Genomic DNA, 288358 nt, shown 5'->3' on the forward strand with positions numbered 1-288358 from the left:
TAGGTTTCTGGTGTGTCCAAGGGATGCAACTCTGCACACTGACCCCTAATGCTTCAAGAACTGCATACAGTGTTGTTGAGAAGTACAGGTTTCAAGCAAGACTCAGGATCAAGTCTTGATAAGGCCACAACAAACTAATTCTTTCTTTTTTGTTTTTAAATTTAATTTTTAAAATAAATCAAAACAGTTTGGATGGTATTAATCTCTCCATGAACAGGTATTATCATTAAATTCTGAAATACCTCCCTTGCCCTAATAATCATGTCAACAAGTTTAGGGCCATAATTTGGGAATGAGAAACAACCAAAATCTGAAGACAACAATATTGACTTGTTCTGATATGGAAAGAGAACAGATAAAAAAAAAATCAATCTGTTTAAATGAGAAAGAAATGTTAATCATTTCAAAACTTTAATTCAACATTTGTCACTTTTGGAAAGCAATATCTGATGAACAAAGTATCTATTTGTTGGCAATATTTTAGTCCAAACGCTGAACTGTACTTGGTAGTGAGAAAAACACAGGACATCTGCAGTAGATTTTAATATGCCAAGCATAATATGTAACATACCTGTCAATATCACGCAAACAGCTGGTCAACTCACCTTCATGAAAGTTGACCTTTTCATATTATATGTACCGTATTCGACATAATAATCGCCCAGGGCCCTCTCAAAATTAGAAATAAGAATATAGTTTTGGTGAAAGAGTTGCAATATCGTAAATTTTATGGTTTATGCTGACAGCCTGAAATGATACAAAAGAAAAGTCTGTGCGTATCATACACAACAGATATATTTTCCAGAAATTTAATTAATTTAAGGAAGGCACGCATATTTACGGTTATTTGTTGATGTAAATATACATTATGGTTTTGATAGTATGAATTCATCACCTATGTTCTCAATACTTGATTTTTATTGAATTTTCCATCGTGTATGATTTTAATTAAGGGTGCATATAGCACACAAGTGTGTATTATACACTAATAAATAAGTCTTGTGTACATTGATCAATAGGAAGGGTGCTAATTGGGATTGTTCATTGGCAAATATATTGGCAAATATCGCCGTGGGCGCTTATTAGAGCGGGGCACTTATTACGTCGAATATATTATATATTACAAGGTGAGAGAATATGGATAAATCCAAGCTGCATCATCAACATTCAACTCTATTTATTTTTATTACAAGGAAAAAGTATCTATTACTTAAACCAGAGGCAGCTGGCAAAATAAGGAACATAGAAGCTGCTTCCATCAATATGATTGAACATTCGCAATGGTTCATGTTGATCCTGAAAACATTTGCCTGAGAAACACCATTAAGGCCAAAACAATAAATTGTTTGTCATGGATACCAAATTTATGATTTTGGAGGGTTTATAAGTCACAAACTGAAATGTTCTGAATGGAAAAAATACTTTTAACTGAAAGATTACTCTCTGAACAATACATGTTTGTTTTCTCACAATACCGTATTTGACATAATAAGCACCCAGGGCGCTTTCAAAATTAGAGATAGGGGGCTGTAATTAGAATATTATTTTGGTGGAAAAAAAAGAGTTGAAAGATAAGTTTCGTGGTTTATGCTGACAGCCTGAAATGTTTATATACGGCAGATATATTTTTCCAGAATTTAATTGCCCATAATTAAGGGTGCATATAACACACGTGTGCGTAATAAATAAGTCTTTTGTACATTGATCAATCGGCATTGTTCACTAGCCAATATATTAGCAATATAGCTGCGGGCGCTTATTAAAGAGGGGCGCTTATTACGACGAATACGGTACATTGTTAAATTGAGTCTGGAACAATTTCTGTCAATTGAATTCATTAACAATGGAGATTTTACTTTTGATATTTGTCATGGTGAACTTGATGACATTTTCTGAATAAAACACAAGCAAGAAACCATTGTGTCTATGTGTTTCTCACTTTTGAACCAAATACACATGAAGAAATAATCAATTTGTTTTTTTCTCCATTTACCATTGTATGGCTTGTTTGGAGCTGGTGTGGCCTAGTGGCGTAGGGCACTTCAATTCTTTGTTCTGAGTTGCCTCCCTTGGGTACGGCAGAAACCTATATTCGTGGGTTCAAATCCAGGTTCGTCCTGATTATGTTTCTGGATATGTCAGCTCCATAACTGTGGTAAACGACTGAGATCTGCATCACTTCGGGCTTTCCTCCCACTAAGTTGATACCCGCGATATAACTGGAATAGTGTGCAAAGCAGCCTTAAACCAAACTCCCTCACTCCCTCAGTGTAAGGCTTGTTTCATACACAACACATCTGGAGATATGGAAACGTCTGTACCACTCAACTTTCCATAGGGTTTTCATACACTGTCACCAAACTCGGAAGAAAGCCACAAGTCATGGGACAACCATAATCATTAAATATGAACCTAAATTTTGCAATTATTCACAATATTCAAAACTATAATAAATGTTCAAAATCTGTACCGTAGATTTTTTTTTTCTGTATAAAGATTAATGTCTACTGATGATTATTTTAAATTTGGGGATTTGAGAACATCCTTGAGGTGAGGTGAAACGTTAAACGATGTGTTCAAGGTTATTGCAATTATATATCGAAAGGCATGCACGTATGTGTATGTGCGTGCGTGCGTGCGTGCGTGCGTGCGTGCGTGCGTGTGTGTGTGTGTGTGTGTGTGTGTGTGTGTGTGTGTGTCTGCTTGTATTAAACCGGACTAATGCTTATTTTATACTGCTAGTCCACTGAGATATCATGCCGCAGTTTAACACGAATACCCCACTCAGACACAGTGTACTAACTCCGATCCGACCAGTCCTTTGTTTTATCCCTTTAAAGCCGAGCGCCAGACAGGATAACAAGAACCGTCTTTTAACGTATGGTATGACCCGGCCAGGGATCGAACCACGACCTTCCGCTTGATTATCAAGGGTTCAATGTACGTTTTGACAACTGCCACATTCAACAATATATTGTTTCGAACTGTGATTTGGCAGTGATACAATGTCATGATAATTTTAACCTCAAAACAGAGCATCCTTTTCTGTACATATGACAATTGTACAATGTCATTGTTCCAAGGGCCACAAGAATTATTTTATCTTCACCCACAGTTACCAATCATGTGAGACAGTGGGATTTGTTTCAACAATTTGATCAATGCATCAGTGAACATGTCAAAGGACATGATTCACAGGACAGGAAGGTTCGGCAGGACTAAGTGTATAGGGAGGGGCCGAGATTTTATCGAATAAAATTAATTGTCCCCGAAAATTCTTGAAAGAAATAATTATGCTTCATATTGAAGGAAAAAATTTATTTGTTGCATAGTGCTTTTAAAAAAAAAAATTAGTTTCGCTCTTTGTTATAATTAATAAAATATCTGGTTTTTCAGCTGTAGCTGAAACAATATTTGGTCTCAATATAACATCCCAGAATATCAAATGATCGGTCCCTAGGTCAGATCTTAACACGTGCTAGATGACCATATCAATGTTGTAAAGAAAATTATTAAAATTTGAAATGATAATTAAGTTGCAGCTTTACTGCATGTATGTGAAAATGATCACGTGTGTAACAGTTAGGATGTTCTTCAGCTGGGAAAGGAAATAGGTACCTGAAAAATAGTTTGAAAAACACTTAGCGCATTGAAAAAAAAGAAATCATGAACAAATACATCTTATTCAGAACCCAGTTAAGTTTGACATAATACTAATGATACGATTTCTTGTCGTAAGAGGCGACTAACGGGATCGGGTGGTTAGGCTCGCTGACTTGGTTGATGCATGTCATCGATCCCAACTTCGTGGATCGATGCTCATGATGCCAGTCACTGGATTGTCTGGTCCAGACTCGATTATTTACACACCGACGTCATATAGCTTGAATATTGCTGAGTGCGGCGTTAAACAACAAACACAGTAGGGAACACCAGAAATGGGCTTCACACATTGTACCAATTAGGGGAATCGAACGCGAGCCTTTGGCGTGAAGAGTGAACGAATTAACCACAAGGCTACCCCCATCAGGTCTATTAGATGATAATGTAGCGAGGCAGAGAATAGATAATAACTGTCTTTCACCATCATGGCCTTAGATGCACATATTTGTTTAACCAGGAATTTGCTTGCTACAACTCGATTATTTACAGACTACCGTCATATAGCTTGCATATTGCTCAATGCGGCGTTAAACAACAAACAAACAAACAAACAAACAAACATAAAATGGATATCTGTTTCACATCACTCCCCAGTAACAATAGATGTTTGTATTGATCATTACTGCATATGCTCCTATTACAAAACTGTGGGGAGTGATATCATTTGACAAAATAATTTCTTTTTAATCTGGGCATTGATATTTTAATTTATTGCAAATGGATACTGGATAATAAACTTAAAATACATCTGATGAACATGAAAAATTAATCAGAGCTATTTTTATAAACATCACAATAAATCATTACACGATGGGAAATTCAATAAAAATAGAAGCGTCCATAAAATGCATAGGCTCCAGTTGGTCTGTAAACAAAGAGATCAGGGCATGGTATGGCATCAGCATCTATAACGGTCGCTCAAGGTTGAGTCACGTTTCCTGTTTACGCTTAGCTGTTGAAGTGCCTTTCAGGTGACTGACTTATTTTCAAAACTGACACAAATGCAGTCAGAAATACTTAAATTGATTTTGCTTTTTAGTTCCATATTGGTAGCACCACTTTAACGTGCGTGTACAAATCTCATATTAGAATGATCGTCCTTCGTGTATATTTCTCTGCACGGTTAACACGTGCAGTTTGTCAGTGACATACCCTATGCTGATTATTATTTTGTAAGGTCAAATAAGTACGTTGTCTGACGTTTCAGTACAGGTGAATCTTACTTGCATTTTCCGCATGATACTTAATAAATTCAAGTCGTATTTACAATGTTCTCAACAATTGAATATTTGTTTTTGTTTCCTACATGAAGAAGCTGCGACAGTTGTTATTTGTTACTGAAAAATCATACATTAAAACTAAATTTAAAATATTTTTATCTGGTTGATGTAATTTAAGTATTTCCCTTGTTTGACTGCATCGAACGATGCCTTACAAAAATGGACACCTAACGTTCTCAGATATTTGCTTGTGTTTTATTAGTTAGTAGGGAGGATATATTGCGAGGGGTACTGTATAGTTATGTGTGGCCACACGCATGCACGCGAACATGCACGCACACACGCAAAGAGATAAATACACGATTTAGTTATGTGACGACACATACAAGGTGATCTCATCGCACTGGGCACTGTAGGTGAACATAAAGCGGATATTAATTTGTTAAGCTACATGTGTCTTCAGCGTTGTGTTTATATGAGAATGCACTGTCTCAGACAAAGAATAGCATACACGCGAGGTATCACACACACTCACGCACGCACGCACGCACGCACGCACACACACACACACACACACATACCTCGCCCCTCTCTGTATTAAACATGCCTTACAAATATTATTGGTACAAAACACCACGAGAAACTGTCAATGTTACTGCATAAACAATCCCCCAGTTTACGAAAATGGCCCGGAAATAAACATCCCTTCAAAATAATAATATTTCCTGATATCATTGAGACACAGTAAAATTATCTCCGGTTTCGATCAAAACAAAATGCATCAAAATTATGTTAGCAGTCGTCATACAAAACGAGTTAAAACTGGTTAAAAAATATTTTTTTATGTTCTGTTTTTAAAACTTATAATATATTTTAAATAATATAATTAATTAAAATAATATAATATATTTTATATTTATTTCACAGGTAACAAGTCAATCAAAGTGACCTCTAATTCTAGTGTACAGAGTGATCTCATTTGGCAACGCGCCAAGCGTATTGAGAGACTGATGTCACAGTGACCCAGTTCACCTGCGAATGTGACATTACGAACGGGATGAAGTGATCTTTAAGATGGAAACTGGTGCGAAAACGAAATTTGAGTTAAAAAGTGACTTAATATAAAATAACAAAGAACATATGTAAAGTTGGACACAATCAGAGGCGGGCACCTATAGGAAACAAGGAATGTATTTTAATAGCCTCACATTCATGGTAATAGAAAAAATGAACATAAACATGAAATACGACCAAAACCTTCACCACAGAGTAGACACAATATTTACACAGCGATGTGTGGGCAAGCTATCCCTTTATTGTGGCGTTTACTCAGAGCTGCTGAGACAGGGTCGATATGTAAGCACTGAATTGCCTACACAATGACTGACGGTAAATCACATTCCTGGAGCGTCAATCACACAACGCCTCAATAGAGTTGTGACACAGCTGCAAGATATCAGGTTACACGTGCGATGACACTGAAAGTAAACATTGATATCTAGAAAATATGGAATTCTCCACAAATGGATGAATAATTCATATACTTATATAGCGTACGCGTAACATGTTTTTGAAATAGGGTTGTTTGTAGTTTATTATTAATGCTTATCTCTCTAAATATAAACAATACTTATTTTATCGGGCATCAGCTGGTGCATGATTGGTTATTAAAATATATCATAAACATTTGGTCATTTTGAATCATACTTCATTCAAACTAGTATCCATCACCTCGTAATGCCGTTGTTTTTTTGGTTTTTTTAGTTGTTCTTTTGGGGTTGTTGTTTTTTGTGTAGTGATATTTTGTTCTGTTTTAGCTTTACGTGACAAAATGGACTGTACTACCCCATGCGTGTTGTACGAGGATAGAGTGATGAAAATATGGGAAACAGCTGAAAGTCTGTCGTCGTTACTCATGCTATCAATCACCGGTTTGCCTGGTCAAGAATCGATTTGTTACAGGCCGGCGTAATATGGCTGGACTGAACCATTGTCTGCAGCGATAAAAGCTTTCAAACTGTATTTGGAGCTTGTCATGTCATTTATACCATTCTTAATGGTAATTGAAAGTTGCTGGAACAGTTTAAATGAAATACATAAATAATCATAAAATCTACCCGAACCCTCATGTAAACAAGTCCAAATCTTATAATGTATACAGGGGCGGTCGGGTAGCCTAGTGGTTAAAGCGTTCGCCCGTCACGCCGAAGACCCGGGTTCGATTCCCGACATGGGTACAATGTGTGAAGCCCATTTCTGGTGTCCCCCGCCGTGATATTGCTGGAATATTGCTAAAAGCGGTGTAAAACCAAACTCACTCACCCACTATCATGTATACATCACCCTGTGGCTGAAACAATGCTAAAGTGACGTTCATCCTGTACACGATCTAAAATAAGTAAATAAATAAAGTATACACTTGAAAATTGGATTCGACCAAAACATTACAAACGTTACTTGGCTGAAGACAGTCGCGGTAACACTGCAAACTTAAGGCCCAAAACACAACTATATATCTTACACCACGATCGAAATACGATACATTGTTTGATTCAGTTTTAGCCACCATCAAACATGGGTGTATGCTTTCTTTTGCCCGAGAGTGTAGTAGTTTGAGCATCAATTAACGACCCGTGACGATTCGGGGTAGAATAGGTCTTCAGCAACCCATGCTTGCCGTAAAAGGCGACTATGCGTGTCGTAAGAGTGAGTGAGTGAGTATGGTTATACGCCGCTTTTAGCAATATTCCAGCATTATCACGGCGGGGGACACCAGAAATGGGCTTCACACATTGTACCAGTGTTGGGAATGGAACCCGGGTCTTCAGCGTGACGAGCGAACGCTTTAACCACTAGGCTACCCGACCGCCCCCGTGTCGTAAGAGGCGACTATGCGTGTCGTAAGAGGCGACTATGCGTGTCGTAAGAGGCGACTATGCGTGTCGTAAGAGGCGACTCACGGGATCAGGCGCTGACTTGGTTGATGCATGTCATAGATCCCACTTGCATGGATCGATGCTCATGATATCAATCACTGGATTATCTGGTTCAGACTCGAGTATTTACAGACCGCCATCATATAGCTGGAATATTGCTGAAGGCGGCGTAAAACAACAAACAAACAAACAAACAAAGCATCAATTAACGACGAAATGGACTTGGTACATGTCTGTTTGACCACACGAAAGGACAATATGAAACATACCACTTCGTTGTAAAAACCAAGATAATCAGATACAATAGGAAATTTAAATGCGCTATCGCATATAAACTCTCTCATTACTCAAAAATCATTTGAATAACTTGAATTTGAATTGTTATACAGATTTTAGAGTGCACGGACAAGAACATTGTAACCAGATAAAAGTCATAAGGAATTGCCATTAACCACTGCTATGTTTAAAACAAGTTACATCTCATCGAAAAATGAAAAATGGTTTTCAGCGTAATCCCCAAGGTTGGCATTCACTGAAACTAAATGAGACAATGTCGTGATTAAGTACAATATAGCCTATGTATGTACGTCTCTATCTGACACTAGTAGCATCCCTTTAGAGAATATGGGAGGATAATATTTGTATCATTTCTACTTAACTCGCAAATTACTGGCGCAAGTCAATGATTGATATTCTTCAACACGCAAGAAGAACCATACATTTTCACAATGATCAAAGTGGACATGCAGAATGCAGAATTTAATACAAATTTAAGACTTAATTAAACAAATAATACTGTTTTAATCTTGAGGTAATATTCAGACAGAAAATGGAGTTAAAACATTTATTATGACTGTACATATCACCACACCATACACGAGTATAATTACACAGGCGGACAATAAGGCTTCGATTATGAATGTATGACGCGTGTTGCAGGGATATTCCGCGAAGTCCCCACGGCCGGGGTTTTCATGAGTGTATTGGGAAAATCCAAATCGGAATCACAAGAAGAATATATATTACCCAAGTGGAAACCAAGTGACACTATCTATAACACCTCCAACAAAGAAAAAATATAAAAATAATTTATATACTTGTCACTTTCTATGTACACACTAACTCACATTCCGTGACAAACGGACGTAGTTAACACCTACGGGATAACACACAAGATGCGTCACTGAAGCGAATGATCAAGCTGACAAGTCAAAAGGATTTATTTTCTAAATTGAATAACATGTAGATCCTGTCAAAATCTATTTGTTAAAGTCTTACTCAGGCGCTACCTATGTGTCACCTTGACCTACTCACACATTGAAACTTACGTTGGTGTGTGAGGATGAGCGTTATTGTGACACTTTATATGACACTACTCACCTGCAGGTCACATGTATGTACATTGCACTTTGTAAGCAGGATGTCAATATCGTGACCACATGTTGACTTAAGCATGTCAACACCTACACATTAATATAGAAATATTTCCTGTGTTTAATATAGAGATTTAATAAGACATATTTCAAATCTTACAGTATGATACTGATCTGTCAGAGGTTTGTTTTTCTTATAAGAGTGTGACGTCATTCAGTGGACGTCATCGGGACCACTCGGTCGAGTTTGATTTATTTCGAGAAAAGCAGAGTGCCAATGTCAAATCATATTTTTTTCTGATTGATTTATATATTGCATTATTTGTATTCCTTGTCCTAAATGCAACAATGGCTGATCAATATATCGTTTTAAGAAGTGCCTCATATTCTATCACAATATTCCTAAAAAAAAAAGCTAGTTGTATCTTGATTACATAATTCTTTAGAAACTTGCATGGAGATGTGTGAGTATGGTTTTACGCCGCTGTTACCACTATTCCAGCAATATCACAGCGGGGGACACCAGAATTGAGCTTCACACATTGTACCCATGTGGGGAATCAAACCCGGACCTTTGGTGTGACAAGCGAACGCTTTAACCGCTAGGCCCCATCCCCCCAGATGTTCACGAAAAAATAGCAAAACGGGACGATTATATGAGTGTTGCAAACTGCGAAATACATAAATGTTGGAAGGTACTATGCAGTCTTTTAGTACACTCCATCTGTCTCGTGAGTGAGTGAGAATGGGTTTACGCCGCTTTTAGCAATATTCCAGCAATATCATCAAGGGGGACACCAAAATGGGCTTCATACATTGTACCCAAATCGGTAATCGAACCCTCTCTCCGGCGTGACGAGCGAACGCTTTAACCACAAGGCTATCCGACCGACCGCCTCCAATACGACATGACCGGGGCAAGTGTAAAGTTATATAAGATGGTGTATCAGCTCTCTCAAACCCTGTGAACATGGAACACATATACAGTGTAGATAGACATTATAATTGTAGCAGTTCTGTTTCGTTGGTTCCTGTATTTGTAAAGCTCGATTTAAAAAAAAATCACTCATTCCTTTGCTCGCTCTTTTCATTATTAGGGTCGGAGGGGAGGATTGTGGTTAAAGCGGTCGCTTGTCACGCAGAAGACCTGGGCTCGATTCCCTACATGGTAACACTGTATGAAGCCAATATTCCAAGAATATAAAAGGGGGAAACACCAAAGAATGGGCCTTACACATGTACCGTTTGGGTGTCGAACCCAGCTGTTAGGCGCGACAAGCGACCGCTTTAACCACTGGGTTGCCAAAACGAAACCAACACAGTACATATTTCCTGTCGTTGCTCGGAGCGTCTACTTACTCCTTTAATACGGACATTTGATAATCCGGACGATTTCAGTGGGGAGGGTGCCGTCCAGATTAACAGGGTTTCACTATACACATAGATGATAGTAAGTATTTGACTAATCACAGAAATATGATCTCATATACTTTTTACACGACGCAGTATTTGATAAAATGAAGGAGAAATCGACAAGACATTGCTTTTTACTTTGTCATGCCAAGCTATGACCTGTACGTGAGTGACAAGTAGGTCAGTGTGACCCACAGCACTGGAGATTTAACGCATGACACTGGTAGCGGAATATCGATCTGTTGTGCATTCCATCGGCACTTATTCACACGTGTATTAATGTGTACGGAGCGAGCACGGGGTCAAACAAAGGGATGTTAGAGAGTTAATGTATTACATCACGTCGTCAGTATTTCGTCCACATAAAGAATACACACCTGTCGACAAAGGACAGTAAATTGTTAAATAACTATCACATACTTCATATTATTTAAAACAAGCAAGATCCAAGTGAAGTATATCAGGAGAACTTTATGTGCTTTGATTAAGTATCTGTCGTCAAATGATATCAGTAAGGAAATTATCACAGATTTGATATTTCAAGGTTCAGTGGCGGGGTCCGGGTATAATATACTCTTGTTCATATTTAAGTCACCCCTATACTAAGGCGCATATATCTAGGGGTGACAATACTTACCCCAATAGTAAAACGCATATATCTAGGGGTGACAATAATTACCTCTATACTAAGACGCATATATCTAGGGGGTGACAATAATTACCCCAATACTAAAACGCATATATCTAGGCGGTGACAATAATTACCCCTATACTAAGACGTACATATCTAGGCGGTGACAATAATTACCCCTATACTAAGACGTACATATCTAGGCGGTGACAATAATTACCCTATACTAAGACGTACATATTTAGGTGGAACAATAATTACCTCTTTACTAAGACGCATGTATCTAGGGGTGAAAATAGTTACCCCTTTACTAAGACGTATATATCTAGGGGGGGGGGGGGGGGGAATAATTATGAGGATGGGTATACTTTCACTGTACTTCTACCCCCGGGAGGAAGCTGTTTTTCGGAGAATATGGTAAAAGCAGCGATAACACCCGAGATTGGAATCTTAACCACCCCTTCAAGCACACGTAATGCTGGTATCGATTGCATTGGTCATCGCTGATCACAGTTGGTAATTATATCACCGGCACGGCCACAGAATGGAATGTGACATCAATAATAGCCTGCTATATAAGTACAGTCACCTGGCGTGGGTGCCGGTCACAAGACAGGCATGACATGCACGCATCAGACATATGTCAACTTCTCAACATTCTCATCAACTTAGCGTCTCAAGTTCAGCTGCATCATCCTCATTTGCGATTATGTATTGATCATGAATCAAATGTCATGTTACAGGATATTAATATGAATTTGTATCACATATTTTTTTCTGAGGTGATCACGTACGTACACCAATCCTCGTGTGAAACCAGGAAGTAGAGCACCTGCTGTTTCTGGTCACGTGTTCCTGATGTTTGGCTCACCAAACTGCGACTATTTTATGATACTAATGATGTATATACTTATTGAACTCATTTTATAGGATGGTTTACATATCTATGAGTTACGTCAAATGATCAAAAACAAACAGTGCATTGTTTGCCAGGTGTACAGCCACGGAAAAACATATATACTACTCAAAAGAAGTAAAGGACCATCCGATTCTTTCACATTGAGAGTGAGTTGGGTTTAACGCCGCGTTTAACAGTATTACAGTTATATCACGACGTGTCAGCTTAATGTGGGAGGAAATCCCGAAGTGATGCAGGTCTCAGACGTTTACCACTTCGGTGAAACCCACGAGCAAGGGTATGGTGCTGACAAACCTAGAAACATAATCGGGGCGAACCGGGATTCGAACCAACAATCATAGGTTTCTGGCGTGCCCAAGGGACGCAACTCTGCACAGCGAATCGCGGCGCCTTAGACGACTGGGCCACCCGTGCCACCCTTCACATATTAACTATGGTGATACGAAAGGGCGGTCCTTAACCTTTGTGTTAGTAGTATAGTTATCGGACTTGCGTGTCGTAATTCAGGGGCGAAATAAGAATACGTGTTCACATGGTCTTACATTGCATGCACCCGATTTCCTTGGCTCCCAGCAGAATGGGATGAGGGTGAAGATGAATGAGATGCTTGTTCCAATTTTTTATGCCGAATACGCGGACATTTATTCACGTTTGTTTTTTAGTCCATTGTTTTCTACTTTTTACCTGCATGCCCGTTTTAGAATATCTTGTAACCAAAAAGGTATCAAAGAAAAATATACACAAGCGTACAGTGAAACTCCGTTGATCCGAACAGCAAAGTTCCAAATCCGGATTATTCATTTAATGAATCATAGGTGCAGAGTATTGTTCAAGTACCTTTGGGTTTATATAAAAAAAAAAAGTAATTGTGCGGAATGCAGGTTTTCGGACAAACGGGGTCCGGATTAACGAGGTTTTGTTGTATTTCAATCTCCCATATTCAGTATGAAACAGCTCAGTATGATACAATGGTAAATGTATCGCCAACGCCCGAGATTGGAATCTGTGCCACCTCTTCAAGCACATGTAATGCTGGTATCGATCGTCTTGCTCATCGCTGATTACAGGTGATAATCATTACACCTGCACGGCCACAGAATGGAATGTGACATCAATAATAGCCTGCTATATAAGTACAGTCACCTGGTGTGGGTGCTGGTCATAAGACATGACGTGCACGCATCAGGCATTCGTCAGCATCTCAAGATTCTCATCAACTCAGTGTCCGTATTTTAACTGCATCCTTCTTAGATGTAGAAATGGTCATGAAACAATACCATTAATATGATATTAAAATGACTTATTGTCAGAAGTATTTATATATGAGGTGTAGGTGAATATTTACGTGCAATAAAAAATGATTCATAGCGCACGTTACTTCTGCAACCAATCCTCGATGAAACCAGGATGTACAATAAAGAACACACTTGTTCCGGGTTCTTCATGTTTTACTGACACGTGAAGATCCGGGTTGGAATTGGTGTTCAGCAACCTATGCTTGTCTTTAGAGACGACTAACGGGATCGGGTGGTCAGGCTCACTGACTTGGCTGATGCATGTCATCGTATCCGTATTGCGTATAGATGGATGCTCATGATGCCAATCACTGGATTGTCTGGTCCAGATTCGGTTATTTACAGACCGCCGTCATGTAGCTGGAATATTGCTGAGTGCGGCCTTAAACAACAAACACAGTAGGGGTCACCAGAAATGGGCTCCACATATTGTACCTATTAGGGGAATCGGACCCGAGCCTTTGGCCTGAAGAATGAACGAATTAACCACAAGGCTATCTCCATCAGGTCTATTAGATGATAGTGTAGCGAGGCAGAGAAGAGATAATAACTTTGCGTAGATCAATGCACATGATGTCAATTACTGGATTGTCAGGTTCAGACTCGAATTTTTACAGAATTACATCAAACAAACAGCTTTTATGACCACAAATCATTGATACTATTATAAACACATTTAGGTTGTTAGAGGTCTATGATGTATGTCAAATGATCAAGGAAAAAGATGAATTTTTGCCCGGATAGAACCGCAGACATACCTGGTTTTCGTGTGATAAAGATGCAGGAGATTTATCTATCTGTTTGCGTGTATTGTTGAAATATGGCCGATACATCAATGTCAGTTTCTGGAACTGTGCCATGCATTTACCGTGCTGATTTCATGTTATAGTCGTAATTGATATTCGTAATTATTACAAAAATAATGATGATTATTGTTGTTGTATTATTGTTTATATTATTGTTGTCTTTTTCAAACCTATGTAGGAATTCCGGAGCCCCACGTATCTAATAAATATCATAAACTAAATAAAATGGGGTATGGTACATGGTTTCAATGTGGATATTGCAGGTGAGTGTCACCGTGTCTCACGGCGTAGGTCGTTGCCCATGCTGTCAACTCACTCACTCAATCACTCCCTCGCCCACTCACTCATATGACACCTGTTCTGAAGCGTATGGGACAGTTTAAGTCATTATATTACTCAGCGTAAAGGTATTCTGGACGAGACAATAGCTGCGCCATGTACCACTGAACTCATCGATATATATTAATATATAATCAGTTTGTATGAACGGGACGACGTCACTATTATATTCATGTTCACATGACTGAAACAGAAAGTACTACTCCCTTTTCCTAGTAGAACCATCATCCCATTCAATGAAATGCATAGTCATAGTCAGCCAGAGCTTACGACATGAATGAAATGGAATGGAATAGCGTTTGACCGTATATGGTAATCATACAAACTCCGTAAAACCAGCCAATCAAATTAAGGAACGCGCCATGCTCTATACATAGTAAGTATTATCGATCGTGTGCATCGATGAACATGTGTGTCAGGGATTTAATGTGATTCGCTTCATGAATGAAGACGCTGAATAATTTGCACCCACAGCTTTATGTGCACAAGTTGTGAAAGTATATCAATTATATGAGTCGGTGTATTTCCCAAAACTTGGTCATTTCATTATGATTGACGTAAATAAATTTAAATTTAAATTTAAAACAATTAACAGCTAGGTTGAAATGTTTTTGTCAATGACGTTAGACTTGTATACGTAGTGCTGAATCATTTCCTGTGTGTTGTATTTAAAACGATTCTGCTACAGTAAAATCGTATTAATCCGGACCTCAAAAGACTGGAAACCTCCCATTCTGGACGATGTTACTGATGGGAGCGTTCACAAATATACAATCTGGACATTGTGCGTCTAGAGTTTGCTTATTCGGACAATTTAACTCTGAACGGGAATGTTCGTATCAACGGGGTTTCTCTCTATATGGCTCACTTTTAGAACACATGTCTATTCTGCCATGTCAAACATATATACGTCCTCCTGACCTTTTGTCCCGACAACAGCAAGGGGCTGAGGCTCTCTGGTTAGACCTGGGGAAGAATATGTAGAGATTATTATACATGTATGTGTTTCACACTGATTTCATGAAACGAGTGTCAGAATTCGTGTATTTCCCGAGCGAGAGCAAGAGCACAATCGAGTATGCTCTTTCTACGAAGATTTGAAAGAGCGTCTGAACTCTTGGTGTGTGTGTGGGGGGGGGGGGGGAGGGGGGCATTTTGGGGATGTTCCTATATAATATCACTATTCGGGCGAGTAGACTTTCTAGATGAATTCTATACCTCATTAAGGGGTTTCTAGAAGCTAAAGGACCCGCGAAGACCCGGGGTAGAATAGGTCTTCAGCAATCCATACTTGCACTAAAAGGCGACTTTGCTTGTCGTAAGAAGCGACAAACGGGATCGGGTGGTTATGCTCGTTGACTTGGTTTATGCATGTCATCGTATCCCAACTGCGTGAATCGAGGCTCATGATGCCAATCACTGGATTGTCTGGTCCAGATTCGATTATTTACAGACCGCCGACATATAGCTTGAATATTGCTGAGTGCGGCGTTAAACAACAAACACAGTAGGGAACCCCAGAAATGGGCTTCACACAGTGTACCTATTGGGGGAATCGAACGCGAGCCTTTGGCGTGAAGAGTGAACGAATTAACCACAAGGCTACCCCCATCAGGTCTATTAGATGATAATGTAGCGAGGCACAGAAAAGATAATAACTGTTTTTCACCAACATGGCCTTAGATGCACATATTTGTTTAACCAGGAATTTGCTTGCTAAAAGTGTGAAATAAACGGAATATTTTGACGACAATCAAATTTGGTTTGGTCATCGAAGACCTGAGTCTCACGTCTTTTCCTAGCCATATATGATGTTTAATCTTTAATACGTCGAAGAGAAAAAGAACACAACACTGTCTCAACGGGATTTGTTATAGTACTCAATTGTTACCCTGTCTGGCGCTCGGCATTAAGGGGCTAAAACAAGGACTGGTCGGCTCGGAGTCAGTATACTGTGTCTGAGTGGGGTATTCATGTTAAACTGCGGCATGGTATCTCAGTGAGCTAGCACTATAAATCGGCATCAGTCCGGACTAGTACAAGCAGCCACACACACACATACACGTGCATGCACGTCGCTATATAAGTGCAATAATCTTGGACGCGACGTTAAACCCAATTTCACCTCACCTATAGTACTCAATATTCGTTTGTACATTGATGATTTAGTGTTGTATGTCCTTGTCGTCTGGTTTACAGATCGGGAAACACATAAACGCGTAGATGGATATTTGATGGGAAGTAGCTCATTGTCTGGCAACTAGATGATATGTAGACGCTAGTAACCTAGACTAAACCTCAATGGCCATGTTTCTTTCGAGAAAAAGCAAAGCTAAGCATGCTAACGTTATAGAGTAAGTGAGTGAGTTGGGTTTAACGCCGCTTTTAACATTATTCCAGTTATATCATGGCGTGTCAGTTTAATGTGGGAGGAAAGCACGAAGTGATGCAGGTCTCAGACGTTGACCACTTCGGTGAAAACCACGAGCACGGGTATTGTGCTGACATACCTATAAACATAATCGGGGCGAACCGGGATTCGAACCCACAATCATAGGTTTCTGGTGTGCCCAAGGGACGCAACTCTGCACAGCGAATCGCGGCGCCTTAGACGACTGGGCCACTGTGCCCCCCACTCTCCCCCCATCCCACCTAACGTTATAGACACTTGAAGAAGTGCTTAATATATTCCCATCATACTTGTACTGTCCAGCCTTTGTACAGTTAGACAAAAATCTACATTTTAGCCTACAATAAAAATAACAACTTGAAACAGCTTTCAGTGACAATAACTTTTTTAATATTGATTGATCCCTCAGAAGATAATCATTCAATTTGTGGTGACTTCAACAGTTACAGTGACATGTTGGCTAGCCACCATACTAGTTATTACTATGAGTTGAGTATGTAGTGACAACAGATTCGATCCTAAACACTGGGAATATGTCCCGAGTAACGCTTGGGCGAGAGACATGCTCTTGCTCATCGGCATAATGTATCATTTCACCTTTATATGCCAACCCTTAAGAGACACTCTAAAGCAACACATACCACATAAATGTGTAATTCGACCTTCATTCTAACAATTTCCTCGCGTTATGGCAACCTCATTATATCAAGATTTAAAATCTGTCTGGTCATATTTCAAATATGCCTTCAAGAGCGAAATGTACTAAAATGAAACATGTCAGTCCTTTTGTAAAATGATCCAGCATTGTACAGTGTGCTCTTCATGTATATGGGTCCATGGCCTTTCACACAATAAACATTTGAATTGTATTGAAGTGAATAATGAGCTAAATTTAATTGGAATGTGTATCAAGATGACCCTCTGGGCGGGGATTCGGAGGCAGTTTTCACAGAAATAACCCAAGATGGAAATGTCAAAGTCTTTCGTCACATAAATAATATTAACTTTTTCTATGATGACATTATTACATCTTAGGTTCACACCGTGGAATGGTTACTTGTGTACAAAGTCAGGCCAGGTGTTCTCGAAAACACATCATCAATGGTGGAATGAAGAATGTGAAAAAGATAATTCATCTCGTAAGAATGCAAACTGAGTTGGCCACACTTAATCATTTCGGGGGAAAACATAATCTAAGAGTATTGGAATTACGACAGGAATTTATTTTTCATCGAACTGTACACATATAGAAATTAAAAACCTGACGTCAACGCTGTCCTAATTGATACTACAGCGTCTAATATAAAGCCACTTAAAGATATAGAAGTGAGTTATATGGGTGGCAACAATAACAGATGTGCAATACGATCAATGTGTCTGGCGAAGGGAATACGAGGATGAAGGATTAGCCTCGGGGAAGAGTTTCTATGTGGAGTGGATTTACACTGCCAGACAAAATAAAGTATACATCCATGTTTGATGGTGGCTAAAATGTAACAAACAAGAAATGCTTATTTGATGGTGATGTTTTTACGGGTATGACAGGCAATATTACATGTATCTTATCAATGAGGATCTCACAACGGGCGATGTGCACATATCGTCTCAGGGATCAATGGGGTAGCAATTTCATGGAACACAGTTTAAACGAGCAGAGTGAAATGTATACTTTCTTTTGCCCGGCAGTTTATTTGGAAAACACAAAACATGTTAAAAAATAGGTTTATGTTGATTATTGTATGATTGTGTATATAGTATATTTAATGTAATGGTTGTTTTTAATAACTGTGCGGATGTAAAACATTCCTACTTTCAGTACCAGACAGCCCTAAAAAAAGGTTACAAAAATTTAAAAAAATAAGGTTTTGTTGTCTATCGTCCCTTTGATGTTTGTATCGTGGATGTTCGTTAAACAAGCAGATGAAACCTTTTTTAAAGAGACATTGAAACATCCACAAAGAGCATCGGTTTGGAAAGTTTGGTGCATAAATCGATATACTATTTACCTGCATCTGTAATGTTCAGATTCTTTAAAGTCATCAATAAAATCGTCATTTTCCTTAAACAATTATTACATAAATTAAATAACAGTCATGACGTATGGATAACAACTTATTTATTGTTTGTAACGACGTTTCAGTGCAACTTCTTGTCAATTAATTCCATGTATTTATGTTCTTCCAATTTCTAAAGGTCTATTAAAAACAAGAGTGATATCGAATTTATAATCGCGATCAACCTCAAACAGATTATTGAGATATAAAAGTAAGTGTGCGGTAATTGGTCATCATGCACGTGCAGCGACAATAAACTAGTGAAATCCCGTCCTGCTATAGACACCACCACTAACAAAACATCTTGTCCATTTCAGTCGATGACGCAAACGATTACTCAACCACCCAGAGTCAATTACAATCGCCGGTGGCGTCAATCTAACGATTTAAGATAAGAACCATTTCCGCTCCTACCGTGGTATAAAGAAATTTATGGCCCTTGTCAATCTTTTCTTATCGCAGGCATGGGTTGTACAATGTTATGTCCCTGTGTATAACAATGTGCATGATTATGCCCTGGGGGCATTAGTGAACATGCTCTAAAATGTTGTTACTGATTGTTGCATTTGTTATCTAGCGCTGTGTTGATGACTTTGCACGCATGTCTATTTCAATGGCGAAAGGTAAATAATGCAATTAATGACCTCCTAGAGGTAAACTGTTAGAAGTGTCCATTGAGCTGTTAGCCCCTTGATCTGGTAATCAATCAATGACTTAGTGCTAATATGATAAGTCGCACCTGAGAGTGGCGTGTTGTGACAAAATAATAGCGACCACCTGCAAACACCTGCGTGCTTCAGTTGATGTAAATGAGCATCTATGTACACTCCTCTTTGTCAAGGTGTTTGTTTGACACCGTTTTCCTTACTGTGTCGTTTAGTTCATGAAGACGACGTGAAGTGGTCTTTTCTTTGCAATAATTCGGTGCTGGTTTATTCATTGAAATGTACAAACTTTCGTTCAAGGGTAAAGAGGTGGCCTAAGATGCGATAATGCGGTGCACGCATGGTAGTAGACTAAAAATTAGTCACGAAAATAAAGTAATCTTTTTTTTTAACTATTTTTACATCTACAAAATGTATAAAAATAATCCAAATGGAGCCCAGAACATTGCTTTATTTCCATGGGCTGAGGCAATCTAGACTTGCCAAATCATTCTCGGACAAGGGGCCTCTGAGTCTTGGGTTGTCATGTTATCGTGTATGGTTTGACGCCGCTTTTAGAAATATTCCAGCAATATCACGACGGGGGACACCAGAAATGGGCTTGAAATGTTGTACCCATGTGGGAATCTAACCCGTTCTTTGGCGTGAAGAGCGACCGCTTTAACCACTAGGCTACCAACCCACACCCTTTCATTCTAAGGCTATTTACACGTGCATTATCTCGGAGAAAGTATTTATGTAATCAGATTAATTTTATTTATAATTAAATCAATATCAACATGACCTTAAGAAACTGCACGGATTAAAACGGATTCCTCTATATTAAACTTACATATAAATTTTTAATATTATCTTCGCATACATTTGAACTTTTTACGCTTATTCAACAATATTTAAAGAAAGAAACATCACAAATAAAAATAATAGACAAATCGGAACTCAGTTATGTCGCTTAATAAATGAAAGAATTTAATTCATCAGTAAATCAGCCCTTAATGACAGGGTGAGTTTGTGCAATTGTTCCACCATTTTAGCAGTGTCTTTATAAAGAAATAATTGTCAGGGTGGATGAATCCCGCTGGGAGACGGCAATATGTAGCCCGGGGGATCCGCCAGCATCCCTGATAACAACACATCAGCAGTTCGTGGATTATGACTGATTCCTAATTCATCCCCCTAACCGCGAGTTTCACCCCCGGGGCTATACCAGCCGTCCAGTTTCACCAAGGATGGGCCGAGCGCCTCATGCGGTAATTTCATTGTCCGGCTGATATTGCGAACTGTTTAGTGAGAAGCTTAACGCCGGCGACCCCGCGATAATGTTGTGTAATTGTTGTTACATTCGCCGTGATTACCTCTCTCTCAATTACCTGGAAGCGAGCAAAGAGCACTTTTGAAAGGTTGATATAATCTCACTTCCCCGAGTTAAAGAGCGAGATGGGAATTGTTGATTTTACAGATTTTGCGGGTCGTTAACAAGCTTATGAAGACACAGCACTGAATAGATGAGAGCGTGAAAACTCGAAAATACACGACGGTGGATAATGTGAATATCATTATCGCATCAATCAATCTGTGATAGACGTCAAGTGCCTGTATGCACAATTGTACTTTATAACTGTAGCCATTGAGTTGGTAGTTTTTATTAACACATGTATTTCGTGTCGTGATATCAAAAGCGCATGCTGCACGCGTGTATACTATGTTTGACTAGATGGTAAATAAATATCAACAGGATAAACATGATCTGATATTGATAAAAGAACGTTTAAAGAAAATTTATCATAAATTGATATAGATCTAATGTTAATACAAATTATCGCTAATTAATGAACAAGCTAGGACGGTTACACGTATTGATACAAATATTAATATATTTAAATTTGAATTTTGTTTAATTTATTATAGTGTATTTTAAGTGTGTGTGTGTGTGTGGGGGGGGGGGGGGGGGGTTGTATCACCTATAAAACTCTAAAAATATTACTTAAGTCTTTGATTTAAAGAAAAGGAATTAAGTGGATTAGTTTGTTTTCTTTTTTGTTGTTTTTCTAAGACATTTTGTTTATTTTAAAAACTTTCGGAATGGGTTGGCGGGGGGGAGGTATCGGGGTATCCCAAGATTGAGTGGCCCATAACTCTTAAAATATTACTTGTCTTTGATTTAAAGAAAGGTCAATAAGTGGAATTGTTTGTTTTCTTTTTTGTTGTTTTTCTAAGACATTTTGTTTATTTTAAAAACTTTCGGAATGGGTTGGCGGGGGGGGGGGGGGGGGGGAGTGAAATCGGGGAATCCTATCCCAAGATTTTAACCGTCTATTAAGTGACAGTTACTCTTCAAGCACTACAATGAAAGGCACGGTAATACTGAGTTGTACAACGCATAGTATACTATAGATAGCTACCTCTCAGTGGTCAAAATCAAGACCAGTTACGACATAATCACCAGGTGGGTCTTTCTCCTTACGTATTCACACGCAGATCTTTCTGGCAGTCTATATTTACTCACTTCATTTTCGATATCAAGACTATCTGTGGAAAGCTTTCTATAAATATCCCAGGTATGTCGAGTGGTCGTGACTATTCCCAAAGACATGGTATTTTCGGTTAAAAACGCAGCTAAATGCGCAGTGTTATAGTCGTGCAACACTGTGGTGTAACAATCATGTTAAAAATACTGATAGATAACATCTATTGATTTGGAGTCGAACATACGAGTCAAGAATGTATGAAAAATCATAACGAACCACCTATAGATACAGTTAATGGTATATTTATAGCAAAATCTCAGGTATTTCCCGTGACACCCGACTGATAATATTCCGGTTACTTAAAATGCGACGTCACCACAACACATCACCAGTTGTTTTCATGGGGGGTGATTTAACACCTGTACACCTCACAGTCGTTATCGTGCGTCGGGTATGACGTTTGATGGAGCACGTGCGCCACGTGAATGGAAAACTGTATGACGTTCCACGGCCATCGAGATGTTGAGGCAATTCGGGTGCCATTACTCAGGCTAAACTATTTCCATTTTTAGGTTTTAGGGTTTTTAGTAACATATTGACTATTGACTATTATTTTAAATAAAAATGTGTGTGTGCTTGTACTTGTACTAGTCCAGACTGATGCCGATTTCTAGTGCTAGCCCACTGAGATACCATGCCGCAGTTTAACATGAATACCCCACTCAGACACAGTATACTGACTCCGAGCCGACCAGTCCTTGTTTTAGCCCCTTAATGCCGAGCGCCAGACAGGGTGACGACAAGTACCATCTTTTAACGTCTTTTGGTATGACGCGGCCGGCCGGGAATCAAACCCCGGACCTTCCGATCCTCGGGCGGTCGCTCTACCACTAGACCACGGAGGCGGTCCACCCATGTTTGAACTGCGGCATGGTATCTCAGTGGGCTAGCACTAGAAATCGGCATCAGTCTGGACTAGTACAAGTACAAGCACACACACATTTTTATTTAAAATAATAGTCAATATGTTACTAAAAACCCTAAAACCTAAAAATGGAAATAGTGTAGCCTGAGTAATGGCACCCGAATTGCTGCACCATGACCGTGGAATATATTTATTTTATGAAAAAATAATAATCTAGAAATGCATACAAAAGCAAGTCTAGCCAGCTCAAGCTAGCTCTATTCCACAGTCTCTGAAATCAGCATTGGGAATTTTTTTATTTTTAGAGTCAAGAAGGATATTGTGTAATATAAGATTTCAGAGACTAAATGTTAGTCTAATCTTTCTGGCAGTCTATATTTACTCACTTCATTTTCGATATCAAGACTGTGGAAGGCTTTCTATAAATACCCCAGGTATGTCGAGTAGTCGTGACTATTCCCAAAGACGTGGTATTTTCGGTTATAAACGCAGCTAAATGCGCAGTGTTATAGTCGTGCAACACTGTGGTGTTAAAAATACTGATAGATAACATCTAGTGATTTGGAGTTGAACATACGAGTCAGGAATGTATGAAAAATCATAACGAACCACCTATAGATACAGTTAATGGTATATTTATAGCAAAATCCCAGGTATTTCCCGTGACACCCGACTGGTAATATACCGGTTACTTAAAATGCGACGTCACCACAACACATCACCAGTTGTTTTCACGGGGGGTGATTTAACACCTGTCGTACACCTCACAGTCGTTATCGTGCGTCGGGTATGACGTTTGATGGAGCACGTGCGCCACGTGAATGGAAAACTGTATGACGTTCCACGGCTATCGAGATGTTGAGGCAATTCGGGTGCCATTACTCAGGCTACACTATTTCCATTTTTAGGTTTTAGGGTTTTTAGTAACATATTGACTATTGACTATTATTTTAAATAATGTGTGTGCTTGTACTTGTACTAGTCCAGACTGATGCCGATTTCTAGTGCTAGCCCACTGAGATACCATGCCGCAGTTTAACATGAATACCCCACTCAGACACAGTATACTGACTCCGAGCCGACCAGTCCTTGTTTTAGCCCCTTAATGCCGAGCGCCAGACAGGGTGACGACAAGTACCATCTTTTAACGTCTTTTGGTATGACGCGGCCGGCCGGGAATCAAACCCCGGACCTTCCGATCCTTGGGCGGTCGCTCTACCACTAGACCACGGAGGCGGTCCACCCATGTTTGATGGTGGCTAAAATGATCAAACAAGAAATGGTTATTCGATGGTGAAGTATTTGATACGGATATCATAGTCGTGTTTTGGACCGTAACGATTTTGCAGTGTTTCGGCGATTGTTTTCATCCCAGAGACGTTTTGATAACGTTCGTTATTTTTTGGTCAAATCAGTTTTTAAGTGTATGCTCTCTTTTGACCGGCAGTTCAAATTATGTTTGTTTTTATGTGATCTTTGCATTTGCAAAATTGGCGTCAAGTAAATACTGCATTGTCTGCAAATACTCAAATTCTTATCATGTATTGTCTTGAGTAGAAAAAACGTTCTGCTCTATCACTAATAACACACACGCCAGCTTATATGTACAGTGAGTGAGTGAGTATGGTTTTACGCCGCTTTTAGCAATATTCCAGCAATATCACGGCGGGGGACACCAGAAATGGGCTTCACACATTGTACCCATGTCGGGAATCGAACCCGGGTCTTCGGCGTGACGAGCGAACGCTTTAACCACTAGGCTACCCGACCGCCCCTTATATGTACAGATGACAGAAGAATAGATATCGTATCGTTTATCAACGCGAGAACAGAAAAAACATACGAGGAACTGTTTTATGATTATAAAAAATGCTTTTGTCACTTATATTTATACTTTTTGACGGACTAGAAATAACAGAATAATTCAATCATGTTTTATGATTAAAAAAAAATTCTTTTGTCACTTATATTTATACTTATTGACGGACTGAAAATAACAGAACAATTCAATCACGTTTATTGATTTTAAACATGCTTTTGTCGCTTATATTTATACAATATGTATTAATTTTAGCCAAAATTATCATATTTGTATGCATATACTCTCCTGCAGATGCTACACTATAATTGCTCTTCATAAACATGACAATCAGGTAATAAGGTTTAAGCACACGATGTCAGAATAAATCTGAGGCTCTGACTTACTTGTGAACACTTTAATGAGGGCTACCTGTACTTAATCTGTCATAATCAGAAAGAAACTGACGTTTATATCTACACAATATTTACATGACTGGGTTATGACAATGCCGCTCACAACGAATTCAATTTGGCTGTAATATGAGGTGTTAATAACTACCGCTGACGTAGATCATACAGGTTGTGAGAGCTATCTCTTCATCCAATTTATAAACACCTGTATAATTATAGTGACCACCCAGCGTGAAACAGCCTTTTATAATTACCCATGGCTCTCGCAGGACATATCACCAATACCTGTGAGATCGAGTGATATCAGCTGCATAGCATTAAACGGCTGATTGACGTCAGCGATAGGGTCAGGTTGAAAATGGCAACAGCGACCTCCAGAGAATCTATGTTTTATCGGGGTCAGTCGTCTAAGCGACGCAATTCGCCGTGTAGAGAGTGAGTGAGTGAGTGAGTATGGTTTTACGCCGCTTTTAGCAATATTCCAGCAATATCACGGCGGGGGACACCAGAAATGGGCTTCACACATTGTACCCATGTCGGGAATCGAACCCGTTCTTTGGCGTGACGAGCGAACGCTTTAACCACTAGGCTACCCGACTGCCCCACGCCGTGTAGAGAGGTGCGTCTCTTGGGGACGCCTGAAACCCGAGATTATGGGTTCGTTTCCCGATTATGTTTCTTGGTTTGTCAGCACCATGCCTATTTTCGTGGGTTTCACCAAAGTGGTAAACGTCTGAGACCTGCATCTCTTTAGTCGTTAATCTGCATGCTCAAGCTACATGACACGCAGTGACAAAAGGTATATCTGGAATACTGTTCAAACCTGGTTTAAACCGAACTCATTCACTCACTCGCAATTTGTTTTATCGTTATGCTCCACATGTTTCCTGAAACTGTCATAATAGTATCACGTGATTGCGAATAGGAATTAGCTATAGGTCCAAATATAATATGCATAGACATCAAAGACGTTCATCTCATCGAGTGAGATCACATGATATTTTCACTGAGCAGTGCAGCCACGAGTGAAAAAAAGTAATTTTATTTCCAAAAGTCACGAGATAAGATCAACATTTGACATAATTGCCATAAGAGCGACTAACGGGATCGGGTGGTCAGGCTACTGACTTGGTTGATGCATGTCCCAATTGCGTAAATCGATGCTCATAATGTCAATCATTGGATTGTCTGGTCCAGACTTTAATATTTACAGAGCGCCGTCATTTAGCTGCAGTATTGCGGAATGCGGCGTTAAACAACAAACACACAATAATATTTGATAATATATGTCAGGCTACATTGCATTTGGATGATGTAAAAAAGTGTTATTTCACTCGAGGGAAATATCCCTTTTTATTCATCACTACTGTAATATGCATGACAAACACGCCGATGTGACTACCCAACCAAAACGTCATTTGACAACAGCAACCAACCAACAAACAAGCAGTTGCATCACAAAAAACACTATGACAAGGTTTGTTCATCTTGCAATCAGGCTGAAACCATTGCCAACGTGTTACTAGAATGTCAAGACCATTCCCCAGCCCGGGCTAGGTTAAAACAAGAATTGCAGTTAGATCCGCTATCTGTCATAGATCTCCTAAAGCCAAGAGATACAATAGCGAAGGCCAAACTAACTCTATTTCTGAGAGATGGACAGCTACTCGAACGTATATAAACAGAGCAGCCAAGGATAAAAATGAAATCATATCAATATACGAAAATAGAAATCATATCAATACAAAAACAGAAATTATGTGAGCACAAAAACTCACAATAGATATGTGTACCCTACTCTCACACAGGAGTCCCAAAGAGGGACAGGTCAGCCGAAATTGCTTAGGCAGAAGGCGACCTCTTAAACACTTAATGCAACAACAACAACAACAACAACAACAACATATAGCTGCAGTATTGTGGAATGCGGCGTTAAACAACAAACACACAATAATATTTGACATGTCAGGCTACATTGCATATGGATGATGTAAAAAAGTGTTATTTCACTCGAGGGAAATATCCTTTTTTATTCATCACTACTGTAATATGCATGACAAACACAGCGATGTGACTACCCAACCAAAACGTCATTTGACAACAGCAACCAACCAACAAACAAGCAGTTTTTCACGGAATAAAAACATATATACTGACACCGTATATAAACCGACGGGCAAAGGGAACTATACCTCTCAGTAGGTTTTATCCTGTGCTATGCTAAAAAGGACAGGGGATATTTTATGATTAGGTGAAACTACAAGAAAATACACCAATGTCTTGCAAGTGATTAATGTGCGCCACCATCTCATCACGCCAACCATAAAAACCCATTATATCTGATCGTAAGAGGCGTCTTACGGGATCGGGTGCATGGTCAGGCCCGCTGACTTGATTGATGCATGTCATCCATCTCAATTGTGTGGATCGATGCTCATGATGTCAATCACTGGTTTGTCTGGTCCAGACCGCCGTCACATAGCTGGAATATTGCTGAGTGCGGCGTTAAAGAAACAAACAAAATTAGATCTGATCGCCTACTACCCAGCAGATACGATCATATCATTTCCATTTGCCAATATAGCATAGAGATCAGAAGATATCTCTTAATGATTCTCACTTTCCTCTACTTTTTTGGTACATATGTTTGATTTTCAATTAATAATATCGTATATTAGTGATATTATGTCCAAAAGATTAACTGTACTGGCACTTAGTCAGCACACAAAGAATACTTTTCCATGATTAATTTTTTTTAATAATTTGAGTTAAATCTAACAATTTGGTTTTATTTAGAACATTTCAAAAATGGTAGGGGTTATGTGGTAGCAAATTGATTTCGTACCCCAGTCTTCAATGAACCCATTTATTCTTATCCAGCCACTGACTACTTTTACCAAACTGTTGCAGCAACGAGTGATGGTTAATAGACATAACCAAATTTAAAAACAGTTCAATTTTCAAGTACATAATAAAACTACTTTCGTTTACACATAAAGAGTACCTTACGCTTTATACAATCGAAAATTAATATCATGTTTATTCTCATGAACTGCAATAACATTATTCCATGATAAAATTTTAAATGTAGATGTGTACTTAAAAATTGACTTTCACTTTGTGTGCGTTCATGAACCTTCATTGAGCGAGGGCCAAACTGTATGAACGTCGGAGCTTGCGAACGTCAATATGGCGGTCATGTTACCGACCTCTCGTCCAATGGAAAAGCTCTATATCGTGTAAACTTCAAATTTATAAAAAATATTTCTTATTATTGTAGCAGAGCGTGGAGTCATCCCGCAGGTGACATCCTTACCTTGCCAGCCTGCTGACGGGGTTTACCTCTTTGGTCATGTGGACAAGGCGTCCGACCTCGGTCAGAAGGTCCGTGGTTCGAATCCCTTCACGGGCCGCTACATTATACTAAGTATATATTTTTACAACTCAACTGTGACAAGAATAAACCTTCATTGTATACATGTCATAATTGTCTGTGTGGGGGCATCCGCTCTGACGTCATTGTATAGTTTGAAACAAGGGAATTAAAAACATTGGAATTAATGTGCCATTCATATGGCGTGTTTGTTATTTGAAGCTTTTGAAGACCAGATTTCATAGAATCTTTTTTACTCTTTTCATGTCTTTCCTCACATTCGGGAGATTGTATGAGAACAAAAACTGGTTACAATTTGGGTGTGTAAATATACAGGTGGGAAATCTCAATGATACGTGTTTCCTGACGCCAGACGTTGCAAAGCAATGTGCGTAGACAACACGGAAACAAACTAATGGTGTATATATAAGCCTACAGACAATACAACAATAGTGTACAGAAAACGTCACAATCGGCGTGGGTCAGTATCTACGTACGGTCATACATATAGTTTAATGGTTTTCAAAATATTCTCTTTGCGCATATGTGTTACGTAATAAAAGCTTCGCCACGCAAGTCGGAAGAAATATGCACATGACCCACATTGAGTCTAATGTAAACGTGGGCCCACTGTAAACATCGCTATGACAAGCGTTACTCCCATAAAAGGCCACATAAACATGATATCTTAAATAGTTCAGAAAATAATCATTACATACAATATCTTTTTTGTTTTGATTTTTGTCCCGCAATTTTTTTTATATCACGAGACGATCGACTTCTTCATGGAACGCATGCATTACGAATATATAGAATTGGATGCGGAATAAGCTAGTAAACTGAAATCATCTTTGAAACTTTTGGGACAGATAAAACAATTCAGGGTTGGCGAATGAATGAGTGAGTGAGCGGCAACAGCAATATGCCACGGTTGCGTTGCCTGCATGTAATTGCATGGCCCGTTAAAACCCCGGTTTAAGCAAACCAGTTTGGGGGTGCCACACACACACACACACACACACACACACACACACACACCTCAACTCCACCCCACCCACCGAAGAAGTCGTTGTTGGAGAAGAGCTTCACACCGAAAAAGATAGTGAAACTTGTCTCCAACAGCAAAAAAATGGCATAGTGTACAGACACGGTCTTACGGTAACCCTCGCCATTAGCCAGTTTCAATTGACAAATTATCATTAAAATTTGGATGTGAGACATTTTAAAAGTGTTGATAATATAAACCTTTTGAACTTGATAAAATATATTCTCTCCACTTTTGAATACAATGTGCTTTAAGAATTCATGCTCAACCATGACGTTGAGCAAACAGATTGATTTTTGAATACGTCTGATTATTTACTATTTGTTTTACTGTTTCTATCCATTAAGGACTCTTGAGAAACGTGATGCATGGTCATGCGTGCTTAAAGGGAATTTTTTATTGATCTGTCACGAAAATAAATTTCAGCATTGAAATTTCATGGCATCCAGCGTACTGCAATGGGGCATCCGGAATACCACTCAACAGGGCTCGGTGTGGGGGATACCAAAAGGGGGTTGCAACCTAAGTGATTGGGGTACGATGGCACACACTCAGACATGTAACACACTGACCACCCGATTCTCATAGTAGACTCTTCCGACAAGCATGGGGTATACTTGGGATCAGTTCTTCACCGGAAACCCCGAGGGGATGTCTGGTGTTCGTTAGTTCCATGGTACTCGACAACACCGAGGTCGATTTCAGTCCCTATAACAGTCAAACGTGCGCCGGAATCCTGCGATACAGGGTTGGGCTCTAATGACAAATAAATATATTTACGAGGCCCAAAATTACAGTTTGAAGTAATTAGGACAACTACTAAGCAACAACGTCAATTTTCACTGTTCGCCTATCTATTCAAACGCTACACATCAACACACGAACAATAAACGACCAAAGTACTCGGTGAACTTGGCGTGCACTATAATCAATAAATCGGCATGTTCTTTCAATGCATGAGAAAAAACATTAACTATTATAGTTCAACTGCATGCTGCAGATGTTCACTCTTACGCTGAACTAATTATCGGAACCATCCTATGTCGGCTAAGTCTACAAGCTAGATATTCTATGTTAGCATTTAACCGCCACACCTCACAGGTAAAACTATAAACAATGGACACATACGGCACCACATTGTGTTTCCCGGCCGTTAAGCTAGTTCAGCTGTGGCGTTAGGGTCGATGTAGGTAATTATTCGTTTACCGATACCAGAGGAAATGTGTTTTTAAATTAAAATTGTTTTGTGGATCTTTATCTGGAAGATAGGTATCAGAAGTGCGACTATAGGTATGCACTAAGCTCAGTGCTTGATTTATTTGTAGGCCTCGACAGATAATTCAGTTCACGGTCAGCTAAATAATTATTTTAAATGTTCTTACTGGGTAAAAGACGTATTTGTTTATAAGATATATTTTCTTTCTGTAAAGAAGAGGTGAAATGGGATTTAACATCGCGTTCAAGATTATTGCACTTATATAGGTAAGTGCATGCACCTGTACATCCTATTCAGACACACGAAAACTGATTTCAGGCCGACAAGTTCTTGTATTTTCCCCTTAATGTCGAGCGCCAGACAGGGTAACAATAAGTACCATCTTTTAAAGTCTTTTGGTACGACGAGTCCGGGGATCGAACTCTCCGGACAGAGGCTCTATCCACTGTACTAAGGGGGCGGTGTTTCTGTAAGTATAGTCACCGTAGCAACAAGAAATTCGTTTTGAATATAACTTTATGAGAATATTGTAAACTTAAACGAAAACGCGAACAAATTAAACCACACGTTCATACATCTGAGAAATCTTTAACATCAATATTTATTTACTTATAATATCCGACAAAGATGAATTACCAATCATTTCTCACTTTCCCTAATATTTGTATATGAGTTTTAATTATTAACGTGCAATATATTGTCAACTGAATTTGTATTGACCGACGTCAGATGATTTTTTAGAAAGAAAATAAACAAAGGTGTATACACCCGATTAGGATCGGGTATCTCCCTGAACGGAATTAATTTTAGCAATTTATTCACAGTTATAAATCAATGACAATGATTTGGAAATAGGAAGTATTTTAAGGAGAATGGTGTAAACATCACGCTGTACTGACAAGCATCATCATCCACACTGCTGTACTGTGCTGATGGTGTTCCCGGCGTTGACTCATTCGACCGATGCAGGCAGCTGAGATAACCCTAGTCTAAATACGTTGATAGAATACACGTAGATAACGATGGAGGTACATGTATATTTATCTCAGTCAGACATCACCCAGTTACCACTATTTCAAGCGCGCTGGGGTAAAATAGTTGTGGAATGAAACTGCACCTGATATAGTTTAAATAAAGTAAATGAATAAAAAAAATGAAAAGTTTATCCTGGTTGTTGATAAAGTGAGAAATGTACGTGTAGGTTATCACGCCTATCGCAGATGCAGCAAACTACAAACAGGAATACTATACAAAGAGGGTCTATACAGACTCCCTGCTATCAGCTTTCCTCATTCGAATCTTTTAATATAAAAAGTCTGGACACTAGCGTTAAGCTATACTGTTCTAAAAAGAGAAAGCGAACTTAAAATAATTATCTTGTAACGCAGATGCGTGTACGGTGCCGCTGTAGCAATTAAATATTACTTATATCTGATCAATGTTTTTTTTCTCTAAGGCATTATTTACTGGCACAATATATCGTCAGTTCTCTGCCGCATACTCACCAAGCAACAATTTGTTAGTTAACTTTCTAAAATACGAAAAGAACGACAATCACTATTGTTATCATCGTAGCTATATTTTACTTAGAACACGTTAACTTTAATTCAGTGCATTGGCATAATATTAGTTTCTTTGTATATAATTCTCAGAAAACATATATATCAAATTCATTGTCTATATTTTCTCAAACCAATATAGCGTTTCTAGTCTTAGCAACAAATTTCAAGCTGAACAGCTGTTGCGGCATACTTATTTTTAACTATGAATCATTCGTGTTATTTAAATTAATAATTACAGATGTTCCAGTTGTCTCGTGTGTATCATGAACGTGTTGAATGAAAACACGCATATTTGTCACATTTTCCTGGGCTTGCTATCTCTAGGTTGTAACCAATGTGCATCAGCATTCTTGTACAACTCACGACATGCACTGAAATTATTTTGATTGATTTTGTTTCTTTAACTTCACCAAGGTGTAAACATAACACTAGATTAACATTAAGTACCAGAAAAACAGTTAACTCATTTAACAATATATATATCGACAAAATAAAACGTAAAATCAAAACGGAGCCCAGAATAATAATTTCTGGAGCAATCTAGACTTGCCAAATCATTCTAGACATGTGTTGGATTCAATTTTATGTTATTTCCTTGGTCTGTGGGAAACAGTTATATATAGTTAAAGTCTAATGATTATTCGTTCTGCGTGTGCATGGCTACACTACCAGATCATGGAGTGTTATGTTAATAAATATTCCCTCTCCCGTGCACGAGCGTCTATAAATACGATTTTCTTCAAAGGAGACATGAACATCTAAAATAGCTATCGACAACAAAAGAAACTATATTTCAATATCACCATACACTGATTAGATTACAGTTATTAAAGTCAGGAGATTGTATTGGCGATGTGAATAGATATGTACATCATGGAAAGACTAAAGCGGCAGTTACTTTACCTACAAATTGAGTGCTTAAGTCATTCTATCTGTCATTGTGAGCGACCGCTTCCGGCAACCAATCAGTGTCGAGGTCGCTTGACACGCGCCAGGTCATTGCTTCCATATATGGAGTCCTCGTCATGGGCTTGCTGATGTCACGCTTTGACCTCCTATAAAGGTTCCACCTGAATCTCGATTTAGACCATAATGTTGAGACTTTACATTAGTCAAGGTATTTCCCAGGGATTTCCCTCAAGGCGAGTATAAAGATCAACACAGCTACCCTGAAGTCAGTTTAACGACTGTCAACCGTAAGAGACATCGTGCTACGAAGAGAGATTTGTGTTCCCACTAATCACATGACGTATTTACCTGTAATGATGGCAAGTCACGGCGTACCGCTACAGCAGCGACGGGGCAGCGCCACCCTCACACCCCTCGTCCTGCCAACCCGGGGGTGCGGGAACGGCGTTAACGCCCTCCCCAATGAAGACCTGGTGGAGGAGGGGAAAGAACTGTTTCATAATTTCGTTTTGGAGGATATTCATCGGGAAGAAATGTCGGTTGAGGACCTGACGGCCCAAATCAGGTTTGTTTACAAATATTACTTGTTGTTAAACACAAAAGAGGTGGGAATAATTAAACGTGTATTTAGATCATAAATAATAATAAAGACTGTGCCAGGATCACCCATACCCTCCTTACTGCATTTTTCTTTTAATCTAATAATAATAATAATGATAATAATAATATTTTTTGTAATAATGCAAAATTAGTATCATTATTATTTACAATAAACATGTAAAAAACGTTAGTATCACATTCGTATAAACCAGTGTTGAACATTTATCTTGAAAGTCATATCCTTGTCATAATCCAAACGTTAAAAGACAAAAGAAACGGGGAAGGTTCTTAAGCTTCAAAATTTACAGGCGCAAACTTAAAGGACCCCAGAAACCCTTCATGGTAACGCTGCAACGATTCGTACAGCTGTTCGTCAAGTACAGTTGTATTAATTGTGTTCGCCACATGACTTACGTGACATCACCATTAGCTGGATACTGTTATTTTTCGGTGCAGATGTACTTTGCGTGTCAGTCAGTGCAGAAAAAACACTGCATACCATTAATTATATTCAGAGTGTAGGAAGTGCAGTGTATAGATCTACAACACTGCTATCCTTGTGAAGCAGACTGTTGTGTGGTATTGTCATTAGTCAGTGTGCGATATGAGAGGAGAGTCTAAAATAACCACCACTCGCTCTACAGTGTTGATCGATCGTGTTACGCGTTGGGTGTCAATGTAACTCTCGTGTTGTCATGGCTCTGAGAGGGGTTATGTATTCATAACGTGACATTCACAATGAATATCCACACGTGAAATAGCTGGCATCAAATAGCCCAATTGGCACCTATATATATTTTGTTATCTGAAAATAGGGTAGCAGATGTCTATAGTACTGTCCTGCATTAACTGATTAAACATCCCGTTTTATGTATATATATATATATATAAACGTCACAGATAAAGCGCGCATGTATAGGAGGTATACATTAATCAATAAAAAAACACAACAAAGTTGGTGTATGATGCACACGTTGGGGCGACCGACTCAGATTAAGTTCCTTTTGTATTCGTGAATATGTACAGTCAAACCTCGGAATATGAAAGTACACATTCCCAGAGTATCACGAATAATTTGAGTTACACAAAAAAGTTTATTTGTTGTTTAACGCCGCACTCGGCAATATTCCAACTATATGACGGCGGGTACACATTAAAGATTTAGGCTTGACTGTTAATGTTAATATGGAAGTAGAGACCACGCATGGGAACGGCCTCTGTATTCACGTGGTCTCACGTGTAACCCCTGACAGAAGCTGAGAGAACTTACTAGAATGAACACTTCCTATTGCAAATTGGTAGAACGCAACTCTGACACAGCTCGTGTTCATGGCTATGGGAAATAATACTCTTTAGAGGCTGAAATATTGACAAATAATGTCGAAATTAAGTTTCATATGATATCCTATTCAGGAAACTATGGATAACCAGGTTTTCCTCTTGTGTCATTTTGTTACAATGTTGTGTGCCATATAGAATGTCTTTGTGTGACTTATACCTACGTCACATTGTGTCATGGCGACGTGCATCCCTTTGTTATTATTTGTGTCTGTATCATCGGTGATGAGATCCGGTTTACGTACAACTACTTCTCAGTATGTTGTTTTCTGTACTCACTCAAGTAGGTCACAACACACCAGGACTTCGATCGTTATTCTCGAGAAACGGGATTGTTCAGGACGATCCCAACACATACGTATAATGCAAAACCTTCGCATAAAACTCTTTTCTTGGAACATATCCATAACCTTTAATTGATATGATTAACACGGGGCGAGGGTGTTGTACGAATGGTGCGCTTATTGTACGGGTCATCAAGTCCTCGTTAACTGGAATTCCGGATGGTGTATACTACTCAAAAGATGTTAAAGAACATCCGATCTTTTTCATATGACTACCGTTAAGCTATGTATCATATGGGAAAAGCAAATGTTCTTTGGCTTTTTTTCGAGTAAATTTTTTGTCCCGACTGAATCCTTTTCGGAACGGTAGTTTTATATCGCACTTCGCTTGTGTCAAAGTACGGATGTCTCGACGCGTATGCAGTGTTATATAGTATTTCGAGTTAACGAGGTTCAGTTGGTTTTACGGATGATGATGATGATGAATATTTCTATGACTTTTCAGATAAAATGACGTTTTATTTTTATTTTTCAAATATTTTTGTTTGATTAAGATTTATCCTCTATTTAATATATTATTTTCCAGCACCCCAGCCGGTTACAAGAACCCAATGTGGGCGAAAACTGGGCGTGAACTGCGCCACATGGCGGATGAATTCGCTAAAACCAAAGAACGGAAGAGACTGGCGAACAAAGCTGCTTCAGTATGTACCTTCTACCGTACAGTGTTCCGTCACCTGAAACGAAAACTGAATCATATATTTGAGATGTTGTGAAATAAGAGGTACGGAAAACTGACATAATTGTTTACACATTAATCTTTCTTTAACTCAATATATTTGCTACAGGGAATATAACGGTATATATTCGAATATGAAGTTTTGATACCACATGCATTCATATCTCATACCAGATACTATCAAAAAAAGGTCCTCACATGGAAAAGGTGGTTAACGCCCGATGTATTTTTGTGTCTTACGCCATTAGGCTGAATGCTCCGCTATTCCAACACAAAAGAAATAATTGATTTTCTCATCAGATTGGAAAGTGATGGCGGTGTATTAAAAGAGTCGCGTTGTGTAACGTGTGTCACGGGTTAGGAATCTCAACAATCTGAGTATTGATTTTTGGTATTAATTATTTAATCGGTTCGGACAAAAGGCGACTGCCCTTCATTAGTACGTGGACTATAAAGTGGATGACACATTTCATAGGTGACTGCAGAAGCGGGTGTAAACTCATACCTGGCATTTACGTTACATTTGATTCGTATTCATGCATATTTCATTGGTTAAAAATCAGTTGAGGTGTAATTAGGAGATATCATACCACATGTGTTTTCAGTGCAGAGCTATAGTTTACCTGTAGATTTCACCCGCGTTAAATTGAATTTGGAACCGAACGCGCAGCGTGAGGTTTCAAATGCGAAATATAGTGCGGTTAAAGCTACAGATAAACTAGCTACATTGTAAACACAGTATGTTTAATTCCATTCTGCCATGACTAAATAAAACGCGAACTCTTTGGTGTAACAAATATATTAAGTGAAGCGGCGTGGGTTGAGTCCAGTGTTTTGAGTGGGTTGTTAATCTGAATTACGGAATTATCGACAACTGCCTTTAAACAAAATAGAATATTAATAATGATAAATCAAATAAATTGTATATTATATGCAATTGGGTATTGGGACTGATTATTTTAAGCAGCTTTTAAGTTTAAAGGAAATAGGAAAGTGATATGCACTTAACTCCTGTTACGAATGAATTAAAGGAAAATGTTAAAAAATATCGTGTTTCGTCTCTTCCAGGTGGACATCAATTTGGTAACTTTCGAACAATTCCGTGACCTGTTGTCGGAGCTGTTTCATCAGGACGACTTCACCAAGGAACGGGTGATGATCCTGTTCTGTTTCTGTTCGGACTTGGCTGTCCGAGGGCTCAGGATTGGCGTGGAGTTGTGTTGCCAAGTGGTCAGCTGGTCACTCCGATTTATCACTGATACAGTGTGCTCAATTATACAGACGCTGGGAGGATGGGTTAGTATTCAACATTTGTCGTTTTGTGTTTTGTGAAGATTGTATATTTACCATTATTTTTCCAATTTTAAATACTTGCGAGGATAATACTTTCCTCACCCCCTCCCCTATCTAAAATACACGTGGCTGTGACGATAGATATTTTCGCTCCCACAAACCCGAGTTTAAATAGTTGTAAGGATAGATCTTTTTAATCACCTCTATTTCAAACAGTTGCGCGGGTAGCATTATCTTAACATCCTATATCAGATTATGATAATAATTGTTTTTAACATTTAAATGTTGGCTATGAAATAAATATTTAATTGTGATTCGTAATATAAAACAGTACAAGGTATTCATATAGCACAAACACGTCGAACCTATCACGGTGGTTGCCATTTATTCAGTTATTGTCAACATATCTCACAAAAAACAATAATCGTACTGATAACTTTCAAAGGCTGCGCCTTCTAACGTTTCAACAACCATTACAGCAATGCGTTCTTTACTTCAGAGCCAGGTGGTGTGTCGGAACGGCGAGGGTCCCCTAGGCTACGTAATGGTGGCAGTTGTCGCCGTGGTGGGGACAGTCCTCGTCATGAGGTACCTGAAACAGTGAACGCTATGAGGTCACACCTGAACCCATGACTCTTTCATTCCAAGTTGATCTCAGACGTCCAATGGTGCTTCGACAAACCCATGTGTTCATCACACCTCCAGCGTCGACTGGGGAACACAACGCACAAAAGACGCTTACCCACTTTACACATGGTCAACGCGAACCTACCTCGGACGGCTCAGGAGCCAGTGTCTATTTCAGTGTTTTACCATGTGGCCTCAGAGTGACAGTCAGACTGAAAAATGAGGCGGTTCATTAAAGACATATTTTGTGAAGATTTATTTTTACAAAAACAAAAAAATAATAAAAAGACCAGATGAGACACTTTGAGGGAGGAGTTGAATGTCACTAACACGTGACAGTCATGTCACGTGATATACCACGTGGTTGCACGCCAGGAACTTTCATGCATATGGGGGTTAACACCCGATGACCTACCTATAAACGTTGCCAAATTAAAACGTTATATGGTATTACATGATGCGAAGCATCTTTTGACTGTGTTCACTTTTATTTGTGTGTGTTCTTTTAAAATACATGTGATCAATCATAATGTGTAGATTGTAGTTCTCGTGTACAAGCGTTTTTCTTTTAGAATGGTTTTTGTGTGCAATAATAATAAAAATAATAATAATAATCTTTTCGTCAGAATCCACCCTTTTTTGGTTTCAATTGATACTTGGAGGGGGGTTGTTGTTAAATAAGCTATAAAATGGCAACCAGTTAAAATATATGGAAATACTGAACCCCTTCAGCCCTTAATGTGTATACAATCTGGGACAATGACTAAAAGAAGAACTATCATGAGGAAAAAATGCATAATCATCCCACAGCCCCCACGACTGACAACAAAATATCCGACGAGCAAGTGTATGTGTAGTTGGCTACTAGTTGCCTTTCCCTGAAATCACTGAACATTCCTATTTATCCACAATAAACATCAATGAAGACAACATCAATCAAATATTGTCAGAGCCCAGTAATTTGTCTGAATTCACAATGAAATATTTGAATACATTTTTTCGTTCAGTGTCCCGCACAATTAATGATAACCAGGAAGTCATGCATCAATCAGGAGCAATATTCAAACCCGGCCTTGGCTGTTGTGTCCACAAACAGTAAATCAAACGCTGTAGCTTTTGGCAACACCTTTCTATTTCATAAGTCAATATATGAATATGTTACGGAGGTAATATATTTGATATCGTTTAGCCTAGATATACATGTATTGTCAGTTTACATTCTTTGTGTTTGAGTTGACATGAATGTGATTTTCATGGCCAGTTATTAACTGAAGTCTAGTCGTTACTTCAATAATTCAAGTCACTGGTTACACGTGTATTTATAGTTTAATGTTCATATCAATGTGGTATTAGGGAAGTGACTGTATGATGGGAAACCCATGTATAACATCTTTTAGATAAGACGAAGTAGTCTGCAAAACATAAGGTATCACTGTTATCAGAGCTGTGACCTAAAGCGTCACTGGAATTCCGTGACGTGGTGTGACGTCATATGCCAAGGAATGACGCAGTCGAACAGTGACTATTTTAAGATCTTGCGAAGTTAATTGTCAACATTTCAATACCATGTTTCATCATCACCTGTCGCCAATGTTTTTACTCAACATTCACAAGCCAACAAAATACCAAAATATATTTTTGTTGTATTCACTTTTCTAATTTATTTAACTGTATTATGTTGCTGCTGACAATCCCATGTATTACTTCACTTGTATGTCAGAAACTCGATTGTTTTGTGATGTTTGTATAATGCTCAGAATGTTTTATTTTACAATCTTTTGGAATAAAATATCTAAATGATTAATAATTTCGTTCATTGGCCGGATCGAGGCATCTGTGTTGTATCAGCCAGTCCAGTTTCTGGGTCTAGTGGGGGGCACGGGTGGCCCAGTTGTCTAAGGTGCCGCGATTCGCTGTGCAGAGTTACGTCCCTTGGGCACGCCAGAAACCTATGATTGTGGGTTCGAATCCCGGTTCGGCCGAATTATGTTTCTAGGTTTGTCAGCACCATACCTGTATTCTTATCACGATATGCTGCACGGGATTTCCAAACTTTACACGCAAATCCTGCACGAGACAAATAGTGCATCTCAGGTCATGGAACTATGACGTCACATGTGATGCGCCCATGAGCGTTGGTTCATGCGGCATAGCAACATAACAGTATGTTCGTTTGTGCATCGGACCACAGTACCATGTAACTAATAATGGTAACAAACAAACTCGCAGACGAGGCGATGGTATTCGCGTTTTTAAAACAAAACAATAAAGAAAACCGTCAGAGATCCTGATTATCTGCGTATTTCCGTAAGATATGCAAATTATAACAAATCACCGTCACCCAAATATTCATTTTAAGTTGAGTGCAAATTAGCCTAAAAAAAATATTTAAAAAAACCCAGCATGACAACACTGCGAAATTACTTCTTGTATCTTCATTTGCTGATCAAATGCAGACATCACACATGAACCCTGGGCACAAAACGATTTTAGCGCTAAGACTATCGTAAGCCTATGGGAGTTACGATCATCTTAACGCTAAGATCGCTTTCTGCAAGTGGGCCCAGGTCTACTGCTGTGAATAATGCATGTCCATAGCTGTTGCAAGTTTGCGCGAGATGTACATATATAGGGCAGGACAAAAATTAGAAGTAAAACCCAAGAGAGTTTCATTATATTGAATACTCGAAGAAAACTACAAATGTCCCCTTTGATAACGTGTGAGTAAATACTCAAAAAAATATCTGGAGCCCTGATTTTAAAGCATAATGAGTAAGTGAGTGAGTGAGTTAGGTTTTACGCCGCTTTAAGCAATATTCCAGCAAAATCACGGCGGGGGATACCAGAAATGGGCTTCACGCATTGTACCCATGTCGGGAACCGAACCCGCGTCTTCGGCGTGACGAGCGAACGCTTTAACCACTAGGCTACCCGCCCGCCCCTTTAAAGCATAAACATTTGAATATTCCAATACAATAACTCATTATGACACAGCTCACCTTTTTGTTTTTACCATAATCACAATACAAATTAATGAGTCTGGCAGCGCTTGTCAGACAGTAATTACATTTGAAACTTTAAATTTAACTTAAGCAAAATTGAAATATTCTGCAAACCTTTGATGTAGAAATTATTCATTAAGAGGATTTTAATGCATTTGGAGAACACCGGTGAAGAGAAATTCGATATACCCGCGGTTTATAACATTCATAATTTGAAATATCTCTGATATTAATTTGTTTTCTGATGTAATGATGCTCTGGTTCTAGAATCTGCTGTACAAATCTACCATTAGTAATATAATACAAATAGCAGGTATTTAATAACTACGTTTTAAAAACTCAGTGAATCAGCCACGTAATATTAGTTTCTGCACAAGCCACCAAGCAGGACAACATCGTGTATCAACATGTCTCAAACAAGGAAGTGATAAGCCTTTTTGTTGCAGCTGGGATGATGTCACCCAGTCAGCACTTAAAATAGCTTTAGGGGATTCCCCACGGACGTCCCAAGCCTCCGTGTAAGCTCCGCACATCTAGCCATGCGCAGCGGGAAGCTTCCGAACAGCTGGACTGCGGGGCTGAGTGTTGTGTGTAACCGGTCATGCAATGAACATCATAATCTATCAATCTCATCTCATGTTGTTGAGAAAATTGCATCCCGTGAAAGAAGTGTGCCATGTTGAGAAAATAATCCAGTCCTTAGGGTAATATTGAAAATGAGTCTCGTGGTAATCACTGGCATTAAATGTTATAACCGTTGGATCTGGAATTATGAACGCATTAGCTTTTGTTTTCAAAGAAAATGTTGCAATATACAGAAATAATGATAAAGTGACGTTTCAATGTGAGTGTTATGAGAAATCAAAATAATAGCGCAATATCTACTACCATGATGGTCGATTTGCAGTTTTACTTTGGAAGCATCAATTTGATTTGGTTTTTTTCTTTAGCTATATAAAAAAACTATTTATTCACTGATCACCATCTATTCATTTTCACTATTAACACAAAACGTTTGATGTTTGGGTATTTCCCATTATCTTATTATTAATTTGATTTCAAGAAAATAGTTATTAATAAAATAGAATTGAAAATGCAAAGAAACTATCCCCACCCCGCCCCTGTGTGATGTACGTGCAATATTTTCCCTGAGCTTTTTGCACGGGCACTTCGCTCGAAGGCAACACCGACAATGAAATGCAAGTTCTGTGGCAAGTATATAATTCAAACAGGATCAACGCTGTTGCTGTTGTCAATGTGGCATATGTGTAAAACATCGTAGAAACGATAGTTGCGGTTTCGTGGCGGTTGTAAAGTGCCTACTAAAGCAGAAGAATCATCCCTAAGTAGTCAGTGTATTATAGGTAACCAGTCCTGCGTAATGACTTTGGAATATATATGTATTCTCTGAAACCAAAACCATGTCTGGAAACTTCATTGTCAAGTCCCCCCTCCTGTGGTGGTTCATTCACCAGGCTACATGTACAAGGCTGCAAGTTCGATCCAAGTGAAAAAAGTAGCATTTTACATCATTTTCACATCTCCTTAAGTTAGCATTGTAATGTGTTACGTAGATTGTATTCTCTAACGAGAGACTTCCAATACATTATCCATACAACAGGACTTTCTGCAGTACATCCGCGGGGCAGGGAGACTTTCTATAGAATATTCCTGGGACTGACAGAAATTCTGTAGAAAGTCCCTGCTTTCGACGAAAAGAAGTCCCCGTGATAACAATAGGATGACGTTACTAGATGTTTATAACTTGCTATAGTCCATGATTATTTTGCGTACGAACATGTTGGACATGATCGTCAAGACAATTTACATTGTTACAATTTAACACAAACGTTTTGCTCTTAAACTTAAGGTCAGGTAAGGCAATCGATTATGCGTAAATTTGTATCGATTTTGTTTTCAATAGCAAAAAAACATGAAAGGGTACTGAACTAAAACATCTGAGTGAGCTGTCAACAAGCCGGGCGGACTGCATGAATGTGCTTCTGACTGCGGTGATATTTCAAGAGAGGATCCAGCACTTTTAAAAGTGTGGGATCCAAATTATCAAAAGGCAATTTTACTCCCTACAACATACTACACTGATTGCGTGTAAGGGACCAAACCATTAAATATTCTGAGAAAGTTCGGGGGAGTCGATCAATTCTGTTTTTGTAAACTAGTACAGCGAAAGGTCCTTACGACATTTCTTTCAGGCCACGTGGGGTTTTCGGGAAATATTAGGTACCACATCTTTTCCATACTTGTGTGCGAGCCTTTCAAGGATTGAGTATACAAGGTATGATCTTTCTGTTTGCGTGTCATCGTGTCCCGACGGCCTGGATGATTGTTCTTGGTACTCACCAATCTCTACCTGGCGAGGACGACTCAATTATTTAGTCAGCCACCATGCAGGTGAAATACTGCTGAATACAGGGTCAAACAGTATTCACTCTCTTGTCGATATGGGTTATTGTATGGCTTTCCCTCTGTGTCTTTTCTAGATTTCGAGGTTGCGATGGGAATGGCTTTTTGTATTTGTTTGTTGCTCTATGGGCCACATTCATCAATTTTCAGCAACCTCACAGTGCATCAAGTATTGGTCAGGGCAGTGGTTGATAGCTTGTTGTCTCATGTTGTTCAGGGACGGAGTATGGTTTTAAGCCATGTTCAGCAATGACAGTGGGGAACACCAGAAATGGGCTTCACACATTGTACCAATGTGGGGAATCGAACCAGGGCCTTCCGCAAGACCAGCGAACACTTTAACCACTAGGTTACCCCACCGATCATTGTCCATTGTCTACAGCATATCTATACAGTGAAAACACTGTCTACAGCATATCTATAGTGAAAACACTGTCTACAGCATAACTAGACAGTGTAAACACTGTCTACAGCATATCTATACAGTGAAACACTGTCTACAGCACATCTATACAGTGAAAACACAGTCTACAGCATATCTATACAGTGAAAACACTGTCTACAGCATATCTATACAGTGAAAACACTGTCTACAGCATATCTATACAGTGAAAACACAGTCTACAGCATATCTATACAGTGAAAACACTCTACAGTATATCTATACAGTGAAAACACTGTCTACAGCACATATATAGAGTGAAAACACTGTCTACAGCATATCTATACAGTGAAAACACTGTCTACAGCATACAGTATCTATACAGTGAAAACACTGTCTACAGCATATCTATACAGTGAAAACACTGTCTACAGCATATCTATACAGTAAAAACACTGTCTACAGCATATCTATACAGTGAAAACACTGTCTACAGCATATCTATACAGTGAAAACACTGTCTACAGCATATCTAAACAGTGTTCATGAAAGGATAAGAGAAACACTGAGTTTGGTTTAACACCACCTTTGAACAGTATTTCAGTTATATTACAGCATGCAACCTTGATGTGGGAGGAAAACCTGAAATGACTAGTTTACCACTTGAAACCAACATGGGTATGGTGCTGATTTTTTTTAGAAACATTATCAGTGCGAACCAGGATTCAAGATCATGTGAAATGTCCAGCGCCCTGTAGGGCAACAACAAGTACCATCTTTTAACATCTTTTGGTATGACATAGCCAGGGATCGAACCCCCTCACCTTCCGCTCTTCGGGCAGACGCTCTACCACTAGGCCACAGAGACAGTCAAACCATGATTCAAACCAAGCATATGTTCTCCCAAACCACAGATTTCTGCACTACGAATTGCAAAGCCTCAGGCGACTTGGCCAACAGTAAAAAACAAACTAACTAAGGCCTGATGGGCACAGTTTAAGGTGAGGTGAGGCGAGGTGAGGTGAGGTGAAATGAGGTTTAACATCACGTCCGAGTTTATTGCACTTATATATATATATAGCAACGTGCATGCACATGTGTGTGTGTGGCTGCTTGTACTAGTCCAGATTAATGCCAATTTTATAGTGCCAGCACATTGAGATATCATGTCCCAGTTTAACATGAACACCCCCATTCAAACACAGTATGCTCTGAGACAACCATTCCTTGTTTTAGCCCCTTAATGCCAAGCGTCAGGCAGGGTAACAACAAGTACCATCTTTTAACGTCTTTTGGTATGACGCAACCGGGATCGAATCCCGGACCTTCCATTCTCCAGGAGGACATTCTACCACTATGGAGGTGGTTCCATTTTAAGGTGAAGTACCGATGTCTGGAATAATTTTCTATATATTTTAAGCCTTATCAAGTTGATGAGATGCTGTCTGTTACCATGATTGACCAATGACAGCTATAATAAATAATAAAAGACAAATCACTCATCATAAGCAAAATGACTTTATTACAATGCAGCAGCAGCAGCAGCAGCAGCAGCAGCAGCAACCACTGTCACAAGCACTTCTAAAGGTTCAACCAGGGAATGGTGTTTAGCTGGAACACACACACTGAAACGCAACAGGTTCAAACTGAATGGAACTAGAAAAGTTGTTCAATACTTAATATAACAGTCATGTCAGCATGTTGCTGAAAGTCTTGGATCTGTGGAAACACACCATAAGAAAGGAGTTCTCTTGAAAATAGTTCTGCATCAAAGCAATAATGCTGACAGGAATTATTATTCAGGGAATTTCAGGGAATGACTGACTATCCATATCATGTATGGGCTACACACAAAAGGGAGTGAGTGAGTTTGGTTTAATGTCACTTTTAACAATATTTCTGTTATATCATGGCCTGTCGGCTTAATGTGCGAGGAAAGCCAGAATTGATGCAGGTCTTAGAAGTATACCACTTTGGTGAAACCCATGAGCATGGGTATGGTGCTGACAAACCTAGAAACAAAAATCAGGGTGAACCAGACTGCAAACCCACAATTATAGGTTTCTGGTGTGCCCAGGGGACGCAGCTCTGCACAGAAAACTGTGGCGCCTCGGAAAACTGGGCCACCCGTGCCCCCTTCTCACAATAAAAACACAGCATCATTATATAGAGATTGTATATGCATGTTATGTAATACCCATTCCAAATAAATAATGTACATAAAAATACAAGTAACAAATGCATATTTCTGGATAATACAGTACAATCAACAAAACTTCTGACACTGGCGATCAAACTTAAAGAGATATTGCTTGCTGTTTAACTGTCAAATATTACACATGCCTGACTTATATCTATAATATCCAGTCAAATGCGACATTTAACAATGTTGTCGGTTATATATCATGGCATGGGCTTGATGAAGGACAGTCAAGTGACGCAAGTTTCAGCATGGGTATAACGCATGGGCGGATACAGCTTTTTTGAAAAGGGGGGGTGCACAATTAAGATCTATTTATTGTCTTTGGTGGTAATTTATACAGAAATAAAAAAAAAATATAGAAATAAAAAGGGGAGGTGCGCACCCCCTCTCTGTATCCGCCCATGTATAGTGACATCACAGAACCAGAGCACACGGATCCATTGACCTGGTCAATAATGGTGTAGTGAATCAAACATATTTTATATAATTTTAAATACTCGTGATTATTATTATTATTATTATTATTATTATTATTATTCAGATTGAGTATCATAATCACCATGAACCTGGGGTACAAATGTATCATGGCAACATATTGGAACACATTGTACAGGCATTTCAGATGATCCTGCACCCCTGTAATGAAGTTAAATTCATTCAAAATCTTTGATGGCAATACTTCTTTCATTTCTTGACTTTTGGGTTGGAAAAATACAATGAAATACATGTAGAAGTTATTTGAATGTTGCCATGGGTACAGTGAAGTCAGTCTTCCCTTATTCTTTGGGGTGGGGGAAAGATCCACAAACCATTTTTTAAAAGAGAAGCAATCATTTGATTTCAACTGCTTTGTACAAAAACATATAAATTTACCTTCAGCAGTGGAGAATATTTAGTTACCTTCACAAAGCATACAAGTCTCTCTTGTAAGGGTCTTTATATGACAACATGACTAATGTCAAATAAAATACACTGGTAATAACAATATATTTAGTGGATTAGGTTTACATAAATCATAATGCTGACACTTTAGTTATCAATAAATATTGTTATCTATTTACAAAGAGAGGAAGAAAGATACATCAATCCCAATAAAATCAGATCTGTTACTCTGATTCCATACAGGAGACAGGTATTCAATTGGAGCCAAAATTGGATGAGATGCAAACACAAGTAAATATAAACCTCATTGTTTCTCATTACTTTCACTACATGACAGAATGTATGTGGTTAGTTAGTTGTTGTTTTGTTTAACGCCGCACTCAGCAATATTCCAGCTATATGACGACGATCTGTATAAATAATCGAGCCTGGACCAGACAATCCAGTGATGAACATCATGAGCATCGATCCATGCGATTGGGATCGATGACATGCATCAACCAAGTCAGCGAGCCTGACCATCCGATCCCCTTAGTCGCCTCTTACGACAAGCATAGTCACCTTTTACAGCAAGCATGTATTGCTGAAGACCTATTCTATCCCAGATCTTCACAGGTCGACAGAATGTAAGACAAGATATTACATGGACCTATATTAATATACAAGGAATCCCAGCTTAAGATAGTCCTTGTAAAGGTCTACCAATAGGTAGCATTTTCACCTGACATCAGGGGCCATGGACAATTGAAGTTCACCGCTAGTGTCACTTCTTTGAGTTTAGAAGTTGTTTTGACGAACAAGGACAAATTCTCACAGAAAGGCAACTTTTTTATTACCACTGAGGCGACAGTTTGGTGTACATTCTAACACCTTTGTCAAGCAAGTGGTCATCACTTACAGGTATGGTGTGGAGAGACTTTGTTCGGCAGGTGACTTTGTTTAAATTATGCCTCTGCGTTCACCCAGCCTTGAATGGGTACCCGGTAGGATGAGATGGTCATGTGACTGTTAACCTCCTTGCACCTAACAGGCAGCATGGGTTATATTCTCCCCACAGCGCTAAGAATGAAAATCTAGCCTAGCTGAACTTGGTGCTAAATAAATGGATGAAATTATTATTTTGATCATGGTCTAAAAGAAATTATGTTGTTCTGATGCCTCTTAATAAAAAGAGAGAGGTAAGCAGGCTTATTTCTTCTTAAAAAACAACAAAAATAACACATAAATTTGTCCTTTACTTTAACATTATAATAAGGTCACTTTGACTTTAAATTTTGAAAGCTAACATTAACACAATATAATATATATTGATGTGTTATTCTCATCCCAACACAGAGAGCTACAACAATTGGTGTACAGTATAAATCCTGATATACACATATAGGCCCACAGTAGAGATTGCCTAGCCCCTGAAGAATAAACGTACTACAGTAAACACCAACACAAACAATGCAATGCCATATGGCAAGACAGACACATGCACAATTGAGCAAAAGGTATGGAGAAAGGCTCTGACGTTAAATATTCTTGTACCCTCTAAACCACAACTAACATACTCTCTGCCTCAGATTCTAACTAGTACATATTTCAACAAAGGTCTTTTGGTCAAGTCTCCAGCATAACTTTACAAGCGTGTAGCATTTGTATGTCAGTGTCTGCGTAAGTCTCTGTCATATTAAAGGTTATTATGATATTCTGTAAAACCTTTTTTTATAAGTTGATTTATGAAATGTTTCTCTCAAAATCTTAGGTTGGTTGACAAATATAAAATCAGACCCTTTAATAAGTTTTGTTTATTTTCGTAAATTATTAGTCTGCGGGTTGAGAAAAAAAATTAAAAAATCCAAATCATCAATTTTTCATTTGATATTGTGTGAACAATTGATAGAATTATCAGTAAAATATCCTGATGCTGGAATTTCAATATTTCCTCTCACATCCCTGAATTTTAGGGTCAGTTGATCTGTATAGTAAGTATCAAAAATAGAATGCCTCTTGTCTGTTATTCTCCAGCGTAAGTCTGTAAATCTCTAGTCTATGTATTAAAGTCTATGACATATTCTCATGTTTGTCTGCAAATCTCCAGCCCAAATACAACTTTCACCACATATCACAGTTACAATAATTACTCACTCAAAGTATCTCACATTTGTACACAACATTTTACAGCTATATACATACATATTATATATACCTATTGCTGACCACCAATGTAACCTATATACAGTAAAATGGTGTGAAATGCTGTTACACTTGTTCATCCCAGCAATCCAGACTCACAAGCTAAGGTGGCGGCGCCATTATGAACATTTTAAGGAGAGACAGTAGTCCTTCAGATGAACTGCTTTGGCCATGGTACGTTGCCTGGTGTATATAGACACCCATAAAACAAGTGCTCAGTAGAAGCATTCAGTGACATAAACTTCTGTTACACAAGTAAAGCCTATCTGGCACCCAGCAGTGCTCCCGCTGACTTCTGAAACTGCCAGCCCCAGTGGACTGTCAACTATCAAAATTACCAGTTCCTCCCAATTTTTGTCAGTCCCAACTTTGAACAAATAAAACTGGCATGAAAATCACCTAGTTTTCTTTCAACATCAATTACAATGCAGTGTACTTTTAAGGATGACTATTTCAGTGACGTCACTTCAAAAGTAACTTAGTTAAATCTACACGTCATTCACACAAAATTCAATCGCAATTTTCTCCCTTTTTTTCTGAAAGGTTCACTTGATTCAAGACTAAGTCGCTACAAATAGATATTAAACCTAGAAGCAATGCGAAATATTATTACCTTGCACTAAAAATAGACAACGGGAAACCCTGATGATAACAGACATGGTCTTCCTTTTGACTATCGATGATGTTTTGTTCAACAACAAAGATTTACAAGATACCTCATTTGCCGGTCCACAGGGACTGGCAGTCACAAGCCTAATTTTACCGGTAAAAAACTGGTAATTACTGGTAACCGGGAACACTGACCCTGGCAACAGATTACCTTGTTATACCCCCACCATTTGTAAGTTTTCAATGAACATGTTGAAAACATACATGTTTTTGTTGTTTTGTCCACAATGCTTTCAAAGTTTCATAAACAATACATGCTTTCCCACAACCTGAACAGATCACAGACAATGGTCTTCAGTTTCTGGGAACTACCGGTATTTGAGTTGACTCTATCTTATTTCACACTGCTCCAAGTATGACCAATTACTCAACAATCAGGTTTACATGCAGTCTCCAATACCTGCTGATAATGTAAACACAAGTACAATTCACTTCTAATGTGTTTGATAAGCAGCAATATGTATTATCCCTTGGCAGTCTAAAGAGTCCAATCATAAGTACTAAGGGAAAACATCCAACAAAAAGGCACCAACGGGAAAAATAAATAAATTAATTGTTAAAAAAATTGTATATATGTTTTGACAGGTGGCAGTCACGAGACAACAATAACATTTCCCCAGAGGAATTGGCTAGTAAATGAAACCTCCTGTAAATGAGGTTTTGTCTTAACAAATACATTCACTATTAAGTCATGACCTTTTTAAAGCATTAGTTTAATGAAGTTTAATACACTGCTGTCACCGCAAGACCCTATCATCCATATGAGTACAGCAAAGTACTTGTTTTATGCCAATGCTGTAAGAACACAAATACTCCAACATGTATAATGCGCAATTATGTTAAAACTGCTTTTGTTAAAAAACAAAGAAATGTGTATTATATCTTATACTGTTTGCACCTTAATTGTATTTCGCCTGTACAAAAAGGCCCGTGGCCTACAAGTACTGAAAAATAAAGAAAAAAGAAGAAAAAAAGAAGAAAAAAAAGGTCATGCTGCCATTTCACAGATCCTTTCCTCTAAACTTCAAGGGTCCGCCACGGCACTCAGTGAATAAATAATTCTTGAATTTAACAATTACCCTATTCTCAGGAAGTTAGTGATACAAGACAGTAGGGATGGTTCTGGCAGAGAATGTTTACAGCTATGACCACATGTATGTGCAGAGCTCTTGTCCAGTGAGTGTTTAACATTTTGGCCATCTGTAGTACTGAGTGGAAACGTACTTTGACCTATACACTTTATACAACAGTGCTGATTCAGCTGCATGCATCTCGAGAATTACCATATTCAATGTAATAAGCGCCCAGGGCGCTCTCAAAATTAGAAATAGGGGGCTCTTATTAGAATATTATTTTGGTGGAAAAAACAGAGTTGAAAGATAAATTTCGTGGTTTATGTGACAGTCTGAAATGTTTATATACGACAGATATTTTTTTTCAGAATTTAATTGCCCATAATTAAGGGTGCATATAACACACGAGTGCGTATTTTAAGCGAATAAATAAGTCTTGTGTACATTGATCAATCGGAAGGGGTGCTAATTGGAATTGTTCACTAGCCAATATACGAGCAATAATCGCCGTGGGCGCTTATTACGTCGAATACGGTACATGACTTCTTGCAACTGTACCTTTATATCCCAGGAAAGGGCCATCACTCGTCCCGTATGTATTAGTATGAACTTAAGAACTGGAGAAAAAGTGTAGAATAACAAATAAAATACAAGAGATCATGGACCAGCTGTACAAAGTGCTTCAATGATTGTTGAATGATTGTTTGTTGCTTAATGCCACACTCAGCAACATTCTAGCTGCATGACGGCAGTCTGTAAACAATCAAGTCTGGAACACACAATCCAGTGATTGTTATCATGAGCATCGATCCACGCAATTGGGACACAATGCCATGCATCAACCAAATCAGTGAACTTGACCACCCAATCCCATTAGTCGCTCTTACGACAAGCATGGGTTGTTGAAGACCAATTCTTACCCGGATCTTCACAGCTTCCCGAGGCAAGAGAGTGAACTGACTTTAAAAGTCCAGTTTCCACCCTTGCCGAACTAGGCTGGAATTCCTGGGCTCGATCATAGAGCCACCAGTGGCTATTACGAGTTATGTCCTTTCTATGCCTCTCCTATTGACCAATCAGATTCAACCTCTCGTATCACTTGCATTTGCTTCAAACAAAACGGTGGCGCCCAGTCAAGACAATCTGATCGATAATCAAGATCTATATTGTGATAAAACGAGTCTTACATCGCGAAGTGCATCAAATCACGTGAGCACCTTGATGAAAAACAGGAAAAGATTTAGAAAATATCTGTTGACAACGAGTTAGCGGTGCACATGCTTTGCAAATCCTGCAGTCGACCGAAATCTGCATGACAGTTTATGAACTGGATTTCGATTTCATTGATTGGACTATGCATAGACTCGTCAGTCCAGCCAAAATGTAACTCCATAATACTAGCCTAGTTTGGCAAGGGTGGAAACTGGACTTCTATAGTCAGTTAACTCACTTGCCTCGGGAAGATGGGATCTTCATGGATATGCATCAATAAAGTAAGCCCCAAGCCAATAGCAAGGTACTTTCAGCATTCATGAGGGGCAAAGAATCTCTAATTCTGACTTTTGAGGTTATTCACTGTATTACTTATTTTCATTTTAAAAAAGAAAATGAAGAAAAACAATAGTAATGTCAAGCCAACAGAGGAACTTCACAAAAGTCAATCTGTTGTGTTCTCAACAAAGCAGCAATGCGACATATCGCTTAAACTGACCAATCAGCATTGAGAATGGCTGACGTGCGCATACATAAATATCGGAAAATGCTGTTACACTCAATCTTTTAACTCTCATGGGTAACGTTTATCTTTTTGGCATCATTAAAAACATACATTAACAAAACATGCACTAAATGTCTTGAAGACAGTTGATGTCATCCAGAGTTTCATCATCAAGTAGGGACCACGACGTGTTCAGTCCTGTGATGTACTTCTGTTCTAAAGCCGACATCAGTCTCTCGTCAGAGCTGGAGGTCGACTGAAGCAGTTCGGGTTCAAGAGTTCTCTGCCCCTCGTTCTTGTCCTGAAGCACACTCTTTTTGAACTGATGAAACCGTGCCATGATCTCATCATGAGTGGGCTCACTGCTTATTCTGTTCTGGTCTTGAACTGACTTGAAAGGAGACTTGCCCTGAAGCTGTAGACCTTCGCTCAAGGGAGCGAAAGATTCATCCAACGATTGAAACCTGTCTGGAGTAGCATCTTCTTCATGCACATTCTCAGTGTCATCAAACACCGACCTGACCTGACTCGAGTCAGCATCACCGACCTGAAATGATGTTTCTGGTCGGGAAGTATTCAGAACACCTTTGCTGAACATGGGCATGGTCTGAGACATCCATGGAGACAAAGCATCAGTGTCAAACCTTGAAGGAGGATCCAATGAAGAACTTGTATTGACTTTCTCTGTTGATTGGGAAAATGGACTCTCCTGTAAAGACATATATTTTGACCTAAAACGTGGAATTTGAGGTGTCTTGGTGTGAAAAAGGTCATCAACAATATGCGTTGAAGAGCCTTTGGGTTGTACTATGGATGACTTTACTGGGATGTCTTCTTCTTCTTCCTCCAGTGCTTCTGGTGACAGTAAAATATCTGCTGTGAGATCGTCAAGAGTGGTGAACTCCTCATCATCCTGGAACAACATTCCACTGAATCCGTTTGACTGGTGAGGTGGACCCTCTGAATAACAAGAATTGACACAGAATGACAAGGATTGACTACAATAACAAGCAATTTTTCAACTAGCTTGATCAAACAGTGAACACTAACAGGAATATCTTGATCGACAAGGAGAAATAGCAGCATTCAACATCGTCCCCCAACAAGTAGCAAGATCATCAACATCTGGTTCATATCCCCATCAGTCACATTACTATATCTAGTATACAATATAAGTATTAACCACTTTTTTCTGGTTTCCATGTTTTCAGCAAGATATGCTTGTCATATTGGCAGCTGTAGTTTAAATTCCTTCCCTCTCTCACTCATTTCCAAAATCTTTGCGTTTAAACTGCAACTTGGGCTTAAAAATATAAAAGAATTGGTTCTCAGGATATGGATATGGTTTTTGAAAATATTGTGTGGGCGGGTGGTGTTTTTGTGTGTTGTTGTTGAAGCTAGTATGTAACGAAGTTTTGTTTACAATCATTTCAAGAAATCATGTTGTTCTTAAGTATTGTAGCATTTTACTGGGTAGTGTGCTGGAGATGTGGAATATTTTTCTATGATGATGTGGACAGAGCCTTAGAACCAAGACTATTATTTTTTTTTGCCTTGTGTGTGTATAATTTATACCAGATGTGGTCCATAATACATAAATTATTCATATTATCTTCTGTTTGTCACAAGAAATGGTCGTGACATAGTTGTATAAAGTGAAAACTTGTCCATCTAGATATCCTGCTTTCTGGGCGATTACTTCGGGGAAAGCATATATGTGTTGTTACTTATGTGACGTTCCTTATGACTTGTTAATCCAGACAACTTCAGTGGGAACATTACCCTCAGGACTCTCCAGTTTGACTGTACATGTACACAGTGCATGAAGGATATTGTATCCTACCTCTGGCTGACTTCTTGGCCTTGGCAGATCTGTTGACATTGAGATCCAGGGAAGTGGTCATCCGTGGAGAAGATGCTGGCCGCTCCAGGTGCGGCGAACCCGGAAGCGTCTCCCCGTCCAGGGACTGCCGCCACAACCGCCGGATCTCCGTCTCAAGGTGGCTCCCCAGCTTCCGTTCGGGGGACTGGACTGCAAGCACAAGCAATAATACAGACATGCAAGGCAGACAGTATGTCAGAACTAGGGGTGACTACTGGGGGACTGCAACTTCTTGTTTTCACTATTGCGATGTATTACAATATCAGCACACAACAGTATTGCCATAGTATTGTGATAGTATGAAACCAACTATAAGGCTTGATAATTATATTAATCAATGTAATGGAAATGAATAAAATATTGCTGACAATCTCAAAGCAACCCATGCTTGCCGTAAAAGGCGACTATGCTTGTCGTAAAAGGCGACTAACGGGATCGGGTGGTCAGGCTCGCTGACTTGGTTGATGCATGTCATCGATCCCAATTGCGTGGATCGATGCTCATGATATTAATCACTGGATTGTCTGGTCCAGACTCGATTATTTACAGACCGCCGTCATATAGCTGGAATATTGCTGAGTGCAGCATTAAACATGTTAAACAACAAACCAACCAACCAACCAACCTTGTCACAACTCAAACCAAAGGGAAGTAACTCTAAGCTGAGGTTCTCGTAATCCATCATGATCCATGCCAACCAACACACAGGCAGGTTTCAAATTCGCATAATTTATGTTATATTTATAACTCAGTGCAACTTTTGAAACTATTGATTGTTATGCATACAATACTGTATCGACAATACTGTTGGCATTTCTATATTCTTATTTGATGAAGTACTATCGTAGGGCAAACAATTGCATTCATTGGTAGTCTTATATTTTGTTACACTGTTTTTCAGTACTGATAAGGTAATAAGATAAACGTCTTGCTCACATGAGTGAAAGCATTCCATTAAACTGATATGTGTGTCTGACTTCTTGTTATTATATGTTTATCCCCTTGAGACATTAGTTCTGGTAGTTGAAAAAGATTGATTTTTGAAGAGCAGCGAGTGAATATGATTTCACAATGGCAGCACACTTTTCATAATAGTCCCACCATATCACAGCAAGGCACAACAAGAATGGGCGCACATTGTTGTCATATAGGGAATATACCTGTCTTTGGAAAAAGAGACAACTATTTTACCACTAGGCTACATCAATGTCGCAACAGAGGCGTGTTCAGGAGGGCGGGGGGCTGTTGAACACGTCTAACCACGCGAGCGCACGCGTGTACTCATGATCGAGCCCGAGAGGTAGTTCGCCTCGTAATCCAAGATGGCGTCGCACATTGAGCAAATGTTTGCCTTTGAAGAGAATGGAACCGATGTCAAAAGAATAATCTTTAAGACTAGATCTACCATCAAAAAGTTATTTTGCATTTTCGATATATTGACCCGTGATGATCAGGTAAGACAACAGGTCTTCCGCAACCCATATGTTTGCCGTAAGGATCGAGTGATAAGACTCGCTGACTTGGGTGATGCATGTCATCGTATCCCCATTGCACAGACTGTTACTCATGTCGATTGCTGGATTGTTTGGTCCAGCACAGGGACATGTAAGTAATAATAAAAATAAACACTTTGTTATCATGAACATCAAAGTATGAACCTTTCAAATTTGTGATGAAATTAAATGTGTGAACCTATGACTCTTGTTGACAGGGCTGTTTTGATCCTCGGCAACGCCATTTTGGATGCTGTGCCGCGAGAGCGAGTAGGCGCCTCCCATTCAGAAAGGCGTGATATTGCCTCACTGAACTCTCGCGCGGTCGCTCGCCCTCCTGATCACGCCTCTGATCTTACAATGCTTAGGTATGGAAAGTCTACTCACTGGTATTCTGCCTCGGTGACAATGGAATGTCTGACTGGTGAGCAGATTCTGCAACGCCGTGGGATGGAGATGTGACTGTTGTCCCTGACACTGCCTCCTGCTCGGTTGTTTGCCTAGACACCCCTGCCTTATCTTCAAGATACACAGACTTTGCAAGATCCTCTGACAGATTCGAAACATCTTGTGCGGTTTGATGCAAGTCTTCTAACGAACTAGAGTTTGGAAAGATAGGAAGACTGAGATGACTCTTATCAGCTGGGGAGTGGACAACTTTCCGAGGCCTCTGGCTTCCATGCGGATCAATCTCGGGAGAAACGTCTTCAGGCATGTCAGGATGTCTAAACACCTCAGTATCTGCACTCCTGTTTACAGCATGATGGGGTTTATGTTGTGAAGTTGGAATTGGGGGACCATTCTTAACGAAGACATATGGTAAGTCTGGATACCGGAACGCATCCGGGTCCTGCTGCTTCACAGGACTATGCTGTGGAGGAACAGATGAAGATGGCTTGGGCAGTTTTAAGCCACCTCCCACAAAACTACATGACAACTTTTCTATTGTTTTTTCGGAACCTCTTTCAAAACTAGAATTTCTTAAATATTCTTCTCTGTCCAGACTCTTGCTAACAGCGTCTCGAGAGGAAACATTTTGTCCTTTACTGAAACCTCGGTCCTGCTGTGCCTCCACTTCAAGCAGCTTGTGGTTGATGTTGCTGGAATTTAGGTCCACTTCATCCCTGACAACAGCTTGAGGATGGGCCTGGGAGAAAGGGCTGCGGAGGACGGATCGTGTCTGGTCCTGCAGCCTCTGGGCATAGTTGAGTGGGGGACAGTTCTCAGTGTCCTCAAGGTCCTCTAGGTCCAGCATGTGAGATACAATCTGAGGACAGCAGTAGACAGATATCAGTTGTGTGAGCGATACCAGTGCTCCAAATTAAACATGAAAGTCAAATGGTCCATGTCACAGTCCTAATGTTTAAAGGTAAAGATTTAGGGGATCCCAAAAAATCAAATAATATTGGAGCAAACCTCAAGCACTCCCCTTTTTCAAAACACTGGATACCATTTTAACACATCACCTCTATCACCTAACAGTAAGTGAATGAGTTTGGTTTTACATTTTAGCAATATTCCAGCAATATCACGCCGGGGGACACCAGAAATGGGTTTCACACATTGTACCCATGTGGGGAATCGAACCTGGGTCTTTGGCGTGACGAACAATGATTTTTCCACTTGGCTTCCCCACCACCCTCTGTAACATAACAGGAAAAGTGAGAAATTACTTACTTCATCCACAAACTCATCCACATTTGTGCCGCGTGGGTGTGTTGTGAGGAAAAGCTCGTTGTTGGGAGTTGCTTTGTTTAACACACCACCATAATGTGAGTTTCGAACTCCACTGACACTACGTGGTGTGCCAGGACCCATCTGTGATTCTGTGCGAGTCTCGTTCTTATTCTCCATACCACCATTCCACATTTCTCTAACTCCCGAGACACTACGTGGGGTGCCAGGACCCATCTGTGATTCTGTGAGTGTGTTGTTGTTTCGCCCCAAACCACCATTCCAGGAGTCTCGAACTCCCGAGACACTACGTGGGGTGCCCGGACCCATCTGTGATTCTGTGAGTGTGTTGGAGCGATCTGAAGTACTTGAAGACATGACATCAGAGACAGGATCTGTCAGGAGGGAGATGTGAGGGGCTCGTAGGCTGGTGTCTGGAGTCTGAAAAGTTAACATTTCTCAGGGTCAACTTCGGGTCATTTTTTACATGACATTTGCCAAATGTTTGTTGTTAGTATATATAGAAAGCTTACACTTTCAGAACCCTGAGGGGATCATAGATAAAGAAATAAACATTGTCACATCTTCCATTCATTGTTCAGATCCTCCCCTCTACCATTCAGACCATCCCCTCTGATGTTCAAACCTTCTCATCTACTGTTCAGACCATCCATTCTACTATTCAGACCATCCCCTTAATGGTTGTCCTTCACTGTGTCAGACCATCCCCTTTAATGTTCAGACCGTCCCTTCACTATTCAGCCCTTACCATTCAGTGTTCAGACCATCCACTCTACCATTCAGACCATCCATTCTACCATTCAGACGATCCACTCTACCATTCAGACCATCTGCTCTACCATTCAGACCATCCGCTCTACCATTCAGATCATCCACTCTACCATTCAGACCATCCACTCTACCATTCAGATCATCCACTCTACCATTCAGACCATCTGCTCTACCATTCAGACCATCCACTCTACCAATCAGATCATCAACTCTACCATTCAGACCATCCATTCTACCATTCAGACCATCCACTCTACCAATCAGACCATCCACTCTACCAATCAGATCATCCACTCTACCATTCAGACCATCCACTCTACCAATCAGATCATCCACTCTACCAATCAGATCATCCACTCAACCATTCAGACCATCCACTCAACCATTCAGACCATCCACTCTACCAATCAGATCATCCACTCTACCAATCAGATAATCCACTCTACCATTCAGATCATCCACTCTACCAATAAGATCATCTACTCTACCATTCAGACCATCCACTCTACCAATCAGATCATCCACTCTACCAATCAGATCATCCACTCTACCATTCAGGCCATCTGCTCTACCATTCAGACCATCTGCTCTACCATTCAGACCATCCACTCTACCAATCAAATCATCCACTCTACCAATAAGATCATCCACTCTACCATTCAGACCATCCACTCTACCATTCAGATCATCTGCTCTACCATTCAGACCATCTGCTCTACCATTCAGACCATCCACTCTACCAATCAGACCATCCACTCTACCAATCAGATCATCCACTCTACCAATCAGATCATCCACTCTACCATTCAGATCATCCACTCTACCAATCAGATCATCCACTCTACCATTCAGATCATCCACTCTACCAATCAGACCATCCACTCTACCATTCAGACCATCCACTCTACTGTTCAGATCATCCACTCTACCAATCAGATCATCCACTCTACCATTCAGACCATCCACTCTACCATTCAGACCATCCACTCTACTGTTCAGATCATCCACTCTACCATTCACATCATCCACTCTACCATTCAGATCATCCACTCTACCATTCAGACCATCCACTCTACTGTTCAGACCATCCACTCTACCATTCAGACCATCCGCTCTACTGTTCAGATCATCCACTCTACCATTCAGATCATCCACTCTACCAATCAGACCATCCACTCTACCAATCAGATCATCCTCTCTACCAATCAGATCATCCACTCTACCATTCAGACCATCCACTCTACCAATCAGACCATCCACTCTACCATCCCCTCTACCAATCAGACCATCCCCTCTACCAATCAGACCCTCCCCTCTACCAATCAGACCCTCCACTCTACCAATCAGACCATCAACTCTACATTCAGACCATCCATTCTACTATTCAGACCATCCACTCTACCATTCAGACCATCCACTCTACCATTCAGACCATCCACTCTACTGTTCAGATGACATGATGCTTACCTGAACAGACTGCTGATAAAGGTGCTCCCTTGCTTTAGAGGGGGTCCTACAGCTTGTGGGTCTATCTTTCTTAATCTGCTTAGGCTGCGGAATTTTACTTGTGTCAATTCTGAAACAAAACAAAACTGAATAAATAGGTGAGTTTGGTATTATCATGACAGGTGACGGGGCTTGACACAGGTATAAACTGAGGTATAAACTGATAAACCACATTTGATGCATCTACTACAAAACCAGTAACTAAATGTTTCTTCAATCAGACATTATTACAATGCATGTATCATTCTTGTAGTCTTTTAATAAGCTATTATTATAACATAAAGGTGTGGTGAGGGGAAATAGGGTTTCACATCAAGGTCAAGATTACTGCCCTATGTAGCCATGTGTGCGCATGTCTGTGTTTGTACTAGTCTGCACGAGTGCCAGTTTTAGAGTGCTCGTCCACTGAAATACCATGCTGCAGTGAAACATGAATACCCCACTCAGTCACAGCATACTGACTCTAGGTGACCAATCCTTAACGGTCTTAATACTGAGCGCCAGACAGGGTAACAACATGAGCCATCTTTGAACGTAGGTATGATGTGGTTGGGGAAGCACAGGCCTTCCACTCTCCACGGAGGTGGTACACGTGTAACAATAATCAGCATCAGTGTTGTAAGAACATGTAGCAAACTGGCTCCCAAAGCACATGAAGTAACAATTGTTGATATATCGTCTGCTAAGCTAGTCCCACTGCGCATGTCGGAAGTGGGGCTGCTGTGAAAATCTCGTGTTGTGAGAAAGGGAGTGAGCATGTGCCGGCTGGCGTGACAGGTTGTTTGTGTGTTAATGGTGTAAAGCTGAGGTAGAATAAGGTGAGGTGAGACGAAATGGGGTTTAACGACGTGTCAAAGATTATTGCACTCATATAGCGACGTGCATGTACGTGTATGTGTTTGTGTGGCTGCTTGTACTAGTCCGGACTGATGCCAATTTATAGTGCTAGCTCACTGAGATACCATGCCGCAGTTTAACATGAATACCCCACTCAGACACAGTATACTGACTCCGAGCCGACCAGTCCTTATTTAGCCCCTTAATGCCGAGCACCAGACAGGGTAACAACAAGTACCATCTTTTGGTATGACGCGACCGGGGATCGAACCCCGGACCTTCCGCTCTCCGGGCGGACGCTCTACCACTAGACCATGGAGGCGGTCCCTGAGGTAGAATAAAAGAAGTAAAGTGTCTACAGCGGTTGGTTTTGGTTATTGGACTGGCATTAACAACAATAGCAACAAAATAAGGCCACAAAGCAAAGAGTCAGATCTTGGCCACCTTGCAATAAGCGATCTCAGTGCTAAGATCACTGTTACTCCCATACTTAACACAGACTTATAGTAGTCTTACCGCTAAGATTGCTTTGTGAAAGTGAGCTCGGGTCAACCTCGCCAAGAGAAAGATCCAACAGAAAAGATAACCAAATATCTATATCCGTCTTCGATAGTCATGTATGTGACATTGCTTCATAAAGCTCTGGCAATACCACTGTACCTGTCAGAGAAGGGTTGTCTCCCCTGCATTGCCATCTTGGGAGCATACACAGGGCTGCCCTGGAAAAGTGTCTTGGCCACATTGCGCGCTGACTTGGTCACGGTGCTAGCAATGCAATCAGCAGCTTCTGGAGTCATCACTGAAGTTACAAACAGAATCACAAGCTAAGAATTCCTTTGTGATAACATGTAACTTCACAAACACATATCTTCATACTTATTCAAAACACACAAAAACGTTTCCATGCAGAATCAACAAGTTTTCCAAATCATCCTTTTCTTATCACATAAATGGCTCGGAAATGATCCATTCACCAAAATCTCAGCATTCTAAAATCTGTTTACAATGGACATAACATTATCATAATTCATACACAATGATAAATCTACATATATCCCATAAAGTAAATGTGTAGGAGTGATCAAAATCAAAATCATTCTCAAAGCATATAATCAATCTTTGAAATAATACAAAATACAAGGCTGCCATCAGGACCCACAAACTTAAGACTAAACTCTTCATGCCTTCATTAAAATACTGCAGCTTACTGTGACAAATAAATTGACACGTAAATTTACTACAGGCTATAAGGACCCATACAAATTTGAAACTACAGCCAGACACAAGCTCTGCCTGCCACGGGCCTACGTGCAGGTGCTTATTTCAAACACTGCATATCATCACTTTAAATATAGACAATGTATGTACACTTATGTAAGAGTTTGTTTGTTAACACCGCACACAGCAGTATTCCAGCTGTATGAAGGGGCCTGTAAATAGTCTGGACCAGACTTTTCAGTGATAATGTGAGCAACCCACGCCGTCAGGCTACAATGACACACTATTAACCAAGTCTGATCAAACAATCCTCTTATGACCAGCATCAGTTTCTGGCAATTAATTCAAACACAGAATCCCCACATGAAGAACTATACACAAAGTGTAAGGAAACTTCTAGTTCATGAGGCCTACATCCTCCACATCAACATGTAGTGAAGGCAATGCTATGTTTACCAGCATCGTGTTGTGGGGTGATGTGCAGAGCAGACTGTGGGGGGACAGGGTCCTCATCCTTGGGGGTGAAGGATAATGGGGGTGTTGATGAAAACAGACCAAGGCCAACCGACTGAAACAAGCAAGGTATTGTCATTATCATCTTCAGTTGTAATTCACAGGATGAAGATACCATCCTGACATGTCAAGAAAGAGTGAGAAAATAGTCAGACATAGCTGTCAGAATTTTGTTTGGCCATTATGATCACAGTAAGCAATATTTTGGTTAAATCTAGGTAGCCTGTAAATAATAACCACAACATGATTAGCATGATTAAACGTCCCAAGCCATATAGGTAAAAATAGAAACAGCCAAATCAAAGAGCCTGACCACCCAATCCCCACTTTAGTCGGCTTTTACAACAAATATGAAAGAAGCTGGAAACTTTGTTCAAGCATGTTTCCACACAGGATTGAACATCTTCCCGAGGCAAGAGAGTTCACTGTCTTTAAAAGTCCAGTTTCCACCCTTGCCTAACTAGGCTGGAATTCCTGGGCTCGACTGTAGCACCACCAGTAGCTATTACGAGTTATGTCCCTTCTATGCCTCTCCGATGGACCAATCAGATTCAACCCCTCGTATCACTTGCATTTGCTTCAAACAAAATGTCGGCGCCCAGTCAAGACGATCTGATCGATAATCAAGATCTATATTGTGATAAAACGGAAATTACATCGCGAAGTGCATCAAATCACGTGAGCACCTTGATTAAAAACATAAAAAGATTTGGAAAATATCTGTTGACACCGAGTTGGTGGTGCACATGCTTTGCAAATTCTGCAATCGACCGAAATCTGCATGACAGTTTACGAACTGGATTTCGATTTCATTGGTTGGACTATGCATAGACTCGTCAGTTCAGCCAAAATCTAACTTCATAATACCAGCCTAGTTCGGCAAGGGTGGAAACTGGACTTTTATAGTCAGTCAACTCTCTTGCCTCGGGAAGCTGAGGATCAAAAGAAGGGGGAAGAAATGCAAAGTATAAGATAGGAAAAGTTCCTAAGCGTGGCTCACTAATACCCCCGACCAGCCTAGTATGTCAGTAGTTTCAAATTAAATAGCTATGATAGGGTTAGGGTTTGAAAAATTCATAAAAAAATGGAAAATTAATAAAAACAATTTTTTTCTTTTGACTGCACCCCTCCATATGACACAGATTATATGTACTAAGTTTGAGATGAATCCACTGAATAGTTTAAGAGAAATCGTGCGGACAAAGTTTTCGGACGGACGGACTGACGGGCGGAACCTTGGTATAACTATATACCCCCGACCTTAAAATACTGGGGACCTATTAGAAAACTTATCAAGACTAGTGGAAACCTTATTTAACTAGTCCACAGAATTTGTAGCTTGTCCTGCTTGAAGGGACAAAAAAAAACCTCAATGTTTACAGTCAGTTCTATTCCTTTCCAATTTGTAGCAAGATTGAAGCATTGAGAACTGGTTCAGAAGTTTGGTCCTCAAATGCTGCTCGTCAATGAGAACGACCATCATTGGATTATTTCATGTCTTCAGCATTATTAACCGGTAGTATTATCAATCTAGTGGACTAGCCTGAATTTCAAAGAATGCATGTGTGATTACCTTGGTGCGTCCTGACTGTGGTGTATCTGTCAGGTAACTGGTGTCTGCCTCAAGCTTCTCACGGAGACGAGAGACAGATTGCTTCAGGAGTGGCAAAAAATCTTCAGATAACATTTTCCTGTAATAGAAGAAGCATGTTGCACCTTTTATTACGTTATTAAGCTCTTCCATCCCACTGATTAAGCTAAAATTTCAGAAAGTCAAAAAAAAAGGGGCTTGTTGAGGTAAATCATTTTTTGCTGTCATAGCTGTTGCCCTTTTTCATACCCTACAGTGTCTTTGTACATTTTCACAGTCCTTGTTTACCCCCTTTTTGGTATGAGCGTCCAAGATTGAACCACCGACCTTCCACTCCCCCGGCTGATGCTCAGTCTAATACACCACAGTGTCAACCTATATCAACAAAAGGTTGCCACTAACGTGACTATATCCCCCGCCCCTGTTGCAGAATTTATGACATAATTAAATCTAAACAAACCCTTATCTTTTTTAACCGAGGTGGAACTTGTCATGGAAATTGTAAAAAAAAAATTCTAAAATTTCTAAATAGCAAAAGGCACCAGTTCAGCATGTACCTGACAGACCTGCACAGTTTTATGAGTTATGTTGGGAAACAAAACTTGACGGACGGACGTACGGAGGGACGGACGCAGCCCGTTTCTATATCCCCCACCAGCTTTGTTGGGCGGGGGATGATAAAGCCTCTCTGGGCAAGAGAATTCTACTTACTGGAAGGCATTAGCGTTGGCAGTTTGGGCCTGATGGGTGTGGACTGCAGCTGTCAAGTGACTGGATTCCGTCTCTAAACTAGGAACACCCACTGCAACAGCAAATAAAAAAATAAAAGAATGATTCAATCTTCTCCCCAGAGCAAATTCCACATGGCCATACATATTGTCATACAACATAAAATCTAAAGACATCAACACCAGTCTTTTTAATCACTGTTAACAATGTTTAATAGCATCTACATCTACACTAAAATTAAAGGCAAAATCTGACTTCCAAAAAAACTATATTATTCAGGCTCATTCATATAAAGCAAACAAGAGTCATCAGAAAGATGACATATCCCCCCGGCAGCTGTCTGTAAAGTAACCACTAGTAAATGTGCAATTCTCTATGAAATGAGTCAACAGTTGAATGTTCTTTAAGAAGCATACATTGTTTACCCACTGAATGGTTTTCGAATTCTGGCCTGGAAACGAACCCGTTTACCAATGGAGTCTAGGTCCAACTTCTTTCCATAAAAATTGTAAAAAATAAATATCTTTTTTATCAAAAGGCACCACTTCAGTATGTGCCAGATAGCTTTGCCAAGTTTCAATCAAATACACTGAATGGTTTTGGAATTCTGCCCCGGAAACGAACCCCATCCCCAATTGAGTCTATGTCCAACTTCATTCCATACAAATTTAAAAAAAATCAAAATTAGAAAAATCCCCAAATATCAAAATGTACCACTTCAGTATGTGCCTGATAGCTTTGCCAAGTTTCAATCAAATACACTGAATGGTTTTGGAATTCTGCCCCGGAAACTAACCCCATCCCCAATTGAGTCTATGTCCAACTTCATTCCATAAAATTTAAAAAAAATCAAAATTAGAAAAATCCCCAAATATCAAAATGCACCACTTCAGTATGTGCCTGATAGCTTTGCCAAGTTTCAATCAAATACACTGAATGGTTTTGGAATTCTGCCCCAGAAACAAACCCCATCCCCAATTGAGTCTATGTCCAACTTCATTCCATAAAAATTTAAAAAAATCAAAATTAAAAAAATCCCAAAATATCAAAAGGCACCACTCTGATAGCTTTGCCAAGTTTAAATCAAATACACTGAATGGTTTTGGAATTCTGCCCCGGAAAAGGAAATGATTACAGACGGACAGACGGACGGACGGACAGACTGGCTGATCGCTATATCCCCCTGCATTATATGCCGGGGGGATAATAAAATGAGTGAATGAATGAGTGAGTTTATCCTGAATATATTGCACCATATCATGGCAAATCTTTTGTGTTCATTCCCATCAGGGAATTCAAATAAGAAAAAGTATATAATCTCAACCTCAACTCTTTAGTTTTGCACTACATCACTGGAAATGCTAACTCAACCACTGCTGTAACTGAAGGAAAAGATTGTACCTGAGGAAGGCTGGCAGGCCAAAGGCTTGACATGATTGAGATTACATATATTTATTCATATGATGGAGACTGTGAGTAATTATGCCTGGGTCAGACAAACCAGTGGTTGATAGCATGAACAACGATCCATTCTAACAGGGTATGACATACAGACAGATCACATATTGTAACCACTAGATACTCAATTAAGTCAGCTCTAACAACAAGCAGTAGGTACTAGGGACCTTTACTGCCTAAGAAATCCCATGGGGGTTGCATGTGAGGGATGCATGTGAGGGTTGCATGTGAGAGCTGCATGTGAGAGCTGCATTTGGGGGTTGCATGTGGAAGCTGCATGTGGGAGTTGCATTTGGGGTTGCATGTGGGGTTTGCATGTTGGGGTTGTATGGGGGGGTTGCATTTGGGGTTGCATGTGGGGGTTGCATGTGAGGGTTGCATGTTGGGGTTGCATGTTGGGGTTGCATGTTGGGGTTGCATGCTGGGGATGCATGTTGGGGTTGCATGTTGGGATTGCATGTTGGGATTACATGTTGGGGTTGCATGTGAGGGTTGCATGTTGGGGTTGCATGTGGGAGTTGCATGTGGGAGTTGCATGTGAGGGTTGCATGTGGGAGTTACATGTGGGAGTTGCATGTGAGGGTTGCATGTGGGAGTTGCATGTGGGGGTTGCACGTGGGGTTGCATTTGGGGTTGCATGTTGGGGTTGCATGTTGGGATTGTATGTGAGGGTTGCATGTGAGGGTTGCATGTGGGAGTTGCATGTGGGAGTTGCATGTGAGAGTTGCATGTGAGGGTTGCATGTGGGAGTTGCATGTTGGGGTTGCATGTGGGGGTTGCATGTGAGGGTTGCATGTGGGAGTTGCATGTGGGAGTTGCATGTGGGAGTTGCATGTGGGAGTTGCATGTGAGAGTTGCATGTGAGGGTTGCATGTGGGAGTTGCATGTTGGGGTTGCATGTGGGGGTTGCATGTGGGGGTTGCAAATGAAGCATGAAACAGTCCTTTTTCACTTTGTAGAACTGGAAGTGTATCCTCACCTTGATGAAATCTCTCTATGTAGAGATGCAGGGAGAGGTTCCACAGCTGTATGAGGCTGAGGAGATTGAGACGACCTCCCTGGTAGGTATTATCAACATGGCGCTGAAACGACCAGGTATCAGTCAGTGAGTAGTGGGTTAGCATGAAAACAGATTATTAGTCACTAGTTTTTTTAAATGATAGGACATTTCCAATCCATTTCCAATCAGATCTTTTACTCCGATACCATACCTCTCTGCATGAAGATCTGAGAACAACTTCTAACTAGCTGATTAACATTGAGGCTTCTAAATTCTCACTACGTATAGGCTATGTATTCAGAAGAGCAAGCATATCTGATTTCTGGATCTTGAAAACAAAAATAATATTTTGAAGCCGGGTCCGAGGGTCCTTGTTTTCGCATATTGACCTCGTCAAGAGTTAGCAATTGTTTTCTTTTACCGAAATTAACTTCAAAGTTTTTAAAACCTTTAAACCATCCTCTGTTTCATTACAATAATTTAGCTCCGAACTGTAAAATGTTGGTATACTAGACGCCATCTTGTTTTCTAGCAGACGAGTCAATATTCATCACGTGACAGGTCAATACTGATCATGTGACGAGCATGACAACACATTTTATTGACTAAAGCGAAAAGTAAGAACACGCATGTCGTTCACAGGCAACCATTACCACAACATAGTAAATGTACAATGTTCTACATACCTTCAAGATTTCATTTTCACACTCCCTCAACAGGAGATCCGGCACCTTGACACTGATATCTGCAGCATCAATATGATATTTCTGCACAGTTCGGTCCAGGATTGACTCAATCACCTGCCGTTCTCGAGTCTCAAAGTTACAAAATGCCTCCAATTTCTTCCACTTATCTCGTGCCTGAAAAGGAGTGAAGTATAAGACATAAGCTTTTCCCTTGATTCAAAATGTTTACAACAATAGCATTGGTTTCAGTGGAGGGTAAACTAATAATTCAAAGATCTGAACTTGAACATATACTTCTAATCATTCTTAACCGGATTTCTGTGGTGGCTAAGATTAAGTCTTGTTTAGACAGCAATCCGATGAGACAGAAATCAGATTCTGGCAGGTGTTAAGTCCCCTACTGTGTCACACGATATGAAGTCTCAAGGTTGAAGACACATGAACAACTTATGTGTGACTCAATTGACTCCGCTGTAGGATAGTACGCTATATTATCGGGGTACTTAATTTATAATGTATCATAATGGTGCACGCTTACCAACCAATTAAAGCTGGCATTAAAATTGATACATCAATTAGGATTATGATGCTGATTTTCTTCAGTGAGTTCGATAAACAAAGTACCCGTCATTAGCGACTCAAGGGCAGGCAACTCTCTATTATTGCGGTATGGCTATTTTATTGAATGATATGTGTGGAATATGTGCTTTACATCACTTCCTGTTTGGGATTATGCATAATGAGTATGCATACGACCTAGGTTGTGTCAAGGGACTTTGTCAAAACAAATGGGTTCTTTTCTAATTAATTTCGAATGGTGGTGGGGGTAATTCCACTTCAAAAACTTTCCAGAAACTATCATAAACATAAAACGTCTATACTTACAAGTAGATGTGACATATTGTCCTGTATTCGATCAAACGATGAAATATCGTGCTAAGATTTGCAAAAATAAACAGTTGACAGGGGGTGTGGATTACAAAATTTACCTATACCATGATAATATAGAGCCTGTGATAATATAGTCATACTATAATCGCTGAGAGACATATATTTATTCCATCATCAAAGCTACAATATTGCCAATTGTGAAAAGTTAATCTGGCTTAGGGAGTCCCAATTAAATGATTCATTTGTCCCACAGAATCAGTCTGGAATCCGAAATGAAGGAAGTCAGATTTAACCGATTTTTCTTGATGATAAATAACAAATTAAATTCTGGATTGTATGTAAGGTCAGGCTTTGACAGAAATCTGGATGAGTCCGGTTAAGACTGATTTCACTGTACTTTCAATACTGATCGAACAAAGCAGGTACCGTATTCGATGTAATAAGCGCCCAGGGCGCTCTCAAAATTAGAAATAGGGGGCCCTTATTAGAATATTATTTTGGTGGACAAAACAGAGTTGAAAGATAAATTTCGTGGTTTATGCTGACAGCCTGAAATGTTTATATACGACAGATATATTTCTCCAGAATCTAATTGCCCATAATTAAGGGTGCATATAACACACTAGTGCGTATTATACACGAATAAATAAGTCTTGTGTACATTGATCAATCGGAAGGGGTGCTAATTGGGATTGTTCACTAGCCAATATGTTAGCAATTATCACCGGGGCGCTTATAAGAGGGGGGCGCTTATTACGCCAAATACGGTAAGTTGGATTTAATGCACATTTAGCAATAAACAGTCACCAGTAAGCATTTGGAGCACTTGTCAATTAATTGCCTCACAAATTTTTAGGACACCAAAAGCATAAGACTCACTTCAAGGTATCGACTCTAGGTTTACACAAATTATATTCACATGAGGCAGATCATCAATAATTCCTTTCTGTTTGTTTGTTTTTCTCTAAATAATTTGTTTGTTTATTGCTTAACGCCACACTCAGCAATGTCCCAGCTATATGACAGCGGTCTGTAAATAATCGAGTCTGGACCAGACAATCCAGTGATTGACATCATGAGCATCGATCCACGCAATTGGGATACGATGACATGAATCAACCAAGTCAGCAAGCCTTACCACCCGATCCCGTTAGTTGCCTCTTATGACAAGCAAAGTCGCCTTTTACGGCAAGCATGGGTTGCTGAAGACCTATTCTACCACAGATCTTCACAGGTATTCTAAATAAGGACAAGCTCCTTAAAAATCAGCATCTAATGTACGTGAATAAGCTGCTTCACCATCAGGCAAAGTTACGAGTCAGCTAACCTACCTTTTGTACTCTCTGGGCTCTTCTTATGACGTGTGGAGTGTGATCATGCTCCGAGGTGAAGGATTTTCTCTTGGAAGGCATTGGACTGAAACAGAAATGACACCAGGTGCACTCCAGCCGCAGAACAAGCATACATCTTTAAATCTAAAGTAAAGCAAGTTTAACACAGTCGCTGCCAGTCAGATAGATGTGCCTGAGAGCATTGTTACAACCACGGGTTTCCACCCACGGCTAATTAATTATGAATAGGATTTTATATGAAAACTTCATATAATATATATTCAGATACACATGTTATTTCTACTTTGAGCTACATGAGATCATTTCAAAATTAAGTGTTCTGACATACCTGCCGCGAGCCAGGCCCTTCTCATGTGCCCTCTGTGTCTCCTCCCTCAACTGATGCTCCAGTTCTCGGATACTCTTGGACAGGCGGCGGTTCTCCCTCACAAGCTCACTGCAGGATAGTGTGAGGCCATATAATGCTGCACTGTTGTTTGACAGGTGTGGGTCAACTGTCACTCTAAACTGACCTAGTTGTCCCTCTCTCTCAACAAGCTGTCTCTCTCTACTCATCACCCATCTAGCTTCTCTCGCCACTCTCTCTACTCATCAAGCTGTCCCACTCACTAAGTTGTCTCATTCCATTCACCTAGCTATTTCTCTCCACTCATCCAGCTATCTCTCTCCACTCATCACTGTTCTAGCTGTCTCTCTTTCCACTCATCCAGCTATCTCTCTCCAGTCATCACTGTTCCAGCTGTCTCTCCTTCCACTCACCTAGCTATTTCTCTCCACTCATCCAGCTATCTCTCTCCACTCATCCAGCTATCTCTCTCCACTCATCACTGTTCTAGCTGTCTCTCTTTCCACTCATCCAGCTATCTCTCTCCACTCATCACTGTTCTAGCTGTCTCTCTTTCCACTCATCCAGCTATCTCTCTCCACTCATCACTGTTCTAGCTGTCTCTCTTTCCACTAACCTAGCTATTTCTCTCCACTCATCCAGCTATCTCTCTCCAATCATCCAGCTATCTCTCTCCAATCATCACTGTTCTAGCTGTCTCTCTTTCCACTCACCTAGCTATTTCTCTCCACTCATGCAGCTATCACTCTCCAATCATCCAGCTATCTCTCTCCAATCATCACTGTTCTAGCTGTCTCTCCTTCCACTCACCTAGCTATTTCTCTCCACTCATCCAGCTATCTCTCTCCAATCATCACTGTTCTAGCTGTCTCTCTTTCCACTCACCTAGCTATTTCTCTCCAATCATCCAGCTATCTCTCTCCAATCATCACTGTTCTAGCTGTCTCTCTTTCCACTCACCTAGCTATTTCTCTCCACTCATCCAGCTATCTCTCTCCAATCATCCAGCTATCTCTCTCCAATCATCACTGTTCTAGCTGTCTCTCTTTCCACTCACCTAGCTATTTCTCTCCACTCATCCAGCTATCTCTCTCCAATCATCCAGCTATCTCTCTCCAATCATCACTGTTCTAGCTGTCTCTCTTTCCACTCACCTAGCTATTTCTCTCCACTCATCCAGCTATCTCTCTCCACTCATCACTGTTCTAGCTGTCTCTCTTTCCACTCACCTAGCTATTTCTCTCCACTCATCCAGCTATTTCTCTCCAATCATCACTGTTCTAGCTGTCTCTCTCTCCACTCACCTAGCTATTTCTCTCCACTCTTCACTGTAAAAGCTGTCCCTCTCTTTCCACTGATCACTAGTTTAGCTTTCTTTCTCTCCACTCATCACTAGTCTCTCTCTCTCTCTCTCTCCAGCCATCAAGCTATCTCTTTCCACACATCACTATTCTAGCTGTGTCTATCTCCATTCATCACTGTTCTAGCTGTCTCTCTTTCCACTCACCTAGCTATTTCTCTCCACTCTTCACTGTAAAAGCTGTCCCTCTCTTTCCACTGATCACTAGTTTAGCTTTCTTTCTCTCCACTCATCACTAGTCTCGCTCTCTCTCTCTCCACCCATCAAGATATCTCTTTCCACACATCACTATTCTAGCTGTGTCTATCTTCATTCATCACTGTTCTAGCTGTCTCTCTCTCTCCACTCATCACTATTCTAACTCTCTTTCTCTCCACTCATCCAGTTATCTCTTTCCACTCATCACAATTCTAGCTGTCTCTCTCTCTCCACTCATCACTATTCTAACTCTCTTTCTCTCCACTCATCCAGTTATCTCTTTCCACTCATCACAATTCTAGCTCTCTCTCTCTCCTCATCACTATTCTTACTCTCTTTCTCTCCACTCATCCAGCTATCTCTTTCCACTCATCACTATTCTAGCTGTCTCTCTCTCCACTCACCTGGCTGTTTCTCTCCACTCATCTCTTTCCACTAATCACTATTCTAGCTGTCTCTCTCTCCACTAATCACTATTCTAGCTGTCTCTCTCTCTCCACTCACCTGGCTGTTTCTCTCCACTCATCACTGACAGAGATGGTTCTCTCCACCTGTTCTAGGAACTTCTCTCTCCGCTGCACGACCCCACACTGCATCATGCGGTACATGACATCACTCAGATGCTTGTTGTGGGAGGATAACTGAGGACAGGTCAGCTTGTCCCGCTGCTTCACGTCTGAAGAAACAATGGATGACATGATGAAGGACACATGAGTTATTTAGCCAATCAGATGACCCACTGAGATACCATCCCGCAGTTTAACATGGATACCCCACTGAGACTGACTCCCAAGCTGACCAGCCCATGTTTACTCCCCTTATATAAAGCCAAATGCCAGGCAGGGTAACAACAGGTATCGAAACACCACCCTTCCACTCTCCAGGTATAGTCATTTGGATATGGATGCAACTTACCACAGTCCCGCTTGATGACCTGCTGCATGACATAGCTGGTGAAACTGAAGAGCAGCTGATAGAACCTTTCTCCTCCGGGAGACATAAACAGGGATGCATTGATGCGGGGCAGGCGAGAGTCGGGCTCCTCCTGATCAAAGACACAAGCGGAGGACATGTTATATTTCAGTGTATTATACAGCAGCCACAACAACCACATATCCTTAGAGAACCCAATGTGTGTTTTCATTGTGAGGGTGGACAGGGTGCAATTGCTGAAGTATAGTCGAACGGAGCCAAAAGAAGACAGGTATGGGAGGCTTTTGTTGTGGCTTCCGTAGAAAGTGGGATGAAGAGTCTCTTGTGGGTGCCGAAGTGGCTGCCCAGTCTCGAGGTAGATGTGGAGCACTCGAACTGTACATGACTTCATGGTCATCTGGGTCGAGGATGGACACCAACAACTGGATGGTGAGATGGAATCAGTTTACCGAAAGCTTCATTTGTTTAAGTCAGAGACAGAGCACTTGGTGTGTAAATGCCAGTGCCCTGATTTGGTCTGGATTGTTTGCTAATGATTGATCCAATCCAGCTTCCAGCTGGCCTCCAAAATTGTTGCCCTTGGCCAGAAGCAATTAGCATTCCTATATACCTGCATCTATCTTGTTGGTAAGTAAGGTCACAAGGACAGATATTCTTCACTCTAGAACACAGGATCAAAGAGAGGGAGGGGTTTGGGTGGTGGGTGCAAAAAGAGTTTTAAAAAACAAACAAACAAACTTTCGGCAATGTCACCCGTCTCAGACTCTAAAAGTTGTGAGAAAGCATGAATCCCAGGAAGACTTCTATAGGCTCGGTATCGCCTTGTTGAAAGGATATATCATGACGTAGGCCAGAGTAAGTTTGGTCTTCAGAATGCCCACCATGCTTTTCTCCAGGTGGACAATCATCAAAACACATACTGAGAACCATGTGTGACCACCCAGTACCAATGGGACCAACTATCCTGGTAGTTTTAGCTGTAAATAAACACTCTGGAACCAGTTTCACAAAGCAAGGTTACAGTTACCGCCATTGTGATTCCTTGACTTATGACAGTCATAGCGCTATGATTGCTTTGTGAAACAGGTCTCTGATCTGCATGTTGTCGTTCCAATGATCATACTTAGTCACAAGAGAATTTTTTTTGCAATTATTTGTTATTTTCACAGGAGCTGTCATTACTGCATAGCATGTAATCCAGAAAGCATGGAATCAAGTATCCATGTAAATATGCTACCATGGAATCAGGTAACCATGGAATCAGGTAACCATGGAATCAAGTAACCATGTAAATATGCTACCATGGAATCAAGTAACCATGAATTCAAGTAACCATGTAAATATGCTACCATGGAATCAAGTAACCCCGGAATCAAGTAACCATGGAATCAAGTAACCATGTAAATATGCTACCATGGAATCAAGTAACCCCGGAATTAAGTAACCACGGAATCAAGTAACCATGTAAATATGCTACATGGAATCAAGTAACCATGTAAATATGCTACCATGGAATCAAGTAACCATGTAAATATGCTACCATGGAATCAAGTAACCATGTAATCAAGTAACCATGTAAATATGCTACCATGGAATCAAGTAACCATGTAATCAAGTAACCATGTAAATATGCTACCATGGAATCAAGTAACCATGTAATCAAGCAACCATGTAAATATGCTACCATGGAATCAAGTAACCATGTAAATATGCTACCATGGAATCAAGTAACCATGGAATCAAGTAACCATGTAAATATGCTACCATGGAATCAAGTAACCATGTAATCAAATAACCATGTAAATATGCTACAATGGAATCAAGTAACCATGTAATCAAGCAACCATGTAAATATGCTACCATGGAATCAAGTAACCATGTAAATATGCTACCATGGAATCGAGTAACCATGGAATCAAGTAACCATGTAAATATGCTACCATGGAATCAAGTAACCATGTAATCAAGTAACCATGTAAATATGCTACCATGGAATCAAGTAACCATGTAATCAAGCAACCATGTAAATATGCTACCATGGAATCAAGTAACCACGTAATCAAGCAACCATGCAAATATGCTACCATGGAATCAAGTAACCATGTAAATATGCTACCATGGAATCGAGTAACCATGGAATCAAGTAACCATGTAAATATGCTACCATGGAATCAAGTAACCATGTAATCAAGTAACCATGTAAATATGCTACCATGGAATCAAGTAACCATGTAATCAAGTAACCATGTAAATATGCTACAATGGAATCAAGTAACCATGGAATCAAGTAACCATGTAAATATGCTACCATGGAATCAAGTAACCATGTAATCAAGCAACCATGTATAAATGCTACCATGGAATCAAGTAACCATGTAAATATGCTACCATGTAATGCTGTAACCATGGAATCAAGTAACCATGTAAATATGCTACCATGTAATCCAGTAAGGGCTTTACATACCTTTTGAATATTTTTCAGCCACTTGTTACACACTCTGTAGAACATTGCTTCAGTCTTCTTGTCACTGACACGCCAGCAATCTCTGGAACATACATCATTGCATTACGATATGACATACCCATGTAAACTGATCACTGACACATACATATACAACTGTTTTCATTAGCAATCTTGCATGTGCTAGCAATATATTTCAATCTCTTGAATACAAAAAGGGACGTAATTCTGGATATGTAAACCAAGACACAAGAAAACAAAACGAATTGTCAACAGACTATATCACTACAAGACAACTTGTCTGTCAAACAAACTTTTATTGAATAGAAACTAAGTTTTATAATGACCCTATTGATCACATTATAGCAGATAGACAAATGTGTCAAAAGGTTGACAACATATAGATAAGTCTCTACATGGATATTTTCAGAACTATAAGTGTTAGGAGGATTTTACACTGCTTAAGGCAATATTCTAGACATATCATAGGGGGAATACCAGAAATGGGGTTCACAAATTATACCCAAGTGGGGAATGAAACCAGGTCTTTGGCATAATGTTTGTTTTATTTGTTTGTTTGTTGTTTAATACCGCACTCAGCCATATTCCAGCTACATGACAGCGGTTTGTAAATAACTGAGTCTGGACCAGACAATCAAGTGATCATGAGCATCGGTCCAAGCTATTGGGATATGATGACATGCATCACCTAAGTCAGAGAGCCTGACCACCCGGTCCCGTTAGTCGCCTCTTACGACAAGCATAGTCGCCTTTTATGGCTTGCATGGGTTGCTGAAGACCAATTCTACCCCGTATCTTCACTGGTCCTTTGGCATGATGGCCCAACACAGTAACCACCTCACTCAGCTTGATAATGTGTAAGAATCTACATCAAAACAAACAAGAAAGCCCACACTAAAGATGGCTTCCTGTGGCTGTCATTACCTGAACTCTTCCTTACACATGACAGGGTTGAGCCTATCAAACAGGAAGTGTAAGATAGCTTCCGCACCAGCCTTGTTTGGTAAGTTGAACATGTCCCTTTTCAAAGAATAATAAACACATTAAATATATCAAATAATATAATGATGTTCAAATAAATATTACACTGTTTATCATGCTAATCTACATCATTATGATGCATCACGACATTAACATACATGGATGCATGATAAAATAATATGTGGCCAAGATATCTAATTTGACTCGATATCAAATATTCAACGGACATTCATGGTCAGACATAACCTTTGATGGTGCCCTTCTAAAGGCAGTGTTCAAAATCAAGAGACGGCTGGGTTGGTTTGTTGGTTTGTTGTTTAACGCCTCACTCAGCAATATTCCAGCTATATGACGGCGGTCTGTAAATAATCCAGTCTGGACCAGACAATCCAGTGATTGATATCATGAGCATCGATCCTCGCAATTGGGATACAATGACATGCATCAACCAAGTAAGCGAGCCTGACCACCCGTTAGTCGCCTTTTACGACAAGCATAGTCACCTTTTACGGCAAGCATGGGTTGCTGAAGACCTATTCTACCCCGGAATCTTCACCGGTAGAGACGGCTGGGTCTTAATGGCGCTCAGCATTAAGGGATAAAACAAGGACTGGTTAGCTCTGAGTCAGCATACAGTGTCCAAGTAGGGTATCCACCTTAAAGTGTGGCAGGGTTAGCGCTATAAACATGGCATGAAGCACACACATCGCTATGCAATAATCTTGAATGCGACGTTAAACCCCAGTTCACCTCACTTCAAAAACCGAAATGTCAGGTGGTATCTATCTGGTAAATTTTCGGGTTACAGGTATTGCGAGGTAAAACTGTACTGCATTACATATAGCATTATGTCATGAGTGACATAGAGAGTGAATGAATTGAGAGGTTTGGAAACTAGATGACATGTCCATGAGATGTATGATATGAGCATAAATAAAATCTGCTTTATCACTGATAGTTCAGTAAATATATTACATAAGTAAATCAGCCATAGTAGCGTTAACACTGGTTATCACATGGTTATGTTTGATTATTCCACTGATTTTACCTAGAAACATGTGTATATTATTTTGTGAAACTAATGCATGTATTTAGTGAATTGGTGCATTAATATACATGGAAAGGGTTTCACCTTGACCTACAACACTAGGTGTCCAGAGAATGAACACCCCCCTACCCCACACACACAGACAGAGCCTTCATGCTATACATTTGTGTGTAAAGGACGTACATTTCTGCGTCATATAAATAACCCTGCATGTATCATTACTTCCTTGCTAAGATTTGAACTAATGAATGAGGACATGAGGCACTCACTTGTTGAAAGGAATGCTGTAAGTCCTCTGCTGTGTTGGAACATCAAGTCCGAGTAGCAGCCAGTTCGTAAAGAGAATTTGTCGCTTGCTCAGTGGGCCACTTGAATCAACTGATGGTGGAGCAGCCTGACGCATCAAAACTGATGTGTCAAACTCCATCTCTGAAACAGTTACAGAGTGTTGATCAAAAGTAATGAATATGTTTAAGTTTGTTGTTTAACGCAGTACTCAGCAATATTCTAGCTATATGACAGCGACCAAACTATCCAATGATTGACCTCATGACAATAAAACTATGCAATTGGGATACAATGACATGCATCAACCAAGTCAGCAAGTATGACTACCTTATCTCATTATTCACCTTTTTTAAAAAAAAAACAAGGGTTCCTGAAGACCAATTCCAAACCAGATCTACATGGGATTAATTTGTTTAATAAACCAAGGATAGAAATTAGCATCAGCCTGCCAGTCCTCGCCAGTTTCGCTTATGTTAAAGGTATGCATGCTAAGGGCTGGTAGCATTTTGAACATTTTGGGGATGTTCCTATATGTTATCACTATTTGGGCTAGTAGACTTTCCAGGTGAATTCTATCCCTGATTCAGGGATTTCTAGAGGCTAAAGGACCCGTGAAGACCCGGGGTAGAATAGGTCAACAAATCAGGACCCGATTGTTAACCTTATGCGTAGGCACAGTAGCCATTTTCTACACAAAAGAACACTCATATGCATTAATCAATAGGTTAAAAGAGATGGCTAACCCATTCCCTACCTCACAAACTAACCCTAAGGATAAAAAAAGGGTGTCTGATTGGCAAGTTTTGCCCACCCTCAGGATCACGTAGGGGTGTTTGATCGGAAATATGTGCTTGATCAGAAAGGGGTCCAAGGGCTAAGGAGAGTTTGGGGTAACCTACTCTGACCCTAAAGAGTCTTACCGGATCTGTGAGACTTGAAACCTGAACAAATTAGCGCTATAGTAAGCTGCAACAATAAACTGCATGACCAACATGTGATAGGAGAGTTCAACAGTGTTAGGTGTAGCTTATACTATTACTACTGACTTTGACTATTGTCATATGATGTTGATCCTAGGAAAATTTGTCAGTAGCACAAACGCATGTGATGACCTCACTGGGATCATGCAACCTCCTTCAAAATATTGTGACAGGGCAGCGCATTGAAAACACCTTATATGTATAAATGGAAATGAAAAGTTTACCCACAAAATGCACTTTGATGTCAATGGTTACTTTGTGCCAAATTGGAAATGCTGTTAACTGTATCATGACAAAATTCTTTCCGTCACTAATTGAATTTAACTGAACAAGCTATGTGAGAGGCTAGATGAAGAAACGTATCCCTCTATTATGGGTTTTCGGATGCTTAAGAAACATTATAGCTTCCCTCTTATCAAATGTACAACTGTAAAACACCTCATACACTTATAAAAGGGTTACAGCTAAAACATCACCTCCGCGAAAAGTCACCGAGCGAAAAAGGGCACCAATTGGCACAAAGGTCACTTTGCCTAAAGCAAAAACGGTTACTACTGCCAGGCAAAGACGGCACCATATTTCTTTTTTACCTTGGTACTGAAATAAATGAAATCAAACTCACATGGTCACTTGCAAACACCAATAATTGTGAAATGTTAAAACAAGGTTATATTAGAAATTAGCCTCTACTCCAATTTACTTGCAGACTCTGATTGGGAGGCTCAACTAAACATATTGTGAAAACATCCCTTGCTTTGAAATTTTAAGTATCTTTACTCAAATTAACTCTGTGTCAAGCTGAAACTGTATTTAAAAGGCCTAATATGGTGCTGTCAGATCACAGTTGGTGTGGTCATACAGTTGGATGACACCTCTAAGGAAGGGAAACATCGCCACTACTACAACATAATATAATAGGGCATGTAAATAAAGCTTATTTACAACTACATAAATAATTCTTATCGTTATTAAAAATAGAGGTGCTGTATTTGCCCGATAAATAGTTGCCGTTTTCACCAAATGAGGTGCTGTTCAGCGTTAGAAACTAACAGTTTTCATCCACTAGTCCTTATAATGATAACATATAGCAAAACTCTTAAAAATGGCAATTTTCTACTAGTCCTTGTGATACCTTTACCATTTGGCAGTTTGGTAAGGACTATAGGACTAGTACCATTTTCTAACCCTGCTGTTTTCGCCCAAGAAATCGGTGACGTTTTGCTGAAGTGCCGTTTTACCCCGCACCCATTATAAAAGACAAGTTTCTCTTAAAAACAAGCCACCATCTGAGTATTGACAATGTCTGGATGATGCTCCAGCACCCCCACCCCCGCTATAGCGTGAGTTATCGCGATAAAAAAAGGTCGTCCGAAAACGTATGATGTCCGAAGACGTATGATTCGACTATTTGTTTACTAACATTACATAAATGATTCCTGGCTGTAATAAATTACGATGTCTTTGATGTTGACAGCGATGGAATCCATACCAACAAGTTAGAGTGACAAATCATGACAATGTAATGTAACTAACTTGAGGTTTTAAAATATCATTGTGCTTATACATTTGCTATAACAATGCCATATTTATTAATGACAAGCATGGACATGCATATATGCGGGAAAAACATACCGGTTGTGTTTATGGTGCAACGCTAACGTCGATCACATCGAAATTGATTAAACAAGCACTTCGTTAACAAACCAGTCATGTAAAACAAACTATATCCGAACCATCAACCAAAATAGCAACGGAAACACATAACAGTGATGGTTTGAACAACAAATTTGACATTTGCTTCGAAGTAGCCGCCAAAGGTAACCGGAAGTGCTAATTTTTAGAAATAAGATTACCATAAGTAGGACTGTGAAATTGAAATAAGATTGACCACACATAGAGAGGATTGGGACTTCATTATGAAGTCAAAACATATATTTGGATTACAATATAACAAGTTTGTTTTAGCCCAAATCGTATTCATTGAACGACTCAAAACAATTTGTCAAGAGGGAGTTCACAATTATTGCACTTCATTGACCGTTTCAGCTTTTATTTTTAACTACTAGTAACAACCAGGGGCACTTAACTCTTCGCAACTAAAAGAACGTATGTTAAACTTGAAGAGGGAATTTTAAAGGGCCTGTTTCATATAGAAACAAAATGTGATTTAGATGAACCGGTACACTCACAAATAAGTAGGATGGCGAGACTTATGAGAAGAATTTCTCACGTTTGAATAGATCCGCTTGATATGAAGAAACCATAATATACAGATAGTAACACGGGATCATTGATATCTCGTTGGTTTACCTTAATTTCAGTTCATCGCAAATATCACTTAACCATGATGCACGTTTAGCGGCCCAGCGTGTCGTTATAGCCAGTGCGATATTACCTGAAACTGAACAGGCTTTGGTAATCATTAACGTTAATTACAGAGCGAAAGTATGATTCCAGCACAACACCACTGACTGACACACGTCAGCAAATATTCAATCTCAAAGATCTGTGTCATAAATTATAAACTTTTATCAGTGTATTTATGTGTTTGAAATTTCATAATATAAGTGAATGAACTTTTCTTTTGTCATGTTTGTCTGATTTAATACAAGTGTTTACAATTAGAACTTTCTATTTCTCAACAGTCCATCTTGAATAGATGTTACACAGATTCATCAGCTGTATTCAGAGGCTTATTATCAAGAAACAGCTACAGAAGAACCTGCCGCTAGCATCAGAGGTGCTGTCATGTCACTTGCTGCAGGCTGGCCTACCACCATGGACATCATTCTGTGTCAAATACAAAGCAGTTGTAAATGATCAGTTTGGATTGTCACATTTCAATTGGAGAGTAGAGAATGCAAATTATCACATTTTGAGAACTGGTTGTTTTCCTTTCATCAAGTACCACTGTTCACGGCGAGAGTACCAAGATCTCAGCTTTGAAAACACATTCTTCACGTGTCTCAAAGTTCTTAATATAGGTAAGATGTTTGGTACTTTGTAGCTGATAACAGTAATGCATTTTGATGAACTAAGCATGCTATGTGAGGAAGATGTTAACATGGCTGATAGCTAGTGTGTCAATCAACACATGTCCAGACTTGATTATTTGCATATCATCATGATATTGATGAAATATTGCCTCAAAATAACATTAATTTGCATATATCTTCTTTATTTGATTTTGGGTTTTCTGGAGGTATAAGTTTGTACATACTGTGCAATTTGATCCGTGTGGGAGTGTTCTCATGATGTAGTGTCTGACTGACTGTGGTTGGGGATTTAACGTGGGCTTTCCGACTAACAGCGTAATTCGCACACGGTGTAGTGTATGATTTATGATTTGATCTATCTAAGCAAATGTTAAGTACTCTTAATTATTAAATAATAATCAATTTTGACTTATTTTTCCTTTCACGTTTGTTTTCTTCCTTTTAGGTATACCAACTCTTGCTTATGGCATAGGGTCGTGGGTGTTTGCAAAGATCTCAGAGGACGTCTCAACATCAAAGGGTACTGTCTCAGTATATTTCCTCAACGAAGAAGATAGAAGTTCTCCCCATTAAACAATATTTGTGTAGTCAAAGCAGTCAGACAAGCCCACGTCATGCCTCCTCAGTCCTATGAGCTGAGCATCCCTGCTCTTCTCCTTGTTTTGTTTGTTGTGTTTGTGTTGATAGTTCTGATTGTCACCATTGTGGTCAAGATAATTAAGTGGATTGTTAATGGTGCGCTTAGGATTGTAAATGGTCCTGAGCGTGGATCACCGGAGAAAGCAGTACATCACTCTGCAAATAAACCACAATCTTTGAAAAAGGAATGAATTTACAGACATTGAAATGTGACATTGTAAACATGGTAAATGCCTTGTGAATTTAGTCTCTTTCATCTGCAAGATGTCGTTATATTTTCCCGTTTAAGTCTTCAAGTTTTTATCTTTGATCATGTTGATAGTTTAAATTTAATATAGTTTCTCCGCTGAAGCAAAGTTTGAACGCATCTTCTTTAAAGTTTGTTCGTTTAACTATTTAATTTTATTTGGTCTTTTTCAGTGTGGTAATTGCGTTTTATTTTCTGGGTGAAGTTTAACATGTTTAAGTTCTCTCTCTTTGGCAGATTGAACTGCAAAAAACATGGTATTCTTTTCCACTATTTTTTGGTTTAGGCATGTTTCATCATGTTACTGGTAATTATGTCATTTTTATATGTGAAAGATAACACTTATGTCCTTCTTTAAAAGCTGTTTGCGTACGTGAATGTGTGAAAAACAATGATATTTTACAGTTTCAACTCCGTTGTCTCACTGCTGCAGTAAATGGCAGTACAATTTTTAACACTTGTTTTTTAAATGGTTGCTTGTTTCACATGGTTGAGAGTTATGTTATGGTTGTTTTTGTGTCTCTCAACAAAACATCATCAGTGATATCATTATTGTTATGAGCTGTTTCCTGCCTGTGATTGATTTTACGTCATGGGGAGATTAGATCATGTAGACAACATGTATGACTTATATACCCCGGAGACAAATTCATGGTGCTGGAATTGATTTATTCCCAATACTCAGTCATAGAAAGTAGTTATTGGTGCTGTGAGAATGACGCTTCCATGATTGATATTACTGTGTTAGATATGAAGGCATAGATCATCTGTTTATGATGGCAATATTTCATATACCCTATTTGACGTAATAAGCGCCCAGGGCGCTCCTAAAATTAGAAATAGTGGGCTCTTATTAGAATATTATTTTGGAGAAAAAAATTAGAGTTGAAAGATCGTAAATTTCGTGTTTTATGCTGACAGCCTGAAATGATACAAAAGAAAAGTCTGTGCATATTATACACGACAGATATATTTTCCAGAAGTTAACTGCTCATAATTAAGGGTGCATATAACACATGAGTGCGTATTATACACGAATAAATAAGTGTACATTGATCAATCGAAAGGGGTGCTAATTGGGATTGTTCACTAGCCAATATATTAGCAAATATCGCCGTTGGCGCTTATTAGAGCGGGGCGCTTATTACGTCGAATACGGTATTAGCATGGTTGCAGAGTTGTGATCAGAATGAGTTTACTGCTAGGGATGTTATGCAGGGAGTTATCTAGACCGTCTCAGAGCCTGACATTTGGCTCCAAGTCTGCAGCAAATGTCAGTACAAATTTCCAAATTGGAATTAAACATTTCCCAATTCCTGCTGTTATAGTTATAACTAATGTTATGATGATGTAGTGTCTGACTGACTGTGGTTGGGGATTTAACGTGGGCTTTCCGACTAACAGCGTAATTCGCACACGGTGTAGTGTATGATTTATGATTTTATCTATCTGAGCAAAAGTACTCTTAATTATTAGATGTGACTTGTATACTCTGATCCCAGGACCTATACAGTGGAAGAGCCTTAATGATTGGTTTAACTTCATTGCATTCAATGCAGTGTTAAATTTCAATGTTAAGATACCTCTGAATTTAGAAAAATAAGAACTTTAAAAATATCCCAATTTTGAAAAAAATACATTCTCATCATTGCTTTTCACAAAAGTGTACAGATATAAAACAGTTACTTGGTGGTTTGATGCATATCATGTTAGACATGTACAAAGAAACTACATGTATGATCTACCAAAGCTATACATGGTAGAATTTGACAAGATCAGTGATCCAACAGCTCTTTCTTACTTCTTGTACAAGAGCATTATACTAGGTTACCGTATTCGCCATAATAATTTTAGGCCCGAGGTGCTTAGAAAATTGACCGAGGAGGGTGCTTATTAAAACCGTTCACATTTTGATTGTTGTCAGAGATCCAGTGGTAAAGAACAGACTTTCCATCATAGTTACTGGCTTTACATACCCATTTCTACAATTCTGTCTTTACTGTGAAAAGAACCGTAATATGCACAAGAAAATATGGATTTAAGTGTTAATATCTGGGCTTAGAATCAGGCATTTATTAATATTACAGACTGGTCTAGTTGTTCAGGAGGTGCTATTGGGGTGGGGTACTTAATACAGTGAATACAGTACCTTCTTTCATGCGGCACAATGGTACAAGACACTGCAATTCACTATTCAGAGTTGTGACTCTTAGCCATGTCAGGATCTGCTGATCCATGGTTCAAATGCTAGATTTGCCCTGATAAGGATCCTTCGCTTATCAAAATGATAACCCTGCTTGTGGGTTTCCCAAAGAACTTACCATGTATCCCATTTGGCTTTCCTCCCCCATGAGCCTACATGTGTTAGTATTACTGACATTCTGTTCAGTGAGAAGTGAAGACACTCACTCATGTCATCATTGTCAATACTTCATGGGTTTGTATACATAATGCTTTTCTATAGGGCTGGGACGGGTAACTCGAGCACTCGGGTCAGGAGCTGTGGTTAGTTTATGTGATATATTGTTTATTGACAAAAATTATCTAAAACTCTATGGTTACTCACAAGTCACTAATGTTCGCATTTCTTTCTGACTATGCGGGGCGGTCGGGTAGCCTTGTGGTTTAAGCGTTTGCTCGTCATGCCGAAGACCCGGGTTCGATTCCTGACATGGGTACAATGTGTGAAGCCCATTTCTGGTGTCCCCTGCCGTGATATTGCTGGAATATTGCTAAAAGCGGCATAAAATCAAACTCACTCACTCACTCACTCTGACTATGCACCCATTCCTTCTGACTTTTATATGTTTGAATGAAGATAAAACTTCAGTGTATGCATGACCAGATTGTTTTATACGTGTATCTAAATACATTTTTCCAGGGCTAAGGTCAAACTATTCCCAATCGTACATTTTGTACCTATCTCTTGAGACCTACAGTGGGTATTTGGGTAGTGTCAGGTAATACGGGGTTGGGTACCCAGGTAGTAAATTTAGACTCATCCCAGCCCTACTTTTCTATCACCCATGAATACCTATTGAGTGCTGTTTTCAATGAGCGGGGTGATGGGGTAGCCTAGTGGTTAAGGCGTTCGCTCATCACGCCAAAGACCCGAGTTCGATTTTCCACATGGGTACAATGTGTGAAGCCTATTTCTGGTGTCCCCCGCCGTGATATTGCTGGAATATTGCTAGTACCGGCGTTAAACCATAGTCACTCACTGTTTTCATTAAGCGTTCAGATTACATAACACAAAGAGCAATATTTCTTGCGCAACATGTGCCTAATGGCTATCTTATCCACACGTTGCTTCAGTATCAGGCAGGGGTGGCCGGTTAAGGCGCCGTAATTTGCTGTGCAGAGTTGTCTCCCATGATTTATTGTTTGAATCACGGTTCGCCCTGATGTGTTTCTAGGTTGTTGGCACCATTCCCTGCATCTGAGACCAGCATCACTTCAGGCATTCCTCCCACATGTAAAGCTGAAACGTCATGGGCAGATACAGAGGGGGGGTGTGCACCGGGGCACCCCCTTTTTATTTTGAAAAAATCTTTATTTCTGTATAAATTACCACCAAAGACAATAGATAGATCTTAATTGTGCATCCCCCCATTTCAAAAAAGCTGTATCCGTCCATGAACGTCGTGATATAACTGGAATACTATTCAAAGCGGCATTAAACCCAACTCACTCCATCACCCAATACATACTGAATGCTGTTTTTGACCAACAAGCCACAACTTCCATGAGTTATATGCAGCCACATTTCATTGCTTGACTTTAAATAGAAATGCATATCAACAACACAGCACAGCAGCCTGATGTAGTCACATTGATGAAGGAGCGTAGTGTATACCAACTCGTTAAGTTTTGACGATGCTCATTCAAGTTAATCATGAGAACAGGACATTTTTTAGTACACCAGTATAAAGCAGAATATACAAATTAGATATGAAAAGTTCAGATTTAATTCCACTGTTGTGACTGGTCCGTGAGGAAGATGCTGGATGATTGAGAAAACAGACATGATGGTCTGTTATTGTGTCATGAACAATATTTCTGTTGAACATATTAATGTTGTCAAATGTATCATATATCATGCAATAATTGATGTTGTTGGTCTATGGATTTCACACAGTAATACCCATTTCCATTATGCTATGCACTAGTCAAACAGAGAAGCTATACCAATGGTGATAGGTAAATGTCGCTACTCGCACTTGTGCTACAACAGATGTTTCACTTTATCCCTGGACTGATGAAATTTAAAAAAATGCCAGTACAATACAATTTTGTGTAAAACATTCAAAGTGAGAGGATTTGTAAAAAGTGAGCAAAGCCGTCCATATTGTTTTCAAAGCCAGTAATATTTTTGTTTGGAGGGGGGTTACAGATTTTATTTGAAGAAAACATAGATGGTGATACGGCATGTGGTAAAAAAATGATAACATAATTTTAAACATAGTTTTAGAGTTAAAAAAAGAGACGTGAAAGAAACTTTAGGTTGTCCCATGTTGATCTATTTTGGAGGATTTATTCCTGAAATTTGTTGACAGACATAGTGGGTAAAGAGAAAATTATTTGTATTATCCTCAACAAAGTAGTTATTAGATGTTCTTTCAAACATTTTGGGAGGCACTTTAATTTGTTTTGTTTTTTACGACTGTTCAAGCCAATGTTGACATACATGGTTCACATGAAGCAAAACTGTTGCATCAAAGTGCTTATCATACCTCCATGTCAGAATAATGAGATCTGACTGGTCCACGTGATCTTGATAAAATACTGTTTGTATCCCGCCTTGGAGGGGAATATATTTTTCAGCGTGGTAATAAATCTCTTACACCCCGCCACAAGCAAGTCAGGCTGCACGAGGATTTCTGAGAGGCAGAATAAATCCAATATACCCAGCTTCAAAGCTGAAATCTGCACACTTTTTCCAAGCCAATGGATGTCACGTGACATAACGCAAGCTAACCTCAGCTCAATCGAGCAGCTGTTTTCTATCAATTTGGAATTTATTTGAATTATTTTATGTCATATTGAAACATGTCGGTAAGATTATTTTGTTGTAGCAGGATCACTCAAGGTACATGGGGTTTTATGCATTCCTCGTTAGGTTTTATACCACGAGCCTGACGAATAAAACCCCACGTACCCCTCGTGAGTCTGCTACAACTTTTAAAGTACAGATTATATCACTCGGCAATAGTCTTTGCAGGGGCTTTGGAACAATAAAATTATGTGAGGCAGGATGTTTTGTAGTGAAGCAGGCAGAGATGAAAAACTGACAATTAATTTATAATGGCCTTATTTAAAGATTTTAGTTCTATTCCACATTTGTGAAATTATGGTTTGGTGGGTTCATAGACAATAATAATTAATACTTGACAACAATACAGAAACTAGGGTGAAAGTGAGATGCCAACATTATTCTCTGATAAATACCAAGGAGTATATACATAATATCCGGAACTTTGTCACTAATTGGTCTGTTGTGTGGTGCTCATTAAACAATTAAACCATGGTCACAAATGTGCTTCTGTTTCACTGATGTTTTTGTTGTGCCTTTCATATATAATTGTCTTTCATCATATCAAATAATACTTGTCCATGATCTCAGCAAAGTAGATAAAACGATGCAGTTGTTTAATGATTACTGAATGTTGTGTTTCAAGATGTTTGTGACAAGGAATCATGATCCTTCTGACCAATTTCTAGAAGACATTGTTTTCTTTATTGATGTTGTCATGGTTGATTTCAGGTGAATTACTAAAATAAATTTAAAACATAAGTTTGGACAAACAAAATAATGTTTAGAAATCAGAACAAAACAGATCATTTTCTTTTATTACTTTCGCAAAAAAATACGCTAAATAATATGGTCTGATCTTTAAAAAAAGATTTCTGTATCTTTGGTTCAATTTGACAAATTCCCCAATATGTGTACTTGTCACATGTCATGAGATTCTCTTTAGATTGATATGTATTTATTCACAGCTATAAAAGGACTACTGTTTTTATTTATTTTGTGTTGCTGATGTGATATGAGAGTTTATTTTGTGTTCATGTGCAGGATTAAGCATCGGTGTTGGAACTAAAATACAATTGGTTGGTTGGTTGGTTTGTTGTTTAACGCCGCACTCAGCAATATTACAGCTATATGGCGGCGGTCTGTAAATAATCCAGCCTGGACCAGACAATCCAGTGATTGATATCATGAGCATCGATCCACGCAATTGGGATCGATGACATGCATCAACCAAGTCAGCGAGCCTACCACCTGATCCTGTTAGTCGCCTTTTACAACAAGCATAGTCGCCTTTTACAACAAGCATGGGTTGCTGAAGACCTATTCTACCCCTGAATCTTCAAGGGTCTAAATATCACCTGGATCATGAAAGCCACTTCTTAGATTACCTTGATATATTGACTACTGTGTTGAACAAGGATAACTATATTTTCCTTGTTACTCCTTGCTGTTGTCACCTGTGTATCTTTAACCTCAGATGTGAAGAATACCAGTTATCTACTGGTTTATTACCTCAGTTGATTTTCTTTCATTTGTCACCTACTGAAGTAAGATAGATTTGGGCAAATCGAATAAATATTAGAACTGTATTTGGATATATCTTAAGAAATACAATAATCTATTATTTTTATAGGACTGAAGGAATTAAAAAATTGGAATCGGATGTCTTCTGTATCCACAGTGTCTTTCCTATTTTGTCATCACCTTGTAAAGCCTAAGTCCTGCACTGAACAAATGAAGAACAGTTTCTTTCAAAAGCAATTCATGTTATTTGTGTGCTGTTGAATCCTTCAAGTTATAATATTCTGATGGAAATTAATAAGAGAACACTTAGTTTTAGACACAGTATATGATGCTATCATGGGTTCCCAACAATGCGCATAAACATCAAAACATTTGATTCTGACATATGTTGAATTTGTATGCATGCTATTTCGAATGTACTGACAGTAAAGCTTATAAACCTATACCTTTCATGTTTCCCTTATTCATTTCCATCAGTATAGTTATTCTGAATTTATAGATTTTGGATAAGTAAAATATATATGCACCACCATCATTGTTTGTTCTGTTTCTCTCATAACTGGGAGAATAACACATTTCATCTTGCATGTTGTTGTCTGGAACAAAATGAATGTTCAAAAACACTTTTGTCAGTGGGAATCGAACTCATTCGTGACCGATTCAAAGACGAAAATTCAAAATGACCGTCGACATTTCTCACTTATAATAATAGAGTTATCTCCCTTAAGTGATACGGCAAGTTCTCGTTTGAAAGTGTCTGTTTTCATTTCTAAAACTATTTTGTATGGTAAGAATTAATTGAGGGTCAACATTAAATAAATGTACACTATATGAACGACGAAAGACCCTAACTCGAGTTGTAGTTTGAACATATTCTCTCATTTGGTACTCCGGATTTATATAAAACTACTTACCTCAGAACTAATAACAATGTATAAATACGGTCAACAGTAAACTGAATTTGTAAATTTAAATGGATTTTATATAACTTAGCCACCCAGTCTATGTGATAGTTCTACATCTATGATAGTCTGATCAATTTAAGTGGAATATTCAAGAAAATAGATCACTACATGTCAAGTATCTGAACTTTGAAGTTTTTTTCCCCATTGCGTTGCAGTAGACAATTCATCTTTTTTTGTAGCTGTTTATGTTTTACACCTCACCATGAACTGTTGACATTTAGCCTATTGGGAACAATAAATTGCAGTAATTTCCACTTGAACTATACCTTTAAGCACTAAATCCCTAAATATAATAACTGGATGGAAGCCTGTTGTTTTAAAAAAAATAGCATTTGATCGTCATGTCGAAGAGACGGTTGGATTTCACACATTGGTCTATCCCACCAACCCTTTGTATTATTGCTTTAATATTTCCAGGTCAGTTAATATCACGAGTGTCAGAAATGCACTATCCGGTAACCTCCCAATTGTCGGACGGCTTATACCGTGATTATGTAAGGTTGAGTGCACTGGTAATTGTTACTTGTTTGCCTTAGCGTGAAGTGGAACAGCCTTACACAAATGACGGAGAACCAAACTATTACTGCTCAACCCAGCTTTAGCAAATGTAAAACCTCTTCCAAAAATTCAAGGAGTCTTCTGCCCAGTGCACATCTTCTTCTTCAGACGCAGCAGTCTTCCTCAGATTCTCTGTAACCTTGTATCTAGGTCAACTTGGCTTCTCCTGTCTTCTCAATCCCTTGAAAACCAGTTGAACAAATCTGTAGAGGTTGGACTGCTGATGTGGGAGACTGCGGTTTACACGAGCATGGAAACCCTACATATACCACATGTGGGATTATACTCATAAAGTAATGTTTTTTCGTAAAAGAGGTATCTTACGTAAATGGGGAAAATTGGTTTGTAAATGGCAAAGAGACATTTCTTATTAATATGTCCAAAGTTTCACAATAACAGAGCTTGTAGCCCAAGTTTACTTTTTGAATTAATGTCTGTTCTGTTCATGATATGGAGAAGTTAATCTTTTTAATGCGTTCTTGTCCTTTCTAGCATTTAATTCGCTTGATAAAAATGCAAAATAAACTCTGAGGACAAACGATTTTATTAACATACACTGAGTCCCATGTTCCCATCATTGAAAAAAAAACCGGGCAAAGATCAAACACAACTTATAAAAACTGATTAATAATCTGGTTAATCTGTATCACCTAACGAGTTAAAGTATCTTAATCCTCTCACCGTTTGGAGATGCTCATTAATTAAGTAGGTAAGACAAGGCTGTGATATTTGACACACTTGATGATTGGCACGTCTGGCAATTGGGGCGTCTGACAATTTGGAGCGAACCCACTATCCTATATAATATATATTAAAGTGGCGGCAGAAAGACCCGTGATCTGTCCGTGTGTTCGACGTCGCTGTTGGTGCCGCCATTTGCTTAATGGATAAGGTGTAGTTTTGTGTAATAAAAGGCAGGTCGAGATGAGGTTTTCACAATTAGTCGTTTGTTTTTCATGATACGTTTAATCAAGAAAAAAGAATTTCATTGTGATGTGTTCCGGCAACGTGTAATTTTAGGTCTTCCAGCTTATTAAAATTAGTATGGGTCTTCAGCAACCCACGCTGTCCGTTAAAAGGGACTATCGTAAGAAGCGACTAACGGGATGGGGTGGTCCAGCTTGCTGACTTGGTTGATGCATGTCATCGTATCCCAATTGCGTGAATCGATGCTCATGATGTCAATCACTGGAATTTCTGGTCCAGACTCGATTATTTACAGACCGCCGTCATATAGCTGGAGTATTGCTGAGTGCGGCGTTAAACAACAAACAAATAAAATTAGTATGGCTCGATGGCTGTCATAATTTTTAGCTCGCTATATTCATAGAAGCAAGGAAACAGCTCACACACCCACTCACTTGTGCACACAATCATACATATATAGTTAAGACTAAGTCATAATGTTAAATATGGATTCGTGGCATTATTCCACTTGGACTTTTGAGTGGATGGTAGTGCAGTTAGTCGAGTCTGCAACTTTCAAAGAGTATTTTAAGATAAATAGACGCATATATGCATTCTAAGGGGCCGCAATTCGCTGCGCAGAGTTGCGCCCATGGGCATGCCAGAAACCTATGATTGTGGGTTCGATTCCCGGTTCGCCCCGATTATGTTTCTTGGTGTGTCAGCACCAAACCCGTGCCCGTGGGTCTCACCAAAGTGGTAAACGTCTGAGACCTGCCTCATATTGGGCTGAGACGCCGTAATATGATTAGAATATTGTTCAAAGCGGCGTTAAACCCAACTCATATACGTCCTATATAACCATTATCAGTCAATCAAACCACTGATTATCATTTGGGGAAAACGCGCGCACGTGCGGAACTTAGATTCACCCGTATTGGCATACAGTCGTGTCTCTTTTAGTGAGTGAAATAATATTCATGTTATGTCACGTCGTTTTGTTAATAATCCAGTCCGTCTCGCAATTGAGTCTTGTACACTTGTATGGTTTAATGTGCGATCTTCATAAATACGGATAGCTGCTATAATCATTAAGCACTCTCGCATTCCCGTCGTTAGATTGATGCCAAATAAGCGCGAGCTTTTCCCCAAAAGATATAAATATAGATTTGATCTACTTTCCACTGCGAAGAAAAATCCGTCAGCGCATATTGAGCAATCTTATAGTGTAACAGATGAGACGGAGAGAAGGTCAAATACAAAACCTTATATTGCAAAGCCAACTCTCATTCTGATCATACATCATTCATTCGCTGTGCATTTATGTCGTTACATTTGTATGACTATTCACAGAAAGAAATATGATATACACAAATATGTAAATATATTCACAAACAATTATAGATCTCAATGTATTTAATTAAGGGAATATCTGTTGCCAAAATAATATGAGAATGAATTTCTTGTGCTAACGCACAGATGAATAAATAACTGGTGGAAACAGTTGGAAGGAAGGTAGAACAAGTTGTGTCAAAATGGCGACGGACGAGACATTAGCGATCTCGTCATGTTTATGATGAATATGTCAAAACGATTTTCATATTTGTGGAAGGATCGGTAAAGAATGAACCGGCACCAGGTCCTTACAGGGGCCTGCAACTCCGGAGAACAGTGTTATGCAGTCGGAAGCGTAGAAGGAATACATTTTACGGTGGGTACATCTGTGAAAGCGAGCCGAATCGGCATCATTTGTGATCAATCTGGTTTCAATGAGGGGGCGTTTGGGGACATATACCGTTCTCTTGTTTTCTGTCATATGTCGCCCAGAATGTGGTGATGTGTGCATAGGTGGTGTTTCAAGGAATCTTTTGAAAACGGATATCATTACCTACTAATTTGCTAAGCATACTGATTTCAAATTCCCCAGATCTGAAGTCAATGTCACCTGTCACTGCAGATGTTCGATCTACAGGAACAGCATTTCTACACTATTATGAAGGCATAACGACAGTTCATTGACATTTGACAGTGACAGTGTACTGTTGGTTTTGTTCTGTTATCCCCTTCCCCATCCTATTAATGCTGTCTATTCGGTCCAAATGCACTGACATAACCTTTATGCTATGCTTACTGTAGGTTACACAATACACAGCTGATTGTGTTAGCTAGGCATGGATAAACCCTCTCTTTCTGGAAAATGATTGGTAAACACATGATTCTTCATATATTAAAGAAATAAGATGATTTAATATATTGCCTAATGATACACAAATAATTAGCAGCTGAAGATTGTGATTATTTTGCAATGTTTAGGCCCTACCTTAGTAAGATCCTTGAATATTTATTAGTAATTCAGTGATGTATGGCCAGACACATGTTAATAAGTTGAGATGATGAAAATATTGCGAAATAAGCGATCCATGTATATCCAGAAATGATCAGCAAAATTAACTCTTGTTAGCATGGTTAGGAAGTACTAAACATGCTAAAAAAACAAATCATATAAGCTCCTAGTTCATATACAACTTTCGAAAAGATACACAGCGGTGTCACATAACTAATTCACACATAAACAAAAGAAACCACCATGATGATGCATATATATTTCAGTCATTGCTTCATTTCTCCTTAAATATATGATCTTTGTATACGCATAACCTGAATATATCATGAAATCCATAGTACATGCACATAATGTCATGGAAAAGCATCTGTAGATCGAATTTGACTGAATAAAGTATTTGAATGTTATACCAGAGGTATTACCAGATATTATATGTATAACTTAAGAGGTGTGCATGATCATGTGCTGTTTATCCAATGGCAATAACTTGTACAGTTAGTTGATGAGAATTAAAGTCCTATTTCCACTCTTTTGATTCTCGGTCGTCGTGTTATAACAAAAATAGACTCCAACCTTTTCCATGGACAGAAATAAACGCATTTGCTAATAGTTTCACAAAAATCAAAGTTATTGGTACAGTCAAATTTTTTCACATAATATTTAAAAATAAACACAGGAAAAATGGCGAGAACTACTGTAGTCGGTGGACATTAAATGCTGTCAGTGTGAACTAATTTATGTCTGGCTCCATGTGGCACACTGCACTTGACTTCCAAGAATTTAAGGATGTCATTGTATTTCCTTGTTTGAAGCAACTCTAGGTGGTAAGGAAGAAGAAAATGTGGTATTGACAGCCTGAACTTGATTTTATGATGAGTAATGATGTACATATACAGTGGAATCAGTCCAATTTGGACTCGTTTGGGACTGATAAAAAAGTTGGGTTTATGACAAGGTCATCCTGTCATGATGTCAATCACTTTATTGTCTGGCCTAGACTTGATTATTTACAGATGGCCGTCATACAGAGTACAAAAAGTTGGACTGTAGATACAATGAAAAGCAAATATCTTTCATCTTTATTCGCATACACATACATTGTACATGAAATATTGACATGGGCTGGCATGGAAGTGAAGTACCGAGGTGGTTCACTTATCATGCTTATGACAATCTGTGTTTACCATTATTTATTGACATGCTCATGACACTGAGTTTATCTAATTACTCTGAGTTGCTCATTAAGCGTTAAGAGGTGAGAAATTCTAATTAACTTACTAGACAATAAAGTGCAAAGATCAATGGTATTTCATGCAAGATTAGCATTGTTGTTTCAGCTCTGGTCCAGTCCGATTTTGACAGCTGCTTTTCAATAGTAAATTGGTTGTTGGGGCCGTAATTTTAGTCTAATGTTTAAAAAGTCTAAATGAGAGAGTTGTAGGTTAGTTTGAGTAATGAACATTTATTATGGAACTGAGGGGACTGGATATTAAGTCTGTTTTTCACCAAAATCCGAATTTGACAGTCTGATTTGGTCAGATTCCACTGTGCACATATGGAAGATGGCTTGATTTTATGATGAGGAATGATGAACATATATACATCAGCGTTAGAAATTGGCACTAGTCCTGTAGTCCTTGTCAACTGCCCAATAGCTAAGGTATCATAGCGACTTGTAGAAATTTGGCATTTTTAAGGGTTATGCTATATGTTATCATTTTAACATGTTTAAGGACTAGTGGACTGAATCCGTTAGTTTCTACCTCTGTACATAATGAAAGATTTCTTCATTTTATGAGGTTGTGGATTTACATAGTATGTACACTGGCTTTAACGATTATTCCTTCAAAAACACAAATAAATATGGAAGTCAATTTTTAAACATTATATAATATATATGATCATGCAGGCATGTCAGAAATACAACTACTGTTATTTTATATTCCATATCTGATAAGATGAAAAGATTAATTGTATGCTGTGTGCATACAATGTGGTGGTGTCTTCACATTCTTTTTCCCAATAATCAACTTCTTCTTCATTACTTTCAATTAATACTATTTATGGTTGAGTGACTTCTGATGTACCCTTGTGGAAACTCCAGGGCGGAATAGATAGGTCCTCTAGTCAGTGATCACCGTCAGCATGGTCAGTGTAGAATAATCTAATGGTGGATCTTCAGTGGTTCAAGAGAGTGCATCATTGCATGTGATAATTAATATTTCCTCTTTCTAAAGGCGCAGAGGACATGGTGTCTCAATTGTCTAAGATGCCACCATTATCTGTGCAGAGTTTTGGTTCATTAGTTGTGCCAGAAAATTATGTCTGTGGGTTTGAATCCCATTTTCGGCCCAGTAATTTCTAGGTTTGTCAGCACCATACCTGTGCTTTTACCAAGGTGGTATTCATCTATGACCTGCATCACTTCAGGCTTTCCTTCCACTTCAAGCTGATAAATAGTGAAATAACTTAATACTAATGAAGATGGTGTTGAGCAAAGTTCACTCATTCTAATTAAGAAAGTTGAATGTAATAATTGATATTAACATATAAGGAAACATATTGGTTAAGTAGGAGGGACAGATTCACCATTTCCAATCTCCGGGAAATAATCAACACTGTGCCATAAATAACACTTGACAGCTGGACCACAATTTATTTCATTTCGCTGCTTCTTGAGAAAATGTACTGGTTGGAAGCAAATGGATGAGCATGATGAGTGTTATTGTCAAAAACTGGCTTGGCAATGAGGTACTTTCTCTTCAGATATTTTTTACTTGAATTTTGTAATCTATTTCATCTTGTATCATAGTTATGCACATATATATTTTGGCACAACAGCAACAATGTTAACAACAGTCAAGATTGTTACCGTGCTTCCTGTCGTCATTTTGAATAAGCAGAATTATACCACTTATGAATGAAAAAAAAAACCCAGTTGCCATGGATAACACTTAATCTGGGTAAATCAATTTTACCATGATTACTAAATATTGGACCAAAAATGCTATTTCTTTGCTTACTTTTAAAGGGCATTGATTTTGAAAAAATCCCATTTGTTTCAGACCATGATTTTCTTTCATGTTTTTTTCTCGGCCAGAATATTCCTTGCCAAGTATTCATGTTGTTGTAATAGGCAAATGTTAACAAGGATGCAAGTAGCCCGCTAGTCCAAGTCAGATCTCTAATGTTAAAGGTACCCCAAGGGGCAGAAGATAAAAACAGAATTGCTTGCCGGACATTCTGCATTTCGTGAAAAAACAATGATTTGTTAAAAAACAATGTATTGTTCAGCATCTACTTTGCATGTTTTGATTGTGACTGAAAACATATCCTGTCTTTAACAAAGATTTTAAGCTGTCACCAGAATATTAAATGGTACATCCCTTATAATATTGGCAGACCTTCACTATTGCTCATATATCAACCACAAGTCTGCCTGGTCTAGACTTGATTATTTACAGGCTGTGTCTACCATTGTGGGTAGAATGCTGCTGCTCACAGACCAACTGTGTCCAGTTCCAGTGCTTGTACCCATTAACTTTTGAGTCAACTGGTCCAAATTTGGTCTTTGCATCATTTTCAGTACATTTTAATGCAAATTATCCTATAATCTCTCATGTAAGTTATTTTTGCTAACAGCGTTTTACTTCAGCACGTGGGGGCACGGGTGGCCCAGTCGTCTGAGGCACCGCGATTCGCTGTGCAGAGTTGTGTCCCTTGGCACGCCAGAAACCTATGATTGTGGGTTCGAATCCCAGTTCGCTCCGATTATGTTTCCTGTGCTTGTGGCTTTCACTGAAGTGGTAAACGTTTGAGACCTGCATCATTTAGGGCTTTCCACCGACATTAAGCTGACACTCCGTGATATAACTGGAATAATGTTAAAAAGCAGTGTTCAACCCAACTCACTCACTCACTCCAGCATGTTCAGCACATTCAGAGTCGATAACTGTGTTTTTATGAAAAATAAATACCTTATTACTTACCCTTGACTGTACATTATAATTGATGACTTTTGTATGACAACAGAAGCGGTATTGACTTAAGTCTTGACTTGTCTACCAGCTTCACACATTCTGTGCAATAAATATGTTTAAAACACTGAATGTTATTAGGTGGACAATTATTGGTACACATGCATTGTACTGGACACCTATTCGCCATGTTTGTTTGATGCTACTAATAATGCTGCACGTGACAGCATCACTTTTTGAAAATAAGGGCGATGAAACACAAAATAAGCCGAAAAAATTACCCTTTTGCATTTGTATGGTTAAATATGAGTAAACCTTAAAATTAAATATCAAAAGGATGCATAAACGTTTGGACACCAACATCGAAAACATTTGAAATAGAAGTTCTATTCGATAATGGCGTGTGACAACCTCATCAGTCACATCTGTCAGAGTCGCATTTCAGCGAACACGTTGCATTTTGTATCTACTTTGGTAATTAAACATTACATAATACAGACAGAAAGATCTAATTCTAGCTGTTGTGTTGGGGGCAAGCCCCCTAGACCCTCTTATTTAAGCGAGGCGACTAAAATAGCATGTGAAAAACTTAGAAACCATTACTAAGGAATGAGCTCATGCACATCTCTAACCAAAATGGTTGAAGGTGTCCGGTTTAGTGCATTCTCGACCTATTTTATATGAACTTTCAAGACCAAACAGAATGTAAAGAGACATGGGCTTGAGAAAAGACGGTTAATATACATGTCCCTTACCCTTTGGAAATGACATGCAGTCACCTGCCTGGTAACGCTGCAGGGGCCACGTTGGAGCATGATTCTCTGATATTAATATTAGAAACACATTACTTTTGCAAACTCAGCAAAAATGTCGTTATGGTTTCATGGTTCATTCAGGGCCGATTGTCAGGTAATGAGAAATAAGAATTTTCTTACTGGAGCCCTGTAATGTAATTTTATATAACGTTTGTACCGTAGTCAGTGACTTAAGCCAGATGTTTAAACTTGGACTTTCAATTTTCTTGTCCTTGTAGTCAGCTCAACTAATAACAGTCCAAATATCATGTCACACTAGAATCTACTGAACATTATGCCCATAGACAAGTTAGGGTATATGATTTCAAAAGTGTATGGTGCAGACTGTTATATGTGTGTTTATAGAACAGTTTGAAGGACTTCCAGTCTGCTTCCAGTTCACCAAGCGACTAGTTTTGTATGTATATGTCTATCTGTACAAAAAGTGTTCAGAACATGCTTCATTTCTTGTATATTCGCCAGTGGGCAAAACCCATGACCATGGCTATGCTGTTGATAGATCAAGGATCATTATCAGGGCTCATAAAGTCTACATGAAAATGTAAATTTAGAGAAGAAAAAAAAATTCTTTGTTTTTACGGGAGTGTTTAGAAATTACCAATACAATGCCTTTGCGATGATCAGCCTATGACTTCATGGAATCAATAAGACATCTGGTGGCCCTGAGGAGACAGGACAATTACTGTCAATTAGAGCTTTTGAGTAATAGAGAGGCCATTGAATGCCAGTGCTTGTGAACCTAAATGGTAACGCAACACATTTTTTATTTTTCATTTCACAGGTCTGCCACCCCTACTGAAAAGCAGCTGGTAAAGAAATAAATGAAACTAAAAAGTATATTTTTCTATTATGTCTCCCGCTAGTAATATAGTCCCTCTTATTCAATAAAAAATGTTCTTTGAAATTCCATATCTACATCACTATCAGTGATTCAAAAAGCAACCTGCAGTTTTAACTCCCTAGTAGAATGACTTTCATATAAATAAATAAATAAATGATTGACAAAGCTCATTTATATTATTTTTAATTGGACCAACCGTTTGTGGAAAAGCTAGAATAAATCCTGTGAAACATAATATTAAAGGCCACACTTTGCTAATGATTTGTTCCATCACACCTGTCCTTCCTGGAGGATTCTTCTGATAGTCCCTAGAAACCTATGCTTCTTGTACAAGACCACTAATTAGATCAGGTGCTCTTGTTGGGTGAATTATTTTACTGAGTTGCGTGTCATCATACCGTTATAGGGAGGGATGTTGCTCATTATGTTAATCTCTAGTTTGTCTGGTCGCTTATTTTCAGAGAGCCAACTTATACTTGAAATATATAGAGGTTATCACGCGAGTGTGTTTGGGGATGGTAAATATCCTGCATTAGGAAAAAACGTATTTAGCGAGCCTTGGCGAGCTAAATACATAGTGTTTATTCCTAATACAGGATATTTACCATTCCCCAAACATACAGGCGTGATAACCACTTTATCATATAATGTCATTCTTTAATTCTGTGCTTTAAAATCGCTTTCCCTCTCTCACAAACATTACCGAAACATTGCGAGTTTTCCTGGAATGCGTGCATTAATATATATTACGTCACAGGGCAAGTGATGTGTCAGTCGGACAGTGACAGTAGCCAATATAGTTCCAACTGAAATCTGTTTCTTATACATTGGCGAAGCAACATATATAGCAAAACAACAGTTATTTTTAATTGCCTTTCGCAATTCCCGTTTGTCAAAGGGAAGCTACTCTAACCCTAGTATATGAGACGTCACGGCCACAGGCAGACGTTGTTGACAGTGGGTCTGTCCTGTCATAACGTTAAGAAGTGTAGTCAGATGTACACATAGCGACAAAATGAAACAAGGTGACAATTCAAACATATTTCGGCCAAATCCAACTATTTTGATTTGTGGAGAAGGTTTCAAGCCGCAGAGATCTACAAGCACAGATATGGCTACTGAACTCGCTTGGCTAGGCCTCGTGCCCTCGCAAAATTGTTTCGAAATTTATATCTCCAAAGTTGCCAAAACTTATAAAATGCCTTAGCTACGTCACAGTTAGACACTGATTTTTAGTATATTAGACTGTTCTTTTGATAATGATAGCAATTATCCCTGTAGTTTATCCAGATTCCCGATGGTTAATTCTGACTCGATTGCCGAATGACGAGGGTGACGCCATGTTTGTTTATAAACAGTGAAAGTAGTCCTACTTGACCTTTGATATTTGCATCTCTATCCGCATATGACCCCAATGGATATCGCTTTTATCCGTTGGCTTTATCCTGCCGAGGAAACCTACCCATTATATGATAATGTTGAATAGAGGTAATAAATAACAAGTAATTCCATTTCCAGTTTCAGCTTTTGTTTATTTCCAATATCTGGTTGTTGTGCATATAGGTTTCCAATGTCTTGATGTTATAGGTAAAATAGGGTACCAGATATTTATATGTGTTGTAAATTTGATAGTATCTGAAATTATCTGTGTACATTACCTGGTAAAAGGAAAACTGTGTATTGATTGTTATGATTACAACAATTTTAGAACAGATGTGTATTTTGATTTTATAAAGTAATGTCATTGTAGTAGAATAATTTCATGTGAAATATTGCACCAAACATATCAGTATTTAGTCTGTGCCAAAAGTATTTGTGTCTACTAGCCGGTACTTGTCTTCCCTGCAATTTAAAATTGTCTCTCTTGATAGTTTGCCTTGTTATCATTATTGGGGAAACTGGTCCGTGTGCTTTTCCCTGTATAAACATGATAAATGAGGATGATTAATAACAATTAGAAGATAAACATGTTTGTTTTCAGTGTAGAACTAAGGTACCTGTAGATTTAGCCATGCTTGGAAATGCGTTCAAGCTAACTGTTATACTCTCTCAGTTAATTTCTGTTGTTTTCTTCCCAACATCTATTGCCACACATACCTTGAATATTCTAAATGAAACTGCGTTTTGTACATATGATTTCAAAATGCCTGGTGACAATGACTAACTAAGGACAATTCTTCAAATATTGGTTTTCATGGTGATGCATCTGTCAAATCAGCTGTCTCAATAACAGGTGTGTATTGTGATTTGAAACCTCTGATTGACCAATCAGAATTGTGTAATTTCCAAATTCATGTTTGAATTATCTATATTACATGTATGAAACTAGGGTATCTACTAGAGCAGTTGACAATGTTGGTTGATACTCTACGAGGAAGTAACATCATCCTTATGAACCTAGGAATAAAGATTTCTGGCTTCAGCTGTTCTGATTATGTCATCGATAACTTGCCTGAAGCTCTTGTTCATTTTATGGCCTGTTTTCGTTTCACAGCTGCTAGAATAGTTAGCCCAGAGTTGTGTGATAAATTGTGAATGTGATTACCCGGCATGTATGTAACTCAGTAAATCATTCTCTGTAAGCCAGTGTGTTTTACCAACATAAATATGGATAACATTAATGAGTTGGCTTGACATATTTATACTGAATATCCTATTTCCACTAACATGATTAAGGTGTAGTGTTCATGAATATTGGAATGATACAGTACTTGGAAGATGATGACTATGCAGTTTTGCCAAATCGAGATGAGGAAGAATTACATAACCAGGGATGCATTGTTTTGGATGATGTTCTCTTTATAGAATATATAAGTGATGATTCTTTGGTTCTCAGCATTACTGATCACTGTTGTGGACATGGATGTTCTGGACTTGAGCATTAATACAATGGCTGACTTGGAGTACCTTGTTTTTACTGTTAGGGCCTGATCCACAAAGTGGTCATAGAATATGTGAAATGTCCCTAGCAAGTCTACAATACTTTGGAAAGTCTATCTTTCTCCTGTTTCAGAAAATGAATAGATTCTCTTTCTAATATATATTAATATATATTAATATATGCAATAAAATAATTCAATCTTTTATTTTTTATAGACTAAATGTGAGTCTCCATGTCAAAATAAAACTACTGGGTACGTCGTTTTATGTTTGTTTGTTGTTTTACGCCGCACTCAGCAGTATTCGAGCTATATGACAGCGGTCTGTAAAATAATCGAGTCTGGACCAGACATTCCAGTGATTGACATCATGAGCGTTGATCCATGCAATTGGGATTGATGACATGTATCAACCAGGTCAGCGAGCCTGACCACCCGATCTCGTTAGTCGCCTTTTATGACAAGCATAGTCGCCTTTTATGGCAAGTTTGGGTTGCTTGAAACCTATTCTACCCCGGAATCTTCAAGGGTTGTACATCGTTTTAACATATATGTCATGTGATTAGTGAATTATGTGCCACCTTAGCAATGCTAAAACAAAGTGTTATTATGAAAATTGATTGGGAGAATTTAGATTTCCATTTGGTAATGTTTACTGACATTTGCTGTAGACATCAAATATTGGTCTCTATGAACTCCCTGATGGATCCCTGTGTATATGGGCCCCCAAGTCCTATAGCTGCTTGCTGTAGTACATCACAGGTTGATAGGGGGGAGCCAATATCTCTATGACATCTGTAATGATGTTCTAATGAAGATGATCGCCTCTGTTCTCTCTGAAGGGGACTCTAGCATGCATCAATAGATCCACTGAACTCATTCAGAAGCAAGTAAACAGCTTGACCTTGTCACCCAAGGACTTCTTGTCCTTCTGGGTTCTACATCCAAATTACATGTTGAGCAAACATCTCTAATTGAAAGGTGAGGAGTGTGTGAAGTCATTAGGGGAATAGTGTCGGTTGAGGACAACTGCAGGACATTGACAGTGTCTGTTGGACAGTCCAGGGCTCTGAAGTCCAGTTTCTTGGGGATGGAAGTCTGTAGCTGCATTTGTTCAAGGCAACATTATTTGTATTTTCAGATTTGATGATCTGGTGTCCAAAACATCAGAGAATATGAATGGACTGAATTTTTTCTTGCTTGCCTACTGCTTTATTTTTTATCATGAGTGAGTGAGTATGGTTTTATGCCGCTTTTAGCAATATTCCAGCAATATCACGGCGGGGGACACCAGAAATGGCCTTCGCACATTGCACACATGTTGGGAATCGTACCTGGGTCTTCGGCGTGACAAGCAAACGCTTTAACCAAGAGGCTACCTGACTGCCCTACGTTGATCATGATGATGGATGAGATACAACAACAAAAAACTAACTAAACTTTTTGAATAATATTTGAACAGATGTGTATATATATATAGACCTTGGCCATAACGAACACTTCCAAATAAGAACAAAGCCTGACAGAAGCCAACATTTTTGTGTGAATATTTTTAAACAATTAGCATTTACGCGTTTCCTATCAAAACAACCACATTTCAAATAAAATACAATAGTAGTTAGCTATACAAATGTATATTTCGTTTGTCTTATTGAAGCTGATGTAGCAGAAAATTCCTAAACCATAAAATATGAAAAGTGTAGGTGGATACTGCATCTTGAGCATGTTCAGTAGAACCTTTGATGAGATCTATGTGGGGGAGTGAAGTGACAGACAACACACATTAGGGCTTCTAATTTCTAATCTTGTATGTCAGCTGTTTTGTTATCCAGCGCAAAATTCAGCAGAAGGTTGAGAAAAATCAATGAAGTCACCAAGAAGCTTGCCTCGACCACTGCACTGTAGACATGGTAGTGGATTTTCTGTGGGGATCTATCTATCTAACAGCTGCTTGAGGGCTGCTAATTGGGACATGTAGACAGTCACAGGTACAAATTACACGACAGGCGGAGGTCACACTGATTGAAGAAAGACATGTTATTTGTGCCTGGAATAGAAATTGTGGTCTGAATGATTCACACTGTTGAGGCTGGGAAACAGCTGAGGATCTCCTCCCATTATACATACTGGTTTAAACATCACTTGCTGATGCAATTGTTGATAAGTAAGGGTGTGCGGTATTTTCGGTATATTAGTAAGTTGAGGTTCATTCCTTCCACGATACGTATCACAATATCATTTTTTCATGCTCAATATATCGGGTGATTTCAAATAGTGATGTTTATCATGTGTTGAATTTTATTTTCATTCCAAATGTCTTCGCTACCCAGCAGCATGCATCTGGGGTCCCAAAATGGCTGCGTAAACATCATGTTGTACCAGCATCTTGTTTTGTTCCATTTATAATCTTCAATTCATACCTTAATATCTCAGATTGTTTCTGAATTCAAAATTTAGAATTGTACAATATATCATCATACATATTGCAATGCAGCCTTGTGCATCGCAGAAGGCTGTGATACACTTTAATAAGTTTAAACGTCCAGTACCCATCCCTATTGATAAGTGCATGATATGAATGGAAATGTAATTTGTGAAGTATGGATGAGAGAGGATGTATTTTATAAGTGATTATTTTGTTCACTTGTCTTTTCACCATTTACATTGAGTATGTCTCTTACGACACTAGGATTACAACTTGACATAAGTCTGCTAGTCAGAGACTAGTAAAATTGAGGAAGAACTGGTGATATCTCCTTGTGGATGACTACTACTGAGTACATGTACTACCTTTTCCATGAGGTAGATGAGGGGCGGTCGGGTAGCCTAGTGATTAAAGCGTTCGCTTGTCACGCTGAAGACCCGGGTTCGATTGCCGACATGGGTACAATGTGTGAAGCCCATTTCTGGTGTCCCCCGCCGTGATATTGCTGGAATATTGCTAAAAGCGGCATAAAACCATACTCACTCACTCACTCATGAGGTAGATGACAGCTCATTTATGTGGACCAGTGAAAATACATCTTCCAACCCTGAATGGCCTTTGTTTTTGTTGTTGAATGGAATTATGAGATATTTTTGGTGTGTGGGTATGGGCACATAGTGGGCGCTCCTCAAAAATATTGAGTGTACACTTATAAGCCTATTCAACAACCTTGTAGCTTGGCCCTGTCAATCAAACGTCAGGTTACATCGCCACGGCAGTAGAGGAAACCGCTGTTTCTTGTGCATGCAAAAGACTCGCTGATACCGCCTGTTATTTGTTTGAAGGATCATAGTATGATTTTTGTTGTTGGCAACGATGATATAAAGTCTCCACCCTCCATGTTTTATGTCATGACTAACTTGTTTGTGGTCTGTCCGTGCATCATTTGTTGTCTGTAATGGACCAATTAACCTGAAATGTCTCACACACCTGCACATGAATGAGCATATAGAAATTTGTTCATAGGGGCAAATCCAATATTTGAAATATGGTCACCTTGTCAACCACATGAAAACTCTTATTTGCAGCCCTAAGTATGCCATTTTTTCAGTTATTTAATGAACATAATGGTACATGGGCAACATGGGTAGCCTGTATTGGGCCTTAAGCATATTAAACACACAGACCTGTATTCGCAGTATTTTGATATTTGACCTTGACTTGACCTTGAGTTGGAGGTGTGTAGTATTGTTCAGGCTCATGCATCTGAGTGAACTTAAGGACTGATTTTGTTGTCATTTGGGAGGGAGGTGAAGCATCAAGGATGCAAGAGGATTAACTTCTTCCCCTTCATTAACTCAACACAAACACACATTGTTATGCTGCACCCTAATAACGATATTGCACAATGCTTGCACTCTTTGCTTACCTAAATGTTTATTATTACTTGAAATGAAGCTTAACATGCGCCAGATCCATGCCCAAATCTCAATCATCTTCAAACATCCAGTCAGATTTATCCCCAATCTGGACTTTCAGAAAATCACTTTTAAATGTTTAGTGGTATACGGTATATATATGTTGTCAGAGGTACAGTAGAGACAAAAGAAATGAGCACATGTCAAGGCCTTCGTGGCTCAGTCTGTAGTGAGGTAGATCCAAGTTTTTGTGCAGGTTACGGGTTCAGTCCCAGGGATGGGCAGCTTGGCTGCAAGAGATTTTATGTCATGTTCACTCATGTGACAGTCTGTCACTCCGAGATGTGCAGAAACACCCCTTGGCACAATATCTGTAGCTCAACCCTATGATCATGCTATATCAGACATTATTGTACACACTTGCAACATCAAATCAACAATGCCATATAAAACATATTAAAGTAAGGTTGTAGATTTTTTGTCTATTTGACTTGAAAACATCAATGCCAGGTCATGCTTGTCGTACGACTACTGAGAGCTGACAAAGTTGGGGATTGTTATAACATAGCATCTAACCTAGATGATTGTGTCCTGTTATGCTTCAGACTTGATTGTGGCCTTTGTGATAGTGTTGAAGATAGCTGTGGTATTGCTGGTACAGAGCTCCAGATAACTTTTTGAGCAATTGAGTGTTTACTCTAGGGTTTCTATTTTAATTGGGCTATTACATTTTCATTGGGTAACCAATATTTTTTCACCCATCTATTCATAACTCTATTGGATGTTTTCCCAAAAGAGTGAACATTTTAAGATTTAAATAAAATGAAATAATGTTTTAGATGTGTATAACCATGATAACTATTCTAAAAATATAGGCTTGACTCGGAAGGTAAATTAGCACGTAATTTTGCTTTGGAAATTAGCTCCTTTGTATGCATGCTGAAAAATCTTCATTGGGTATTTACGCATGCTGTTTTTATACATTTGAGTTTTTCATTTAATGCATGCGTTTCTGTACGCAAGTTAATTGAAAGTAATTGGTATTTGAATATTTTTGGGGGTATTTTACGCAAATACGCTGCTTATCTCTAGCTCTGTTGACAGTTAGGTTACTTACACAAAATTCACCCACTCCCTCATTTTGGGAAGCAACATATCCTTATCTTCATCCAAAATATGTTCTTCTCAAAAGACGTTAAAGAACACCCATTTCTTTCATATGACTACAGTTATTCTGTTATGTTCTTTAATCTTTTCAGTAGTATACATTGATAAGAGCTAGTAAATACATTTTCTTCTGTGTAATTGGTAATGGGTGTGGATAGGGTGATATATCTTAACTGCTTGATTTGCATCCTAGAAGTTGGGGAGTAAGTTAGAAAAAGTACAACTTTATTTATATCAACTTATGGTTTATTGCATATAGCAATGATTAGATGTAGATTCTTAGTTTCTTACACCGTTATCAAGCTCGAGTGACAACAACCAAGTGATGAGAGGTATATATATATGTGTGTTGTTATCAGCAGCATATTAATATTGATAACAAACATTAATACAGATAACTGGATGTAGCCAAATGTACAGCAAGAATAACAAACAGCACACAGGCAATGAAGCCAGATGTACAGTAAGGATAACAAACAGCACACAGGTAATGAAGCCAGATGTACAGTAAGGATAACAAACAGCACACAGGTAATGAAGCCAGATGTACAGTAAGGATAACAAACAGCACACAGGTAATGAAGCCAGATGTACAGTAAGGATAACAAACAGCACACAGGTAATGAAGCCAGATGTACAGTAAGGATAACAAACAGCACACAGGTAATGAAGCCAGATGTACAGTAAGGATAACAAACAGCACACAGGTAATGAAGCCAGATGTACAGTAACGATAACAAACAGCACACAGGTAATGAAGCCAGATGTACAGTAAGGATAACAAACAGCACACAGGTAATGAAGCCAGATGTACAGTAACGATAACAAACAGCACACAGGTAATGAAGCACACAGGTAATGAAGCCAGATGTACAGTAAGAATGACAAACAACACACAGGTAATGAAGCCAGATGTACAGTAAGGATAACAAACAACACACAGGTAATGAAGCCAGATGTACAGTAAGGATAACAAACAGCACACAGGTAATGAAGCACACAGGTAATGAAGCCAGATGTACAGTAAGGATAACAAACAGCACACAGGTAATGAAGCCAGATGTACAGTAAGGATAACAAACAGCACACAGGTAATGAAGCACACAGGTAATGAAGCCAGATGTACAGTAAGGATAACAAACAGCACACAGGTAATGAAGCCAGATGTACAGTAAGGATAACAAACAGCACACAGGCAATGAAGCCAGATGTACAGTAAGAATGACCAACAGCACACAGGTGATGAAGCACACAGGTAATGAAGCCAGATGTACAGTAAGGATAACAAACAGCACACAGGTAATGAAGCACACAGGTAATGAAGCCAGATGTACAGTAAGGATAACAAACAGCACACAGGCAATGAAGCCAGATGTACAGTAACGATAACAAACAGCACACAGGTAATGAAGCCAGATGTACAGTAAGAATAACAAACAGCACACAGGTAATGAAGCCAGATGTACAGTAAGGATAACAAACAGCACACAGGTAATGAAGCCAGATGTACAGTAAGGATAACAAACAGCACACAGGTAATGAAGCCAGATGTACAGTAAGGATAACAAACAGCACACAGGTAATGAAGCACACAGGTAATGAAGCCAGATGTACAGTAAGGATAACAAACAGCACACGGGTAATGAAGCCAGATGTACAGTAAGGATAACAAACAGCACACAGGCAATGAAGCCAGATGTACAGTAAGAATGACCAGCAGCACACAGGTGATGAAGCACACAGGTAATGAAGCCAGATGTACAGTAAGGATAACAAACAGCACACAGGTAATGAAGCACACAGGTAATGAAGCCAGATGTACAGTAAGGATAACAAACAGCACACAGGTAATGAAGCACACAGGTAATGAAGCCAGATGTACAGTAAGGATAACAAACAGCACACAGGTAATGAAGCCAGATGTACAGTAAGGATAACAAACAGCACACAGGTAATGAAGCCAGATGTACAGTAAGGATAACAAACAGCACACAGGTAATGAAGCCAGATGTACAGTAAGGATAACAAACAGCACACAGGTAATGAAGCACACAGGTAATGAAGCCAGATGTACAGTAAGGATAACAAACAGCACACAGGTAATGAAGCACACAGGAAATGAAGCCAGATGTACAGTAAGGATAACAAACAGCACACAGGTAATGAAGCACACAGGTAATGAAGCCAGATGTACAGTAAGGATAACAAACAGCACACAGGTAATGAAGCCAGATGTACAGTAAGAATGACAAACAGCACACAGGTAATGAAGCCAGATGTACAGTAAGGATAACAAACAGCACACAGGTAATGAAGCCAGATGTACAGTAACGATAACAAACAGCACACAGGTAATGAAGCCAGATGTACAGTAAGAATAACAAACAGCACACAGGTAATGAAGCCAGATGTACAGTAAGGATAACAAACAGCACACAGGTAATGAAGCCAGATGTACAGTAAGGATAACAAACAGCACACAGGTAATGAAGCCAGATGTACAGTAACGATAACAAACAGCACACAGGTAATGAAGCACACAGGTAATGAAGCCAGATGTACAGTAAGAATGACAAACAGCACACAGGTAATGAAGCCAGATGTACAGTAAGAATAACAAACAGCACACAGGTAATGAAGCCAGATGTACAGTAAGGATAACAAACAGCACACAGGTAATGAAGCCAGATGTACAGTAAGGATAACAAACAGCACACAGGTAATGAAGCCAGATGTACAGTAAGGATAACAAACAGCACACAGGTAATGAAGCCAGATGTACAGTAAGGATAACAAACAGCACACGGGTAATGAAGCCAGATGTACAGTAAGGATAACAAACAGCACACAGGTAATGAAGCCAGATGTACAGTAAGGATAACAAACAGCACACGGGTAATGAAGCCAGATGTACAGTAAGGATAACAAACAGCACACAGGTAATGAAGCCAGATGTACAGTAAGTATAACAAACAACACACAGGTAATGAAGCCAGATGTACAGTAAGGATAACAAACAGCACACAGGCAATGAAGCCAGATGTACAGTAAGAATGACCAACAGCACACAGGTGATGAAGCACACAGGTAATGAAGCCAGATGTACAGTAAGGATAACAAACAGCACACAGGTAATGAAGCACACAGGTAATGAAGCCAGATGTACAGTAAGGATAACAAACAGCACACAGGTAATGAAGCACACAGGTAATGAAGCCAGATGTACAGTAAGGATAACAAACAACACACAGGTAATGAAGCCAGATGTACAGTAAGGATAACAAACAGCACACAGGTAATGAAGCCAGATGTACAGTAAGGATAACAAACAGCACACAGGTAATGAAGCCAGATGTACAGTAAGGATAACAAACAGCACACAGGTAATGAAGCCAGATGTACAGTAAGGATAACAAACAGCACACAGGTAATGAAGCCAGATGTACAGTAAGGATAACAAACAGCACACAGGTAATGAAGCACACAGGTAATGAAGCCAGATGTACAGTAAGGATAACAAACAGCACACAGGTAATGAAGCCAGATGTACAGCAACGATAACAAACAGCACACAGGTAATGAAGCCAGATGTACAGTAAGGATAACAAACAGCACACGGGTAATGAAGCCAGATGTACAGTAAGGATAACAAACAGCACACAGGTAATGAAGCCAGATGTACAGTAAGGATAACAAACAGCACACAGGTAATGAAGCCAGATGTACAGTAAGGATAACAAACAGCACACAGGTAATGAAGCCAGATGTACAGTAAGAATGACAAACAGCACACAGGTAATGAAGCCAGATGTACAGTAAGGATAACAAACAGCACACAGGTGGCGTGACATGACTCAGGTTATCGTTTTATTTATGCACATAACTTGACACGCCTACAAAGTCAGTAGCCAATCAACGTTGAGTAGGATCAAAACAAAGTTCATAGGACAGTGTTCATATTAACATGATTAATCAAGAGGCGAGAAGAGCTGCAACAGTCAGACTGTAAGGAACATGTTTCAAATGACATGGTCAGTTACCGCCAGATTCAACCATTAGTTCCCTGTTGGAAAAAAATGCAAGTTAGAAATGAAACCCAAAGACATGAAAGTTGTTGAACCGAGGCGAGAAGGAAAGAAACAGGCGAGTGAGCCTGCACGTTTGCTGTTTCTTTCCCTCTCGGCCTTCGGTTTCAAAGGGGAGTTTGGACAATGAATATGCATGAATGTCACTAAATGCCCTGTGCTTAACGATACACGTAAGCAGAAAGGGAATTCCCTTGACTGTAATATTGGGAATCCCGACATTCTGCATTAATAAAAGTAGTGTGCCTTGGTGGGCGTGGCTCAATTTTTTACATCTATTGGAAAATGAATGCAATAACATGTGACCAGTTCAGCTAATCAGAATGCAGGAATTTCAATGAAGACAACGAAGATTTAATTATAAAGATATATGTTTTCTTACTTATCTTATCTTGAACATCAATGTCTTTATCAGTATGTTTCATTGTATGATAAGAGGGTAGCAGGGATAATTCTAGGGTGGGGCCTTGTGCTTTTAGCACCTAAATTTGAAAAAAGGCCCACATTTTCAAATACAGTGGGTCATTTTAACATTGTGCTGTATGGGCAAGTGTGGGTGTACCCCTGGAATATTTGAAATTTTCACTTAAAAGGCCCGTGTCAGAAAATTCCAAGAGTGGCCCCTGTGGTAGAATACCGTATAGAGATAAGTTGCCTATTCAGTGTTCAAACTTAACATGCTTAATGGGGATCCTTACGGTTGCTTCTATAGTATTTAAATGTAGCAGCGATAGAATTTGGCACAAGTTTCATAGGCCTTGTACCCTCTCAATCTATAATTTTAAGATAAATATGTACATGGTTTGGATGAGTGATGTTGTCTTGTGACTTTTGTTACTTGACTCAAGGGATGGCAAGCCTATTGATTCAGTCGACATTGTTGGATTCATAGATGTGAATACATCCCTGCACATTTCTTAATGTGTGACATTTGTTACTCCAACTACAAATTTGATTGATTTGAGGGAATTTCATACTTGATTTGGTACACATGGCCAGAGAGCATCCAGAAAAATTATTAGGTCCCTAATCACAGGGGAACTAAACATGATGACCACACATGCACTGATTGATACTGTAGCGTTACAACTCCCACAAGACCCATTGAGAGGAAAACAATCATTACTAAATTGGTTTGTTCCCAATGATGTGCACAAGATGTTGGTGGGTCTGTGTGGCATTGGGTTCTATCAGAGACAAGTAACATGTTATTACAAAGAGAGCACAATTTTATTTCTTCGTCTCAGACATGAAATGTACATGAACTTGCCTGTCATGTACCGGGGACATAAGAAATGGATGAAAGACAGCAGATCAATCCTTGGTGTTTGTTCCTGTTTGTTAGGACACTGACAGATGTGAATCCAAAAAACTTCACAATGGGATACCACTCCAAGGACCTGTTTTACAATATAATAGTTTCTGTTGAAGAGTTAATTTAGGCTAAAAATGATTAAAGTCTTGGTTCTCATGCACTCCCCGCATTATCATTTCCGGTAAGTCCGCTGCACATTTTTTTTTTCCATTTTAAAAAACAGCAACATATCTTTAAATATTCCGCATCTTGAACACACAACCCTGACAGTAAAATGCTACAATACTTAAGAACAATAAAAAAAAAGGCCATTGCTTGACAACCAATTCTTTTATTTTTTGTAAGCCTTAGTCCTTGCTCTATGTTCGGGTCTTGGAGTGGGACTATTGGTCATATCTTAAGTGCCCGCAGCACAAAACAGCACAATCAACTGAAAATGATGTTACTAACCGACCTGTTGTCTCAAAAGTTTTGGGCATAGAGTGAGATACAGTACATCACTGTCAAGACTTATAACAAGTCCTACCAACAGTGATTCAACAACTTGGTACATCAAGGTACAGAGACTTTATATTTGTTGTATTTGTTGTTAGCCTTGAGGACCGCCTCCGTGATCTAGTGGTAGAGCGTCCGCCCAGAGAGCGGAAGGTCGGGGTTTGATCCCTGCCACGTCATACCAAAAGACGTGAAAAGATGGTACTTGTTGTTACCCTGTCTGGCGCTCGGCATAAAGGGTCTAAAACAAGGACTGGTTAGATTGTTGAGATTGTTGATCATTCAGATAGAAAATAGATGTCAAGGTCACTGATAATGAAATTGGTAGAACGTGACCCTTGATGATAATATTTTGACCAGACTTGACATGACTTCTGGAGATGGAATATCAATCTGGACAGTTTTTATTTTACTTCTTTCATGAGGTCAAGGTCAATAGAGGTAATCATGACACAGACCTTCAGAGTATGAACATTGCAAATGACTTCAGTTAGGTCTTTCTTAAAAATAGGGTTAGTGGCTGAAATCAATATCAAATCAATGTGTAAAGTATTTCTTGTAAAGTGAAGTATAGATTAGAAGACATTGATTGAAAGAAATGGTGGTTACTTCCCTTCTTCTACATGTTGTATTGACTTATTTTTATCTTCCAAAAATCAATTATGACTATACTTTGTCAGCGTGGACAGCTTTTAGTTTGATTTTTGTATTCGTGATTGTTTGAAACGCACTGATGTGTGATGGCCCTCATCATGTGTATTGTGCTTCAGGCTCTGTGTGAACTTTTGTTTTAAAGTGCAGCGGCGGAGGGCTCATTTGTCATTAGACCGCCTCCGTGGTCTTGTGGTAGAGCGTCCGCCCGGAGAGCGGAAGGTCCAGGGTTCGATCCCGGGCCGCGTCATACAAAAAGACGTTAAAAGATTGTACTTGTTGTTACCCTGTCTGGCGCTCGGCATTAAGGGGCTAAAACAAGGACTGGTCGGCTCGGAGTCAGTATGCTGTGTCTGAGTGGGGTATTCATGTTAAACTGCGGCATGGTATCTCAGTGAGCTAGCACTATAAATCGGCATCAGTCCGGACTAGTACAAGCAGCCACACACACACATACACGTGCACGCACGTCGCTATATAAGTGCAATAATCTTGGACGCGACGTTAAACCCAATTTCACCTCACCTCATTTGTCATTATGAGGGAAAGAGGACCTAATCGAGTATGTCATCTATTGTCTACAGATTGTGTAGGCATATGGATGGAACTGATATGAATAATCAGAGCCCTGATCAGTAGCATTTTGTCAGTTCTACTTGATCATATATCTCCACAAGAAGGTCTGAGATTTATTCATCTGCCTTTGCCAAAAAGTCTACCAGCCCAAATTTGTTTTTTTGCAAAATTATTTTCAGTAGATGTTTGTGTTAATTAGTGAAGGGTATTGGAGGTTTTATGAATATCACGATATCTTACGATGCATAAGTGTGTATTGTGATATGCACCACGATATATTGTATGATGCTAAATTTTGAATTAGGAAGCAAGTGTATGAATTGAAGTTTATAAATGGAACAAAAAAAGATCAACATAATGTTTACTCATTAAAAAAATATGCTTCGATTAACTGCCAGACGCAGTAGGCCAGTTGAAAAGACCGAGGGCTTCTGCAAATGATAATGCCCTGAAAAATAGCGTTACTGTTATTATAGCTAAAATGGATGGAATTTGTTATCAAATAATAAGAAACAACAAAATAGGTTTTGAAGCATTTACTGCAATCAACACGAATGTCACTGACCCACTTTCACAAATATGGAAATGTCATAGAACAAACCAGATGACGCCACTATTGAACGGACGTCAGCTATCGCTATCCTATGATATCACCTAACAACGAGCGTGATATGAGGGCATTATCAAGTTACAGTGGCCGGCTCATTTTTGATAACATGAGGGCTGTTTGATAATTCTATCCATTTCAGCTGGATGGAGCTGTGATGTAGCTGTACATTGGTGGCTGAAGAAAAAAAAAATTCACTTCCTTGCTCAAAATTGGTTCCTCCTTTCTGTTTGATATAAAGATAAACAAAGTTGTGTGGCTGAAATTGAACATGACATGTACTTTTCAACATCAAATCAAATTGTTTCCAGATAAATACGCTTTATTCACCTTTGGCAACTTTGTGAGCTCTGTTCTTTCGTTGTGCCACAAATTAGGATGTGGTCTGAAGGTGTTTGGGGGGCACGGGTGGCCCAGTCGTCTAAGGTGCCGCGATTTGCTGTGCAGAGTTGCGTCCCTTTGGCACGCCAGAAACCCGATTATGTTTCTAGGTTTGTCAGCACCATACCCGTGCTCGTGGGTTTCACCGAAGTGGTAAATGTCTGAGACCAGCATCACTTCGGGCTTTCCTCCCACATTAAGCTGACACGCCGTGATATAACTGGAATATTGTTAAATGCGGCGTTAAACCCAACTCACTCACTCACTCACTCACTGAAGGTGTTTGCAGTTGTAGCTCCTCTGGTGCTTGAAGAAGTGGTTCTCAGTCTGCACAGAACAGCTGATAGGAATCACTTGAAAATTAGTAGTATTGAAGTCACAATTGATTTGTTTGGTTCCAATTCTTTAAAGCAAATACCCGCAGCTTTAACCTTTGATGAAAAGGTGGTATTCAAGACAAGTAATAGGCTTGCATTAATCATTGTTAATTTGAACTTCGCTAATGACTATTTGAGCTCAGTCATTTTCAAAATCAATATGCGTGGTATACGTTCACGGAGGCTGTTGGACAAGGTATGAAAGATCAATACTATTATTTTGGCTGGTCATTAATAAGTTACGGTCTTGTTTAACCCAAGGCCATTTCTCCTCTCTCGTTTTCCTTCTTGCCATCTTCACTTCCGCTCAGTAATGGAGCCTAATTGTGTCATAGAAGCCACCAGTTTGGTTGTGGGAGAAGGCCCTTTCTCTTCTTATTATTAAGCAGCCAAGTGGGAAATTGTGCAGTACGTGTGTATTATGGTCACAGTGTTAGTCTCCCCTTGTTGAAATTAGCCACTGATCTGTCTGTGTGGGTTCAGTACGAGCTGAAGGAAGGGACTTTATTGCTCCACAATGAGGAAAGTTGTCAGTCAAAGCTAGACTGGTGTAGATCCTCCATTACCTTGGGATTTGCACTGGCAACTCGTCTAGTAGATCACCTGTGCATATAAAAATTTATCTTTGCACTGTTCAAATTCGTATTGACGTAAGTTTCATTTTGAATAACATGATTAAAGTATCTTTTTAGAAAGACATTATTATTATTATTATTATTATTATTATTATTGAAATAATGTATGTATAGTTACTTGGATTTTGAAAGTTAGAGTTGCTGTTCCAAGACAATACACTTAAATAAGTGGGGAAATTTTAAGGTCCTATGACAATGTTCACCCGTAAACAGTCGGAAAGAATTGTTTGGTTCCAGTTAAATAGGGCACATGGCAGCAAGTTTTCATTGGATCATGTGTATATCTTTCTGTGAGAGTAATTATAATTTACCTCTGTGGATTTAAAATTAGAAATCTTGTTTTGCATAAATAAAAAGGTTCCATTCCTGTATATGAGAGCAAAAAATTATTTTTTCAATTTTGTAATGATTGTTGAACTGTAATTTTTTTATGTTTATACATTATGGGTCAGTCATATTCTGAAAACTATTAATCTTAATATTCTTATTAAAAACTTCTTTTTTTTTTCAGGCATATGCTGCAGGGTGCAACATCGTCATACTAGCCAGCAACTTTGAGCGGGTACAGATCATCCCCGGTGTCTCCCATGGCAACATCAAAGTCAGCTGCATTGACTGCTCAACAGACACTGGCAAGGTAGGGAAATTCTTCACTCATTTTGAACATGTTTAAGAATCAGGTAACTTAGTTTCAAAAGAATATGTAGAGGTGCAAAGATTCTCTAAAGCTTCTGTGTTAATTTTTGTGCTTTGGTACAGGTATCATAACAGTGGATTATATTTCAAGTTTTGTCAACACCAGACCATGTGGGTTTCACCAAATTGGTAAATGTGTAATACCTGCATCACTTCTGGCTTTCCTCCCACATCCTGCTGACATGCTGTGATATAAGTGAAATTCTGTTTGAAGTGGTGTTGCAAGTCCCTGACAAGGGCTTTGGGCTTCACCCTTCATTCACTGTAAAGATATTGGCACAAATGATCCGTAATTTCTCGTAGCTTTTTGTAGCAGTGCACTGTGGGTTAGCCTAGTGGGCAAAGCATGCCCTCATCACCCCTGTGGCCCTGGGCAGTTTCCCACGGCTACAATGTGAGAAGACATACCGGGAGCTGGAATATTGCTGAAGCTTAGCGCTCTCTCCTTGGTTACTCATCTTATTGTTTCTTTTCAGATTGCAGCCAGCTATGGCAGGAAAGTCCATATATTTGAACCAACTCCACTGATTCATGAAAGTCAGCATGTAAGTAGCTTCAAGTATTATATAACTATTTAGAGAAACAGTTTCATGTTAAACCTTATGAAGACATGGGAAATATAGGCATCCCATGGCATTAACCTGTGTTCATCTAAAGTGCACTGTTGAAACAATTGAAGATCATAATCAGTGTTAGAAATAAGGCTTTAGAATTTGAATTAGACGACCCCCAAAATATTTCAGGTTTGTCATTTAGACAAGGATCCCAGTCTCAGTAAAATCAGACCTCTTACGTCTCTGAATGATGATTTGCTAAACAGTAGGAGGTTGTGTCATTCATTCTGTGTTGAGGCTTCAAATTCTGAATGAATGAGCAATTTTAGGAATAAACAGAATCATATCTGATTTCATTGTCTTGAAAACAAATGGGTAGTTCCAAATGGAAAATAATAAAGGCCATGCTATTATATTGTTGATAATTTATACCCCATGTGGTTTGTGAATGCTATGGCATGTACACCCAAAACTGCTTTTTGTCAAGAGATTTTTTGTTTTGGGTGGGTAAAGATAAAAAGTTTGCAATCAAGATGGGAAGGAACTAAAGCCGAATCATTTTATTAAGCTAATATCTGATTGGATAAAAAACTCAAGACCCTTTGTTTAGAATGGTTGGCAAAGATTCATCTCCTATAGAGGGTTTGTCAGATCATCATGCACTGAGGTGTTGTAGATATGATATCAATGAGACTGATAAGGATCCCAAATTTCAAACACTGACAATGCTACGTGTAAACATATTTGCATGGATGACATTTCTGGCTTATTTGACGTTCAACACAACGTTATCTAGAATCACTTCAAAAGACACAAACTTACTTGCATGGGCCAGTAGCACATTTCTCCGAGGCAAGGGCATTGACTGACTCTTAAAAGCCCAGTTTCCACTCCTGCCGAACTGTGCTGGAATTTCATGGCTCGATCGTAGTGCCGCCAGTGGCTATTACGAGTTAAGTCCCTTCTATGCCCCTTCTGTTGACCAATCAGATTCCACCTCTCATAATATCACTTGCATTTGCTTCATACAAAATGGCGGCTCACAGTCAAGACGATTGGATCGATAATCACAAACTATACTGCAATAATAGATCAGGTGAGGTGAAATGGGGTTTAACGTCGCGTCCAAGATTATTTACACTTATATAGCGACGTGCATGTATGTGTGTGTGTGTGTGGCTGCTTGTACAAGTCCGGACTGATGCCGATTTATAGTGCTAGCACACTGAGATACCATGCCGTAGTTTAACATGAATACCCCACTCAGACACAGTATACTGACTCCAAGCCGACCAGTCCTTGTTTTAGCTCCTTAATGCCGAGCGCCAGACAGGGTCACAACAAGTACCATCATTAACGTCTTTTGGTATGACGCGGCTGGGGATCGAACCCCGGGCCTTCCGCTCTCCGGGCGGACGCTCTACCATTAGACCATGGAGGCGGTCCTGCAATAATAGGGCCTTACCTTGCGAAGTGCATCAAATAACTGGAGCACCTTGATTAATAACATGAAAATATTTGGAAAATATCTGTTGACGCTCTATTAAGCTTTGTTGATGCTTTCAAATCCTGCAGTCGACGGAAATCCGCACGTTAAGATCCATGTTGTTTTTTAACTTAGTTCTTTATGCGATTGTGATTGGTCTATGCAGACTTGGTAGTCCAGCCAAAACATTACTCTGGAATTGAAGCTTAGTTCGGCAAGGGTGGAAATTGAACTTTTTTAGGCAGTTAACTCCCTTGCCTCGGGAAGATGCCATTAGCACTACAAGTTTGGTACTTTTGACACTCCAATATGGAAATGATTGTGCCAGAATATGTAGATGTATGTTTGGTAGAAGGTGTAGTTAGTATGATAAACAAATTTGATTTCAAAACATAATTTATTCATTGAAATTGGGAATGGACCGGGGATAGTTACGAAATGATCGTCAATCAGGTTGTCTTCTGACAATGTGAACAATGTTTATGAGATGGCTATTACATTTTGGTCGTGTAATCATGCACTGTTCACTAACCCAATCGTTAATGTGAAGCTTTGTTGCTTGGGGGATAATCACATAGGCCTTCAGGGTTCGAAATTAATACCACTCATCCGAGACTAATAAAATTCAGGAAGGACTAGTGACATTTCCTTGTGGACTACCACTTTTACCGTTAAGTAGAAAGCAATTCGGTTACAGATCATTTATGTGGACTTGTTAACAAACTAATGTCCAAGCCAGACCGTCATACATCATCAATACTGACCAATAATCTCATGCAGTGAATATTCTGGATTTGGTTGTAGTTGTTTAGATCTTAAATACTTATGCATAATGAGGTGATGGAGTTTCAGTTCGTGAGATTTCACCGTCGTAGACTAAATGACAGAAACAAGGGGATATTGAAAAGCATGATAACTTTACTGTTCTGATCACTTCCTGCTGTACCAGATGCTGTAAAAGTTTTTCTTTCAAGTCCTCACCAAGTTAGCATCGGTGACAATTGAGAATTTGAACATTACTTGTATATGTGCTTTTAAACTGATTTTGAAACCAATAAATGTTGTAGATAGCTAGAAAGTACAAGCATGAGTAATACAGTATATAATAAATGTGACATAAGGAATGTTTACTGGTATATATGTGCAAAAGGTCCTTACGTTTTGGCATAATGTGTCTATTGTTAAGATCCTAAGTTTGTGGTGGAATGCATTTGTCACTGAATTACCTTTAAAGCATAAGAGGTTTCTCTATCAGTTACTTATAGTGATTGTGGTTTTGATTAGCTGAAATGGTGTATTGAAATGGTTAGGTTAGACTCCTTTTTAGAAATTGGTTTACAGATCCACTGACCATGTCAAACCTATAAAATAAAATAATTTGCATGTTATATATTTAAATGGAAGGACAACCAGACCAACTCTACCATCACTGCACACAGGGCAACATATTTTGATAAATTTGTGAATAAAAATCTCAAGTATTTTTATTCTATTTTTTTTTTTCACAATAATCTGTAAACTATAGAAAGGAGTCTGGCCTTAAATAGGTTTGTACACTAGTTCTAACACTACACCATGTTACTGTGTTTGTTCTTTTACTTCAGGGACATACAAAGGTTTGTGTGTTTGTTTTCCTGGTTTTCCTGCGTTAGCATGTGTCTTTACAATGTTCATGTGCTCCCATCAAGAAATCACTACTGTACAATATTAATCATATTTAGCCTACCGAGATAATTTTTGCAAACTCTCATTTAATGTATAATCAAATCGACTGAAACAGAGACATAACAGTTGATTTCTCTCTTTTTCCAATATTTTTCAATATTGTCGTTAAATGCGACATTTAAAGGATTTATGCAAGTTCTTTATTGTGTAATTACTCTTTTTTTCTTAGTCTTATGATCTTTTAATATACTGCATGTAGAATTGCATCTGATTAAACTTGACACAGTAAAGTACATTGCATGAATATTGCTTGAACCCTTCTAAGCTTAACGGGGCGGTCGGGTAGCCTAGTGGTTAAAGCGTTCCCTCGTCACACTGAAGACCCGGGTTCGATTCCCTACATGGGTACAATGTGTGAAGCCCATTTCTGGTGCCCCTCGCCATGATTTTGCTGGAATATTGCTAAAAGCGGCGTGAAACCATACTCACTCACTCTTAGCTGTTATGTGTGATAATATTTAGACATACAAAGGTGCTTCAAGACCACTCTCTTTGTGTGTTGTGTTTTATTGACTACACCTGACATTGCTCATAATATCAACCACTTGTTTGTCTGGCCCAAATCCCTTTATTTCCCGGCCGCTGTATTACAGCTGGAATATTGCAAAAAAAAAAACACTTAAAAAACCCAAGTAATTATAGAGATGATGGAGCAATGACAAGGGACCAAGAGCAGTTTAAACATGACCACAATGACTTAATGCAACACTGCTTTCTGCTGCCATCCCATATATATATGAACCCAGCCAACACACACCAGCATTAACAATACAATTACCACTAAATAATATTTTTACTCTATATAAAAGAGATATTTTATTTTTCATATATGTCTTTTTCAATATAATAAGTACATAAGGTAACATTATCATGATGATACAGTTTGGGTATTCTATGTTGAATGTTGCTACAGGACAATGCTTAAGAGGCCTTTTACTAGTTATAGGCCCATGCAAGTAACACATTGAAATTAATATGTAACTGGCAACTAGTGTTTCTTTTATGAACTTGCTAATTTTGGATTAGAGACATGTATGAACATTTATATCTAAAACTCATTAAAGCGTCCAATTCTTGTCAACAAGAAACAAAACTCTGAGATTTCATTCCTTCGGATGTAGTTTGAGGTACAGGGTGGCCCAGTCATCTAAGATGCCGCAATTCGCTGTGTAGAGTTGCTTGCGTCCCATGGGCACACCAGACCATGAGTTCAAATCCTGGTTTGCCCCATTTGTTTTTCTAAGTTTCTCAGCACCATGCCCAGGCTCGTGGGTTTCACCAAAGTGGTTAATATCGGAGACCTGAATCACTTTGGTCTTTCCTCCCGCATTAAGCTGACACATTGGGATATATATGGAATACTGTGGTGTAAAATCCCACTCACTCACTCACTCACTCACTCACTCACTCACTCACTATGATGCAACTTGGAAGTGCATCTGCACCGTCTCTGAGGAAATCAGTTGGAATCAGGATCTTTTCACACATTTGACACATTTGAGTCACACTGCTGTTATGATTCAAGACATAGCATGCAAATGTTAATTTGAAAAAACTTACTGTTTGTGAGTTATTTGAACACTTTTGGAGTTTAATTTTCACAACATTAGTCCGAGAGGTTTCATTTTATAACTTAATTGTCGTTATTTTGAATACCCAAGTGTTATTTGACACAGAGGTTTCCAAATGCCCATTCTTGTAGTGATTTCTTGATGACTGTTTTGCTGTACAAGTAGAAAGGTTTTAATTTTAACCAATTCAGATTTTGTAACGTGATAGATGGCATGACAACATACTCTGACATGGTGAGACATTGCTCATTATATCAGTCAATGGTGTGTCTGGTTCACACTTGATTATTTACGGTCCGCCTTCATATGGCTGGAATATTACTGAGTATGAAAGTAAACAACAACAATCAGACAAACAATAAAATATTTGCAGCAACATTAGGCTGGAATTGAAAAGGATAAATTGATATCTTTCTACTTGAAAATGTCTTCATCTGTTGTTTATTCAGAAGTTACATTTGAAGTGACATTGCTCGTCTTTGTTAGAAGTGCTCATTTTGATGTTGGAGCAGCGAACTTGTTATCAACACTTCAGCAATTTCAGGGGTTAAATTAATTAGTGTTAACTAAACAGCATCCATGTCAAAAACACTGTTTTGGATCAACAGCATGTCTATGTTTCTTCTATGCAGGAGTTTGTGACCAGGTCTGAATGCAGTGGAATTTTAACCCCTGAAAACAGCTTACCCCTGCAATGTGTGCACTGCAGTATCTGTACCTTTCCATAATGAGAGACTTCAATCTTTAGCCCTGTTAACTGTCATTCATAGCATTGTTGTGTATGTACATACCAGGTGGAAATATTTTACCTATTCTTACACCAGATTCACTTTTATTTGTTTCATAATAACCAGTTTTAACTTATTTGAGGATAATTTTCATTTTTTGTTATATGCAACACCCATCTATTTACCATTTGTACAGTCTGTGTGCCCAAACTTTTGACTTCATATCAACTTGAGTTTATTTTAATCTGACTGTTATTTATGTGAACTTGCTTGACCTAAAGAAAGTTTACTAGACTCAGGCACCAATGATCACTGAGAATAGACATGGACAAGCGACTGTCTTGGAAGACAGATGCTCAAGTGTACTTGCTGGTTTAGTGTGTTGGTATATCCTGGTGTCATGGTTCAATTGTTGTCTGTAGACTGGTAAGCTTCGTGCTGATTAGTACGCCTGCCGGTTGCTGGGAATAACAATGTTGCTTTCTTGTGTAAAACTCCCTTCACAGATCACACGCTTACTTTTTCACATATATAGATCATGTTGGTAGTATAGTGATTAAGGTGCTGCACTTCGCTGTGTAGAGTTCCCTCCCTTAGCAATGGCAGAATCTGATCGTTGTGGGTTTGAATCCCAGATGTGCCCTGATTGTGATTAAGCTTTGTCAGCACCATACCTGTAACTGTAAGCACCCAAGACTAGTGGCGTCAAGCCAAACTCCCTCACTGATGGCTAGACTTACATCAGCACAAAACAATATCAACTCACTCTCTTCTATATTTAAGGTATTAGATATTTCACAAGTTGTCATTATTTTGTTCCATATAATCATGATAATCATCCATTAATCAGTTATAACAACAGAGAGTATTCCGAGAGGTTATGGCTTGTGTGGACAAGGTTATTGATAAACATGTGGATGTGTTGTCACTGTGTGAAGCACTGTGAAGTTGGTGAATCAATGACTTATTGATTAAGTGATGTAAACATGGTAATCCAATCTCACATCTCACTTGATCCAAGTGAAACTTCATTCAACCGGCTGAAAATAGGGAGCTTTTATTGTTTTTTTCCCCCGTTTATTTATTTTCAGCAGTTTTCACTGTAGGATAGTTTCAAGTTATTGAAAGCATGAAATATGGGTGACATTAATCACAAAACGTTGTTGCAAAGTCGGCAACCAAATTCAGGTTTTAGGTCCTTTTTTATCTTACAATGTTACAAGATTGTGGTCAACCAGACTTTTATCATATACCTTCCTTGCCTAACATGCCTAAAGCAAATTTGTTACCAAGTGGCACTGACAGTGATATTGAGGAAAAGTCATTTGCTAACTGCAAGAGTGGACATTGTCTCTTATTGTTCACTATCAAAATCAACAATATATGTAGTTTTGGCTCATCTTACCAACTGATAAGTTGCCCTTGTTGACAACACAGGCAATTATGTTTGTGATAACTTTACATCCTGTGCTGTAGTTCACAATGTGATCAAAGCAGATGGTGAATGATTTATCTAGGATTCCAATCTAAGTGCCCTTGGCAGTCAAATTGGGACGATGTAATTAATTATATTCTTTCTAAAGCTCTTATCTCTTTAACACATTTAATGCAGAGGTTATGTTGAATGCAATGGTGTAAAACCAAGCATTAAAGCCTCTTCATCTCTATTGGTCCTGTAATCAGTGCAATACAAGTCACCTCTACGAAGCCATAACATTAGTTACAACTATATAAACTTCAACTGGGTACTTTATATATTTCATTTGGGTATTTTTACTGACATTGACTGCAGACTTGAAGCTGACTATTGTCTGATAAATCCCTGTGTTATCATATACTACTCAAAATTTGCTTAGGATCACCACAGGTAATACATCTAGCTGTTGAAATAGCTAAAGACAATATTGCATGAAGACATGTTTAATGAACAAAAGTCTGTTGTCGTGTGCCACTCAATGCCAACAAACAACATCTGACCAATAATCAGTCTGATCACCCTTCAAAATGAGAGTATCTGATCAAGAATAAAACAACAAAAGTCACGAAATGGAATCCATTGTTGAAAGAAACAACTTTCAGTTGTGTGTATGTGATCCATGTGATGCCATTCTGTCACGATACATCCAAACACAGGTTGTCAAGCACCTTGTGCACTTTGTGCTCATGACTGCATGCCTCTGTCCGTTCATCATGAAATTGAGGTCCTATGGGTTTTACCCTTTCATTGTATACCGGATTGTTTTTATTTGTTGGATGATTTGTGGATAACATCAAAACCTGCTCCTCAGTAAACTTTGAGTAGTATATTGACAAATTTGTGTGTTTCGGAAAAACAGCTTTTTGTAGTGTTGTGACATGTGCAATATTTTGTATTGGTCTCCATGTCGCCAGGTGTAAGGATAACTGTGTGAAGTGTGCGTTCACAGTCACAGCTGCAGATTTATGCATGCGGCTGCACCGACCGTCTTGCAGTTGTGGCGTGACATTGTACAAAGGGGAAGGTCAAATTCAATGTCATAAAGATGAAAGAAAATAAATGTCACATCACTTTCTCTAGTGTCATCTGTTAAATTGTCTTTGTGCAACTCGGTCAGAATCTAAAATTAGTCCTTTCATTTCATTTGTGCACACATCAAGGATGATTGGCTTGATTTTAATTCCTTAATTAATCATGTTAATTGCATATTTATGCATTTGTATTGTTGTATTGAATTTCTTGTAATTGTTTTCAAAATTAGACTTTTTTTATTTGCAATAGCATGATAGTTATACTTTTAAATGAACATATTGTCAACACCCTTCACATTCAAAGATTGCATCCAAATATTTCATTGATTCATGTCTGTCTTAGTAAGTGAGTCATCTACCATGCCTACTGTCACAATGAGAACTAACATCCACAAGTATGTTCTTCCCTGGCTGTAGCTCACTGATGTAATACATGTTCTTTTTTTGTCAACAGAAACTAGACTATCGTTGGTACAAGACTGCGACTATTGAAACAGAATGCTTCGTCAACTGCCTCAGTTGGAACATGGAAGGTGAATGTTAAGGATTAAAAGAGTCTAAGCCCCCCAAATATATAGTGGTTCCTTATGCAGCCCATCCAAAACAGGGTATTCAGGTATTTTGGGGTTGTTGTTTATTTCACTTTGTTTAGCCATGTGGCAATTAAACCCTGCTTTTAAATGACAGGTAAGTTCAGAGTTAATCTTTGAATGCTTTGATTCTGTTTACTTCAGTGGTATAAAATACAGAAGAGTTATGCAGAATACTCGAAATAAATGGGCAGGGGCTTCAGATTGGGTCAGTCTGGAGTCCAAAAGCACATGTTGTTTTACTGGACTTCAGAGACAAACAAAACCAGTTTTTAGTTGACAGGGTAACATGCTGCTTGATAGTCTTGTGTGTTGACTGGGTCACCAGGTATTGACTTTATTGTTTATCTATAGTTTGAATTGATTAGTTGAAGTTGCTTTATGCATGTTTCGAGTCAATAACTATCCTGTCGTCCTGCCTATATTCCTATTGATTCATTCATAGAAATATGGTTTTGTTCAATATTTTATACAAATCTGTTTTTGTTGTTTATCATCGGTTTGTTTGGGTAAATTATTAACATAATACACACTCTGACCCTCACTTCGACTATATTTAACTGTCCAGACACAGCTCTGGGATGGAATATGATCATCTCATCTTGACACAATAAAGCTCCAAAGGCCTTAATTTTGACATGTATCATCTGAAGAACCAAATGTCTTTATTTTAACAATTATCTCTAGTTACAAAGGCCTTAATTTTGACATGTATCATCTGAAGAACCAAATGTCTTTATTTTAACAATTATCTATAGTTAAAAAGGCCTTAATTTTGACATGTATCATCATCTATAGCTCAAAAGGTCTTCAATATGGATTTATCTCCAGTTACAAAGGCCTTAATTTTGACATTTATCATCTATAGCTCCAAAGGTCTTTATTATGAGAATTATCTCTGGTTACAAAGACTTAAATTTTGACCTGTTACATGTTGTAGCTCCAATGGCCTTAATTGTTACTTGTTTTTATACCAAAAATCCAAGGGCCTTATTTTGTTACCTACAATATGCCATAGGTCCAAAGGCCTTAGTCATTTTTAATCTTGACCTACTATAAATTATATGCCATCGTTTCAAAGATCATTTTGACCTTGTATTCGTTATGGTTAAATTCCCAACCAGAGGCCTCAGAGTGTGTTGATGAATTCTGTAGAGGGAATCTATTTCATGTAGAACACATCGTCACAGATGGCCACTCATCAGATGTTTTTCTCAAGATAGAAATGTAGTAGGTTTTATGTACAGTGTTAGCCCCAATCCATGCAGTTCAGATTCATGTAGTTAAACTCTGACAACACAAAGACATGAGGAACCTGTACCAATCATCCCCAGACAGTTATGACAGCCTGTCATAAGGAGTGTGTTGTCCCGAGCAATGAATACCATGAATACATGAAACTGTAAGCCTCTGTCTTGTTACAGCTCAAATACTGGTGGTCCTTGTGATTTTTGCTACGTCTAATCTGATTATCTGTCTCGTGTAAATAACATGGAGACAGAGGTCAAGACAGGGTCACAAGCAGCATGGTATTTGTTTATGTCCTATCAGTGGGAGGGATTATCCAGGGATTAGTGCTGTACTTGCGGAAACTGATAACTTTAACCTTGGAATGTATGGAAACAGTTTGTAGATATTTGTGTAGATTGTTATTAAATCAGTGCTTAAAAATTGACTTTCTTCAGAGATGTGTGAAAATATGGTTGTTTATTCATCATTAATTCAGATTATAAATATCAATGTTTGAGTAAGCTGGAGTGATCATTTGATATATTGATGCGTTGGTTAATTGAAATACATTTTTACAGTATTATCATTCTGAAATTTAGAGTGCCCTTGAGGCCTTTTCCTATGATATCTGAATTTACCTTTTGAAAATAGGGTTATGACAAGGATCCCTTGACTTTGGACTTAATTTCTCTCACTGAATATGAATTGATACTATCTCTAGCTGAAACAGATTTTTAAATATTGTTTTGCACATAACAAATTTTAAGGCATAAAATGTAGAATACAAACAGCCCCCCAAAATGAATCAAAATAGTAAAACAAATTATGTGTCTTGCAGGGATGGAAATTAACGCTCACCCATAGGCCCGAGGCAAGAGGAAATACCTTGGTCTAATAAAATTAAAATTCCAGTAGCCTGTAGGGCCTGTATGTTCTTTGACACATTCTGTAAATGTTTTTTTGCAGTAAAAACTGCATCACAAAGCCAGCACGTTTTCTGGCTCAGTTAATATCTGAATGTATTTTATAGCACATTAAAGATTGAAAATTAGGTGTCCTCTTATTTCATAAGGACTAGTAACCATTTGCAAGGCGAGCAGAAAGTAAATCCTTCTAGCCCAATGGACATTTTTGGTTTTTAGTTAATTTCCTACCCAGTCCTTGTAAAAACAGTGAAAAAACTAACAATGCCACTACTTAAAGTTTAATCACAACATAATGCCAGTGCTAATTCCTTGTAAACATATAGACAGAAATAGAGGATATACCATGTGTTGCATGAAATGTCATGTTTCTCATCGAGTGACGGGGCAGGGGGAAGAGATATTTTCACGAGTGGCCTTGGCCAGATGACTTCAAAGTTTGGGTGATAATCTGGTTCTTAACATTTACCCATAAAAAAAATAGGTTCCTATAGTTTAATCTGCTGTAGTTTCTTCTTTCAAGTCGTGAGTTTGGATATAATATTTTGGAGATAAACATTTTCTACTCTTCAGTCTAAAATTTTATGTACCGGTAACCGTATCAGTGTCATGTGATTCCTTTGAAATCTCATCTGATCAACCACACATTGCTGATGACCTCTGTTTACTTACTCTCAAAGTTATGCTTTGTACAAAACTCTAATAGCATCAGCAAAATTTATGTAGGGACATCGGCTCTGACCTGGTTGTCTCCCCTTGTGTGTTTTATGAAAAGATGCATTCGTGACCAACTCGTGTTATTCCGGGACAAGCTGAATAGCGACTTGTGCCTGTCTCATGGCCATTTTTGCGACCGGGTTCCGTCTTACCGCAAACGGGCATACCTAAAATAATTGTCAAATCGTCGCGTTATGGTTCACATATATTTCCCCATATATTAAATATATTTCAGATGCAATTTAAAGCACATCTGGACATGCGGAATTATACAGTATGATTGAACACACTTTAACTGTGCCTTGGGTATTTTTTAGATGCAAGACATATGTAAAATCAAAAATTATTTCTGAGGGATTCTTTGACGAAGAACTTGAAATCATACACGCATTCTGATTGGTTTGTCGTATTTTCGCACATAACATTCATCGATAGGGGGACGAGTCTTCTTGCAGGTTACGGCAAGAGGTGAGTGGTGACGAATGGAAAAGATGTACACATTCCCATTGCTTTGACCTGTTTGTCTCCCTTTGTGTATTTTATAATAAGATGAACACATTCCCATTGCCCTGACCTGGTTGTCTCCGTTTGAGTGTTCTAATATGAGATATACACATTCCCATTGCCCTGACGTGGTTGTCTCCCTTTGTGTGTTCTAATATGAGACGTACACATTCCCATTGCCCTGACCTGGTTGTCTCCCTTTGTGTGTTCTAATATGAGATGTACACATTCCCATTGCCCTGACCTGGTTGTCTCCCTTTGTGTGTTTTAACATGAGATGTACACATTCCCATTGCCCTGACCTGCTTGTCTCCCTTTGAGTGTTTTAACATGAGATGTACACATTCCCATTGCCCTGACCTGGTTGTCTCAGGGTCCAAACTTCTGACTGGAGGGGAGGTAATCCAGATCTGGCAGATGAGCCACCGTGATCCCAGTGAGGATGATGCCTCCTCCAAGAGAGTACAGTTCAGCGTTGGCCCATCAGGAGGCGAGGATGATGATCCAATACACACGCACTTCAGTCATGTGATGCACCCAGAGAAGGAGCGAAGCTTCGAGCCTCACGTGACCGAGTGGGACAGTGTGTGGAAGTGCAAGTAAGCATATAAGGCTATTTAAAGTATATTTCTTGTCTCTCATGACTGACATTCCCATTTAATTGTCGCCGGCCATAATAAAAAAATAAAAATATTTTAAGAACAGGATATATTTCAACTCAAATTCTGTGTTTTTAGTTTGCCATCATTTCATCATCATTATGAGTGCCGATGCTATTGAGCTGTTTTTCCTTTAGACTTGCCTGTCTTTCTGTAGAAGTGTGTGTAGTATATATGTTCTGTATGTAAGTCATTTTCTGATATATTCTGAGTGAGTGAGTCAGTGAGTTGGGTTTAACACAGCTTTTAACAGTATTCCAGTTATATCACGGCGTGTCAGCGTAATGTGGGAGGAAAGCTCGGAGTGATGTAGGTCTAAGACGTTTACCACTTCGGTGAAACCCACGAGCACGATTTGGGGCTGACAAAACTAGAAACATAATCGGGGTGAACCGGAATTCGAACCCACAATCACAGGTTTCTGGCGTGCCCAAGGGACGCAACTCTGCACAGCGAATCGCGGCGCCTTAGAACGACTGGGCCACCCGTGCCCCCTTCTGATAATGTGAATAACTAATGTGAAGTATGCAGGAATTCTGCTGATTTGTAAGCCAACAAGATCTCATCTCTGCATCTGACACTGGTCAGCTGAAGTCTACTCCTCACACCAGAACAGGATGTTGGGTAGTCTTATGGTTATATTTCTGTCAGTCACAAAACCTGCACAGATACTCTTATTGATCTGTTGGGTTATTCTGCAGTCTACTCTGGATATGGCAGTCTCCATCGTCACTTATCCAGGATATTATATCTCCATTCTATCATGATAAATACACGGACCCATTCGCTGTGAAGGCTTTGTTTTGGAAGTGACTGGTCTTTCTCAGTAACTTCATATTTATCTCTTGCCCATGTAATTTGATTGGATGGCTATTGTTAGCATTACATATTTTGATTCATAGCAAAACTAGGGGTCTGTATGGGTCTGTATGACTATTTATCGTAATAGAATGGAGACATAATTCACTAGATCATTGAGGATAGACAAAGTCGAAGGGCCTAACAATCAGTGTGTTATGCATGTGAATTATATAGTTGATAGTCACTTCTAAGGAATTGGGTTTGTTGTTATCTACTGTAGTTGACTGAGATATGTCTGTATTGACTGTAGTTGTTGTGTAGTGGTGTTGTTGGTTACTGAAGTACTGTTTGCACCTGTTGTTTTCAGACCCTCTTCTGCCGTGTTTCACCTCAAGTTCTCTCCTGATGGTTATGTATTTGCCTCAGCAGGCAAGGTATGTATGGAGGAAACAGAAAATTGATATTTTGAAACTCCCTGCAGCACAGAGTTCCTGGCACCTGCTGCATTTTAACATTTAATGAGTTAACTGACATGCGATGATCCAGTTCACGTATATTACAGGGGTAGACCCATGGATCATATCCAACTAGTCTGCAGCTCATTTTGGTTAAGTAAAATAACTAGATTTTTCCATAAAACAACTTGTCTGTCCAGATGGTTACTAGTCTCAGACTAACAGACTGGAGGATGTACATATCACTGTTATATATGGTTTTGTATGTGGTAAAAGATAAATATTGCCAGGTGTCATCTATCATGTCTTTTGTGGAAGAAATGAGAACTGTGAAGTCAAATGTATACAGTGTTTGAATATTATTTCAGGCTGACAGACTCGTCAAAATCTGGTATGAAGACAGAAAATGTGAGTATATGAACCATGTACCTTGATACAGGTTTCAGCAACAGATAGCAGTGTTTAGAGTTAAGCTTGGAATTCAAGAAGTCCTTGTCGTAGCACTGATGTTAAAATTTAAAGATTCAAGGTGTCCCCAGATTCAAATGCTGTAAATTATGAATTTAACGTGAAAAATGTGAGTGTCCCATTCTTACATTATTAAAGTGACACATTATCTGGATGTACTGGAGTATATTGTCATGTCAAGTTCACTGCACTTGGGCAGAAACAATGACATACATAACAAAACTCACAATTAACTGTTATTGTGCTCTAGATGTAGCCAGTTCTCCTCACAAGTTCTGCCTCAAGTGTGGTCAATTTGTTTACGCAAGTTGATCAAGCAGTTGTCAATCATGTATGACTGCATCTTTGTCCATTGTAATCTTGTCAAATGATCTTATAACTACACGACAAACACTGCCGAACTACTTTGTGAAGATGTCCAGTACTTCAACAGTAGTTGTGAGGGATACACTTTCCTTTACGTTCAAAGGATTGTGCTAACTTGTGTAACAACACTTGGAACCTGTACAATCTTCGTCAGTGACCTGACTCATCTCATTTGAATACGTGTTATTTGCAGTATATAAAATTTCCTAAAATTTCAATCAGACAACCAGACTGACGACATTGCAAAGTTACCTGACGAGATAAAATGTTGCCAGTCCAGAATTTCCTTGACTGACGAACAAAATTAACGAAAGGGTAAACATAAGAATAGTACTGTTTAATGTTAGTTCTCAGAAGATATAAAAACCCTGGTGGATTGACAACTTTGTAACTTTAACTCACGACCACCAGGCATGCAACTTTTCAAAACTGACCATCCGTCAGCAAAATAGACCGTCTAGACTGTCGGGCAGGCGGGTATTTTAAAAAAGTGTTATTTGGAATGGAAAATCCTGCTTTTGATTTCGGAATGGACTGAAAAGAGGTTAAGGTGGTCAAATGTGACCTTGTTAATGTGTGTAATTGAACCCAGAAAGAGTGTAACACTTCTCAGAGGTTTGTGATAAAGATGATGTACAGTAACATGTTACAACTTTGTGTCACTCTCAACCCCTGGGGACATGGGTGGCATATTTGTCCAAGGTGCCAGGGGCAGTCAGGTTGCCTTGTGGTTAAAGTGTTTGCTTTCCGAAGACCCTACAAGGTGTTCAGCAGTAGATTGGTTTATTGTTTCAGTGAGCCCCCAGTTAATCCGGTCAGACAGTATCAGTCCCAAGGTGGAGGAACAGCACTACTCTTTTGTGTATATCTCTCACCCTCGTGCTGTCACTGGCTTCTCCTGGAGGAAAACAAGCAAGTTCATGCCAAGGTAAGGGAGGTGACTCAGACACTTGATAACAGTGTCAGGGGCATGCATTGCCCAGATGTCTGTGGTGCTGGAATTTGCTCATGCCAAGGTAAGGGAGATAACTCAGACACTTGAAAGCAGTGTCAGGGGTCCACATAGCCCATATATATGTCATGATGGGGAAATTTGCTATGCAGAGTTGCATCCCTTTGCCATGCCAGGATCAGCTGATAGTGGGTCCTAATCTGTAGGTCAGCCTTATTATGATGTTTGGTCAGTATGGATTGTCCTGACTTTACCGGCAGTGATGAGACCTTGGATAATCATGTTATATATTTTATGACATTCATATTTAATGGTTATTGTGGGATTTACATGATTTCATCTGAAAAGAGAAATGAAAAATACACATCAGTGTCATCGAATGTAAGATTTTAGCAAAATAAAGGCATTCTGACGTTAGACTTAATTCATTATTCTTTCCTGCCAGAGGTTCTGTGGCCAACATGTTGGTGACATCCTGCTTAGACAATGTATGTCGGATCTGGTGTGAAACTATCCTCCCAGATGATGGTCTTCTGGACCTAGAGCAGTTTGACCCCAGTGGACAGCTTGATCCTAAGTTTCATACACACCGTCACAAGAAGAGGTTCTTGCAGAGACTTAAGACTATAAGGTAGGCAATGCTAGCTGTTGCTACTCATCTGTTTGTAGTCATTATTATTTATTCCAACAGTATAGCCTTGTGGTTACATCAGGCTGAAGGCCGATTTCACTTCCCTGCTTTGGTCCCATGTGTGAACCCTGTTGAACCCAGCTCAAAATATTCCTTTGATTTTAAATAGCATAGCATTGCTATAGCACTGAATAGCATTGCAACATGAATAGCATTGCAATGTGACATGAATTTTCGAATGTGACATGATCAGGGAACAACGATCCATTTACTGGCAGTATCAACAAATGTAACTCCAATTTACCATTTTGTACAAAGGAAAGACATTTTGATTAACTTTGCATTTTTAATTTATGAACATACATTGTACAATATTTAGGTTGTGATTTGGTAAGGACATTATACTGTAATATAAACAGTTAGGCTGCAATAGTTTCAGTCAAATTAGAGACATGCATTTTGATATTTTGTTTGTTTGCGAGGTGAAGCACTGTTATATTTTCTAGATGGTCTCAAAAGTTAATGGGGTCGTCAAATTAATATACTTTGTTTACTTAATGATAGAAATGAAAGTGTCTTGTTGGAGTTTTGCTATTTTAATCCACTTGTTTTGATCATTTGATGTGAAAGGCACAGGATGGAATTTCCCGTATGATTTGTATTCAGGCATGCAATCCACAAGCGTAAGAAGCACCCAAAGTACGGCCCTGACACTGTGATGAGCATGACCAGTCTCCCCAGCATGGGCAGCGTCCATGACTTCCACAAGTTCGCCATCCACCACAACGGTGTGTCCCCGGTACTGCACTTCCACCTGGCTGGGAGCATCAACCCAGAGACAGGTCAGTGGAGTCACCACCACCATTCTGCAAGTGGCGATTTATGAGCTTTCGTGTCAATAGAGCTCACTTATGATTTTTGACTTGTTTCATTCTTTCGATGCAACATTTTGGTTCAGATGCTCTAACCTTCTACAAGCCAGTGATCAACAACTGAGTAATTCAGCCTAGGGAAGCCTTGTTTCAAGCCTTTGTTGTTGTTAATCTCTGTACATATACCCGCCGTGATATTGCTGGAATATTGCTAAAAGCGGCATAAAACCAAACTTACTCACTCACTCACTGTATATATAATTCATAGCTATATAACATGTCCTACTCGGTTGGTGATAACTTGCTTGATACCTAGCCTCCCTTTAACTGAATGTTCTCTGGATCATCAAAGCTTTTATAAGTCATTTGTTGGTGATTCAGATTAAGGTGAGCTTCTAATCCTGACCTGTGATAATGGAAAACTCAGGGTACCATTAGCCACATCTCTGTTTTCCCTGTAGACCACCACTGCAGGATATATACAGCTCTGTGTTTTCCCTGTAGACCACCACTGCAGGATATACACAGCTCTGTGTTTTCCCTGTAGACCACCACTGCAGTATATATACAGCTCTTGGGTTTTCCCTGTAGACCACCACTGCAGGATATATACAGCTCTGTGTTTTCCCTGTAGACCACCACTGCAGGATATACACAGCTCTGTGTTTTCCCTGTAGACCACCACTGCAGGATATATACAGCTCTTGGGTTTTCCCTGTAGACCACCACTGCAGGATATATACAGCTCTGTGTTTTCCCTGTAGACCACCACTGCAGTATATATACAGCTCTTGGGTTTTCCCTGTAGACCACCACTGCAGGATATATACAGCTCTGTGTTTTCCCTGTAGACCACCACTGCAGGATATATACAGCTCTGTGTTTTCCCTGTAGACCACCACTGCAGGTTATACACATCTCTGTGTTTTCCCTGTAGACCACCACTGCAGGATATACACAGCTCTGTGTTTTCCCTGTAGACAACCACTGCAGGTTATACACATCTCTGTGTTTTCCCTGTAGACCACCACTGCAGGATATATATATATATACATCTCTGTGTTTTCCCCGTAGACCACCACTGCAGGATATATACAGCTCTGTGTTTTCCCTGTAGACCACCACTGCAGGATATATACAGCTCTGTGTTTTCCCTGTAGACCACCACTGCAGGATATATGTTGAGTGATTCCAGGTTAAGCATGTTTTGCTGTGACACCACTTTGTTTGACGGAGGATGACTGTATGACCTTCTCTGTTGTAGACATTCCACTTCAGCCAATTATTGGCAACAAGGGCGACGTGGATCATAACTTCAAGATCCACTGGCTAAACAACAAGGAGCTGCAGTTCACTATAGAGGCTGAGCACATTCTGCAGGACCTCCACAAGCAGATGCTGTTTGAGGAGAGCCATAAGGAGGAGGTCCACACCAGCCATGAGTTTGACAGCGAGGAGCACGAACATGAACACGACCATGAGGACGACCATGAGGATCAGGAAGCTGACAAGGACGAGACAGGTAGGAACCTTGCAAGTCCAGGCCTTGTTCTGCAAAACAGTGTTCATGCTGATGCTGAGAAGAAGGTGTCTCAGTAGGGAAAGGGTCAAGGGCCAAGATCAGTTGTAGCTCTAAGATGGCTTTGCTGAAGAGACCCCTAGGTCCCGTTCCACAAAGTGATTGTAGCGCTATGACGGTCATAAGCCTATGTTAGACCCGTGAAGATTCCGGGGTAGAATAGGTCTTCAGCAACCCATGCTTGACGTAAAAGGTGACTATGCTTGTCGTAAAAGGCAACTAACGGGATCAGGTAGTCAGGCTCGCTGACTTGGTTAATGCATGTCATAGATTCCAATTGCGTGGATCGATGCTCATGACATTAATCACTGGATTGTCTGGTCCAGACTCTATTATTTACAGACCGCCATCATATAGCTGGAATATTGCTGAGTGCGGCCTTAAACAACAAACCAACCAACCAACCATAAGCCTATGTTAAAGTATGGTTAAAGTTATGATCCCCTCAGCACTTGGGTCTCTTTGTTGAATGGGACACAGGCCTCTACGTTACTTTATTAACTTGGAACCCACCTTGCTTCCAATATTATGTTCCTGTATTTTTTTGCAACCTGCGTCATTTGATGCCACACCTTATAAACCACTATGATCTGCATCACTTTAAGCATGTTAAGCTGAGGCGCTGATATAAAACTGAAATAAAGATGGAAGTGGGGTTTATGCCAACTCATAATATGAATACAGTGTGTTCTTTGTCCACTGCACAGGATCAGATTGATCATTATCTGTATTTTGCAGGTCATGGTAAGAAGAAGAGGAACAAATTCTTTAAAAGAAGACACAAGCACAAGAACTTCCATAAGGACAACAAGAGCCTTGGGAGCCACACAGACAGTATGTCAAGTATGTCTTCAGAGGAGGGCACTGGCAGCTCCACCGACATCTCAGTAAGGAAGCAGCAGTGTTGCGGCTACACACTTGTTATTTATTTGGGGAAAGATGTAAATAAATAGAGGGGGTACAATGGTGGTGCTTGGGTTGCATGCCTTGTAGTTGCGTAATGATACGGCGATACAGTATTGTATGCTGATAAGAGATCCATGATACAATACATCAATTTACAACCACTGCGTCACGATTGATTACGTTACAAGTTATATTGGTGTAAGAACGTGAATAATAACAGAAACTGTTCAACAACCAGGTTACATCATATTCACTAATATTTCCCGCCTGGCTATAAATAGCACAACATTCACAGTGCCCAATGGCTTTTATGTTTCTGCCCTACAATATACCATCTTTGATCTCTGAAATTTACAAACAAGTGATTCAGAGTTGTGACCCACCTACAAAATATAAGAATATCAACTTATGAAATATAAATAGTGTATCGGGATACAAATCATATCAGGACATACCCTCACTGTATCGTTACACCTCTAGTGCCTGGGCAGCCAGGATTCAGTGGTCATAGGTGTCTATCTCAGATTCACACCATTTTGGAGCATTGGTATGTTTGCACTGGACTATACCGATGGGATTCACAGAAGTTATGAACATCTGCAACCTTAAGAGGGCCCCTGAGATAGCCTCAGTTTGGTTTGGTTGTTATGCCAAATGCCCACATTTGATTCCCTACATGGGTACAATGTGTGAAACCTATTTGTGGTGTCCCCTGCCATGATATTGCAAAAAACAATGCTCCCTCAATCCCTACCATCTTGAACACAGGACCCGTGAAGGTCTGCTTAGAATAGGTCTTCTGCAACCCATGATTTTGTAAGAGGCGACTTATGGGATCAGGTGGTCAGGCTCGCTGACTTCGTTGATACATGTCATCCTATCCCAAGTGCATGGATCGATGCTCACAATATTAATCACTGGATTGTCTGGTCCAGAGTCAATGATTTACAGACCTCCATCATATAGCTGGAATATTGCTGAGTACGGTGTTAAACAACAAACAAACAAGGTCTTGAGGACACGGTTGACTTGTGGATTTTGACTGCAGTAATGTGTTAGTACCCTTATCAATCATTATTATGGCTTGACACTACTGCTTCTAAATGCCACTGGGGCGGTCGGGTAGCCTAGTGGTTAAAGCTTTCGCTCGTCAAGCTGAAAACCCGGCTTCAATTCCCAACATGGGTACAAGGTGTGAAGCCCATTTCCGGTGTCCCCCGCCATGATATTGCTGGAATATTGCTAAAAGCGGCGTAAAACAATACTCACTCACTTACTCTAAATGCCACTTAAAGGTCACAGACAACCATGGTCACTATGGGCTTTCCTTGTATTAGGTTGACATGCTGTGATGTGACTTAAGAAAATGTTCAATCACTCAAACAAGTAAAATAATCTTCAAATTTTGTTGAAGTCAAAGTGAAACTACCATCTATGATATTTCAGAGTTCGATTGTGGAGTCGTTGGATCGGAAGATCGAAGTGCTGTTGCGAGACTGGCATCAGAGTTCTGACATGTTGTTCAGCATACACCCAGTCGATGGCAGCTTTCTTGTGTGGTGAGTTCCACTGTCAGCTTGGTGGTGGGAACCAACACAGTATACATTCCCCACACTCTGCAGTACAGTGTGTTGTATCCTCTCACCATGCTCACATTGAGCCAGAACGTGGAAATGTTGATGTTATATCATGCTTGTTTTCTGTGACCATGGTGACATATAAACACAGTCTGACTGTACTGTTTATCTGTAACTCATACTGTCTTCTATTTCTGTGACCATGGTGACATATAAACACAGTCTGACTGTACTGTTTGTCTGTAACTCATACAGTCTTTTTATTTCTGTGACCATGGTGACATATAAACACAGTCTGACTCTACTGTTTATCTGTAACTCATACAGTCTTCTATTTCTGTTTACCTGCTGCAAAACATCATGTTGCAAGATATTGGCCATATAGATTAATATTTTGGCTAAAATATTTGTAATTAACTAACAATTTATCGCTGGAGGTTAAATATTATTTAATTTTGTTGCTTTCATGGACATTTTGATTGTTTAGAACAGTGAACTAGTTTTATGAGAATCTAACTATTTTGGTTGCAAAATCTAACGTCCATATCTGCATGATTTTGAAAGTGGATAAATGATTGAAGATGATTGATGTTTTGTAGTTAATCTTTTGTTTCAACAATATATTATCCAAAGACAAGATCCCACTTTTTTTAGGAGATGATGGGCCATTTGGCCCACTTGATGCAAATACTTGATGCAACACAGCAGGATGTCTGAAGTCAGGATATAAATGGGCCTCACTTTAAAGATCTTCATTGTAATTAATTTGTGTTGACAGTCATCATGGTTGTGAACTTTCTACTTCTGATGAGCATGGATGATCTCCCTTGCTTTCGTTTCAGGCTAGTTGACTGGCTGGATGAGTGTAACCCGTACTGTTTCCGTCAGGCACAAGTCAGCTTCTCATCCCGACTGCCCAACGCATTTCCCATCCCCGACGCTCGCACCATGGCCAGCAACGTCCTCATGTACTGCAACTACAGCAAGATGGACATCAAGTCAGCCATGAAGATGAGTGAAAGCAAAGTGTCCATGATGGAACACGAGGGATTTGTTCGACACAGTGGACAGCCTGCCACAGCGACAGGGAAAAACTCTCCCGGTCAGAATGACAATATGTTGATTCCAAATGTACTTATGATTTCCAAACACAGCAACGGAAGCATTAATCAGTGGCAGATTAGTTTCTCCGATAACTCCAAGTTTCAGACAATTGTCAGTGTAGCACATGCTTCTAGAGCATGTGGCCATAGATTCCGAACAAACTCTGCATCATGTCATCCAGTGTTACCGTTGTTGCTCACAACATCCCATCACAACATTCCCGAGGAGGAGTCTCCAGAGAAGGATTCTGCAACAGATGATGATGGAGAAAGTCATGGAGGGTTCTCATTCTGTAGTGAACTCATTCTTTGGAGAGTCGACCCAGTCGGTCCGCTGTCTAAGTCCGGAGGAATCGTTGAGCTGGCTAGGATTAATGCTCCTCCCATCTCGGCCTTCTCCAATGTGGCATGGGTGCCAACACTGTTACCTAGGTAAGATGACTTTGATGATATGGCTTTTTTTATTCTATGTGTAATGTACTGATTAAATTAAAGATGTCTGACATGATCTATGGCTACAGGGTACGCTTCATTCTGTGAAATAGCCTGCTGTGAATAGCTCCAAAGTTGAAAAAATTGCTGATACTGTGGTAGACAGTTATCAGTGTCCATATTCCAGATATTTCCATGCATTGGTATGCCTGTCACTGAGTAAACACTGGATGCCTTTTATTGGTATGCCTGAGTAGACACTGGATGCCTTGTTTTGGTATATCTGAGTAAACGCTGGATGCCTTTTATTGGTATGCCTGAGTAAACACTGAATGCCTTGTCTTGATATGCCTGAGTAAACACTGGATACCTTGTATTGGTATGCCTTAGTAAACTCTTTATGCCTTGTATTGGTATACCCGAGTGAACACTGGATACCTTGTATTGGTATACCTGAGTAAACACTGGATGCTTTGTAATGGTATGCCTGTGACTGAGTAAACCCTTTATGCCTTGTATTTGTATGCCTGAGTAAACCCTTTATGCCTTGTATTGGTATGCCTGAGTAAACACTGGATGCTTTGTAATGGTATGCCTGTGACTGAGTAAATACTTGATGCCTTGTATTGGTATACCTGAGTGAACACTGGATGCCTTGTATTTGTATGCCTGAGTAAACACTGGATACCTTGTATTGGTATACCTGAGTAAACACTGGATGCTTTGTAGTGGTATGCCTGTGACTGAGTAAATACTTGATGCCTTGTATTGGTATACCTGAGTGAACACTGGATGCCTTGTATTTGTATGCCTGGGTAAACACTGGATGCTTTGTAATGGTATGCCTGTGACTGAGTAAATACTTGACGCCTTGTATTGGTATACCCGAGTGAACACTGGATGCCTTGTATTTGTATGCCTGAGTAAACACTGGATACCTTGTATTGGTATACCTGAATAAACACTAGATGCTTTGTAATGGCATGCCTGTGACTGAGTAAATACTTGATGCCTGTATTGGTATGCCTGTGACTGAGTGAACACTGGATGCCTTGTATTGGTATGCCTGTGACTGAGTAAATACTTGATGCCTGTATTGGTATACCTGTGACTGAGTCCACTCGTGTTTGTTGCAGTACCTCCCTGGGGTCCTACAGTAACTCCCCCAGTGCACTGTTTGTGGCATCAGATGGAAACTGTCTGAGACTTTATCAAGCTGTGATAGATGCCAGAACTCTCCTCATGGATGCTTCAGTACAGAGGAAAGATGTAGGTCTTTGTAATATTAGAAGTTCATGCAAACAATGACTCAAAACAGACACAGAGCTCCAGATTGATTTCAGTTGTCACTGGTCAAGTGATACTTTGTATGTATCTGTTTCAAGAATATTAAACCTACTGACCCATTTTGAAAACTGTACATCCCTTGATAACTGAGCATATGAGGCCCTGTATCTGCATCATGAAACAGGTCCTATGTCATATCAACGGACCCATATGTTCAGAAATGAAGGTTCTTTTGTTTGGTATTATTGGTCAGCAATGTGAAGCTCTGCATTTTGTGTAATGATTTCATTCTAAGCTATTGAAAAGCCTTCAAATGGAGTAATGATATGGTTAGAATATTCATGTTTTTAAATGCAAACAGACCTAAGTGCATAAATCATCTTAATATTAACCGCAAGGAACGCTTTGTTTTGCAGCAAGCCCTCAGCTTCTCCAGCACAACAAGTTCTAGTTACCATGGTGACATGGGTTCCCCAGTGCGAGCTGCTAGTGAAGTGTTCAACATCGTCAGTCAGCAGTCATCGGCGAGACCTGGATGTATCATGGAGCTGCAGGGGATCAACGATGCCCAGCAGGTGATGATGTCATTGTCTGGACGTTCACAGTCATTGGACTGCAGGACGGTCGGGCCGGCCTCCTGGTTAAAGCATTCGCTCATCATGCTGAAGACCATTTCTGGCGTCCCCGCCGTGATATTGCTGGAATATTGCTAAAAGTGGTGTAAAATCATACTTACTCACTGATGGGGCTGTATGCCCATTGGGATTTCGGGGCAGGGAGCTCTCCGGTACTCCATGCTTGTCGTAAGAGATGACTAATGAGGGTTGTGTGGTCACAATGTGTGACCTGATTGTGTGTCAGATTAGATTATTTACAGACCCGGCATGGCTGGAATTTTGCTAACGGCAACATTACATCACCAAATGATAATCTGTAATGCCAAGCTTGGCGAAGGCTATTCTTTGTAAGATCTTGTAAGATTGGTGCAACTTGTTAACTCAGTGTCTTTCATAATTGTGATGTAGCTATTGTACAGCTCTAAACTAAGGGGGGCAAGGTGACACTTCTGAGGAGGTACAATTTTGATGTGCAGAGTTGCATCCCTTAGTCATGTCAGAATCTTTTGATTCGGGGTTTGAATCCCAGATCCCACAATAGTGTTTGGTTTGTCAGCACCATTCTTGTGCTCATGGGTTTCACTAAAGTGGTAAATGTCTAAGACCTGCATCATTTCAGGCTTTCTCCTCACTGGGGACCTGCAATGATTATTACTGAGATCTGTCAAAGCAGTGTTCAGCCAAACTCACACACTTTCAGGTTTGTCACAATAGGATTTGTAAGATAGACACTTGACTGTGTTGCTCAATGTCAAACAACTGAAATACTGATGAAAGGACTTTCTCTAACCAAAGCCCTTGATGTTAACAGGATTGGCAGAACATCCAGCTCCTGCACGTGTTCCAAGAACAGCTTGTGACGGGACGCTTCTCGTCCGGTGATTTAGGGGGCCCTAACATGGAGGCCATCGTGGACCTGAGGAACATGAGCTCCTTCGAGGAGAACTTCTACCTGGTGGTGCTGGAGCGCAACGTGAGTGGAGGCTCCATGCTCCACATGTGGAAGATCACCATCTCGTCCCAGCTCAACAGTCAATCGGAGGGTAAGACTTTAGAGTTATCTGTCCCTTGCTTTCAGTCTGTGTCTAAGCCAAGCATTCTCTCGTCACGCCGAAGACCCGGGTTCGATTCCCGACATGGGTACAATGTGTGAAGCCCATTTCTGGTGTCCCCCGCCGTGATATTGCTGGAATATTGCTAAAAGCGGCGTAAAACCATACTCACTCACTCACTCACTGTGTCCAAGCCCTTCCTTATCTGTTTACAGCTGATTATATTTTTTCATGTGCACTGTCATGAGATAAGAATACTGGATAGAAGTTATGGTTGCAGTGCATATCACCATTAAACCCACACTCATGGTGGCTGACATATCAGATTGTCCGTAAGAAGATGACACTTTTGTTCTGTCTTAAATTGAAGACGGTCACTATTTTATGTGTATATTAAGATTAAAATCATTTGTATATTTGTATCCTTACTCTTGGTATATAAGTAGCCGCAGAACACTTTTATGTTTTAGTTTAAACATATTTTACGTACAAAAGTCAATTGGATTTTGAACCAGTTAAACAATTTAGAACACCCTTTCCGCTTATTGTTTGCACATTTTAAACATGTTTATGTACAACCAAAGGAGAAACAGTAGGTGGTAGAATACAGGAACAGGACAACAGTATATATACAGTCATCCCTCACTGTAACGTCGGTCTCGGGCCCATGGATTTCAATTTAGAGGTTTCAAATCCAGATATGATACCTGTAAATATTCGAAACTGTGTGCCCCCATTCTACTATGACACAATGGCTAGTGATGTGGCATTGGTTAAGCCTTATATTTTCAGTATGTTGAAATGACAAATACAGGTGTCAATGAAGATAGGTTTTAGTCTGCATATATATGTGTGCTTTATAACCATAGATTTCACCATAATACTTGAAGCATTTCAATGCGACACAATAAAATCATGTCGGCTGAAATCTTGTCAGCATAAGACAAACTGACATCCCTAGAGACAATGAAGCAGCTTTTGGAATGTTTTGTGCATGAGTAGGTGTTCCAGTTCTACATATTGGTAGTCTAAAACATGTGACGGGGGCGGTCGGGTAGCCTAGTGGTTAAAGCGTTTGCTCATCGCGCTGAAGACCCGGGTTCGATTCCCGACATGGGTACAATGTGTGAAGCCTATTTCTGGTGTCCCCCCGCCGTGATATTGCTAGAATATTGCTAAAAGCGGCGTAAAACCAAACTCACTCACTCACTCACTAAAGCGTGTGACATGGTAGACATGACTTCACAGTTTGTGGTAGAGTACTCCCAAAGTCAAGCCTTGTTGGTGTTATTAAATTTTACAATGCACTCTCTAAGTATTTGTTTGTCAGAAATGTGAAATATGTTGCCAACCATGCTGTACATAATATGGGAACTGAAGCATGCAGTATTTGAATTGCTAAACGTGCATGCTTGCGAAGGAAGTACTTCTCAATAAATATCTTCTTTCATGGTTTTGTGGTGGTGCACGGTCCGCAAGATCATGGTCTAACATGGGTTCGATATCTCTGGCGGACCAAGACTTAATCATTATGATTCTATTATGTTATGTTAGATTTGGTCTTGTATTTGATATGAACATTTGTACCACTTCAACAATTCATTGTCTGCATTGCTGTTTAAAAGAAGTTGCACTTTTACCAGAATAACTAATCCTTTTGTTAAATGACCGAGTGAGTGAGTATGGTTTTATGTTAATATTAGAATATTCAATCAATATCACGGCAGGGGAGAGCGAAAAATGGGCTTCACACATATACCCATGGACGTGCATTGAACCCAGATCTTCGGTGTGATTAGCAAATGCCTTGCTGTTTTAGAAAAAGAGTGTTGGTCTATTCTGTGTGTCTCCAACCATGACTATGTCTGGAATTTTGTTTTAAGAGCAATTAAAAGACCCACCTCACTCTCTCACAGGTTTCCAACAGATTAGCATGCATCACATACATCAAAGGGTCATGTTTTGAAACACTCCAAGTTACAGTTTATGGCTTCCTTCTATTTAGAAAACCTCATCAATTGTTCTTACATAAAACTAGAGCATGTCTACTATTGCACCCACGTTTCTGTCAGTTACAGCCAGGGGTCCGGAAACCGTCATATGCGCCGGACATGTCCGATTGGGAATCTCAAATGTCCGGTTTAAAATATTGCTTACCGGCCATTTAAATTTTTCTGTCTGGACATTTTAAAAAGTATTGTCCGAGCATTCTTAAATTTTGAACCGGACATGATCAACATTTAGGACTGAGCAGTTTCTGCAGAACAGTTTTAGTCCTCTAGTCCTTATGGTGACAATATATAGCAAAACCCCTAAGAAATGGCAAATTTCTACAAGTTTTTAATTATTACGCTGTTTGGCAACTCTCTAACGCTGAGTTGTATGATAATAATAATGTGAGTTGTTTTGGGAAAAAGGTTTGACCTACTGTTTGAAAGTGCCTCTATTTCCTTTTTCCAGGCAACCGGTGCAATGCTAATCCTGTAGGTGATTACATACGCCATGAGTTTGATGTGAATTCCCCATTCCGAGGAGCCTCCTTTGATGAGCCAGACCTCATAAGACAGGCATCAGTCATGACCATGTCCATCACAACCACCAAGGTAAGGACGGAAAACTTGCACTCGGCCTGTACACATATTCTGCTTGAGAATATTTATCATAATTTTATTGAGATGTTTTATCCTTGACTGACCTTTAGTCATAGGGGTTTATCCATTTGCATATTGGTCCATCTCACTTAGAATATCTTCTTTTCTGAAACTACTAAATACCTTTATATGTATAGTTTTCATTTTCAATTAGAAGTGATCGCCACAACATGACCTTTAAATGAAGAATATGGCTATCACTCCCAAGTTCTTCTCTCCAGACACCATTAATATTACTGAAGTACTCAGAGCATGTCGTTAAGATTCTTCTCTACGAGAAGTTGGATTTCATTTTAAATAATCAAAAATGTATGTGAATTATGACCTTTGAACAACTTGCTCTTGACTATGAGATCAAATAGGTACTCCTAGCAAAAATTAATTAAATGAAAAACTATTTATGATGCATGAAGATTTGAACATGATTCATGAACTATGATGTTGAGTAACATCTTTTTCTTCAGGTTTGCAATCAAATGCTGATGCTCCCGGAAGATGTGCAGGTTCTTTGTGTGAATGTTGCTGCTGGCCATCTTAGCTCGGCCTCCATCTACCCAGCATGCTTTGCTCCGTATCTGCTGGTGACGGCATGTTCTGATGGTGATGTGCGGTTCTGGAAGTGTGATGTGACGGAGGCCAGCCAGAGTGCGTCTCCGACGCAGCACAAGGAGAGCTTCTTGAGCATCACCAGCTACGAGTACAGCCTGGAGGAGGAGGCGAGGCCAAGACGACCAGCAGTCATGACACGCGTGTGTTCACAACCTTACGACACGGATTACACATGGTCAGAGTGGGAGATGATGAACACGTGCCACAGTGACAGTGCAATAACTATACCAGGTAGGGGCTGAACTGTACTGAGCACCTGTTGATAGGGATACTGAAAAGATTCCACTTTTACAAAACAACAAGGAAATGTGGGTTTCTTTGGTGCCAGGGTCTGTTTGTAGTTACTTAGTGAAAAGTCACGCAGTCTGTTGGGTGGTAGGGTTTTGATTTAGCATGCAATGTATTCTATTGTTTACAATTTTTGAAATTGGATATTGAAAGACGCCTTGAATTTCAGTGTTCAGTGCAATAAGGAGAGGGAGAATTTTATTGCTGCACTTGATTCATAGACTATACCACACATTATCTGGCTTGCATATTCACTTGACACACTATTACGCCAGCTTAGGTGACGCGCAAACAACAAATGTCTGCACTTGATTGCACCATTGTTGTCTCCTCATTTTTGTCCTTGTCTTAACTGTGAGTGTTGGGGACAGGATAGGTCACATGACCCCATGCTAGTCTTACCTGAGATTATTACATGCAAAATATGTCACCTGACCCCATGCTAGGATAACCTGAGATTATTACATGCAAAATAGGTCACCTGAACCCCACGCTAGGATAACCTGTGTGTATTACATGCAAAACAGGTGACATGACCCCAGGCTAGGATAACCTGTGTGTATTACATGCAAAATAGGTCACCTGACCCCACGCTAGGATAACCTGTGTGTATTACATGCAAAATATGTCACCTGACCCCACGCTAGGATAACCTGTGTGTATTACATGCAAAATAGGTGACCTGACCCCACGCTAGGATAACCTGTGTGTATTACATGCAAAATAGGTCACCTGACCCCACGCTAGGATAACCTGTGTGTATTACATGCAAAATAGGTCACCTGACCCCACGCTAGGATAACCTGTGTGTATTACATGCAAAATAGGTCACCTGACCCCACGCTAGGATAACCTGTGTGTATTACATGCAAAATACGTGACATGACCCCACGCTAGGATAACCTGTGTGTATTACAAGCAAAATAGGTCACCTGACCCCACGCTAGGATAACCTGTGTGTATTACATGCAAAATAGGTGACATGACCCCACGCTAGGATAACCTGTGTGTATTACAAGCAAAATAGGTCACCTGACCTCACGCTAGGATAACCTGTGTGTATTACATGCAAAATAGGTCACCTGACCCCACGCTAGGATAACGTGTGTATTACATGCAAAATAGGTCACCTGACCCCACGCTAGGATAACCTGTGTGTATTACATGCAAAATAGGTCACCTGACCCCACGCAAGGAAAACCTGTGTGTATTACATGCAAAATAGGTCACCTGACCCCACGCTGGGATAACCTGTGTGTATTACATGCAAAATAGGTCACCTGACCCTACGCCAGGATAACTTGTGTGTATTACATGCAAAATAGGTCACCTGACCCCACGCTAGGATAACCTGTGTGTATTACATGCAAAATAGGTCACCTGACCCCACACTAGGATAACCTGTGTGTATTACATGCAAAATAGGTGACATGACCCCAACGTAGCCTTACCGGGAAGTTTTCATGTAATTTCACAGAACACATGTCCATGTCACATGTCACATGTCACGTGATGCATATTGAATTGTTGAGTGATTTCTTGTTATTCAGGCAAGCCTATTACTGTGTGCTGTGCCTACAGTGGGAGAATCGCTGTTGCCTACAGACATGGTGCAATCCGAGCAATGTCGGAAAACCCACACGACAAGTTTGTCAACCTTTATGTTGCAATATATGAATGCGAATCAACAGGTAGGCAAATATGCAGCATGGCTTATCATATCTCTGTGATGTTCTGACAAAATGTATTCCTTCAATAACAAAGCTGAAAGAAATAATTCAGATTTTAATCCCAGTCTATGTATAATGATTTCATGCAATCACGTTACTCTACAAGTATAATCATATACGATTCCAAATTTAACATTATACCTTAAGACAATGCATATTGAAATTGTATTAATTGTAAGCACTTTTCAATATGTTATTTTAACTGAAACAATAATCAATGAATACTATATTAACATTTTTAATATATAAGGAAACATAAATGCTTTTCCACAGTGTGCTAGTATAGAAAAAAACCCTGAGAAATATGTCTGTTCCTACAGGTGGATCTGAATGGGTTCTAGAGGACACCATTGAACTTAAAAACATCAAAATCCCCGACCCAAAAGCTGAGATTGATCTGGCCCAGATCTTTAACTCCGATGGGTCAGCCTCCAAACCAGTGGGAGGCCTCTCCCCTTCTTCATCATTTGCAAACATTCCCCGCACAAAGTCGGTGCCAAGCCTGAGCACCATCCACACAGTGAGGAAGTCCATAGCGGAACAGGGCAACAAGCTGGGGCTCCTCATGCAGAAGTGTCTGGTGCAGCTGGACTGGGTGTCAGCTGAGGACGGCTCACACATCCTCACCGTGGGAGTTGGATCCAAGGTGTTGATGTACTCACAGGTATGGAGATGCACCCTGGCAGCAACTTTAATAGTTGTGCAAGGGTCTCAGTTCTTGCTGTTATTTCTAAATCTTTTTACAGTTGTGTCAGGATCTTTTGGCAGTTGTGTCAGGATCTTTTGGCAGTTGAGTCAGGATATTTTGGCAGTTGTGTCAGGATCTTTTGGCAGTTGTGTCATGATTTTTTCATGATCTTTTGGCAGTTGTGTCATGATCTTTTGGCAGATGTGTCATGATTTTTTGACAGTTGTGTGTCATCTTTTGGCAGTTGTGTCAGGATCTTTTGGCAGTTGTGTCAGGATCTTTTGACAGTTGTGTCAGGATCTTTTGGCAGTTGTGTCATGATTTTTTCATGATCTTTTGGCAGTTGTGTCGCGATCTCAGTTTTTGCTCTTATTTCTAAATCTTTTTTACAGTTGTGTCAGGATCTTTTTGCAGTTGTGTCAAGATTTTTTTGCAGCTGTGTCATGACCTTTTGGCAGTTGTGTCATGACCTTTTTGCAGCTGTGTCAGGATCTTTTGGCAATTGTGTCAGGATCTAGTCTGAGAATTGTATGTTTGTGTAAGGATGTAATGTTTTTGAGTTCTATGAGATCACATTTCTTTGGCAGTTATGTTATTGTCTTTGGAGACGTTCTTCTGTAAAGGACTCATTATTAGGGGTGGCGTTGTGCATGGTTTAAACTGGTGCATGGGCTGAAAGTTGTGTACTGGCACTCTTCAACTCATTAATGCCTCTTATTGTCAATGTCATATGGCAGCAGAGTATTGAACTTTCACTAATAGCTTTTGGGCCAAACTCAATCTACATTTACAGACATCATTGATAGTAGTTTGGGTAGTTTGGGAATATAGTTAGTCAGCTATATTCATCTAGGATCACAAACAAAGTTCGGAAATAGATTAGCAGAAACTTCTATACTTTTTACAAATTCATATCTCTCAATGGTACAAATGTCTTTGTTGTATCCAGGTATCCAATGAAATCTCACAAGAATCTTTGAAGGCTTTCACCGGGAAACAGTTGAAATCAACAAGCAGTACCTTGACTGCGCGATCTCGACCTATGATGCAAAAGTCAAAGTCACTTGTCGTTGACAACTACCAAGAAGAAATTCGCTGGATGAGATTACGAGCATTGGAGCTCACTACAGCAGATGGATTACCTCCCTTGCCAATGCATTTATCTTGGGTTCGAGCTGGCATCCTTGTGTTAGGAATGGACAATGAGATGCATGTGTATTCTCAGTGGCGAGGGGCTTCAGGTGCTGACAACCAAAGTCTTTCTGGTGACGATGTCAACATTGACAAACGAACACTAAATGAGGTGAATCGGTCATGTGTAGCAAGCTCTTCAAACTTTGGAAAGAAACCCTCGACTAGTTTCAAGCCATCTTACTCCATGCCTAGTTTTAAGCATTTTAATTCTAGTCTATCTCACAACAGCTTCAAAAGGAAAGAAATGTGGAAGAAATCAGAGCAAGGTTCTGCAGCTTCAAAGAACAGTCTTTCAAGGAGTGACAGCATTACCAGCCTAAGTGTAATACATGACTTTGGTCTGTTTGAGGCAGCAAGGCAAGCGAACCCTGTGTTACCCCAATATCATCCAAAACAGTTGATAGAGTTGTTGAACTTTGGAAAAATCAAAAGGGTGAAGGCTATCTTAGCTCACCTGGCCAGGTGTATGGCAGGAAGTGAAACTATGCAGGCCGTGTACGTTGATGACCTCGATAATGAGGAAGGGCTTGTGTCTGTAAGATCAATACGTCCACGAAGTGTGTCTGTGTCGGCCAGCAATAAGGAAAGTGAGTTACGCTTGGAAGAAGAGATAACTGTTGATGTGAACGAGATCAGCTCCATCCCACCGCTACCTATATATGCTTTACTAGCTGCAGATGAGGATAACACGGGAGTCAATGTTGAAATCGCAAAAGCAGGAGCAGCAACGGCTCCAAACACCAACCCTCACCCTGAAGACTACACAGAGCTGTTCAGCCGGGATGTGATGAACGATGACTCTCTAGATGAAGCACTCTTGTCTACGTCTGCAGACAGCTCTGGTACCAAGCGAACCAGGATGCACTCCTCCAGCCACACTGCAATGAATCCCCACTACTTCGGGCCGAAGCAGGGCAAGGTCCTCGGGGCCCATCTCCTCCATATCCGCCTCCCTGGACTGTCCAGTCTGGATCAGATGTACCTCATGGCTCTGGCAGACACAGTGGCCAGTACAAAGGTGGACATCTCAGAAAACTTCTCACACGATCAGCCTAAGACAGGTAAGTTAAGAACTTCCTGAAAGTTGATCCTCAGTTTACTGGAGTCTTCCTAAAGTGTTGAGTCATTAATAATGGTCTATGAAGTAGTACTAGAGTACATTTTGACTGTATCTAAAAGTCCAATAATCGTTCCAGTCATATATATGTGTTTTTTTATGTGATATTGGCTGCAGTTTTGCTAAACATGGTGTAAAATAATACCCATTCACTTAAAGTATAGTGACATTTAATATCAGAAATTGATGCTGGTACACAAATAAGCTTGTATTTTCTTCTGTTTGAGAAGACATTATTTTACTTTGTTTTGTGATATGCATCTTATTATGAACAAAGTACTTTATGTATCGTTGTGGCAGTATATATGCCACCTGATGTGTTTGTGTTACCTAGATTACTATTGAGAGTATGTTAGTCATGATTAAGAACATATTTCATTTGTGTTTTGACATTGTAGGCATGGGAGAAGGCCAAGCAGACATCAGTCATGCCACAGGTAATCTTCTGTGCTGAATTTTATGTCAGATTGATAGATCGAGAATACACAGTTAACATGTACTTCATCATCGTTGAGTAAATTTTCAAGGGAAGACTTGGTCCCCAGAATCCGTGCTTGTTGTAAGAACCATGTAAAGAGGATCTGTGGTCAGACTCTGTGACTGTGCTAATTGCGTATCACAGACTTCGGCCACTAGACCCAAGCCTGAGTGCAGTTAAATGCTTTTTTATCTAGTAAACTCAGCTTATAAACTTCCACGAAACTGTACAAAATATGATGCCAAGGGCTTGAAAGGTTTTGTCACAGATTGGTGTCATCATACATTGATGGCGAGGATCGTAGCCCATCAGTCACTGTGTACTGTGCTATCAGAGGAACATGACTCACTGATGGTAAGGTTTATTGACTGTTGTGACAGAGTCCATGGATGACTGTGGTGTACGGTTCCTGCTGGCTATGCGGCACCACAACTACCTCCTGGGTACGCTGCCACCTCTCCAGAAGCTGGCCCTGCAGAGACAGGGACTCAAGTCCTTCCAGCTGGTCTGGGCATTCCATACAGAAGCTACTGAGGTAGGAGGATTTGCAGCTTTGTTACTGTTTGTGTCAAACACCTAACATGCCAACATATATCACATCTTAGGCATAGTATACAATCCTGGAGCCACCTCTGCTTTACAGATCAGCTAGCAGATTCTGTGAACCGTGAACACCATGTATAAAGGAATGAAATGAATCTTGTTTACTGAGAAGTTTCCATTATTGACTTTGCATGTTGTAGCAGGGAATCAACATGGCAAGGCTCCAATGACAGGTTGAGTGACAGAGAAAGGTTAAAGTGATAACTGATTGTATAATTCCGGGAGCTGCTGTCCCTTGTTAACTGATGTGTGTATGATTCCAGGAGCTGCTGTCCCTTGTTAACTGATGTGTGTATGATTCCAGGAGTTGCTGTCCCTTGTTAACTGATGTGTGTATGATTCCAGGAGCTGCTTTCCCTTGTTAACTGATGTGTGTATGATTCCAGGAGCTGCTGTCCCTTGTTAACTGATGTGTGTATGAATCCAGGAGTTGCTGTCCCTTGTTAACTGATGTGTGTATGATTCCAGGAGCTGCTGTCCCTTGTTAACTGATGTGTGTATGATTCCAGGAGCTGCTGTCCCTTGTTAACTGATGTGTGTATGATTCCAGGAGCTGCTGTCCCTTGTTAACTGATGTGTGTATGATTCCTGGCACTGCTGTCCCTTGTTAACTGATGTGTGTATGATTCCAGGAGTAGCTGTCCCTTGTTAACTGATGTGTGTATGATTCCAGGAGCTGCTGTCCCTTGTTAACTGATGTGTGTATGATTCCATGAGCTGCTGTCCCTTGTTAACTGATGTGTGTATAACTCCATATGCTGCTGTCCCTTGTTAACTGATGTGTGTATACTTCCAGGAGCTGCTGTCCTTCATCCCCAGCATGCAGAAGGGGGAGCCTACGTGGGAGGAGCTGAAACAGTATGGAGCCGGGTGGTGGATCACCAACATCAGCCAGCTCAAGAAGTGTATTGAGAAGGTAATCTATGACACAATAGGTTCATACACCCTTGAAAAAGCCTCAAATTTGGCAGACTGGCATTTAAAAGGTCTTAATCCCGGCATTTTCAATCTACCATGATTTGATAAATGCTTTGAAAGGCTTTGAATTTTGCAGCCATTTATGACTCTGCTGTTTTATAAATATTTTACCAATATTTTTCTCTTTAGCAATGCCTGATGAAATCAATTATAATAAATGAGTCTTTTACTGGATTGCTAAACAATATGAAACTCTTGAGTGGACTTAAATTTTTTTTTTTTATGTATTTGGATATTCAAATGGAATCTTTCTGAGCGTGAAATAAAGTAGCAATTTCCTTATAATCTGTTTGCAAGGACTTGTGGGTTTTACTTTTAGCCTTGAAAATGCCTTTAATATGCTGGCTTAAAGTTGAACCATGCCTTAGAGAGTGATTTGATCTGTGACCTCTGTGATACATCACAGGAGCCAACTCATGTCCCTTATTCATGTTTTGGTTATGTTTTATGAAGTAATGACTTGGGAATGTAGGAATTTATAATTGGTAGTAGACTGGTTGACTGATACATGCTTTGTTAGTTTCATGTGAATGTATATGTGTGTGAATGTCCTAAATTCACGAACTTGAAGTAGCTGGATGTGATTGTTGCCTCCAGGTTGCTAAAGCTGCCTTCCAGGCAAAGAAGGACCCTCTTGATGCAGCCCTGTTCTTCCTGGCAATGAAGAAGAAGAATGTCCTGTGGGGACTGTACAGGTAGAGTAACAGAAGTTAAACATCATATTAATTTCCAAAGGGGATTCGAGGGAAGAATAGTTCCCCAGTACCTCATGCTTGTCATAATAGCTTACATGGGGATGTAATTATAATGCATCACCTTGTTGATTGTATGTCATGTTGTAACTTGACGGAGGGGCGGTCAGGTATCCTACTGGTTAAGGTGTTTGCTCGTCACGCTGAAGACCCGGGTTCAATTCCCGGCATGGGTATAAAGTGTGAAGCCCATTTCTGGTGTCCCCCGCCGTGACATTTCTGAAATATTGCTAAAACCACACACACTCACTCACTCACTGTACCTTGACGGAGTGGAACATGCTCATGTAATCAACCACCGGTCTGCTTCCCCAGACTCAGTTTGTCATCATGATTATAATGCCGCCCTATAGCTGGAATAGTGCTGACTGTGACAGAACCAACATTCGCACACTCAAAACAGAATCTCAAACCCTATAATAAATGTTTGTGTATTGTGTTTGTCTCAGATCTGTGAGTGACAAGAAGATGCAAATGTTCTTCAAGAACGACTTCACACAGGACAGATGGAGGAAGGCGGCATTGAAGAACGCCTTTGCTCTCTTGGGTCGCCAGATGTTCCAGGCGGCAGCAGCCTTCTTCCTGCTGGCCGGATCACTCAAAGATGCTATTGAGGTGAACCAATCACTCAGGTTGCAGTGTGGTTTGACAACAAGATTACTAATCTTGGTTCTCAGGCATGAGGTCCTAAGCAAATTGTTTTCTCACAAAATAATGTTTTGCCTTTTTTAAAACAAACTCACTCACTCACTGATTCTGACCCATGAAGATCCGTGTTAGAATATGTTTTCAGCAACCCATGCTTGCCGTAAAAGGCAACTGTGCTTGTTGTAAGAGGCGACTAACCGGATCAGGTGGTCAGGCTCACTGACTTGGCTGATGCATGACATCGAATCTCAATTGCCCAGATGGATGCCCATTATGTCAATGTCTGGATTGTCTGGCCTAGAATCAATTTATTTACAGACCACCATCATATAGCTGGAATATTGCTGAGTGCGGCGTTAAACAACAAACCAACAAAACAAAAACGAACTCTCACTGATTCCAGGCAAATCAAATTATGTGATTGGCTGCTGATGGGAGGTGAAATAAAAAGAATCTATGTTTAACTCCTGCTGCCAATTCTTAAATAAGCCATTGCCTCAGAATTAATTGTTCCTTTCAATGCCTGATCTCGGATTCTGTGTTAGAATAGGTCTCAAGCAATCTATGAGTGTGGTTAGAGGCTATTAACTGGATCAGATTGTCCTCCTTGGTGACTCATGTAACTTTGCAAGGCATCGTTCCCCAAAGACATGTGACAATGTCTATCACTGGTCCAGACAGTGCTATTTACAGGCCAACGTCATGTAGCTGGAATATTGCTGAGTGTGACGCTAAGCAACAAACATTCAAACCTTCTTCAATATTGTTTTGTGTTTCAGGTGTGCCTGGAGAAGCTCCATGACATCCAGCTGGCTCTTGTCATAAGCCATCTGTATGATGGAGAGGACATGATGCCGGACAGTGCCAAGAAGATCATATATGAGAACATCCTAGGCTGTGATGAGCAGGGCATGAGCTGTGACAGCCGCAAAGCTCACCCGGATCCTTTCCTCAGGAGCATGTCACTATGGATGCTGAAGGACTACAAAGGAGCCCTTCAGACTCTGGTGGAAGTCAACATAGGACGGCCACAAATGGACCATGAACAATTTGATTTGGACTCATCCTCAGTTACTCCAAATGTGTTTAACTTCTATAACTATCTCAGGACTCATCCTTTACTTCTGAGACAGAGATTGGCATGTGCCTCGTTAGGCCGACGTAAAAGAGTGATGACTGGTTTCACTCGGGCCGAGAGTGTAGCTGTGCAGGACAACAGCATCACAACCATTGACCGAGTCACACCAACAGAGAGGAGGCTGTTCTTCTCAACAGCCCATGCTCACTTCAAGAATGGCTGCCCTCTGATGGCCTTGGAGGTTTTGTCTCGGCTTCCCCCAATGGTGGAGGATGCTGAGGAGGGCAAGAAGATGTACTCCTTAGACAAGCACAGGAACCCATCTAATGTGAGCTGTATCAGTACGGGGACTTTGTCTGAGCAGGATGAATCCAACACTGGTATGAATGATTGGAGCACACCCATCTCTGGTAACCTGAAAAATATTAACAAAGATATGAATGGGCCGTTGACAAATGGCAAGTCCGATACTGCTGACAATATGGACTGGGGAACACCTGTGACTTTCAGTGTTGGGAATGGTAAGGCAGGTGACATGGACTGGGGAACTCCATCACTTGGTGTTCGATTTGATGATGATTTAGACCGTGAACTTGCTATGATAGGACATGCATCAGAAGAAGAAGAGGAAGAAGAGGAGTACATTGAGCCTAAGTCAGTGTTCAGTAAGGGTGAGAATGTGACAAAGAGTGAGACTAATGACAGTTCCGTGCCAGCAGAGTCCACTCCTCAGAAGCTTGACATCATGGCGCAGCAGTACAAGTTCATTGCTTGTCTCAAAGTGTTGATGGAGGAACTTGGAACTTTGGCAACTGGGTTTGAGGTTGATGGTGGCCAACTGCGCTACCAACTCTATATATGGCTGGAGAAAGAAGCTGAGGTCCTCAGAGTCCTCTGTAACTATGGTCAACAGGAAGAAGAACTTCCAGAAAGTAAGATATTCTTAAGGGAGATATTTTTCTTTCAGGGGAACAGGTTGTCAAGCAGTATAAATCTATGCAAATCTCTTTTCAGAGTTGCATCTCTTAGCCATGCCCAGATCTGCTGAATTTTGGTTCAAATCCAAGAATCACTCCAATTATGATCTTTGCTCTGTCATCACCATACCTGTGGTCATCTTACCATCTGTGTAACATTGGGCTTTCCTCCAATACATACCTGAGCAGTCTGTGACTCTAACCACTTGTCTGAAGCCTGATTCTACTAAATTTCTTTTTGGTCTAGAAAATTCTGCTAAAAGTCCAATATGATAACATTAATAACAAAAGATAATGCTAAGATCCAAGTTTGGTCTTACAAATTCAAATGTTTTGGCACAGACTACATAACTAGCAATGATATAAGTAGAACTGAAAAATATTCAAAGCATGAGCTCAATTCTTGTTTCAGATTGATATCAGGTATTGTAATTTCCAATTTTATGGTAAAAAGAACATTAATATGTAAAATTGAATCTAGAATTGTAAAATATGTTTAAACCTTTTTTTCATTTTTTAAAGCCAACTTGGATGCTAGTAGAGATTCTGATGAGTTTCTGGATGTTCCCAAGTTTGGTCGATCATTGTCAGTGAAGTCTGACACATCTGCAAGCAAAGCATCGCTACATGAAGTCATCCTCGCTGACAAACTAGATCTGGAAGCCAAGATGGAAAGAATGGCACGAAGAAAACAGTGGTTGAAAAACAACCAACAGCTTCTGAGGACTCTTCTAAGTTACTGTGTCCTGCAGGGCTCTGGGGGTGGGGGCCTGGCCTCTGTGAGGATGGAGCTGTTGCTGCTGCTGCAGGAGCTCCAGCAGGAGAAGCCCCAGCAGCAGCTCCTGTCCCCCCTCCCCTTCCCCTCCACGCTGCCCCTCCTCTCAGCCAGTATCGCCAGCTCAAAGACTGTGGTGGCTGATCCTATCCATTACCTGCAGTGCTTGTCCCAGGACATCCTACACACCATCATTGAAATCCCCATCCCACCCAATCTGGCGACTGATGTTGGAAATGTGTTCTTGTTGAGAAATCTTGCGGTCGCGTTGTCCTCGTGTATTTACCAGTGTCTCTGTGATAGTGACAGTTTTGTGGTGTCCCTCAATGATGAAGATGTTGGACTGGAAGGTTTTACTGGGTAGGTTATGGATAACATGTTCATTAGCTGCTGGAGTAGTGATAATTGTTGGAGCATGGGTCGCACAGTTGTCTCAGGTGGAGCAATTCACTATTCAGAGTTGCGTCCATGGACATGCCAGAAACCTATGATCGTGCGGTCGAATCCCAGATTATGTTTCTGGGCTTGTGCTTGTGGGTTTCACCAAAGTGATTAATGTCTGAGACCTGTTTGATCAGTCGAATTGCTTTGGTTTTTCCTCTCATACTGAAATACTGTTCAAAGCAGAATTTGACCAAATTCACTAACTCACCAGTGACCACAATTTTGACTAATTGTGATAAGGATATACATGCTCGTAATTAAGAAATGCATGCTGTTAAGTTCATTAGAACAAATTCAAAGCAAAAGCATTAATAGGTATCATGGTCCAGTTCTGTGCTTGTAGTTTTATGCAAGTCTGGATTATTCAAGCTCTAGTCAGTGAAATGTCAAAACTCAAACCAGTGGTTGATAGGCAGAGCAGTGATCCATACAGTCAGGGTGTGAGGACACACGGTCAGCAATTCCAAACATTGTAACCACCAGATTGTCATTTAATCATCTTGAAACTATTCCTAACCAACATACCCACTGGTTTAGGACAAAATGAAAGAATTTCTTCCTTTTGTGATGACTGAAAATACATCCGTTCCTCCTTTGCAGTCCAAACTTTGTGTGCCAAGCAAGCTACTTGATGGCTGGGGTGCGAAGGCAGCGTCATCGAGGATGCGGGTCGGGGGATGCAGTTATCAACTCTCAACCAGCAAAGTGGCCAGGTGAGATCTTTTGAAAAACCAAAGTGTACCGAGGGACTATGCTCCACAGATCAGTTGTGATCTTGCTGTTGTAATTAGTGCTATGTATGAAACATATTATCTCTGTGTAATTAAGGTCAACTGCTATAGTGGTATAAATTGTGATATTTGATTTGGCAGACAGAGAAAGTAGCTGTTGATAGACTTGGATCAAATTTGCTGGACTGTCAAATGGCCCAGGCTTTTCTCCTTAGAAGATGACTGACTGTAAGATATTATTAGACTTGTAATGGAGACAACTAATTCTGTAGTAAACTTTCATATCCTTTCACAGGAGTGACATCTCTCCGAGTGTTGCTAGCTCGCGAAAAAGATGAGGATGCCCCGAAACTGAACATCCTACTGTGCGAGTCCTTGATATCTGTGTATGTGAGCATGTTGATCAATGGCTTGGCAACGTACGACCCGCTCATGCTGTACCGCCTGGCCGCCCATGTGTTTGACCAGCAGACCTGGTCTGCTCTGTTTGGTGGGGGAGTGAAGACTGTTATGAGATCCAGCAATAATCCTCCAAACCGTGAGTCACAGAATTATGGTTTCTTTGCTTGGTTACAGTTTTAAAAAAGACCCATACACGGTAGGTCTGTGATTTAAATTGAAATAGGAACATAATTGAAAAAGCTTTAATAGTCATAAAAGCATTGATGATCAGGTGAAGTAAGGAGAAAACACTTTATCATGACAAATTTGAGAAAATGGTGTATTTGTTTCAACAATTTACAGTTTGTGTAGCTCATATAGTTCACAAGCACATAGAACACATTGGTGATTTTTAGACTGATAATAGCATAGAATATTTTTGCACCTGAAATTTTTAAGCAAAGATGCCATAGGTTTATTCACTGAAACTGCCTGCAGATTCTTCCGCTGATGATAATGCGAAACAGCGTCATCGTCTCAACATGAAGCTGATAGGCCCATCCCCTGGCTTTACTAAACCCTCAGATGTGAGGGAAACATTCCAGGAGAGGTTCCTGCCTCCAGAGCTCAGCATGATCACCTACTTCATGACCAAGGTAACTGCAGATCAGCAAACATTGTGCAAGAACGTGCCTTTTACTTTGTGCAAGATTATTGCCAGGATGGTTCATACCAGTTTGTTTTTGCCTGAAGTTGCTATTCAACTGAACTGTTGTGTTGATTTTGCCTTATGGGATCAGAATTGCGTTGTCTTGTTGGCAGAATTTGTAATATATTTAACTTTGTATCTTTACTATAAACATGTTAAAGAGTGCATGGTAATCAACTAAGTTTTAAATAATTATTTATATTCAGGTCTATTGATTTAAGTTTTACTGATAATCATTATTGATATTAGGTGATGGTGTCTTGTTAAAATTGCAAATCAATATTTCCAGCCGTTTGTCCCAAGCTCCGAGTCCATCATCAGCTATGACTCTGAAGATTCCATGTTGTCTGATGTGTCAGAACAGTGTGACACAGAGGATGAAGATGAATTGGACAGGCCAAATACACTGTGAGTCATAATGCTTCTTCAGAGGGATTTAGTTCCGTATGTTATGAGTGACAGGGATCCTTTAGTTCAGTATATTGTAGTGACAGGGATCCTTTAGTTCAGTATATTGTAGTGACAGGGATCCTTTAGTTAAGGATATTGTATTGACAGGGATCCTTTAGTTCAGTATATTGTATTGACAGGGATCCTTTAGTTCAGTATACTGTAGTGACAGGGATCCTTTAGTTCAGTATGTTGTGGGTGACAAGGATCCTTTAGTTCAGTATATTGTAGTGACAGGGATCCTTTAGTTCAGTATATTGAAGTGACAGGGATCCTTTAGTTCAGTATATTGTATTGACAGGGATCCTTTAGTTCAGTATACTGTAGTGACAGGGATCCTTTAGTTCAGTATGTTGTGAGTGACAAGGATCCTTTAGTTCAGTATATTGTAGTGACAGGGATCCTTTAGTTCAGTATGGTGGGAGTGACAGACCAAATACACTGTGTGTCACAGACCCCTGTCTCTGTTTGAGTTGTATCCCCTAGCTAACAGAGTTCTATGGGTTATTATCACAGTTTCGCCCCAGATCCTTTGTTTGCTGAAAGAATAAATATTCCCATGCTAACACATTTCACTTAAGAGGCTTAAGTCGATGACTTGCCTTATTTCAGGATTTCCTCTCGCATTAACTGACATACCAGCATGTATGTGAAATTCTATTGGCAACATCATTGAGCCAAATCATTCCTTCTACTCTGCAGGAACCTGACCACCGTGCAGCAACACAGTGACCCCAACTCCTACACATGGTGTCTGATCCGGTACGCTACAATCCACCTGGTGCTCCACAACCTACAGCTCTTCTTGCCACAGATAGGGATCGAGCTCCCAGGTGAGTCGCACCGCATCTAACAGCAGCTACACAACCATTGAATGACATTATTCATTCGTGCATTTGTGATGTACACTCACCATGCCTATGCATGAGTGACACATGGAAAACACACCAAGTCTCACTAGTTCACTCTTTGGAATGTTCAGTGTTAAAATAAGGGATTTTTAGGGAATAAACAGGACTTGCCATGGTTGCCTGTAAGCTTTATCGCGATTATATACTTGTAAGCTTTGTCGGCAGTAATATAGCTGTAAGCTTTATTGACAGTAATGTACCTGTGAGCTTTATCAACAGTAATACACCTGGAAGCTTTGACAGTAATGCACCTGGAAGCTTTATTGACAGTACTGTACCTGTAAGCTTTATTGAAAGTAATGTACCTGTAAGCTTTATTGACAGTTATACACCTGTAAGTGTTTTCGACAGTAGTATAGCTGTAAGCTTAATGGAAAGTAATATTCCTGTAAGCTTTATTGACAGTAATGTACCTGTAAGCTTTATTGACAGTAATATTCCTATAAGCTTTATTGACAGTAATATAGCTGTAAGCTTTATTGACAGTAATACACCTGTAAGCTTTATCGACAGTAGTATAGCTGTAAGCTTTATTGACAGTAATATAGCCGTTAGCTTTATTGACAGTAATGTACCTGTAAGCTTTATTAACAATTATATAGCTGTAAGCTTTATTGACAATAATATAGCTGTAAGCTTTATTGACAGTAATATTCCTGTAAGCTTTGACAGTAATATACCTGAAAGGTTTATTGACAGTAATATTCTTGTAAGCTTTATCGACAGTAATATACTTGTAATCTTTATCAACAGTGAAACCCTGTTAATCTGAACCATTCCTAGTGAAGTCATTCTGATTAACAACTTCCTGATTTTACAAGTCATGGACATGGAGTAATGTCCCTTTGTATACAGAACTTTAAGCTCCTTCCCTGCATGTGACACAATCTTTACCCTCCCGGTATCATCACTGCCACCAGCATGCAAGTAGCCATTCAAAAATTCTTGGAAAGGTTGTCTCAACTTTTGGGGAAGTGTATACAACGTTAAAACAATAATTGCTTGTTTTAAACATAGTGGACAATTGGTTGTGAGTTCAACACCTTGCAGGGCCTATGATTGGTGGCAGTGATGATGTATAGAGCTTGGCAGAGAGTAATTGTCCAAGAGGCAGGGTTTTAAGACTAACTGTGTCAATACTAACCATGCTAACTGGGTTTCACTGTAACTTAATTATTGTTTTTGTGTGTGAGTTTAGAAGTGCTTTGTGATGTTTAATAGATGTTGCTATGTTTGTTTACTTTTTCCTTGATAGATTGTTCTTGCCAAAACCATTATTATGTTGGTAAATAGTTTACGTTGTATATTCTGTCTGTTGTCTGGTCACCTTGCTGTTCTCTGTTTTCACTGTTGGAGTGTTGGTAGCTAGGCCATAAGCTCTCGCTTGGCAGGTAGAATTACACACCACTTTCCAATGAAACAAAGAAAGTGTTTCCTCCGATTGTTCCCTGAGCTTTGTGTACAAGTAATAATGTAAATTGTTAGGGTTGATGACATGAAAATATAAATTATTGAAATTTGCATGAACATTTACAATTATTCAACAAGTAGGTTTGCTGGAACATATTATAGAAAATGTTTAGGAGGTAAATTGACATGGTTCCTGGAAGACTTCATGTAATATTTATGGTTCCTGAACCTCATTTCTTAGAACTGAAAGGAATGCTTGTCAGCTGCAGTATTTTGATGGTTTGAAGATGGAAACACTAAAAATGCTTATCAGGGAATGGTTTGAGTAGTCACACAGGGGATATCATGCTTGTTATTAACCATAAATATGTATTGCTGACTTACTACCAAGGGTATGTTGACGATTAGGATACGAAACAATCGGCACCTTTGTCCACCATGGTTCTTCTCATAGGTGGATAATTCATGCACACATTCAGTAATACAGCAACAAAATACAAGAATAATACCAACCTTCTTTATGATCTGTTTGTATCCCAGACCTTGGTACTGCTGTCATGAGAGGTTTCTTTGGGTCGAGACACAAGTTGTGTGGATTCCAACTTCTGTATTCTGAATATGTTTCCATGCTACTTCTCGCTATCAGGTGAAATGGTGAAATGCTAGGAACTAATCACAGAACAAGCAGTTTTCAAATATATCGTTCTCTTCTGTTGAAGAGTCAAGGATTAATGGAGAGTATTCTGTGAGACTTCCAGCCCTTTCTTGTCCAATCTTTATGCTTTTGTAATGGTCACAATGGCACCGAAGGAATGGTCGAGGGACATACCCAGCCCTGACATTTAAAAAGTACTTTTCATTAAATTAGCTGAAATAAAACATTTTTTTTTTTATTAAGAAATCCCAATATTAGTGATTCATTATCCAAGGAATAGAAAGACAGGATTGTTGCCTTTTAGCTTTCATAACATAGAAAGGACAAAGAGGTTGAAATCCATGTGAATCTTGTTGTCATTGGTACCACCACGTCTTCTACATGCCACTTACGTATATGGCAAAGGTTGACAATTTATTGGCCTTCATGATAGGAGCTGTGATTCTGACCAAGTAAGCATTGTAGGACTAGTTGTAATACCACTGTGCTTTTCGTTACCGTGCTGTATTCAGCTTCTGATGTGTGGACACAGAGTGGTAAGGAAGAGGGAATCTGGCATCATTGTTGTCACCTTTTGTTGTATAATTCTCTGTTTATGTTTTGAGTTCGTTATGAACTACACTACATATCTTACACAAGGTTGACAAATTGTATTCAACATTTGTGGTGATGGGTAAATATTTATCCTCAATTTGCATTGTTTTGATGGTAACATTTTCTTGTATTTGGTGTTTATACCCATTCTCGAGTATCCTGTGTATAATATCTCCATTCTATTATGATAAATATCCTGGACCTATTGGCTTCAATTGCTTCATTATGATGTTGATTCAAATTATATGATGCTGAAAATAGCCATATGATTAAATTACACTCAAGAGTGGGAGAAACTCTGTGGTGATAAGACAGATTGAGATAGTGGCATCACTTCCCAAAACAAAGTTTTAGTGACGAATTGGCCCAGGGTATTTATTGTAACGGAATGGAGACATCATGCCCTGGATACATGAGGATGGTGAAAAACAGAGAAATGTACAACACGTATAGTGGGACTAGATACGTCAAATGCAAGCTTTTCCTTCGTAATGGTGTAAGTCCCCAGTTTGATATAACAGCACTGTTCTCAAAAAAAAGAGTAAAAATATTTCTCTCACTTTTTAAAATATTTATTCTGGCAGTTTTATTCTTAACATCAAAAGGATGTGTATCATGTTGAAAATTAAATTGTTTTCTTAGAAAATACTAAATAAAATTTTGTTAGTTGTATTCATGAAGATGTGACCTTATGCTTGTATTTGACCTTCAGAAGGTGCTTTTGCAAAACAGAACTAATGGATTTGAATCTCCTATCACTTTGAAGGAATGGGTTTTTGTAACTTATATTTTTGGTGAAAGGTTGCAGGTCTCTGAATATTTAGTTTATTGTACACTATTATAATATTACTATGAACATGCACTTCAGATTATTGTTTGATTAAATAGGACAGTCTTATACTCATACAACACCATAATTCCACCATAATTGGAATTCTTATGACGAGCAGTATTAATTTGCCCAAAGAATGATTCTAACAAAATGACGAACAGCTTGGGACACACAGTTTTACACTGAAACTGCTACTAACATCATGATCATAACGAACTTTATCCCTTCCTTCTTTTCCTCTATCCATACTAATATTTGCCTGCTGTCTTGATCGTGTTCCTGGTATGGAATAACATTCCTTGTTTGAATGGCCAATGTAGAAAGACTAATCCTCTGAATGCTTCTTCACATTGCTCTATCATGAAGAAAGTACATAGTGGAACTCCATCCTTGTCTTTCTGTGTGGAACTAATACCATAGGGTCAACTCAGTGACTTTCATTCATGCACATACATACAGGGATTTACCTGACCTTTTCGTTTGTGAATCCTGACGTTTGGGGTCCCTGGCTGATCACTGTACCAGTGAACAAAATGTAAAGTATTTGTGAAGTCTGATGCTACCTTTTAGACTTTACTGTTCAAACTAAGTGAGTCTAGGAATCAAATCGAACATGTCCAGCAAACTATATGTATGTTTCGATAGCTAACTTTAAATTTCTTTTAATGATTTAAACAGAGCTACTTTTTTGCTTCCTAAAGGACTCGCAGTGTAAAAAAATGCATTGATTCTGAATTTTTATATGTTTAGAAGGCAGTATTTTGCTTGAAGTAAAACCCTGACCATGGTTCCTTGGATGTAAGCCATATTGTCAAACAAAAAATTAAATGATCTTTTCGAGGACACATACCATAATTCTGCTGGTTTATTCAAATGTGAGGGCCTCTGCGGTCAAGTGGTAGAGCATCCGCCCTGAAAGCGGAAGGTCCAGGGTTCGATCCCTGGCTGCATGATACCAAAAGATGTTAAAAGATGATACTTGTTGTTACCCTGTCTGGCGCTCGGCATTAAGGGGCTAAACAAGGACTGGCCGGCTGTGAGTCAGTATACTGTGTCTGAGTGTGGTATTCATGTTAAACTGCGGCATAAAATCTCAGTGAGCTAGCACTATAAAACGGCATCAGTCCGGACTAGTACAAACAGCCACACAAACACACACACGTACATGCACGTCACTATATAAGTGCAATAAACTTGGATGCGATGTTAAACCCCATTTCACCTCACCTCACCTTATTCAAATGTGGTCTTGCAGTTATTTAAGAAAACTTTCCTGATTGTTGATCTGGAACAAGACCACAAGGTCTAACAGAGTTATTTGTAAGAACTTCAGATATGTTCCATAGTTCCATGTTATGAACAAAGAGATTTAAAAGGGTAAGCATGGCATAGCCCCTCAGGTTTCAGGACAGTTTAACCAAGTACATGGTCATGCTAATCTGACAGTGTTGTTTAATGCCATGTTAATACCTGTAGAATTAATAATGACAGTCAGTGCTAAAAACATTTAGTCGACTTTGAAGAACATGGCTCTCAGTTTCATTTTCTGTAGATTTTAGTTGTCATTTTTTTATCATTTGTTTTCTCTGTCTTTACTAGACTGAACATAGTTTTACAACATATTGGCTTTAGGCTGGTGGCTAAAGTCACAGATAGGATTGTTGAACAGAAATTTGATGAAGATGGGTATTAAGTTAAAAAATGTGTTAAATGATTGTGATAGAATTTTGTGCATAAACTATTTGTTTTGTTGAGGTTTTGGTAATGCACATGCAGTAATGCACAAGTGACAGGGTGCAACATGTGATATGGTGTATGCTGCACCTCATCACTGGAAGAGGACATGTAACCATGCATCCTTTTGTCTCAAACATTTCGTGATTTCAGAAATAAATTTGTTCAGTGATTTCAAAACAACCCTTCATATTTTGAATGTTGATTTAATACCAACTGTTTAAATCCCTGACAAAGTATCTTATCTGTCCGAATTGTATTATTTTTGAAAATATATTAATTGCTTTGCCCCCACCAAACCCTTCCTTTTTTTCTTCTTTTTTTTTTAATTAATCTAAATCAGCTTCCTATTTGTAAGATCCTTCATGGATCCAAATATACAGTAAAATCATCAGGTGTGAATCTGTGACACCACACATAAAGTTGGGCTATAGCAGCTATGGTGACTGAAATATTTAACACTGTGATAAATATGTAAAATATGTGAAGGTTAACTGTAATGACATGATCATAGGTAATGCTTGACAGCAATGTGGGAGGATTAAAAACTGATGTGCAGGAAGGTCAAAATCTGGCAGCTTGATACCCTCATATCAATCTTATTACAGCTCATGAATATCAGACTCCGAGATTCAAAGTAAAATTCAACTTTTATGTTTGATGTATTTGTTAATCTTATTAGGCCGTGTAAGGTTTAAATAATGTTTCTCATTATCATACAGATCATTTATACATGCTGTGTGAATCATCTTTGTTTGGCTTTGTGCATGAAACGTTTTAATAGTTTTAATATTAGTATTTTGAATGTCTAGTTTTTTTTAGAATTTATGGGAAGAGTTATCTTTCCTAGCCTTAACACTGACTGCAATTTTGGCAATGGCAGTTTGAATACATTTTTCTGCAAAAAATGGCTAAAAAGCCAGATGACCTTGAACAGAAGCTTCTGATGAGAGCCATTATTTGTCTTTCATGGCCTTTCTTTGCTGGAGTAGAATGTGGCCATCTTGTTGTCCACAGAGTTACCCAACTGCTCCCCTCTTCTCCACGCTGTGATGAAGACCCTGGAACAGTGGGATGAGTTCCTCCTGGGCCGCCTGGAGTTGTTCTCAGGGCCCCCAGACAACTACATCCCTGGCCTCTACCTGGACGTCGTCGGTGGTGTGCCCAGCTCCAAGGTCCAGGCACTCCTTGACCCTGCCAACACTCCCTTTGTGTATGTATCATTCGGTCTTACCCATTCTTACTCATTACCTTGTTCCACTGTTTTGACCTTCAGTGAGTGAGAATGTCACCAAATTGGGTTGAATACAAGGTTTGAAATTTGCAGAAGTAAGCTAGTAGGAGACTAGTAAAGTTCAGTAAGTGACATTTCCATGTGGACTTCAACTTTTACCATCAGGTTGATGGCAAATCTGTAGCCGATCGTTTTGTAGACTATAAAATAAAAATTATTTTCTAATTGAATTGGCTTTATATGCCACTTAAACAGCATTCAGTTTGTGTGTCAGTTTAATATGGGAGGAAAGCTTAAAGGGGCACAGATTATAGACCTTTGTCACTGGAAACCACGAGCACGGTGCTGACAGACCAAGAATCAAAGAATCTTGGATTCAAATCCATGACCAGAGGATCCTTGCAAATATGGGGAATTCAACTTGTACAGTGAATTGCTGTGCTCCGAGGCCACTGTGACTTGTATGACGGAAGTGGGGTTTGCCCATTGGCTGAGGGCAGTGGGGTTTGTCCATGCATTGGCTGAGGGCAGTTGGGTTTGCCCATTGGCTGAACCGTCTCTTTTTCTTGTGGAAGACCTGGTTCAGATTCTCAAATGTGAGAAGCCCTTTCATTGTGTCCCAGAAATGATATTGCTGCCAATGCAATTTATGAACTTGATAAAAATTCACTCATTAACTAAACTGAAATTTGTACAACATTCCTTCTTGGAGTTACTTCAAAAAAAATATGTTTAAGTTTTTATGATAATATGATTGATAATAGTTCAATTTCTAGCTGTGGTTGTTGCAGTGCTGGACAGGCCACGCTGCCAATGAAGAGACTTTGGTTCCAGTTGGTGAGACAAGACTACTTAAAGGATATCTTCCTCCGCTACATCTACCGCAAGAAGAAGAACATTGTCGACAGTGAAGTGGTATGTACATACTTCCTTGTGATTGTACTTCCTATCTTCTCTGGCAGACCTATTCATTTTCAACCTACAGGCCTTTCTCGTCATCTTTTGTAAAACATATATTTATTTATCTCTGGCAGACCTGTTATCGTCCCACATATGCTTTCCATGAAGGATAACATCTGTTTGGTGACAGATTTCCACTCATTAAACTTTCAAAGTAACCTTGATTTACATTAAGCTTGATTGTGTTGAGTGTGAATGAAGTTCAAATTTGATCGATGTTTTTATTTTTGAATTTTTATTTTATTATGTATGCAGCATAGCATAGGGAGATTACCTGAGGCTGATGCTAAAATTACAATCAATTTTGACTATGATTGAAATACTCTTCAAAAACTATTTCTTGGCAATTCTGGGTTAGAATAGGTCTGCAGCAACCTATGCTTGCCGTAAAAGGTGTCCAAATTGATGTGATGGTCAGGCTTGGTGACTTGGTTGAATGCCTGTCCCCGTGGGATGCGACGTCGTGGATCGTTGCTCACAATATCGATCAGTGGATTATCTGCTTCAAACTCGATTATTTACAGGCTGCAATCATATATATCTGAAATATTGCTGAGTGCGACATTAAACAACTAACATACAAACGAGTCAAAGAGGCTTTGTACACAACTCACAACGTGTGATTGTTATTATCAGGATTCCATGAGAACAACCAGCACAGAACAAAACGATACCTTGAGGGCTCCTGACCCCATGAAGATCATACACAAGGAACAGGACATCATCACAGCGTTTGCCAATAACCAGGTAACTACATTCAATTACCACGTGGTCAGCAAAGTGTTCTGAGGGGATGACTGGTGTCTTACTAAGACCATTCATGTGATAAGGTTATGCTCTTTATTTTGTTGTTGTGTTTGTAGGTAAATTTGTTGTCGGTTTTCTTTTTGATATTTTTTTCTTTTAGTTAGAAGATGAACTGTATTTTCAACATTGAACTATGCCACATCTGCTATCAACAGATAACAGTTCTGTATTGAAAGCATGTTTTTTCTCTGATCTTCCATGACAAAATTAAACGTCAAATCTTTGGGTTATGTTGAACATATTGAGTAGGTTGGCGATTTGAATGAAGGAACATATTGAGTAGATTAGCGATTTGAATGAAGGAAAATACAATAATTGCCTTTAAAACAAAATACAGGTATGTCACTATATTCTACAGATGAAGGACTGAACATTGTTTTTCACAATAGAAATGATACAAATGGTGTCCTTGATCATAAAGGTACACATTTCTGTGGTGTCCCCAAATTTGTTATTCTGTAATATGTGATGTTCAGGGTCATTCTTATCACTTTTTCTCCCAAATCTATTGCCTCATATATAGTGAATACATGTAGTCTAGTTTCTACAAATTAGTGTGTCACTTTCATGTGCCAAAATCTGAAACTGGCAGTTGACCTACTTTTTTATATCTTTTCCTGTATAATTCCTTTTCGTAGTGATGCAGTTGTATGAAAACATTTAAGAGATCTGTTATTATTATTTGAAACCTCTGATTCAAGTATGAATTTGATTTCATGGATCTATTTTTTTTATCCTTGCCTGTGTAATTCCTTTGCAGGGATGCAATTGTTCGAAAACATTTAAGAGATCTGTTATTATGATTTGACACTTCTGATTAACCTGACTGATGCAAGTATGAATTTGATTATAGTGCTTATCCTGCCTTAACATTCTTTATACTTGATTCATCTTTGTATGCTTCAAACAAAGGTAATTATTATGGTTATCACTATCATAAATGTATTATTTGAACTAGATAAACATTACATGATTTCATTTTCTCATATTTTTTTTCTAATGATTTTTTCGGGGGAAGGAAGGTATTCCTATAGAGTAGCTTTCTTTTTTGGGGGTTATTCTCCACTGAAACAGTCAAACCAGAAGTAGTATGGAGATGTACTGATTTTACTTTTATTAGATATTATTTAAGAAGTTACCAAGTAATAATACATACCTGTAAATGCATATTCTCTCACAGAAATTATATGTCCGCCTATATTATACTGGTGCAGTTTATCATGACTATTGCACTGCTATATTGATTTAATATGTACTATCATCCTGTCACTACTTTCAAGTTACAACCATCCTCACATGGCATTAAAACTCTGTCAGTAGAACTAACCATGTCTTTTTTTAGAGTACCAAACTTAAACGTGGGCCAACGAAGATGAAGCCTGAATTATTTGTGTGGATCAATTCTACTCTAACCCACTTCCTATTTCTTGTACATATGCTTTGACTGTTCTGTGTGTGTGTAGGGTAAACCGGTCTACCCAGTGGGAGTAGAGTCATGCTCTAGGGTTGTAGTAAGTACGCTAGTCTCAGTTACATCCTGGTTGTTTGTGTAGAGTTCGTCCGGCTGGGCAATCTATCCGGGAATCGGGGGCACTACCAGGAATTCTTTGACATTGGTCAGTAGGAATTATATCCCTTGCTAACCTTGTAGCACTTGCAGTAATGTAAGACATAGTTTTAATCATTTTAATCCATTTGATTTCCTCACTAACACCTTTTATGTTCATTTTGTTGTGGCAGTAGATTGTTGCTTTTGATGTATGTGTCATACATGATTGATTGCAGATCGCAGAAGTTAGCTTTCACTGCAAGATATTGAAATGCTGAAGTATTTCATATTTTCTGTTGGTTTTGTTTCCATAATTTATTTTTTTTCCTTGCATGTTTATCTGCCAGTAATATAATATCCTCTGACTTTGGTTTCCTTGCATGACTTGTTTTTTGTGGGCTACTTCCAAAGAGGATAACATCAGATTTGTAAATGTTACGATGTCGTCTCAGCTCTACAGAACTCAAATTGCAGTGCATAGTTACCTCCCTTAGATCAAACAGGATCTGCTGATTGTGGGTTTGATTCCCAGATTTGCCCTATGATCCTTCATCTGTCAGCACCTTAACCAGGCTTGTGGAAACATCAAAGATATGTGTCAATTTTTTACTTTCCAGAACATTATGCTGTGATATAACTGAATTTAAAGCAATGCATTTCGGTAACAGTAAGAGTTATTGCATGAGCTATCTATATTTGATATGTCCTTTTGATATTTTAATTCATTTTGTTTAGTTCATTGCAGTGAATCATGTTCCTGCTTTTTCAGCTTGCTGCACTGATAATGTAGATGGTCTCTTGTTAGTTGATGATGATGCTTGTTAGAACAGGATGCTCAGTAGTTGGAAAGAGACGTACTTACATCAGAATGAAAACTATCTTTATGTTTTGCTAATATCTGTCAGCAAGGATACATTGAATGCGTCTTAAGATTTTATCCTGGGAGAGGTATGCCATTATGAAACTTTTAGATGAAAATATTGTGCCACACTCAAATGGTGATGAGCTTCTAAGATAAACGGATATCTCTCACACCCAATGGATCAATCTAGACTTGATCTTGGTGAATGAGTCTCAGTTGTGAGAAAATAACTTTTTTTTTTAGGATGATACTGACTTATTTGGTATATCTTAGAATCTTATACATATCAGTGCTTGGCATTTTGAACAGCTTCTTGAATGACAGTTTTTATCTATCAATATTTTGCATGCATGTTCTATGTGATTCAATCAGTTTAAATCAGATCTAAATAAGGTTGAGAGTTTGTAGGTTGGAGCAGTAGCAGTATCACGAGGGGGACATATGTTTTTTTGTGTCCCACGAGCCAGAGGGACGCATAGAACCACATTTTCCCCTTTTGATACTGCTACAACGAATTTATCTTACCAACAAGTTTTATTCTGCCATTGTAAAAGAATTAAAACAAATTCAGTTTGATAGAAAACAGCTGTTCGATTAAGTAGAGGTTTACTTGTGCTATGTCACATGACTTGCATTGACTCAGAAAAAATGTGCAGCTTTTTACTTTAAAGCGCTCAGAAATCTACATGCAGCTTGTCACCTTCATGGAGGGGTATACAAAATTTATTCTCCTGCTCAGAAATTTATTTCCCTCTCATGTGGGATACATTGTATTTTATCAAGATCAAGTGAACCAATCACATGGAGGTATGATAATTTCTTTTATACTAAATAAAGATCTGTCATGCATGACCATGTGTTGTTGGGGCAACTACGTGTTTTGTAATGTTATCATATAATGGCATTAATCTGCTGATGCAATGCTTGCTAATCCAAGAATCATACATATTGCATATGTTTATGTCTTTCTTACCATAATGTATATGTATTAAAATAGATACTTAGTTTTATTAATCATTTTATATTAAGGAAGTTGGAAAAATAGTATATTAGATTGCTTGAACTTACATAGTGAATACGCTGCAGGTAATATCTTCATGGCTTTTTGAATCTGTAGAATTATCATGTAATAACAATCATCAGGCTATGCAAGATGAAACGGAATCAGGAGACTTGGTTACAGGGAGGTAGCCAATGTGTGAAGCCCATTCTTGGTGTCCCCGATCACGCCTTTTGAGTATTTCTAAACATGCTAGAGGTAGCTTAAACTATTCTTCAGAACCAAAACACCCAGAAGGGCTAAAGTGTTCACTGAAGCAAACATGCTTGGAGAACAAAATGATCTAAGTCGAGTTGGCCCCTCTAAAAGATGTCATTTCTGTGTTGGTACTTGATACATGATACATGATACTAGAGTCAGGATTGGATGTAATATTTTGAGTGATTCCAGCGGGTCCTTCCTTCTCAAAATTTGTTCAACAGTCAAGTTACCACACATTTCATGCATCCTGAGGCAATATGTAATCTTCAAAGTAAGTAAGGGTCATGAAATATAAATGTTAGTACCACAGGTATTAGAACAAAGATCAGTTTTGATGACAAACATCCTATGCAAGAACTTTTATGTCTGTAAAACATTACACCAAAACACATCCAATAGTTTGCATTTACTTCACACTGGCCAACAACGAGCCCAGATCTTTCCCCCATTGAACATGTCTGGGACATGATAGGGAGGAGTGTGCATCAAAGTAAAAGGTTGCCAACAAACATTGGCTGCACTTGACCAGGTGTTGCAAGAGGAGTGGGACAGACGCAGAATGTTTCGTTTAGTGACTGATTGCTTGACATTTCATTGTGGTATTAAGCACTACTGATCCAAAAACGTCAACTTTGTAATTTTCCCTCTTACCCGTATTGTCCTTCAAGATCGTTGGTGGTCATAACATCTACTTTCATACTTCACTATTGGTTGTAATGTGTTCCCAATTTGTTCATGATTATCATACAACTATTACTAGAAACCAATATCTCTTACAATTTTGGAAATGTAAAGTTATTTCCAAATATCCCCTTTTTTTTTTCAACAGTATATGTTTTTTTCTTGAATAGATAATGAAACAAAATATACGATTTACTTGACGTTTCACTGTCATATTATGTTTTAGAAAACTTGCTGTTATGAGTATTCATGATCAGTGTCCTGTTTCCTATACTGAACATTTGATTCAACCCCAAAACATAATGCCATTATAGGGTTAACATCTCTGAAATTTATTGGTCATGAGAAGCATTGAAACAAGCATAAGGTAGTGTTTATACAGGTAGTGTTTTACCATCAACTCATCACAAGCTCCTCACAGCCATAGACCGTTCGCGGAGCTCTCTATACTATCGCTGCCACCAGTCAAAACTGACGACTGTCGTGACGCCAAATACACTTATCGCTGCTAAATTACTTTCTTCATTGTCAATTTGAATTTCTGTTTCATTAAAACTGTCGTGTTATTGATATAGTAAGAATGTAAGGGAGAAGTTGGTTGATTTTCCGTTCTGATTATTATTAAAACAACAAAGTAAATCCATCTGGAAAACATGGTCAGTCGTAAACCTTTTCAAAATGAAATATGATGGCATTCCCAAAGACATAAACAAAAGTATCAACGTTACTACATTTGGGGTTTGAGGGCAAGTATCAAGATTCTTGTAATGGCCGCGCCCACACTGGTGGCAGCGATGTTACCGAGAGTGTAACGAAGGTGTCACGCGCTGGGAAGGAGCTTGCAACTCATCGGAGAGTCCAAACAGTTGTAATCTTCTTGTTTATACAACTGGCATTGTTTACATAGCAGGCTTCTGCACCCTATTGTTACTGCACCCCAATCAACTCAACTGTATAAACTCTACCTCATACCTGTATATATGCTTCTCAACCGTACTCTGTACATCACTTGCCGGCTAATGGTGTTAGAACCTACACCAAAACGTCACTGCTAATTGTAATAAAGAAGTTGAACATCTATATATCTTAATCCTTACTTGTCAAACATGGCAGTGGTTATTGAATGTTGGTATCATGATCAATCATTTCATGAAACCACTTAAGATTTCAAGTTAATTGACAGATGTAACCTTATTTATTATTTTGCAAAGAATAATATAAAATTTGATTACTCTTATTAAGGAGGTCCGTAATGAAAATTAATTAAAAAGCTTTACTTTGTATGCAGTGTAAAGTACAATCATCTGTAACAGGTATGACTTTTGTCAGTTTGAATTTGAGAATGTGGAGTAAATTAAAGTGTCCAGTGGGAAGACAGCCTTGAAACAGGACATCCATCCCAACAGAACTTGGTGTTGGTGTTTCAGGTCCCACAAAGTGGTGATCCTGCTGAGACTGTTGTTTACATAAAGTGTCATAATTATGATCGTCTTACAGGGTTGGTTGATTTTCAAGGAAGTTAATTGGTTGTCATCCTGAATAACCTAATAATTTTCTTAAATTTGGTATTGTTGTAGAAGACTGTCCCTTGACCGAATGTGACTTTGTTGAGGGAGGCTGTGGTCAGTATGACGTACACATGTTAGTCAGCAGCATCGGGTGTACATGGTTTTCTCATTGTGTTTACAGGCCAACCTAAACTGCATCACTCTGTCAACACAGAAGGAGATTGTGGAGCTTGACATCGGTGCCATCCTGCATCCACCCACATGGCTCGAGGATGAGACTGAGTACGACATTGAGTGTATACGGAAGTGAGTAGCCCATGGGTAGCCAGGGTGGAAAAGGTGTCCAGTGTCCCATGCATGTTGCCCTTGAGGGGATTCCGGGTAAGAATAGGTCCCCAGAAACCCGGGTTAGAATTGGTCCCCAGAAACCTAGTCTTGTTGCACCAATTATAGGGATACTGGGTTAGAATTGGTCCCCAGAAACCTAGTCTTGTTGCACCAATTATAGGGATCCTGGGTTAGAATTGGTCCCCAGAAACCTAGTCTTGTTGCCCCAATTATAGGGATACTGGGTTAGAATTGGTCCCCAGAAACCTAGTCTTGTTGCACCAATTATAGGGATCCTGGGTTAGAATTGGTCCCAAGAAACCTAGTCTTGTTGCCCCAATTATGAGGATCCTGGGTTAGAATTGGTCCCCAGAAACCTAGTCTTGTTGCCCCAATTATAGGGATCCCGGTTTAGAATTGGTCCCCAGAAACCTAGTCTTGTTGCCCCAATTATGGAGATGCTTGGTTAGAATTGGTCCCCAGAAACCTAGTCTTGTTGCACCAATTATGAGGATCCTGGGTTAGAATTGGTCCCCAGAAACCTTGTCTTGTTGCCCCAATTATAGGGATCCCGGTTTAGAATTGGTCCCCAGAAACCTAGTCTTGTTGCCCCAATTATGGAGATGCTTGGTTAGAATTGGTCCCCAGGACCCTAGTCTTGTTGCCCCAATTATGGAGATGCTTGGTTAGAATTGGTCCCAAGAAACCTAGTCTTGTTGCCCCAATTATGAGGATCCTGGGTTAGAATTGGTCCCCAGAAACCTAGTCTTGTTGCCCCAATTATAGGGATCCCGGGTTAGAATTGGTCCCCAGAAACCTTGGCTTGTCGTCTTGAGTTGACTTAATGGTTTGTTTGTCAAACTCGTTTACTTGGCGATGGTGTGTCAATGTAGGCTGACATTGCTTATAATGTCAATTACAGATTTGTGTGATCATGTCTTGATTATGTATGAACTGCCATCATATAGCTGGAATACCTGAGCATGGATAGTGACGGGTTGACATTGAGACTTGTGCAAACCCTGATGTGAATGCTGTCATCTTGGTTAAAAATTCTGTGTATTTTACAGGTAGTGCAGTGGTTAGTGGAGCCATGCTGAATCTGCTGATTGAGTGGTTTTAAAATCTCAGATTCAACCTGATTATGATCCTTAGTTTGTTGTAGGCAGCATACCCATGCTCATGGGTTTCACCAACATGGCACACATCTCCAAACTACTTCAAGGGGCACGGGTGGCCTAGTCGTCTAACTCGCCGCGATTCGCTGTGCAGAGTTGCGTCCCTGGACACGCCAGAAACCTATCATTGTGGGTTCGAATCCCAGTTCACCCCGATTATGTTTCTAGGTTTGTCAGCACCATACCACGTCTGAGACCTGCATCACTTCGGGCTTTCCTCCCACATTAAGCTGACATGCCGTGATATAACTGGAATAATGTTAAAAGCGGCGTTAAACCCCACTCACTCACTCACTCACTGACCTACTTCAGGCAGTCCTTCAGCATTAACAAACATGCCATGATACAACTGAAATACTGTTCAAGAGGCATTGAACCCAACTTTCACACACTGAAGGCTAAATCATACCATGATGCATAAATTTCAGATCAATTCATTTTCAAGGAAACCGACTGATTTTCATCCAAAATATGATCAATATTTCCTCAACCTTTGTAATGATCCAGAAACAAGTCCAAGATCATGCAAATGTCCGAAAATCAATTTTGTCAACAAAACCACTGTCAATATAGATCAACTGCCTATTTAGTTTTACTGTGAATGTATTTAGTTTGCCAGGATAGATATTTCTCACAAATATGTTATTTGATATCTTTATCTTCGGTAAGAATATTTTTCCCTGACTAACTATGTGGAGATGCCTGACCAAGGTTGTGTACACTTCCAGCCCCCACCCGACCCCATCTGATGTCCCAGACTTTCTGGTGGTGCAGACTCCACAAGATGGGCCCATGCTCCCCCAGAGTGGCTCTCAAACACCAAGCACCCCCTACTACCCCAGCACCCCGGGCTCCATGTCTATTGGGACCCCACAGGCCCAGACTGGCCGAGGCTCTAGCGTGGTACGTATCATGCCAGGGTATTACCATTATGTTTTCTTTTGCTTGCAGTTGTATCATGTGCTTGCTATTTCATTGCATATTGTACATGATCATCTTTGACATTTGTGGTAATATACTGACTGAACGAAGGTCTTTGTGATGTTAGAATATTGTTTGGTGTGTTCTCCTTGTTGAATATTAGAGATGATATTAACATTAAGATTCACATTTATCCGAGCCTTGTTCTGTAGAAGTATTATTAATATATCAGTGTTCCCGCTGGCTTTTGAAACTGCCAGTCCTTGTGGACTGGCATCTCTTAAAATTACCAGTCCCCCCTAATCATTGCCAGTCCCAACTTTCAACAAATATGAAAACGTATCAAAATTATTTGGTTTTAATTATTTCAACTTCATGTTCAGTGCAGAGATGTCATCTCTGAAGTCTCTACGTCATTCACACAAACTACAGTCACATTTTTCTCTTTGTTTTTTTAATATTTTGAGACAAAGTCACTACAAATGGATATTTAACCTAGAAATAGACAAGGGGAAACCTTGATAGTAACAGACAAGCTGACTTTGTTTCGAAAAATGTACTTATATGAATATCACCAATGTTTTGTTCAACAACAAAGATTTATAAGTACTTTATTTGCCGGTCCACAGGGACTGGCAGTCACATGAATTACTGGTCCAAGCCTAATTTTACCAGTAAAAAACTGGTAATTACTGGTAAACGGGAACACTGTATGTTAGGCCCTAAAAGTTTGTGTTGATATTGGCTTGTGTTTAGTAAAACCTTGGACATATGTGATTTCTTAAGGGGACACAGGTGGCCTTATGGGCTGCAGTACACCAATTGGCTATGTTGTGTGCCAAGATCTGCTGATCATGAGTTCAAATCCAAGATTTTCCCAGATTATGATCCTTGGTTTGTCAGTATCACGCCCATGCTGTGGGTTTCATCGAAGCGGTAAACATCTATGACACTTTGGGCTTTCATCCCGCAACAAGCTGACACGTCATGATAACTAAAAATTGTTCAAAGGTGTAAACACAACTCAATCACTCTCTCTCTAACTCACTCTGTTCCATGTATAGTACTTATATGATCCAGAGTGTTATCTAGACCTTCTCAGAGGCCGATATTCAAATGTCAGTACTGACTTAACATTCCTAAACTGGGTTTAATAAGAATTCCCAATTCATGTTGTGTCTTTGTAGAGGTGATTTGTATTTCACTAATAACAGGACCCAAAGGTTTACATTATTACATGGAACGCAGTGTTAAAATCTGAGTTTCAGAAAATGAGAATTTATAACAATATCCCATTTTTTAACAAAATAATGATACATGTACTACAACAGTCAAGTCTCGTTCATCTGACGCTCGTTAATCCGACAATCGTCTTTATCCGACACTAATGATGGGAACCGATTAAATCAGTGCTATTTAGACCTGTTAATCTGACAGTCTCGCACTCGGACTCCGACACACCTAATTTGCAACGAATTACCGAAATCACTCATGTGTTAATCCGACACAGTGATTAACGTACTCCGTGGTTATCTGCCCGCGAGTACACAGCCAGCGTTTTGATGCGAGACGAGTCGGCTAGTAGCTGCATTTTACAAAGCTGCAGAGATAAACTTTGCTTAACAATAAACAATTCATGCTTTAAATAAGGAAAACGGGATTAATCACATGCTTAGATTACCCCAATCTTATTAAAATCATATACATGTACTTGCTATCGCTGAGGACATCCCATTACAGGTCACGTTAGAAGAACCTTTCGCAAACTATGACCGACGAACGTTGGTACTACTTTATTTCATTTATCCGACATACTCGTTAATCTGACATAATCATATGCAACCAACCAGGTTGGAATAACGTGACTTGAATGTATTTGTTCCCCTTCCTGGGGCATTTAATTTTTAATCCTAGATAAATCCCCTACATGTTTCAGTAATTTGAAGACATGGTAACATTGTGAATTACAGTCATGATTACTGATTTCTTTCATATTTCACTCATACAAAAGTATATACCGTCAAGTCCTGTTAATCCAACACTCATTAATCTGACAATCAGCTTTATCCGACACTAATGACGGGAACCGATTGAATCAGTGCTAATTAGACCTGTTAATCCAACAGTCTCGCACTCCGACTCTGACACACCTAATTTACAATGAATTACCGAATTACAGGTCACGTTAGAACAACCTTTTGCGTACTTTGACCGTCCAATAAAATGACCAACAGGAAATCGACATTAGCCACTAAGAAAGCAACTTTGTTGCTTTTTGCAGAACTCCAGGCTATGCTTTCAAAAGTATTTTGAATCAGTCATACAGCTTGTAACAATAGTTTTGTGTTAAGTTGTAGAGGTTGCATAATTAAAAAACATATTCTAATCACAATATAACATAACAATACGAATATTTCAGTTATAATTTTTTTATTACATTGTGTTTGTAACGTTATCTATCGTGTAGTTGTCCGATTTTTGATCACGAACGTTGACAGTACTTAATTTTGTTTTTCCAACATAATCACATGCAACCAACCTTATCAGATAAACGGGACTTGACTGTATTAATCTGTTTAGTTTTTTAAGAGGGTAGATGTTGTGATTATAGTGTCAGCCATTCAACAGTGATCCTTCTGTCAGTGTAGGAACATTAGACATTGGTGTGCATAACTTTACCCCCTGTGCAGCTCCCTCTTTTGTTTGCGCTTTGCTATGACACTCATTTTTGGAAAATCTACCATCTGAAATAAAGCATATCGGGAAGATTATCATGTTCCTTATATTTCTATGTGATACAGTGAACTTGGCCAGTTTGATGACAATATAATAAGAATACAAATGAGGACATTAACTTTGTATTGTCACTGTCATTCTTATTGTCGACAAATATAATTAAGTTCAAAATTTTTGAAAACCTGGTTGAAGGTTACTGATACAATATTTCTTTACATTTGTAAGCTCATAACGTTAACGTTAAGACAACTTAGAGGGAAATACAATACAGACAGGTTTGAGATCCCAGTGGCGTGTCAAGCTGAAGACACAGGTTTTTTTATTCCGCACATGAGTACAGTATGGCGAACCAATTCTTGGTGCCCTGCTGTAATATTGCTGAAAATGGCATTAAAGGACATTTATTTTTACAGCAGATGTAGACAGTGATATATGTATTTCTGTTATATCTTGTAAATAACATGTAGCATCTTTACATGAACCTCTGGCTGGCGAAGTTCACTGCCCCTATGAGATGAATGCTCTTTCCTTTGTGCATAGTGTTATAGACTTTCCTGTTGATTTTACCCTATCTGTATGATGAACATGTTCTGTTTGTTTTCCTGTCTCGGTTTGAAGTAGATACAAAATATCTTGTAGAATTACTAGCTGATGCAATACCCCATGCTTTTGTGCCTTACAGAAACCATTTTCAAAACAGGTGAGCCTGTACCGAGTACTTGACCTTGGCCTTGACCCTGATTCCTGTCTCTCTCACACATATACTAAATATCTTTGTATCTCTGTATGCTGTGGAACTGTGGTATCATCTTGCTTGGGATCAGTTTGCCATTCTCACAATATGATCCCGAATAATCACCAAGACCGAGGAGTGAAGTCATATCACAAACACCTGGTGTCATTACTTTCTCTTTGTCATGAATTCAGGAGGACACCTGGGTATTTCTTTGGAAATTCCCTAAATTCTCTATATTTTCTGTTTGTAATCAATTTGGTGAATTGCTATGAATGGGAGTTAAATTTAAAACTCAAACTCTTTGCACAACCAAGGCATTGTTTTACAAGCGATCTCAGCACTCAGACGTTTTAAAACCAATGTTAAAATATGGGCGTCACAGTACTAATACTGAATTGTTTGATAGCCATTTCTTAGAATTTGACGGATGACAAGTTTGACTCAATTTATGGATAACAAGTTCTTTAATGTACTATTATTCCACTTTTGATATAGATACCGTTGTTAAACAAAACTGAATAGTGTGACCAAGGTTCAGAATTATACCTTGTGGGTGGAGGATTAACAACAATGCACACTCATGAGAGGGTTAACATGAGTGGGTTAAATAAGAAACAGGAGGATAATATTGTAGCAACATGATGGCAGCTAGAGAACGCATGATGAGGAAGCCATTTAAACAGGAATAACCACGTATTACATAGGTGGAATGATTGGATAAGGAGTAGGTGGATGGGATGAAATGGCTCAAGATTAGTTCTAATACTAAAATAACTTTGTGAACTGGGCCATGGACTGCCGTTTCACAAAGAAATTTAAGCACAATTTGACTGTCACAGCATAGACTTACAATTGTCCTAGTGCGAAGATGGTTTTGTAAACAAGCCTTGGTATGTAGAAGCAGATGTGGTATGCAATGACTGGTCACTCATCTTTCTCATCATCAGTTTGCTGTGATTTGCAAAAAGCTAAAAAAACAAACATACTCACTCACCAACATTGAAACTGCATAATGTGAAGTCGGTAAAGTATGTATCCATAGTTGGCTGATAACCTGGGTAGATGGAGATAGATGGCTCATAGGTCAGCAACGCACACGACCACATCGTGCTCAGCAAGCTCAGCCCTTTGTGTGTCCTCGTCTTCTTCTTTCCAGCTGCTTTACAGTAACAGCCTCTTTTTCCTGCTAAATAGTTATAGTAATGTGGTCTGGTGTGAAAGCTAGTGTGAGAGACAGTGTTTTTTGCAAAGCATTTACATTATTTATGTTACTTATTAAAGAAGAGTAGTAAACTGTAAACATGGTTGGTGCCACAATTTTTTCACTTTTTCAGCATTTCATGAATATTTATTTTTGTACCCTTCCCTCAGCACATATCTTCCTCTTGCAATTCAAAATATCCAAAGTTTGAAGGACCTGGATGACTTCAAACATGAATTCACCTTAATTGATATATCAAATAATTGTTGCTACATATATATAAAGTACCATCCAGCCCTTAGTTTCTTTCTGCATATGCATCAAGTACACCCAGCCCTAGTTCTTGTATATTAAGGAGGGTAATAATTACTGATGGTACAGCCAGTAAAACAGGAATGGTACTTTCAATAACTGTTTTCATATTCCCCAACATTGTTTACTTAATAATTAATTATATTGATTGCTAAGTATTTTTGTAGGTAGTCAGTTGACATGGTGGCTGTGATGGTGGGTTGGTACACGTCGTTGATGCTGCTGCACAAACTCTTCACTTCCTGAACCATTTGGAAACATAGGTTCCTTCAATCACTCATCCCACTTTTTTATGATCCTAGGACATGATCTCACATAAATGATACCTTAAAAATAAAAATAAAAATAAAAATAAAACATAGGTTCCTTCAATCACTCATCCCACTTTTTTATGATCCTAGGACATGATCTCACATAAATGATACCTTAAAAATAAAAATAAAAATAAAAATAAAGAAAATAATAATGATAATAATTGCAAGACCACAGAAGGCATGTTAAAAGTGCATGACATTATTGCCCCATGCAGTGGATGAGTGTGTATTGAGATTACACTCTCAACTCCGTAGGGAGTATACATGTGTCTTTACAATGCGATACCTTGCATCTAAATGATGTTTGAAAGTGTCCCAGTTCTTGTCAGTTGTACCTCTCTGTCCCTACAGGTGGCATGTGTAACTATGTGTAACTGTGTGGCATTTTGGAATAGATATCCTTCAAATTGTCTCATCGGTGGCTTGGAGTATTATGTGTCATCGTACTCCGATGGCTCGTGACATTGCTCTTAATATCAATCACTGGTTTGTTTGGTCCAGGCTAATTGTTCACAGGCCACCATCACAGAGCTGGAATATTGCTGGGTGTGGTGCTACACAGCAATAAAAGTTTCTCTTATCATGAAAAAGTCATAATGTGTACATCCTCCACATTGTATTCTGAAGCACTACATCTGTGTAATGTATTTTATAGGACTGCAATGTTGAGATATGTTATACCTACACAGATGTGAAACCTCAGTACATATCTGTTACTGGTTCTCTGTTTTATGGTGGATATGTGTAGGATGGAGTGTTGTTACTTTTAAATTTTTTGTAAATCTGGTAATTTTTTCAGTTATTTTTTCAGGTTTAGCATCTAATCTATGTCTGTTTAAGCTCTGAACTAATGTGTATTTTCTTCCTCTGTGTATGCTAATCTGGGAGGGCAGGTGAAGGGACTGCACTTTCCTGGGATGCACAATCCTGCATTTTCCCAGTTTGTGCTTGACCGCAGTAAACGCTTGATACGCGTGGTGAGCTTGTCATGCTTCCACATCTCAGTGTTGTGTGTCTTCTCAGACTTCTTTCCTTATAGAATATGTACACAAAGTATTCTTTTTGTCGTGTTCCTTGTCGCAGTGTGTGTAGCCTTGTGTACACAATTTCTTTAAGTGACATTTTAGAAGATGTATTAGTGAAGACTAGAGTTGACTTGTAGAGTTCAATTTCATTATTCTTTCAATGAACATTCAAGTACTAGCTTGATAAAGCTTCAAACATCTGTATGTTCAAGCTTAATGAGTCAATGAAGGGCATTTAGAAGTGATACACATTAGGAAGAATTTTTTTGGATGTCGACTACTTTATTATGAGGAACACATCGTTTGGGTGTATATGCTTACTCCTTCATTCACCTGATCAAGAGGTAAGCATATACTCCGAAACGATGTGTTCTCTTAAAGAAAGAAGTTGACATCCCTAAATTCTCTTCCTTTAGCTTGATAAGGTACAAACATCTGTATGAAATATTGCATTGAAAGAATAAGGGAGTGGACATCCAGAAGCCCATTCTGTCTCCATGTATATACAATATAGATTTTATTCAGTACAGAGTTATGTTGAAAGGATGATAGTCATACTTTGTTATATGTGAATGTTATGTAGCATGTCTGGTGTTCGTGTTTCCTTTGGGTTTTGAAGATTATGATGACCATTTGTAATATGAGTCTGTGATAGTTTCATTACATTATTGTTAACTGTGGCATAAAACAACAGTCATCCTTGTTCTGCCCACCATAATGGTTCTATGATTATGAAGGTTAAAGTTGACATCAGTATGTCAGACTGTGCCAAAAGCTTTTGAGTCGGCTAAACCCCAACTTGGCTCTTGGCGTCATTGTTAAAAATTGTTATCATATGGAGTCTTTTATGGCTGATGTTACTATTATTATCATTTTTTTTAATACTTTGATGTTTTGCCATCTGTGTGAAAAAAGAAGTGTGAAGGTAGTCAGTTGAAACTTACATGGCTAAACTGTTTGAGATGCCAGGTGAGCTATGGTAGCTATGTATGATGATGAAGAATATGATTCTCATGACAGAAGTGTCAATAGGAAAGGAATCGTATCTTTTTTATGTGTATCCACAGCTTCCATGAAGTAATACCTCGCTTGCGTGGGCTTTCTTTTCACAGTGAAGAGGTGGCTTGGTGGCCCAGTGGTCGTAACTGTGCAGATGTTTGCCCTTTTAGCATGTCAGGATGAACTGGTTGTGGGTTTGAACCCCAGATTCACCCCGACTGTGATCCTTGTCTGTCAGCACCATTCCGTGATTGTTAGGTTTCACCAGATCTACAGTTGAAAGTCTTGGTAACCTTGTGATTAGTGTATTACCAGCAGTAGTGTGTGTAGGTAACCATCGTCATGTATGTTGTCACTGCACTGATCTGCATCCGTCATGAACCTCCACAACATGGCATGTCATTGTTTGCTCACCACCAGTAGGGTCTGGGGCACCAGGTGTCCGTCCACTTTTGTGCATGTGCAGGGTAGCATCGTCAGTGTAATATGGAGGTAATATATCAGCTTTAAAGTCAGATAAAATTATATTATTTTAATATTTCATACAAAAGTAGATGGGGATGTCTTTTGAAGATGTTAACTGTTAATGTTAATCTTGCCAATGTAATTGTTGAACTGTGAATAATTATTAGTAACACTCTGTTGGCTTTATGATGCCCTGTGTGTGGAGTTTCATGCTGTGATGTGTGTTTCAGATCCTGCGTCGCCAGGTTGTTGGAGTACGACGTATGGGATCCCATCCTCATCTGCCACACTGTAAGTACACAGACTCACCAGTCACTGGTAATGGAACGTTAAAAAAAGAAAGAACAATATTCAAAAGCAACAATGGTTGTTAGATATCAATCATGGCTATATGTATCATTTCAAATTGCCAAATAGGAACTTGAGTGACCCAGCTGTCAAAGGTGCTGCTGTGCCGTGTTGCATTCCTTAGGTGTGTGTGTTTACGACTAGATTGGAGTGAGAGGGTTCAAATCCCCTGTTGATGTGTGTGTGTTTATGACTGCAGATCTGAGTGGCATTGCTGATGATAGTGTGAGGCTGTGGAAAGGTTCAAATTCCCCGTTGATGTGTGTGTGTTTATGACTGTAGATCTGAATGGGAAGGTTCAAATCCCCTGTTGACATGTGTGTGTTTATGACTGCAGATCTGAGTGGGAGTGGTGATGATAGTGTGAGGCTGTGGAAAGGTTCAAATTTCCCGTTGACATGTGTGTTTATGACTGTAGATCTGAGTGGGAGTGGTGATGATAGTATGAGGCTGTGGAAAGGTTCAAATTTCCCGTTGACATGTGCGTTTATGACTGTAGATCTGAATGGGAGTGGTGATGATAGTATGAGGCTGTGGAAAGGTTCAAATCCCCTGTTGACGTGTGTGTGTTTATGACTGCAGATCTGAGTGAGAGGGTTCAAATCCCCTGTTGACATGTGTGTGTTTATGACTGCAGATCTGAGTGGCATTGCTGATGATAGTGTGAGGCTGTGGGAAAGTTCAAATCCCCTGTTGACGTTTGTGTTTATGACAGTAGATCTGAGTGGGAGGGCTCAAATCCCCCGTTGATGTGTGTGTGTTTATGACTAGATCTGAGTGGGAGGGTTCAAATCCCCCGTTGACATGTGTGTGTTATGACTACAGATCTGAGTGGCAGTGCTGATGGTAGTGTGAGGCTGTGGGAATGGGGCCACGCTCAGCCTCTCACTGTTCTTAGACAACAAGGGTCCTTCCCCAAGGTCACCAAGGTGCTGTTCAATGCTCAGGGCAACAAGGTAAACATTCTTCATGTATTTCATCATTAAGCACTAAATCTAAATTGCTATCTGAACATGTGAAATAGACCTTTCACTGTACTGAAGTGATACATTATGCCTCATTGGCCAGATCATTTTCAGACTAAGGAAATACTTAACAAATAGATCATTCAGTTAATCTTGTCAAACAATATGTTTGTCTCATCTCACCTGATAAAATAGTTAAAAGAAACATTTTGGCAAAATCCATGTTTATCCATGTTTGATAGGTGTTTATGTTACTTAAAAAGCATAATACTCGGAGGAATAGGAAGAGATTGGCTAAAGGGGTAAAGCTGGGTATGATATTTGTTTAGTTTGTTTGACTGAGATATCTCCTGATACTGATTCTTCATGTTCTAGTGTTGTGTAAGCGACATAGAGGGATCCATCTGTCTGTGGCAGGTTGGCCTTGGCAGCAACTTCAACAAACCAATCATGGTAAGGATTCTCTAGCCCAGCTTATGGAAGTCAAAACACTGATAATATAGATACTGAAAGACCTAGTTGTCTACTGGATCACAGTTTTAGGTGTCATGTGTGTGCACGAGCACACAATCTCCTGATTTATCCAGTTTATCTCAAATGAAATGATGGTTGATTCCTTGTGTTTGAGTAGATGAAATAGTCCGTTTGTTTCATAACCTGACTTGATGTTTTTGACAACCTGGTTGCAGAGCTTGAGCTGTCACAACAAGACAACCAGTGACTTCACATTTGTGGGGTCATCAAGTCTGATAGCCACAGCGGGCCACTCATCAGAGAGCAAGAATGTTTGTCTGTGGGACACGTTGCTGCCTCAGCGTAGTGCTCTGGTTCACGGTGAGTAGAGTGCAGGTGCTGGGTCACATGGTCAGAAACACTTTAGGGTACTGGCATTTTGTCTGAATGTGTTTCTGATGCTGCCTCAGCGTAGTGCTCTGGTTCACGGTGAGTAGACTGCAGGTGCTGGGTCACATGGTCAGAAACACTTTAGGGTACTGGCAGTTTATCTGCATTTGTTTCTGCTGCCTCCATTGATGATTTTTCTCATGTCTACTATGCTGAGTTTATTGACATAAGAAACTATCTTTACAAATGGACCTTTGGAATTCATCTTGACTTAATATGCAATAATGTTTCCATTGCATGTAGTAGTGTAGTTATCTTCTTCACCCTCATGTACTAACATTGTGAGGTAGTGGTCAGGGTGCCGTTGTACAAACAACCTCAGTGCTACAGCTGTCATAAGTCTATGTTAAGGCATGGAAGTTACTCTCACCTTAACGCTAAGATCGCTTAGTACAATGGCACTCTGGTAGAAGTCCATGTTAACCTAGCTGTACATGTCCACAATTTGCTACTGTCACAGCTGTTTATCAGAACATGCAGGGGCACTTACCCTTTGCAGCATGCATCAAACCATTCCAATCAAAATAAAACTGTTTATAGTCTGTAGTCTTTAATCACCAGAAAATGGTGCCAAAAGAAGTTGGAGCTATTAATGTGAAAGGTTTCGGGGACAGCTTGTTTAGATAGAACTTTAAAATCAGTGTTAAATTAAAGCTGTTGTTTGTTCCAGCATTCACGTGTCATGAACATGGGAGTCCTGCCGTCGTGTACGCCCCACAACACCAGATGCTGATCAGTGGGGGCAGGAAGGGAGAAATATGTATCCTTTCGTAAAGAATTGAAAGCAAGCTACCCTTTACTGATTCCTCCAAATACAGAATAAGACCCAAGTGCCCAGAAGTGCCCAGATGTGTCGTATAATCAGCTACCAATTGCTTTGTTACTTTTGTCACTACTCCCAAGACCGGGGTCCGATCCCCAAAGTGTTTGTAGTGCTGTGATGTTCCTAAGCCTGTGATAAACTATAAGTTACGATAGGTCGTAAGGCTGCGATTGCTTCCTGTATCGAGACTCCAGTAAAATTTCTTTTGGTCTTGAAAGCTTAGCTAATAAAAATAAATTGACACTACAGAAAATGTCAAGTGTTTGGGCTATGAGACTCCAAAAGGGTTTGCAGAATGTCCGGATTGGCCTGTTCCTATACCGGTTACTGCATATTACTAAATGCCATAAAACATTCCCTCACTCACTCTACACAGCATACACCCTTGAAAGTCTATTGCAATTAGAGGTTAGCTTTGTGGATGAAGCGTTTGCTCATCATCCGCAAGGCCCATGTTTGATTCCCATGACACATTCCTCATTCTCCATATGAAGAAAGCAGTTTCCTTAGCCTGTGTCAGGTATTTTTGACATGCGTCAGAGACAGATGCGACACACATTCCAGGCTCATGATGGACCAATCAAATGTCTAGCCATGGATTCTGAAGAGGAATACTTTGTCACAGGATCTGCCGAAGGCGATGTCAAGGTCAGGATTGTACTATGCTATATGCAGTTAAATGTAGAAAAATAACTTCTTTCACATATTAGTGTCAACTTTTCATGGTAAACAGATGGTATGAACAGATTTACCAAGTGGTTGTAGTCTTAAGGTAACTTGGAAGGTGATGCAGTGATTGATACTTTGATTGTAGATTTATTTTATTTAATGGAAGGCCAGAGCAATTTTGTTCCTTGTTTTACAGATTTTTATTTTCACCAAATTACATAATATATATGGAAAAAACCCATCAAAATATGTGTTTAGAGTAATAAGTTTAGTGACTAGATATATTACTGCATTGTGAGTACCACTGTATTCTCTTGTATATATAATGCACATCCTACTTCCAAGAGTTAAAACTGTCAAAATGTCAATTAATGATACATTTTGAGATCAGTAGTTGCTTGATGTAATTATTTCATGTTATGGATATTGTTTTTTAAAACTGTCAAGAATGTACAGGTGAAAGAAGTCTTAGTCTGGTGTTACCATTCATTACTTGCACATTAACACACTCATCTGTAGAATGTGCAATCAGAGAGACATTTTCACATTTGAGTCCGATTTTTAAAATTGTTATGTCCTGCAAATGATGAGAGCAAGTGCTAAAAGTGTATTGTGTGGAAAGTACACAAAATATTTGAAACACACTGATGATTGATAGGTGGGAATGTACCAATTATTACAAGTGATTGATAATTAAAAAACGACCAAATCCTAAAACTCCTTAGCAGTTAAATCAATATGTGATAATTATGCTTGAGCTTTTGTAGATGATCTTGTAATACTGTGACTGTCTTTCAGGTCTGGGGCCTAGATATTCACCAGCTTCTGTTCTCCTTTCCTGGAGAGCACAGCAAGAGCACCTTCTTCAAGAATGTGGGGTCCACATCAGGGGTGGCCCAGGTGTCTCTGGGCCCGGGTCATCACCTTTTCTCGTGTGGCGTGGACGGTTCCATGAAGTTCAGGCAGTTGCCGGAGAAAGATATAGTCGTCCAGACCTGGCCGTCTTGACCAGCATGGTGATATAGACATTTGAAGGACATGGTCAAGTCATGTACACTCACTCGTATATGGATAATATAGAAAGTGGCATCACATAGACTGGAGGCTGAGGTTATGTCTGTCATTGAAACTGTGAGGATTATTTAGCTAACCTTGCTGGTCACATATGTAGTTCCATCAAGCCAAGATGGTGTAGTGCAGTTCGAACAGGCCACAATGGTGATGTTTTCTCTCTGGCATAATTGACATTGTTTCCGAATTGGTGAGATCAGTGGTTTCCTAGTCATCTCAGATTATTTGATGTAGCTGTAGATAACTGAAGGTGATTGTGATTAGAACTGCGTATTAGCCCATTGTATAGGCTCCTTGTCCATTGTAAAGAGAAAGTCCTACATGTCAGACATTTGATGGTTTTAGTGTTGCTAGTGGACTAGTGGTACAACACTAGCTAATTATGACATGATTCCTATATATACTATATTCCTTACAACTTTCTAGCCAAGTTGTGTGTCATTGTGTCTTGCTGCGAAGTTTTCTATTGGTCAGATTTATGAAGAGTTAGCAAGAAATGTATACACAATTAAATGAGGTATTATGTTAGATGAATCTATTGAATTGTGTACTGTAGTGTTGGGAGTAAGTGTAGACAAAGCCCATTCGTTGTGCTTTAGGAATATAGTACTGAATAAGCTGTTATGCACAGTTGTTGATATGTTAGGGGTGTTCTGCTCACACAAGGCAACTTGCAGGGTTGTGATAAATAAGTTATATTTTACTTCATTGTATGATTTGGACAGTATTAGTCAATTGTTGTGTGTTGATGTAACTGATTAAGAATAAGTCTCTTTGATAACTAGACATGATGTCCTAGAGAAGGTGCAAATGACACGAAATAGGAATAGTTATTGAAGAGTAGTTGGAAACTGGTAGTATCTATAAATGAAATGGCATAGTATATTCCTATCATTAATTTCAAAATTAACTGATTAAGTATGAACAGTGTCTTGAATAATAATAATAATAATAATAATAGAATCAATTTGTGACTTGTTTTAAAGTAGATTGAAGTGCCACTGCAAATTAAGATCCTATTGGTTAATTAAGCTTATATGCTTCTAAACACATTTTGATCCAATAGGCTACAGCACTGGATGCCAAAACGGAAACATTTTTCCTTCATGTTAATCTCCTGTGCAATAGGCAACTTACTGGTATGTCGAAACGGTTCTTTTTTATTGCCCGATTCAGTTACCTCATGTTGAACATTATTTCAATGAAATAGAAATGCATCTGTAATACAAGATGTGCAACACTTGATGTACACCCTGTTGGTTGAACACTGTTTACCGTTTTAAGGAATAAGTGTAGAATCGATATAAACCCTCATTATTGCTACCTACAGCATGTTGCTGTCCCCTGTTCTGTTTGTTTATATTATGTATATATTATAATACTCAGAAGTATACTTTCTTCAATTATTTCTATAATCTGTTTGACTTCAGTTGATGAAATGGTATGAACTGCTAGTGATTTCCATCGCTCTATTTGATCTCACGTGCAATATATTGTAAATACAAACACCAGTGTATTGAGTTGCACATGTGCTGTGTACAGACTTGAGGTGATGTGTGCACTCATTTCTGGGCCAGTTGGGTTCAACAGTAGAGAGTTCTCCGGCAAACTTTCTAGTCATTTGTACAGAATTTCTTCACTCTCCTCTTGTATTTTATTCTCTGTATTCTTTTATATCCCTAGATTTTATTTTGTCTGTATATTTTATATAACAATGCTCTCACCCATTGAAATTATTCTTATGTTTAAGCTCAACAACCATACTCTTCTTGATATAATTGTATACAGTTTAAAAAGTTCTTTGTAAAATTTTATTTAATATTTGATGACTAAATATTAGAGTGATCCCCCTTTTCCCACCAGTCGGCCATTTTGTTATCATTTTCATCAGGACACAGTATAGTGGGACCGTGAGTATTATTGATTGAAGTATCTAATAAACGTCTATGTGTTTTTTCATTGTAGAAAGCATAATAGAATCTGTTATACATGTTTGTAAGATAATATATGTCACTTTTTCACAGGATGTGAGGTGTTGCGCTAAATGTGCAGGATTTGTTATGGTGTTTTGTGATCTGCACCTGTTCGGATGTTGAGACACTGTTACTTGTACAGACCAACTGTTTATGTAGAAGATTACTAGTTGTTTACTAGATGTTTATCAACAATGGAAGTGCATCCCATATGGAAACATCAAATAAAACAGGAATATACGTATTTGAGTTGGAAGTCTGAGAGAAAGTAACATACAGTCAGTGATCAAGAATCAGGTATCTAGTTTGATACGGAGACCACTATTCTTACAATCTAATGTTTATGGCCTCAACTGGAGGATGCAAAAGTACTCGTTTTACGACCCCCAACATGCCTGTCTATCAAGATACATCAAAATCATAGATCTGCCTTTCATCTCCAATACATTCTGACTTGTAGTTTTGATATAGTGATATATGGATATGTATCAGTTTGAAGTACAGTCTGTTCTATAATCTTCGATTCAGTTTGATATACAATCTTGTACACAGTCTGATTTATAGTCTTATATACAGTGTTATTGACGTTCTGTTATATGGTCTTATGTACAGTCTGTTATGTACAGATTGTTATTTAGTCTTGTTTACAGATTGTTATATAGTCTGTTATGTAGTCTGTATACAGTCTGATATGGGGTCTCATGTGCAGTCTGATATATGGTCTTATATACAGTTTGACGTATGGTCTTTTGTTTGGGCTGATATATGGTCTTCTATACAGTCTGGAATATGGTCTTATGTACAGTCTGGAATATGGTCTTATGTACAGTCTGATATATGGTCTTATGTACAGTCTGATATATGGTCTTATGTACAGTCTTACATATGGCCTTACATACAGTCTGATATATGGTCTTATGTACAGTCTCATAAATGGCCTTACATACAGTTTGATATATGGTCTAATGTACAGTCTGATATATGGCCAGTCTGATATATGGTCTTATGTACAGTCTGATATATGGTCTTACATACAGTCTGATATATGGTCTTACATACAGTCTGAAATATGGTCTTACGTACAGTCTGATATATGGCCTTACATACAGTCTGATATATGGTCTTACGTACAGTCTGATATATGGTCTTACATACAGTCTGATATATGGTCTTACATACAGTCTGATATATGGTCTTACAGTCTGATATATGGCCTTACATACAGTCTGATATATGGTCTTATGTACAGTCTGATATATGGTCTTATATATACAGTCTGATATATGGTCTTATGTACAGTCTGATGTATGGTCTTATATATACAGTCTGATATATGGTCTTATATATACAGTCTGATACATAAACACATCCCATTTATAGAACTGTCATACTAGAGTGAGTATTAAATGCACATGCAGAACCTGTCGCTCCATATCCTATGACAAACAGGTTGTTCAATATCCTTCTTTGGTTTATGATAGTTCTCAAAACTAGAAAGGATGGAGGCATCTCTCTCTATGTTGTCGCCTGATTGCTGCAGGTGCACCTTCAGATAGGTGATAATGAAGTAGGCATCTCTCTATATATATCATTGTCTAATAACCTCAGGTGCACCTTCAGATAAGTGATAATGAAGGAGGCATCTCTCTATATGTACCATTGTCTAATAACCTCAGGTGCACCTTCAGATAAGTGATAATGAAGTAGGCATCTATATATATATATCATTGTCTAATAACCCAAGGTGCACCTTCAGATAAGTGATAATGAAGTAGGCATCTCTTTGTATATCGATGCCTAATAGTCCCGGATGTGTCCTTCTGATAGGTGATAATGAAGTAGGTGTCTTTTTGTATATCCATGCCTAATAACCCAAGGTGTATCCTTCAGATATGTGATAATGAAGAAGGCATCTCTTTATATATCGATACCTAATAACTCCAGGTGCACCTTCAGATATGTTATAATGAAGTAGGCGTCTCTTTGTATATCGATGCCTAATAGTCCTGGGTGTGTCCTTCTGATAGGTGATAATGAAGTAGGCATCTCTTTATATATTGATGCCTAATAACCCAAGGTGCGCCTTCAGATAGGTGATAATGAAGTAGGCGCCTCTTTGTATATCGATGCCTAATAGTCCCGGGTGTGTCCTTCTGATAGGTGATAATGAAGTAGGCATCTCGTTATATATTGATACCTAAAACCCAAGGTGTATACTTCTGATAGGTGATAATGCCCTCTGAAAGGATGTAATCAACAATTGATCTGTATTGTGGATACACCTAGTGTAGTTCTTTATGTTTGGTAGGCTGTACTTATTTATCCTGTTTTGTATATAGTTATTAAAGTAAGGATGTATGCCACGTGATCTGAATGAGTGGGATCTGCATCCATGATGCATATGTTCAAGGCTCCATTTCAAGGTTGTAAACTTCTGTTGTTAATTCTGTGATACTGTGTGAGAGTTAAAACACTGAGTCTCTACACCAGATGTTCTTGTATGATGTGAGTTGCTGGCTGCTCTACATATGTTGATGTTAACGTTCTGGTTAAAATACAGGTTAACTTTGAATGAAAATGTTGATATCTTCATAAAAAAATTATGACAGTGATTGATTCAAGTTTTATGATTTTTTGTTATTGCAACTTCATTGGATTCAATGACATCATCACCAAGACCACAAAGAATATGTACCAGTCCTTAAGGAAACTATTTCAATCATAGTAATTGAACCAAATTGCGATAGTCGAGTTCGATTCAACAGGGACATGTTTATTTGAATTGTTTAATATGGGAGAAGCATGCAGTGGAATAAGATGTTTGTGTTCTGTGAAGTTTGTTTGTTACCTGGTTAACAATTTGTTGTTAAAGCAGTGGATCCACACATGAGACCCAAATGGATTTGACAATCTGTGAAAATGTCTCGAAAAAGCTACCACCAACTGAATGCTAGTTTGATATTAAATGTCACTTACCAGATTGGAAGTGCAAATGCAGCAGGCACAGATTGCATCCATCAAGGTGAGATTCAGTTTACCTTATACAGCTGTAGCTTTAAGATTGATGTGCATGGTTTGTTTAAGACCTGCATCACTTTAGGCTTTCCTCCCACATTAAACTGACATGCCGTGATAAAACTGAAATACTGTTCAAAGTGGCTTTAAACCAGTCTCACTCACTTTTAAGAAGGACTGTATGATGCTCCAACATCTGATTCCATGTCCAGTCTTGGTCTAGACATTGTAAGGAGTGTCCCAGGTGAAAATGAGATGGTGTCTGTATGTAGGGTAATCATTAACTGCCAAATTGATGCACATACAATTTGTGCACCTAGAAAAAACAATATAATTTTGAATCATTGTTTGGACTGCCAATTGTCTTGAGCCTGGTACCCCTTTAAGGGTAAATGCCTGGCATTGTATGTCTACATGCTGAACAGTGGTCAAACTAAAGTATGAAAATCATGGAGTCCTTGTCATCACCTTAATATTAGAAGTTGAAGATTTAGGGGGTCAAATACGAATTCTACAAGTAATATCTCCAGGACCTCCCTTAATTTCAAACACTGATGTATCAGTGTAAAGTGTGTGAGTATTACACTTGTTCATCATTATAGCTCTATTTAAGAATGTGGAGTGTTTTGGTTTGTCCATTATTATCAGTTTTGTGTTTGAATACTGAACATAATTTACACATATGTAAATGTTTGACTGCATAATTGTTGTTTCACGTCTAAAAAATAGCCCCAGATGTACATGAACTCTTAATTAGCATGGTTCCAGAGAAGATGCTTTCCTAAATTCTAACCATCATGCCAGCCTATTAGCCTATGATGTTTGTTTCTTTAGTATCTAACTTCATTAACCTCCACATTATTTGTTCCATTCATACATTCATCAGTTGGTATCTGAAGCTTGGTGTAAGTTTAGCACCTCTGTATGTGTACTTTTTCTTTAATATGTTTATCAGTTGAATGTCTATGCATTGTTTGCGGTCACAAAATTGCATTTTGAGTAATGCCCAAGTACTCAATATTGTTGAAATAGGGCATGTAACCTATAAACAATGTAAGTTTATTAAACATATGCTTTGGGGAATTTGCATAAAGAACATCAATAATGTTGACCTAATTTTAGCAACATCTTACACTTCCTTTTTAAGTTAGTTACTTATGTAAGGAATCTGTGTGTAGAATACTTGTTCTTCGATAGGTAACACAACACCCAGAGGTATTGATACATCTAGTTTAGAGCTTTATCCCATGTAGATTGGAACCTTTTTCATCATTCCAATTTAGTAATATTTTGTAGTATAAGGTGATTTTGACTCAAATTATTGTGCTATGTAAATCTTCAGAGTCATAGTGAAATGAATTTCATATATTCGTATAACCTTTCTTTTTACATTTCTTGCACTTCATTTGGGTGAATTTACATATCTATTATTGTGAGTATTACACTCATGTTTTGTCTATATGTATTTATGATTGTCAGAAAAGAATTTTCGTGTTTAATATTGTACTATTGCAGAGATTTATAAAGATTTTAATTTGTTTTATGTTTTATTTTCATTTGTATAGATGGGTATTGAAGGGTGAAAAGACCATGCTGAAGTATAATACAAGTGTTTGCAATATAGGGTTTTATTGATACTAAACATGTTGACCACTTCATTCCTTATACCACTGTTTCTGTTGTATTTGCAGAGGACTGATTTGACTATTTGTGTATATGTTGGTACAATGTGTATATTAAACTACAGCAGTGTACATAGTTGTCCTGTTGTTCTCTTGTACACAGCGGTAGTCATGTTGCTTGTTGTGTGTCCCGACACCATTCAGTTCTATTACAGAGAATGCTTCAATCGTATATTGCCAGTTATGAATGAAAACGCAATTGTGATCAATTAATTGATTAAAAAGGTAATTTATGGTTAAGCAAAGTGTTGTTTTTATTTATTTTCGTTTATACAATCAGTTGGTTATTTGGGACCTTTTAAGTAAGCGAGAATATTACACAGCATTTTCAGCAAGCACAAAGTACCTTGCAACACTTCTCAAAACTCAAGTATTATACTTATCTGACACCAGAGTGCTCTTTGCGTGAAGGTCATCTCTACTGCAATGCATCCCCCTGCTCGTCCCTCTCTCCGCCCCCTTCCTTCACAAACGTCTTCAGCAGTTGGCTTCTTCATGCACAATGGTTCATGTGCTATGTGCCAAGAAAACGAATTCTAAACTTCAACTGTTGTAGTCAAAGAAAATTATTTGGATCTGCTACAGAATTTACAGCTTCTTTCGCAATTTTAGCAATATAAATGAGTCGGTTCTATTGAGGCAAAATGAAGAATAAGAGTTGTTTCTCTTCGTGACGATCCCTGTACAGTACCTACTGTATATGACTAATACGAAGTTATCACAATGGTATGTAACCTCTTATAGACTAAGACACTTCCTTAGTGTGAAGTAATAGTATATAGTAATTCTACTAGTATAAGTGTATAACAAGTATTAACCGTCTGATAACTTCCTGACGCTTTAATGTAAAACTGACGGTGATGTTTTTGTCCAGATTCCAGACCCCGAAAAGTTTCCATTATCATTTGACATTAATACATTAACACGATTTTTTTCGTTAAATTAAATTGAGCCTGTTGAGGGTTTTTAATTTAACATGAGAAGACTTTTCATGGCTAAGACTAATAACGGAAAGGTAAGTTAGTTGTATGTTTTGCCGAAATTACTTGTACATACAAGCTTAGTCATAATTTGAAAAATGAAGACCATGAAAGAAGAATGTCCACAGAACTACAAGAGTGCTCATGTGCGTTGACCTTACGATTTTACAAAGCGTCTAAAATGCGAGAAAATAAAATGTCACATTCTCGCGTTTTCGTGGCTTGATTTGACAAGTCGCGATTGCGATTACACACCATGTTCATATATCGCTTTCTTGCTTTTTCGACTTAATCTGATAAAGGTTCTATGTACAATACAGCACGAGCGTAAAAGATCTTGCCCAAATACCGCGATCTCGCAAATTAAGCTTGTTTCCAAAGATCGAGTTCGCGAGAATGTACCTTACAGTTTTCTGATAGATTACGTTTCTTGTCGCAGTCAGTGGAGAATGTGTATTCCATGCATTGAAAAAAATAGAACATTGATATACGAAGATTCCTTTTTAATTTTCCAACCCAGCAAAATCTCATTACTTTTACCGAGTCATCAAAGGCAGGACTCAAATTGCCTTTTCCAGACCTAGAAGGGCCGCCTTTTCACTATGCGATTTGCTCACTGGCCTGAAAATGCTTCGGGAAAGACTAGTTTGTTTTCACCACTGTGATACCGATAATGGTGCACAGTATGTTTTCTGTAAGTTCTGGCTACGCCGGTTCCCTGTCAAGAACATCATCGTCCCCATCACACACGAAGCAAACAAAGGTCACACACACGAATCAAAGCAATGTTAACCAATCTACCAAAGCGATCTATGATTACAGATTCAGAGTGACAAAAGGCTACCAAGATGACTGTATGACAAGATGGAGACTTTTCTTTTTGTGAAACAATATTCCAGCAGCTCCACTCATTGCTGTCTACATTACACAACTCTTTCGACGAAGATTTCAAAGAGCGTCATACGACTCATGATCAAACGTTGTATGATCAAAGTTACAACATCAAAGGCCTCAGTAAAGTTTGTATTACACAAGGTTTTATTATGGACATGATGACGACATTTCTGAATTTGACCCATCAATTACAGAAATGATGTCCAATGCAGTTCGTTATTACAACACTTGATCAAAAGCCAAAGGCCTTAATACAGATTTCTAAACGTTAGATGGTAGACATATGTTACAGTATGACATTTCCAAACTTTCACACATCAGTGGCCACAATGATGTTCAATTCCCTATTTTGACGTGTACGATATGTTCCGGTGGTTTTTTTCAGGTGAACAATTGTCTAGCCTTTCCGCATGTTTGTGATGGGTGTCGGCGGAGGGTAGCTTACGATCTCCTTTTCGCAGACACCTGGCCCCACTTGCACAAAGCGATCTTAGCGCTAAGACTATTGTAAGTCTATGTTAAAGTATGGGAGTTACGATCATCTTAGCGCTACGATCGCTTTGTGCAAGTGGGTCCTGGTGTCATCAATATTTAGAAGTGAGTCTTTAACACATGCTCCTTATGATTATGGAAAGGGTTTGTCGCTTTTATTTGATCTTATCTTATTAAAATCTCCCTCATGAGCAACTGCGAACTCAGAGGATGCACATGGGCACATTGTTAGTTAGGGGTTTAATAAGAGACACAGTACATTGTAAAACACTGTTTTACTTATATTAAAAGATCCAGGGCGACTCTTGTTGACCACTGTTTGTTTGTTGTTTAATGCCGCACTCTGCAATATTCCATCTATATGACGGCAGTCTGTAAATAATCGAGTCTGGACCAGACAATCCAGGTTAATATAATGAGCATAGATCCAAGCAATTAGGATACGATGACATGCATGAACCAAAACAGCAAGCCTGACCACCCGATCCCGTTAGTCGCCTTTTACGACAAGAATGGATTGCTGAAGGCCTAATCTAATCTGGATGTTCACGGGTTTGTTTACCACTGATTCTTGGTGTGACTGTTGTACAATGGTAATCCCCCCCGACGGCTGTTCAACTGATTAATGTCCATTTGAATACATGACTGGGAAATAATGTTATTTTCTCACATGAGACCATCATTAAAAGGGAACTAAAAACGCGACACAGCAGGTGACTGTATGTGTTCAGTCTTATTGCTCGAATTATGAAGTACATTTTCCCTGACGACTATGTTTGTCCTTTAAAGCGTTCGATCGTCACGCCGAAGACCCGGGTTCGATTCCCGACATGGGTACAATGTGTGAAGCCCATTTCTGGTGTCCCCCGCCGTGATATTGCTGGAATATTGCTAAAAGCGGCGTAAAACCATACTCACTCACTTGTCCTTTAAATGTCCACATATCATGATCAACCTCTTGGACAACCTGCTTAGTAAGCACTTTGGTAAAGGTCTGACTGACTTTCTGAATACCTGACACCCTCTGTGATAAATGTGTACAGCAAAGAGGCGGTTGCTAAAGCAACTGAAATATAGACGCACATCAAATCAAATTGAAGTGTGCCATCTTGTCTTTCGAACATTTTGTCCTCTTACGCAAGTCATTTGTTTGACAGGAGCCTGAGAAAAGCCTTAGAACACTAACCGACATGCGAGACAGGACGAGGGCGAGTTTATAGGCTGTAAATAGTTCAATCAAATCTAATAGATCACTTATACGTGATCAGACTAAAAAACTACCACCGATCACCAGATGTATTTTCAGCCATTCGTAACCTTCCAGAAAACATTTGTCTGGTCCCAGAATGAAACGAGTTGGTAACGAATGCTTTTCAGCAGTATCGTTTTGTAAAGCAGCGAAATTGTAGCTATTTTGATGTCCTTCATCTACTGGTTGGGTGTTGGGTGGGTTGTGTTTGCTGGTAATACTTCGGACGTAGGACGTTTTAAATTTTATATTTTTTAATTTTATTTCCCAAGACTGATATGTTGCATTTACTGCACAATGGATGGTACATCTACGCTTTTTAACAAATAAAACAGCTTGAATTGGACATTAGGTATTAGACATCCGACATTAGAATAGAAAGTATTGCAATAGACACGCATTATCATTACATTTGATATACTATAAAATGTTATCTGCAAGTGGTTTCCATATTAATATATCTGTTTCTTGTAATTGCGATGGATTTTTCGACTTTGCATACAGACGATAGATACACATGAAGCGTTCAACAGCTGTTTTTACACTTTTAATACTTAATGTATGAATACGTTGTTTTGCTAATAGTATTATGTAATTTGTTAAATGGCAGTGTAATTTATTGTTTAAACAATGATTTTAACCGTATTATATTGTTTCTGTGGGCTTTCTGCCTGATGTTTTGAACTCCAGTATGCAACAATCACAAATCATTTCGAAGCTACTTCTGCTTGCAGGTCTTGACTGAGGTCTGTGGATCCATGTCTTGACTGAGGTCTGTGGATCCATGTCTTGACTGAGGTCTGTGGATCCATGTCTTGACTGAGGTCTGTGGATCCATGTCTTGACTGAGATCTGTGGATCAATGTCTTGACTGAGGTCTGTGGATCCATGTCTTGACTGAGGTCTGTGGATCATTATCTTGACTGAGGTCTGTGGATCCATGTCATGACTGAGGTCTGTGGATCCATTTCTTGACTGAGGTCCGTGGATCAATGTCTTGACTGAGGTCTGTGGATCCATGTCTTGACTGAGGTCTGTGGATCAATATCTTGACTGAGGTCTGTGGATCCATGTCTTGACTGAGGTCTGTGGATCCATGTCTTGACTGAGGTCTGTGGATCCATGTCTTGACTGAGGTCTGTGGATCCATGTCTTGACTGAGGTCTGTGGATCCATGTCTTGACTGAGGTCCGTGGATCCATGTCTTGACTGAGGTCCGTGGATCCATGTCTTGACTGAGGTCTGTAATCCATGTCTTGACTGAGGTCTGTGGATCCATGTCTTGACTGAGGTCTGTGGATCCATGTCTTGACTGAGGTCTGTGGATCCATGTCTTGACTGAGGTCTGTTGATCCATGTCTTGACTGAGGTCTGTGGATCTATGTCTTGACAGAGGTCTGTGGATCCATGTCTTGACTGAGGTCTGTGGATCCATGTCTTGACTGAGGTCTGTGGATCCATGTCATGACTGAGGTCTGTGGATCCACGTCTTGCGATCAAGGTTCGGAATGTTTGAGGACTCGGTCTGGAGAAGCTGTTTGTATGAAAGGTAATTAGTATCATTGTTTTAGTTTCATCTTGTTTAAGGTGATTCATCCTCGTTTCAAAAGGGAAACCTAAAAATTCAGTGGATTGTCTGGTTCAAACTCGATTACACGCAGCCCCCTCAGCTGGAAAATTGCTGAGTTGGGTGTTAACGAAAAAGAATATTTACCCACTACCTGGTACGTGGAGCCACAATACATTTTACCAGCTTGTCCACTGAACCAGGCCACTCGCCTCCTCCCTTGCCTAAGGATATAAACTGATTTGTTGGTAATCATACAAACAAGACGTGGGATGTTAACCTTAGTGTACTATTGCTAATAAGAGCCAAAGTTATGTTATAGGTTGGAAGCAGTCCTATTCTGAGAGGTGTCCGCTAAAGAAACCTACCAAGAAGGGAAAGCAGCTGGACAACGAATGTCATGATGTCTGCTTGGAGGAGACATGTGTCAGGTGAGGAACATCTCGTCTGAAGGAAAGGGAGACATAAACAGTATAGAGGTGAGGTGAAACGGGGTTTAACGTCGCGTCCAAGATTATTGCACTTATATAGCGACGTGCATGTACGTGTGTGTGTTTGTGTGGCTGCTTGTACTAGTCCAGACTGATGCCAATTTACAGTGCTAGCACAATGAGATACCATGCCGCAGTATACCCCACTCAGACACAGTATACTGACTCCGAGCCAACCAGTCCTTGTTTTAGCCCCTTAATGCCGAGCGCCAGACAGGGTAACAACAAGTACCATCTTTTAACGACTTTTGGTATGACGCGGCTGGGGATCGAACCCCGGACCTTCCGCTCTCCGGGCGGACGCTCTACCATTAGACCACGGAGGCGGTCCAGAAGTGTTTGACGTACTTGTAGCTGTATTATATGGTTAAAACCTATTTTGTCCATATAATTGTCTGTTTACAACGTGTGGACCGGCATTATCCTGCTGCAAGGTGAGATACACTGTCTTCCCCAAATGTAGTGTAGGTCCAGGCAGTCATCAGTTTATCGACCCAACACAGTCTTCTAAAATATTAAACAAAGTTGAAATTCCATATTCCATATTATTATTTCTGTGCATGGATGTACGTGAGTGTGCCTGTACACGCCAGTGTGCATGGATGTATTTGGTAAAAGGCTACAACAAAAATAATACTCCTCATGCAATAAGGAAATCAAAGATGTACGTGGCCACTTTTACTACCGTGTGGTAGACAAAACCACCCCAGCAGAGCATAAATACTGAAAGAAGCGTCGAGAAATCTTTAAGCTTATTATAATCCTACACAGTAAACATCCATGATAATATACGTGGAGATTTTACGAACGCACCGTAAACTTTACATGGTGGTTTCCGATGCTATAGTGAGTAAGTTGGGTTTAACGCCGCTTTTAACATTATTTCAGTTATATCACGGCGTGTTAGCTTAATGTGGGAGGAAAGCCCAAGTGATGCAGGTCTTAGACGTTTACCACGTCGGTGAAACCCACGAGCACGGGCATGGTGCTGACAAACTTAGAAACATAATCGGGGCGAACCGGGATTCGAACCCACAATCATAGGTTTCTGGTGTGCCCAAGGGACGCAACTCTGCACAGCGAATCGCGGCGCCTTAGACGATTGGGCCACCCGTCCCCCCACATTCCTTTAAGGGTCTGTAATAATGCCAGTATTGTCAGATTCATAGTGCCATTGTGGCTTCAGAGATTCTGTAACATGTGTTTCTCGTTCTTCTGAATCTTCTGTCAAGCCGGAGGGGCGGTCGGGTAGCCTAGTGGTTAAAGCGTTCGCCCGTCACGCCGAAGACCCGGGTTCGATTCCCGACATGGGTACAATGTGTGAAGCCCATTTCTGGTGTCCCCCGCCATGATATTGCTGGAATATTGCTAAAAGCGGCGTAAAACCATACTCAGTCAGTCAGTCTGTCTAGCTGGGCAAGTGCATTTATATTCACGGTGTCACTGTGGCTCAAATGAATCTGACATCAGTGATAGGTCCTCCTGATTTCCAGAATGTTTTTCATCATTTAGATCAAACTACCACCATTGTGGCTGCAATGTCAGATTTCCTTCTCCACTGGATCCGGCATATTCTCATTTGGAGGTTTGATTTTCCCCTTCCTTTCCATGAAACCAAGTACGGAATATCATCCATGAAGCAAAGTAAGATGATGTTGTAGTGCACGAGGTTAACACATTTCTTGTCTTTGACCTTGTTTCTTTTGATCTTGCTTCACAAATTTCGAACAAACTGAAAATCCTTGTCCAGCGTATGCTCCAAAAATTTTAAATATTGCATGTTCTTCTTCTCTGAATTTTCAGCATTTGTAATTCCATGAAGTTAATCCTCAGGCCCGTGAACGTCACTTCCAAACATGAGTTGGTTTGGGATAAAGCCTGCAGCAGTGTGAGGTGTACTTCAGCATGCTGCTGTAAGGCGTGGAAGGTGCACATCCTAATATTTATCATTGTTACAGTAACACTGCAGCTTTTCTAATAAAGTGCGGTTGAATTTTTCTACTAACCCATTCGTTGATTTTTGGTAGGGTGGTTTCTTGTTGTGGAAGCATCAAGTAAGGTACAAATTCTCCGTCAAAGTTCTTTTCTTGATCAGTGTGTACTTCAACTGGACTGCGGTACCTTTCAATGAGGTCTTCCACAAATGTTTTGGACACAGTTTCCGCCTACTGATAGGCTTCAACCCTCCAAAGGCTTGAACCCATTTCGTAGATTGGTCCATGATAACAAGTACATATCCATGTAGGTGGCGACAAATGAATCGGGTGGTCAAGCAAGGTCACTTGGTTGATTACGTGTCATTGTCCCCGACGTCATTCTGTCCAGATTCGAATATTGACAGGCTGCCGTCATATATCTGGACTATTGCTGACTGTTGCGGTAGAAAAAACACAAAAATCCAAAGCAACAAAAAAAACAAAGTGAGGGATGGAGAAATGGGGTTTAACGTCTTGTCCAAGATAATTGCACTTATAAAGAGATGTGCATGCACGTGTGTGTGTGTGTGTGTGTGTGTGTGTGTGTGTGTGTGTGTGTGTGTGTGTGTGTGTGTGTGTGTCCGGACTAATGTCGATGTTATAGTGCTAGCCCACTGAGATACCATGACGCAGGTAAACATGAACACTCCATTCCGACTCCGGGCTGCGAGTCCTTGTTTTATCCCCTATAATGCCGAGCGCCAGGCAGGATAACAACACGGTAACATCAGGGTAACCACAAGTACCATCTTTTAACCCCCTTTTGGTATGACGCGGCCGGGGATTGAACCCTGGACCTTCCGCTCTCCGGGCGGACGCTCTGCCATTAGACCACGGAGGCGGGCCACGAAACAAACAATGTGATGAAGAAACTCACAGGGCCTGTGACAGAAGAACTGTCGGGGGATCACTAAAAACAACAAGCCAACCCATTATGTGTTTGTCTTCACTTCGAAAGAATTCCGAAAGTAACATTGAATGTCATTACAAATGTACTTGACAGTGATGGCATACTTTTCTGGACACATTTGACATTTGATGCTGCGTGGCGTAAAGACGCGAACGTTATATTATATACCACTCAAGCCCTAACGTGAGTGTCATTAAACAATTTCACTGTCACTTATATGTCAAATACAGGTTATAAGTGGTACTTCGTCCTTCTAATTGCCAGTAGCATGCCATTTATATATTTGTCTGTTTTATCTTTTAGTAAAAGGTAACAAGTGGGCATCAATAAATCACTGAGATTCGATCTGTATCTGAGCCAAACCTTTCACTGCAGCCTGCGTGAATGTGATCAGTGGCTAGGTGAACCGAGAAAATGACAAAACATTGAACCAGGAGCGACGACAATATCAACAAGCTTTGCCTCGGCGTAAAACAGTTTATTTCCACTCTTAATCACGTTGCAATGTCCACATGCCGTTGACGACCCTGCTGTAAAAAGTCATCACAGCGAACACCAATTTCCGGCCCGAAATAGGAAAGAGGACCTGGATGAATGCTGAAAGCCGCATTTGTAGAATGAAGAGAACCAGAATCATTCAAAGACATTCGGGTCGCTGGTCTTTGGAATCAAACGGACAATAAGGTTGCCTCTTTCGACAAGCATGGCCGCCTTTTACGGCAAGCATGGATTGCTGAAGACCTATTCTATCCCGGATCTTCGCGGGTCGTCAAAACAAGGACAAATATTCCTTCAGTCATCCATCAAGACGCTTCTGGTCAAGAGTGGTTTCTCTATTTCATGTTTTGGTGCTATATCTTTATGAAAGAAAATGCCATACATTGACGATAACAGTAATACTTGCATAGTAGTGTAAACATCTGAAGCCAGTGCTGTGAAATTCTGCCCTTGAGGAGAGTTATAAAATATAAACGTCTAAGAAATTGAAAACTTCAACATGAGGCGACTCGAATATCTGTCAAAACAGATTCCATATGCCGTAAAACGCAAAATAGTAAAACATATTTGAAGGAATCACTAAAGATATATCGAATATCTTGTTAAGAATAAGACAATAGTGTTCGACCGATCAACACTGTTTTCTAGCATATTCGACGGATCAGTACCTGGAGATTAACAATCTAAAAACAGAGCATTCCAATGATTATCAAGCAGGAGGGTAAAGACAAAAAAGAAAATTTGAATGTCAGTACTGTTTTATTTATGACAACTGAATATTAATAGCATTAATTTCATGATAACATCTTCAAATGATCGTGTTTATACTTAGAAATTATTCTCACAGTCCCTACAAGTTTGCAAAGGAATGTGTATTCCATTGCATAATACTCCAGGTTTCTGAGTCTATCCTTCTTTAAATTTGGAGTACTCTCTTTAAAAAGATACCTGAAAAAGATGTGAAGATATTAAGGTAATCTATATGTTAATACTAAAATGGCTGGCTTAATAAGCTTGAAAATACTTGATCGCTGTTGATTCAGGGAAGTGTTCTATAACCCCCAGGTTTTCAACACATCATGGGTCACATCAACTATAGAAATAATTTTAACATTGAAAGATCACTTCCTCCGATCATGGAATAGTTTTCTAGGGTCAAACACGTAGGGAAACGAATATTCCTCTTTTTAGGGCCGTGAAGATCCGGGGTAGACAAGGTCTTCAGCAACCCATGCTTGACGTAAAAGGCGACTATGCTTTCGGGATCGGGTGGTCAGGCTCGCTGACGTGTTTGATGCATGTCATCGATCCCAAATGCGTGGATCGATGCCCATGTTATTTAACACTGGATTGTGTGGTCAGACTCGATTATTTACAGACCGCCGTCATATAGCTGGAATATTGCTGAGTGCTGCGTTAAACAACAAAACAACCAACAAACCTTTTTAACTTTGCCTTCCTTCGAAACATGTACTTCTCCCTAAAGTTAAATTTGAACATCAAATCACACCCAACCTGTAGAATCTAGCAGATGGCATGGTTTCATTCCGTTTAAACGTAACGCCATGGATAAAGAAAGAATAATATATTTAGATACATATTATTATCTATGGTCAACTTTATGTAAATATTAACAACTTTCGTGTCCACAGAATTTAAGTTACTGAACAAACTGCCTAAATGTGTACAATTGATGGCTAATACTGTACTGATATGTCATTCCATCTTTTCATGTGTTTTATGTACGTCTATATGTATACTTTGCTCTTGTACCACCGTTGATTAACCATATGGGAATAAAGTTTGACAGAATGAAACGATTATCAAACAAAATAAAAACAATAATTGCAATATTCCCCTTACACAAACATACTTAAACCAAAGCTCACATAAATAGTGATATGTGTTAAGATATTTGTTAAAATTGTTCAGTAAAATATTTGGTGTAAGAAGTTGTCAATATTTTATTGTAGATATATACACCGATTCGACCGATTACGAAGAAATGCTCTCAGGCGTTTTACGACCGATCAGTTCAACTTCATTCAAGGAATTGGACCGATCAGGTTGTCTCCCGTGATGGCATCGCACACCATGCTAACAAGCGACGTCACATGTGTCAACCATATTTTTTCTGGAATGATTTATCCAAGTCTTTGATGGTGAAAGCTTAATTGAAAAGTTTAGTTGTAAGCAAAGTGTGTCTACCGTGAAATTGAGAAATGAAACGCCATCAGTTGATCGTACATTGTTCTACTGGAAGGGGAAAGTCACGGTTGGAAACCTGTAACTACTAGACGGTATAGTTCAAATGGTTAATATAGAGGCACAACAGTCGCAGTAAAGTGAGTTTACAACTGAACAACTTAGCTAGAAGAGGAACACAGCCTAAATGTAACTTCACTTAACAACCAAAATATTACAAAATGTATACTTGCTGAAAAAGGTACAATATTAACAATAGTTCGGCAGTGAACCCTCCATTGCATATCACAGATGCGATGCAGTGTCTGGGGATCTAGAAGCCACTGGTGTAGCTTCAATAATGCACGCCATCTATACAACAGGACGCATGTGCCGATTGAGACTAGAAATGGGAGCTTCAGTATTGGCCTTGCTATTTGTGAGACTTAGATTTCATGTACCTTGCATTTTCTGATAAAATAGTCTCTATGACAAGAGGTGTTTGACATTGAGTGGGCGATATAATCTTGGTCCATATATCAGATAATGAAAGCAACGAAGACACTGCCGGATTTAGTCGTGCGTGGAAGTATATGTGGTTACAAACTTGAAATGCATGTCTCTCAATGCAAACAAAAAAGAAAGAAAAACGTCTTGCAACAATGTATTTTTTGTGGCAGGCAGTTTCTATTCTTTCAACAGTCTGAAGCAGAATTATTTTTTTCAAGAATTTTCGGGGACAATTTATTTTTTAGATAAAATCCTAGCCCCATCCCAGAATATCAAATGGTCGGACCTTTTTGTCGCTGCAGTTGAACAGGATGTATCACCGTTCATACAGTGTTCACTGATTAAAGAACTGTTGGGGTCGTACAGTTCTCGTTACAATCAACTGTTGATAACAACAGGAATCGATCCATTGCTATTTCAGGCAAACGACATAATTTCAAGAATAACTTAGCAACATCCCCACAACTAGTGTGCAACTATGAGTACAGCATTCCAACTTGAATATCAAAGGGGGCATGGGTGGCCAAAATGTCTGAGGCGCCGCGATTCGCTGTGCAGAGTTGCGTCCCTTGGGCACACCAGAAACCTATGATTGTGGGTTCGAATCCCGGTTCGCCCCGATTATGTTTTTAGGTTTGTCAGCACCATACCCTTGCTCGTTGGTTTCACCGAAGTGGTAAACGTCTGAGACCTGAATCACTTGGGCTTTCCTTCCACATTAAGCTGACACGTCGCGATATAACTGTAATACTGTTAAAAGCGGCGTTAAACCCAACTCACTCACTCACTCACTGAATATCAAAGGTATGAAGGGGGATCTGGAGATAAACCGTAACTGTATGAGGGAGATTTGAACTTTTATAAAGTCAATTTTATTTACTTAATAAGAAATCTCTGCTAAAAGCAGAGTCCATTCTACGGTTTCGACTATATCGTAAGCTTGTGTTTATGAATCACTATGGAACAGTGATGATACCAGGTGTTCGCGAACACATTATGGCCAACGGGTGGCATCCGTCACAAAAATATGCAAAGGCAAGTCAAATCTTTCACCTGAAAAAAGCACGGAAACAAATGGTCAAAATAACGGATTGCATCGTGAAATCATTTTTGTCACCGATGGGTCTTTTGGACTTTTAATATCGTAATCTTGATCATACAACATTTAAGCAAGAGTCGTATGGCGCTCTTTGAAGTCTTCGTAGAAAGAGCATACTGGATTGTACCTCAAAAGATGCGAAATGTGAGCAGCAAATGCAGGAGGTGCAGGAATATTGCTCGACATAAAGGAAAGAATGACTATTGGACAGTCATGCAGTCTTGTCGCCGCTCTGAAGCTCCATGCACAGATCTGAACATGAAACAGATGAGGCGGTTTCACTGGACTCTTTAAATTATTGCTGGGTGAGTTAATTAGTGAAAGGGACCATCATCGAACGATATCAGACTTATCAGGTCATCAATGCACTTGAAGCTTAAGTTAAACTTCTTAGCCAAATTTCCCTGTTACGATTTCGACAACCCGAGCAGAAATTCCTTTTCATGTGCATAACAGGAAGGGGAGCATTGTAACAACCCTTAATCTAAACATTACTCTTAATGTGACAGAGCATAGTAGGTGCCTGTGGAGATGCCTACTTCTTGTCTAAAAGTCTTACCCCCAAATTCCCCATATATGTTATCAATGGTTGGAAGTGGATCATTTCACATTTTGTTTTCTCAGTAAACTTCAGATGACAATTGCTTTCATTTCTGACAAACTTCTGAGGATAGAGATGTAACCATATCTATGGTCACTATGCCAAGTAACAAATGCCCTGTTGGTTTATGTTTGTTTGTTTGCTTGTTGTTTAACGCCGCACTCAGCAATATTCCTGCTATATGACAGCGGTCTGTAAATAATCGAGTCTGGACCAGACAATTCCAGTGATTGACATCATGAGCATCGATCCACGCAAGTGGGATACAATGACATGCTTCAACCAAGTCAGCGAGACCTGACCACCCGATCCCGTTTGTCGCCTCTTACGACAAGCGTTGTCGGCTTTTTAACATGGGTTGCTGAAGACCTATTCTACCCCGGATCTTCACGGGTCTTTCCTATTATTAGTACAAATAATACAGTCATGTGACATATTTGTTTCACTGACGACAAATAATACAGTCTTGTGACATATTTCCTACTATAAGGACAAATAATAGTCATGTGGAAGACCGGCTCCGTGGTCAAGGGGTAGAGCATCCGCACGGAGAGCGGAAGGTAAGGGGTTCGACCCCGGCCGCGTCAAACCAAAAGACGTGAAAAGGTGGTACTTGTTGTTACCCTGTCTTGCGCTCGGCATTAAGGGCTAAAACAAGGACTATTCTTCTCGGAGTCAGTATACTGTATCTGAGTGGGGTTTTCATGTTAAACTGCGGCATGGTATCTCAGTGGCCGAGCCCTATAAATCGGCATCAGTCCGGACTAGTTCAAGCAGCCACACGCACGTGCATGCACGTCGCTATATAAGTGCAATAATCTTGGACGCGACGTTAAACCCAATTTCACCTCATCATGGTAGGAATATATTTGCCGTGTAGGACAGTCGTGCACAAAGTTGAGAAATCAAACATTTTAACATTTTCGGCATATACTTCGACAATACAATAGAGTGGGGTCACCAGAACACTGCCCCTAGGTTATGGTGCTGACAAACCAATGTTTATGATGAGGGCAATCTGGGATTCGAAACCACCATCATAGGACCCTGGCATTGATTAGCAACACACCTGTTTATCGCGAACAATGTGCCGTTGACCTGTGTCTCCCACCCGCACGCACACGTGAATTTGCAATACAAAATGCATAGTCTTTATTCAGAAATTATCAAAAGTTTTACAGAATAGAATTGCGTGAGCTCAATGGAGCTGAAAACATTCTTTCAGTTATTGTATGGCGTGGTAAATTTAGGCAGTTCGTAACAAAAGTACCACTTTGGTAATATCCCCAAGTTCTAACATTATTCATATCAGTCAACATGAAAGTGCAAAATAAATCTCGTTAACTTCCCAGGAGCGGCAAAAATACAATTTTAACAACATGGCAATTGCGTCAGCAACGTCGTGAAGAACTGATCGGATTTAGGAGATTTGGGAGATATCCACATGTGGCAATAGCCAGATCGTGTACAGAGAACGATTTAACATCCGGGCTTTTATTAGGCTGAATCAGTGTCCGTTTATAACCTGAAACTCTCGTAATGAGCTGTCGCCATTACCACAACTAGATGACTTGTGTCACAGGCGTTTCTCTCCCGCCAGATCTATATGCTCATGAATTCCAACAAACCAGTCCAAACCCTGACACCAATTAGTGTGGAAAAGGATATTAAATGTTTTTTCAGTCCAAAGTGGCACCTGTGAATCTTAGAATGTCATCTTCACCAGTCAGACGAAAATGATTGATGATCGTGTATGTGACAGATTGTTTGATTTCAATAATAAACCCGCCCTCGGCACTGATTGAAAATGAGAATGAGAATGGGAATGGTATTAAACTTGTTCATGACAAGGTGTCAGAATGTGTGATGTCATACTATTCGCGTTCGAATTTCAACGGGATTGATAAAACTCACTCGCTACAGGAAAATTGTCATATGACTGTATTATTTGTCCTCATAGTAGGAAATATGTCACAAGACTGTATTATTTGTCCTCATAACAGGAAATATGTCACAAGATTGTATTATTTGTCCTCATAATAGGAAATATGTCACAAGACTGTATTATTTGTCCTCATATAGGAAATATGTCACAAGACTGTATTATTTGTCCTCATAATAGGAAATATGTCACAAGACTGTATAATTTGTCCTCAATGTAGAAAATATGTCACATAACTATTATTTGTCCTCATGATAGGAAATATGTCACAAGACTGTATTTTTTGTCCTCATAATAGGAAATATGTCACATGACTGTATTATTTGTCCTCAGTGAAAACATTTTGTCACATAACTATTATTTGTCCTCATAAAAGGAAATATGTCACATGACTGTATTTGTCCTCATAGTAGAAAATATGTCATAAGACTGTATAATTTGTCCTCAGTGACAAAAATATGTCACATGACTGTATCATTTGTCCTCATAATAGGAAAGACCCGTGAAGAGCCGGGGTAGAATACTAAAATGGCTGGCTTAAAAATCTTGAAAATACTTGATCTCCGTTGATTCAGGGAAGTTTCCTATAACCCCCAGGTTTTCAACACATCATGAGTCACATCAACTATAGAAATAACATTGAAAGAACACTTCCTCCGATCATGGAATAGTTTTCTAGGGTCAGACTTGTAGAGAAACAAATATTCTTCTTTTTAAGGCCGTGAAGATCCGGGGTAGACAAGGTCTTCAGCAACCCATACTTGCTGTAACAGGCAATTACGCTTGTCGTAAGAGGCGACTAACGGTATGATGTCAATCACTGGATTTGTCTGGCCCGAACTCGTTTATTTACAGACCGCCGTCATATAGCTGGAATATTGCTGAGTGGGGCGTTAAACAACAAACAATCAATCAATCATAATAGGAAATATGTCACATGACTGTATGATTTGTCCTCAATGTAGGAAATATGTAACATAACTGTATTATTTGTCCTCATAATAAGAAATATATCACATGACTGTATGATTTGTCCTCGCTATAGAAAATATATCACAAGATTGTATGATTTGTCCACAATGTAGGCAATATGTCACAGGACTATTATATGGGGTTCGGGGATATTATATTGTTTCATGTCTTTGATAAATCTATCTTTTATTTCTGAAGGTTTCAAAGTGACATGTGTAACAACGTCTGTCCACACAAACGTATTTTTAAAAAGGGTTAAAAAACCATTTCCATAGCATCCTGCTCCGTATTCCGCCATGTCTTTGTGGAAGTCAGATGGTAATCCCCAAATAGATTGAATCCTCATTACCATTGCCATATTATACGGACGCGCGTGTTTATAAATCCCTGAGATAGTCAAGGTTTGGGTTTATATATCTACACTGCAACAAACGTGTACACCATCAGTGTTTTCTCGTCAGCCCCGATATACACATCAAGATAAAGATGCACTGTTACCATGTGATTGTTTCATATGTTCCGAATGGCATCTGTCGTTGGTGTCAGTCCTTGTGTTGTAGAAGACTGTTGTCATTGAGATAGCTTGCCGTGTTGAGACACGTCACTGACATCTCCCAGGCTTCGGCAGAGTCACGTTGTTTTTATCCGATTCATCTCCGCTGAGACAAAGTAGGGCAACTTTCTCCGTGAAACGCTTATGTCAGTGTGTGACAGTGTGTGTCAAGCTAAGAGATGGATTCGGTTGGTAAGGTAATTTTCACATTTTCTATGGACACGATGACCCTTCCTTCTCAGATGAGTGAGTAACCTCCGCCAATTCCATCAGCTGAATTCAGTTGTGGTCACATTGATATAACAATGATATGTTTTGTTTGTTTGTTGTTTAACGCCACACTCAGCAATATTCCAGCTATATGACGGCGGTTTGTAAAATAATCGAGTCTGGACCAGACATTCCAGTGATTGACATCATGAACATCGATCCACGCAATTGAGATCGATGACATGCATCAACCAAGTCAGCGAGCCTGACCACCCGATCCCGTTAGTCGCCTTTTACGACAAGCATAGTTGCCTTTTACGGCAAGCATGAGTTGCTGAAGACCAATTCTACCCCGGATCTTCAGGGGTGAACAATGATATGTACACACCTTTCATATTTCAATGTTATAGTCACATGCAAATAGACGATAGGCCTTGGTCCTTCATAATCTATGATTCTAGTTACGCTCTTAGATCCAAAATGGCAACGGGAATATGCGACTTGTTAATTGTAGAATGTATAGAATATTGTAAAGGAATACAATGAGGTTTGAGGTTTGTTTTTTTATAAACATTTAACCTTTTTGGGATATTTAATTTTTTTTTTTCAGTCAGGAATATGCAGAAAATAGATCGAAAATGAAGTTTACAATATTGAATTGTTTTTATTTAATTATGAGAACAATAATATATCGATGCAGTGCCTAATCATACACACACACGCACGCACGCACGCACGCACGCACGCACGCACGCACGCACGCACGCAAGCACGCGCGAGTGACATCAGTGGTTGACTTATTGTAAACCTTATTGTACTCTGTTCACAGTCTGGATCGCAGGATGAAATACGCTAAAAACTTGCGAGCTCTGTTTTCAGGACATCAAGATATCAGCTCTTCTGAGGGGGATTCTCTACACTTCTTGTCACTAGTTAGCTAAATACTTCACAGCTTAATGGCTACCTATGGCCTAATCCTATTCTTTGAATGTCACAGTTTGTGATCCATGTTTAGCGATGACTCTTAGTGGTTGCGCCACATTCATTCAAGTCGGGAGCTCAGGTTAATCGATTTCTGTGATATGCGATATGTGTTTTGGGCCGTGTTATGATTGTATCATTTGTTGCAACTGTCAAGAGATGAGAGATCTCTTATGTTTCAATTCAGCACAAACGTTACATGCTGTTACTCGTAGTTCGTTCACCTGTTTTTCTTCTCCATCGTGATTGATCAATGAATAAGAGTATCCTGTTCAACTGGTAGCACACGTCACAAAGACAAGCAAAATGAAGTCAAGTATTCACCTGAACAAACACGGCAACATAGGAACAAGTCGAAATATGAATTTTAAACACGGATCCATCAAATTTGGAAATGTACCCCAGGTTTGTACCATAATTATGTTTGAAAGCTTTACGAAAGCCTCGGATGATGTAACGCTGATCAAACAGCCTTTGAGCAAGACACAGTCAGGCACACATGTGTGACCAGTGTGAAACCCTTACCCTATTGTCCGCTATAGGTTTACATATTCCATCAAATATAATGAAACATTCATGCATCTCATAGGCTATGGGTTTCACTGCAACACTGACGTTTGTCCTTTAAAACGCCAGCAGGTAAAATACATACTATAATGACCGATGGCGAGGTATATATGTCAAAGCCAATATGTAAAAACAGTCAACTGAAATTTTCAGTCATTTTACAAATTGACTGATGTATCAGCCAGAATATTTGACACATTGACTGAAACTTGTAATTGTAAGAAAAAGTCATAAAGTAATGGATATAACAAATCATTTGACATAAACTGGCATATACTTCTTTGACCCAACAATATGTATCTGTACAAACAGCTACAGAAACACTGAGAACACATGAATTAGTTCTTGTTGGACAGGTAATGCTGGCGTGACATCTACTCTTCCATTTTAGTCCAATTTGAAGCATTTACACTTGTTTGTCCTGCACTGTTTACCGCAGTTACATTTGGCATAACCTTGCTCACCCCACTTAGACTCTTCTTGAACGGCTTGTCATTGTCTCCACAAATATCATTGATGCTGTACAGTTTATGGGTACACAAATCAAATTGAGTTCTGCTGTTACGTCCCTACAGGACACCAGCACGGACATAAGTCACTATTATTCCTGTCCAGCGTGACAACCATGGTGTTTCATGGATCACCTTTACTGCGGTCCATTAAAGGGTAGGGAACAGTGATACTATCGCCAGGGTTACCAGCAACATATTCAAGTCGACTGTGCTTTATAATCATATGTGTTCTGCTTGAGTCAGTTGATCGTCATCTGCTCTCTTGCGGCTCCCTGGAATGTTGGATCTGGTCTTCGGTAGATGTCACTGGTGCTGGCTCGGAGTCAGACGATGTGTTGCCCTGTGTAGAGAGATCGGGGCTTTAAGCTGCTGCTTGAGTGTCGCTACTGGAGGAGTCTTGCGAAGGATCTGCAAACGTGGAAGGTCCAGTCTATAGGCAGCTGCCAGGTCATCTTCTAAAACCAGCCGTTCAATAATCACACAAGGAGTGAGGTTGAACGTAATCCAACTCGAGTTTCATTTCCAAACAAAGCCTTGAAGGGAGACTGGTTAATTCCAGAATGATAAATACTGTTCTTCAGAAACTGAACAAATCATAGGCGAGTTGGCCAGTCTATCAAGTGGCTGTCACCTAGCAACACAATCAACATGTCCTTGAGGTCAGAGTTCAGACGCTCATCTGACCCCTGGCTTTGTGGATGACGAGGTTACCGTGGACCATGAGTAGATCAGGCCACATAATCCTCATTCTGTGATGGCTGCCCACGAGCATTGTCCCTTTGCAGGATCTGAGGGGCACCAAACACAAAAATATGTCACCAAGAGAACTAGAAAGCTAAACGCCAGTTTCCCCCGTGAATACCGTCTGTCACGAACAATTAAGTGTAGTGAGAAAACCATTACATGCAACTATTTTTTTTCAATCGGTGAACACTATCTGAGTCATGATGATTAAAGTATATTTGCCGTGTTGAATGCAGAGAAACACGAACATCAGTGTCTCTCAACTGATCATATCTGCTGATCAACTGCAGCCAAATCCTTTCTACCAGACACAATACACTTATGGAATGCTCTACCAAAGTCAAGTAGTCTGTCAGAATTTAAAAAGGTTTTTAACCTAATTACGAAAACCGAAAATAAAACTTATTTTGACCTTAGCTATGGCACTCGATTCTGTCAAATTGTTCACTGCCGCCTCAGACTCGGTTGTAGCGACCTAAACGCCGATAAGTATTATAACAGACATTTAATTGACAGTCCGTGTTGCTCCTGTGGATATCAGAGTGAAAACGCCCTACATTATTTGTTTACTTGCTGTAACTTTACTCAGATAAGACTTAATATGTACTTTTACACTACCGGTTATAACCTGGATACTATTATGAATGGAAACAATGAACTTGCTCACTCTGAAAACCAGAAATTAGTTGAATCCGTCCACGATTTCATCATCAAGACAAAACGTTTCAGCTCTTCGCAAATTAATAATTAAATTAACCGGACAATAACCTCATGATTGACTATTACTTTTGTTACAAACGACTTGTTAGACACACACAAGCTGTAACTTTCTATTTATGTTCACTTTGTATTTGTATTTGATGTAATATGTACAAACATATTATTTAAATAATGTCTATATCGATGACGTCACATCCTTTATTTCAATATGTAATATATGTTGTATGGCAGCGGTGTTAAAATAAGCTGTAAAGCTTGTTCACCAATCCCAACTCATTTCAATGAATAAAAATATGTTTAAACCAACTGCAGCGAATCACCAATTATTTTGTCACGACTACCTAAACTAGATTTCAAACTTAAGAACAGAGGTTCTATCACATTAAGTGCTTTCCGTCCTCAATCAAACTTCAAAGTTAATCACTGGTATGGTGATTAGGTCCGTCTCAATTCGTAGACCGAGTCTCCGTTTACAGACTGAAAATAGTTAGATTGGTTTCATTTACAGGAACATACCTACTTCGAAATTTATTTCAGGCAAACATTATTATATATAGCCCTGTGACAATAATGGCAATTTAATGATTAGAATGGATGCCGCATTCATTGATGTTGTTGGAGTATCCAAATATAAAGTATAAATCTAGATAATTTCATAAAATAAAAAATAACCTTAGTGCACTTTTTTCCAAAACCAACGATATGTTTTGGAAACAATAATGGATGTAAATCCTGTGCCTTGTATCAGCATCAAAGGTGGGGGTACTGTTTCAGTCAGGACGCTACACGCGTTGTATATATGATGTGCATTTAATTCAGGTATTGTTTATTTCTCTTGAAGCAAGGGGGCACGGGTGGCCCAGTCGTCTAAGGCGCCGCGATTCGCTGTGCAGAGTTGCGTCCCTTGGGCACGCCAGAAACCTATGATTGTGGGTTCGAATCCCGGTTCACCCCAATTATGTTTCTAGGTTTGTCAGCACCATACCCGTGCTCGTGGGTTTCACCGAAGTGGTAAACGTCTGAGACCTGCATCACTTCGGGCTTTCCTCCAACATTAAACTGACACGCCGCGATATAACTGGAATACTGTTAAAAGCGACGTTAAACCCAACTCACTCACTCTTGAAGCAAAATGCCAGGCCTGTGAATTATGGAGCCTGATCAAATCAATCCATAGCATGAGCAACGTCCCACAACAACGGGATACAATGAACAGAATCAACAAAACAGAACAGAACTTTATTTACACCCAGGCCAGGATACTCATATGAGGTACAAATTTACAAACAGAATAGACATTAGATGGTGGGATGGTTTACATGGACGATTTTACAGTTTTTATAATAACATTACAGAATGTAGAGAGTGTTATATAACACTTCTTTTTACAATTAAAAAGTTCTATACATTTAAACATATATGTTTTAGCATGTGAAAATGGGACACATAGCTTCCGTTTGTGTTTAAAAAATGGACAAAGAAAAATATAATGAAACTCATCACCAACATAACTCATGTCGCAGAGTTAACACATTCGTTCATTGACAGGAATATTGTGCTACCTACCTTATTCAATAGGTAAATGATAGCATGAGGCTCTAAACAAGAGGAATTTTAAAGGCAAAGAGAAAGGGATACTTTTCAAGGACGAGATGAGTTTTAAATATGTGATATGTGATACCTTTACAAGATTTTGTAATCTCTGCAAGCAAGTCACAGAACCTGACCTAGACAACAAGCCTAGGTTTCTGGAGACCTATTCTAACTCAGAATTAATTCCCCGAGGAGGTTTTTTTAATTATAAAACTGTGATTTGCTTTTTTGCATGACATGCACATTCCAAGAGCAACACACTGCATGGATAATTATAATGTATGACAAAAAGTGTCGCATCAAACGCTAGATTTAACTAGACGCTAATGAACAGAGGGAAAAAAACGTTTGGACTGTGTATAGTTGTACTTCGCTTTCAAGTCCTAAATATGAAACAAATTCACATGAGCGTGATGAAGTGTAATTGTGCACATGTGAGTTCCATTCGTCGTGTGTGCACATTCTAAACGTGACAATGATAAACATCCATATCTAAGATGACACACGCACAAAAATATTACATATCCTCAATATAATATCCTTCTGTTGAAACAGCTCTTCCAATAATGAGCTTTGTTATGATGTGGCAACCGTAATGTGGCCCTATAATGCATATTTATCTGCAGTGGGTGTTTTGCTGCCTGTTGTTTCTTTAACCTTGTTGTTATAAACTAGTGAACAAACTTTCACTGATTAATTATTTTCTGTGATAAAGGGTCATTCTTAGTTTCGGATCATGAACACAATGGATTACGTGGCAACACAATTTGTCAACTAGCAACTGTAGACACAACAAGACACTCATCATTTGTCTTCTGAAGTCGTTTAAGTGGGATTTAAAAGCGTCATATCTGAAAATGTATTTCCTTATCAACTGTACAATTATGGTGGGAACTGAAAACCACAAGAAATGTCAACATTAGAATGTAGAATGTCTGAACTTCCAGGCATCATCTCAGTTTGAATTTAAATATATTTTGTTTTTAATTTGGAAAATCTCAAGAGCCCCATTTCCAGCCAGAATGATGACCAGTGACATTTGAAGAAGGTTGTTACTAAAGAATGACAATGCGAAAAACAGAACGATCCGATCCGATGGCTTTGTGTATAATTCTTGTAACAACTTGCATTTAATGTCAGTATTTGTTCAAGTCCTAGACAGTGAAAAACTTTGGTTTCTTTCATTAATCACATCAGCGGTTGTACTTTTGTTACACTGACGATACGCTTCCCTCTCGCCCCCAGTCATATCCACATTCAATCTTATTCATTGATGGAAAATCTTAATCAAGATGGAAAAGAAAAACAGATGAACTAAACTAAAAAATCACAACATGATACGCTTGGGATGGGCTTGCAGTTCTCTCATCTCTTGATAGTAGCGGTGGGGTAGCCCAGTGGTTATAGCTTTCGCTTGTCACGCCAAAGGCCCGGGTTTAGTTCCCAAAATGGGTTCATCGTGTAAAGCTCCTTTCTGGACGAGGCGTCGTGATATTATTGGAGTATGCTAAAAAAGACGTACAACCATAGTCATTCATTCTTGACAGTTAAAGACGTTCAAAACAAAGCTCAAAACACATTTCCCATGTCACAGCTTAATATAACTTGAATGTTCATATTGGCAGGTTATGGTTCATTATATAGATGAAAAGAGCATAATGAGTTTAAAGTGAGCCATGGTTCTTGAAGTGTTAGAAACGTCTTTGAATCACTGTTCTGCTTTGCAACTTCGCTATTTACATGTTTAAACTACAGCAAAACTCGTCAGCGGTAGTTTACGCCTAAACATATGGTATTTGAACTACTTGCAGATATAGGAGAGCAGGCTAAAAAGGTTCTGAGCCTAACTATGATGAACTAGCGCTAATGATTTTTCAACAAAATCCCCTCCGAGGTCCACACACTTCTGCCAACGATGCTGGAGTGCCTGGATCCCACTGGTGTCACAGCTTCCTCCTGATGGCGTAATAAGTCCTCATTTACAGAAATAACGTCATCATGATTTGCATAATGCTTGCCAGACAGTTCCTACTTGATGGAAAGCAGTGAAAATCTGATGGTGCCAAAACTTGTAAATTTGGAGAATGGTCAATGAGTTCGAGGTCACAATCACCCATTGCAGCAGTGGCAACATATTTGTCCACCAGTTCATCGTCTTGTGAGATTTCCATGACGTTTCGTCTTGATATTCTCACGAGGTTGTCTGAGTGGGTTAGCATAATATTGGACATTAATGGTGTGACCTTTCGGGACGGAGTCCACACGTGGATTCCTTTGGAAGTATAGAAATCCGAAGTCTTACCTTACCAACTGAGGGAACAGATTTTGCCTTCATCTTTGGGGGAGAGGTTAGATTTTTCTCACTACTTCAACAAAATCAGCTGGGTTCGCTTCAAAACCTTATCAACCATAACAGGTTAAAGTCCGAGAAATTCTCAGATTCTCATGATTTCTCCATTACATTCTCAACTCTCAACTTGATCAATGACGACTGTATTTGCTATGTGACGTGCGGTCGTTCATCATCCATAATCACGCTGTGTTCTTTATCAGTATTTCCCTTAGTTGGTTGGTTGGTTGGTTTGTTGTTTAACGCCGCACTCAGCAATATTCCAGCTATATGACGGCGGTCTGTAAATAATCGAGTCTGGACCAGACAATCCAGTGATTGACATCATGAGCATCGATCCGCGCAATTGGGATCGATGACATGTATCAGCCAAGTCAACGAGCCTTACCACCCGATCCCGTTAGTCGCCTTTTACGGCAAGCATGGATTGATGAAGACCTATTCTACCCCGGAATCTTCACGGGTAATTTCCCTTTGTGGTTGGAGGTGAAGGTCTTCTTGATCTTGGATCATCTTCTTCCACTCTTGAACAGCGCTGCCCTCCTCTTAACAGCATCATCCCCAAAAGTTGACACAAGGTACCGGGGATTACTGTTGGCTTTTTCCTGCTTCAATATATCCCATCTTCTTATGTAAATACACTACCTTATTATGCTATATATAATAATCACAATACTAAATGTGACAAAAGCTTTTCCCTTATCATAAGTAATCTCCTCTACAACCAGAGTCCAATGTACGATTACGACTATATCACGAGGAAGTGTTAATGAATCACTATCAAATAGTGATGATACTAGGTGTTCACCAAAAGGTTACCATTACCATCTCTGCTTCTGTGTTGAAGACACATAAAGAAAGGGAAGACGAATACGTTTTGCCCCGACGTACTTGATACACATATTCTATGAGATATTCATAGACGGGTGAAACACATGTAACATGATTAATCTCATAAGATGAAAAGCATTATTTTAAAGGAATAGTTGCTGTATAGTTCTTGCCGTGAACACGTATGATATCATTCCCGTTGTGATTCAGTGGAGGACGAATGTATAGTGAAATCAAACAATCTGCCACATACACCGTCATCAATCATTTTTGTCTGACTGATGCAGACGACATCCTAAAATTGACTGATGTCACTTTGGACGCGAGACCAGTTGATACCATTTCTTGCAACTACACTAATTGGTGATTGGGGCTGGTATCGTTTGAACTCAGAAGCATATTAATCTGGCGGGAGAGAACATTTTGTGACAGAAGTCACCTACTTGTTGTAATGGTGACAGCTCGTTACGAGCTTCTCGTCATAAACGGTAGTGTCAGGTGATGAACTGACTATGAAATTCCGGATGTTAAATCGTGATCTGTATACGATAGGAATACAACCTTCATGACGATATATCCTGATTTTAAATGCATTACTGATATAGACTTATGGGTTGAGAAACAGATCTACGGATCTCATCAGCTACAAGACGCAAATAGGACGACTTGACACAGCGACGAACTGAACAACCTCTGCCAATCATGACCCGAAGACAGTCTGATTTTGAGATGCTCATTTTTCCTTATTCCATTAAATATAATCCGTTGCATTTGCTGACATAAAACTATAGAACTATTTTGTCTATTTACTATGTTTTAGTGCATTTACACGGGTAATGCTTCGAGGATTTGTTGCAGAATATGTATCCTTACATGTTCAAAATAATCTGATTTGTAATGAGAAATCTGGTACTTAAACAGAAGCTATGCTGTGTTTGTTCCTCCATTATTTTATCCTGTGGGGATATCGGAGCAGAAGAGGTTCCCAGTGTCCTTAAGTTAGGTCTCGGTGGTGGACTTCTGTCTCTTCTGTTTGATAAAAAAACAAACATATTACCACATTTAACGCTTATACTTAAAGCATATGGAACGCTCCAATGATACAGATAATACACATTCACTTTAGCTCGTTTGGATTTTCTCCCACATTAAGGTGACACACTGTGATGAATTAATGGTTAAAGAAGAACCAATACACAAATGTATGATGTGTTTTATGATATTTTCTTAAAGCATGAAACTGTAGATAAGGAATCTAGCCTGTACAGCGCTTCCTTCATAAATCTGCGGATGTACCGTTTATATTGAAGATCAGCTCCCCTCTCCACTCTGTTATGGCCATACCCACTTTTGATCATTCGACTTGGTGTCTACGTGTTATCAAATGCTATGTTGATCACGACAAAGAGAAGACAAACATGTAACAGCATGCAACGCTTGTGCTGAATTAAAACATAACAGCTCTCTCATCTCTTGACAGTTACAACAAATGATACAATCATAACACAGCCCAAAACACATATCGCATATCACAAAAATAGATTAACTCGAGCTCCCGACTTAAATGAATGTGGCGCTGTCGCTATGAATCAATGCTGAACTGTGGATCACAAACCTGTGACATTCAAAAGATTGGATAATCCCAGACAAAGGAGTCCTGTTAGAAGCAATACATCAGACATGTCTCCGACAGGCCACGTTACGACATTTGTCATTCAGCTATGAACAATTCATCTTCTCTTTGACAGGATGAAAAGAGAATCTAGCAACTCTCTTAGAGCTGATATCTTTTATGTCCTACGAAAGAGATCAGACTCTTTTCTCTCAGTAACTATGTTTAGCAAGGCTTGAGAAAGTCATTCAATATAATCATGACTTAATCGGCGAAGAGACCGCAATATGCACTTTGTCACTCGTTTTTGTAGATCAGTGCGAACACAACTTTACAACATTGTTCTGCTGTGAAATTTATAAACCTCGCAATCGGTCATTTACACTTGACACATATAACCCATAACCTATAAGATATTTGAATGTTTCATTACATTTAAATTTGAATGAATATATAAACCTATATTACTTTAAGTAGTGGACAGCCGGTGTGGGGTTTCACAATTGTTGCACATGTATGCATGAATGTGTTTTGCTCAAAGGCTGTTTAATCAGGGTTTCATCATCCGAGGCTTTAGGGAAACTATTGAATATATCTATGGTAGACATCTAGGTGACATCTGACGCATCAGTGACCAAACTTATCTCCAATGCAGTTCTTATTTTGACATGTACCCTATGTTCCCGTGTTTGTTCAGGCGAATGCTTGACTTTCGTTTGCATGTGTTTGTGACGGGTGCTAATGCCGGGGCAGGATACGCTCATCTTTTCATTGACGCCTGGTATCATGTAGTGATTCATAAACACATGCTTATGATATAGTCGGAATCGTAAATGCTTTTAGCAGAGATGTCTTCTGATTATTGGAATGATGTTGTCGCTTTTGATATCTTACCATCTCGCAGATATAGATCTACACCCGTAGTGTCAATTGGTAAGGTTTTACCATTTTAAGAATAATTCCATCCAATTTCCGTCAAAGAACACCAAAATAATGGGTTTCTTACATGAATATGGTACCCCTGTGGGGAATCAATGTGGCACCTGAGCGTTTGTTAAGGCTGCCTTGCCCCTGTCCACCATCAAAGAATGGGGATCAGTTTGGGTCACAGGCGGTCAGATCTTGATGTACATTATTTGGAAAACTCCATCTGTATTAAAACTGTATTAATATTGTATTTCAGTGGGCCAGTATTTTCCTTGACGACTTTTGACGACGATTTTTGTGCTTTATTTCTGGCGCATTGTCAAACTCCCAGTCAACATGCTTAGTAAGCACTTCCTGAACATCTGACACCCCTTTGATCTCTGTGAGAAATGACATCCCTTTAATATATGTGATAAACTTGCAAAGTAAAGAGGCGCTTGCTCGAGCAGCTGAAATGTAGACGCACATCATCTTGTCTATCGAAGATATTTTACCTATTACAGAAACCATTTGTTTGACAGGATCCTTAGAAAAGTCTCAGAACACTAACCGACATGCGAGACAAGACGACTTTATAGGCTATAAATAGTTCAATCAGATCGAATAGATCACTTATACGTGATCAGACTAAAAAACTACCACCGATCTGCACTACAATGCAAGAGGAATTCTGTCTAAGCGATGTTCTCATTGGGTTTTCAGTACCAAGCCCAATTAGTAGCCATCCTGATGTCTGCTGAAGCTGTTCCTCTGACATTTCCAGAACCAGTGGTCTTTTCAGCCATTTATCGCCTTTTCGTAACCTGCAAGAAGTTGGGTTTGTCCCGAAATGAAACGAGTTGGTCACGAATGCTTTTCAGCTGCACCGTTTTATATAGCTGTAAATAGGTAACTGTGCACTAGTATGCTTTTACTATCCGATATCTACTGGTCGCCAATATATAGCCAAATATATATTTAATTGATGTTGGATAGTAAAAGTGGAGCTGTACATATCCTATATCATAGATAAGACTATATATATTAAGCATTTTAGTTGCTTTCAAGCTTGACATGAAACAAGATTAATGCAATTTATTTCAATTGTTTTGAAGAACGCGAAGAATGCAATCACTAACAGATGTTAACAACATCCAAACCTTGCCCAGGAACACGGATGGCCTCAGTTAGGTGCCGCAATTGAAGATTTTCTTCTCTGATGCATGCCAGAAACCCATGATTATCGGTTTGAATCCCACATTCGCTCTGATTATGTTTCTCAATTTGCCAGCACCATACACCATGGATGGTGGTTCACCGCAATGGTAAACGTTCCTCGTGGATGATTTAAGTGCATCTTTGTTTGTTTGTTTGTTGTTTAACGCCGCACTCAGCAATATTCCAGCTATATGACAGCGGTCTGTGAATTAATCGAGTCTGGACCAGACAATCCAGTGATTGACATCATGAGCATCGATCCACGCAAATGGGATCGATGACATGTATCAACCAAGTCAGCGAGCCTGACCACCCGATCCCGTTAGCCGCCTTTTACGACAAGCATAGTCGCCTTTAACGGCAAGCATGGGTTGCTGAAGACCTATTCCACCCCGGAATCATTTCCCTTAGTGGTTGGAGTTGAAGGCCTTCTTGATCTTGGATCATCTTCGAGGCTCTTTCTTCCACTCTTGAACAGCGCTGCCCTCCTCTTAACAGCATCATCCCCAAAAGTTGACACAAGGTACGCATGGATTACTGTTGGCTTTTTCCTGCTTCAATATATCCCATCTTCTTATGTAAATACACTACCTTATCATGCTATATATAATAATAACAATACTAAATGTGAAAAAAGCTTTTCCCTTATCATAAGTAATCTCCTCTACAACCAGAGTCCAATGTACGATTACGACTATATCACGAGGAAGCGTTAATGAATCACTATCAAATAGTGATGATACTAGGTGTTCACCAAAAGATTACCATTACCATCTCTGCTTCTGTGTTGAAGACACATAAAGAAAGGGAAGACGGATACGTTTTGCCCCGACGTACTTGATACACATATTCTATGAGATATTCATAGACGGGTGAAACACATGTAACATAATTAATCTCATAAGATGAAAAGCATTATTTTAAAGGAATAGTTGCTGTATAGTTCTTGCCGTGAACACGTATGATATCATTCCCGTTGTGATTCAGTGTCACGAGGACGAATGTATAGTGAAATCAAACAATCTGCCACATACACCGTCATCAATCATTTTTGTCTGACTGATGCAGACGACATCCTAAAATTGACTGATGTCACTTTGAATGCGAGACCAGTTGATACCATTTCTTTCAACTACACTAATTGGTGATTGGGGCTGGTATCGTTTGAACTCAGAAGCATATTAATCTGGCGGGAGAGAACATTTTGTGACAGAAGTCACCTACTTGTTGTAATGGTGACAGCTCGTTACGAGCTTCTCGTCATAAACGGTAGTGTCAGGTGAAGCACTGACTATGAAATTCCGGATGTTAAATCGTGTTCTGTATACGATAGGAATACAACCTTCATGACGATATATCCTGAATTTAAATGCATTACTGATATAGACTTATGGGTTGAGAAACAGATCTACGGATCTCATCAGCTACAAGACGCAAATAGGACGACTTGACACAGCGACGAACTGAACAACCTCTCCCAATCATGACCCGAAGACGCTCATTTTTCTTTTATTCCATTTATATAATCCGTTGCATTTGCTAACATAAAACTATATAAATATTTTGAAGCCACAATAGAAGCCATAATTATAAATGTTTTAGTGCATTTACACGGGTAATGCATCGAGGTTTTGTTGCAGAATATTTATCCTTACATGTTCAAAATTATCTCATCTGTATTGAAAAATCTGGTACCTAAACAGAAGCTATGCTGGTGATTGTTCCTCCATTATTCTATCCTGTGGGGATATCGGAACAGAAGAGGTTCCCAGTGTCCTTAAGTTAGGTTTCGGTGGTGGACTTCTGTCTCTTCTGTTTGATAAAAAAACAAACATATTACCACATTTAACGCTTATACTTAAAGCATATGGAACGCTCCAATGATACAGATAATACACATTCACTTTAGCTCGTTTGGATTTTCTCCCACATTAAGGTGACACACTGTGATGAATTAATGGTTAAAGAAGAACCAATACACAAATGTATGATGTGTTGTATGATATTTTCTTAAAGCATGAAACTGTAGATAAAGGATCTAGCCTGTACATTGTTGCTTCCTTTATAAATCTGCTGATGTACCGTTCATATTGAAGATCAGCTCCCCTCTCCCCTCTGTTATGGTCATACCCACTTTTGATCATTCGACTTGGTGTCTACGTGTTATCAAATGCTAGGTTGATCACGACAAAGAGAAGACAAACATGTAACAGCATGCAACGCTTGTGCTGAATTGAAACATAACAGCTCTCTCATCTCTTGACAGTTACAACAAATGATACAATCATAACACAGCCCAAAACACATATCGCATATCACAAAAATAGATTAACTCGAGCTCCCGACTTAAATGAATGTGGCGCTGTCGCTATGAATCAATGCTGAACTGTGGATCACAAACCTGTGACATTCAAAAGATTGGATAATCCCAGACAAAGGAGTCCTGTTAGAAGCAATACATCAGACATGTCTCCGACAGGCCACGTTACGACATTTGTCATTCAGCTATGAACAATTCATCTTCCCTTTGACAGGATGAATAGAGAATCTAGCAACTCTCTTAGAGCTGATATCTTTTATGTCCTACGAAAGAGATCAGACTCTTTTCTCTCAGTAACTATGTATAGCGAGGCTTGAGAAAGTCATTCAATATAATCATGACTCAATCGGCGAAGAGACCGCAATATGCACTTTGTCACTCGTTTTTGTAGATCAGTGCGAACACATCTTTACAACATTGTTCTGCTGTGAAATTTATAAACCTCGCAATCGGTCATTTACACTTGACACGTATAACCCATAACCTATAAGATAGTTGAATGTTTCATTACATTTAAATTTGAATGAATATATAAACCTATATTACTTTAAGTAGTGGACAGCCGGTGTGGGGTTTCACAATTGTTGCACATGTATGCATGAATGTGTTTTGCTCAAAGGCTGTTTAATCAGGGTTTCATCATCCGAGGCTTTAGGGAAACTATTGAATATATCTATGGTAGACATCTAGGTGACATCTGACGCATCAGTGACCAAACTTATCTCCAATGCAGTTCTTATTTTGACATGTACCCTATGTTCCCGTGTTTGTTCAGGTGAATGCTTGACTTTCGTTTGCATGTGTTTGTGACGGGTGCTAATGCCGGGGCAGGATACGCTCATCTTTTCATTGACGCCTGGTATCATGTAGTGATTCATAAACACATGCTTATGATATAGTCGGAATCGTAAATACTTTTAGCAGAGATGTCTTATGATTATTGGAATAATGTTGTCGCTTTTGATTTCTTACCATCTCGCAGATATAGTCTATCTACACCCGTAGTGTCAATTGGTAAGGTTTTACCATTTTAAGAATAAATCCATCCAATTTCCGTCGAAGAACACCAAAATAATGGGTTTCTTACATGAATATGGTACCCCTGTGGGGAATCAATGTGGCACTTGAGCGCTTGTTAAGGCTGCCTTGCCCCTGTCCACCATCAAAGAATGGGGATCAGTTTGGGTCACAGCCGGTCAGATCTTGATGTACATTATTTGGAAAACTCCATCTGTATTAAAACTGTATTGATATTGTATTTCAGTGGGCCAGTATTTTCCTTGACGACTTTTGACGACGAATTTTGTGCTTTATTTTTGGCGCATTGTCAAACTCCCAGTCAACATGCTTAGTAAGCACTTCCTGAACATCTGACACCCCTTTGATCTCTGTGATAAATGTCATCCCTTTAATATATGTGATAAACTTGCAAAGTAAAGAGGCGCTTGCTCGAGCAGCTGAAATGTAGACGCACATCATCTTGTCTATCGAAGATATTTTACCTATTACAGAAACCATTTGTTTGACAGGATCCTTAGAAAAGTCTCAGAACACTAACCGACATGCGAGACAAGACGACTTTATAGGCTATAAATAGTTCAATCAGATCGAATAGATCACTTATACGTGATCAGACTAAAAAACTACCACCGATCTGCATTACAATGCAAGAGGAATTCTGTCTAAGCGATGTTCTCATTGGGTTTTCAGTACCAAGCCCAATTAGTAGCCATCCTGATGTCTGCTGAAGCTGTTCCTCTGACATTTCCAGAACCAGTGGTCTTTTCAGCCATTTTTCGCCTTTTCGTAACCTGCAAGAAGTTGGGTTTATCCCGAAATGAAACGAGTTGGTCACGAATGCTTTTCAGCTGCACCGTTTTATATAGCTGCAAATAGGTAACTGTGCACTAGTATGCTTTTACTATCCGATATCTACTGGTCGCCAATATATAGCCAAATATATATTTAATTGATGTTGGATAGTAAAAGTGGAGCTGTACATATCCTATATCATACATAAGACTATATATATTAAGCATTTTAGTTGCTTTCAAGCTTGACATGAAACAAGATTAATGCAATTTATTTCAATTGTTTTGAAGAACGCGAAGAATGCAATCACTAACAGATGTTAACAACATCCAAACCTTGCCCAGGAACACGGATGGCCTCAGTTAGGTGCCGCAATTGAAGATTTTCTTCTCTGATGCATGCCAGAAACCCATGATTATCGGTTTGAATCCCACATTCGCTCTGATTATGTTTCTCAATTTGCCAGCACCATACACCATGGATGGTGGTTCACCGCAATGGTAAACGTTCCTCGTGGATGATTTAAGTGCATCTTTGTTTGTTTGTTGTTTAACGCCGCACTCAGCAATATTCAGGCTATATGACAGCGGTCTGTGAATTAATCGAGTCTGGACCAGACAATCCAGTGATTGACATCATGAGCATCGATCCACGCAAATGGGATCAAGACATGTATCAACCAAGTCAGCGAGCCTGACCACCCGATCCCGTTAGCCGCCTTTTACGACAAGCATAGTCACCTTTTACGGCAAGTATGGGTTGCTGAAGACCTATTCTACCCCGGAATCTTCACGGGTCTTTAAGTGCATCTACTTTTCACAATGCCTGGTCGCCATTAATCACGATTCGCCCTAGTCTTCTTGCATGCGTACATTTAACCCGCTCATGTACGAAAACAAATATTTTCCTTTTCTCAATTTAACGAGTCGATAAGACTTGCTTTGCTACCTCTCGTTCGTCGTGAATATTCAGACGTTCTCTCGTATCTGTTCTGCTAAGAGTATTTGCCTACCGTTGGCCTGCCTACTTTGTTGCTCAGACAATTCTCATTAACTATAATTAACGTTTCTGCTGTTGGATTTCTTTGACTGTTGCTTCCTCACTAAATAAAGGCGTTGCTTCGAACGTGGGTTCTTAACCCCTTATGCTTGTTAGCCGCTCTTGCTCGTAATACTACTAGTAGCGTCATCTAAGAGTCACGATGGACAGAGTGTTGACAGAACAATGTCGCCCAAAGAAAGCCACTGCAATGAACAGGTCGATAAGAAGGAAGGATCAGGAGAAATTTAAACCATTAAGTCTTTACTTCTCTCTTTGATCCCCAGACTCAGGATTTGAGCCTGCCGTTTCCTTGCCACCTTTCCCTTCAGTGTTTTACTGCTTGCCTTTGATTTATCATACTTCGATTAGGCAGGAATTGGACATTCTAAGTTGTTACACGATCTCGAGGGGTATACGGTGTGATGGACCCTGTTTGTACTCCGAGGTGTCTCTGGCAGGGTAACACAAAATAGAATGTTTCCAACAGTCATTCTCACATCCTCTCGCTCCTTCTTCTCAGGAAGGCTCTGATGGGGACACTCGTTCTTGTGGCACGTGGCGATTATCCTTACCTCTTCTCACACGTGATTATAAGAAGAATAGGGTGGAGTCGACAAAGGTGGACGAAATGTTGAAACTCTTTTTGGTGTTACTGACTGAGATTCAATATAAGATGAAACTGAAGATCATGTCGTCTACGGACGACAAAATGCTCCAAGAAATACTTAACAGGGCACTTAATTTTGAAGTGCCCTGTGTTGATTCCGGAGTAGGATTGGTTCCCCGTAAGCTACATGTCATCTTGGCGTAGGTGGCGACAAAATGCATCGGGTGGTCAAGCATGGTTACTTTGTTTGACTGTGTGTCATCGTACCCCGACGGGATGTTGCTCACAATATTACACACCGATTTGTCTGGTCCAGATGCGTATATTTACAGGCCGCCGTCATATGACGGACACATTGCTGACTGTGTCGTAAAACAAGAAAGAAACAAAGATACAATGTGATGAAGAAACCCACTGGATTTTTTTTTAGGATCTGTAACCTAACTGGGGGACGAGATGTCCCTAAAAATAACATGCTTATCTTTTATGTCTTTACATTAAAACACCATTGGATGTCATTACAAATCTACTTGGCAGTGTAGGCATGTTTGTCTTGACACGTGTGACATTTGATCAAGACACTAACACGACATTATATACCAAACAAGCCATAACACGAGTGTCATTAAACGATTTCATTGTCATCAAAATGTCAAATACAGGTTATAAGTGGTACTTTGTCCTTCTAATTGCCAGCAGCATGCCATTTATGTGTTTGTCTGTTTTATCTTTTAGTAAAAGGTAACAAGTGGGCATCAATAAATCACTGAGATCCGATCTGTGTCTGAGCCAAACCTTTCACTGCAGCCTGCGTGAATGTGATCAGTGGCTAGGCGAACCGAGAAAATGACAAAACATTGAACCAGGAGCGGCGAAAATATCAACAAGCTTTGCCTCGGCGTAAAATCAGTATTTTCCCACAGTTATTCACGTTGCAATGTCCACATGACGTTGACGATCCTGCAGTAGAAAGTCATCATAGCGAACACCAATTTCCAGGCCTGAAATGGGAGAGAAGTCCTGAATGAATGCTGAAAGCCGCATTTGTAGAATGAAGAGAGCGAGAATCATTCACAGAACTTCGGATCGCTGCTGCTTGGAGTCAAACGGACAACCTTATAAGGTCAACGATAACGCTGATATGGATATGATGACGTTATATTTGGTATGTGTCATGCATGCTTTCAGATGATCAACTGTGTTAACTTTACATTAGTATGGACACCAGCAGCAAGAAACGGCACAAAAAAGGCAGAATACATGGATATATGTACATTTAATAATAATGTATCTTTATGAGTTGGGCCAAGGGCGTTTCCTTTTCGTCAAGCATTATGTTTAAAATACTTACCTTGGTTGTAGTTATTTTCGTTAAGATTGAGAGAGCGAGTGGGTATGTTTTGTTATGTTGCGGCGGGAGTTTTGATTTTGATATTTTACAGATGAATACCATTTATTTATTCATGCTTCTGAACAACCTTTGAAGTCTGTAAAAAGAAAAACAAAAATGCGTAACTAACATATAGATGTCCTTCATTCATCGGTTTGACACCAAGAAGATCTGATCGAAGGTGTTTTTTCCTATTTCATCTTTTTGTACTATATAAAACGTTATGACATGTATTGACGATACCATAATACTTGTTCAGTTAGAAGCAAAGTGGGTCTTTCCGTGAAATTGAGAAATGCAGACGTCATCAGCTGTAGTTGATAGTGCATTGCTCAACTAGAAGGGAAAACTCACGTTTGGAAACCTGTAACTACTAGACGGAATAGTTCAAATGGGTAATATAGAGGAACAACAGTCTCAGTAAAGTGAGTTTACAACTGAACAACTTAGCTAGAACAGGATCATAGGCTATATGTAACTTCACTTAACCAAATTGTTACAAAATGTATACTTGCTGAAACAGGTACGGTTATAATTAAAATAATTCGGCAGTGATCTCTCCATTACATGTCACAGATGCAGTGTTCTGGTCTGGAAACCTGGTTCCACCGTTGTAACTTCACTCATACACGCCATCTATATAACGCGACGCATGATCCATGTGTCGATTGAGACTGAAAATAGACGCTTCAGTATTGACCTTGCTATTTTTGAGACCTGGATTTCATGTATCATGTATTTTCTGATAAACGAGTCACAGTAAAAAGAGGGCGACAGAAACTTGCTCTGTCTAGCAGATAATGAAAGCAGCGAAGACAATGCCGAGTCTATTCGTGCATGGTAGAACATGTGGATACAAGCTTAAAATGTCATAAGTCTCTCGCGGTTAGGAATTGACCAGGAACCTATCAATGCCCGTGTTACCTCTGAAGCTGAAACGAGGCCGGTTAAAACAGTTAATTTGCTAGAAACCCTAAAGCGACCGAATCCTTTGCAATCTGGTTATAACATTTCTCTCACGGAGACGCTGTCATCACGGTACCTTGCTCGAAGTCACCAACAAACAGATTTGATTTGGAAAAAGTAACTTGCTATTCGCTGCAATATCTTGGAATGATCACCGCTCATACAGTGTTCCCCCATTAAAGAACTGTTTGAGTTGTACAGTTCGTGTAACGATCAACTGTTGATAACAGCAGGAATTGAATGTTTGCTATTTCAGGCACAAGGTATTATTTCAAGATTAAATCACGCGACATCGCCGCAAATAGTGTACGACTGCGAGTACAGTATTCCAGTTTGAATTATTATCAATGGTATGGATATCGAGGGGGATCTGGAGATAAACCTTGACTGAGAGGGAGATTTGAATTTATATATAGTCCATTTTCACATGCACCAAAAACATTTCCATGATAAGAAATCTCTGCTAAAATCAGAGTCCGTTGAACGGTTTCGACTATATCGTAAGCTTGTGTTTATGAATCACAATGAAATAGTGATGGTACCAGGTGTTCGCGAACATATTACGTCCCACCGGAAGCACCCACAACAAAGCAAGACAATTGTACATTTGTAAAAAAAACCCACGGCAACATAGAGTACAAGTGAAAATAACGAGGTGAGGTGAGGTGAAATTGGGTTTAACGTCGCGTCCAAGATTATTGCACTTATATAGCGACGTGCATGCACGTGTATGTGTGTGTGTGGCTGCTTGTACTAGTCCGGACTAATGCCGATTTATAGTGCTAGCTCACTGAGATACCATGCCGCAGTTTAACATGAATACCCCACTCAGACACAGTATACTGACTCCGAGCCGACCAGTTCTTGTTTTAGCCCCTTAATGCCGAGCGCCAGACAGGGTAACAACAAGTACAATCTTTTAACGTCTTTTTGTATGACGCGGCCCGGGATCGAACCCTGGACCTTCCGCTCTCCGGGCGGACGCTCTACCACAAGACCACGGAGGCGGTCTTGAAAATAACGAAATGCATCGGAATTGATGGTCAAATTTGGAAATGTCGTCAACATATCCTCGCCCACAGGTGGCATCCGTCACAAACACATGCAAAGGCTAGACAAGTTTAACCAGAAAGAAGCACGGTAACATATGCTAAAAGTCAACATAACGAAATGAATCGGAAAACGTGTCTGTAACTGATTGGTCAAATTCGGAAATGTCGCGTGTGTCAATAATAAAACCGTTTTGAAAGCTTTACTGGGGTACTTAATGTAAAAACCTTGATCATACAACGTATCATATAAGGCTCTTTGTAATTTTCGTAGAATAGGAACGCTAGACTGTACCTCAAAAGTTGTGAAATGAAAGACAGCAAAGGCTTCATCTGCTGAAATATTGCTCCGCATAAAGGAAAAGTGGACAGTTGAAATCTTCCCCTTTGTCATACAGTCCTGTGGATAGGTTTTTTGTCATTCCGAATCTGTATGCGTAGATCTAAATATGAAACAGATGAGGCCATTTCACTGGCTCTTTCAATTCTTGTTGGGTTGGTAAATGAGTGGAAGGGACCATTATTGAACAATATCAGATCATTAATATACCTGAAGCTTCAGTTCAACTTCCTGACTAGATTTTATTGTTTTGATTTCGACAACACGAACAGAAATTCGGATTCACATGCATGCAGAAAGTTGAGCACAATTTGTGTCTTTGGGGATGCCTACTTGTTGCCCAAATGTCTTACACCTAAATTTCACACAGATGTTATCAATGAGAAAATCGGGCATTTCACATGTTGTTTTCTCAGTAAACTTCAGATGACAATTGCTTTAATTTTTGACAAATTGTCCTCAACTTTTGAAGATAGAGATGTGACTGTACCTATGGCCACCACATGTAGTAATATGCCCCATTGATCAAGGAATGAGTTCTTCCCTTATGTCAGTCGTGTGGGACAGTGGTCAACAAAGTTAAAATGTTTGGACATAATGAAGTCGGCTCTTTTCGCATAAATTCAAGCAAATCCTTATAGTTTTTGAGACTCCACATGGTAAAAACGTCTCAAATACTTTCTGTGAATATTAGAATCATCTCAAAGTATGACAACTCTGTCCAAGAGTCTTCACTGATCCTCACAATTTAATAATGCATCTGTTTGAACAACTGGTCTTGCAGTGGATATCGCAAATTGATTTGTTTGGAGACGATAATTATTGAGACATAGAGCTACGTGAAACGCTTATGTGAAAGTCAAACCAAGGGATCGATCCAGTTATTAGGTAATAATCCTTTTCATCTACTGACACGATGACCCTTCCATCTCAGAGTGAGTTAACCCCCGCCTACTCCATCTCCTGATTTAAGTTGTTGTCACCTTGATATAACTATGATATATACAAGCCTTTCATATTTCAATTATATTTTAATTCCATACAAATAGACCATATAACCTTGTCCTCCATAATCGATGATATTATGAAGTGCTCTTAGATCAGAAGACACTAAAGATATATTCAACTCATTATGGTAGAATTACAGAATATTGTTAAGGTATACGTGTTAAATACATCCAATGTATCAGGTTTGACAAAGTCTTTTTTTCTTGGATTATTATAGCATTATGTATGTTTTAGGGTGTTTGGGGTTCACTGCAGTGAAAAATAAGCACTGCAGAACTGGAATGTTATTTTTAGTTATGATTGAAACAGTTCTTGCTATCAAATGAGAAGATACACCCTTCTGATTTAGAAATGGTATACAAAGTTATTCTACATCTTTTATAAAAGTTTTAAAAAACGTAATATGAAAACAATAATATACTGAGGCAGTGCGTAATGACACAATCACACACGTTATCACACACCTTGTGTGTTACTCAACTTATTATTTCAACTGTTTTATTCTGCGTCCTGATGTAGTTTTGGTAGCACGATGGCACCAAGTCGAGTGATCAATGAATACGATTACGCTGTGCCACCGGTGGCAGCCGCTACAAACACATACAAAAGCAAGTTTGTTTGTTTGTTTCTTGTTTAACGCTGAACTCAGTAATATTTCAGCTATATGACGTAGGTCTGTAAGAAATCGAGTCTGGACCAGGCGATCCAGTGATTGACAACATGTGCATCGATCCACGCATTAGGGATCGATGACATGCATCAACGAGCGAGCGAGCCTGACAACCCGATCCCGTTAGTCGCCTCTTACGACAAGCATAGTCGCCTTTTACAGCAAGCATGGGTTGCTGAAGATCAATTCCAGCCCGGATCTTCACAGGCAACAAAAGCAAGTCAAGTATTCACATGAACAAACAGGGGAACGTAATATGTCCTCCGGGTGTTTACCATAAATCTTATTGAAAGCTCCACTTCAACCTCGGACAATGTAACCCTGATGAAACAGCTTTTGAGCAGCGCCATGCATGCATATGCAACCAGTGTCAAACCTAATACCGCTTGTCCGCTACTTACAGTAATATAGGTTGATACGTTCCATCAAATCTTTTGAAACATTCATGTATCTCATAGGCTATTGGTTTCACTGCCCAATTGATTTTCTATCCTTCAATACAGATACGTTAGCGGGTAACATTAATAATATAATGACCGATAATAATGCTTATATACCAAAGCAAAGTTTCACAGCAGAACCATGCTTCAAAGATGTGTTCGCACTGGTCTTGAACAACTGCTGACTATGTGCTCATTGTGCTCTCTTCACCGACTGATTCGCCTGAATGCAGCATCCATATAATGTTGAAGGACTTTGTCAACCTTCGCTATATAGAGTTAATGATAGGAATTAACCTGATCTCTTTCGTGGTTCCGAGATTCTCTGTGCATCCTGTCAGAGGTAAGATGAATTGTTCATAGTCGAATAGCAAATGGAAATCTTGTCTTTGTGTGGTCTGTCGGAAATATGACTGTTATATTGCTTTCAACAGCACTCCAGGATAATCAAAAGCTTTGAATGTTACAGTTTGTGATTCACAGTTCAGAAGTGATTCGTAGTGACTGCGACATATTCATTAAAGTAGAAAGCTCGAGTTTATCGATTTCTGTGATATGGGATATCAGTTTTGAGCTGTTTTATCATCGCGTCAGTTTTTGCAACTGTCAAGAGATTACAGACCTGGGTTTCTACTTGTGGTTAGTTCATCTGTTCATTTCTCCCCGTCGTGATTAAAGTAATCTTAAGGCCGTGTGATAATTGATTAATAGGTTTTTCGAATCGCCTTATACGCCTTCCTTTGAACGATTGTTTAAAGCTGTCAAAAGAGACCGGTTGGTGGTTAGTGGTTAAAGCGTTCGCTCGTCACGCCGATTGTACTACACGGATATAAAATGTGAATCCTATATCCACAAACAAACCTCCACCCCTACCAACCCGATAATTCTTGCATGTTGCTAACAGCTGCTCAAAACCAACACTCTCTCAATCACAAAAGCTGTGTTAAACCAAGCTACGCCATTTCTGACGCGTCCCTGTAACAGTGGTATATTTTCCATAGAAATGCTTCGTGTATTTTGTGTTTCAAGATGACTGTGTCTGTGTCATCTGCACCCATTCCGACAACGTATCTTTTTCCAAGAGCTGAAAAGCAATACATCAGGTCCCTTTGTATACCAATTGTCACGGGCAATTGAGTGTAGCGAAAACACGATTACATGAAATTGTAAACTGCTTTTCAATCAGTGAACACAGTATGAGTGATGATGATTCCAAGATATTTTCGGCAGTGAATAAAGAGACACATGAACATCAATGTCTTGCAACTGATCCTACCTACTGTTACTGCGAATCACAAGTTATTTTTTTGTCCAAATCGCTTTGTGTGTTTTTTCTTCTGGCAAAACTGCATGATGACAGCGAATCCGCGGGACGACTATCTAATTCAGATTGCAAAGGTCTCAAGCCATTTAAGAACAGGAGCTCTATCACAGTATGAGCCTCGATTAAACTTCGAATTCAGTCTCGGGCATGGTGGATAGGTCGCTTCTCAATTGGTGGGCCGAGTTTCCGTTTACAGCTTAAACACTGTTAAGATTGGGTTCATTTGCAGGAAAATACCTACTTTGAAAATATTTGAGTCGACCATTACATATACATTGCTATGACCAGTGATAAGATAGGATGCCGCATTAATTGATAATTTTGAAGTATTCAAATATATAGCATGAAAACAGATAATTTCATATCATAAAGTATAACCTGTGTGCACCTTCTTTTCCAAAACCAATTCTGTGTTGGGATAAGATAATGTATTTTTGATTGGTATGTCCAGTACCTTCTACCAGCATCAGAGGTGGGGGACTACTCAGTCTGAGTCAGGATATGACTCATGCGTTTTATTGAAAATGTGCATTTACTTTAATTATTGTTTTTTTTGTCGCAGTAAGCAAACTTCCAGGCCTGTGAATAATCGAGCCTGGTCCAATCAAACCATATGAGCAACATATTACGTCATCGTGATATGACGAAACGCAATCAACCAAGTGACAGAACCTTATCACACGAACTGGTACCTGCTGGTTATATATTATAACCCAGAATTCCCACTGTTGGATGTTTGAATTCTTACACTAGGATTTGTCTTGAATGACGTGCACATTCCAAGAACAACACACTCTATGTATGATTATAATGTATGACAAAAAGTGTTACATCAAAACTAGGTTTAAGTCTGTGTAAATGGCCAGAGGAAAACCTTTGGGACTGTCCACAATTGTACTTCGGTTGCCAGTCCTAAATAAAATGTAATTATGCACATGTGAATTCCAATCTCACTTTGACATTAAGGTATAAACTTGGAATCGATATTGTAAACATCCATATTCAAGAAAACAGCCACATGGTTGGGGACACTAAAATAATATACAAGTTTTTATATAAATCGACAGGTCAACTTATACTCTTTTATGTCTTGAATGAGGAACTATAATTGCTCTTGTATGATAGCCATAATGTGGTCCTGTACTTGCATACATATCTATATTTGTGTTTAATGCCTGTTTTGTCTTTAATCTGGTTGTGTACTAGTGAACAAAACTGTTACTCATTAATTGTTTTCAGTGCTTCGTTTGCAATGGATTCTGAGACATTAGAATTTGTCAATTGTCAACTGTAGAATGCATTTGTCTTCTGTGAAGATTAGAATATAAAATGTCTAAACTGCAAGGCACCATCTTAGTTTGAAAATATCTAGAGCCTCAAGATTACCAGTGACTGAATATTTTGTAAAAAAATGAAGAAGCTTGACGATCAGTTCCGGTGGTTTTGTACACACTTTTGTAATAATTTGCGTTCAATGTAAAATTGTCAACATTTGTTCCAATCCTAGATAGTGACTAAGCTAAAGTAAACGACACAACAAATATTCATATATTCAAAATAGACCATGTTTTCCTCAACATAAAGAACGATTTCATTAGCCAAGTAAAATCAAGAAGACATAGTTGTTTATATTTACAAGTCGTGAATACATAATGATGTTGAAGCAGTGTCAACATATATTATAAGCTGTACTGGGACTGTTTCGAAAACCTCGTATCATCACGTTTTGATTAATAAAAAAACATGCATATGGAACAATCGATTGTACAAAGGACCGACGACTTGATATTCCAAGCGGCCTTGGATTTTGTATTGAGATTAGATGTTTTTTCAGCTGTAGCTACCAGATATTTTTTGTATTTGAAACTATAAGCCTGACTTTTTAAAAAAAAGGAAAATACTTTGCAACAATGTAATTTTTGTGGCAGGCAATTTCGTTTTTTAACAGTCTGAAACATAGCATATTTTTTCAAGAATTTTCAGGGACAATCTAGATTATCATTTCTGTGTTGTGAGAAAAGATATCTAAAGATCAAGTTCTTTCAAAATATAAGGCGTTTCACGTTTGCAAGAAGCAAACTAGGTAGTCACCGGTTTAATGTCATATCGTATTGTAACTAAGACACGATTAAACAGCATTCAATCGTTCTATCGTTAGCAGCGGTGTACACGTAGAATATTAACTAAACACATTATTGGAAATGGTGACATAACAGACAAAAGGTGTACATTCACCACGCTACTACCTGTTACTGGAACTGATCCCTGTTCTCACATTTCTTTTCAGTTTATGTCTTCTCTTTTAACTTGAATGTGTTTTGGGTTTGTTTTCAGATTTCAATGTTTTCTCGTTCCACTGAAACACAAAGTACAATATATGAAGCTTTGATGCTTATGCAGGTCGTAGAGGGCGGAGGAAAGCCAAAAGTAACATTTTATTGGTGTTGACAAAATAAAGGATTTAAATCGTCATCGACCAATCCCTTACCATCGAAGGATGTTCATTCAGACAACTGATTCGCTCGTGGAACACCTAAACTGCTTGACACAGGACACAAGGCATTTGACTACATACATTACAATAAGACATAATGATATCTGTCTCACGCATGATAATAAAACAAACATATTAACGCATTTAACGCCTGTACTTACAGCCTTTCGAAGAATTCCCCAGTGGCACAGGTCGAACACATTCAGTTTGGTTCTTGTTTGGCATTCCTCTTACATTAAGGTGACACACCGTGAAGTCATGAATTAATGGTTAAAGAAGAACCAACACACACATGTATGATGTATTTTTCATGTAATTTTCTTGTAGAAAATGTAGAAACAGTAGAAAATGGAATTTTCTTTTACATTGCTGCTTCCTTTATAAATCTGCTGATGTACCGTTGATATTGAAGATCAGCCCCCCTCTTCTCTCTGTAATGGTCATATCCACTTTTAATCACGAGACTTGGTGTCTACGTGTTATCGAATAGTATGTTGATCACGACAGAGAAGAAAAACACGTTACAACATGCAACACTTGTGCTGAATTGAAACATAACAGCTCTCTCATCTCTTGACAGTTGCAACAAATGATACAATCATAACACGGCCCAAAACACATATCGCATATCACAGAAATCGATTAACTCGAGCTCCCGACTTGAATGAATGTGGCGCTGTCACTATGAATCACTGCCGTACTGTGGATCACAAACCTGTGACATTCAAAGAATTGGATAATCCCAGACAAAAGAGCTCTGTTAGGAGCAATACATCAGAAATGTCTCCGACAGGCAACGTTACGACAAGGTTGTTTTTATTTGCCATTCAGCTATGAACTATTCATCTCACCTTTTACAGGATGCATAGAGAATCTCGCAGCTTGCTTTGAAATGCTTATATCTTTGTATATCCCACGAAAGAGATCAGGCTCTTTTTTATCATTAACTCTATAAAGTGAAGCTTGAAAAAGTCATTAAACATCATATTGATGCTGCATTCAGGCGACTCAGTCGTTGAAGAGAGCACAATAAGCACATAGTCACTCGTTGTTCAAGATCAGTGCAAACACATCTTTGAAGCATTGTTCTGCTGTGAAAATATTTTGCAGTGTAACCCATAACCAAAGGGGACATATGGATGTTTCATTACATTTGATGGAGTATATAAACCTATATTAATTTAGTAGTGGACAACCGGTATGGGGTTTCACACTGATTGCACATGTACGCCTTAATATGTCTTGCTCAAAGGCTGTTTGATCAGGGTTACATCACTCGAGGCTTCAGTAAAAGTGTCAAAAAGATGTGTGGTTGACATCTAGGTGACATCTGACGCATCAGTGACCAAAATGATGTCCGATGCGATTGTTATTTTGACATGTACCATACGTACCGTGTTCGTTCAGGTAAATACTTGACTTTCGTTTGCGTGTTTTTGTGACGGGTGCTAACTGTCGGGCAGGATACGCTAACCTTTCACAAACACCTGGTATCATGATGGTGATTCATAAACACATGTTTATGATATAGTCAGAATCGTATAATGCTTTCATTTCATTTGAATATGGAACATATTTTGTCTTATTACCATCTCGCAGACATAGCCTATGTCAATTGTAAGGCTTACCATTTCAGGCATTATTCCATCCTATCAGCAGCGGGGAACACCAATAATAGGCTTCTCACTTCAAGTTGGTACCCCTGTGGGGGATCGACGTGGCACGTGAGCACTATTGATTATCATTAATGAATCAGTTGGAGTCACAGACGGCCCGGTTTGAAGTACATTATTTGGAAAACTCCATCTCTTTGATGTTTTAATATTATGCTTCAGTCAGTACAACTCATGATGAATTCTTCCTCAAGAACAATCTCCCAAATGAAAAACTAAAAAATATTTTGGCGGTGTAAGTAATAAGTAATGAAAGTTAAAAGTATTAAGGGTGGTACTGAGGAGGGCAGTAAAACACAGTTTTACTGATATAATACAAAACCAATCTCCCTAATGAGAAACTAAAAATTATTTTTGCAGTGTAAGTAGTAAGTAATGGAAGTTAAAAGTATTAAGGGTGGTACTAAGGTGGGCAGTAAAACACAGTTTTACTGATATAATACAAAACGTAAGAGGCAGATAAAAATAAGTCCTTATCATCTGCCGGAAAGAATTCCATTGGACCTATAAGGTAACACAGTTTATTATATACGTGAACGCAAGTGAATACCATCTACAACCACTCTTGTTTACCTTTGACGGCTATGATACTTCGTTTTACTGTTGTACAATACAATTCTATGTCATTTTTCTCCGACAGCTGTTCTGTATTAATTGATGAATGTCCATTTGAAGACATGACTGGGAAATACTGTTCTGTATACACAAGCGACCATCATTATAAGGTGATGGCAGGTGACGGTATGTGATCTATGTTATGGCCCGAATTGTAAAGGCCATTTTCCTTACCGTCTATTATTGTCCGGTAATGTGCACATATCATTGTCAACCTCCAAGTCAACCTGCTTAGTAAGCACTTTCGAAACAAGCCTGACTTGGCTGCCTGAACATCTGACACCCTTTAATCTTGGTGATAAATTGGTACAGTAAAGAGGCGTTTGCTCAAGCAGCTGAAATGAAATCGAAACTTGAGGGGTGACATCTTGTCTTTCGAAGATTTTTTCCTCTTACACAAGTCCTTTGCTTGACACGAGTCTTCGAAAAGTCTCAGAACACTAACAGACATGCGAGACAAGACGAGGGCGAGTTTATTGGCTGCAAATAGTTCAATCAGATCTAATAGTGCACTTTTACGTGATCAGACTAAAAACCTACCACCGATCTACATTACAATGCAAGAATACTACGGTCGTAACAATGTTCACATAGGCTTTCCAGTTCCCAGGCCAATTTGTAGTCACCCTCTGCTGAAGCTGTTCCTCGTACGTTTCTAGAACCAGTGGTCTTTTCGGCCATTCGTTACGACTCGCCTCTTTCGTAACATGTAAGAAGACATTCGGCTTAAGGTCTGAATAGTAAAAATGGTGCCTTCAGGACAAGGCCATTCTGGTCACGTCACAATGTGTTGTGTTAGTCACATTCCTTACACGTGCAACACCTTCAGTTTATAGAAATATAACAATTTTCACACAAATAAATATTATCGTTCCTCATGAACCACTTAACTATATCCTTTTTGACTCGCCCCAAATTTGCCCATTTAAGAATGAAAATCAAAACATTTACCCGAGCCCCGGTCTTCTTAGATGCTAACATTTAATCCACTCCTTTTCTCAATTTCACGAGTCGAAATGACAAAGGCTTGTTGTGTCTAATAAGACGTTGTCTCGTGCCTATTCTGCTAAGAGCGTGTGTCTAACGTTGGCCTACTTACCCCATTGCTCAGACAACGCTCATTACATTAAATGAACGTTTCTGTTCCTAGAGTACTTTGAATGTCGCTTCAGTGCTGCTGGTGAAAATGGCGCGGTCAGACCATGGGTTCTCCTCCCCCTCATTGAGGAGTACCTCAACTCTTATGCTTGCTTGTCACACTTGCTCGTCGTCTGTGATTCGTACTGTCTCCCAAAGAAAGTCACTACAATGTAGAGGTCGGCTGTGGATAAAAATGATAAGAAACCCAAATCAGTCTTTACTTTACTCTTGGACTCTTCATAATCACACAGTCTCAGGTTCGGAGCCTGCCCTTTTTAGCCTCTTTCTCTTCAGAGTTCCACTGCTTGCCTTAAATTTGGCAGGACTTCGACGTCCTTCCTTGTCCACTGAGCTGTGTTTGACCTCTTAGACTTCTCCTGGTGATCCATGCAATCATCTGAAAACGCATCATACTTTCATGATTAAGTGTACAATGGAACGCCGCACAGATTGGAATGATGTTTTCCGGGAGGGGAAAACTAAAAGAGATTGTTTCTCACATCCTCTTGCCACCTCATTCTTCTCAGGAAGGCACTGATGGGAACATCCATTGTTGTGGCATGTGGCGATTATCTGGTGTCAATTACTGTCTGGGATTTAGTCTAAGTTAAAACTTAAGATCATCAGGTCTACGGACGGCTATATCTTCCAAGAGACTACTTATCAGGAGTAAGTATATGAGTTGGTGAGCGACTATGGTTTTACGCCGCCGTGAACAGTATTCAAGTTAGATCATGGCGTGACAGCGTAATATGGGAGGGAAGCTCGTAATGATGCAGGTCTCAGACGTTTACCACGGATGAAATCCACGAGCATGGGTATGGTGTTGACAAACCTAGAAACGTAATCGGGCGAACCGGGATTCGAACCCAGAGCCATAGGATTTAGGCGTGCCCAAATGACGCAACTCTGTAGAGCGAATTGCGGTGCCTTAGACGACTGTGCCACCAGTGCACCAGTTATGAAGAGCCCCGTGTTGATCCCAATGTACGACATGTCAACTGTAAATTATGCTTAGCATGAGAGGCGACTAAATGGAGTGTTCTTACTTGGTCACTATGTGATTGTGTTTCATCGTACCCCTACCACCTGGGATGCTGCTCATACAATCCCCAACCGGTTGTCTGGTCCAGATTCGAATATTGCATGATGCATCATATAGCAGGAATATTACTGACGATGTTCAACAACAACCAGCCAAAAAGACAATGCCATGAAGAAACTCAATAGCTATTGTGCAAGGGCCTGTGAAAGAGAAACTGAGTGAGGGGAGTCCCGTTTTTTCACTTGGTTGATGCATGTCATCGATCCCAATTGCGTAGATCGATGCTCATGATATTAATCACTGGATTGTCTGGTTCAAACTCGATTATTTACAGACCGCCGTCATATAGCTGGAACATTGCTGAGTGCGGCGTTAACCAACCAACCAACCAACATTGGAACCTGTTTTGTGTTTGTCTTCACTTCGTGACTTCCGTATATTGTGCACCTTTTTCAAAATCCTGAAGCACCCTCCTTTTACCAAAAACACCAGATGAATTTACCTTAGAATTTCTGCCCGACAGGTAAATTGTGTCATTTGAGTGCAAGAGAATGCCGAAAATGCCATTTCTTTTTCATGAAAGAGGAATGTCATTAGAAATTTAATTGACAGTGTAGGCATATTTATTTGACATTTGATGCAGCATGATGTAAATAAACATATTAACACAACATTATATGCCACACAATCCACTGTCCATAAACGAATATAAGAACATATAAAATCGATCGGATTCCATTGTTTGGATTCGTTTTGAACCACATCAAGCTGATACACTGAGTGTTTAAATGAAAAGATGTTCAAATGGGCGTTAAAACCAATTCACTGGACCACTCACCCAAAACGCGACCCACACTTTCACTCACTCACTCACTCACTCACTCATATGTCAAATACAGGTTTTTATTTAACCAGCATCAAGTCATTTATATATTTGTCTGTTTTTAAATAAAAGGTAACAAGTCGGATTCATTAAATCACCCCAGTCCGATAACCAATTCCTTTCACTGCAGCCTGTGTTAATGTGATCAGTGGCTAGGCGAACCGAACAATTACAAAACATTGAACCAGGACAGGCAAAAATATCAATCCTTGCAATCTGTTTATTTCCACTGTTCGGTGGTGCGATATTTCCTAATGAACGAAGCGACTGCTGTGCCTGATCTCAAGCGCTTCCACGCATTCTGAAGAGGACAAAGATGGCGGACTTGGATAAATACTTGGGCATGTGAACATTACATTGTCGACATGGAAGAACTTGTTCGACATACATTCACTCAGTTGTGAAGTTCCTTACATTCATATAAGTGTTTGTTTGTTGTTTAAAGCACAAACAAACAAACAAACACTAATGTGAATACATTAGTGATTGACATGCATTAGAAAAATAATCACTGGTTTAAACCTTTTCTACCCCAGATTTTCACAAACACGTTTGAACATGGTAAATGATAATATGTAAATTTATTTTGCCTTTGCGTTTCGACAATGCAGCATGATGCATATTACATATAGGTCAAATGTTTTTTTTAAAGTAATTATATGAGTGTCATTGAGACACAACTGCAACTTCATGCCAAATTTTATTATATTTTGTTCGTAAACAGACGCTAGAAAAGGATGTTTTTGTACTGAAATTAACATGGGTTGCTTTTTAAAATATCCAGTGTTGCGAGGGGTTCTCAAATGCAGATAAAAAGGATGTTTATCTGCATTTGAAAACCCCTCGCAACACTGCAAAGGCAAAATAAATTTACATTTTATCATTTACCATGTTCAAACGTGTTTGTGAAAATCTGGGGTAGAAAAGGTCTTCAGCAACCCATGCTTCCCGTAAAAAGCCACTGTGCTTGTCGTAAGAGGTGACAAACGGGATCGGGTGGTCAGGCTGGCTGACTTGGTTGAAGCATGTCATCGTATCCCAATTGCGTGGATTGATGCTCATTATGTCAATGACTGGATTGTCTGGTCCAGACTCGATTATTTACAGAATATTGCTGCTTGCGGCGTAAAACATTTTGTTTGTTTGTTGTTTAATGCCGCACTCAGCAATATTCCAGCTCGGTAAAACAACCAACCAACCAGCCAACCAGCAAATTCGAAAGAACAAATCATCTGACCGTTACTTTAAGTCCAACTTGATGCGAAAATGTCTATCTAATGTGTCTGTCCGTATATAAGAGTAGATATTGAAACTATACCATGGAATTTGAATTCGGAACTTTGTATTTCTATGTCAGGTACACACCACTTTGAACAGTCATAGTGTGTGCACAAATTCAAGAAAGAGTCCCCGTTAGGTTTAGAGATTTGGTCCGGACAAACACACCACTATGAACAGAGCCAAAATCAAACTTGTTGCCTTGAAAACAGGAAAAGATTACTTTTTGTAAATTCCTTAATAGCAAAAATGCAACACTTCAGCCCTTGATTAATACATGTACCAAGTTCGGATGAAAAATGTTGAATAGTGTTTTAGATCTGCCCCGGAAACGACACCTGCCTCTGTTTCAGGTAAGTCGAACTTGTTACCTTGGAAACAAGGTAAAACCAAATTTTGAAAAAATTCTAAATAGTAAAAGGCATCACTGCAGCCCTTGGTGAAGACGTGTACCAGGTTTGGATGAAAAGTCTTTCACAGTTTTGATGTTGTGCTCTGGAAACGACTCTTACCTCTACCTTTTGAGACTGGGACCAAATTGTTTCCATTGTAATCGAGAAAAATATAAATGCGCAAACTCCGAAAATAGCAAAAGGCATCACTTCAGGATTTGTTGGATATATGTGCCAAGTTTTGTTGAAAGATATTGAACGGCTTTCGAGGAGTACTCCGGAAATGAAATTATTACGGACGGACGGACGGACGGACAGACAGACAGGCCGGGGTGATAAAAGCGAAACTAGTGAACTTCGAAGCAATTGAGAAATGTGGACGCCATCGGCTGGAAAAGATGATACACTGCTCGACATGTAGGGGAAACTCACGATTGGAGGAAACCTGTAACTAGAAGACGGTATTGTTCAAATGGATATTGTAGAAAAACATCAGTCGCTGTAAATAATACTTTACAACAGAACAATATACAAACAAGAAACACAGACTTTTGGTAACTTTACTAAACAATCAAATTGTTACAAAATAAAGACTTGATGAAAAAGTTAGTTATGTAAAAATAATTTGGCATATAATCATTGTTTCGAATTTTTCACAATATTCACAAGGCACTTACGTTATGGTAGGGCGGAGAAAAGAGCAAAGAAAAGTGAAATTCAAATGCTTCCTAAAAAAGTTGGTATTCTGTACACATGCAATGTTAACATTTCTGGTCGTTGTCAATTCCCACAAGCGTAGTAAATCTATCTGAAGAGGATGTGACTATCTTTTTCTGCCCATTAAAACGACTTCAGGAGATAAATGATTCCGAAAACAAGATTTGACAAACAAATCTTAAATGCAATAACTAATGATGGTAAATTATTGAAATCGCATATGATCAGTTACGATATTGATTTACAGAAATAAGATAACAAGCTTTTCGGAACGGTGCAATAACAAATATATACGAAAGAAAAACAAGTCAAATAGTTATTATACTTAACAAGGATTTTCTAATAGAATCTGAAAACCTTCAACTTCCACTGCGGAAAACATATCTGTTCATACTTGTAATAACAATTGTAATAAAGACGTTGTTCATCCATATATCTTATACTTACTTAGTACTCCAACTTCTAAATGCCTCTCAAAGAAGAAAAATGAAACAAAAATCACGAAATTAATCGTATTCCTTGCATATGAACATTAACCTTCTGGACGGTGAATAGATGAGCCTAAAACAAGAACATCGGGGTTCCGCCAGTCCTTCATATCAGTTAATATCAATGTCCTCAACACAAGTAGAGAGCTTGCGACTTTATTTATTTGATATTAGAGGTTGTTTCATTTGAGTATGCAACGATGGAAAACAAATGTCCTGTGGATAATAAAGAATCATCTTACCGTTTGTTACAAACACAAGGGCAACCCACGCGTTGCGTTGACGTACAATACATAATGCCGCAGAATACATATACCGCAGTGACTTGGTCATGACAATGAAATGCAGGAGTTCCACATTGTGGTCGTACATGGTTACGGAGGAGTGCTAGATGACATATCCTTTGATGTTTCAGATGGTTCATCAGCAGTCATCTAGCAGGCGATTGATGTTTGATGTGAAACCCTACCGTTAATCTGTTTGATCAAGAGCCCAGCTATGAAAGACCTTCTGCTGTATCACCAGTAATAGTCTCCTAGACGCTGTACCTTCCAATCGTGGTGTCGAGCGCATGCAGTAACACGTCAAAGTGAGATTTGAATAATCAAGCCATAAAGTTCATTTGAGCACGGTATTTCCAAATGTTACAGATGCAGTGTGGTGGTCTGGGGATCTAGAAACCACTGGTGAAACTCCAGTAATGCACGCCATCTATACAACAGGACGCATGTGCTGATTGAGACCGAAAATAGGTGCTTTCGGTATTGGCCTTGCTATGTGGGAGACTTGGATTTCATGTATGGACTTCTGATAAAAAGCAGTATCCATAACAAGAGCTGTATGACATTGAATGGGCGATGGAAACTCGCTCTGTCAATTAGCAGTTGATGAAATAAAGCAACAAAACCCTTTCCATATCTCTGCATAAAGCATAAAGAAATCAACAAAAACACTGCCGAGCTTACTCGTGCATGATAGTACATGTGGATGCAAGATTGAAATGCTTTATGTCTCTCAATGCTAACTCGGCCTACGAACTGAAAAGCGACCTTTCGGTTATTGTGTTGGAAATCCTTACATGGCCCGAGTGCTTTGCAACCTGGTCGAGGCAATTCTCTCATGGAGACGCATTCATCACGTTGCCTTTCTTTATGGCACCAACAAACAAAACTTACCCTTTATTTCGAGCAATATTCAGATTTCTTACGGAATTATGTTTTGTCTCTTTTTATCTTAGGGGCCATGGGTGGCCCAGACGCGAATCGCTGTGCAGATTGCGTCCCTTGGGCACGCCAGAAACCTATGATTGTGGGTTTGAATCCCGGTTCGCCCCAATATGTTTCTAGGTTTGTCAGCACCATACCCGTGGGTTTCACCGAAGTGGTAAACGTCTGAGACCTGCATCACTTTGGGCATTCCTCCGACATTAAGCTGACACGCCGCGATATAACTGGAATACTGTTAAAAGCGGCGTTAAACCCAACTCACTCACTCTTTTATCGCAATTTCCTGAAGTGAAAAATGGAGCGTGATCAAATGTCACTCTTACAAATAAGGTTTATCTCCAAATACCAATTCATACCTTTGATTCGCAATACCGTACATGAAATATTATCGTTTGCCAGAAGCAGAAAGCAATGCAGCAATTCTGATAAATTCAAGTTATTTGCGGCAATGAATGCAGAGAAAGATGAACTTTTTTGTGTCTTGCAACTGATCATACCCGCAGTTCAAATACAGCGAACAACCATTTATTTCGTCCCAATCGCTTTTGTATGTTCTTTTCTTCAAGCAAAGCAGCACGATGACATGTCAGTCCCTGAGGCGACTACCTCAATTCGTAGGCCGAGTTTCCGTTTACAGATTGAAAACAGATTGGGTTCATTTACAGGAAAATACCAACTTTGAAATTTATTTGAGTCAACCATATGTTACATATGATACATTTCAATGATAATACCAGTGATCAGATAGGATGGAACATTAAATGACAACGTTTGAGTATCCAAATATAAAGTATAAATGAAGATAATGTCATATAATAAAGGATTAATTTTGTGCATTTCTTGTCTCAATCAGTGCTGCCTGTAAACAATAATGTACGTGTATCCAGTACCTTGTATCTGTGTCAAATGTACTGTTTCAGTCTCAAATCAGGATATAACTCAGCAAAATGCCAGGCCCGTGAATAATCGAGCTTGGTCCAAACAATCCATGTGAGCAACGTCCTACGCCACCGGGATATGATGCAACGCGATCACCTGAGTCACAGAACCTGACCACACGAACAGGTATCTACTCGTACATCTTCTAATTAAGAATTTACACAGGTGGTTATTTGAATTATAAAACTGTGATTAACTCTTTTGCATGACATGCAGGTTCCAAGAACAACACACTGCGTGGATTAATATAATGTATGACAAAAATGTCCCTTCAAACACTAGGTTTTAGTCGTAAATGACCAAAGGAAAACAATTGTACTTCGCTTGCCATTCGCGTGATGAAATGTAATTATGCACATGTGAATTACAATCTCACTATAACATAAAGGTCAGATTTGGGATCGAATTTTACGCACAACAAAAATCATATACAACCAGTTTAAACATAAATGGACAGGTCCTCTTGCCCTCTGGTATGCCATTAATTGCTTTAATTTTTGTATAATATGGCAGCCATAATGTGACTAGGCATAAGTTTAGTTAGAATTAAATTGATTTTGTTTCTATTTGAAAATCTCAAGGGTCTCATTTCCTTCCAGAATGATTACCAGCTCCTGAATATTTTGTAAACATTTGAAGAAGATTGTTACTAAGAAATGACAACGTGAATAAACTCCTAAGAGTTTTGGTGGTTTTGTGTACACTTTTTGTTTTGACCGTTTGCGTTGAATGTAAACCTGTCAATATTTTTTCCGATCCTAGATAGAGAAATCTAAAATTAACTAAAGCAAATATTCATATTATCAAAAAGGCCATGTTCTCTTCAAGCTGAAGAACGATTTCACTACCCAAGTAAAATCAATAAGACACTTAGTTGTTTTATATACAAGACGTGAATTCATAGTTGATGCATATAGTTGAAAACTGCACACTAAGCTCAACGTTAGTCGTGTTTTTTTAAGTGTTCTTCTGTGAACTTTGGTATATACATTTTTAAAGTAACTAACTGTGATGGACACTTACGCTGATGTTATTTAATCATACTTCCCTCCGAGGACCACACACTTCTACCGACGTGTACCACCTTCCTCCTGGTGGTATAAAAAGTCCTCCATAACAACTGTTAATAGCGGTGTTAAACACAACTCACTCACTCCTCCATAACAGACGTCATCACGATTTGCATAATACTTGCCAGACAGTTCCTACTTGAAGGAAAGAGGTACAAATCTGACGTTGCCAAAGCAGGTGAATTCTGGGAATGTTCAATGAGTTCAAAGCCACACTCATATATTGCAGCAGTGGCAACAGATTTGTCCATCAGTTCGTCGTCATGGTCGAACAACATACTTTGAGTGAGATTTCCACGACATTTACCCTTGATATTCTCACTCCTGTTGTCTTAGCAGATTAGCATAAAATTCGACATAATGATCTGGGATAATTTTCACGAGGTAGTCCACCAGTAGAATTTCTTTGGAATGGTTGAAGCCTTCACCTTGCCAGCTGATGAAACTCCGTAGGAGGTGACGTTCGATGTATCCACTGCTTTAACCGTTGTTTAGTCTCTGGATGATTGAACGCATGTCTGCTGAAACTTTTGTCATGCCCAGTTCATTCCTTATAACTTAGACCAACTGAACTCATATGGCAGGTGGAGCTGCGAATTGTCTCATTACGGATGTTAGGACCTTTGTTTAGCAATAATAAATGAAATGTAAGAAAGGGCAATGGATATGATAACACTTCATTTAAAAAAGAACATTTGGGAAAAAAACAATCATCAAACGATTATCACTGAATTTATGATAGATAATAGTAATTGACTGTGTTGGCGGTGGTGTTTACAAGAGTAAGTGTGTCAGATAAAGTAACCTTTACCATCTCTCTTACTGTGTTAGGTTCAAGACATAAAGGGAGGAAGAACACGTTTTGTCCCGACCTTCTTGATACAGGAATTATGTGAGATATTTATTGACAGGTGAATCACATGCAACAATATTAGTTTTATGAAATAAAAAGCATTATTTTGAAGGTCTATTTTCTGTTTTATTCTTGTCGTGAACACGTTTAGTAATATTTCCGTTGTGATTCAGTATCACGAATGTATAATGAAATCAAACAATCTGCCACATACACCGTCATCAATCATTTTCGTCTGACTGATGCAGACGACATTCTAAAATTGACTGAAGCCACTTTGGACTGGAGACCATTTGATACCAATTCTTGCAACTATACTAATTGGTGTCTTGGTTGGGGCCAGTATTGTTGGAACTCAGGAGCATATAAATCTGGCGGGAGAGAACATTTTGTGACAGAAGTTCCCAACTTGTGGTAATGGTGACAGGTCGTTACAAGATTCTCGTCATTAACGGGAGTGTCAGTTGATAAACTGACAAATGAAATCCAGGATGTTAAATCGTTTTCTGTACACGATATGGCTATAGCCACAGGAGGATATGTCTGGATTTTAATTGAATTAATTTCTGCTGCTATGGGAAATAAAATAGATTTGCTTTGCACTTTCATAAAGACTGACACGAATAAAACTGGGACTTCCTGAATTACTGACATATTGATTTAAGGGTATAGAAAGAGATCAACAGACATCGTCAGCTACAGGACGCAAATACGACGCTTTGGGACCACGAGTAGCTGCACATTAAACAAACATGGCGAATTATGCCCCTAAGAAATTCAGATTTTGTGATGCTCATTTTTCACTTATTCTATCAAATATAATCTGTTGCATTTGCTAAAATAAAAAAAACTATAGAAACATTTTGAAACCATAATGATAAATTCTTTAGTGCATTTACATGGATAAATCATCGAGGTTTTGTTGGAGAATATAGTTCCATATCTTTTTTCTTAATTGTAGTTCAGAATTATCTGACTTTGATTGAGAAATCTGTCTCTTCATTGTTCATCATGTGGGGATTCCGGGGCAGAAGAGGTCCCCGGTGTCCTTAATTTTAGGTTTCGGAGTTGGACTGTAGAATTCTGTGGTGGAATGGTACAACCGACTCTGCTTCGTTATGAGTATGCAAAGGGTTTTGTCACTTTTAGTATTAGAATGTGTGTCGTCCAGGATTTGTCACGAACAATATTCACCCAGTTGAGCTTTTTATCCATTTTTGTTACCTGCACTCTGTCCACATTCATCTTATTATTAATCAAGAATATTAATTGCTGACAAAGTTAGATATATAGATAAGGGTTATATAAAGTTAATATTAATAAAATCGAGTTCGTTTAACTGTACAATAGTTACTTTCGCGTATGTGAAAAATAATATATAACATTAAACGGAATCACCGGAAATTTGAATTCGTAATCATACATATTTCAAATTCTTTTAGTGTTCTGTCGAGTAATCTGATTAAATGTCTGTTTGAACTTTTGCCAATCGGCTTGGCTTGTGTCAAGGGAAAAGCTTGCACGTCCTGTTCCTTTTTATACCAAACAATGGAAAATCATATGGAACCATGGTCCAGCAATCTCTCCAACATGTACCCAGGGTTATAAATAATTGAACATACACACGTGCACCGTAAGCTAATGAGTGAGTGAGTTTGGTTTAACGTCGCTTTGGATAGAATTCCAGTCATTTCACGGCGTGTCAGCTTAATATGGGAGTGATGTCTCAGAACCTATTCTGTACATTACTGCTTCCTTAATAAATCTGCTGCTTTACTGTATATATTGAAGATCAGTTGCCCGCTCTTCTCTTATTCATTGATCACTCGACAAGTTGTCTACGTGTTGCCAAAAATATATTAGTATTAATCACGTCGGAGAAAAAACATGTAACAACATGTAACACTTGTGCTAAATTGAAACATAACATAACAGCCTTGACAAATGAGACGGCCCAAAACACATATCACAGAAATGGATTAACTCGAGCTCCCGGCTTGAATAAATGCGAATGAATCACTACCAATCACCGCTGAACTGTGAATCACAAACTGTGAGATGTAAAGAATTAGACAATCCCAGACAAAAGCGTGCTCTTAAAAGCAATGCATAAAAAATGTGTCCGACAGGCCTCGCTACGACAAGGTTGTTTTCATTTGCCATTCAGCTACGAACAATTCATTTTACCTCTGACAGGATGCATGGGGAATCTCGCAACGTGCTCAGGAGAGCTCATATCTTTTATGTTCAGTCAGGTTCTTTTCTGTCATTATCTCCACATGGCGAAGCTTGACGAAGTCCTTCAACATCATATTGATGCTGCATTCAGGCGACGCAGAAGGTGAAGAGAGCACAATAAGCACATTGTCAGCAGTTGTTCAAGACCAGTGCGAACACATCCTTAAAGCATTGTTCTCACACTCGGTGATTTACACTTGACAAGTATTTCATTTGTATTACCTGATGATGTACATATATTGAAGGACAAACTTCAGCTTTGCAGTAAAACCCGTACCCTATGTTTGGTTGTTTGGTTGTGTGTACTTTAATGCCACATTCAGCAATATGACGGCGGTCTGTAAAAATCGAGTGGTCTGACAATCCAGTGATTGAAATCATGAGCATCGATCTACGCAATTGGGATACGATGACATGCATCAACCAAGTCACGTTCACGATAGTCGCGAGATAGATAAATGTTTCAATATATTTGACGAAGTATATGAACCTATACAACGTAGCGGACAATCGGTATGGTGTTTCGTTTCACACTGGTTGCACATGTATGCCTGAATATATTTTGCTTAAAGGCTGTTTGATCAAGGCTACATAATCCGAGGCTATGGTAAAGCTATCAAAATGATCTTTGGTAGACATCGATCTAGAGAACATTTGACGCATCAGTGACCAAAATGATGTCCGATGAAATTAATATTTTAACCTGCATCACTTCTCCCCATGTTCCTTCAGGTGAATACTTGACTTTCGTTTGCATGTGTTTGTGACGGGTGCTACCGGTGGGGCAGGATACGCTAACCTTTTCGTGAACACCTGCTGTCATGATAGTGATTCATAAAAACATGCGCATGATGTTGTCGGAATCGTATAATGCTTTTAGAATATTAAGTTGTTTCAAAGCTTGACATGAAACACGAATAATAAGATTTATTATCATTTTTTAGAGTGAGTGAGTGAGTATGGTTTTACGCCGCGTTTTGCAATATTCCAGCAATATCACGGCGGGGTACACCAGAAAGGGGCTTCACTCATTTTACCCATATGTGGAATCGAACCCGAGTCTTCAGCGTGGCGAGCGAACGCTTTAACCACGAGGCTACCCCACCGCCCCTAATTTATTTAAAACAAATGTGGAGTATGTAATGACAAACAGTAGTTCCCAACAGGAACACGAATGGCCTCAGTTGTAAAAGGTGCCGGAATTGAAGAGTTTCTTCCCTGATGCATGTCAGAAGCCTACGATTGTGGGTTCGAATCCCACATTCGCCCCAGTTATATGTCTAGGTTTGTCATCTTCCCGAGGCAAGGGAGTTAACTGACTATAAAAGTCCAGTTTCCACCCTTGCCGAATTAGGCTGGAATTTCTGGCCTCGATCGTAGCGCCACCAGCTGTGTCCCTTCTATGCCTCTCCTATTGACCAATCAGATTCCGCCTCTTGTATCACTTGCATTTGCTTCAAACAAAATGTCGGCACCCAGTCAAGACGATCTGATCAATAATCAAGATCTGTATTGTGATTAAACGGGTCTTACATCGCAAAGTGCATCAAATCACGCGAGAACCTTGATTAAAAAACATGAACAGATTTGGAAAATATCTGTTGACGCCGAGTTGGCGATGCACATACTTTGCAAATCCTGCAATGGACCGAACTCTGCGCGACTGTTTACGAAACGAATTTCGATTTCGTTACGCGATTTTGATTGGACTATGCAAAGACTCGTTAGTCCAGCCAAAACACAACTTCATAATACCAGCCTAGTTCGGCAAAGGTGGAGATTGGACTTTTAAAGTCAGTTTACTCAGTTGCCTCGGGAAGATTAGGTTTGTCGGCCACCGAAATGGTCAACGTTTAAGACCTGCATAACGATATAACGCTAATACTGCTCAAAGCAGCGTTAAACCAAATCACTCACTCGTAGTTGGTCAACCTACCGTGGTTTCAATGTAGAAAAAAATAGTTGATCGCATATTGCTGAGTTAAATTGTAACATATACATATACATATGAGGTTTGGTTCAAGAAACACATACATGGCTAGTTAAGCATTGAGTTGACTGTTTGGAATCTGTGGTTACCTGAATCTGATACAATGATGGCTTGGTTTATGCGAGTGTGTTGTGATTTGTTTGGGTAACTTTACAAAAATGGTATTTCGGGATGAGGTCTCATCAACACAGAGAACTCTATAATCTAAGGATATAGTGGAATAAAAGAACACAAGACCTATGTTGAAAACCTGACATAAAATCTGCCCTTTCGGAACATCTCATAAAAATCCTGACAACCATATTTCCTGGTTATAAAGCAAGATTCAACCAAGCGAAAGTTTGAAGAAACCATCGAAATCCAAAGAAAGATACCAGCCATTAACAGAGACTAATACCTACCCAGCGTGTACTCCCCTATAATCACATCATCAACCACAATCTTCCTTCAAGTTGCCTTATTGCTTGTGTCACCAGTCAGCTTCTTGTCCTTACACTAGCCCCTTCACTACACCTTCAGTGGACTTGATGATCTTCTCTTCTGTTTATCTCATTAGTTTCGTCATTATATTGTTATCTTTGTATATTATTCCTATCTCATTGGCTTCGTCATTATATTGTTATCTTTGTACATTATTCCTATCTCATTGGCTTGTCATTATTGTTATCTTTGTACATTATTCCTATCTCATTGGCTTTGTCATTATTTGTGTCATCTTCATTCATTCATCCCACCTTCCGTTGTGTAACATATCATCATATATATAACTCTTTGCGCTTACCAAGAATTCACCTGATGAAGGAGCAAGAAGTAGCCCTGAAACATCGTGACAGAGAATTAAAGAAGTTGTTAAAAAGGAGTGTCATGTTTTCCCATAGAATGTTGTGAAATGTTCTCTTCCAGCTTGAATGTTTCCAAATAGGTATCATTATCCCGATCCACATACATGAAATCGTTTTCAATTCCTCGAAATATTCAGGATGTGTTGTGTTAGTCACGTTGGTAACACATACATTGCCTTCAGTTGTTTGGCGTGACCTTTCATATGTTGATATAATACAGCGTGAGAGGCACGTTCCCATATGGCGTTTAAGTACGCCCACAGTATGTCGTGTTATGATTCATGAGTAGGATGTTTCATCCTCGTAAGTGTTAATAAGATCTAAGAATACTAGCGGTTTACTGGAAAAATCAACAATTGTCAGACAAAATGCTATCATCGTTCCTCATGAAAGATTTAACTGTATCCATTTCTCATAATACCCTGCAGTGATTTACCACTACTGTACCTGATTGAAGATCATGAGATTAACATAGGCCCCTGTCTTCATGGATGCTATCATTTAACCCGCACATGTGCCAGAAAAGGTTTTTTCCTTTTCTCAATTTCACGTGTCGATAAAACGATGCCTCTCGCGTTTGTGCTTAAGCAGATGTTGTCTCGTATCTGCTCTGCCGAGAGTGTTTGCCTAACGTTGACCTGCGTACTCAGTTGCTCAGACATCTCTCATCATCATGATAGTGAATTAACGTTTCTGCTTTTTGAGTGGTGTATATGCTGCTGCAGCACTACTGGTGAAAATGGTGCTCCGTGGGTTCTCGGTAAGTACCCTTTTATTCTCGCTGGCCGCTTTTGCTCGTCCATGTCTTCCAATGCTAACGTCAGCTGAAACTAGTACGATGGACGGATTGTTGACACGAAGACAGCCACTACAATGTAGAGGCCGGCAAGGGAGAAGAAGCAGGAGATATGTGACCCTAGGAGTCTCTTGGACTCTTCACGATCACACAGCATCAGGATCGGAGCCTGCCTTTTCCTTGCCACATTTCCCTTCAATGTTTTACTACCTGCCTTCGATTTGGCAGGAAGTCCGCTCTTGTCCAAGGCTGGGTTCTGCCTCTGTACCTGAACACACATTATACACAGTGGAAGGTAAAAGTCTTATCCACATCCTTAAGTTGGTAATGGAAATCCGCGCAGAGATGACATGTTGGGGGAACGGGAAACAGATGGCTTTCCCCACTCCTTCTCACATCATCTTGCGCCTCATTCTTCTCAGGACGTCTCTAATGGGGACACTCCTTCTTGGTGCGTGTGGCGACTTCCCGGCGTAGCCTCTTCTCACACGTGTCCTCATTGATTTTCATCATTTTTAGAAGGCTAGGGTTGATTCGGAACAGGTGAACCCAATGGTGAAAATCGTTATGGTGTTACTGTCGGAGATGCATTTGAAGATCATCTCGTCTCCAGACGACCATATGTTCCAAGAAATACTTATCCGAAGACATGCGAATTATGAAGGACCCCTTTGGATTCCGGGTTAGGATTGCTCGCCGAAGCTCTGTTTGGTGTAAAAGGCGATTAAATGCCTCGGATGTTCAAGCTCGGTAACCTGGTTGATAGCGTATAATCATACCCCGAGGACTCATAATATTACTCACTGTTCAGTATGTACAGGCCGCCGTCATGTAGCAGGGATATTGCTGACTGTTGCGTAAGACAACAAAATGAAAACAACGAAAAAACCCAAAAACAATGCAATGAAGAAACTTGAAGGCTTGTTTTTATCAGGGCCGTGAGTTAGAAACCGAGGGAGTGGTCCGGGGTCCCATTTTGTGGACAACTAAAAATAACATGGAACCTATCAGTGTTGTTCTTAACTTCGTGACATGGGTATACAGTGGGCACCTTTTTCTAAAATCCCGAATCGGGCCCAAATGTCATAGCTACTAGTATATCATACAGTGAAAGAACATACTCAATTCTTGCCAGAGAGGTAAAAGATGTTTCTTGCGTAAAAGAATACCGAAAATAACATTGAATATTCAAAAAGGTAAAAGTGTCATTAGAAACCTTATTGACAGCGTAGGCATATTCATCGTGACACATTTGTCATTTAATGCAGCATCGTGTCACGAAAGTATTAACACAACATTATACAGCACACAAGCCACAATATGAGTGCCCATACACGAGGCGAAGGCACCATACTATTGATCGGATTTCGTTCCTCCCATATCAAACTGCCACGCGGTATGATATGATTAAAATACTGTTCAACGTGTCCTTAAACACACGTCACTCATCCACCTACCCACACACTCACTCACTCACTCACTCACTCACTCACTCAAATGTCAAATACAGATTATATATTAACCAGAATCGTGTCATTTATATATTTGGTTGATTTACCTTTAAGTCAAAGGCAACACATGGGCCGGCATCAATAAATCACCTCGATCTGATCTGTAGCCGGGCCAATTCCTTTCACCGCAGCCTGCGTTAATGTGATCAGTGGCTAGGCGAACCGAGAAATTACAAAACATTTAACCAGGAGCGGCGAAAATATCAACAAACCTTAAAAACAGTCTTTCCCACTGTTAATCACGTTGCAATACCCACATGCCGTTGACGACCCTGCTGTAAAAAGTCATCATAGCGAACACCAATTTCCGGCCGAAAATAGGAGAGAAGTCTTGGATGAATGTTGGAAGCCGGATTTGTAGAATTAAAAGACCGAGAATCATTCACAGGGCTTCGGATCGCTGCTCTTTGGAATCGAACGGACATCCTTATAAGGTCAACGATAATGCTGATTTTCTTTGGTATGTGCCATGCATACTCCAAGATCATCAACGGTGTTAACTCTACAGTAGCATGGGCATCACTGACAGCAGCAAGAAACGGCACACAAAGAGGAGAACACATGACTAAAATGGTACCTTTAATAATAACGTTGCTTTTTTCTTCAAGCATTAACTTTGAAATACTTACCTTGGTTCTCAATGTTTGAGTTTGATATTTTGCAGATGAATACGATTCTCTTTTAAAGTATCATAAAGCTTGTACAATCTCATTCATTCAAACATTAGATCATACTGAATAAGCTATGTAGTCAATATTAAAACAAAACTCATAAACTCTAAAGCAAAAAATAGCTGTATTGTTGTCATGAACACAGGGACGAAAATTCCTTTGGTCATTCATCGGATTGACGTCAAGAAGTTACTGATTCCGATTTAGAGTTTTTGTTTCTGTTTTATGTTTTTGGTACTATATCAAGGATAATGGCACTTATTGACGATAACATTGATATTTGCAGCTACAAACATTGTTCCTGTCACAACAGAGCTATAAATGGATCACTGTAAATCAGTCATGACATCAGGTGTTTGCGAAATGGGTCTTACTCTTCCACAGCAAGTGTCAGTGAATATAATATGAATACTTCGTGTACAAGTCATAGCATGACATGATAGCATCGCCCATCATGTTCACATGTTGGTATATTTAGTATATTTTCTGGATGTCTACCATAACATTTCTGGAATGACTTTACAAGGTCTTTGACGATGAAATCCTGATTGAAAAGCTTAGTTAAAACCAAACTGTGTCTTTCCGTGAAATTTGAATAGAAAATACATGCTCTAAAGCAAACATGAAATGTAGATGCGACCAGCTGGAGTTGATTGTACATTGCTCGATTGTAACTGCCAGACAGTATAGTTCATATGGTCAATATAGAAAGAAACAGCAGCTGTACAACTAAGCAAGAAGAACAACATACACAAATGTTAACTTTACCTATTTAGACTTGCTTTAGATTTAATCATAACCCCCCCCCCCCGAGCCAATTGAATGGTGCCAAACAGTTGGTATTTGGTACGCGTGTACTGTTGACATGTCTGGTCGTTGTCAATTCCCACGTGCGCTGTTGATATATTTGAAGCAGATGCGACTGTTGTTCAGCCCATTAAAAACGACTTTTGGAGATATATGATGATCAGAAAATATATTTTCTTGAGCCTACGCCTGGCTGTCAACAAAACGTAGTGCATTCCACGTTATTGATATAACTAATTATAAACTACTTTAATCGCACATTTGATTTACAGAAATGAGATTACAAACTTTAAGAAATGGTAATACAATGGCACTTGTGAAAGAAATCAAAGGAAATGGTTATACGACTTTCATACAGAAAATCTTAATCTCATTTGCCACTATGGAATTTTTTTCTGTAAATATTGAAAACAACTCGATCTATAATAATGAAGAACATATAATAAAAAATAAAGAAATTTACCAAAAGTCATGTCTTTTCTCTGCATATAAACATTTGGCCCCCTGGACGCGAACTAGTAGCGTCTAAAACATGAACATACCAATTATCCACCAGTCGCAGACACCAAATGGTATCAATTTTTTCAGCCAATATTTCAGCTTGAAAACCTAGCACATCTACAGAGCTAGAGACGATGTATGTTTGATATTATGTATCTTCTTCGTATTCATAATGTATTTTCACAGCTGATAATGTAACGATAGAAAACATATTGCCTCCAGATAAGAAATGATCTCTTACATTACGAACAGAGAACCACATCTTGCAGATGGCTACGCTAAAGTGCCACAGTGACTTGGCCATGTTATACAAATGCAGACCATGGTGGGCGTATATGCTTACGGAGGAGTGCCAGATGACATATCCTTTGATGATACAGATGGTTGATAAGCAGTTTTCTAGCTGGCGATTGATGTTTAAGATGAAACCCAACCGTTGCTCAAGACCCCAGCTATGAAACATAAAACGTTAACCCGAGAGTCTCAATTATCTCCCGAAACAGATCCCATTGGGTAAAAAATGCAAAATCGTGGTGAAACATATATATATAAATATAAACATCAGGGATGAAACCAGGCGTTAGCAAAACGGGTAAGCATGTTCTGCTACACCGATATTGATTTGCCGGTCTTGGAAACAATGATACACAAGAACGTCGATAATGTAATACCCCAGGTGATGTAGAGCGCATGCAATAAACAGTCAAACTGAGATTTGAATTGACATGTCAATAAAGAACATTTCAGCACGGTCATGTTTTTTACACTTGGACTTCGATATTTTTTTTATCATACATTACAGATGCAGTATGGTGTTCTTGGGACCCAGCGACCGCCTCCGTGGTCTTGTGGTAGAGCGTCCGCCCGGAAGCGGAAGGTCCAGGGTTCGATCCCGGGCCGCGTCATACAAAAAGACGTTAAAAGATTGTACTTGTTGTTACCCTGTCTGGCGCTCGGCATTAAGGGGCTAAAACAAGGACTGGTCGGCTCGGAGTCAGTATACTGTGTCTGGGTGGGGTATTCATGTTAAACTGCGGCATGGTATCTCAGTGAGCTAGCACTATAAATCGGCATCAGTCCGGACTAGTACAAGCAGCCACACACACACATACACGTGCATGCACGTCGCTATATATGTGCAATAATCTTGGACGCGACGTTAAACCCAATTTCACCTCACCTTCACCTTGGGACCCAGCAACTACTGGCGTAGCTTCAATAATGTACGCCATCTATATACTAGGACGCATGACCCATGCGCCGATTGAGACTGAAAATAGGACCTTCTGTATAGATCATGCTATTTTTTAGGCTTGGGTTTATATATAGACTTCTTATCAAAAAGTATCATTAACAAGATGTGTATGGCATTGAATGGGTGATAGAAGCTTGCTCGGTCAAACAGGTAATAAAAACAAAGACGACACTTCCGTGTTTACTTATAGATGGCATTTGAAGGACATTTCATACCTGTGCATGAAAGTGCACGTGGATGCAAGCTTCAAATGCCTTATGTCTCGTAATGCAAACTCGAACGACGAATTGACTAGCGACCCATCAGACATGCCCGTCATTGCCTTTGAAGTTTATGTGAGGCCGGAAAAGATATTTTGACAGAAACCCTTAAATAACCCTTTTCCTTTGTAATCTGGTAATGGCATTTGCCTCACGTGGACTCTGCCATCTATGTTCTTTGCTTGAAGGCACAACAAGCAAAGGTGATTGAGGTAACATAACTGGTTTTTCTGCAAGACAGTTATGTTCATGTTTCTCTGCATTCACAGACACAAATATCCCGGAATGATCACCACTCACACAGTGTTCACTGATTAAAGGACTGTTCGCTTTATAGTGTCCTCGTTACAATCAACTGTCGGTGACAACTGGTATGCAAGGTTGAACTGATGTTTTGCTTTCCGTTTCAGGCAAAAGATGTAATTTCAATTTGAAGTAAAGATTAATTCACGCGACATTTCCAGTCTTGTGAGTCCCCGTGAGTACAGTGTTCACACTTGATTATCAGAGGCATGAAAGGGGACAAAGAGATGAAGCTTAACTGTAAGAGTGATTTTTGAAATTATCAAAGTTTCAAGAAGAGGAATTGGGTGAGCTCAGTTCTGTGCAACTTAAAACATTTTTACAGTTATGATACAGTGCGGTTGATTTATGTAGGAGGAAAGTTAGGCAGTTCGTAACAGAAGTACCACTTTGGTGATACTTCCAAATTCTAACGTTATTCAACATAAAAGTGCCAAACAAATCTCCTCAAATTCTCAGGAGCTGCAAAAATATGCTCAGAATGAGATGACAATCGCGTCAGAAACGTTGGAAAGAACTTTCAACAGAATTTTGGAGACAATGGAGATATCCACATCGTGTACAGAATTTCTTGTTGTTGTTGTTTAACGCCGCACTTAGCAATATTTACAGCTATATGAAGGCGGTCTGTAAAATATTCGCGTGTGGACCAAACAATCCAGGGATTGATATCATGAGCATCGATCCGCGCAATTGGGATACGATGACATGCATCAACCAAGTCAGCGAGCCTGACCACCCGATCCCGTTAGTCGCCTCTTACGACAAGCATAGTCGCTTTTTACAGAGAGCATGGGTTGCTGAAGACCTATTCTACCCCGGATCGTCATCGGTCCTCTTAAAGGGTAAATAACCATGTCCATGCATCATTGCTATTGGTCCATGTCTTTGTTGAAGTCAGATAGTAATCACAAGGAAAGTTTGTAGTCCGAATCCTCAAAACCAAAGTCACACAACCTGTGAGCGCCTGCATAAATCCTCGTCTTTTATAAAAAACAACAACTCTAAATAACTTCAGTGTTTTCCATTTTTCATACACTGATATTCATATCATGAGAAATATGCACCGATACCATGTTATTGTTTGAAATGTTCCGAATGTCATTTGGCTTAGTGTCAGTCCTTTCGTTGTAGAAGGTTGATGCCAATGACCTAGCTTGCTGAATTTAGACTACTCACTGACACGTCTCCCAGGCTCCCACAGAATCACATACTCTGATTGCCCCTTACGCTGCTTTTGCCCGATTTATCTCCGCTGAGAGAAAATAGAGCAGCTTTCCTGGCTTTGTCCACGAGTCTCCACTGCTCCTCATTGCATAGTCACCTGTTTGAATAACCAGTTTTGTCTTGGATACCGCAAATTGATTTATTTTAGAGACGATAATCATTTAGACACAGACGCCTGTGGGACGCTTATGTCAGTGTGTGATAGTCTGGTGTGAAGTGAGTGAGTATGGTTTTACGCCGCTTTTAGCAATATTCCAGCAATATCACGTCGGGGGACACCAGAAATGGGCTTCACACATTTTACCCATGTAGGGAATCGAACCCGGGTCTTCGGCGTGACGACCGAACGCTTTAACCACTAGGCTACCCAACCGCCCCAGTCTGGTGTGAAAGTAAAGCTAAAGTATGGATGCATGTGGTATGGTTATAGTCCCATTAACAATGGACATGATGACCTTTCCATTTCAAATGAGAACGTTAAGCTCCAGCTAGTCCATGAAATGAGCAAAGTTGTGGTCACTTTGATACAACTACCATATTTCCAAGCTTTCCATTTGTAAATGTTATTGTTCCATAGAAAATAGACAATAATATGATATAAGTTGTTGCTCTTGGATCAGAAGAAGATACAAGAATCAACTCGTTGATTGTTGAATGTATAGAATAATTTAAAGGAGAGTTTCTGGTGAGACCAAGCCGTAAGCCGTGTATTTCTTTGTATTTCAATATGTTGAAATTACACTGGAACATAGTTAAATAAACCAGTAAGTGTTTGAAGTTTTGATTGAAACAGCACTTATCATCAGGCGATGCTTGATTGAAGAAAATAAAAGCCAAAAAACGCTTTCCACAACCATTAGAAATCACTGATAAACGCATATATCTATATATCTATATATACATATAGTAAAAATGAAATAAGTGGAGTACGATTGAACAGTTTTAATTATATATATATGTGTGTGTGTGTGTGTGTGTGTGTGTGTGTGTGTGTGTGTGTGTTTGTGTGTGTGTGTGTGTGTGTGTGTGTGTCCCGCTTCCCAGTAGGTGAGTGATTTGTTAAGCCCACACGGAAGATGTTAATACTGATGAACCACAGATCATACTTCACTCTAAAATCACATGATTAAAAATGATTACTAGATGATTTTACAAAAGAAGTATTTGTTAGCAACACGCGTACAGTATCTTATATAATATTCATGTGGAACTGTCGTTTATAAACAAATGCAAATCTAACCAAGCCAGCTCACATGGAGTTCTTCAATGGAAATGGTTTTGTCGCTTGAATTAAGTTTATCCAGGTCTGACTTAGTGCTTCCCAAATCTAACCATGGCTGACTATATGCCTAATGTACTCTTTTAACAGACAGTATCGCATGAATGCAAAATCAGTATGATTTGGGAGCACGTTTTAAAGCTATACAAACGAAACTGACGTGATCTATTTTACGGATCCTAAAGATACTTGTATCAGCTCTGGGAGAGTTCCGAGAATCTCTACACATCCTGTCATCAGAAAACAAATATTTCACAGCTGAATGCTAACCTGAAACAGCATTGTCAGATCATGGTCTGGCGGGATATTGTTTTATGTATTGCTTTTAACCACACTCCTTTGTCTGGGCTAATCCCATTCTTTAAATGTCACAGTTTGTGATCCATAGTGATTCTTACTGATTGCGCCATATTAATTCAAGTCTGGAGCTCGAGTTAATCGATTTCTGTGAAAGGACTTATGACGCCATCGCCTCATTTGATGCGGTGTTGGATTTCAACTCAAGCATCTCATGTTTTTACTCGTGGTTAGTTCATCTGTATCTTCTCCGTCACAATATTGTATGATCCATGAATAAGATTCAAAGAGGAATATAACTGGCAGAAAGGGGAGCGGGGCACTGCGGCCTCGATAATGATTCTTTGTTATATATTGTCTGTTCTCTTTAAGACACGTAAAATCAAGGTATTATCGGGTGATTTAGTATTAATCAACATTAGAAGGGACAATGAAGGGAGGGGATTGGGAACGTTGATAATACAAGGTAAAAATAACAACAATAATTAATATTCAACTGAAGACTACAAAAGCATTATCGTGATTATCATTCGTGTTGTTCGCTTAAAATGACGCTTGGATATTGCATTTCTACAGACAGCCATCAATAATAGCAATTTAAACAAATAAATTAGTTTTACAAATATAGGAAAATATATTCGATATTGAGGTTCAAATCTGGAAAATAAAAAAGCGGAGTAGCGGATCCCGACGACCAGCGGACGCACCTGGAACACCATGACACCTTAGACCACCTTGAACACCATGACACCTACGACCACCGGGAACACCATGACACCTTAGACAATCGGGGACACCTTAGACCACCTGGAACACCATGACACCTTAGACCACCTGCAACACCATGACACCTTAGACCACCGGGAACACCATGACACCTTAGACCACCGGGAACACCATGACACCTTAGACCATCGGGAACACAATGACACCTTAGACCACCGGGAACGGCATGACACCTTAGACCACCTGCAACACCATGACACCTTAGACCACCGGGAACACCATGACACCTTAGACCATCGTGAACACAATGACACCTTGGACCACCGGGAACACCATGACACCTTAGACCACCGGGAACGGCATGACACCTTAGACCACCGGGAACGACAGGACACCATAGTCCATCGGAAACACCATGGCACCTTAGACCACCGGGAACGGCATGACACCATAGTCCACCGGGAACGACATGACACCTTAGACCACCAGGACATCCACGTTATGAAGTCATCTACATTTCCACCTGCCTCTTGTCGGTGACTTATTTCTTTTATTTGAAAGAATTAAGTTTGAAATCATGTTTTCTAATCTACTCAGCTATACCATAAAAATATCCTCCCATGGAAAACTGCCCCCCCCCCCCCTTTCCTATATCACGTATTATGTAATAACAATGATGACACAAGCAATTATTCTTCCGTATATGTATATTGCATATTCAATATGCACATGAGTGCACTCTATCAAAAGTATGGGATCTGCTGTTAGATATTGCTATAGGACGAAACTGCCTCAGCGTCATGACTTGTAACACAATTACACGCGGTACTGCATTTACGTGGGTAATGAAATCAATCTTTTTGTTGAAGATGTCGATGATGTGAATCTTGTTAAAGTCGTTTTTTTCACTTCAGTTAGCTGTATCTACAACTGGAAGCAATATTGACAACAGAAACCACCAGAAGTGATTGTCCTTTTGTCACATTGTGATTTTCAAGTAACACAAGTCTCAAACCTTCTTCAAATATTCAGTAACTGGCAATCATTCTGGCAGGAAATGGGGCTCTTGAGATTTTCAAAATTTAAAAAAATTAATTTAAACTCAAATTGACATGATGCCTGGCAGATCGGCCATTCTATATTCTAATGTTCACATTTCTTGTGGTTGTCAATTCCGACCCCAGTTGTGCAGTTGAAACGGGAAAGACATACAGATATGACTTTCTTTTAATTATCACTAAAAACTACTTCGGAAGACAAATGACAAGTGTTTTGTTGTTTCCACAATTGACAGTTGACAATTGACAAATTCGTATGACACGTTCCATTGCAGTAATTAAGTATTAGCAATTATCAAACATCAGTAAAATTCTCACATAACCACCTTAAAGGCATGTGTTTTCTTCACTAGTGTGTTACGACAAAAAAAGGGAACAAAACATCCCACTTACAGATAATTAAAAATTGTCAGTGCAAGAGAATAACCAGCCTAGATTTTCTGCCGAAACAGACTCCACTTGGCGTAAAGGGCAAAGAGCTGTGGAAATTATATATACTACTCAAAAGAAGTTAAGGATCACCTGATTCTTTCATATTACTATAGTTAATCTCTCATGTCATGTGGTTGCTTTGTTATACACAAGGTATTATGGACATACGTGCCTACGAATGACTGCACGGAGACCTGTCCTTTGATCTGGTTTTACATGATTTTTGTGTGCGCAGCCACCTGGATGATTTTGGATGATTTTAGATGATTTTGGAATCCTCTTCTGAAAGAGAGTGAAATCCATTGCCAGGTTTAGAATATGCGCCCACGATTTTAAATTATGTTTTAAATCGACTTCAAACTAAACTTGTCAAATGTCAAAGTCGAGATTTGAATTCACATGCACAATTACATTTCTGCACGCACGTTTCTTTTTTATATTTTGGAATGATAAACGTCAATCCAAAACGTTTTCCTGCGGTCGTTTAGAGCGACTTAAACTTAGTGTTTGATGCAACACTTTTTGTCGTACATTATACTTGCAGTGTGCTGTTCTTGGAAACTGCATATCATGAATAAGTGTTATAATTCATATTCTCGCTGTGGGGATGCAGGGTAAGATCCTGATGGCGTGGGACGTGGCTGATAATATGGATAGATTGGACCAGGTTCGAATCTTCACAGGCCTGGAATTTTGCTTAATTTTGTTGTTGTTGTTGTTAACGTCGCACTCAGCAACATTCCAGTTATATGACGGCGGTCTGTAAATAATCGCGTGTGGACCAGACCATCCAGGGATTGACATCATGAACATCGATCCATAATTTGGGATCGATGACATGCATCAACCAAGTCTGTGAGCCTGACCACCCGATCCCGTTTGTCGCCTCTTACGACGAGCATGGGTTGCTGAAGACCTGTTCTACCCCGGATCTTCACGGGTCCAAACAATCATTTTTTGAGATAAAAATCATCTATATAACACATATGTCATAACCCGATAGTAGCCCCACCTTTGACGCTGATACAAGGTACTGGATATACATACATTATTATATCCAAACAGCATTGTTTTTTGAAAGAATTTTATTTTTACATAATTGGATACTTCAACATTTATTAATGCGGATCGATTATTATTATTATTATTATTATTATTATTATTATTATTATTTACAGATTAAAACAAAAAATGCAGCAAAGAGGGTTTGGGTGATCCTGGAAGTCAGGCTGGTTAGGCTCATCATCAGCTAAGGGCCCTTGCCCCCTCTACACGCAGCCCAGACAGCGAATGGGATTTATCCCATGAAGCGCTGCCAAGTCGAATCCAACCAGAATTTTTCGGGGAATGTGAAGACTCCCCAACACTGCAGCCTTCTGAAACGAGGTCCGCATATTTGCAATGTTTTTCCTGAATCTTGTCAATCACTTTAGTGTCAAAAGGGACAGAGAATTCAGTGATATATAGGATTTCATTGGGTTTATGAAAAATGACAAGGCTGAGGCTGTACATGTGCCTATTCTAAAGAATTTTAATATTCATCATTTTCAATGACGCCCTCCACATATTCTGGTTCCATGTGACCATGCATTGGCATCTGTGTCAAAACCACAAGCATGGCGAAGGATGTAATAAAATTATCGAGCCAATCCATCATGTCGATTAAGATACTGTGTTTGTACCAAAGCTGGGCATCCACTGACAATGTGTTGAACAGTCTCATAAAAATCATTGCATATAGTCCACATTCCACATACCGGTATACATTTTGATGCAAAATCACACATTGATGGGAAGTGACTGGTCCTGAGCAGCAAACAGAAAGCCTTCTTGTTTCACTTTCCAGGCCAACCAACTTCACCCATGCGAATGACTCTGCGTGGTTGCTGTCTTCCCGACACACTGCACATTAACTCGATGCAGTGGTTTTTCAGAAAGCCTCTCCCTGAGTCTAAGCCGATTTGATATGACAATTCGCGTTAAGCTCTGAACTCCCGATTTTATTATTATAGCATTGTACCATATGTTACGGTCGACTCAAATTAAAGTCTGTAAACTCGGCGTTCGAATTGAGAAGCGATATAACCATCATGCCTGTGATTGACTTTGAAGCTTAATCGAGGCCTGAAAAAACGCATTTTGACAGAGACCCTGATCTTAACTGGTCCGAGTCCTTTGCAATCTGGTTGAAGCATTCGTCTCACGGAGACGCTGTCAACACGCTGCTTTGTTTGAAGAACACACGCACATAAGCGATTGAGATAAAATAACTGGTGATTTGCTGCAGTTGATCAGCAGGTATGATCACTTGCAAAACAATGATGATGTTTTTCAGCGTTCACTACCGCAAATGTCTTAGATTTATTATTTGCTCACACAATGTTCATTGATGGGAAAACAGTTTACATTGCACGTAATAGTGTTCTCGTTACAATGAATTGTCGGTGACAACTGGTATGAAAGGTTGACCTTCTTGAGGAAGGGTGTGTTCTTATACCAAATGTAAAGAGTAATTTAATTGGTTGGGATGGTGGAGGGGTAACAGATATGGAATTCACACATCGAAACCGTTTCTTCGACGGGACGAGGGAACGCGTTAACCACCACCTCATGGACCCTCAACACAGCTTTAGACAATAGTCCGGGTCCACAGCAACCCATGCTTGTCTTCGAGGAGACTATGTTTGTCGTTAGAGGCGACTAACGGGGTCGGGTGGTCAGGCTCGCTGACTTGGTTGGTGCATGTCATCGTCTCCCAATTGTGTACATCGATGCTCATGATGTCAATAACTGGCTTGTCTCGTCGAGACTCGATTATTTACAGACCTCCGTCATATATCTGGAATATTTCAACAGTCATTGTTCAACAATCCACTCTCAACCTTCGGAGAAAGAAAATTTGAACATAGTGATAACTTTGTTTGCCTGTAAAAGTACAAATATTGTAAGTACAGTGAATAATAGTAAACATCGTTCATGATAATTAAGAGAAATGTTTACAAACAATGCAAATCATGTTTGTAGTCAGAAGTGAGCACATTCAACAAAACTCGAGACAATGCATCAGCAATAAGATTGTCTTTGCCTTTGATATGCTTGATGTCTATATCAAATTCTTGCAAAGACAGGCTACAGCGCATCTGGCGTTGGTTTTGGTTCTTCATTTTATGAAGTGGATTTTGATAAGTTTACACTTGAAAAGAAAACAGTAGTTAGCACCCAAGTACACTTCAAATTGTTGCCAAGCTAACAATAGAGCAAGAGTTTCTTTTTCAATGGTGCAATAATTTCTCGGATGTTTGTCAATTTATCGTGAATAATAAACAGGATGATCAAAGCCTGATACATCATCCTGCATCAGGACAGTTCCAGCATCAATGTCATGAGCATCTGCAGCTAATTTGAAACATTTTTCAAAGTTTGGTGATTGGAGAAAAGGAGAATACATTAGAATGGCTTGGACTGTCTCACAAGCAGCCTGACAATTGCAGTCCCAATAAAATTTCACCTTTTTGTCCAGCAAATTAGTGAGAGGGGCTACCTCATGTGAGAAAACTTTGAACAAATTTACCGTAGTAAGCAGCCATACCCAGAAATTTAACAGAAAGTTCCTTATGTGGAACTTTGAACTTTTGAAATAGCTTCCACCTTTGCTTGTACCTATGAGAAGATCTACAAACTGTACATGTGCCTGTTCAAATTCACTTTTCACTAAATTTAGTCAACTTGGCTTCAGTTAGTCTCTCGAAGAAGCCACGTATCCTCTTCAGGTGTTCATCCCATTCCATGGAATGATTGATTACAACGTCAAAGTAGCCTTCAGCACACTCAAGAATGTCGGTAATGTCATTGATGTTCTTGAGCCCAAATGACATCACTTTGTATTGATAAAGTCTATCTGGAGTCACAAAATCTGATACTCACTTGGCATACTCAGTCAGTGGAACCTGCTAAGACCCCTTAGATATGTCACACTTGCTTATGTACTTGGCTTGACTGATTCTGTCGATGCAGTCATCGATTCTTGGTATTAGTCAGTTTTAGAAACAGCGTTCGCACGTTTCATGTCAGTACAACATCTGTAACGACCATCAGGCTTCGGCACAAGAATGCAAGATGAACTCCAGTCACTATGACTTGGTTCAATAATGTCATTCTTCAGAGCTTCAAGCTTGCTTTTATTCATCCGGTAGGGATGTTGTTTCATAGGCACAGCATCACCTACATGTACACCATGATACACTAAATCTGTATGGTCAGGTACATCCGTCAACAAGTGAGCAAACTCTTGAATTAACTCTTCAGAGTTGCTTAGCTAAGGGCTAGCATGGTCAGCAATGCCATCAAACCCGACAAAGTCACAATTCTCATCAGTATTACAATCTGATAAACATCCACAGGAGAAACCGTGGCAACACACTGAGGAGGTACAAGTACATGGTCATTTCTTCAAGGATACTTTCTAATCATATTGACATGACAAAGCTTTGTCTATTTACAACGACCTGGTGTTTGTACAACGTAGTCAGTATTACTGATTTTTCAGTCAATTACATACATACCGTGGTATCTAGCACGTAGAGATTGACCAGGTATTGGCAAAAACACTAAGACTCTATTGCCAAGACTGAAATTTCTGTCTTGAGACTTGTTGTCATAATGTACTTTCATATTGTCCCGGGATTCCTTCAAGTAATCCCAAGCTGCTGATACCCCTGAAGATCCAGCGTAGAATAGGTCTTCAGCAACCAATACTTGCCGTAAAAGGCGACTAACGGGATCGGGTGGTCACGCTCACTGACTTGGTTGATGCATGTCAACGATCCCAAATGCGTGGATCGATGCTCATGATATTAATCACTGGGTTGTCTGGTCCAGACTCGATTATTTACAGACCGCCGTCATATAGCTGGAATATTGCTGAGTGCGGCGTTAAACAACAAACCAAAAAACCTAAGCCGAATTTCTTTTTCCATAGCCATTTTATTCTTTCAAATCCTAATCTCTTTAAAGCCAAAACATCAGTTTTTTTCTTCAATCAAAGCCAAAGCCTCATTACCCAAACTGTCTTCCTCAACCAGGTAAGTTATCAAAAACTTCTTGACATCGGCCTTAAGCATACCCTATTTAATGTCAAGTTCGTTATGTTTGGACAATTCGACCAGTTCAGACTTTTGGGGCATAGAGACTTGTTTCGTTGAAGGTTGGCTTACAAATTTCTCTACACTCAACACAGTAGTGTTTCACACAATATTAAACATGAATGATAATTCAGTAATTTTGACAAATAAGTTTTCACATATTCAATTTCGTTTGGCGCTAGAAGAAATTTTCAGGATCAACCGTAAAGGGTTTCTTTGTTTCTTTGTACGAATACGACCAATATGCGTTGTTTAGTAAGTTGTATTCTAACATCTGTCATTGTAAAATCCAATTCTCCAGTTCCTACCAGATCGGGGTTACCCTGTTGCAATCGGAACATACACGCGAAGCCGTTTCTGCTTCAATTGAACAAAAGCTGCAAGCATTATTATCTCTTACTCCCATTTTCACAAGTCTATTAGGTCCTTGTTAGTTCCCCTGTCAGAATTTATAACTAGCTACTTAAACCAAGATGGAGGAGGTTGGGTAACTAAGTGGTTAAATCGTTCGTTCATCACGCGGAAAGCCCGGGTTCGATTCCCCACATAGGTACAATGTGTGAAACCTATTTGTGGTACCCCCACTGTGATATTGCTGTGATAATCATACTCTCTCAGTTGTACCTAAGCATGACATGAATACCTTTTAAGGGTACCTGCACATTTTGCAGTACATGAGACGAAATACCTGAAGTGAGATCAGCAGTATGTACCATTGTCTGTGTTCAATCCATGTTGTCGTTCAGCTTGGAATAAAACACATAAGGCTGACAATTACCTCAATCCCGATAGAAAGATGTTTCTTTGCAGCAGTTACCTGTCAAACGTTTGAGATAGGTATCCCTATCATAGCTGTGCATGCAATATATCAATTTTCGTTAACGGTGAGAGTGGGGTTAAGTTTGTGTTTACTGAAGGAAATTAGATTTAAAGGATGACGGTTTGAAGGATAATGGAGAAGTGACATTAAACCGGTGACTGCCTATTTCTGTTTCTTACAAACGAGCGGCTCCTTAAGAACTTGGCATTAGTCCATCATGATCGTACATGTATTTCCTCGCAACATGTTAGGATAATCATAATCGACATCTGGAATTACATGTTCGTACATCATACTTCTTATCAAAGGTATCGAAAATTCAGTTTTTTATTATTAATGGATCGGCTATAAAATGGATCGGTCTATCTAAAATGCATTATGTTGGTCCCTGCTTAAAATAGCCATACCATTTGACATTAGCAGAATAACAATAAAACCTAACTGTATTAAAGAAAAATGTAACCCTGCTTCATTTTAAGTTCAATAAACTAAATAATGCATCTTTAAATACATATTCATGAACACATGTCAACTTTGATGTCGTGAATCACCTTTTGCACGTGCATGTTAATGTCCGGCGCACAATTTGGATGCTTGCATGTTTGTTGCGAGTATGATACTCACACACGTGTTTTTTAAATGAAAGAAACACACAATGATTGTTTAGCTATGAGGTGATTATAAAAAACACACTCTATTTTAACAATAAAACCTAACTGTATTAACGAACAATGTAACCCTGCTTCATTTTAAGTTCAATAAACTAAATAATGCATCTTTAAATACAAATTCATGAACACATGTCAACTTTGATGTCGTGAATCACCTTTTGCACGTGCATGTTAATGTCCGGCGCACAATTTGGATGCTTGCATGTTTGTTGCGAGTATGATACTCACACACGTGTTTTTTAAATGAAAGAAACACACAATGATTGTTTAGCTATGAGGTGATTATAAAAAAACCCACTTATTTAAACAGTAATTAACGCTTACGCAATGCAACGGCTTACTGAAAATAAACGTGTAAGCGTCGTGGATATGCTGCAAACAGGAATGGCAAAACGAAGTTGCCAGACAGGTTAATGTCCATTGAAACACCATATCACCTATTTGGAGACAACGGGCCGGTCGTCTACGTCACGTCAACAAAACAATCGTTTTCGGTTGGTGCATCTACGGAATCGATAGCAAACTGCCACATTAACACCCCGGACAAGTCCTAGGTTGAGACCAATTAGTGGCAGAACCGTACGCAACCGATTTGCTTCCATCTCGTCGTCAGGCACACATGACCTGACAACATCTGAAGTTCAGGCGATAACACTGGGACAGTACCAGTAATACTGTTTACAGATGAGTCCAGGTTTCATCTGGACACCTCTGATCACAGTGCAAGGGTCTACATTTACAAAGCATCATGAACGATCGAATATACGAAGCAAAATACAATATAAGTCAGTATTCAAATATTACTTGTAATGTTATTCTTTTTATTAAACCCGAAAAGGTTTTAGGTGGAAATATTGCCGATGATTGTATCGTTTCTTTCGCTAGGTAGCCTCTTCAGCGTCCTTGTATGTGACATTTAAACTTACTGATCGCAGATGCTATGTTCATTGTAATAAATAAGGATTTTGTATGGTGCACATGTCCTTTTTTCAATTACATATTGGACAGTTTGCAGGGCTTTGGTTCTCAATTGCTTTGGTTTTGAAAGGGACGATTTATACAGGAAGCCAAAGCTTTTCCCAACACACCAGCCATGCTGATTGGCAAACGTCATTTAGGTTGTCATTTACTAGTACATTTTGGGACATAAACCAGATCATTTCATCTCATCCAGAGCTCTCCAATGATATGGGGAGGGTGGGGTAGCCTGGTTGTGAAAGCGTTCGCACGTCACGACGAAGTCCCCTAATCTATTCCCCACATGGTTACAGTGTGTGAAGCCCATTTTCTGGTGTCACTCGCTGTGATATTGCTGGAATATTGCTAGAAGTGGCGTAAAACCAAACTCACTCACTCACTCCAGTGATATGAAGTTTGTTCTTGTAGTTCGTTCAAACACAATATAACGACTGCCACCAACGACTTCACACCATTGCGTCAGACTTCAATTACAGACAAGGCATCAACTACCCGCGTTCTGTGGCTACAAACTACACATTTTGAACTGTTTCAGAACTTGTGTGTATTATCTGTTGTACTTGTGACAGTTGAAGTTTTTAACTTTTGACAGTGATTTTTATTCACAATGACCTCGTTGTTACGTTTTTGATAATTAACTGAATAAAGGAACCAAAAACATATTCATGAAATAATGTGTTTATGGCAATTGTCCTGGGTGACAATTGTCCGGATGGCAATTGTCCTGCTTCCCTTAAAATATTTGTCCAGCGAAGACCGTCGGAAGGATGACACATTTTAACCACCCAATCCTCAATTAAGAACACTGGGGACCTCTTCTGCCCCCGATACATTAACTTGCATAGCTTCTGTTCAGTTACCAGATTCCTCAATGCGGGTCAGATAATTTTAGCTGTATTAAGGACATAGGTATAGAAACATATACATTCATGTCATTAAAGTAGGCCGTCCTATCTGCAAACAAAAACTCGATGCACAAAACAATATCTTTGTAACTTCTTTTGTATTAGGAAAATGTCTCTGTAGCAACTTGTGTGAAAGAATGTTTGAAATAATGGTCATCGCAAAATATGGATACCTAAGGGGCTTACTTGGTTGTTTACTGTTGCATCTAATCGATGTCTAAAGGCGCCGTAGTTGCGTCCTTTCGCGAACAAGATAAGTTGGTCTGTGTTTCTACATCCATAAGTCAATATATCAGTAGTTGATAGAAGCCCTAGCGTTATTCGTGTCAGTCTATGAAAGTGTAAAACAAATCTACTTTATTTCTCATGAGTAGCAGAAATTACCTTAATTAAATGGCATTTGCGTCAGCAGTGAAGATCAGATGTTACTTGACGAATGTAGGACATATCCACGTGTGGCAATAACCAGATGTTTTACAGAGAACGATTTACATCCGACCTTTCATTAGTCAGTTCCTCACCTGATAATCCCGTTTATGACGGGAATCTCGTAACGAGCTGTCACCATTGCCTCAAGTAGATAACTTCTGTCACATGATGTTCCCTCCTTTAAGATCTATTTGCTCCTGATTTCCAACTCCGACACCAATTAGTGTAGTTGCAAGAAATGGTTTCAAATGGTAATTTCAGAATGTCTTCCACCCCAGTCAGACGAAAATGATTGATGACGGTGTATGCGACAGATTGTTTGATTTCATTATACATATTTGCGTTCATGACACTGAGTCACAACAGTAGTGAGATTAAACGTGTTCACGTCAAGAATAATTCAAAATAATTCACAAAAATATTCCTTTAAAATAATGCTTTTCATTTCAGGAGACTAATATTGTTGCATGTGTGTCACGTGTCAGTGAATATTTCAGAGGATTACGTAAATCCTCTTCATCACCACCTTTTGTAAATCCTGTACATAACCGACGTAAATCCTGTACACCCCGTCTTACGTAAATCCTCTACATCACCGTCTTACGTAAATCCTGTACATCATCTACGTAAATCCTAAACATCACCACCTTTCGTAAGTTCTGTATTTCACCACCTTTCGTAGGCCTGTACTTCACCGTCTTACGTAAATCATGTACATCACCTACATAAATCATGTATATCACCACCTTTCGTAAGTCCTGTACTTCACCGTCTTACGTAAATCCTGTACCTCACCTACGTAAATCCTCTACATCAACACCTTTCGTAAGTCCTGTACTTAACCGTCTTACTTAAATCCTGTACCTCACCTACGTAAATCCTCTACATCAACACCTTTCGTAAGTCCTGTACTTCACCGTCTTACTTAAATCCTGTACCTCACCTACGTAAATCCTCTACATCAACACCTTTCGTAAGTCCTGTACTTCACCGTCTTACTTAAATCCTGTACCTCACCTACGTAAATCCTCTACATCAACACCTTTCGTAAGTCCTGTACTTCACCGTCTTACTTAAATCCTGTACCTCACCTACGTAAATCCTCTACATCAACACCTTTCGTAAGTCCTGTACTTCACCGTCTTACTTAAATCCTGTACCTCACCTACGTAAATCCTCTACATCAACACCTTTCGTAAGTCCTGTACTTCACCGTCATCTTGCACTGAACACAATTGTTTCGGCACTGTTACATGTGTGTAGCATGCTCTAAATACTTCTGTGTGTGGACATACATGCCGTTAGAAATACATGTACAGCTTGTGGGTGTGCTGTGAAGTTTTCGAACATTCCGAAAGTTATATAACATGGCCGCCAATCCTTGTGTTGTACAAGGTTGACTCAAGTGAAGCAGATTGCCGAGGTCAGACACGCCACTGTCATCTCCCAGGCTCACCCAGATACCATTTAATTGCCTCTCAAGCTGCTTTTGCCCGATTCATCTCCGCTAACCTGAAAGAAGGACACCATTCCTGCTTTGACCACGACTCTTCTCACCATACCAGTACACCTGCTTGAACAACTCAACGTCTCTTGGATATCACAAATTGATTTATTTGGAGATGATAATCATTCAGACATAGAGCTCCGTGAAACGCTTATGTCACTGAATGGCAGTTTGGCTTGACAGCCAATAAGGGATTGGATTCATTCGGTATGGTAATATTCCTTTTATTATGAACACACTGGTCCTTCCATCTCATATGAGACAGCTCCACCTACCCCATGAGTTTCGTTCTTCAAGCAGTATGAAACATCGGGCCTTGTTCACCAAAATCTATGGTTACATATCAGCTTACTGGTGCATTAAGTGCCTTGAGGACCTTTTCAATTTTGACACATCAGTAACCATGTAATGTCCTATTCCCTATATTATTCCCTATGTTCGCGTGTTCGTTCAGGGAAACACTTGACTTGCCTTCGCATGTGTTTGTGACGAGGGCCACGAGTGGGGCAAGACACACTCTCTCGTGAACACCTGGCATAATCGGTATTTGATGGTGATTCATAAATATAAAACGTCAAAGTCATAGATTGACAAGTCTCGATTATCCGACAAAACAGATTCCATTAAGCGTAAAAGGCAAAATAACGGTGAAAATAAATATGAACGGATTACTGAAAATCAATGACGACAAAACATGCTATGGAATAGTCGATATCGTACAGTGGACTCACTAGCGGTTTCTGATGATTATGAAAAGGGTTTTGTCGCTTTTATTTTGACCACACTCCTTTGTCCTTCGACTATACAGTAGGGGTCATTCTAGACTAACACTTAGTCTACGAAAAGATTTCTAAAAAAATAAATTGTAATTTTTCTTTAAAAGAACCTTTCCTCTTAGCCTATGAAAATCTTTAGGACATTCTTATTTCATTTATTAGAACTTTACCTCTTCTGCTGTTTAATCAAGACACCGTGGACAGGTGTGGAATGTTCTGTGGTGTTCTGGTGCCGCTGGAATGGTAGGGGCACTGTTTAGAAGTTTCCAGTTCATGAACAACACGGCGACCGCCGTGCCGAATTCGTTCGATTGCAGGATATGCAGAGCATGTGTACCGTCAACTGGTCGTCGACAAATATTTTCCTAATCTTTTCATGTTTTTCGCCAAGGTGCTTAAATAATTTGGTGCACTTCGCTAGTTAAAACCCTTTTCATTACAATAAATATCTTTATTATCGATGAAATCGTCTTCAATGGGAGCCGCCATTTAGTTTGAAGCAAGTGCAAGGGATATGTGGAATCAGATTGGTCAATATGAGGAACAAATAAAGGAAATTACTTGTACGTGCCAGTGGTGGCGCTACAATCGAGCCCAGAAATTCCAGTCTTGTTCGGCAAGGGTGGAAACTGGACTTTTAAAGTCAGTTAACTCTCTTGCCTCGGGAAAATGCTGCTATATACATTCTGTACTTGGGTTTACAGGTTCTCTTTGGTCATCTATTGAAAAGGATGTTGTTAATGTGTCAGTATCCGCATATATGTCAGCCGTTTTAAACAAACAAACACCTGGCTGGCTCTACGTATGTGGTAGATATGTTTGTCACGCGTGCGTTTTCCCCCTACACAAAACAGACACGAACGTACGAACGTTTAAACGAAATATGTTTTTACAAGATACAATATTTCACACTGGTATTATTTTGTGTTCACATTGATTCATTTTTTTCTATATACCATATGTTGGTTTCCTTGTTTCCTTGCAAGTTTCATTTCAAATAACTTGGCATGGCTTTGGAAATCCGCTATACCAATTGTATGTAAAACGGCGTTTTGACCATTATTTTCTGTGAGATGCCCCTTAGAATCCACAGATCGTAGGTTCGAATCCCAAATTCTCCCTACATATTATATTTCATTCATCTCACAACCATACCCATACTGTTTCATTAATTAGTTATACGTCTATGACTTGACTCAGTTCGAGCTTCCTGACGATCTGTTACTTGTGTATGTTTTCAATCGTTGCTTTGACTTTCAGCTACTGGTGTGTCTCCTTTATAGTCGAAAAGGGGGCACGCTTGGCCCAGTCGTCCAAGGCGCCGCGATTCGCTGTGCAGAGTTGCGTCCCCTGGGCACGTCAGAAACCAATGATTGTGGGTTCGAATCCCGGTTCGCCCCGATTATGTTTGTAGGTTTGTCAGACCCATACCATTGCTCGCGGGTTTCACCGAAGTGGTAAACGTCTGAGACCTGCATCACTTCGGGCTTTCCTCCCACATCAAGCTGACACGCCGTAAAATAACTGGAATAATGTTAAAAGCGGCGTTAAACCCAACTCACTCACTCACTCACTATAGTCGAAAACTCACCTGGGCATAGTTTTTAATATTGGTCACTGTAAAGTAAATCATTCACTAACTCACTCGTCCAACATATCAACAGAAGCTCCCTACTGATGGTTCATTTGTAGACATTATCCTTACACATTTCTAAAACATCCGCATCGCACAACGCCTCAGATCGACATGCTGACACTCATTTGAACGTTTTAAATAAAATGAAAGTTGATGATAACACGAACATCTCTGGTAACCCTCACCACAAAGTGATAGTTCTGTCATTTCTGTCACATGAAGCCGTAACAACCCACGACCTGCTATTGTCATCGCGACCACGTCTTGAATTGCTGCTTTGATTTTAACAAGTCCATGGTCCATAACTCCGCTTGATATAGTTTATGTTGCTAACTGCGACGTGAAATAATTACATACTCACTCACTCACCCACGTGACTATTAAAAACGCTTCTTAATGATGACACATATATAGATGTTATTCTACGATTTTCATGTTGGTCATGATATACAAAACAACATGGTTTAAGAACATTGAAATTATTCAAATGTAAAATGTATTTTGATTGGTATGTGAACACTGTCACTTTTCAGGCTGGTATGGTGTTATCTTTGGTTTTTTGCAATTTTGATCAAATTAGTTCTTTTCATACTTTGTCTGAAATGAAATTGCATGTTTTAAATTGACAAAGGTAAAGCGGTATCCATCTGACTTCCGTACATCTACTTAAGTATCTTCCGCACGAATGTTTGCGGAGGGCGCACTGCCTACTTAGTGATACTGCATGCTGGATAGATATAAGTCCGTGATTTACTTGACATACAATAAATAACACAAACAAGCGAAAATGACACACACACACACACACACACACACACACACACACACACACACACACACACACACAACCACACATTGGCATATGGACAGACATTGCGACCAGTCAGAATCATTAGCAAAACCCCGCAGTTGTTTCTAGAACCACATGGTGAGAATGTTTGCGACCCAGACACAGTCTGGCAGAATGATGAATGAGAAACAAAGCACGTGAACCAGCACTCAACCACACCGGTGGATTCATCTCAAACGTAAGCTCTGTCCAGACAGTTTGCATGTGTATCAAACAGAATCTCCCAGGAATGTATTCAAATCATCAATTTAAATTCGTCAAGTGTATACATTTTCGGTAGGTTTAGGCTTTCGTTGAGAAATTATACTTCAAGCCGAAAGCAACAACGAGTTTGCTAACCTTGAAGTAATGTACTCATTTTGTGCTTCTTGTTTTATTTCAAGAACAAATGTTTGGCCTACACAAAGAGATGAATGAATGATACTGTATCGTGGGACAATGCACGTGTCATAGTGCAGTGTATTTCGCAAGCCCACCCCAATACCGTTGTCTATAACCAATATAATAGTAATTCCTGCCAACTAAAGTGTAAAGTGTAAAATAGAGATTTTCAAAAACTGTTTACACACATATCTTTGGATAACAAACATTAATTATGTCTATTCACACACAGTGACCCTCTTGTACAGTTTATCGAATAATTGTCTTTCATTCATTCTCACACCAACACAAAAGACTAATCCAACGGCACAGCACCGAAGTATTTATCGGGGCGACGGCTGTGGAACCTGAACTGTGTAGTTATGGCGTTTTAAGAGAATGATCACGTGTAACTCTTGCACGACATACATAAACCTGATAAAGCAAAGCACAATGCCTTTCAAACATAGAATCTGCTGAATGAAGTTGAAAAGGCTGATAATTAGTGGAGGTCAGAGTACTTTAGAATTCCCCTCAGGTAACATTTTGCTCCAAACCTGCAACATATATTCTGAAACACTTTGAAAACGCAAATTCATTTTTTGTAATATTTGGCTACATGATCCATATTAAATTGTCCACAACACAACATCGTCATTTGGGTCCATATCTGATGCTTGAAAACATGATTATGCATATTTTCCATTGTGTGTCAGTGTACATATTCTGATGAAACATTTATAATTTGAAAGTTATTCAATTGTGACCGTGTCAAGTTAGCTACTCTTGAAAAAGTTCACTGTGAAACAATGTGTTTGGTCCTGACATTCAACGCGGTGTTTGTGATCAGTGAGAATGTGAGTGTGGGAGTGTGGGAGATTGGCTAAACGTCGTCTTGTAAGAGATGTCAAAATGAGTGGAAAGCGAAATGTGTATGCCCACGCACACCCATTTAGTGCTGACTTGTGCAGTGATGATCCTCATACCACTGTGTCATCATTAAAACATCTATGACCAACAAGAATCAGTACACACTGTGTCAATACAACATTAAGAAGGGTTTCTTTTGAACATTAAGATCTCATTCAGCAGAAAGTTTTCACATTCATTTTTGAATGATATTTAAGGACATTTCACACAAACGTCCGAACGCTAAATTTTATCATTTGATAATAGTGTATGCATGGAAACAATTTACGTAAAATCTAGCAAACCTAAAACGACGATCTCTAAATAATCAGGAGAGATTGGTAATTGGTATTATATGCAATAAAACATATTCCTATATAGCAACATACATTTGGTTGGTTGGTGTGTTGTTTAACGCCGCACTCAACAGTATTCCAGCTATATGACGGCGGTCGTAAATAATCGAGTCAGGACCAGACAATCCAGTGATTAATATCATGAGCATCGATCCACACAATTGGGATCGATGACATGCATCAACCAAGTCAGCGAGCCTGACCACCCGATCCCGTTAGTCGCCTCTTACGACAAGCATAGTCACCTTTTACAGCAAGCATGAGTTGCTCAAGACCTATTCTACTCCAGATCTTCACGGGTCAGCAGCAACACACATGGTTAAGCGGAATGTCACAAACATTATGACCCTCACATAACCTACATATTGCGTCTTTAGGCATTAAAAAGGAAATAAACTTAATCAATTCAATGCACCTCAACGTATACGTAACATGGTGTAATTAATGGGGTTTTTCTCCAAAATCTGCTTTAGCATCAAACAGGTAACAAAATACATGCGGTGAAATTAATAGGAGTTATTTTCAAATTAAACACTTGACAAGTATTTGGTGACATCGTACGATTGTTCTATGGTTAGAGGTGTGACCTAGTATTTTGACCAAACACATTATTTGACATAATGAACTAACACACTGATAGAACAGACCATATTTTTTCATTTACCATGCTAAACCTGTTACTGGGACAGACCCGTGAAATGAGATACTGAAATGTTCTCACACATTGTTTTCAGTGCATATCTTATCTCTTAACTGGGCGGGGTGGGCTCGTATTACCTTTCCTGGCTCCACTGAAAAGTCAAACTACAATATATGATGCTGAGTCGTGTGTTTTCCAGCTTGATATTGCTGGACTAAATGCTAAGTTGGGGGTCATCTCCACTCACTGACCTACTTCAAACAACACTATTCCAGATTATGACGGAAATGAAGTTATCCCTTCAACAAACGTTTGTCTGTGAATCACTTTTGTGATATGTCTACCACTAGGTTCTATCTTATTAGAGTGGGTACATGACACTGGATTTATCACTGCTTATATATATACATACATACATACATACATACATACATACATACATACATACATACATATATATATATATATATATATATATATATATATATTTGATAGCACTATAGTATTGGAAATTACATATCAAATTATTTATGATAAATACCAATGAATGTTAATGATATGCATGTCATCATTGAATTGACAAGTTTCATTTAAAATGTTTTCAGCACAATGTGTTTTTCACCCAGCTACGTTAGTAAATTTACATCATCATGACAATAATACAATATGTTTTGTGTGGGTGGGGCTAACATTATATTGAGTATATAGATATTTATTCCTGAGTAAATTTCGCATTCATTAAAAATGATATTCATTTTCTATAAATTTTCGATGTTCCTGATGTACATTGCGCAGTCGATCAACTTCAATCATAAGATTATGGCATGAGTATCTGAACTTTGAGAGCGTTTGTCTGGAGATGACTTTATCGTTTTGATTCCACGTTGAACGGTGACGTGAAAGTAGAAAAGGGGAACAACTTAGAGTTTCAGCAAATAGAGGAAAGCCATCTCTGCCTTCCTGAGTCAATCAGCCGTGGCTTAATTTCAGATAAGGATATATTGACGTTGCCTGCTTCCAGAAAAATCCACGCATATCCAAAACCATATGTCACGCTGTCATATATTGACATATTCGAGATTCTATGGTTTAATGATTATCGTCTCCAAATAACTCAGTTTGCGATATCAAAGGCCAGACCAGCTTGTGGAAGCTGATGCACTATAAACTGATGAGGATCAGCGACAAAGTGGACAAAGCAGAATCTTTACCATACTTTCAGTCAGCGGAGATAAATCGAGAAAAAATATCTGACAACATTGACGTGAACAAATAAAGAAAAAAGCATGCATACTGAAAGTGTTAACGAAATGGCTTAAATGGAATGTCAGATAGGACATTGGCTGTCGGCACATGTTACTGTGACCATTCCAA

At 39.3% G+C, this 288358-nt stretch overlaps 3 protein-coding genes across 12 annotated transcripts; 2 read left to right on the top strand and 1 right to left on the bottom strand.

Moving 5' to 3' along the window:
• The first annotated feature begins 33554 nt into the window (after positions 1-33554).
• On the top strand, positions 33555-38451 carry LOC124131502 (apoptosis regulator BAX-like). Its single transcript, XM_046494796.2, has 4 exons — positions 33555-33998; positions 36242-36359; positions 37463-37690; positions 38187-38451. The coding sequence occupies exons 1-4, from the start codon at positions 33769-33771 to the stop codon at positions 38289-38291; spliced, it is 681 nt and encodes a 226-aa protein (XP_046350752.1). The 5' UTR covers positions 33555-33768; the 3' UTR covers positions 38292-38451.
• Positions 38452-52481: 14030 nt separating this feature from the next.
• LOC124131503 lies at positions 52482-80917 on the bottom strand. The gene is made up of 19 exons (XM_048398445.1): positions 80718-80917; positions 78087-78246; positions 76713-76808; positions 75771-75852; positions 73289-73418; positions 72878-73049; positions 70798-70905; positions 70449-70533; positions 68227-68400; positions 67520-67622; positions 65065-65155; positions 64336-64453; positions 62706-62817; positions 61692-61830; positions 60156-60264; positions 57900-58337; positions 56610-57489; positions 54691-54879; positions 52482-53807 (listed from the first exon to the last, which is right to left on the bottom strand). The coding sequence occupies exons 2-19, from the start codon at positions 78242-78244 to the stop codon at positions 52975-52977; spliced, it is 4017 nt and encodes a 1338-aa protein (XP_048254402.1). The 5' UTR covers positions 78245-78246; positions 80718-80917; the 3' UTR covers positions 52482-52974.
• A 12570-nt stretch (positions 80918-93487) lies between these two features.
• On the top strand, positions 93488-198111 carry LOC124131479 (dmX-like protein 2). 10 transcript variants are annotated; one of them, XM_048398447.1, is made up of 51 exons: positions 93488-93663; positions 117452-117577; positions 118113-118181; positions 121281-121292; positions 126663-126741; positions 130546-130771; positions 132000-132066; positions 132456-132495; positions 133717-133849; positions 134319-134504; positions 135171-135346; positions 136641-136898; positions 137694-137842; positions 139308-139420; positions 140281-140973; positions 142110-142242; positions 142677-142835; positions 143689-143920; positions 146390-146532; positions 147045-147420; positions 149028-149168; positions 149528-149871; positions 150845-152150; positions 152605-152643; positions 153065-153219; positions 154084-154203; positions 154863-154960; positions 155467-155632; positions 156445-157675; positions 158243-158855; positions 159540-159652; positions 159966-160208; positions 160550-160707; positions 161050-161168; positions 161913-162043; positions 163377-163406; positions 168364-168559; positions 169372-169495; positions 170177-170287; positions 171901-171963; positions 176390-176514; positions 178442-178616; positions 182053-182070; positions 184827-184910; positions 186653-186713; positions 187596-187726; positions 188111-188188; positions 188425-188569; positions 189309-189398; positions 189982-190109; positions 190929-198111. In XM_048398447.1, the coding sequence occupies exons 1-51, from the start codon at positions 93577-93579 to the stop codon at positions 191136-191138; spliced, it is 10203 nt and encodes a 3400-aa protein (XP_048254404.1). In that variant the 5' UTR covers positions 93488-93576; the 3' UTR covers positions 191139-198111. The 10 variants fall into 10 exon arrangements, with proteins under 10 accessions (XP_048254404.1, XP_048254407.1, XP_048254430.1 ...); XM_048398450.1 differs by lacking the exon at positions 163377-163406 and adding an exon at positions 164699-164722; XM_048398473.1 differs by lacking the exon at positions 184827-184910.
• The last annotated feature ends 90247 nt before the right edge of the window (positions 198112-288358 follow it).

This window comes from Haliotis rufescens, unplaced genomic scaffold, assembly GCF_023055435.1.
Source record: "Haliotis rufescens isolate VD_foot unplaced genomic scaffold, xgHalRufe1.0.p SCAF_1, whole genome shotgun sequence".
Taxonomy (NCBI): Eukaryota; Metazoa; Mollusca; class Gastropoda; order Lepetellida; family Haliotidae; genus Haliotis; species Haliotis rufescens.

What these genes read in the sequence shown, in the direction of transcription:
- LOC124131502 (XM_046494796.2), top strand. Translation starts at nt 33,769, where the DNA reads ATGACGTATTTACCTGTAATGATGGCAAGTCACGGCGTACCGCTACAG. An exon ending in TGGCGAACAAAGCTGCTTCA is followed by an intron (nt 36,360 to 37,462) that starts GTATGTACCTTC and finishes CGTCTCTTCCAG; the next exon opens with GTGGACATCAATTTGGTAAC. An exon ending in TACAGACGCTGGGAGGATGG is followed by an intron (nt 37,691 to 38,186) that starts GTTAGTATTCAA and finishes TCTTTACTTCAG; the next exon opens with AGCCAGGTGGTGTGTCGGAA.
- LOC124131503 (XM_048398445.1), bottom strand. Translation starts at nt 78,244, where the DNA reads ATGGAGTTTGACACATCAGTTTTGATGCGTCAGGCTGCTCCACCATCA. An exon ending in ATGTGTAAGGAAGAGTTCAG is followed by an intron (nt 75,853 to 76,712) that starts GTAATGACAGCC and finishes TGTATGTTCCAG; the next exon opens with AGATTGCTGGCGTGTCAGTG. An exon ending in GAGTGGAGAGAAACAGCCAG is followed by an intron (nt 70,906 to 72,877) that starts GTGAGTGGAGAG and finishes ACTATCCTGCAG; the next exon opens with TGAGCTTGTGAGGGAGAACC.
- LOC124131479 (XM_048398447.1), top strand. Translation starts at nt 93,577, where the DNA reads ATGAACCGGCACCAGGTCCTTACAGGGGCCTGCAACTCCGGAGAACAG. An exon ending in GCTCAACAGACACTGGCAAG is followed by an intron (nt 117,578 to 118,112) that starts GTAGGGAAATTC and finishes GTTTCTTTTCAG; the next exon opens with ATTGCAGCCAGCTATGGCAG. An exon ending in CCATCCTCATCTGCCACACT is followed by an intron (nt 186,714 to 187,595) that starts GTAAGTACACAG and finishes TTATGACTACAG; the next exon opens with ATCTGAGTGGCAGTGCTGAT.